The sequence below is a fragment of the Leptopilina heterotoma genome, unplaced genomic scaffold (assembly GCF_015476425.1).
Source record: "Leptopilina heterotoma isolate Lh14 unplaced genomic scaffold, ASM1547642v1 Lhet_353, whole genome shotgun sequence".
Classification (NCBI taxonomy): Eukaryota; Metazoa; Arthropoda; class Insecta; order Hymenoptera; family Figitidae; genus Leptopilina; species Leptopilina heterotoma.
In genome coordinates, this window is record NW_025111035.1 from 7694 (window position 1) to 267486 (window position 259793).

Here is a 259793-nt window from a genome sequence, read left to right on the forward strand (position 1 = left end):
TTGAAACAAATAAAGTCTAGTTTGTTCTCAAACAAATATACGGTTATTTAACTGAAATAAAATATATTTGGTTAAAATACCATTTCTTTTTGTTTAAGATACCGCATTTTACCATCTTACATCTCATTTTAAAATATCGAAATAAACACCTATTCCTTCTACATTTTCAACAAAATTTTTTCATATTTTTAATATTTAAAAACTTTTTTTAAAAAAAATTAAAAACCCCAAAAGAATATATAAGTAGTTAAATTTTATTAACCCTCGGAGAACACATGGGGTCATTTTGACCCCACGATTTTTTGCGAAAAGCTTTTTATCCGAAGGGGAATTTACTAGTAAAAATAGTGTACACTTGACTCCCTGTTCCACTTATTATCATTATTACCAAGTGTTACCGAGTATTACTAAGTATTACTAAGTATTACCAAGTATTACCAATTATTACCAAGTATTACCACTTATTACCAAGTATTACCTATTATTTTAAAATATTTCCGCATTCAAAAATTTAACACGTTGAATTTCACTTTCTTATACGTAGAATTTACAACAAAATTATTTAAAAATCTTATTTAAAATAAAAACTACAATGAAACGCAGTGAAATAAATAATTAAATAATTTGTACATACAAAAGACAATAATAATTTAATTGAGAATTGTCTCTTTTTAAAAACATAAATAAAAAAAATATCATTTGAATTGGTTTGAATTTTCAAGTAATTTTTTTTTTTTGAGTTTCAGTTGACGGATTTAAAAATCAAAATATGTATTATTTTCGTCTTGAATTGCACTATTTGAATATATTTCTTTAATTTTAAAAATTTTTTATATTATTTGTTTATAAAATGTTAATAAAGAAATATGTTCTTCACGTCCTAACAAAAAAATTAAAATTGTATTATATTCTTTAAATGTCTCCGAGTATGAAATTTAAATTAAAGGAGATAAAATTTATAACAGATTCCTCTAAACCGATTTTTGAATTTTTATTTGTTTATATTTTTTTGTTACTCAAAGTTAACAATTTACAATATTTTTGGAAAAAATCATGTTTATTTTTTTATTTTTCCATTGCACATGATCGAAATCAATTTAAATTAGTCTAGTATGTGTACCAGATAAATAATAATATGCATAATGCAATTTATTTAAATTGTTGAAAACAATATTAATTAACAAATAGATAACTTTGGTCATTGTTCATAAAACAATTGTTTTTTGCAAACAAAATGTTTACTTAAGTAATTTATGCCTATTTTGCTAAAAAATTATTTTGAATTTAATAATTACCATTGTTATTAAGAATAATTGCATGAATAATTGCGTGATCTAGTTACCAATAATCAAGTAGAGCTTTACATGACATTAAACTCGTAAAACAAGAAAAACAGTTTTTCTTTTTGCAGAAATAAGCCATTTATTTGTTTAATAAGTGAATCATTTGTTTATAACAAATGTAAATGTTTATTCTAATAAATTTTTTCAGTTTTTTAAAGAATGTACGTATGACCAGGCATTACTAAGTATTATTAGGTATTACCTATTACCAAGTATTACCAAGTATTACCAGGAGAGTGTACACTTGACTCCCTGAGTAAATTCCCCCTCGTTTTATCTATTGTTTAATATTTTTTATAAGGATTTTAAAGTACACAGACTTATTTTATAGAGTTTAAACTATATTTTCAAAAAGTCCTTAGGTTAAGCAGATGAACAGTTCAAAATTGGTTGAGCATTGAAAAATGACCTAAAAAAGAGGTGTGTTCTCCGAAGGTTAATCTATCTCAAAGTACTCTCATTCTGGAGTGTCTTCAGTTGTGAGACACTTCCAGTTGTGAGACAGTCAATTTTTTTAACATGCAATATTAAAAAGCCGATTGGTTTATATAAAAACATTTCCTTTTATATGAGCCAACTTTTTCGTGTAGGCCGAAGCGGATATATGAATTGTTTGTGTTAGATCCCAACTCTGTGTGAGAGGATCGACTAAAAAGCGTTTTTACCATAAATGCAAAGTACTTTTTTCCCAAGTTAATTAATTGGAAATGGTAAATGTAATGCATTTTATTTTAGTATTTTCCTTATATTTTGTGATGCAATATTGCATTGTTCCAATCTACGGTTGAAAATAATTTAAATACATAACGATAGGTCAAAAAATCGATCTCGAAAAATTTTGGTATTACAATACTTCTTCTGTGAGGAAGCAAAAATAAGTTATTACTTATATAGAAACAAGAAGGTGAATATGCATAAATTGTAATCTTTAGTACACCAAGAGAAAAATGTTATTTAAACTAAATATATTACATATTTGCGTTAAATAAACGTTTATTTATCTCAGAACTTGGCTCATTAGAGCCAAATAACATTTTTTAAAGCAAAAAATTTATTTGAAAAAAATAAAAAGTTTAGTTGGTTCTGAGCCAAATATACCTTTTCTCTGGATGTACCTGTTTAATTAAAACTCGATTCTTTACATTAAAATTCCTTCTATGTGTAGTGTGTAATTGACAGATGGAAAGAATTCGCCGAGCGCGCGGTCGCAAGGTATCATACCAGTCAGGTAGCAGTGAGAACCTTTAGTCCGCTCACTGCTTAATTTACTCTCTTAATTTGAATCAGTTAAAAAACATGGTTTTAACTGACAATCAGTGACTAACTTTTTGCTTCTGAATTAGTTGAAAATAACTGATTTCCAGTTAAGAAATAACTGATTTCCAGTAAGAAACAGGGACCGTCACGGAATCAAAACAAAATTAAAAAATACTTTTGTTTTGATTCGGATATGGGTATCAGAATCAAAATTATTCTCTATTAAGTTTTGATTCAGATAACCGAATCAAAAATAAATTATGTTTATGTTCTGATTCCAATATCAAAATCAAAATTCCACTCTATTTAGTTTTGATTCCATCAGTATCAAAATCAAAATTCCACTCTATTTAGTTTTGATTCCAATATCAAAATCAATATTCCACTCTATTTAGTTTTAATTCCAATATCAAAATCAAAATTCTTTTTTGTTTTAATTTTGATAAAATACTACTGCGCATGTATAAGTCTCATTGAACATTACTGCGCATGTCTAAAGTACACACAGTATTACTGTGCATGCTGTGCATGAGTTAAGTACTCATTAAATTATTGAGCAAGTTTAGTTTACACGCAACATTAACACGCATATCTAAAATACCTAAATTTTGTTGCAAATGTCAAATATATCAGAAGATAATATCGTTTTTACATACCAAATCTGAAGTAGAATTCGAATCGACTTCTGTGTCTATAAGAAAACCGAATTACAGTATTACAGTATCAGAATCAAAATAGGAAGTAAATTTTGTTTCGTTGCAGTATCAGAATCAAAATAGGAAGTAAATTTTGTTTCGTTACAGTATTGAAATCAAAATAGGAAGTAAATTTTGTTTCGTTACAGTATCAGAATCAAAATAGGAAGTAAATTTTGTATCGTCACAGTATCAGAATCAAAATATAAAGTGAATTTTGTTTAGTTATCGAATCAAAATCAAAATAGGAAGTAAATTTTGTTTCATTACAATATCAGAATCAAAATAGGAAGTAAATTTTGTTTCGTTACCGAATCAAAATCAAAATACATTGATAATTTCGTTTTGTTTTGAAATATCGTAACGAAATCAAAATTTGATTTCCGTGACGGTCCCTGGTAAGAAAGAAATGAAAAATTAGTTACACCTGATTAATTGAATCAACCAAAAAACCATTTACTGAAACATCAGTTATTTTTAATTAATTATCAGTAACAATATTACTATTTGAATTAGTTACTGACTTTTTACTTCTAAATCAGTTATTTTTAACTGATTCAAATTTAGAAAGTAGCGGTCCGGTCGGAAAGAAGATCTCAAGTTCTTTCCAGCAGCTAAACATTTGTTCTGCACCTGTTGCAATTCATCTACCATCTACCTGGTAGTACTTTCCCAATGTAAAGGGACAATGTTTGTAGGATTAAGCAACTTCCAAAATTTTCTTCAGAACGGTGATGAATCTAGACACTTACTGACTGTAGTCGCGATTCGCAACAAGAAGAAGTAGCTTAGCAAAGTTGGTGCCCGAAATGATAGTTGACTAGTGATTTTAAGTGTCTTTATATTATCTAATGAATTGGATATAAAGTAAAAGGTAAGTTTAACATTTTTGAAAATTTAAATGAAAAAATTAGCACTTATTTTTAGTGGCTTTTACTGTAAGTAAGTTACAATCTTTGGTTCAAGCAATGATAAATCGTTTTTTGGATATTTATATATGGGGCATTCCACGCCAAATCGGAAATTATTTTGCTTTTGCATCTCAAATTTTTTTTAAACATTTTTTTTTTCTTTTAGTACTCTTTAAAATGAGCTACCTTGATTTTTTTTTAAATTTTTTCATAAAGCGGTTTAGGAGATACAGATTTTTAAAAAATGACATTTTTTACGTACATTTTTTTTAATGCTTATAACTCGGTCAAAAATTTGTCAAATTGGACGTTTTAAAAATGAAAAGTTTTATTCTCACGCGTAGTTTTTAATAAAAATATTTTTAAAAATTTTTAAATAATTTACGATAAGATTTTTAAATTTTTTAAATAAAATTTCATTTTTAACAATGTATGTATCGATCAATTTTTTTCAAAATTTTTTGTAAGAAACTAGCACTAAATTAACAATTTTTAAGCCTTGTCCGATCGTGGGCAAACGATGGGATCTATTTATTTTTAAATTTTTAAATTTTATATACACAGTGAAAACGGTAGGCCAAACTTGTCATTTGACCAAATCTCAATTTTACACAGAAAGAAGGTTAAGTTTGGAGAGACTCAGTCTGAAAACACATTTGCTCTGAAAAATTTGTGTGATTTGGTCAAATGGCAAGTTAGTCATTTGGCCACCACTGCGTATATAAAAATGAAAAATTTCAAAATAAATAGATCCCATCGTTTACCCACGATCGGACAAGGCTTAAAAATTGTTAATATAGTGCTAGTTTCTTACAAAAAATTTTGAAAAAAAATTATCCATACATACATTGTTAAAAATGAAAATTTATTTAAAAAATTTTTAAATCTTATCGTAAAGTATTTAATCATTTTTTAAAAATATTTGTATTAAAACTACGCGTGCTGTGTTAACTAGACTCTTTATTTGTTTCAAATAAGTTTTATTTGGCTCAAAATGTTTCATTTATGTTGAATAAAATATTTATTTAAAATAAATAAAAAGTCTAGTAAGTTCTGAGACAAATATACGTTTATTTAACTCAAATAAAATATATTTGGTTTAAATAACATTTTTCTCTGGGTGTATATAACTGATTCATATTCTAAAAACGTTTTTAGATAAGATGAAACGTTTTCAATGCGTTATTTTAGAAGATAAAACATTTTAAAACGTTTTAAGAAACTATTAACTATTCTTTATTACATCTTTATACGAGTCAAATTGAGGGTTCACGTGCAATTAGGGGACGCGCAGGCTATTCGTTGTCCTCTCGCACAGCCGCAGAATCGTTATACGCGGGGACTTTCACTTCCATGCGTATCCCCTTATTGCACGTGGACCCTCAATTCTTAAATTAAAACATTTCACTGTTTGCATTATACGCATGTGTCCAATTTTAAATCAAACAAACATTTATTTTATAAATACTAATAATTGTTTTTATTTAAAACTAACAAGTACGTCTATTTTAAATAAATAATAGTTTTTTTTCTAAATAAAATATTTATTTGTAACAAATTGTTTAAAAAAATTCATTTTTGTCTAAAATATAACTAACTTTTTTCTCTGTAGAGAAATAACTAACAAAATGCTTGTACTCTTAAAGTTTGTATTTTATATTGATATACTTTCTGTTCGAGCAAATATCTATAGAAATTATTTTCCGGACAGCACTTATGTTAAAATACTATCCAGGCAACGTTGAATAGACTGATTCCATTCTACGGGGGGTCCGTAAGGGTCTATTACGCACCGATTTTTATTGTTTGTTTTCTTTTCCTCTTAAGTCTGCCTATTTAGGGATAATAAAAATAAGGAAAGACAGCAGTAAAAAGTTGTCTCTGGACCGTACAATGGTTTATATGGTTAACAAAGTTTTTCATACATCCAGAGAAAAAAGTTAGTTACTTTAAATAAAAACGTATATTTTAAAAAATTATTTTATAAAAAATATTTTATTTAAAGGATGTAAACTAATATTTATTGACAATTTCACTGTAAACCAGTGTAAATGGTGCATCAGCGAAAAAAGTGACTACACCAATTTTCGAGTCATTACCTCGAAAAATGGAACTGTCAAAAAAAAGGAACCAAATACCGATGATTTGCTTTTAAAAAATATTAAATATTTTTTTTTAACAAAAAAACATGCATACAAAATTAATTTAGTTCGTGTACAAAATTATAATAATAATTTTGTACACAAAAAGTCATTATAAATACGTTTAATTTGCATTTCTAAAAATCTGTTTTAATCAACCAGAAGTATTAAGAAAATGGAGATTCATGTAAATTTCACAGCAGTGAATTATAATATTAATTAAATAATTATTTTAGTAGAATCGCTACGAAATTTGTATATATAAATATACAGTTGAAAATACAAAGATTATTTAGAAATTTTTTTTGTTCTTAAATATTATATATTATACTATTTATCTAAAAAAAAAAATTATTATCCTCGACAATTGGAGCACCCTCGGCAATTGGTGCAGTTACCCTATCAAACATCTATTTTATTTGCTCCAAATATGAAATTCAGGGCCGAAAAGTTCCGAATTGTAATTTTTATACAGATATTTTTTTATTTAAATTATTTAATTTATATTTGATTTACAATTTTTGTTTATTTTGTCATATATTTTATATATTATAAAAAATAAACATAAAAAATGATAAAATGAATAGAAAAACTTTTAAAAAAATAAATATTTAAAATTCTCCGGAAGAATTCAATTATTTTCAATACAATTTTAATAAACTTTAAAAATCAAATATTTAAAATTATTAACAGACACGATTATTTTAAAAAGTTGAAAAAAATCTTTGTGTAATTCAATTACTTTCAAAATTTTTAATTATAACTATTAAAGAAACTCCATTATTTTAAAAAAGTTTAAAGATATTCTACAAAAGAATTTAAACGGGATTTTTATAAACTTTAATTAAATTTTTCGCGAGAACTCGATTATTACCCGTGTATTCGAACTGTTCGGTTCGAATTATTTTGCACAGGTCTAATATATTTCTTTTAAATAAACACATTTTTATTTGAGTCGAATAAATTTTATTTTTTCGTCAAATATATTTCATATTTAGAGCAAATAAAATTAAAATAGATTTTTGATTTTAATAAATGCCAATGTTTTCCAACAAAATTCTTAAATACGGGACTAAAATATTGAAGAACACCCAGAGAATACGTATATTTGGCCCAGAATTAACTATAGATCTTTTATTTATCTCAAACATATGTTTTATTTATGTCGAATAAACTTTTTATTTAAGACAAATAAAAAGTCTACTTGGTTCTGAGACAAGTATATGTCTATTTAACTCAAATAGAATATATTTAGCTTCTAAATAAAAGTTTTATCTGGCTGAACTCACATAAAAACCTGACCCTTTTTACTAATTAAAATATTTTCACTTAAAACGAGAAAAATTCTGGACTTTACTTAAATATATTAACTATTCTCACTGTTTGCATTAGTACACTAATGCAATTATATATATGCAGGTGTCCAATTTATCCAAATAAACTAGTTGCCCAAACTAACTAGACTTTTTATTTCTTTCAAATAAATTTTATTTAGCTCAAATGTATGTTTTATTTATGTCGAATAAAATTGTTATTTAAAACAAATAAAAAGTCTAGTTTGTTCGTAGACAAATATACGTTTATTTAACTCAAATGAAATATATTTGGTTTAAATAAAATTTTTCTCTCGGTGTACATATACATATAATATATACTGTTTACTGAGTGCTAATAATTTCTTTAATTTAAGACTAATAAGTACATCTACTTCAAATAAACATTACTTTATTTGTTTTAAATAAAATATTTAATCTGTAACGGTTTTTAATGCTTACACCCAGAAATAACGTAACCTTGCGGAAACATTGCCGCAATGTTGGATACTTAGAGCCGTATCTACATAAAGAAAAAAAGTGAGAAACGACAGACGCAGACGCGAAAAATTGCCATGTATCACTTTTTTTTCGCTATGTAGATGCAGCTTAGTAATGTTGTGTCAATATTGCTGTGATGTTGTCGCATGGTGTTAGAGTTAGTTTGCAAAAATAATTATAATGTTGCCGAAAGGTTACCGTGTAATATTAGGGTATCCTTGCCTTAAAATGTTGCAAAGGTGAGAGATTTTAAGCTAGTAGAAATATTGCAGTGTTACATTGCTACGCTTGGAGGACAACATTGCGGCAATATTGCCTTCAAAAAAAAAAGAAAATTGAAAGTAATTTAAAATTTATTTCTATTTCAGAAATGACTGAACAAAACAAGGAGTTAAAGAAGCGTAAAAGGTACAAACAATATTTAGATCCAAATTACAATCCAAATGAAGTCAGTACACAAACACGTATTCGATGGAATCAGCGATCACAAGATGCTTATTGCTATGATGACCTACTTTACGGTATTCTTTTTTATTTCTCAACTGATACATAAAATATGGATATTGTAATAATTTAAATTAACTCAAATAGCACAATCTTTACAGTGTAACAATATTGAGTCAATATTGACATAACATTATATATGATAACGCTTGACTTAATGATACATGGCCATATTTAGTGCTACTTGTAAATGAAAATGTTGAAGTAAACCATAAAATATAAAATTTATTTTTACTTTTTAACTAGGTCCTTCTTCTCCAAATGAAACTGAACAATCGGATGTAATAACTGAAGAAAATAATAGAGCAACTGAATCGCATACTGCACACGATTCTATCTTCATAAATGAGCAACAAAGAATTCTGGAAACATGTAATGAAGAAGGAAAATCGAACGATCAGTTACACCGTTCGATTTTTGTAGATTCAGACGATTCTTTTTCCTCTGGAAATGAGTCAAGTCTTCAAGATTCTGACACTGACAGCGTAGATGAATTAGATACGGAGCAACCAATTGAATTTAAGGAAGAAACGGATATTGGCTTTTCTAAGCTTATCAATTTTGGAACAGAAATTATGTTTCCAAAAGCTGCACTTTGTGTTTCTGATGTTCTTTTCATGATATTAGGATTTTGTTTACGCTTCTCGCTGTCTGATACAGCTAGAATGGCTTTACTTGACTTGGTAAAGGTTTTAGCTGGGCCGGAATTTAAAGAATGGCGTTTATCAAAATACATGTTTTCTCAATTATGTGATGCTCCTGACAGCGTTATTAAGTACAATTTTTACTGTCCAACTTGTTGTATATGTTTGTTTCCATGTACATCGAAAAAAGAATTTAAAAATACAGTAGTTACTTGCAAAAAGTGTAGTCAGAGCTTCAAATTAAAAATGTCATCAACAAACTACTTTATCTCAATTGACTTAGAATATCAATTGAAATTATTGTTTAAAAACTTAGATGTCAAGAAGGCATTTTTGGAATATTCTACAGAAATTCGAAAAAAATGTAATGATGGCTTAAATGTAATACGTGATGTTTATGATGGTAAGTTGTATAAAAAGTTGATTAATCTTTCAGATGATCAAGACATTACTTCCTCATTTACAATCACATTATGCTTTAATACTGATGGTGCTCCAATTTTTCACAGCTCTAAAAAATCCTTTTGGCCCTTGCAATGTTATATAAATGAACTTCCACCTGAAATTAGATTTAAGTATCCACTTCTCTGTGCATTAAGTATAGATAGCCGAGAACCTTCACCAATACAAATGCAATATTTCATGCACAAATTTGTAGATCAGACACTGCCTTTAATGCATGAAGGTTTTCATTGTAAGAACTTGAACGGTCAAGATATTAAAATAAAAGTTGTACCTCTATTGTGTTGTGTGGACTCTGTTGCTCGTCCTGTGATTCAAAATCGAGTTCAATTTAATGGATATTGTAGTTGCAGTTGGTGTTACGCAATGGGAATGCACGAAGAAAACTGTGTACGATATCCGATTTTGAAAGAAGAAGATGACTCTGTTAGAACAAATGAAACTCATACTGCCGACGCAAATGAAGCTTTAAAATCAGGAAAATGGATAAATGGAGTGAAGGGTATAAGCAGTTTAATGACGTTAATGACATTCAATATGGTCTGGGGATTTCCCTGCGAATATATGCATGGTGTCTTAATTGGTGTTGTTAAACAACTGTTTCAAATATGGACTGAAAGTACTTCTTCTTGGCACTTTACTAAGAACCAACGTCAAAAATTAAACGAAATACTTTCTAATATAACACCATCTCATGAAATCCACCGTTTACCTAGGTCTTTTTCAGCTAAAGCAAAATGGAAGGCTTCTGAATGGCAAGCATGGTTGTTATTCTATTGTCTACCGTGTTTAGAATGCGTTTTGCCAGACAATGACTCTCAAACAGATAAAAAAACAGGTATTAACATTATTAAACATACTTCATTGTTGGTACAATCAATATTCGTTCTTCTTCAAAAATCGATAACTTCGGCAGAGTTACAACAATGTGAATACGACCTCTTGAAATTTGTTGGAGAATTCGAATTATTGTATGGCATAGGCAATATGACATTTAATGTTCACACACTTCTTCATTTAGTCCAATCTGTTCAAATGTCAGGACCCCTATGGGCCACATCAGCGTTCCCATTCGAAAATGGAATTTTTTATTTAAAGAAGCAGGTAACTGGTCCAAAAGGTATTTATGATCAAATTGCCCACCGAATTCTTCAAAGAAATTCCTTTAAATGCCTATGGAAACAAACAACACAATCTGAATCAGCTGCGGAATTTTGTAAAACTCTTTTTTTTAAAAAGCAATGTACACAATCTGTACGAAGAGTAACTGCTGATGCAGATGTAATACTCTTAGGACCAAGCTCAAACGAATGTTTTTATTCACGCTGTATTTATAAAGGTTCAATATATTGCGGAACTGATTATACCCGAGCAAAAAAGACCAACGACACAATTGTGAAGTTAAAAAATAATTCTATTGTCCAAATTACACGTTTTATTTATGAAACAGAAACATCTGTTCTCGTTAATGCTAGAAAAATGTGTATGGAAACTGATCGACAGGTCTCATTTAGTGTTAATCATTTGCTGCCTGTCAAAAAAGGCAAACAAGTAATTGTTATTCCTATTTATGAAATAAAAGAAAAATTGATGTTAGTAGAAGTAAAAGAAAAAAGTTATGTTTGTGCGTTTCCATTTCTTAATAATGTTTCATAAAATTTATGTAAATAAAATTACAATCAAAAGCATTAGACAATTGAATATTTCAGTTCATTTTTCTGATATAAATATATAGTTATGTAGATAATGAAAAATAATAGATCTTCAAGAACACAAGATTTCATAAATATTTAATATAACTCATGAATAGAGAATTATAAGATTTTTCAATCAATAGAATTTGGTAGAATTTGTATCAAAATCTTTTATAGAAAAATAATGGATTCTCATTTGGAAAGAATTTGATAGGTCTTCAATCCAAACGCAAGGATAGAAAATGATAAGATTTTTAAACTCATAGAATTTGATAGAAACATCATGAATTGAAAATTGTAACATTTTTTAATCAACAAAATTTGACACAGTGTGTAATTAAAATGTATAAAAATAATTTTAAAAAATTTTGTTTAATTAAAGTTTTATTATTAAAAAACACTGTATTTTTCCTTTCATTATCTTAAAACTTGAATATAATTTTCATTTTTAACATTTAACAACCCGAATGATGTTTATATTTTAACAATTTCTGTATATCAACAATTTATAAATCAACTTTTGTTTTAAAAATTTATATTAATATAAAACGATCCTACTAAGGATAGTTTAAAATTAAAATATAGTATTTTTATTATAAATATATTTTTAATATTTTTTTTGTCTAAGTGTTATCAAATGTCATAATGATAGTCAAATTGACCAGCATAGTGTCAACAGTGAAATAAAAGGAAGTGTGTCAACGGAAGGTTAATAATAACTCATAAATAGAAAATTAGGACATTTTTCGAACAATAGAATTTTTGATAGAGTAATAAAGGGAAATTCCATGTGGAAGGAAATTAATAGGTATTTTATCAAAACTCATAGATAGAAAGTTATAAGACGTTTTAAATAATAGGATTTGATAAAAACTGTATCCAAATCATTGATAGAGAAATATTAGATTTTCGTGTTGAAAGAATTTGATATAGGTATTCAATCAAAACTCATGGATAGAAAATTATAAGATTTTTAGACTCATAGAATTTAATAGAATTTGTATCCAAATCTTGGATAGAGAAATATTAGATTTTCATTTGGAAAGAATTTGATAGGTCTTCAATCCAAACTCATGGATAAAAAACTATAAGAATTTTCGACTAATAGAATTTGATAGAATTTGTATCCAAACCTTGGATAGAGAAATATTAGATTTTCATTTGGAAAGAATTTGATAGGTCTTCAATCCAAACTCATGGATAAAAAACTATAAGAATTTTCGACTAATAGAATTTGATAGAATTTGTATCCAAACCTTGGATAGAGAAATATTAGATTTTCATTTGGAAAGAATTTGATAGGTCTTCAATCCAAACTCATGGATAGAAAACTATAAGAATTTTAAACTCATAGAATTTGATAGAATTTGTATCCAAATCTTGGATAGAGAAATATTAGATTTTCATTTGGAAAGAATTTGATAGGTATTCAATCAAAACTCATGGATAGAAAACTATAAGAATTTTCGACTCATAGAATTTGATAGAATTCGTATCCAAATCTTGGATAGAGAAATATTAGATTTTCATTTGGAAAGAATTTGATAGATATTCAATCAAAACTCATGGATAGAAAACTATCAGAATTTTCGACTCATAGAATTTGATAGAATTTGTATTCAAACCTTGGATAGAGAAATATTAGATTTTCATTTGGAAAGAATTTGATAGGTCTTCAATCAAAACTCATGGATAGAAAACTATAAGAATTTTCGACTCATAGAATTTGATAGAATTTGTATCCAAATCTTGGATAGAGAAATATTAGATTTTCATTTGGAAAGAATTTGATAGGTCTTCAATCAAAACTCATGGATAGAAAACTATAAGAATTTTCGACTCATAGAATTTGATAGAATTCGTATCCAAATCTTGGATAGAGAAATATTAGATTTTCATTTGGAAAGAATTTGATAGATATTCAATCAAAACTCATGGATAGAAAACTATAAGAATTTTCGACTCATAGAATTTGATAGAATTTGTATTCAAACCTTGGATAGAGAAATATTAGATTTTCATTTGGAAAGAATTTGATAGGTCTTCAATCAAAACTCATGGATAGAAAACTATAAGAATTTTCGACTCATAGAATTTGATAGAATTTGTATCCAAATCTTGGATAGAGAAATATTAGATTTTCATTTGGAAAGAATTTGATAGGTCTTCAATCAAAACTCATGGATAGAAAACTATAAGAATTTTCGACTCATAGAATTTGATAGAATTTGTATCCAAATCTTGGATAGAGAAATATTAGATTTTCATTTGGAAAGAATTTGATAGGTATTCAATCAAAACTCATGGATAGAAAATTATAAGATTTTTCGACTAATAGAATTTGATAGAATTCGTATCCAAACTCTTGATAGTAAAATATTGAATTTTAGTATATTATTAACTTTGATAGATAATACATCAAAACTTATGATAGGAATGGATTTAATTTTCTACTTTGGATAGAAGTGGATTGGATTTTCAATATTTGATTAAATTGGATTCGAATTTCAAGGAGTGAAGGAAGAAAATTCTATCAAATCCTATCCATTTTAATAATTTTTTTAAACAGGGACTATTCTTTATACCTATTAATAACCTATTCTCAATACCTTTTAATAACCTGTCTATAAACTTCTATCTCTTTTTATGACAGAAGTTCTTGATACTCTTCTTTCTCCACATTTATAACCTATTCTTAATAACTATTGATATCCTATTTATACCCTTCCATCGCTTTTTATGTAGGATCTTATTAACACTTATTTATTACCATTATTCCCATTATTGAGATAGAAAAAGATAGAAATGCGAGACTGCAAAACTATAAACCTTTTTTATTTCTTTTTATCATTCTTCTTTTCCGAATGTTATTCTTTTAATCTTCTTTCAATCCCATATTCTATCTCCTATTACTTTATTTAGAAGAGATAGGGATAGTTAAGAATATGGGGATTTGAGGAGATATAATAAGATTATCTCTTCTAATCTACTATAGTATATCCCTTTCTATATACATACTCATAAACTTATACGCGCATGCGTCGATCTTCCCAGCTGTTATGTGTCATGGCGTCGGGTCAGTAGATCCGTAGATCAGAAAGCGTGTGTTATGCACTGTGCGATTGTACGTTTTTGTTTGAGTTTATAACTTCCATATTTTTATAGTTTATTGTAAATATATTTAACCAATAAATGTTTATCAGTAATAGACAACCAAAATTAGTTTTAAACTCACAAAGCATCGAAACTTTTCTAAAAATGTATTAAAGATTTACTTGCAAATTTTTTATAGTTAATCGTAATGAATTAAAACAACACGCCGATTAAGAAACTCAATTAACAACAATAGAGAAAGTTTTTAATTGAAATTAATCGATTTCTTCTATAAGGGGTATCTCCTTTTTTACTTTCCTTTGGATTAGAAAGGATGTGAAAATGGATAGAGGAAGACAGAAATGTATGAATAGAAAGAGATTAAAAAGTTCTATCTTCTTTAATTCACCACTTTGCATCCCCAATTTTTTATCTCTTTCTATATATTTTTTTCTATATATTTCTATATCTAAAACTGTATATAAAGAGATTAGAAGGGATAAAAAGATATATAAATATAAAGTTATAGAAAGAGATAAAAAAATTGTATCTCTTTTAAGTATCCATTTTGCATCTCCAAACTATTATATTTTCTAATCTTTTTTTATCCCCTTTTTTTAATCTCTTTGTATCTCTTTACTTCCAGCAGGGTTACATTTCAAACTTAATCTTTGACTATGAAATGAAATTTTTTTTTCCGGTCCTTTACTCGAAGACAAAATTTGCTTTTCAGTCTTTCCAATTGAACTGATAGACATTTCTTCGCGAGATCTAGTTGGTGCTGAAAATTAAAAAGAAACAAAAGAATTAAAATTAAAAAGTTCCTTAATTTAAATCAAATACTAGAAGAAAATAATTTTAAAAAACTTACATTTTAAACTCAATCTTTCACTAGAAGAGAAAAATTGTTTCTCCGGAATTCCAGATTTTAGATCTTCAGTCTTTCCAATCGAACTGACACACACTTCTTCGCGAGATCTAGTTGGTGCTGAAAATTAAAAAGAAACAAAAGAATTAAAATTAAAAATTCCTTAATTTAAATCAAATACTTGAAGAAAATAATTTTAAAAAACTTACATTTTAATCTGAATATACCACTCGAGCGAAAAGTTTTCTTCTCTGCTTTTCGAGGTTCAGCCTGCTCAGTCATTGAAGTTGATGACGATGAAGAAAATGTCAAATTTTCGTCAGATTTTTGTGGCTGTGAGTTACCGTAGAAGAATCTGGTAGAATGTCCTTCACGAGATTCATTTGTTGCTGAAAAAATAGAGAATAAACAAATAAATTACAATTGTTAATTTTAAATGTAAATAAAAAAATTTTTTAAATTCATCTGTTAAACACTAACATTTTAAACTCAATCTTTCACTGGAAGTAAATGATTGTTTCTCCGGAATTCCAGATTTCACATTTTCAGCCTTTCCAATTGAACTGGTAGACATTTCTTCGCGAAATCTAGTTGGTGCTGAAAATTAAAAAGAAACAAAAGAATTAAAATTAAAAAATTCCTTAATTTAAATCAAATACTTGAAGAAAATAATTTTAAAAAAACTTACATTTTAATCTGAATATTCCACTCGAGCGAAAAGTTTTCTTCTCTGCTTTTCGAGGTTCAGCCTGCTCAGTCATTGAAGTTGATGACGATGAAGAAAATGTCAAATTTTCGTCAGATTTTTGTGGCTGTGAGTTACCGTAGAAGAATCTGGTAGAATGTCCTTCACGAGATTCATTTGTTGCTGAAAAAATAGAGAATAAACAAATAAATTACAATTGTTAATTTTAAATGTAAATAAAAAAATTTTTTAAATTCATCTGTTAAACACTAACATTTTAAACTCAATCTTTCACTGGAAGTAAAAGATTGTTTCTCCGGAATTCCAGCTTTCACATTTTCAGTCTTTCCAATTGAACTGGTAGACATTTCTTCGCGAGATCTAGTTGGTGCTGAAAATTAAAAAGAAACAAAAGAATTAAAATTTAAAAATTCCTCAATTTAAATCAAATATTTGAAGAAAATAATTTTAAAAAACTTACATTTTAATCTGAATATTCCACTCGAGCGAAAAGTTTTCTTTTCTGCTTTTCGAGGTTCAGCCTGCTCAGTCATTGAAGTTGTTGGTGATTGAGAAACTGTCAAATTTTCGTCAGATTTTTTTGTCTGTGAGTTTCCGTAGAAGAATCTGGTTGAATGTCCTTCACGAGATTCATTTGTTGCTGAAAAAATAGAGAATAAACAAATAAATTACAATTGTTAACTTTACATATAAATAAAAATATTTTTAAAATACATCTGTTAAACACTAACATTTTAAACTCAATCTTTCACTGGAAGTAAAAGATTGTTTCTCCGGAATTCCAGCTTTCACATTTTCAGTCTTTCCAATTGAACTGGTAGACATTTCTTCGCGAGATCTAGTTGGTGCTGAAAATTAAAAAGAAACAAAAGAATTAAAATTTAAAAATTCCTCAATTTAAATCAAATACTTGAAGAAAATAATTTTAAAAAACTTACATTTTAATCTGAATATTCCACTCGAGCGAAAAGTTTTTTTCTCTGCTTTTCGATGTTCTGCCTCTTCTGTCTTTGGAGTTGATGACGATGAAGAAAATGTCAAATTTTCGTCAGATTTTTGTGTCTGTAAGTTACCGTAGAAAAATCTGGTAGAATGTCCTTCACGAGATTCATTTGTTGCTGAAAAAATAAAGAATAAACAAATAAATTACAATTATTAATTTTAAATGTAAATAAAATTTTTTCAAAAAACAACTTTTAAACACAAACATTTTAAACTCAATTGTTGTTTTCTCTTCATTATGTCAATACAGTAGATACTGGTACATGAATTTCTGTTAAAAAAAATTTGTTAAAAAGACAAAATAATAAGGGTGCAATCTAATAGCATCGTTTTGCGTTGGGTTTTGTAATTAGGCTATTTGGGTATTTTTTTAAAATTTTAGCAACTACAAGCTACTACTTGTGTTAATATATATATATATATATATTTTAGAATTTCCATTACATTAAATTCACAAATTATTAGAGATCAAGCAACTATTTACAAAAATTATAATAAAATTCTTTAAAACGAAATTCAATTAGTAGTTTAAAAAAAATCTTTGAAATTCAATTATATTGTCTTGAAATTAGAAAATAATCAATTATTTGAGAAAATCATTTTCAAAAAGATGAATTATTTAACAAAATTTTCATTAAAATAATTATAGTTTTGATAGAAATTTGAAAAAAGTCTGCATAATATAATGTAGAGAATAAATAATTTATAAAGTTTCTAAAATTAATTCTTTTAATAGTCAAGTTACAAAAAGCAAAGCAAATAACGATGCCATGGGACTGCACTCGGGGACTTATTTTATCAACGATTATTTAATAAACTGTCGAATAAAAAAAACGTCCGTTTTGCCTTAATAAGGCTTTGCCGTAATACAGCTTTACGTCCGTCTGCCTTAAAAAGGCTTTGCTGTAATACAGCTTTACGTCCGTCTGCCTTAAAAAGGCTTTGCTGTAATACAGCTTTACGTCCGTCTGCCTTAATAAGGCTTTGCTGTAATACAGCTTTACGTCCGTTTGCCTTAATAAGGCTTTGCTGTAATACAGCTTTACGTCCGTTTGCCTTAATAAGGCTTTGCCGTATTACAGCTTTACGTCCGTTTTGCCTTAATAAGGCTTTGCTGTAATACAGCTTTACGTCCGTCTGCCTTAATAAGGCTTTGCTGTAAAACAGCTTTACGTCCGTCTGCCTTAATAAGGCTTTGCTGTAATACAGCTTTACGCCCGTCTGCCTTAAAAAGGCTTTGCTGTAATACAGCTTTACGTCCGTCTGCCTTAAAAAGGCTTTGCTGTAATACAGCTTTACGTCCGTCTGCCTTAATAAGGCTTTGCTGTAATACAGCTTTACGTCCGTTTGCCTTAATAAGGCTTTGCTGTAATACAGCTTTACGTCCGTTTGCCTTAATAAGGCTTTGCCGTAATACAGCTTTACGTCCGTTTTGCCTTAATAAGGCTTTGCTGTAATACAGCTTTACGCCCGTCTGCCTTAAAAAGGCTTTGCTGTAATACAGCTTTACGTCCGTCTGCCTTAAAAAGGCTTTGCTGTAATACAGCTTTACGTCCGTCTGCCTTAAAAAGGCTTTGCTGTAATACAGCTTTACGTCCGTTTGCCTTAATAAGGCTTTGCTGTAATACAGCTTTACGTCCGTTTGCCTTAATAAGGCTTTGCTGTAATACAGCTTTACGTCCGTTTGCCTTAATAAGGCTTTGCTGTAATACAGCTTAAGTTCGTCTGCCTTAACAAGGCTTTGCTGTAATACAGCTTAAGTTCGTCTGCCTTAACAAGGCTTTGGTACTATTGCTTACCTGTAACACAGTTGAGCATGAAGTGCCAGTCTCGTCTCGGGCGCCTGCTTATATACCCGTGTCCCCACCACTTCGAGCGTCCCCACCAGTGCGCGCTTGTACTACTAGCGCCGTGGTGATGTACAAACTATTTCAAGCATATTTTCGGTAACTCGTACCACGAGTCGATAATGCAGAAAGTGAAATTACCTATAGTTGTGTCAAATTTCAAAATAAAGAATTTGTTGGTAAAGCAGTTTTGTTTTGTTTACGATAATCTGTGCAGAATGGAATATACAAACGTGTTGTATAATTAATTAAGATAAGTATTGTTTTTTAATGAATAAATAAATAAGTAAATAAATAGTTTAATTATTTTAATGCGAATTAATTTTTTTTTCAGGTTTAAATTATAGGTGCAAAATATGACAGTAAGAAGAAGAAGAAAATTAAATTGTGCATTGAGGTTAGTTTTAGTTTTACTTTTAATATTATAAATATATATAATAACATATAGTAAATAACAAATAATTAATTTATTAATTATAAATAACAATATTAAAAAAAAATTTATTGAAATTTATGTTTATCAATATAAATCTTGATAATCACACAAATTAATATTAAAGGTATATTGAAATTGTTTTTATTTTTTAGGTTAAAAATTCCAACCATACGTCAAGTCATAATAAATTTGACACATACCATAAGGGAACGAGCGACACCAGTTCGGAAAATTAATTAGGATAAATATTGTCTTGGAATTTTATTTTGAGGTTAGTTTTAATGTTTAATTATTGTTTATAGTAATAAATAGGTATATTTTTTTCTCTTATTTTTAACTCTATATGTAGGCTTCTCATGGAAACATTGTTTTATTGAAAATTTTTTTTTAAATTTAAAATTAACCTTAGAAGAATAGAAAATGTTGACAAAGAAATTACGAGTAAGAAAAAATTTTTTTTTACTCTAAGAAAACATACTTAATATAATTTTTAGTTTCTCTATTTTGATTAATTGTTATTTATTTTGTTTATAGGTTCAAGTATTTAACGATGGGAATTTGTAACTGACAAGAGTGCGCAATTAATCAATGTCGGAATATTGAGAAATAAAGATGTCTTCAAATTTACGTTCTCACATTAATTGACATAGTGAATGAAAATTTAGTACTCCAATTACAGATTTATTGATAATTTTTATTTATTCTAATTTATTATTACATTTAATAAATTATATTAATTGTTTTCTAGGAAAAGAATTGGATAATAATTTTTGTCTCATTGAATCGTGGGGGAAAAGAAATGAGAAGTTGGATTCTTCTTTTGTTTCTTTTATTCGTAGAAAAATATGATTAAAAGTCAATTTTTTCAAACCGTGTGATAAGGATGTGGTGGAGAAAAGGATTTCTTTTATATACTTTGAAGAGTAAAACGGCTTGCTGAAAGAGAAACGTGCGCAGTTAATATTAATTCTTCGTAATGGAAAACAAGCAATAAACATGCAATAAAATTAAAAATTCATTTTCATTTTGAATATTTTTTTATTTTTTTTTCTTTATCTCTCTGGTGTTTTTAGTTCAAGTTACCTTCTCTTTTTTTTTTTGTCTTTCGAATGCATTTCGAATTTTTCATATTAAGTTAATTTTATTTTTCAATTACTTAAAGAACATTTTGTGCGTGATTATTTTTTGAGAATAAAAATTGTTTATGTTTCGTGTTTAGAAGAATATAAACATTTTGTTTATTATTCAATTATACAAATCACATATAAAGCTTCTTTTATTAATTTTTTTCTCGATTTTCTCATATATCAACGTTAAAAATCGCTCAAATCGGCTTCATTACTAGAATCCAGTGGTGGAATTGGCGGTGGTACATTTTCAAATTCCGGAGCAATCTACAATATAGAAATCTGATAGAAATGTATTAGAATACAATGAAAATGAAAAAAATTATTTAACAAATAATTACCTGAATAAAATTATTCAAATTCGTCTCGGAATTTAATTTGAAATCGTTTTTCGTGTCTTCGTTGTCTTCTTTTAAAGATGATGATGATGATGATAATCTCTCTGTTTCCTGTAATTGACTATTTTTCTCATGCATTTTCTTTTTATCACTCGATTCTTCCTCACATTCATCGCTATTCAGTACTTTTAAAGTTATGTCCTGTTTTTAAAAAATTATAAATTTTATTAAAATTATTATTAATTAAATAATAATTAATAATAATATTAATAAATTAATTCTTTACTTTTTTCTTTCTAAACTTTTTTATAATTTTTCTTTTCAAATATTTTCAATTTTAAAATTAATGCATTGAAAATCATCGAATTGTTGCAAAGAATTTTATCAAAAAATTTGATAATTAAAAATTATTTCAAAGAATTTTATTATTCAGAAAAATAACTGAATTCTCGCAGTGAATTTTATTATTTAGAAAAATAACTAAATTTTCGCAGAGAATTTTATTAAAATTTAAAAAAAACTAATTGAATTCTTTTGAAGAATTTCTTTGAATTTTTTTTAAACTAATGAAGCTTTTTTAATAATTTTAATTGAAAATTAAAAATTAATTTAATTAATTAAAATAGCAATTGGATTTTATGAAGAAGAATTTTATTAAAATTGTATTGAAAATAATTGGATTTCTGCAAAGAATTATACTATTTATAAAAATAATTGAAATGTTTCGAAGAATTTATTAAAATTTTAGAAAATAAATTAATTTTTTGTTAATATTTGAAAATTTAAATTTTTTCGAGGAATTCTATTAAAATTGTTTTGAAAAGAATTGAATTTCTGCAAAGAATTGTACTATTTATAAAAATATAATTGAAATGTTTCAAAGAATTTATTAAAATTTAAAGAAATGAATAAATTGTTATGAAGAATTTTATAGAAATATTTGAAAATAATGAAATTTTTTCGAGAAATTCAATTAAAGTTGTTTCAAAAATTATTAAATTTCTTTTAAGAATTTTACTTAAAATTAAGTATATTCAAAATAATTGAATATTCATCACAAGAATTTTATTATTTTTTGATAATAATTGAATTCTTTCAATTTTTTTTTTGACGAATATATTTAAAAATTGCCTTGAAAATAATTTAATTTCTATATCGAATTTTTTAAAAATATTTTGAGAATAATTGAATTATTTTTAGAGAATTTTAAATTCTTGTTGAAATTGAATTTTATGGAAATTTTATATTTTCTGAAATTGTAATATTTAATCGTTTTTAATACAATATTAATAAAATTAATTTTATAAATGTATTCAATTTTTAAAAAGAATTTTATTAATATTTTAAAGAAAAATTCAATTATTTTCTAAAATTTTAATAAATCCTTTGAAACAAATTAATTATTTTTATAAATTGTAAAATCTTTGCAAAAATAATGAAATTTTTTCGAGAAATTCAATTAAAGTTGTTTCGAAAATAATTGAATATTCATCACAAGAATTTTATTATTTTTTCAAAATAATTGAATTCCTTCAATTTTTTTGACGAATATATATTTATAAATTGCCTTGAAAGTGATTTAATTGTTATATAGAATTTTAATATTTATAAAATTAATTGAATTCTTGCCAAGAATTTTACTATTTATAAAAATAATTGAATTTTTTCTAAGGATTTATTAAAATTTTAGAAAAAAATTGAATTTTTTCGAAATGTGTTGAAATTTGTTTTAAAAATTGAATTCTTTCAAGGAATTCAATTAAAAATGTTTTGAAAATAATTGAATTTTTGTAAAGATTTTAATATTTAAAAAAATAATTGAATTGTTTAGAAAATGAAAATAATGGTAATTGAAAATTAATGGCAAATAAAAATAATGGTAATTGAAAATAATGTCAATTAAAAAGTCAAATTAAAAAAGTTAAATAAATATAATGTCAATTGAAAATAATGTCAATTAAAAATAGTGGCAAATGAAAATAATGTCAATTGAAAATAATGGCAATGAAAATATTAATTTTCTATACGTATTTTGAATATTTCTTACCCTCAACGTGTTAGCAATCGTTTCTTTTATAAAACTAGTTGAATAATTGTCTTCTATGAATTTTGACAGTAATGTGTGGTACGTATTATTCATGATCAATTTCACTTCTTTATTTTTATCACTTTTCTGAAAAGAAAAACGTAATTGTAAATTAATAGTGTTTATTTTTATTTTCTTAAAATAAAATGAGAAAACTTACAGAAGTGGATTTCATTTGATTTGTACTTGCAGCAATTTCTAAAGATTTGCAATTAGATTGAAGTTGTAAAATTTCCCTCTCTAGATTGGAATTTCTCTTTTGAGAATCATTCAAATTTTCCCTGGCAGCTTCATGAAGTGTATTTAAATTATCGAACTCTTGTTTCTTCGTTGATAGATTCGTTTCTAAACTTAATATTTTCTCCTTTAGTTCCAGATTCACTTGATCTAAACTATTTTTTTCTTCTTTCAGTTTCGTTATTTCCTGGTTGGCATTATTTGATATTTCTGAAAATAATTTTACAATATTATTATTAATTCCTAGGTATTATTAATTATTATTAAAATTATTATTATTATTATTATTATTATTATTATTATTATTATTATTATTATTATTATTATTATTATTATTATTATTATTATTATTATTATTATTATTATTATTATTATTATTAGCACTATCCAATATTTTCCTAAATACCTCTTATTGTCTTCAGTTCCTCTTCTTTGGTTAAAATATTCTCTTGCAATTGATTCAATTGACTTTTATTACTTTCCTCAAGTTTACCAGAAGTAATAATTGAATTATTTTTCGTTTCTGGTGAATTCAATGAGAGAATCATTTTCAACGTGTTTTCCATTGTTTTATCATTGCTCGGTGACGAAGCGTTTTGAAGTTCCAAGACGTGAAACTAAAATCAATGAAGTTGAGAATTGGTATTGATTTACTAATTAATAAAATGGTATTTTTGAAAATAAAATTACTTTATCCAATAATCGTTGAATATTGTCGGATATTTTTGACATTCCCATTCGAATCTCGGCATTTTGTGTTCTTGACTCAGTTAAAAATATATTCAAACTTGGATCTAATGTTCCAGGCATTGTTTGAGTGACGAATTGTTGTGCCATGGGAAAAGTTTGACCGTCAACCGTCATATATTGTGACTAGAAATCATTGAAATTAATTTAACATTTTTGATTTAAAAAATTCAAATTTTAATTTAGTTTTTGAATTTTGATTTAATTTTCCATTTAATTTAATTTAATTTAATATTTTAATTTGTTTTCAATTTTATCTGCACTTGAGTTGGTGACCATTGTGGAGTGTAAACGACTGGATACAATGACGATTGTACATTAGGAACCGATGAAGTCACTTTTGATTTAATAACTTTGTGAAGATTACCAGTTTCTGTAATTTCGTGACTAGATTGAAATTGCTTTTTCGATGGACTTGTCTCTGGCAATTCTCCCTAACAATAAATTTTTAATAAATTTTTTAGTTTAAAAATCACAATTAATATTTATTAATCATAATTACTGATATTTTTATTTTTAATTCACGTCTTTTGAAATTTAGTGTTTCTATTTTTTCTGTTTTGAGAAAATTCTTCTCATCTCACCTTTCTGTGTCGTATTGTTCGTTCTTTTTTTATCTCATCCTAAAAATTGACAAAAATGATTTATTTTTAAATTTAATTTACATTTAGAAATTTTGAAAAAAGTAATTTGAAAAAAGCTGTGATTTTAATAATTAAATTTAATGAAAATATATAAACCTGAGTGTCATCTGAATCGGTAGTCGTCGATATGGAAATTTTTGGAAGAATAGATTGTCCCATTTTTGCCATTCTCGATATTATCGAAGCCTTACTTGACGAAATTGAACTTTCTGCTTCGGGAATTTTCATTTCCTTTGCCCTCTGAATATTTATTATTTCTATTTTGAGAACGATGTCTCTTTCCTTGGGAAATCCAGGACCGAGACTAATCTAAAAATTATAATGGAAAAAATGTAATTATGGGAAGACGGGGTTGCCATAAAAATTTAATTTTCATTTTCCCTGACCCTAAAGAATATTCTGATTCACTCTAAAAATTATTAGAAACTCAACAAAAATTTTCTATTACAATTTATTTACGAATTTCTTTAATTGTAAAATTATTGAAAAACACCAATATTTTAATAATTCCAATTCAATTATTATTTTGTGCAATTTTTAACTACATAAAATTCTTCTTGAAATTTTCCAAATTTATTATTTGTTTACAATTCAATTAGAAAATAAAAACTTGAAATAATTATAAAAAATTTTGATTAAGCTTTTCGAAAAAATTAGTTGCTTTGAATTTTTAATTAAAAGTATGTAAAATTCCGATTTTCAAAAATTTTAATTTGAAAACTTTACAAAATTCAATTATTTTTAAAAATTGCTCATTAATTGATATTTTCCTTTTTTTCAACAATTTAAATTTCTATAAAATTTTTCAAAAAAAAAAAAATTAAATTATTTACAAAACTTTTAATAAAATCCTTCGCAAGAATTCAATAATTTTTAGAAGTAATACAATTTTTCACATCATTTCAATTATTTTAAAAAATGTAATAAAATTCGTTGTAAGAATTCAATTATTTTCATAAATAAATATAATAAAATGTTTCCTACAATTTAACAATTATTTTTAATACAATTTTAAATTAATTTCTCGAAAAATGTAATTATTTTCAAACATTTTTTGCAAAAATTCAAGTACATTTCACAAATAATGAAATTCTTCGATGAAATTAAAATATTTTCAAAATCTACTATTTTAATAAAATTTCTCAAAAGAATTCAATTATTTAAAAAAAAAATGTAATAAAGAAGGATTGAATAATTCAATTATTTTCATAAATAAAAAAATTCTTCACAGGATTTCAATTATTTTTAAAAAATATAATAAAAGTTCGTTGCAAGACTTTAATTTTACTAAATAATAAAATTTATTCTTCTCAGGTTTTCAATTATTTTTAATACAATTTTAAGTGAATTCTTCGACAAATGTAATTAATTAAAAAAATTTTATTAAAATTCTTCGAAAGAAATAAATGAACAATTATCAATTATTTTTAATTTTTCATCTGAAGTTTTATCTAAAATTTATTTTTAAAACAATTTTTATTAGAAAAATTCATCATCATTCTATGATGAGTTTTATTATTCATGAAAATAATTGAATCTTTGTAAAAAAATTTTATTATTTTTATGAAAATAATTGAATTATTGAGAAAAAATTTGTAAATAGTTGAATTCCTGTGAAATGTTTATTATTTATGAAAATAATTGAAATTTGGAGAAGAATTTTATTATTTTTAAAGATAATTGAAATTTTGACTAGAATTTTTTTTTTGAATTTTTGCAAACATTTGTAATTTCTCTAAAATACAATTTTTTTAGTGTTGTTAACTAAAATTCTTCTATAAATCCATGATTTTTAATAATTAATTAAATACATAAATATTAAAAAGTGAAATAAAATTTATTATGAATCCTGCAAATTTAATTTTTAAAAACAATTGAAATTTTGCAATGAATTTTATTAAAATTTTTGAAAATAATTGAAATTTTGCAATTCCTGAAAATAATTGTATTTTTCTTTTTATTTATAAAGATAATTGGGAATGTTGACGAAAATCTTTATTTAGTTTTTTTTCTAAAATAATTGAATTTCTGCGAAGAATTTTTTTAATTTTGAAAATAATTGAATTCTTGAGTTGAATATTTTTATTTATGAAAATAATTGAAATTTACAATGAATTTTATAAAAATTCCTGAATATAATTGAATTTTGGTGAAGAATTTTTGCTATTTATAAAAATAATTAAAATGTTGACGAGAATTTTTTTTTGAAAATAATTTAATTTCTGTAAAGAATTTTAATATTCATTGAGATAGTTGAATTCTTTCGAAGAATTGTATATTAAAATTTTTAAAATTGAAACTAATTTCAAACAGAATTGAAATTAAAATTTGTCAAAAAAATATTTCATTAAAATGATTTATAAGTAATAATTTTATGGCAGTTTTTTTTAAATAGAATTAAGTTATTTAAAATAAATTATTGTCAGAAATAGAAGAAATTTATTTTTTCAGAAATTTAGAATTTTCTTATGAATTCTAAAAGTTGAATTTTTTTGACTTTTCCCTGACCTGTGCCAATCCTTGAAGAGTAAAAAAAAATTATAAAAATTTAATAATTACCTGCTTACTCGGCGGTAATATTAGCATTCGTCTCAAATTTTTCATCGTTCCCAACAATATTCTTTCCCAATTATCATCGGTGGAAATTTCCACTGTCATTGACAATTCCGCGGTTGAATTATTTTTTAATGGTTGAATTATTTCTGTGGTAATAATGTATTTTAGGGAAATTTCATCCCCCTCTTTTGCCTTCTCTCCCTTTTCGTTCACTGCATTTAAATCCTGATAAATTAAAGAATTATTCGTCTTTTCACGACGTGAAAGATATCGTGAGACGCCAATTTCTCTTGCAAACTCGATGCATTCTTTACTGGTTTCAAAAAGTATTGACCAATTTTCCTTTCGATTATCATAATATGTAGAATAATTATTTGCCTGCACAATGTAGGAGAAATCGGGATTTATCGAAACAATGGATATGTGCTCTTGTTTACTTTGATAGAGTATTAATTGATACGATTTTGTGGAAACATTTCCCACGTAGAGCGAGGCCAAGTTTTCCTATCGATGTATAATTTCCGTCCTGTCTATTCATAATAAATATTGATGAATTATTTAGAAATATTAACGTTTCACTTGCAGTTTTTCAAAAATTAGGTAAAATAAATAAAAATAAATAATAATATTAATAAATTATAATAATTATAAATAAAATTTCTATCGTACAGTAAAAAATTATTATATACTTACAATTTATAAGCGTGTACAGCTTTTGCAATAACAACTTCGGTTTTCGATTCTTGAGTAACATTTTTTTGTTTTGTTGGAAAAATTTGCGGCTGAGTATTTACATTATTTGTGTTCATACCAAATATTGAAGCCAATCTGGAACTAAGTACAATAATTTTTACGTTTTGCTTGTTTAAAAGGTTTAAAACGGTTAAAAACGTTTGTAAACTTTAAAAAATAATCTTATAGGTTATGTCAATTCAAATTTGTTTATTATCTTTCAAATAATAAAGCAAAAATCTAATTAAAAGTATTTAAATACAATAGGTACGTTAAATGATTTATTAAAATTATTAATAAAAATTACCTTCCGGAAGGTAAAAATCCATCATCATCTTCTTCGCGAAATATTTTATCAAGATCCGGTAATTGATTTTTGCCACTCATATTTATAAAATTGTTATAAAATATTTATATGTATACGATTTACACAAATTTACAGTGGAAATTAAATGTGAGACGAAAACGAAATAAAGTAAATTGTGTTTATCTCGTTTGACAGCTAACCTAAAAACTAAAACTTAACTCATTCCGTCAAGCTGAGTCCAGAATGAGAGAGGGTGCGCACCGATGTTCATATCTATAGATATACTAAAGCATGCTGTAGTATACCTATAGCTATGAACATCGGTGCACAGACTCTCTCATTCTGGACTCAGCTTCAAATGTTGAACGGCGACCTCCGTGGCGCTGGCTGTACTTTCATGTAACGAGCGACTATTATCTCGCTCGAATCGTGATTCGATATTAATCGAAATGCGATTAAAAGTCGCGGGAAAATATAATATTAATTTTATATTTTAAAAAATAATATCCTGTCCATAGATTGAGAAGAACTTTCTGCGTTCGATTTAGTAAATATGTTCCTAAAATATTGTATTCTTCAAATATCTCTCTATCAATAGCCGAAATATAACAAAAGATGAAATACATATGTTTCGCAGACACAGTGTCTTTGAAAATATCGCTACAAAAAATAGTAAGGTTTAAACACATTTCCAGCAATATGAGTTTGTGTATTGTCACTCTGAAGACAATATACCCTTAAAACTCAAACACAATTGTCAACCATAAACTAAGAGAGATAACCCCAAAGATGTCATAAAAAACTGTCTTTCAATTCTCAAGTAGACCCTCTTTGGAGGTAAAACCATAAAACACATCGGTTGACCAACGTACATTTTATCCTTTTTCTCAGGATAAAATCACGTACTGGAAAAACCCAGTTTTCAATACTTTTTAGAAATGTTAATTATTCCACTACTTTTATAAATAATTGTAATTTGCATATTAGATTATTTCTATCAATCTAACATCTAATCAATTATTATAATATAATTGATAATGAATTAAGACTTGTAAATAAACTACATTCAAGCTTTATAGTTAAACAATTAATTTGTTATAACTATCATGACCATTAACTATGTATAATTCTATATAATATTTACTATATTTGTAACACGTATGTGTCATGTACAGGTGTAAATATAATTATTATAAATATAAATATTATTATTAGAATGTATGCATGTGTATATATATATTGAAATAATTATCATGTGATAATTTTTGGAATCATAATGTTATGATGAATGTGTATGTATCAACATCGACAAGTATGACGTATGAGTCGGTATTAGTATTAGTGAAGTGCATAAATGTATCTACTATATAGTGGGGATACTACTATACTATACTATACTACTGTATAGTGGGGGATGCGCGTCATTTAGAACATGCGCATTTCCTCCAACATGGACTAACAGCGGAGAACAAGTCCGCTGGACTGTAACTACAGATGAGATTTAAGTTGACTATTGACTAGAAAGGTTGCTTCTAAGCTTCCTTAGTCATAACTTGTATTCTTGAACTTTTAGTAAATAAATATTTGGGTTTACTCTCAAGAAGACTGATTTCCTTCAATAATTAATTTTATTAATTATTGAATGATTTATTCTACTTGTGAGCTTTTTCCCTCCGTTTTAACGGAATATTCACGTTTATTATTTGAAATTTCCCGGTTCCTATCAAGGATTTAACCAAATTCTGAACTCAACGAATCACCGAGCAGTAATCGCGTTTGCGCGAGTAATTTACATTTGTGCTCGTAACATAAATTGGGGGCTCGTGCCCGGGATTTGGTACGGAAATTCAAAATTTAATGTGATTGCGGAAACTTTAAAATTAAAAGTGCATCTTGAAGTGACATTTTTGAACTCAGTTATTGCGAACAAGTGCTGACAATCTTCTTTTCATTAAAGACCTTTAAAGTGTTTGTTTGCGATAAACTTGTAAACATTTGGAAATTTTATAAATTTAAATTTTCATTTTTGAAATTTATTGTTTTGTTTTCTTTACACAAAAAGGAGAATGACATATAATCAGTGAATTTCTATTTTAATATCTGAATAAAAGTGCTCCTAGATAGACAATTTTATGGTTTATTTTATTTATGAACTATTAATTACACTATTAAATACAGTTAATTGATAAATAAGGTGTAATTATTAAATAGAAAAAACAAATATTTAACCATATCAAATCTTTCACTAAAAAAAAAATATTGCTGCTGGATTCAACAAAACGATTCTTCAGAAATCCTGAGATTCTTCTTCCTTGGCGGTGATCAATCTACATGTTCCTGACCTGCTTAACCTGTGTTGTGTTGTGCGGGAGTGAATTCTCAAAGAGAAAAAAAGGTCATTTCCGAAAATAAAAATTTTATTAGTGTTGTGCTACAATATTCCTCAACAGTGGAATAAAGGTCTGGAATAAAGGTTTGATTAATTATAAGTTTTACTGTAATGCCTAAATTCGATCACATAATTTATTTCGAATTTTAACTCAATTTATAAATTTTCTTGCTTATTAGAAGTATTAATAATAATAGAATTATCTAATTTAATTGACATTTTTATTGTTAAACAGTATTTTGAATTATTTGAATTTATATTAATCAAATTGATTTTTATAATAATTTTTAAATATTTGTCTAATATTTATCAAATCCAGTTTAATTTTGTCGAATTCATGAATTTTTGAATTTGTATTAATCAAATTGATTTTTAAAAATAATTTAAAAATTTGTCTAATATTTATCAAATTGAGTTTAATTTTGTTGAATTTATAATTTTCAAATTTTTCAAAATGGGAAATAACAAAGGTTGGGAGGAAAGTCCCATAAATCAAAATGTGATCGATGACGGCACGTATGATGCTGAAATTTCAGATAATGATAATGTTGATGAACGTGATTCTATTTTAAGTATCGACAGTATTGGAACTCATAATAACAAAACAAATTCTGTTATGTCAAAGGGTCCTTCTCAATCTAAGGATATTTTTTCAAAGTTTAAAGAGGACGATATTATTGAAATTGCTAATTTCGTCCGCAATTTAGATAAAAGAAACGAAACAAAAACTCGGAATATAGAGTCAAACCTTTGCAATTCAAATTCAACCCAAAGAGTTAATTTCGAGAAGCCGTATGATATTAGGGCTCTTCAAGCAATTGCTGAATAAATCCCAATATTTGATAGTTCATATTCGTTCAATGTTTTTTAAAACAGGTTTTAAAGAAGCTCATTACTACGCTTTTAATAAATTAAGGGACATTTTGTGTACTGAACCCTTGCTTTAATATCCTGACTTTTCTAAGGATCTTATTTTATCCACTGACGTTTCTCAATATGGCATTGTAGGCGTTTTAAGCCAAAATTTTAATGGCAAAGTTCTCGCTATGCTTTTTCTGTAGAGAATTTTAGACCCCATTTGTTTGGTCGCTCATGTAAAATCGAAACTGACCATAAACTTTTTATATGGCTTCAGAACATGAAAAAAAAACCTAACTCGAAAATTTTACGATGGCGTGCACAGTTGAGTAAATTTCAACTTTTAATTGTTTATAAAAAAGGTGTTCAAATTACGAATGCCTTGTCACGTAATCCTTGGGATGTGCCAGAGGAGGAAGTGTCGACAATCGATAATTCTGTACTTATGAATGAATGAATGACTAAGTAGATCCTTTGGAATTAAATTCAAACCCGGTGCACGAGGTGACCTTGTCACCTGTGCATCCTAACCTAACCTCCCAAAGTACAGAAAATAATAACGAGATCGACACTGACTGCTTCCATATTCTAGAGAATGAAATGACAAAAGAAAATTTGTTAGGAAAAGGTCACATATTAATGACCAAAATGTTAATTGTGAAGACCGGACTCCTTGGGGGTATCCCTGTCACTCAAACCGGGGGTGCATGTGGAGAGGGTATCTTTGAATAAAGAAGGCTCGAAACGCAGCATGTACCCTGTATTGACCTTGTCTCAGATACATTCTCTGAGCCTGGTTTGGTTCGAGATGGGCACACAGACAGAACTTGTGTGTCTCCTCGAATGACGAGGTTGGTGCACAGACAGAACTTGTGTACCTCCTCAACTAATGTTCTCGCTAATGACGAGGTTGTCGGGGCGTATGTACTCGGACTGAGTCAGAGAACAGAAGTTACCCTTTCTCCTGACGGTCAAGAACGACTTGGACGGAGACGCAATTCTCAAGATTGTGATGTCTTTGGTGATAACGTACTTTCTCCTCAGAATCACGAGAATTGCACAATTTTAATGACATTGATGGCAGATTGTTGTCTGCATCAGGTCATGGTGCGAGTGCAGCCGTACACGAGGATTACGACTTCACAGAAAACGACGAATTTCAAGTGATGAAGATTTTGTTAATAGCGAAACAAGCACGAAAATTCTCGAGGGCGGAAAAGATTTAAAAGTAAATTTATATAAAAAAAAAAAATTTGGTATTTAAATTAAAAGACAAAAAAAAAAAATTTTTTTTTCTCTTAAATCAGAAAAACTAATTTCGAGACCCCTTTTCAATTGCATGGCCTTCAGTCCAATCATCAATTCAGCCTTGTCTTAACGATTTATTGTTCGTTTCGGCTGTCCAAAAATAATTCATCCTGAATTTTGTAAAATTTTAAAAATTAAGAAAATTGTTCCACAGCATTCCATGCGCAGTCTCTAGGATCTCTAGAAAGGAACCATCATGTTTTAGTACAATATCTTAAAAATTATTGTCAGAAAACAAATTTGGACAGATGGTTACCTTATGCAATGTTTTCCTATAATATTGCACAATACGAAGCGACAGGTTTCACACCTCACGAACTCATTTTCGGTAAAAAGGGCTCGCATCCCCTCTGAATTTTCAAAGCAGGAAGTTCCACTCACTTATCATTTATTTGTAAAAACATTAGGTGATAAATTATCTGAAAAACAAGCTACATGTAAAGAAAAAATTAGACGCGAATTATGCCGGTCCATTTAAAGTCATTTAAGGTTTTGATAATAGTAACGTTGAACTCGAAATGAAAAGAGGTAAAACTAAAGTTGTACATACTAACCTCCTTTGACCACAAACACTCAAATTATTTTGAGATAAAGTAAATTATATAAATCTTACCTTTCATAGATTGATATAATAATCAAACAAATACAGTTTTAATTGTTTTTTAAACTCGGAAATAGTTACCAAAAATTTGTTTTCTCATTTTTGTGAATAATATATTGTCAAAATAATTAATTCGTAATTCCTTTTTGGGGAGGGAGTGTGTAAAGAGCAACTTGGACTTGCTCTATTTTTTCTTCCAAACTTTGCACATCTAACTCCTTATAAATTAATTATTATTATATTTCCAATTATTTTTCATAAACAAACAATTTACGTATGTAAACATTGACAAACGTGAACTACATATTCAGTCAGAGATAGACAACTTCATAACCGAACCGCTCAAGCCCGGTTCACAACGAATCAAAAACCTTAAGGCTCATTTGCATAAGCTTTACTGGTTGCGCAATTCGCGGTAATAAATTGCGTAAATTTCTTTTTCTTTAAATATATAAATATATATAAGTAAAATAAATAAATAAATAAATAAAAAAAAATAAATAAATAAAAAAAAAATAAAAAAAAAAAAGAAATAAATAAATAAATAAAAAATAAATAAATAAATAAATAAAAATAAAACAAAAAAAAAATAAAATAAGATAGATATTTTATCACTTTAAGCATAATTATTATTATCATATTTTCGAATAATCAATTATTCTTTTTTATTAAGGGGGAAGGTGTAACGAGCGACTATTATCTCGCTCGAATCGTGATTCGATATTAATCGAAATGCGATTAAAAGTCGCGGGAAAATATAATATTAATTTTATATTTTAAAAAATAATATCCTGTCCATAGATTGAGAAGAACTTTCTGCGTTCGATTTAGTAAATATGTTCCTAAAATATTGTATTCTTCAAATATCTCTCTATCAATAGCCGAAATATAACAAAAGATGAAATACATATGTTTCGCAGACACAGTGTCTTTGAAAATATCGCTACAAAAAATAGTAAGGTTTAAACACATTTCCAGCAATATGAGTTTGTGTATTGTCACTCTGAAGACAATATACCCTTAAAACTCAAACACAATTGTCAACCATAAACTAAGAGAGATAACCCCAAAGATGTCATAAAAAACTGTCTTTCAATTCTCAAGTAGACCCTCTTTGGAGGTAAAACCATAAAACACATCGGTTGACCAACGTACATTTTATCCTTTTTCTCAGGATAAAATCACGTACTGGAAAAACCCAGTTTTCAATACTTTTTAGAAATGTTAATTATTCCACTACTTTTATAAATAATTGTAATTTGCATATTAGATTATTTCTATCAATCTAACATCTAATCAATTATTATAATATAATTGATAATGAATTAAGACTTGTAAATAAACTACATTCAAGCTTTATAGTTAAACAATTAATTTGTTATAACTATCATGACCATTAACTATGTATAATTCTATATAATATTTACTATATTTGTAACACGTATGTGTCATGTACAGGTGTAAATATAATTATTATAAATATAAATATTATTATTAGAATGTATGCATGTGTATATATATATTGAAATAATTATCATGTGATAATTATTGGAATCATAATGTTATGATGAATGTGTATGTATCAACATCGACAAGTATGACGTATGAGTCGGTATTAGTATTAGTGAAGTGCATAAATGTATCTACTATATAGTGGGGATACTACTATACTATACTATACTACTGTATAGTGGGGGATGCGCGTCATTTAGAACATGCGCATTTCCTCCAACATGGACTAACAGCGGAGAACAAGTCCGCTGGACTGTAACTACAGATGAGATTTAAGTTGACTATTGACTAGAAAGGTTGCTTCTAAGCTTCCTTAGTCATAACTTGTATTCTTGAACTTTTAGTAAATAAATATTTGGGTTTACTCTCAAGAAGACTGATTTCCTTCAATAATTAATTTTATTAATTATTGAATGATTTATTCTACTTGTGAGCTTTTTCCCTCCGTTTTAACGGAATATTCACGTTTATTATTTGAAATTTCCCGGTTCCTATCAAGGATTTAACCAAATTCTGAACTCAACGAATCACCGAGCAGTAATCGCGTTTGCGCGAGTAATTTACATTTGTGCTCGTAACATTCAGGCCGACTTTTTTCAAAATGTGGCGGGAAATTCAAATAAAGTAATAATAATATTATTATATATTAATTGTTGCTTATTAATTAAGTAATATTTAATAGTATTGATAATTAATTTTATTAAACAATTAATTAAAATTAATAAATAATAATATTATTATTATTTTATTTAAATTTCCCGCCATGAGTTAGAAGACAATTTTCATCATAAATAAAATACTTCTCTCTTTTCTGAAGTTAATTATATTACAAAATATGTCTAAAAGTTACTGGATCAATATAATATACAAAAAAATATGATTAAATTCAATCTAATACATGAAAATTAATTATTTTCGTACTTTCCCATGCATTTTGAGAAAAGTCGGCCTGAAAGTACAGCCAGCGCCACCATTTCTCTAGGTGGCGACGATCAACTTTCATCCCATTATATTTGCATACTATCCACAGAAGTGTCACCGGGCTGCTTGGAGGGTCTGCTCCTGACTATTTGCTATGGATTAATGGATATAAAATTTCATGAAATTTTGGTATTTGGTTTCGTGAAATATTTCATGCAAAATTTGAAATATATGAAAAATTGAAATATTTCTAATCAGTTAGCGGGAAAATTTAAATTAGATGTGTAATATAAGATATATTTATTATTATTATTATTATTTATTTTTTTTATTACCTTATTTTAATATTATTTATATTTTACTATTATTTATTTATTTTTAACTTTTTAGAAACAAATTGCTAATTCTATAAACTAAAGGTACACTCTCACCGCCTCTACTGCCTGCCTGCCTGCAGGTTGTCATGGTAACACATAAGAGTAAGAGAGTCAGAAAATTCAAATTACATGTTTTCTCTCTCTTACTCTCGTTGCGCAGGCAGGCAGTAGAGGAGGTGTGAGTGTGCCTTTACGTGTATTCATATATAATAAAGAATACTGCTTGTGAGAAAACATCAAAATATTTATAATAATATCATTTTTAGAAAAAAAAAACTCCTTCGTTTTATCCCTATTGATTCTCTAAATAGGAGGTAAAAATAAAAAAAAACTATTGATTTGTCATTCTAGAGGCGTCGAAATAAAAAAAAATGTGTTTAACTTTTGCCGGAAGAAACAAAAATTACGCACTTGAAACTTTTTCCTTTTTGTCGAAATGAAATTTTGTTATAATTCTCAAAATTATTTATAAATAGTTGTCGTACCCGTCTTCGACGTGTGTAAATATTAGGATTTAAAAATTTTTGATATTATTTATTATAATATCAAATTATTGTATAATATTATTTTCTGATAAATTTCGAATTATTTAGCAAATTTCAAAATTCTAAAGTAGTTCAAAGAAAAATAAGGTTACATATAAAAGCAGTGTTCAAAAGTAGGGTCTTATTTGATTATTTATTTTAAAAAACAGTACATGTGTTTTTTTCTCACTGCCTTTCGTCACTTATATACAAAGCGAATAAATCAGGATGTTAGTTTTGTGACTAATTTCTCTTAAAAAATAAAAATTTTAAATATAACATTTCCAGTACCATTTAGGAAAGCAATCTGATTTTATAATTCGTACAAAATAAACTGTATCTATATGTAATATAAACTGTCCACTTTCTGTGTAATAAATGACCCTTGATGGTTTCTAACAAAATGTGTGGTACAAAATTTGTAGGAAAAATTATGTTTTGCTTAAACTATAATATTACAAAAAATTATTATAAAATGAGGTGTAATGAAAATTGTATATATATACAGTTATACCTCTCGCATTGATTTTTCATTACTGTGTGAGTGTGAAGACCTAATGTATCTCTATTTTTATGCTACAAATGTCTGGTTTTTAATTATGAACTTTATCGAATTTATGGATGGAATTTCTTGAGGAATGGAATTTCTTTAAACATCTAAATTAGGGCTGTAAATGATATATTCTTAAAATTATACTTATTTTATTCTGGAGATTGCTTCACCGTTAAGTTTCAAGTTTGTCGTTGAAGTCGATGGTTCTTCATCTAAAAGGATAATATTCGTGTTAATTTAATGAAGCTGAAACTAGCATCCACTTTATTTTAATAATTAAATTTTAAAGTTAAATATTTTTTAAAAAGCTGTAACTACAGGGTTCGAACCAGTGAAAGTATTTAAAAATACGGACCTTACGGACCAAAAATAAAAAATTACGGACCAATTATAGACAAAAATATTACCAAATATTTGTAGAATTTATCACTCGGTAAAAGATAATATAAAATGTCAAGAAAATTATCAATCCTGATAAGTTTCTTTACATTTTATAAAAATATAACCAGTCCGAGTCAAATAAGAGAACATTTTACTTAAAACAATAAATAAAATTTTTTCATACTATAAAACATGAAGAAATCGATCACTCCGAGTCTTCGACTCGGAGTAATCGATATCTTCATGTTTTATAATAATTAAAGATAAACGAGTGATAAAATCATTACTTTGTACTATAAGAAATATTTTTACTGTAACTTCTTCAAAATTATTTTCCTTATTTCAATTCAATTATTATTTTCTACAATTTTTAACTAAAATTCTTTTCTAAATCAATTATTTTTAATAATTTTCGAAAAAGTTCTTTTTGAGAATTTTCAAATCTATTTTCTTTATAATACAATTTTACGTGAAATTTCGATTATTCGGAAATTCCTCAATTAAATATATTGTAAAAAATAAAAAATTCCAATAATTTAAAAAAAAAATTTAATTAAACTTGTTCAAAAAAAATTAAATCTACAGAATTTTTTTCATTAAAAGTATGAAGAATTAAAATTTTCCAAAAATTTCAATTAGCAACTTTTTCAAAATTCAATTATTGTTAAAAATTCGGGCTTCTAATGCTTTTTTTTAATATTATATGGAGAATTTTATGGAAATTATTTAAATAATTTAATTCTTACTATGAATTTTGTTCTTTATGAAAATAATTGAATTCTTAGGAAAATTTTATAAAATAATTAAATTCCTGCGAAGAACTTTGTTATCTTTATGATAATAATAATTGATTTTTTCTAAAGAATTTTTTTATTTATTATTTATGAAAGTAATGGAATAATAACGAAAATTTTTTTCAAAATTTTAACATAATTGAATTTCTGTGAAATTTTTATTGTTTATGAAAATAATTAAATGTTTACGTAGAATTTTATTAAAAAATTGTTTGAATATTTGAATTCTTTTGGAAAATTTTACTAAAAAATTACATATTGTATTGAGGGAAATTTTTGAAAATAATTGAAATTTTGTTTAGAATTTTATTACAATTTTTAAAAATAATTGAATTTCGGAGAAGAATTTTATTATTTATATAAAGATAATTAGAATTTTGAAGAGAATTTTTAAAAATTGTTGAATATAATTGAATTTTTGTGAAGAATTTTATTACTTTTGAAAATAATTGAATTTCTGCAATAATTTGTAATTTGTAATTAACTTTTCAAAATTTGATGTTGGTATTAAAAAAAAATATTCAACTTTAAATAACGTACAGTTCAATGCCTCAAATAGGGTTAAAAGCATTCTACTGGATTAAGATTATTTAATTTCAATTTACCAAATTCATTGTCACTTAGTTGTGGAGAAAGTTTGCGGCCTTTAGCTAAATATGATTTCAGTTTTCCTACGCTGGCTAGGATTAGCCCTAGGAATGGCGGAGAGGGTTCCAAAGGACGTGATAAGTACTCTGGATGAAACTGAGTGGCAACGTAGAAGTTATGTCCTTCTAATTCCATAATTTCCATTCGCTCTGAATTTTCATCGTGTCCTAGAAATTTTTTTTTGTCATTTTCTTGAAAATTTGTTAAGATTACATTTCAGTTTTACAGTACAAGAACGAGAAGTTTAAGAATTTGCCACTAGGCGAAATTTAGAGTTTAACATTCGTAAAACAATCCACTTTTAGGTACTAGTTTAAAAAAGGCATATTTCTCGCGCTAAAATTCTTAAAATTAAAAAAACTTACCAATAAATTTCATTCCAGCTGCTTCGAGATCAGGTACATACTTAGGGTTAACTTCATACCGATGACGGTGGCGTTCTTCTATCATCTCCTTATTATCATATAATTGCTCTATAAAGAAAAATATAGACTTCGTCAAACACATCTTTAGAATAAGGTGATATTATTTGACAGAATAAAATATTTTCAAAAATCAAACAATTACGTACTCATAACAGAATCTCCCCCTGTGAAGCAAGTTGCTCTTTTTCCCAGTCTCATTGTCCCACCCATTTGGCCTGGATTATGTTCAGGCATATCAATAACAACAGGATTTTCTGTCTCGCTGTCGATTTCCGTACTATTGGCATTACTTAAACCTAAAACATTCCGTGCGAATTCTATTACTGCAGTTTGCAGCCCTAAGCATATTCCAAGGAATGGTTTGTTATTGGTTCTGCACCAACGACATGCTTCTATTTTTCCTTCTAAACCTCTTTTTCCAAAACCACCTGGCACAATAACTCCACTAGAATCAAAACAAAAATTAGAAGGTAGAAATTTCAGACTTATCTTCATCTTCTGATGGCTAAATTAACAGTCGACCATTTTTAACGAAAAAATTTAATTATTCTTCAAGAGGAAATTTTTTATTTTTTCCAACTGTTCTAATTAGTTTTTTATAAGAAAACAAAGAATCAATAGTAAAAACTTACGCGCATTTGCATAATTGCCCCCAAGCTTCATGGTAGATTACTGGATGTGATTTCTTTTTGGCTTCTTCTAAATTGCAAGCTTCAATGTACTAGATGAAACAAATTTTAATACGTCTTACTATCTATTTCGATAAGATTTAATAATAATTAAATTGTTATTGGGATCTCTTTTAGAGGCATGGCAATCATTTGACATGCTCTCAATGGTACCATTAAGTCAAATTGTAATATTTACTTGTTAAAAGTTTAAAACTATGTCGTTTTCTATATCAGATTTCAAAAACACACGTACCTTCAATTCTAATTTGTATCCAACTTCAATAGAAGCATGTTGCAGAGCTTTTGTAATTGACGCATATGAATCCTCAAGTTTTGTGTATTTTCCTACCAATGCAATAGATACTTTCTTTCTAAGATGATCAGCGCGTTCAGCAAGGTTACGCCATTTGTACATAAAAGTACGAGGGTTTGGCATTGAAATATTCAACTGCAATCTATCAATTAAGAAAGGTACAATGCCCTGATTCTCCATTAACAGAGGCACTCGATAAATTGACGAGAGATCATGAATTGTAATAACCTGAAAATGTTTGTTTTATTTAAAGATTAATAATAAATCAAACGAAGATAATCCTTTACAAGAAGCAGAATGTCTGCAAAAAGTTGAGGAGGAAGTAGTAGTGATGCATACCTGCTCTGGAGGAACATGGCAAAAATTGGAAATTTTGTCTTTGATACTGTCACAAATAGGATTTTCAGATCTACAAATAATGAGATCAGGTGATAATCCTAGACCACGTAATTCTCTCACACTTGATTGAGTTGGTTTAGTTTTTGGTTCACCTGTAGATTTTGGCTAGAATAAAAATTATAAAAAATAAAGTATCATTTATTAAAATACTACGATAAGTTATTAATGATCTTAATGATCAATCTTTTGATCTGCATTTAAATTGTAACGTGAATTTTCTTTATTTTAATTCATTAAAAATAATATATTTTTCCTTCTCCAGATTTAATTCTTTTTTTAATTTTAAATTAGATTATAATTATACAGGAATACATGTTCTTGGACTTAGACTCGAACAACAGAAAATAGTTTCTAAGGTCAATTTTTAAGCTGAATTCGAATCAATATTCTATTTCTTCACTACGCGTTCAGGTTCAAATAAAAAATAATATATAAATATAGTTAACTTGAATTTCTTTATCAGTGTTATAATAAACGTATAAAAATTCATAAAGTTAAATGTAATTAATTACCTGTGGTATCAATGACACATGTGCACAGCAGAAATTTTCCTTCTTTACACGAAATTGAAACTGTCTAAAAGCTTCTACAAATGGCATTCCTTCAATATCTCCAATGGTTCCTCCTAGTTCTATTATACAAACCTGAAAATTTGAATTATTCTCATGTAAAAACAAATATTTGCTTCAAAATTTATACTAGGAATTAAATATTTCTGTGACCTTATTTTTTAAAAGAAAAATGTTCACTCCCCGTAATTCTAAATTGTAATGTAAACCAAAATCCCAGCTCTAATTGCAATAAATCTTATAACATTAATCTTATTACACACTGTAAAAAGAATGGTACTAATTTAATGCCAATTTTGGTACTAAATCGTAATTTGGTTCTATTTTAATACCAAAATCAGCTCTAATTTAGAACTTTTTTTTTACAGTGCAGAATTTGATAAGATTAATGAATTCTATTAGTAAATTGAGAACTTATATCTATTAGAAGATTTTTTAAAATTTATTCAAGATAACTTAAAGTCAACGCAAAACATACCTCTGGTTCATTGCCATCAGCAGAAACCGACTGTTTAGCAACTCGAGCAACCCATTCTTGTATAGCATCAGTTATATGTGGAACAACTGCAACAATAGAATATATAGATTCCCGAACACATTTTTCATTCTAATCTGTGGCATATACTCACCTTGCACCGTCTTTCCCAAATATTCTCCACGTCTCTCCTTTTCAATTACTGATTGATAAATTTTCCCAGTCGTTATGTTATTATCTTTGTGTAATGTTATATCCAAAAATCTCTCATAATTTCCTAAATCGAGATCCACTTCTCCACCATCATCTAACACATACACTTCACCTAAAACATAAAAAGTAATAATTTGTTAAAAAGTATTTTATTTTAGTAAATAAATACGAGTCAGATGAAAATAATATTTTCATATAGTTTGTCAGGTACAAAATATTAAAATTTCTTTGAATCCTAGATCACTAGTTTACAATCGCTTTATCTAAAGGTACGTACATAAAATGACAATGGATATAAGATTCAATATAATTTATAAGGACTTATGGTATTAGCGCGTGCAGTCCGAGCAAAGAGCCGGTTCTTCGATCCAGCTCCTCAATTGTTTAAATTAACAATTCTTTATTAATTTGTTACCTTATCAAGAGCAGCTATTAAAAATTACAGTTAAATTCAGCATTAAAAATTCCAATTATCGAGGAATGAATATTACACGGGGTAAATTTTATCCTACCTTATGCTCACCGGGTTAAAAAAAACTAGAGAATAAGTGTTAATTACAACTGAAGAAAGTTATGTTTACAAAGTAAGACACTAATACTGTATTATTATGGTAGAATTGCAGTAATATTTTAGTAGTGTTACAAAAAAATAAGTATAAGTATAATAATTTTAGGAACTTTCTATTATTACTAGGTAACATCACTAAAAAATAACCAATGAAGAAACTTAATAAGAAGTGGGAAATTGAAAAGAATTGAAAATTTTTAACTTTCCACAGAAAAGGTTAAATTATCAGCTGCTCCAATAATGAATCCGAATAGAATTAGTCAGAAACGGAATTCAAAAGAATGAAAAATTTATTATTTTTTTTAATTTCTCACTTCTTACTGGGAACTTTCTCTTCCCAGTAAAAATATTTATCGATTGTTACGTAGAACATTGATGTATTTTTTTGAACCAAAATTTTAAATGTCAAAAATCGTAAAATTGTATTTTAGTTAAAAGAAAATTATGTTTATAACTTGAGTTTCTATAGTGATGACAAAATCGATAATTTTTTAAAAAAATGTCATAAAGTTCAAGGTTTCCACTAACGTTATTATCGAGGTCGATATGTTTATTATTTTTTTTAAAATAGGCTTATACATGAAAACTGTCATACATTTAAACGTTTTATCAAATGAAAATGCTTTAACTCTCTTCGCTTTTGACAATGTTGTGCACAGGTGTTAATGTTAATCAGTTGTTTCAATAAAGTATTTTAAAAATATAATTTATCTAACAGAGTTTTTCTTTAAATTTAATTATTGAAGATATTATTTTATATTTATATAAGAAGGGGAGGTCACTCTTTTGTCAATTTAAAATTTAAAATCCTTTTGATAGAAACGTAAGGAATTTAATTTTCTACATTTTAAACATTTTAAAGTTATATTTGAATAAAAATTATAATTTTTTGGCAATAATAAATGATTTGAGTAACATAACCTAAAATTTAACAAATGTTTTTTAACTTTCTTATGAACAGAAAATTGTAATTTTTATTCAAATGCAACTTTCAATCGTTTTAAGTCTTCAAAATTAAATTCTTCGCCTTTCTCCACCAAGACGAATTTAAAGTTTAATTTGTGTTTTTCTTTTAAATTAGGAAATTATGACATTGAACTAACTTTTGATTTGAGTGGTCGTCTGATTCTTCCTTAATTTAAGCAGATAAAAAAAAAGGAAAAAGGGAAAACTGTGATTCCTGTAATAATATAAAATTAGGTCTTTATTTTTTTACAAATAACAAAAAACAATTGATATTTGAATTGAGTTGTTGTAATGCAATTTCTGTAAGGTATGAAAAAAATAGAGTTGTAATTGTTGCAGATAGTTAGAAAAAGATCTAATCAATCCCTTATACAATATGTATTATACATATATAAGATAAAGAGAAAACTAATCCCAACAGTTGTACGGTTTTCTTTGTCGTATGAAACAAAAGAAAAACAAGTTTATGAAGGTGGATAACTGAAAATAAATTAATGTTTCGTCCAACAAAGAAACTTATTATTAGGATAGCAATGAAATTAATCATATTGAAGTAAATTTACCATGTTCGTATGGAGAAAAGGTACCGGCATCAAGATTAATATATGGATCTATTTTTATAGAGGTAACGTGAATGCCGCAATGTTTCAAAATTGTGCCAAAAGAACTGGAAATAACCCCTTTACCCACACCACTAATTACACCACCGGTCACTAAAATATACTTCATTTTTAATATACTTTTTTCAAAATTAGAATCCCAAGTTTTCAATGGAAAATATTGTAAGTCAACACGTGCTTTTGCTACTGTAAACTACCATAGACCATAGGAACATGAGATGCTAATTTCATGCTTAAAGTGGTGACTATGATGCTCAGGCTCACAGCTTTTGTAAAAATTGTCCAGAATGGAAAATCTACATTGGAGTAAGAGATACAGATGGTAGTCTGTCTCTCTTACTCCAATGTAGATTTTCCATTCTGGACAATTTTTACCGAAGGTGTGAACGCGACTTCAACGTTTTTCGCAGTTTCTTTTTCTACTGACAAAAATGTGAATACACCCTTATACTGCATCAGAGAAGATATTGTCCGTTGGCCTTAACACTGACGTAATGCTAATGTCGTCTGCTAAGATGTAACAAAATGATTTATTGAAAATATAATTTCAAAAAACATTGATCAATAAACAATATATCAATTATCGTTTAAAAGTTTCAAATTAAGTACACATTTTTTTAATTTAGTGAATAGAAACATGAAGGAATCTGAAATGGATACAAAAGGTGCAATAAAGAATCGAGAAGCTCTATACAGATTAATAATCAGGTTAAATGTTTTCTTTAATTATAATTTTAAATATAAACCGATTACAATAATACACATTTAATACTTAATGAAATTTTCATTTTGAAGCATTATGTGTATATGTGAATACTTTAATATTTATAGAATATGTTAACAAGTTTTAAATTGTAGCATAAACTCGAGTGAACAAATTTTTCAGGTTATATTATGATTTGTAAATTCAATTTTGTTGTATGCGTTTTGAAAAAATGTAAAAAAAAAATAATAAACGTAGCACTCATTGACTTTTCTTGAAAAATATTACTTACTATTATAAAGTAATAATCAGAGAAATTATTTTTAAGGTAATTTTTTATTCAATAGTTATAAAATAAAATCAATCAGAAAATAATTTGATCCTTTTTGAATTTTTATTTTTCTTAAAAATTGGTAGATTTTGAAATCAATGCGTAACTTTGTAGAAAATATGTCTTTAAATCTACAAAAAATTGCTGAACGTAAAAGGTGATTTTCATCATTTTTAATGCATTTTTTTTAAATTTTTGTTTTTAGGTTGAAAATGCTAAAAAAATATTGTTATTCAATTTTTTTTTATATGGAAATTCGTTTGTTTATTTTTCTAACTAATTTTAGATCTGAAATTAGTTAAAAAAATAAACAAATGAATTTCCATATAAAAAAATTGAATAACAATAGTTTTTTTAGCATTTTCAACCTAAAAATACAATTATTGTCATAAATTACAATATTCATCACAAGAATACAATTATTTTAAAAATTTATTAAATTCTTCGCAGAAATTCAATTTTTAATCCGTGTCGAAGACTCGGAAATAATATTTTTATAAGTTGTTGAATTCGAATGTTATGAAGAATTGAAATTCCTACTGAAAAATAATAATTATTAAATATTTATTTAAACAAGAAGTTATTGATGTTTTTGAATAATTTTACAATTAAAGAAATTTGTAAATAAATTTGTAATAAAGCATTTTTTTTGAGTAACTAATAATTTTTATAGAGAATCAGAATATTCTTTAGGGTCAGGGAAAAAGTGAAAATTTGGTCTGGAAATCAGGGAAAAGTCAGGGAAAATTAAAATTAAATATTTGTGGCAACCCTGCGCAACTGAATAAGATTATTGAAGTTTTTAATAATTGAATTTATAAAGCAGTGAAATGTTGGGGAATACAAAATGGAGTTTTTATGACAACACCGAATAATGTAATAATTGATAAGTTCAGTTCCAAGTGAATAGCTTATTTTCCTATAAATTTAAACAAAGACGTTTTTTAAAAAAATAAGTGAACAGTGGTATTGGCGGAACAAATGTCTTTTTGTATATTTGTACCATATTTCTGAAAAGTGAGTGGATACGAAGATATTAAGTATATTAAATTTACAGCCAACTTTTCTACGATGGTCACCAGACACTCGCTGTTCAGTTGTCGAATACACTTCAAGCAGACCCACCATGTCCTCCGTCAGATCGTTTGTTTCATTTAATGTTAACTGGCATGGCCCACGAACCAGATCGAGCTAAAAAGGAAGTCGGAAGTAACTGCACTTTCTCCTCACTGGACAATACAATCGGTCCAGGTTTAGACTTGGAGTTCGAAACCGAAGCTCAGGTGCAAGCACCAGAACCCGCTCAATATGAAACCGCTTATGTCACTTCTCACAAGGGCAATTGCCGAGCGGGCGCCTTCTCCGCTGACGGACAATTAATTGCCACTGGATCGGTGGACGCATCGATTAAAATATTGGACGTCGATAGAATGCTGGCTAAATCGGCACCAGACGAAGTTGCAACTAGTGATCAAACTGGAGGTCATCCGGTAATTCGAACATTATACGATCATCTTGAAGAAGTAACTTGCTTGGAGTTTCATCCTAGAGAACCCATCTTGGTGTCTGGAAGTCGTGACTTTTCCATAAAACTTTTCGACTTTAGCAAGGCTAGTGTTAAGAAAGCATTTCGCACAATAACAGATGCCGATCAAATTAGATGCTTATCATTCCATCCGACTGGCGACTTTCTAGTTGTTGGTACAAATCAACCGGTCGTTCGATTATATGACGTTAATACTGCTCAGAGTTTTGTGTGCAGTATTCCCAATCACCAGCACACTGCAGGGATTACTAGTATTAAGTATTCGCCAGACGCAAAAACTTATGCTTCGGCAGGGAAAGATGGAAGTATTAAAATATGGGACGGTGTTTCCAATAGGTGTATAAATACATTCGTGAAGGCGCACGATGGATTCGAAGTGTGTTCCGTAGCCTTTACGAGGAATGGAAAGGTAAGCATATTCTTTATTCTTATTTATTAAGTTTTCATTAAAAGCTACTACGTGGTTCTCTGTTCCTGATTTCTTTCAAGTTAACTAATTTCAGTATGCCTTATGCCTTATGCCTCTTTCTTTTTTCCTCCTTGAAGGAAAAATGACCTTTGTGAGAAGCAATATTGAGTTTAGATTTTTTGTTCAATAATACCAGGCTTCGCACTCATTTACTATTTTTTTTACGTTATGCTACTATTTGGGTACTTTTTTTAAATTTCAGACACTAAAAGCCACTAATTCTGTTCTTTTTAGAATTTCCACTACTTTGTATTCGCTAATACTAGACATCAAAAAACTATATCTTCAATTATTCAATTATTTTCCAAAAATGTTCGAAATTCAATTATTTTGAATATCTAATATTTTCATCAAGTTTCGCAAAAAAATTCAATTATTTAAAAAAACATTGATAAAACTCATCCAAAATTCAATTATTTTCATAAATAATAATATGTCCACACGTATTCAATTACTTTAGAATATCAGTTTCAAAAAAATGTCGAAAAAATCAATTATTTAACAAAATTTTTATACAATTCTTCACAATAATTCAATTACTTTCACTATAATAATAACATTTTTCCTAGAAATTCCACAAGAATTCAATTATTTAAAATAAAATTTTCATAATATTTATTATATTTCTAAAAAAATTAATTATTTAAAACAATGTTTATAAAATTCTTATAAAGAATTCAATTATTTTCAAAATGACAAAATTTTCACAGAAATTAAATTTTTATAAATAATAAAATCCTTCTCAGGAATTCAACTATTTTCATAAATAATAATACTCATCGCAGGATTTCAATAATTATTTTTAATACAGTTTGACAGCGATTGCTCGAGAAATGTAATTATTCTTAAAAATTTGATTTTAAATTCTAGAAAAAATCAATTATTTAAAATACAATTTTAATTAAATATTTTTGAAATAATTCAATTATTCTTTTAGATTTTAATAAAATTCTTCTGAAAAATTCAATTATTTTTGAACATTTTAATAAAATTCTTTGCAAAATTCAATTATTTTTATAAATAACAATACTTATCACAAGAATTCAATTATTTTCAAAAGTAATAAAATTCTTTAAAGAAATTCAACTATTTTAAAAAATTTTTAATGAATATCTCGTCAAGAATTCAATTATCTTTACAAATAGCAAAATTTTTTGTCAACAATTCAATTATTTTCAAAAATTTTAATAAAATTCTTCGCAAAATTTCAATTATTTTTAAAAGTTTTTCGCATTTCAATAATTTTCAATATTCACTATTTTCATAAAGATTTAATTATTGAAAACAATTTTTGATAAAATTCTACGAAAACATTGAATTATTTTCATAAATAATAAAATTTCATTTAGGAATTCAATTATTTTCATCGCAGAATTTCAAATATTTTTAATACATTTTTTAATAAATTCCTCGTAGAAATTAAATTATTTTCAAAAATTTTTTTTTTTTAAATTCTCGTCAAGAATTAAATTATCTTTATAAATACTTAGGTAGCGAAATTCTTTTCAAGAATTAAATTATTCTCAAAAATTTTAATAAAATTCTTGGCCAAATTTCAATTATTTAAAAAAGCAAAATTTAATAAAATTCTTCTCAAGAATTTAATTATTTTTAAAAATTGTTAATAAAATTCTTCGTAAAAATTAAATTTTAAGAAACATTCAATTATTGAATAAATTATTAATTTTTGCATGTATAAAATTGAATTCTCGTAGATTTAATTTAATTTAAAATTATGAGTTTCGGTTATAATTTTAGATAATAATTGAATATTAAATCTAAATTTTTTTGAGTATCTAATCATTTTTAGAGTGAATCAGAATATTCTTTGGTGTTAGGGAAAAAGTCAAAATTCTGTCTGGAAATCAGGGAAAAGTCAGAGAAAAACAGCGTTAAATTTTTGTGGCAACCATTAATTATTAATGTCCATACATTATGCTAAGTCCTTTCTAGACAGGAATGGTTATTGTTCAGAAAAGAAGTACTGTCTAATTGCAAAAGTTCTTTGAACAGGAATCATTCCTGTCCAGACAGTATTCAATAATGTTTTTTTCTCAAAAAAGGTTCTAATTAATATAATATATTTCCAGTATTTACTATCGTCCGGAAAAGATTCATTAATTAAATTATGGGAATTATCGACCAGTAGATGTCTTATAGCATATACCGGAGCTGGAACTACAGGTAATAAAATAATTAAATAAGTAAAAGATGTTTTAGTTTTTCTGCTTGGCCTAATGGACAAACTTTCAATGCACCATGTTTAATTATTACAAACTATTAATAAAATTCTTATACTTTTTAAAGTTACATAACTTTTTGTTTTGTTTTGTTTTTTATTAACAATTTAAATATTTGTCCGTAGTATCACAAATAGTGTTTATTTGCAGGTAAACAAGAACACAAAGCACAAGCTGTTTTCAATCACACGGAAGACTACGTGATGTTCCCAGATGAAGCAACAACTTCTTTATGTGCATGGAATTCTAGAAATGCATCCAGAAAACAATTACTTTCCTTGGGACATAATGGACCAGTCAGATTAATTGTTCATTCTCCGGTGGCTCCAGCATTTTTAACTTGTAGTGACGATTTTAGAGCTCGCTTTTGGTTCAGAAGAATGCCTACTCACTAGTGTGGGTGAAACGTCAAAGTTTTCAATACTATCTTTCACTTTCTGTGTGAATTATTTATTTTTTTACTCATGCCCTTTTTGGGATTTTGTCAATTGGAGAATTTCAATAAAGAAAATGGCGTATAAACATTTACTTTATTTGAAAGATTTTTTCACAGTAACCATTTCCATTTAAATTACAGGGTCGTCCAAACATTAAGCATTCAAACGCTTAATATTCTAAATTTATGTCTATTAAAAGAAAATACTACACATCTAATATAACAATCGCGTTAGTAGAAACCTTGAACTTTAGAACAAAAATTTAAAAAATTAAAAAAAACTATCGATTTTGTCATCACTATAGAAACAAAAATCATAAACATAATATTATTTTTACATGATAACTAAAATATGGTTTTCCGAGTTTGTGTTATTTAAAAATTTATTTTAAAAAATACGTCAATATTTGAGCTTTTAAATGAAAAAGAAATTTTTTATACAAAAAAACATAGGTAGTATATTTTTTTGTGTACGGATTCAAGTGATGTAAAACAGGCAGCTAATCTCTTTTCTTTTTGAGTAATTATGATTCTTCTTGATGATGGACCAAAATCGTAATGTCTAGAACATCATTCTTCCTATATCAAGTTTCATTCTATGTAATACTTTTGGAGAAACTTTTAATCGTCGAAAAAGATCCTTGAATAAATTTAGTAATTACATAGTTTAGACATTAAAACATTAACCTTTAGAGGGCCGGAAAATTTTTAAAAATTTTACTAGTTTTTTATTAAGTAAAATTAAATAAAAAGTCAATTCGATGAAAATAGTAGTGAAAATTAATGGTGGCCACTATAGTGGCCACCCCGGCCCTCTCGAGGTTAAACAGTTTCTTTCTCATCTTACTGTATTCGATGCTTGAAGATTATTAATTATTGATTGACTTGACAAGAAAAGTTATGTTTGCTATGTGTTTGCCCAGAATAAATATATTTATTATGCGTTAAATATGAACATTCTGGCAGTTTCTCTCTGTTCTGTCAATAAAACAATTTTGGGGTACTTTTTTACCCCAGTTGTACTTCTACTCATGAGTCAGCTATGTTGTACCCTCTAGGATTAATAATTTAAAAGTAAAAATAATATTTTATTATAAATATTTTATTTTACTTATCTATGAGTTACAGAATTTCAAATTTTAAAATGCCAAGAATCAAATAATTTCTTACAATTAGAAGAACTATCTCTACTTCTTCTAATTGTAAGGAGTTATTCAGATGATAATTTTTTTAGTTCGGAGGAGTGGGAAATTTCTGTCGATATAATAGTATGGAGAAATACACAATATACTAGTGCAGGAATCAATAGCAATTAAAGGTATTTAACTAAATAAGGTAAATACTCACAAGAAATAACTTATCACAATCATCAAGTGTTTCTGAATGTTTAAATGCAAATGGTCTACAGTTTTCTGTCATTAAGTTTGCTGGATCCACAGAGTTCGCACTAACATAAATAGTATATCTGCTGCTTTCTACAAATCAACAGACAAGTTCTTTTGTCTCACTCTAAACATTTTCAAGTTTTTTGCAATTAATTACTGAACATCGTCTCCATGGTAGACAATTCAATTCATTTTTATGCATGTGATTTAAAACATTGTCTCCATGGTAGATTTAATTCATTTTTGTGTATGTGATTTTTAAAGAAATCGGTGGATTCACTCTAATAGAAAATTATTAAAATGGTTTAGTAAAGTGCTTAAAAGAGAAACTTAAACTGTACCAGGTAATATTTCTTTCGTATAATAATAACAACCACACGGTGAATTTAATTAACTTTCTTGTAAAAGCAGCAATTTCATATCCCCCCAACTCTTTTCCGCAACAATGTCATAAAAATTCATTCCTAATCTTTATCAAGTTCTCGAATTGCCTTCTTTTTAAAATAGCAGTGAACAGAATAATTAGAGGATTATAAAAAACAGAATATTTTGACGAAATGAAACTCATCAGTAAGGAGTTATATGTCATTGTCATTTGGAAAGCAATCTTAGAAGCATTTGCAATTGGAAATCACTATGACGGATTGGTAAAGTATCTAAAGAAAGAATCGAAACTGCATCACGTAGTATTCTCCTTTGATAATGAAAGAAACAACACAGACGATTCAGTAAGTTTTCTTATCAAGTCAATCAATAGAAACTTTCCATCTTCAAGTATCGAATACAGTAAGAAGAATGATGATCTGTTTAGATTTTATCTAAAATCTCTTAAACGTTCAAGAAAGACGGCGCTATTTGTATTCGTAAAAGATAGTGTAAATATATCCACTGAAGTGTATGCAGGATTTTTTCTAATGATAAGAAGCTTATCGCAATCTCTACCCATGCCGAAATGTTTAATCGTACATTCTCATGTGTTACCTGACGTTAATCTGAACAAAACATTATATTATCTATGGAAAAGAGATTATTTGGACGTTACGATTTTGGTCTACCATGAAGAAGAGTCCAAGTCACTGAAGGAGAAAAGCGACAAGCTACCTTTTCTGCATCGTTTGAATCCGTTTTCAAAAAAGTACACTGCCGTTCAGTTGTCGAATAGAAGTCAATGGTTTCCAAACAAACTTAAGAATTTACGTGGATACCCTTTAAAATTCTTGATATCAGACGGAAATAAATCGGTGTCAACTAAATTCAGCACAGGAAAGAAATTTGCTGAAATTTTATCACACCACATGAATTTTAGACCTTGCATTCATAAAGCTATTCCACATCAAAGAGTGACTGCTCAAGCACTTTTAAATAAAAAGAAAGCTGAAATGTTTCTAAACACATTTTTATTTGTAAATTATTTACAAATAAATGCTTTAGAATTGGGTTATGTAATAGAGTCTGATGCAAGAGCTGTAATTCCGAGAATTACAAAATCTTCGAAAGTAATTGTTCTTTCACTAGAGTTCCTGTACATGCTTCTGGGAACTATTGGTACGATTTGCGTACTTAAATTGACTGCGATTATGATGCGATTCAACAAAAGAACATGGACAGTATCGAACATCAGTCAAATGATAATGGGACTGTCCGTTATCGAGGAACCAGTTGAACCGACGGAGAGAATAGTGTTTGGAACTGTATTACTCGCTTGCCTCGTGTACACAGGCTACTTTTTTTCTGTCATCTTGGACCTCTCACTGCAGTCTACACCAGAGATAGAAACTCTTGCAGATCTCGCTGCATCGTCATTGACACATGTAATCAGAAATGGGATGTTATGTTTTCTAATGACATTAAGTTCTAACCTTCTTATCAGAAAATTAGCACAAAATTCTATTGCAGTTCCAGCTATGAAATCAAATTTGGAATGTCTTCTATATTTGAATGATTATCAAAATGTGTCTTGTATTGTCGATAGAGCAATAGCACACGTTAATCACATAAAGGAGTTAAAAGGAGAATTTAATGGAAAGATGTTGTCAGAACCAGTTGCTCATCTAACCGAAGGATTTGTTTCAAGACATAACTCTCCGTTCACTGATCGCTTTAGGGAGATTATTATGAAAGCATCAGAACATGGTTTTATTGCAAAACTCTTAAAAACTGTCAAACTAGAGCATCAGATTGTGGAGTTACCACAGGAAATCGAAAAAGAAAAGTTATTGCTGATCTCTTTGTACGTACTTTCGATTGGATTTTCACTGTCTTTTCTTGCATTTCTTTTTGAAATTTTCGCAAGTATTATCAGTGAAAGAATGTTTGTTTTTTTAAGGAGATTAGCATAAACATATTAGCATATTATTTTTTAAGTTCAACTTGGTTTCGGAAACTGCTGAAGATAAAAGTTATTGGAATTTTTCTAAATTAAATTCAGTTCATTGACAAGTGAAATCGTAAACTTTATATAGAGTTTCATATTTGTCTTTAATGGCTGAGGGGTTTAAGACTCAATGCTTCAAGCCAAAGGTGTCAGAGTTTGCCTACCTTCTATATTCCTTTTCTTATATCTAAAAAATCAGCCAATGGAAAAGCTGAATTCAGTTGGAATTATTGACACGAACTATAAAGAATATATAAAGTGGGCAAAACGCGTCAAATTAGTGCATTCCCTGAGAGAAGGCATTCCTGAGCAAGACTGTACGTACTTACGATTGGATTTTCATTGTCCATTCTTGCATTTCTTTTAAAAATTAGTGCAAGGGTTTTTGCTTTTTAAATAAATTCATCTAAAAATGTTCATTGTGAAATTTGCTATAAATAATCCTATATTAAAAAACCAGTAGAACCAGGTAGAAACAGGAGCCTACTTGCTTTGAGTTGGTTATTGCCACGTAAGTTCCAATTTCAAACCAGATGAAAATATTATTTTCATCTGGATTGAATTTGGAATGTCAAGTTAAAAATGAACTGGTGTCAGTTCAGACATTACAGTCAACCGCAAATTGCAAATAGGTTACATTGTACAACATGAACTTGTTTCAACTTGGATATCGATTCACAATTGGAAATGCAAGATGGTTAAAAATTCTTATGACCATTAACAATTTTGTATTCTTAATACATTCCAAACATTTTAATTAAACTGAAAGAATTAAATTAAAACTTGTACCCTATGGGAATCGAACACCGCACTTATGACACATCTATCTAAACGCTTAACGACTACGCGGATATCGAACCGACAACTTATAAATATAAACTTCAACTTTGAAAAACGTAAGTTTTTATAAAATATTATAATTTTTGCAAGTACCTATAAAAATATAAGCAGAAATTAAAATATTTATAGTGATTTGCAATATATGCTATTAAGCCAAAAATATGAATTGAATGTTTAATAATTTTATGCTCAAATGTCATTTGACCGAATTATCGTTAAACCGAGTCGTCATTGCCAAAACGGTCAATTAGACGAAAAAATTTAAATTCGCAAAAATGTTAATTCCTAAAAATAACAAATCCAGACCTTACGACAAATGCGACTTATTTTAAGTTGTTATACTGTTACATTGATGTAATAATAATGTAGCATAATGTCTGTAATGTTTTAGTAATATTAGCACGTAATACTACTGTATTGTTATATGTCGTGATATTTGTTTGAAAAAAAAGTTTTTCGAAATATTCCATTTAAGAAAGAAATTTAATTGTCAGCACTTTGAAAATTGTATTTCAGTAAAAAAATATTGTTTTTAATTTTTGTTTCTATAGTGATAACAAAATCGATAGTCTTTTTACAGTTTTTCAATGAAGTTCAAGGTTTCTATTATAACGGGATTGTCATATTAGTTGTAGGTATGTGTGGTGGTTTTTTTTAAATATAAGCATACATTAAAAATATTATATCTACATTTTAATGTATTGAATTAAATAAAAGTACTTTAAATAACTCGAAAAAGCTGAAAAAACCACTGAATTCATTCTTATTATGATATTATTCATCACATTTCATTTGATTTCGTTGTGACGAATAAACGGGATTCAGACGAATTCAAAAAAGTTAATTCACTATAATTCATCTTAATTGGTTTTTTACTGGGCTGTGCTTCAAGAGAGCATTACATCACTAAGTCAGAAGTAACATATTCCCAATATATCTTGGCCTCCAACAAATTCAAATCTGCAAAATGCACATTTAGTCCAACAGCTTTCTCCTCTCCAATCTCATGCTCGTGTTTTTTAAAAGGATAGATGGTGGTCTTAGCAAGGATATGCTATAATAATTGATGAGTATTTTTAGGGTAATAAAATGAAAACAAAGTTTTGTATTCATTTACTTTACTAAGTAAAAATTTCATTATCTTATTTTACTTACAAAAAATGCGCCTCGTGTGGAAGCCACGCATAATTCTTGTGTAGTTTAATGTGTTGTCCCACACATTGGTCTAACAATTAATATTTTGCAAACTGTTTTCATATTATGTAAAAAATTATAGTTTCGTGAATTACAGATATTTTACGATTTTTTTTAATTTACATACTTGTTCGTCAATTTCTTTCACATGACTTAATAAAATAAAGTAGACAAAATGAAATTAATAATTTTATATCACTGAAATTGTTTTTTATCTTAAAATTTTTGATAATAGAAATTATCAGAATGATGTGCGGGTCAACACTGCTTAAAATGTTAAACAGAAACCGGTAACGACTTAGATGCATGCTTCATATTCGCTTTTTCCCGGCATATGTTAGATTTTCATTTCTACACTTGCTCATTATTTTGTGCTTATCAGTTCATTTTCTATCTGTCAGACTTTACTTTAAATGATTTTAGAAATATTAACGGGCTCAATTTGCTTGAATAGCAACGTGCTAAACAAGAAATGAAATTAAAAAGAAATACTTTAATTCTTTAAGCAACATTTCTTTTTAGCTTCGAAGATAGTTAAGTTTATGTTCTAGATATACAAATTTTTAAATTTTATAATTTATACAAGCTGTTTTAGTTTGATTGCTCATGTTCAGAAAATGTCAATGTATTGAGTTTTTCTAGTAGACACTTTTAAATTACTTTTACTTTTATTTCCTTTTTAGTTAATTCAACTTGTTTTAGCATAATTATATGATTCTTATAGCCAACAGAAACAGGTAAGAACCAATTTTAATCCAGTTTCTGTTCGTCATTTTAACCAATACACGCATTTCGCAAGCATGATTATTTTGCTCACATGAGTTCAAGACTTTCTCCATGTAATCCGAATCTTTGAAATCAGATTCAAATCCATATCGTCAACTTGGCTAACCCTAGAACTCAATCCCTTATTTTTGAAAATTCAGTGCCGAAATTCAACAAAATCAGTCATACTGTTCTTCGTTTTAGAATATTAACTTTTGCAAAATGTAGAAAAATTATTAAGATAAAAAAATGTTTGGCATACGATATACAACAGAACCATTTTATTCCTTTAAATATAGAAATATTTTTATAAGGTTTGAAGGCTGTTTTAGTTATTGACTTGCGATAGTAAATAAGTAGAAATATATTATATTGACAATAAAATAGTGGATGTAAAATATAACCCAGTTCATTGTTTTACATTTGCATCACATGATAAAAATTATAAATATTTTTCACTACTTGCAGGCAAAAAGAACCTTTGTAGCTTGACAAATGGTTTCCTTACCATGAATATTATGCAGTAAATAACAATTTATCTGTCCAGTTAAGCAGCAAGGGATTATATACCACAAACTTAAGTAAGGTTATAAAAAAGATTATAAAATTATAAATATAAGTAATTGATTATTTGATTATAAAAAATAATTTAACCTAATCATTTATTGGATGTCCTAAAATTAGCTGAGTTGGCGATATTGAATTTTCATTTAGGATATTGTACATTTCACTCAATTTTCTATCGTCGCCTTTTTATTTTTTATTAAATTTAAAATTTCCTACTTGTTAACAGAAATTAAAGAAAGCTTGTAATTGACTAGTGATTCATTCTGCGGACATCCATGGCGGCAATATCATCTACAGAAATAAGTTTTTCTATTGGAATACATGAGAGTTCACCACCAACCCCTAACGATTGGGGTTGTTGCCACCTGGCTTCTTTTTCTACTTCTTTAGCCTTCACCTCAGCTTCCCTAGCTCTTCTTTCTTTTAATTTTAATGAGAATATTGCCACTGACCTAGCCCGTTTCATCAAACTTTGCTTAACTCGTGTCTTCTTCGCTTCTTTTTCTTCTTTCGCTGATTTTTCTTCCTCTTGATTAGATACTGTTTTACTAGAATCTGAAACTCCTGCTGACTCTTTTTCCCCGTAAGAATAGTGATGATGTGTACTTAATTCTTTTGTCTGATGATGGGGTTGATGTTCTTGATGCTGATAATGTTGTTGATGACTTTTATTAGCAGTTTCTTTCGCTGTATCTTTGTCAGGTGATACTTTAATTTTCTTACTTCGATGTGTTAAAGACCATGGCAGTGCAGAGCTGGAAATATAAGAAACATGCTATTACCAGTCAATAAAAGATGGTAAATTGAACTTTTATCTGATTTGTTCGTTCAAAATATAAAAATTTAAATTAATTACTATCCCCTACTTACCGTAGATCACTGTCTGAAGAAGAACCGAAATCTTTAGAAACAATACAGTCTGTAGACTTGTACAACAATAACTCATCTGCATTGCCTCTTCGTGTTTTTGTCTCATTTATTTCGGAATCGCTAGATTTTCTTCCAGTTGATTCCAACCCCAACTTACGTATCCAATCAATGCCTCCATGAGGGCCAATTGTCACATGATGTCGGAAATTCTCATCACTGCACGATGATTCAGGCTCAGTTTTTAACCATTCACTTGGTCTTCTACCTGTAACATTATAATTCGATTCGAGTTAATTATCAAAAGGAAGTGTGAATGTCTCAGAATCAGTTGCCTTGAGGCTTAAGTGAAAAAGGAGTCTTGAGTTTTCATCAGAATGGGATCACAGAGAAGCGCCTCAAGACAACTCGGAAGCCGAACTAAGGAAGATCCTAAGTAGTTATTTTATTCTTACCTTTTTCTCCTCCAGGGATAGAACCTCTTGGTAGAGTATGTAGGTCTTGAGAACTAGAAGAATTGTTATTTAAAATGAAAGAAGTGCTGGAATCACTGCCGCCATCATTATTTACAGGAGCTGTAGGAGTTGTCTTTGAAATTCTAAAATCACTCAGAATATTGGCAGCCTGATCATCTGGTGTACCTCTTTCTGTCTTAACTTTAGTATTTAAGTCTTCAGACTCATTTACATTAAGTTCGAATTTTTCTTCACCATTATCTCCTGTTGGACTCACTACGAATCTTCCTGTGTAAAAATAAATTATACAGTGAATTAGCGTAACATTGAAGTTGTTCAGAACAGTCACGTGTTGGGTTTTAATGACATATTAAAAAATGTATCTTTAATGTACCTATAACTGTTGGCGAATTATGATCAGATGATGGTGTTGAGGAAAGCTTCTGAGCTGCCTCTCTTCTTAAAAATTCAACTTTTGCCATTTCTGTTGCTACCCAACTTGGAATATCAGGAACGGCAGAAATAATTATAAATCTGATTGCTATCATGATGTGTTCTAATGCCACTATTAAAAGTATTGTTTGAGTAGCTGACATTTCCGGAAACATTCGTTGTACTTGACCGCTTAAACTAATTAATCCACAATTGACCAAAATTGCAATAAGGCTCATTGCTTCCATAGCGTTCTGAAAAGAATTTAATTCAAGTTAACACTACCTTACAATAACTGAACAAAAGTCTAGGTGTGTGTATTAAACTAGAACCTCTTTTGACCGTGTTGAATTCTACTAACAAATGCATGTATTATTCTTTTTCAGGGGTATACAAATTTTATAGGGGAGGCTAAAGTTTGAAAGCAGGGTTAATTTTCTTTACTCAGCAATGTATTAGGTAGATAGGCTTAAGGAAATTTTAATGTAAGATTGAAATTTCTTATAACTACATGGTTGTGCCTGTCACAATATTATTGTCATTTTTTCTTTTTGGGAAAACAACATCATTCCCAAAAAATGTCTACAAATTTGTTATGTTTAAATGCTTTTTATGTCTCAGTGACAAATTAATACTCTTTTAGACCTTGGTGAATTTTTTAGCAACGTTTTTATATTTCTTATTATTTATTATTTTTTTCACAATGTTAAGCAAAATTTATCTATTGTTTAGAAACCACTTTGAGGATGGTACTCAACTTGTACTGAAACGTCAGTTTATTGTAAATTTTTTTAAATTAAATTGATCGTCTGACCAAAGCAATTAATAATATTTCATTTTCTCTAAATTAGGTAAATAGTATGTGATTTTTTAAAAATCTTTTATGGTTGTTTTAGATTATCTGTTGCTTTCATTTTAAGTTCAAATAATGTTTTTAATTCAAGTTTATGACCATAAAAGTCTTTATTACATATCAGTTCTAATAATGAATTGTAACATTGACCTAATGGCATTTTTAGGTGATAGATGTTTTAAAATTTCTTGTACATAACTCGACATAGAGAGAATAGAGTTAATTTCAAAATATATTTATCTTGACACTGTCTACCAATGCACAAAGCCTGTAGAAGGTAGCTAAAATCTCTAGACTAATTAATTTGACTTTTTTCAAATAAAATCTTGGAGAAATTGGATCATACTTTGATAATACAGGTACAAGTTAATAATCCTTTATATTCAGGGCAGCAGGCTTAGAGAGCTTTTTATAAAAGTAACCTTTTATGCTGCAGTTAGAAAAAAGAGATTATTCATTTAGGTAGTTTTCTGGACATAAAAGGATGTTTCCCTAATTGTTGGTGCATAAACGAATTAAAGTATTCTTTTTTCTTCGTAATTTTAAAATTATTGAAGAACCCGGATAAATATTAATGATAGGAAACAAGCAGCAAGACTTGATAAGTTTACCATACTTTCCTAATTGTTTAAAATAACACATAAACATTTGATATTTCAAACCCACCTTGCCTTCTGCTTGCGATGTAACATTTTTAAAAAATATTGTTTAATATTTATAAAAATGTAGGTTTAATTTAACATAATTTCGTTTGATGTTTTGAAGCTACTTACTTGCCATGTTCCAATATTTGGAACTCTGCGACCAAACGGACGTTGAAGAACAAAACACAATTTAAAAGCATCTCCTCTAAGTTCTAAAAGATTTCCTAATAATGCTGCTAGAGCAGCCAGTGGAAACGCTGAAGAAAAGAGACAAACATATCCAAGTTGTGACAGCATCTCCAAGTGTTCTGAAAATGCGCCATCATACTGTAAAAAAGAAACAAATATTTTTCCATGTACAGTTATGTTTAACCAAAAACAGATCAAAAATATAGATTTAGTTTTGCAGTCGACGGTTTTACAGTAAAATAGCATTACTCATCAAAAATTATTTCAGGATATTTTAGCACAGTGACAATAAAAATGTAATAATAGTGATGCATTGTAGTAATAGTGCATTAAATTAAAAACACATTCAACTATTATGAGTTACATTTGCACGCCGTGCTTCTAATTGAAGAAATAATATCTGACTTAATTTCAAAATATATACATAATATATACACTGTCAGATACGAGGTGTGTCATTTGCACGTTCACAATTAATTGAAGCAAATATTAGAATTAATTTTGACTATAAGGGATTATAAAAGATTTCTCTAGAAAGAAGCAAACATAAATTTATAAAAACCAAACAATACTAATAGCTAAGTCTAGATCAAACCTTAAAAGCAAAGTCACTAAGAAGAGTATTAGTAGGGTGTCCTACTCTGTAGAGAGAACTCTCCAGTTCTGCTTGGCAAACGTTTCTAGGTTGCTTTCCTTTCCTGAGTTCCTTTTTCTCCTTCTCGTCTGTTTCATCATTAGGAGAAATTTGATGATCTTCTTCTGATTCTTTTACAAGAGACTCTTTAGTATCAGTAGGGCTTAATGCTCCAAACATCTTAAAACTCATACGAGCTAAACGTAGCTGTTCTATCAAATAAGGTATTGCCGATTCCTTTAAATTTCCAATTATTTGTCGAGCTATTAAGAGAGCAGCCAATTGCTGAAAAAATTTTAAAAATTACATTGCTTTAGAAAACTAATTATTTAATACATGTATAGAAATGGAATTTGAAAATCTAAAATAATTTATTAAAAAAAAAAATTTATTTTTTTATAATATTATTCTCACCTCCTTAAGTTTTTCCTGATCTTGTATATAAAAAGCGATGTAGAATAAGGACAGGAAGGAGTTCACAAACTGAAACTAAAAGAAATATTTACTGTAGCATATCTAGTAGATGAGCTGAAGTAAATAATGAGCCTAAAAAGCATTTCTATTTTCTACTGAGTACTTACAACATCAAATTATTAGACATATAGCCAAAGATACACTAATTATAAGTTTAAATGACCTGCGAATTAAATGAACAGAAATGGATAGTTAGGTATATATTTAGAAACCAATTTATTTATTCGTAGCTTATGGTATTGTTTTAAATTTTTTTTCATTATCTACCATTGTAGTTTTTACATACGATTATTAGTAATATTGACTTCATGTTACTATCAGTAAAGTCTAAATCTTGCCTTGCAATATTTAATTCAATTTTTTTATAAGCCACAACACCAATTTATTCGTGGAATATCTATTTATAAGTTGTGCTGTCTAAAGTCATTTTAGTGTTTCGTGCAGGCTGGTCTGTGATATATGTACAAAACTCTTTGTGTATGATACAAAATCTGTTATTTGTGTAAAGTATCATCTACACATTCTGTGAATTCCACATCAATTTTTTTCTGACTGGATGGGCTATTTTGCTTCTTACTATAATATATGTACTGTATTAAAATTTCGTCATATATCTATCACACAAAAACCTCTTAAGCGGAAAAGCTGCTCTACAAAATGAGAGTGTGTTCGTCTCATATAGTTTTGATTAACTTCTGTTTCTTTATATATTTCAGTTAACATCTTTACCTACTCTCTTAAGTTTACAACAGCTTTTAATGTATACCGCTTTTCAGATTAGAAATGTTTCTTTCAAAATTCTATTGTACATGTTATTCTATTAAAAAATTTTATGTAGGTATGTAAAATTTCGATATATTCTTGTGGGTCCAATCAGAAGTAAAAGTTCAAAGATTTGAAAATAAGTTGGTCAAGAGACATCATATGACTGTACCTATTTATAGCTTCTATATTCATAGGACATTTAGCATTTCAAAAAATATACCCCTGTCTTCTAATTAATAAAATCAACAAATTAACTTGACGTTAAGATTATTCTGTTTTTATTCACTGCTTTTGCTTGTAACTATATATTTTTAATCATTTTTGGGATCGGATCTTTTAAAAGCTCTAAAACTTAATGAATATATACAATTGTGTGCTTAATCTTGATTTTAAATATGCACCTAAAATTTAGTCAAGACGCGAGAGTAGTAAATGCCATCAGACGAAATTCTAAATATGAAAATAAGAATATCGTCTTTTTTATTCACAAATCATTGTGAGATAAGACCGCAATAAATTTATTCACTCATTCTCGAATCACACTTGCGGAAGTACTGCGCATATAAAGCAAAGACTATTTGTTAAATGGAAAATATAATTTATTGTTACCAGTGCGACTTTGTAGATCAGATGATTTTCGTACTCCGAGTCAAGACGATAGTTTTCTGCACAAAACACAAAAAAGTTGAAAATTCTATCTATTTTTAACGCCGAGTAGTATAGAAGAATAGTATTTAATTACACGGACAGAAAAAAATAATTTTGTCGCCTATTTATTATACATGTATGTAAAATGAATGCTTGCATACTAGCAGACCTGTTATTTTTTAGGACTTAAACTACAATTCTTAAAAAATGGTATACAATGTTTTTATATAAGGGAACCAAATCACGTTTTCACCACGAACATTAACATGTGTATGTTTTTGGCGCATGTAACATGTACATACAAGTTCCTGTCAATGTATTCACGTGTTATGCATTTGAACATCTTCATGATAATAAGGTACATATAAATATTCATTTATCGAATTTTTTTTCTTATTTTTTGATCAGCCAATTAAGTTATATGTTTCTATTTCTATGGAGAAAGACATCAATGCACTCCAGTTTTCAGGATCTTGTATACAAAAATGTACATGAACTTTTACAGTGATTACGCACGTAAATAGATTCCCGTAAAGTTTTATAGAGTGTCTCCCTATAGACTATAATTCTCTAAGTATCTAAACGATTACAGGTTATTTTTCTTAAATAGCAAAGTTAAAAAAATATATTTACAGCCTATCACTAAGGAGTGATGATGCTACCAATTGGTATCATTAATGAATAAACTACACGGAAAAAAATAGTGTGCTAAAAACACACATATCGAACTGGTGCGTATATTGCACGCACACTGCATGGTAGTGTGCGTGCAATATATACCCAACGTGCGTGCAATATACACAACAGTTTCGCTCATGTGTTTTTAGCACACTATTTTTTTCCGTGTAGGCATTGGTTTCAAATTTATGTGCTCCCTGGTGATTGACTGTAAAAAAAAAGTTTCACATAATATAAAAAATTTCTTGAAACCAGCATTACTGAGAATATGCTGTAGGTACTGTAACTGCTTATAGACTTACTCTTACTTTGATCGTTTTCGTGACTGCAATTTAGAAAGAGTCAATATTCCATCAGGTGGGTGATTATTGTTTGATTTTTAATGTAAACTATAATTTCTTGAAGTCGCTTGGTTTATTTTTGTATTTTTTAAGCTTCACCAATTATATCATCCCTTTGAGGTTAATTATTTTGTGTTTATTAATTTAGTAAAATTGTCTGGCAACCGCTTTAGTACATCATAATTTTGTAAAATAGAGCTCCATGTCACGCTGGATGTGACATGTGAATGATTGAACTATATCATATGTGATAGTTGTGACACCTTTCATGATTTATATTTTTTTACTTTCTTAACACTTACAATATTAATCTCTGTATCATTAATTTTCTCATGAAACATTAATTATAACTGAAACTAAAACTAAAAAATTAACTATAGAATATAGAATTCTTATAGCTGCTTCAACATTCTTGAACAAACTATATTAAAAAATATTATTCTAAAAATTTTAGATTATTATATATGAATATGAGTACGAATGTTTTCACGAATCTTCCTACAAACATGCTGTTTTCTATTAAAAAAGTGTATAATACAATTACCTAAATTTTCTTTTAAATCTAATGTCTATTTTTAAAAAATAAAATCAATTTTTTTCTTTTTAGAAATATTTTATACTAAAGGGCATACTATACGTGTACAGATAGAAATTTCAAACTAATGTTTTAATTCATATTGAACATATAAAAATGTTCATTAAAAAACAATTTTTAACACATTTTTAAAAACTAATAACACTAAATATTGATTGTAATGATGTCAACTTCACTAGGTGTATAAACGGAAAATTGTTTTAGATATTTAAAAAGATATAATTCACTTTGGCGTCACTTAACCGCTATGGAACATTTCTCAGATCCAATTGAAATTGATAATCGTAAATTATATTCGAAACATAATACTTTTTTCAGCCTAAGAGTGATCAGTGGTCTGTGAAATTTTTTGGTTAAGAAATAAAATAAAAACTCCTAAGAAACCTGGGGACTATAGACAACATGGCAGAACAATGGTCGTTATTGCTAACAAGGTTGAAGAAGTTTTACAAAATGTAGAGAATGCTTGCACTAAATCATCTATCACTCCTAGTAAAATATTAATCAAATTATATTTTGTTGGGCGTTTGTGACATCTACATGATTCTGTCCTACTCTATCTATTGTCAACTAGCTATAATATACACCTATTATACAGTCTTTCATTATATTAGTTATCAATTTCCCGTTTTGCAACCACGTTTCTGCGTGAATTAAAATAATTTTTTAGATTAGTTAATTTAGACACAAGAACTCAGCATTTTTTGTGAAATAATGAAAAGGCCTAAATAAATCTTTGTATGTTGGCTGACATTATAAAAACAATTTTTAAAGACCACTGAACACTCTTATAGCAACCAAAAGTATTAAATTAATCAATAAGCTATATGTTTCAAATGTTATTTACAATTCGTTTTTTTTGTACTCACGAAGTGAACCCGAAGTGAAAAAGTTATTAATAAATTCAAAATCGGTGCCGTCATTCTTGGTTCAAATGAAAAGAAAATCGTTACCACTAAATAAAGGAAAATTTCATGTCATTCTTTTATGAAATAAAATCAATGACACTTCCACCCAAAGCATGAAAATTATTTACTTAAAAGTATAACGCCCCTCGACAAATAAATGTTTATTCATTGTCTATGATGACATCAGCAATGACTTGAATGAAAAGTTGGAAAGATCTCTGAATGCGTGTATTCGTTTTGTATATGATTGACAAAAATTTGAGCACATCTCACAATATAGAATTAAGTCTAGACTATTAAGTGTAGCAAGTAGGAGACAATTCTTTACGGGAAATCTACTTTATTCAATTTTTAATACTAAAGTTCCACTTTAGTATTAAGATGTCACTTTTAGATTGCAAACGACAGGGTGTAAAGTCGATTTTCTGAGTTAACATTTTGATATCTGAATAAACATTTTATCGTCGCGGGGCGTCGATATGTTTTAAATAATATATATCGTAATTCATAAATTTCATTATTTAATTTTCACGGTTTTGAAAAAACTGGTATTGCCTCAAAAGCAGAATTTTTTCAGTGCACATTGCATTTTTCTGGATAACTTACCAATTATTGTGAATTAATGATTTCTTATCCTATTAAGAAATCAGTAGATATGCAAAATGTGTCATTCCGCCTGGCAAGAGGAAAAAAGCGTTACCAAGCACAGTTCCTAATAATAGTTTCAGATTTTGATCATCTGATATTATTTTTCTTATCAATAAGAAGAAAAAATACAATTTATTTATAAAAGAAAATTTTAATCTTTAACTTTGTTTTCTTTATGTTACCAAATGGGTTCGAACTCATAGGTTGTACATATGTATGTACACAAATTTGTATTATATGTTGTTAATAAGTGTTTGAATAAAAAGATTGAACATAATTGAGTCATTAAAAAAGTTATAAGATTTGTTCATTAAAATAGAAAAATGATAATAAAATTGATACCTATATCATTCAGCCAAACAGCGACTTTAAAGTATGCCTCATCCATGAGAGCTATCACAATTGCAAGTAAAACCTTTGGAACATAGCTCAGCCAAAAGCAGTATCCTGAAGTTCCCAATTTTTTATCCCACCAGTCCTGAAACGGTAATTGATCTCTGTTATAGAATCTGTTAATAGTTTCATTTAAAATATAATTCTTTAAAATAAAAATATTTTTTACCTGTATTTGAAAACTGAGTATCATTATAATGAAAACGACGAACAAGCAGATGGCAACGATAGGAACGCTGATGAAATAACGAAAAATGTTTCTTTTCCACCTTGGATACGTTGGTTCCAATCTCCCTGTCACTGGTGAAATTGATAAGGTGCCCTGTTAAAAGTAGTAAAGAATATGAGTTTGTTCTTTAATTTTTTCATTATTACAAAAAATATGAATTAATAATTAACTCTAAAATATGCATAAGAATAAATTCTTACCCTAAATAAAGGTCTTGGTTCTATTAGCAAATCATCCCTTTGATCTAGTGTACCCCATCTGTATGCTAGCTCTGCTCCTCTTCTCTTCCAAGCCTCTAAGTAGACGGTAGCCCAAATTACATTAAAAATTGAAAATAGGACATACGCTACATCTTCCACCGCTTGATTCCTACCAATGATGCCGACCTGAGAAAAGTGAAAAAATGTTCAATTCTTAAATTTTAATACTTCTCTGTATTACATTCATGCTTATTCTGCTTAATTCATTATTAGAATGCAATTCGTTTCCTTTCTTTTAAAATAGTATTAGAATAAATATTGGCAACAAATTTTTGATTACAAAACGTTCAGACGCTTTCAAGGCACTTAAAACTACTACAGACAATTTTAATTTAATCTTCTCCTAGCAGTATAAGTCCCTATTGTTTCGTAGTTTTATTTTCAATTCCTTAATTTTAATAAAAAGTTGAAAAAGGATCAGCCATCGTAACAGACGAAGCTTCAGGAATGCTTGTGAACTTTTTAACATCATAAGTGGTTTCAAAAATCAATTATACTTTGAAAAAGCAGTTAAGCTAATCGATAAATAGTTTTTATGCCGTTTTAACATCGAACCGCATTTTTATTGGCTTAAAGCTTCATTTTAGAGTTGAAATAAAGTAAACAATTTGTGTATCTTCAGAGCTAGCTTTCATGTGGATTTGTAAGCAAGATTTAGTGTCTAATTGAAGAGCTTAAAGTGTATAATAGTGTTTCGGTTCATTATAAGTAAGGTAGTTAAATAAAGTGAATTTTAGTGTTAAGAACTAAGCGCGTGAATTTTAACTGCATTTTAAAATATTATTTTCATGACATTTTTTTGGGAGAACTTTTCTATTTCTATTTAGTTTTATTAAAAAACATTTTTTTTATCGAACATGAATTACAGATTAAAAATAGAAATGTAGTTTTAAAATTTAGTATATTCAGTTCGTACTAACATACTACATAACCGCAGTAGGTAAAGTTAGTAATAAATAAGTTTAGTATTCATTTGAATATAAAAAGTAGAATTTTTAATATTTATCGCCAAATGTTTTTTAATATTATAACTTCTTACCCAATATATGACACCCACTGCTGCTGGAACAATTAGTGCGGTAGTGTAGTGTCCTAGCCATGCAAAATACATTGTAATTTTTACTCCAAAATATTTACAAATATCATCTAAAGGTTGAGGACTCATGAAGGCCTGGACCCACGTTTTTTGCAATTTTTCCAAGGCGGGCAGCTCATGAAGCGGAAATACCTAATAAGTGGAAGGGAATATTATTATGAAAAAAGGATTCATTTATTGACATTAGAAATACAAACACTTATTAATGTTAATATTTATAATGTGAAAGAATGTTTACCTGTGAAATTATTCCCATCGATAGACATTTCGGAATTATAGCCTGCCCTTCAACCAGCTTTAGAGCAGGCACATTACAACTATCTTTTGAAGTGGCTCGGAGAGATTGCAGAATGTGTAAAAGGAGTGACTGTCTTTCCTGCGTAGTGAAGAACTGCAATTCATCGCTGCTGTTTTCAAAGCATGATACCATTGAACCTACGAATTCTTTTAAACCACCACCAAATTCTTGTCTCAAGGGCTTTGGAAGGTGAATTTCTTCTGCAGCTTTTAGGAGACTAAAAAATACGTTAAATGAACTCAAACATTGCCAATAAAATCTCTACAAATTCTTTGTACTTGAAGCTTAGCCTAAACAAAGGTGTTTTATTTTTTACATACATTTTGTAGATAAAGAAAAGAGTTCTATGTTTGTACTTACACAGGAAATGGGGCAGTTAAATAAAATCCATAACTATCGGACGATGCTAGGTGGCGAACATGTACAACTAATCCTGGAGATCCTGTTCGCAGTCTACCCAGAAGCCAAGTTAAAGTTTCATCGCTTGCTCCACTTGGAAACATAATAACGACGTCGCATTCCTAAATGATAATTACAATTAAAAAATAAATAATGAAAACTTTCTTTTCAAATATTAAATGTTCTACTGAATAATGTAAACAAATAGTCACATTTGTGGTTTGTATATGTGCTAGGAAAATAGAAGAATCCGCCATTTAGCTTATTTCCTTGGCATTAAGCTAAATGCCAGCAAATATAAATGATTCTTAAAAAATGACTTTTCTATTTGTCTGAAATCAAGTAGTCTTGAAATGCAAAGGAAGTGATTAATACAATGGTTCAAGTAATCGAAGTAGGTATAGAGTAGAATTCGGTTTAAAGAAAGATCAAATTTATTGTTTCCAGTGGTTTTAACAGTAGAGGTCAAGTTGATTTAATTTACTTTCAGTGTTTCAGTCAACTACGGTCAGAAAATACAATTAGCTTTTTAATTATCAAGACCACGCGCCTAAATTTTTACATTTACGACCTCTTAAATCTAAGCATGCTGCTAACGTTATTGAGGAGTTAAATTTTTTTTTCACCTTTGGGTGCCATTGCATCCTCTAAACTGACAACGGGAGAGAATTTGTGGCCATTGTTATTAATGAACTTGCCGTTATATGACCAAGTTGCAAAATTGTGCTCGGGGGACCAAGACACCCACGATCACAAGACAGCGTCGAAAGGGCAAATGCGGATGTAAAGAACACATTGAGAGCTTGGATAATTGACAATCAATCATCTAACTGGTCTCATGGTTGTTTTAAAGTTCAGGTAATATAAAGTTTAAATTGTAAACAGAAAAAGATTAAAAGTTGTACTATTATTTTATATCCGAGAAAAAGCTAACTTGATAATCAACGTGATTGCTATAATCGATAAAAAATTGCTGCCAAAAAAAAACGTTTTCTAAAGTTTAGTTTGCTCCACTAATAATTGTCTCTTGTATAACTATTTCAGTACCTGCTGTAGATCGTGGACCATTAGAGTTCACAACAATTTTTGGTATCGCTTTAGATATCCAAAATGGTAGTATCAGTTCGGTACGAAGGGAGAAATTATAAAAGGTAAAAGATATAGATATAAATATCTCGATAATGATTGCCAAACATAATATCGCTGGTTAAAGTAGCGCTTAAAGTGAAATAGGTTGAAATCAAAAATTTCCTACGATCGATAATATTGCAGTACGATGAATACAAAGATTCTGGCACTGTTTCATCATTTACAACTATTTGCTCACAATATTTATACACGTGACTAAATACACTTTTCCAAAATATTTTTACATTAATACATTTTTTAATTAACGATGTAACTAACCTGGGTTGGAACCTTTTGAATCCATAGACGGCGGGGGGTCATCAAGTGACCTGTACATGGTACTTTTTTCCTTAATAATCGAGATGCTGTAAAAATGCATTTGAAAAATATAACACCTCATCAAGTTTAATTCCTAGATTAATATAGAGACCAGATAACAATTAATCATCTTTAATTTTATTAATTATATATTTCATGATATGTCAGCTATCAGCTTTTTCATATCTTTAGGATGAATTTATGTTTTATTTCCTTACGCCTAAAAATTGGTTCGAAAACCACCTAACTGTTGCTAAATCAATTATTATACTTCAGATTATTTTTTGAATGTACTATTTTAATACTTAAGTATGGTACTCATTTAAATTAATACTTTTTTCAACAGAGTTTTCCGTCTTTTTCCCCTTTAAGGTGACCCTCTTAATTTAAGTCAATGTGATTTATAAACTTTATTAATACATGTACATATTTTCTTTGCGTGTTTTCATACACATCAAATTAAAATCTGAGATAAATCTAGATATAATGCTTCACTCTCCAAATTTTTTGATTGTCTGAACCGATAATTGCTTCGTTCGTGAGAAAATATTTAAATATGATTGCCTTTTAATAAACCTTCATACTGAGTATGTGTTAAAATTTATATAAAACTCGGACGTTAAAAATGACTTAATATCATTTCATGCAATTTTTATTAACTAAATTAAAATATATAAACAATTTCTTCAGAAGTTTTATTATCGATTTTGAGATCTACCAATTTTTAAGAAAAATAAAAATTCAAAAGGGGTCGAAATATCTTCTGACCCATTTTATTTTTTGAACATTGAATTCCTCACAAACAATTACCATGTAAATAATTTTGTGGAAAATGGAAAATATGTTCTAAATATATAGTTGAAGATGTCAATGTACTCTCCCCTTAAGAATTTCCATTAATAATACATTATAGACTTAATTAATTACGTATTTAAACATTGTATTTTTATACAAATAAGCGGAAGTCTTTAACAATACTCCAAAAGATGGACAGATAGTGAGTTAAAGGAGAAGTTACTATAGAAAGAGATCGACAGTTCGTTATAACAATTACTTGTTATAGCAAAATTTGAGTATAATTTCAAAATATTATTTAACGGCATACTTTTGATTAGATTTAATTTTTTAAATTTAATTAAATAATTTTATTTTAAATTTAATTTAACATTAAATAGTAAAAATTTTTGAATAATTTTGATTGTATGCTAAGAGAAATATGATATTAAATCATTAAGTATTTTTCTAGGGACTTAAAATGTAATGTACTTATTTATTTAATAATTTAAACATTAAGACTAATTTATTTAATTATTTATTATTAATATCTAATTAAGCAAATTACATGTGTCTGTTTTTAATGATTATTATTTTTGGATATAATCTTTGATACATATATATGCATACATGTATTATATACATATGACATACTTTTATCCTTACAAGTAAAATTTGTTAAATTTTTAAGAACATTTTCAATATCTGAAAGTTGTGCTTCTCATTGTTAGGCAAGTAGCCAAAACGTAATATTCATTTTGATTTTATATAATTGTGACTTGCTAATCGCGCAGGGTGACTTCACCCCTCTTCTACACAAGGTTATTGAAATTTTTATTGGCGAATAGCATAAAGTGTTTTAATACACTTTTTAGTTATTTTCTGAATGATTTGGTTCATGCTTATGCATATATGTGTATAGTTTTATATATACATAAATATATGTATGTATATGTATATGTTAAAGGCAGGACATAAAGGAAATATTATTGAGCAGAATTTTATTTTTCTTGAATAGTTTAATTAACTAAATTTGCAAATTATGTCAGTTGCATTTGAAACGCATTTGTGCTTAAAAGCTTCTACAACTGAACTCACCCTTATCAAGGGTCTCCTTTGCCGCATGCATGACCTTTCTTCGCCTGGTTCCGTCACCCATTATTGTCATTGTTGTTCTATGTTTGTCACAATTTAAGTCATCATTAGTTTTATCAGTTTCATCGTTAGAATTGATTGGGACGTTATTAGCGGAAGACCCCTCGCCGCCTGACATGATGTCCCAATTAAGAGGACAACTTTCTTTTACCGCAAAAAATTATGTCGACTAAGTAGGCGATACTTCTGGCGTTGCTGTCGACCACCCTTCATGTCCCTCACACTCACTTTATGAACCTACTACCTACATTGCACCCCTTAGTAAGAATTGGTAAAGCGGTGCGCCATCTCCAAGAGTATAGACACACTGAATGTTCGATCAATGTTAATACCATCTCTAGTTAACAGTTTTAATCAACAATCATGTATTACAAATTCATACAAGTTTTTCAAAAATTGTTGACAACTTTAAGCAACAATTTTTTATGTTTATTTCCTTGAAACTTTAAAAACTTGTCATAAAAATTTATTATTTTATGCTTATGGAGATTTTTATTTGTTGAAAAATACTATTTTATCACTTGTGGGATGTAAAAAGTTCCATCTATATTTTATTTAAATAGTTTGTTATAAGTTTGTAACTTTAAAAAAAAAATTTATAGAAACCTACTTACTTTACTTATTAGAAGAAATAAAAGGGGACATTAAATTTAAAGACCAATGCCAATTCCAAATGGGAACTCTTTTTCAAAAGACATCCTAAGGATATGTTTTTTCTGACGTCTTTTGTGGACTTTGACAAGAGAGGTCTTTAGGACTTGCTAAAGATGTTCTATGTCTTGTCCATTAGATGTCTTTGAGATTTTTATAAAAAGATATTTTTAAGATAAATTAAGAGTGATATAGATTTTTCGGAAAATTCTGTTGTTATAAGTGACGATTTTGATGTATTCAAAAAAAAATTTTGTAAGTCAAAGTAGACCTGAAAATTTGTACCTACAGTGCAAACTAGTTTCGAATGATTAAAGATCGACAATTGAAATTTTGTTCTCCATATTGAGTCCGCCATGAAGAATTTTTATTTGCATTTTTGAATATGGATTCGAATTCATCTACCTTAAACATACCCAAGAAATTAAAGCAATTTAAAAGCGAATTTTAAAAATTGATCAGGCATATTAGATTTGCCGTTTTGAATTTTAAAAAACAGATATCAGATTCGTAGTCAAAAGTACACGAGTAAGTCAAAATTAAATTTTGTAAACATTTAACAGACCAATTTTAATCTATTAAATTAGAAAATATTTTTTGCAGGAGAAGGTAAATTAATACTAAAGTCTATTTTTAATTTTTGATTTATTTTTACATAAAGCAGATTATTCCTAAACTAATAAATGTTTTTAATTTATGTCTTTTGCTCTCATCATAGTTCACAAGCGGAACATATTCAAACTCTATAACTGCAAACCAAAGTATTTCGTACAATTTTCACAGAAATTTTGTCTTTCTTTAATAAAGCACATTCAATAAAATAAATTAGGCAAGTATAAAACTTTTCAAGCTCTTCACCTTTGTTTAATTTTATTTTGTGCTGTTTTCTTGATTTTTAATTGTGTATTCTAAAGTTTTATTACATTTTTTGTCTTATTTTTTCTTCTAAAATTTTTAACTTTAATTCTAACTTTAAACAATGAAATGTAACCTATCAAATATTATCGCAACTTCATACAAATAAATAATTAACGAAAAAATATAATTCGGTTATATTTTTGATAAACCATTGTTCTTAATGGTTGCATTTTACTGCATTTTACCTTTAAAGAACTGTTTCAATCTCTTTTAATTAAAATTTAAAACAAAATAAAGGCAAAATTAAATCAACCGAATAACTTAATTTTACGTAGAATGATCTACTTTTGGTTTTGACATGACACACCGACCGCGATAACAAATTTCAGTCATATGTGAAACTTTTGTCGTTGTTGATGTTCTTAAAACTTCTCCTAATTTTGTAACTTCAGGTAATTTTGGAGAGAGCTTACTCGGCATATTAGAATTAGTATCGTTAGTTTTTTGTAATTTTGTTATATCTTCAAAGGAATGGGAAGATGCTTGATGATTTGCAAATTGAACAGGTCGTAGAAAACTTCGTTCAACCTTCCTACTTTCATTATCATTGTTTATGCTATCAAAAATAGCTTGAACGTAGTCAGTAATTTTATTGTCTTTATTTTCCTCTCTTCTGCCTCCATCCTTTACGTTTTCCATCATTGTCTGAGTTCTGGAACTCAAGGTTTCATTCTTAGCAATATTGTAAAGAGACAAATTGGTAGATTTTAATTCACTCCACTCTAATCTATGATTTTTTGGGTGACCAAATGTTGATAAATTTATTTTATTATCGGTAATATTGTTTACTTTGATGTCATTTAAAGACTTTGTTGATTCTTCCGTCTGTGCTTGGATTTTTTCCTCTTGCGTTTTAGATTCTTTAGCATTAGTTAAATGTGAAATTGGACTTTCGGTGAAATCTAAACTTTTATCAAAATTAATTATTTTTGCTGTATTTGTTGTACCAACAGTTATTGTCGTTTCATCAGTTAATTGTTTATTTTTATTGTTATCTTTTTCAGTAACAATTGATGGTAATTTCGAGATTTCTTTCATCATTTCAATAGATTCGTTAGGTTCCTTGAACATCTCCATATAGTCATTATTTATGTCAGAACTTGTTTGCTCGCGTACACGGAAATCTGGTTTCTCATCACGGAACATATCATCAATCATATGATCTTTACCAGACTGCCTATTGAATGTGTTAATTGGAGAACCATAATTTTGTGATTCAGCGGTTACAAATTGTTCACGAATTGGATGAACCCTGATTTTGACTTTTCGCTTTCGAAATCCAACCTAAAAAATGTAATCTAATTATTTCACCTTGAATTACTGTACGCAATATGGATTTTTAATTCTTGTAACTTATGTTAAAATTAAAAAATGGAAATAAAATATTATAAAATTAAACTTGTTAATATTAAACAATAAAAAAGGTCTGACAGACTCGGAGAAATAAAGCGTTTAATTTAGTTTACCTTTCTGCGAGTGGGCTCTTTCAAAGGAAATACTGTTGTAACATCCCTCTCTGAGTCGTCTTTAATTTTATCTTGTAGCAATTCATAACTTGTTTGAACTGTAGCGCTTTCTAGATTTACATTATTCTTGTTGTTGATATTTTCGTTATTATTGTAGTGATTACTACTATCATCATTATAGTTATTATTTTCCTCGTCACTATTATTATTGTTTAAAATAGATGTCATAATTTCAGGAATTCCAGTTTGGTCCATATTAAAATTTTCATTTGAATCTTGATTGAAAATATTTTCATAATTAGTCAATGTTTCAATGCTAATATTGTCATTAATGTCTGAACCATAAGTAGTGGTTTCATCAAAATTTTCTTTATTTTCTACAATCTGTGTGTAATTGTCATTCTTTACTAAATCTGTTGTATTGTGAAGTGGGTGTATTTGCTGGAACACATTGTTTGATACTTTTGTGGACCACTGACTTTCTGCTTCGTAAATATCAGACGATTCAAATTGTGGTAAAAATTTTTTAGCGGCATTACTGTTTATGTTATGCTTTTGAAATGAAATAGTAGATTGTTCACTTTGGTCATCATTTGACTTTGGTACGTTAAGTACAAATTCTTGAGAGATCTGAAAAATAAATCAGAAAATTTTATTTAAAAACTTATTCAAAATCTTGTTGAGGCCGAAAAAAAATTAAAAGGTCATTTAACAACTTGCACTTACTTCTAAGTTTTCTTGTTTACGATTGGGTAAATTTCTTCGATTGAAATATAACTGCTTATTATTCGGCGAGGAGAAACTTTTTGGAGTTACATCCGCCATATGGAAATAATTTTCATTAAATTGCAATTCATTACGATCTTCTAATGCAGCTTCAGTAGTTGTTGTCGTAGTTCGTTTTCTGCCAGGTCTTCTTACTCTGCCGCGAATTTTAGTAGTTTTAGTTTCTTCGGTCTTTGATTTAAGACTCCCGGTATCTTTATGTTGTTCTGGAGAGATAGACGTACGCATTGTTGTTGCTACATTATTAGGGTAATTTCTGTTGAAAGATAGATATGTTGGGCGTTTCTTGGTATCGTGTCTTTGTGGAACTGTTTCTGAATACACTGCAGGACTTTCTGGTTCATTTTTTATGCGTCCCTAAAAAGTAGGATCATATTTAAAAACTAATGATTTCAATTTTTCAGAAAATGTCAGTAATAAGTATGGATTTTGGTATTCAAGTTAAAGAAAAAATTTATTAAAAATATTAGTATTCCTATAAAACAATTTAAACATTTCACATTAATATCTGTTATTTCAAGAAAAATATAAATTATATAATAACAAATTTGAGTATTACCTGATTTTCCTTTGTTCTCAAATGGAAATTCTGAACATTCTCTTCAGATTGTGAAGGCTGAAAATTTGGCGCCCTTACAAAACCGTATTCTTCTAAGCCATCTGATGTTTCGAAAGTAGTTACTGATTCTGGTGTCGCAGATGTGACGATGGAGTCCTTTTCATTCAAGGCCGATTGAATTCTTACATATTCCTGACCATCTGTTTGAATTTGTGAGTCTTTATGATTTGGTCGAGTACGTGTTTTTAATCGAGAAGACACATTTTCTCTATTTCGGTTTACTAAATGTGGTGATGGTTTTTTTGTTTGTTGGCGTATTGCAGAACTAAAACGAACGAACTCAGGTTGTGATTTTTCATGATGAGTTTGTAGTTCTGGTTGAACACGACCATGTGAGTGCTCTCTTGTCTTTTCTCTAGTAGGTCCAGACAAATGTGTATTTATCGTTGATGGCGTTACAGGGAAATCTGTCAACAGCTAAACCAAATTTATTCAAATTATTACTTTTTATTAACCAAAAGATGATTATAGTAGAATTGTTTCAAAATGGAAACTTATTCAAATATAAAATAGTTTATAAATTAGATACAATTAAATAGAAGAGTTGCTCAAGAACTAAAATTTAATTACAAAACATTTAAAAATTGATGACATGATTCCAAATAATACTTACTTTTGCTGTTGATTGGTCTGTCGTATGACCTTGTGTATCATAGTTAAACTGTTTTCCATTTTGAATAGAATAATCAGATTGTGAATTATCAAAACTATTCGTGACTCCAGTTTGGTAGTTTTCAAAATTTAATCTTTCAGTTGATTCGTAATTATCATTTGGTGAATTCTGATTAACTTGACTTGGAAAAGCACCATTGTATTGTAGGTAATCTTGCTGATAAGGTTCATCTACTTCAGATACTTGGGTAGGATCAACACTTGCATATTCTTTATTTCCACTTTTTTTAGATTGGTAATAAGAATAATCTTTTACTGGTGTCGGTGTTGCTGCTGTATGATATTTTAAATCATATACCAATTCCTTATTATGTTCCGCATTTACAATTGGAGAAAGATCAGTTTCATTTCTAAATTGACGATCTTGTTGGTAAATTTGATGATTTTCAAAATCTGAAGGTTTTAAATGATGAGCTTGATTTGTATAATCTTGAGAATTAGAGTTACTCTGTAATCTTGAAACTTCATCATCACTCATTTGATAAGCTGTGGAACTGTGATGTGAATAGGTCTTTCCTCCTTGTTGCTGACTAGACGGAAAAACTCCTTCATTTGGCAACCGATCTGAAATCTAGAAGACAATTTTATAAGTTCTAAAATTAGTAAATATTTGACTTTTTAGAATCCCTACTAATTAGAATAAAATAATTATATAAAAAAACTTTTAATTTTCTAATTCTCACCTTTGGCTGATTTGGTTTATGAGTTCTTCCTCTTACTTTCGGATGTTTCGCATTTAAAGGATTGCGAGATTCATTTTCTGTATAATGTACATTAGTCGTTTCTGGTTTACTTTTTTTAGGGTCATATGGGTTTCTTTGATACTGTTCTGTAGTTGTAGTTAAACGCGTTCTAGATCTAGTGAATGGTCTCTGGGATCTGCTTGTTGATGATTTCACAGGTGGACGCAAAGTTGTACTTTTTGTTGTTACAACTCTTCCCCTAAGAATAAAATAGTTTATAAATTCATCTTATAGAGAAACTAAATCAGTTATAGAGTTGAATAAATTAAAAATTTTAACAAAAGTATTTTATAAGGCAAATTTAATCTTGAATACTATAGTAATGAAGAAAAGATGAAATATTTTTTGTAACATTGATTTAATAAATATATTTAATATCTTAATGGACAAAGAATAACTATGCCCTTGTGCCCATTGAGATATGTTAGTCAAACCTTTGTCTTCCACGACTGCGTATAGTTGTAGTTGGTGTTTCAGTTGTTGCAGCAGGTGTACTTGTCGTGAGTGGAGTCGTCAATGGAGGAATCTCTTCACTTTTCTCCATTAAAGAATTTACTAATCCAGGCAACTGTGAGGATATTGCTGGTAATTTTGCAGATAAGTTGTATTGACTTGATTTAGTAACTGGTTTTTTTTCTGACTCATAATGAGAAGTATAGTAATTATTAGTAGCAGGAGGACCCAAAGGTTCAACATTAGACTGGATATGTTGGTGATCTACAACTTGTTCTTGGTTACCAGTCACGTACGTAGGGGTATATGATTGTTTTCCTGTTTGAATATCACTTAACGTATCCTGTTCATATTGTAATGTACTTTGTGGAAAATTTGACTGATAAGAAGGAGTTACATAACTTGAATCACGGTAATTTGATGATGTAGGGTAGGTATTAAAATAATCCGTATTTTTTAATTGTTCTTCTTTTTCGAATACTGAAGCAGATGTAGGTTTTCGATCTTGGTAATATTGTGGTTCTTTGTATATAGCGGAATTACTAACTCCTGTACTAAATTCTGTTGTTGTTTCAATTTTATCATTTGATGTTGGATAAGAATTGAAAGTATATGAATTAAATTCTGTTGAGGGACTAGAATTTTGACGGTTTTTATATGATTCCGTTTCTGTAGTCTTTTCAATATGACTGACAATAATAGATCCAATATGAGGAGCTGGGAAAGGAATTTTGAAATAATTGCGAGGTGGTACGAAACTTAGAGGAGCTACAAAGAATGGAAATCTATTTAAATCTTTTTCTAATAAATAATGTTCAATTGAAGACAAATAGGGTAGGTCAAATTTAACGTATCCAACTAAATTATCCAGATATGCTGGTCCAACGAATACTTTTGGTGTGTTGGGAAGGACGGTATCGATTACTGCAATTGTCTTTGCATTTTGAAGAAGTTCAAGTAAATGGTTTACATCAACATTTTGAGCATCTAAGTTCGTTGCCATATAAATAGATAAAGGTGGTTGGTTGGGAGACAAGGGAGTTGTTGTCATATCATCTTTATTATAAGTGGCATAACGTTGCTCAATCTGAGGTCGATACTTATTTTTCCTATTATTTGTAACATTGTTAACGTCTTCTGTAGAATATTGTTGGTGTTGTCCATTATGTATCAATGATTGTGATTGTGGGATCTTCTCTTCATTAAAATAAAGATCTTGATTCATATATTGTTCATTTCTAGAAGGAAGGTGTTCCCTAAAAGCTGATTGGTATGAATGTTTTTCTAATTCTCTTTGTCGTGGCAAACTTCCTTCTTGACTAATAGTATCTTTTAATCTATGTAGTTCTCTCGAATAATCCATGTCATTTTGATAATTGATATTTTTCTGATATTCCGAATCTTTCTTCCTCTCTAGAGCAGCTTGCTTATTATATTGTTCATATTTATTTTGATTTTGCCTTATTCTACCTTCTTTTGTTCTACTTGCAGGTTTTCTCCTCTCTTGTTCCTGTTTATCTCTACCCTCATACACTTTTTGATACTCGTTTTGTTTATTTTCATCTTTTATTGCTTCTGGTTCGAAATTTCTTGTCACTTCTTTTATTTCTTCTTTGAAAAATTGACCCTCTTCATTTATACTCTCGGGCGACTGATCAAAATGTTTAAGTGAAAAACTTTTTTGGTTTAACATTCCTGGTGGAAAATGAATTCCCGAGTTATCCTGATAGTTATTGTAATTTTGCTTTTTTTGTGACCGATCTTTTTCATTCTTTTCTTGACCTTTTGCAAGAAGTGCCTCTGCTGGTACATAGACTAACTGAATCTGAAATTAATTTGAATTATTATATTAAAAAAAGCACAAATTTTTAATTAATTAATTTCTTTTGTTACTAATAAAATTTTATTTAAATACCTCTTCATCATCTGATTCATCTGGCTTTGTCCATGTCTGTGATGGGAATTTAATCTTATTATCAGTTTTATAACGTTTATGACTTTCAAATAATTCATCTGATGTTGTATCCTGTTTTGCATCCTTAAGATACTGTTCTGTATTAACTTTATATCGATTATCAGAGTCTTGATGATGTTTAGCTGTTCCATAGTTTCTTAATTTATGCCTATCGCTTTTTGAATGCTGATTTGATTCAGAAAAAAGTGGTGGCAACGATTTGAATCCAGAATTTGGTGGCGTTAAATTCTCTGGAACTAATTGAGGAACTGCTTGTAGATTTTGTATCCTACTTTGCTGAATTGACTCTTTTTCTCCTTCTTGGTTTTTAATACCATCCTGAATATATGCGTGCGACTAACAAATAAGTATAAATTTATATATGTTGTTTTGTATTAAAAAATATAAATTAAATGTAATACAAAAATGGTATGTAAGAGTAAAAATAAAACTAAAGTGCCATTAGCCATTAGTACTGAGTGCAAGTCTTTAATGCATAAAAACATTTATATTAAGCAATACCTTAACTGCAACAAAATTATTACATATACTTTCAACATATGTAAAAGTATTAAATGTTTTAGAGCTAAATGTAAATAATGGTAAAAGGCAGTAAACGGGAATCCAACTATCAGTTATTACTTCTAGGCATGTTTACATCTTGCAGTTTCTTTTAAATTAATATTGATTAAACTTGACAAATTGATGGATCGATCAATGAAACAACTTGTCACACACGAATTAGTATTGATTAACGAATCAGTACTAATTTGTGTAACAAGATTGTCTTGTCCCGTCTACGTATCCCTTTGTAATTATTTGTACTAATAGTCTCGCAATCACTTTGGAGTAGCCGGCTATGATTATCACAACTCCTGACAGCTTTTATGTAATTTATCGATTTAATTAATTAACATATTTATAAATTATCTTTGTTAAGTGAATAATTATATCAACAATGATTATAAAGAAATTAGGAATATTAATGACTTGCATAGTTCTTTTTAAACTAAATTATTCAAAAAAATTTGTTGAGTGCTTTGAGTGATGTTATCTTCTTAAATGTCTTCAACAGTATACATATAATTATATTAAAATAATGGTTACCTGAAGGAGCTGTTGCTGAATTCTCAGTTGGTCTTGAAGGTCTAGGAGCTTTTGGATACTTTCTTGAGTTTTTTGTAGTTGCAACAACTGATCCTCATATTGCTTCTGAAGAGGTGGTGAAAGTGATACAGGTGAAGCTCTATTTGTTTGCAAAGAAGATGCAAATACATTTTCTTGTGAGTGACTATGACTTCTTTGATTATGTCTATGATTTGTTAGTGGAACCCAATCACTATTTGCAATCTGTCGTGACCATCTTTCTGTGGCTTCAGTTTGTGTCCAAAATATTAATTTAATAATTAAAATTAATATTATGGTTTTATCCATAGCCTAGTGGAAAGATAAAACAGATATATAGTTATTAATTATTATATATTATATTATATTATAATTATATATTACAAACAAACAAAATCTTCCATTATATAACCATAGAGTTTATACTATAATAATTATACATTTTGAAATTGGGGAATATTATTAATTATACAGCTGATTGACATGACAAAATAATTCAGGATAATCCGAACAAGGTAAAGGATAAAATCCATTGAGTTTACAATGAATAAATTTAAGAAACTTTTTATGACATGTTTGTAGAATAAGTCCAAGAGATCACTTGATTAATAGTATAAGAAAAATCACTGGAAAAAAAACCTTTCGTAGTAACGATCATAACTTTACATTTCGAAACATTTAAAAGAAGAGCATTTTTAATACACCATTTGATTAATGAATTTATATTAGTTTGTAACTTCTCACAAACTTTGATATCATTGATTGGGGCAGAAATATTTAAGCAATAAAAAAATTGTTGCCTATTTTGTATGAAGAAATAGGGAGCAGCATTTTTTTCAGGTAACTCAAGGTCATGTAGTTTCTCCATAACAATACAACGCGATTGATACTGTCAAATGTTTTTGAAATTTCAGTGAAAACTACATAAATCTGATTATGATTTTTTAAGTAAAGTTCAATTTTCTGTAAAAACGTAATAAGCATGGAAGATGTAGAACGACTGGGAAGAAATGTTCCTGAAATAATTTTGGGCTAAAATATAACCATAAAATACTACTAATAAGACACCTTTCAAAAACTTTAGATAGATTAGATAAAATTATGAGGTAAACTAGCCCATTGAAAAGAATTCCAACTTTTGAATTCTCATCAAATTCTTCGCTGTTTACTGGGTAGGTTCTACTGTAATTAAAAATGAGAGAGTTTCTAAAATAAAACGTGCCATACTGAAAACCAGTACTGATTCGCAGTATTGACGCCTTACTTTCTAATTATTGCTAATGTAATTGCTTTTCAAAAAACAAAAATTGATAATTTATAATTTATATGGAACGCACAAGAAGTAAATTAAAAATGTTTTTATACTGAAAAACAAACAAAATTAAAAACGTTTACTTGTTCGCTTCGAAAAAATGTTTAAATTCCGCCGAAATACGGAAAGTAAAATATATTCCAGGGAGAGTGAAATTTTTGATAAAAATTTCTTTCCTTATAGATATACATATAATAACAGTGAAATTGAAATTAATATAATGTTGTTGAAGTCTACCGTAGCGCGGAAAGTAATGATAACTATTAAATAATTATACAGTTAACTTGACAATAAAAATGTTGTTAAAGCTCATCGAATAGACTAATTATCTACAATATTATTTAAAAGTAATTTTAAAATAGAGAAAATATTCGTTTCGATTTCTATAGCATAAATTTCATAGCAGCAAGAAGTTGACAATTTTTAGAATTAAAATTAATTAAGTGTACACCATGACTTTTCATGATAGCTATTAGAGCTGTGTTCTAAAATGACCTTGCCTTTGACGGAGTTATTTGTAGCAAATTACGCAAATTACAAACACCTTGAAAAAAAGTTTTTCGATTTTTTAAAAAAATATGATGGAAAACTTTGCATATTGATTGTAAAATTTTCAATAATAATTTCTAATTGTAAACCTCGTTGCAAACTTGATAGAAAATTTCTGAAAACTTGAGCGCTATCTGGGTGGGCTTGTCCTACAAAAGTTATGAAATTTTTTATTTCGACAAGTCATTTTTCAAAATAACGGTAACTGGCATTTATAGAATTAGAAAAATTTATAATGATCAAATTTTTGTTTCTCTTCTCCTTCTTTGATAGAGGATATATTATGTCTTTCTCGTATTTTTATAAGAGAAGTTCATTGACCATCGTATTGGAAAGAATAGGAATCCTAACTTTCTTGTAAAATTTGTCTGGAGAAAAATGTAGACGACTTTATGTTAGAATCTTTGGTCTTAAGTTATACCGCCGAACTCAATTCAAAGTTAATACGAGTAATTATTGATTCGGGACACGCGTTGAAAGGAGGACACCTTTCTCTCTTTACAAGAAGTATAAGCAACATCCTTTCTACTCTCCATTGCTATAGGAATGGTCAAATGTAATATAAAGTTAAATATTCTAGGAAACAAACGTTTGTCTATGCATATATATACATACTTCCTCGAATTTTTTTTCGTGACTATCAAAAGTACTATACCCATAGAGGTAAAAATATGAAAATTTATAAATGGACAAAATGGACAATTTTTCGTTAATTTTTCCAACTTCTTCACTTTTATTATATTTTTATCACATTTTTAATCTGGTTAAGATAATTATAAATTAGTAAATTATTAATAATTTATAAAGCAGGTAATAAAAAGGTGTCAAAAAGATTAACTTGTAAATCAACTAATTTGTATCTTCATTATTCAAATTTTTTATATGGATATTCACTGAACAAAAAATTTATTTGACTCAAATGATCAATAAATTGTCGTTTATCAACTAAATATTTACTTGAATCAAATAAATTTTATTTAATAAGTCAAATAAATTCTATTTGAAGCAAATACCATTTAATTGACTCAAATTTAAAGATTACCTACTTAATTAGAAAAATAATAACTTTATATTAATCATTATAATAACAAAGCCTAACCAAAATTTAGCGAATTTCAGAACCAAGAAACGAACAATAATTTTTTGAAGATCAAGAGCTTTGCATCTACTAAAACCTACTATAATCGATTCGAATTTTTGTAATCGAATGAAACGAGTTTTTTTTAATCGTCAAATTTAATTTTTCGATAGCTACTTTTTACTATTTTTTCCCCATGTAAAAACCATTTAAAAATTTTAAAAAACCATTTTAGTTCCAAAATATTGTTTTTTGAGATTATTAAAGTTAAAGATTTTGTAAATTTTTGTCAATTTATTTTTATTAATATTTTATCCGAGTTAGCTTCAAAAGTAAATAAGAATGAAGCAACTACAAACTTGTAATATTTTTAATTTTTTTGTCAAGGATTACGTATTTGAAATCAGAAATTCAAAATTCAAAATGGCGGAACTAATATAGCGTCAGAATTTTTAAAAACTCAACGGATTATCGCTTATGAAACTTGTTACTCGGGGGTTTTTGGGCTCGCTGATTACGAATCTTTCAAGTACTTTCAGATGACGTAAAAATTTTTAGAAAAATAATTTCTCTTGGTGTTATAATAAAACAAGTGTTTTACACTTTTATGTTAGAATATCTTATAAACTTGACGCTTTGGAGCAATTTTAAGGTCAGATTTGGGTTCACCATATCAAAAAACCGTCGGAGAAGTAGCATCCGGTTTTTGGTTCTGAAATTCAACAAAATAAGTTTTTTCGGTTTATGTAATTAATACACCTATTAATAATTATTTACATAAAAAATAATTTAAAATCCAAAGTCATAGATGAATAATAAAGAAAATTACACCAATCGAGCGTCCGCGAGAGAGAAATACGCTGCTATATTAGTAATTATAAATCTGGAAATAGTAGAAATGTTTTAATCAACAAAACTAGTTGTCAGTACTATTTTTTTTAGCCAATGCAGTTCACGGGGTGTTAATATCTAACATTAACAGTGTTAATGCGTAATGCATTAAAACTGTCTTAGTACTCTTGTATAATAAAGCTGACAAGTTACTTTTACATTTGTAACTGCAATATATACGTTGGTGTCATTAGTACGAATTAAAAAGAAAGTATCTAGAGGAGTAACGAATAATGATGATTAGTCATTGTAATAAATACGGAAACTCATATTTGGATGTAAAAGAAATTCTCATTCTTTTTTAAAAAAGGAAAATCACATATATAACATTACTATCCTAAAAAAAAGTATTAATAAAAACCTTTCTCTATTAGTAGAATAATTGTACGTTTAGTACCATTTTTACGACTCTATTAAGCACCTGCGACTTTTTTTTATTTTAATTTGATGTCAAAATCGAAAAATTTCTAAAGAACTATTAAATACTTCTAATTGACATGAATATATGATATTTATATGGTATTTATTGTGATTAATCAAACACTTGTTAAATCGAGAATATAATTATTGAAAAAAACTTTTTTTTAGAAAAAAAGATAAAAAAATTGTCTAAAAAAATTAAAAACTTTTAAACCAAAGTAAATTAATAGTCTTGACTTTTTATATGCAATTAGAAATGAAACCTCTAATAAGCGTGTAACAACCTTTAATACCTAAGTCATTATCTATACTAAAGTTCTAGTAAATACTTCGAAATACTACTAAGACAAATAGTTTAATTTTTAACTACAATTTAAATTTTTTACAACATTATGAACAATTCATTTCTTGTTAGATGTATAAAATTAAAAATCAAAATAATTATCAAGGTTGTTTTAAAGTAAAACAAAATATAAATGATTTTCACTTTCACTTTTCCTTTTTCATTTCATTTTTTCTGTTTATTTATTTTTACAATTTATTAATTTGTTTGTAGTTTTAAAATTAAATTGACAACTTATTTTATAATTTTTGATAACGACAGCAGATTTATCGAAATGTTAAGAAGTGAATTTATTTGAAACAACTTGATTTAAAAATTGCCAGTATTTACTAAAGTTTTCACTAAATACTAAATTTCTCCAGTTACAACAAAGTTATTCATCATAAGACATTGAATAATTTTTTATAACATTATTTTTACTATACACTTTACAGCGAGCTTTACAGAATATTCTGATTTGACCATAATTTTTAAGTGACCAATTTTTGTGCGGGCAAAATTGTATTTTGCAATAATGAATTAATTGAAGTCTTTTTAATGGTCTAATAAAATTATATTATATCATTAAAAAGACGGACATTCAATTTACTTAAAGTGATTATACTCTTAGAAACTTATTTTACTTCGATGCAAAGTAGAAATCATGTTAATTTATTTTAATTAAATGGAAAATTTAACCATAACAATTTTCGTACTCATTGATATATTTCAATATTCTCGTAGAGAGTATATAAAACAAGTAAAGAAAAAGAAAAGAAATATTTAAACCATTCTAATCTATTTTAATTAACAACATCTTACAAAAAAGGAAGTAGTCAGTCGTTACACTTTACCAAATGACCTAAAGAGAAATTTAAATTTTTTAAAACAATTTTCTTTCTTCAAACAATTCTATACCATCAGTCAATATAAACTTTAGTATTTGTGAATAAAATTTTAAAAAATAGTAATAAAAAAAGTAAATTCGAGAATAAATTTCTTTTTAAGTAAAAAGAAGAAGTGAATAGTGATCTTAATTATGAAACTACTCTTATGTACATAGTATTGTTAAATGTGTTATGTTGCATGTGACTGATTTACATTATTTATTATATATGTGCGTATGTTTCTACCAATTTCCTGCTCCTAATTTTTCCATGAGATATCGATAACGTGTTCGAAAGATAGAAATTCGAATTTTTCCAAAACAAGTTATTCAATTTGCATTAAAAAGTCTAAAACTGTAAATTTTCGAAAGGCATTAAAATTCCTTCTCCAAAAACTTTTGTGTTTATAGAGGTTACCAGTCTTGCTCTAAATTATATTAAGGCATTTTGACTTTCCATTTAAATAAAAGGAAAGTCAAATAGAACGCTCTCTTTTTAAATTATACCACATTTCATATTTATTTTTATTTCCATCAAGAAAAAAAAGGCAGAATTGCACAATAAGTTTTTGACTATTATAAAAATAAAATTGTAACTGTAGCAGAGTATTTATTTAAAGGAATGAAAAAGTCTCGTTTAAAACTTTAAACAAGGAGTCATAAAAAAGACATTATAATTTAAACCGCGCGCACATTGAAAGTAAAACTGTGACTAAATAATATAACAATTACAGTAATAATAATAACAGGGCTGACACTACTATGCTAGAAAGTCAAGAAGCATTGAACTCTCTAAATCTAAATCAGTGAATTTACCACACTGACTTAGATATTTAGAGAGAAGGAAAGAACCTATAAAAGGTGACAAGTTACACATATGTACTTCCGCCTTGGTGCATATGTGAACACCTATCGCGAGCACTACTGTTAAAAATCAACTTCTACTTATATAAATAAATATCTAAAAAAAATTCGACCCCAGAAGTTGTCAACCAACTTATTGACTTGTTTTTTTCTCTTTTTGCATTAGAACTTAAATATATATAATTATATGACTAAATTAAATTTAAAGCTGTAATATTACAATTTCTCGAAACTAGTATATAACAACTTTTTAAAATATTTAAATTCCTTTTTCTATCATTCCCTAAAAATAATTTGCACTACTTTTAATAATTTATATATAGCATAGATCTGCTTCCTTAATTATTATTTAACCAACAAGCTTGAAATTTTTGATACAACTTTGTATGTGTAAAATTGTGCAAAGTGTTACAAAATTCTTCGATATATGTGTGGTATCTATATATCGATATAATATCAGTACCGGTCATCCGTTCTTTTCTCACGACTCTATTGAAAAATTATTTGGTATGTAATAGTAAACTCGGAATGCAGGTCGGGTGTGCCCCTTACATGTAGACAACAAACACTTTCTTGAAAAGACCACCTCCACTTTCGCCTTAATATTATTTTAAATCCTGTTTCTATACTCAATTTATATTCTTTTTATTCTAAACCTTTCTCAATACCTACAAAACTTCAAATTATACAAAATAGAAGTTTCGAATTATTTTAATACAAAAAAAATAAAAAATATATTAGAATTTATATTTTTTTTAAACTTTTAATGTTTTTCTGCTAAATTTACTACACAAAATGAGTTCGAATTATTTAAATTTTTAATAATAAATAAAATATTAAAAATGTATCATTTTTTGCAAACTAAGAAAAATTGCAATTATTGCTTCCTTTTGGATAAGGTATTTTTAATTATAAAATTATTTTAAAATTTTGAAGTTTTTGTGAGAAAAAGAAAACGAAAGTTCCACATTTATAATAATATTAATCTAAACTATAAAAAGAGTATTATAAATTATAAAAAAAAACTTATTTTTTCAACTCTTGACGAAAATTTCCCTAATAACTTTCCACTTCTGTTGTTGGTTTTTTTTTTTTTTTTTATTTATTCTTAATATATTCCATTCAAGTGTTCAGCTTCCTTGCAGAAAAATATCTAACACTCGTATCTTTTATCTGACATAACGGATCAATCTATAACGGAATAATTAGTAGAAACTTGAAAAAACGTAATGATTGTACGAGATCCATGAAATTTTTTGTGTTCGACAAGCGTGAAACTAAATTCTTTTCTTGTGTATTTTAGACAAGTATGGAAAGATTACTTAATATCGAGAAAAAGATATAAATAACGATATTGTTTAGACATAATTGAAAATTAATTTGCAAATTATATATAAGGAAAATAGTAAAATGTTCGAATAGAGTTAATATTTAATAAATATTTGCTCTAAAGTTGCGAAATCTAAATGATTTTCTCAATAGCGAGCCTAAGAAATAATACAATGAACAACGAGAATTAAACAAAGAAATAACAATAAGAAAAATATATTTTTAAAAAAACAAATTTAAAAAAATAAAAAAATTACAATTGTTTAATAATAATTAGACAAAAATAACAAACTGAAACCTTTTATTTCATAAAAACAAAAGATATTGAAAAGTAGACTACTTTTAATCTTAAATCTAGATTAAGTCAATTTCAGAATTTAAAATACATATCAAATTACACAAAATTTGAGTAAAATTTATTAACAATTGAAAAATATTAAAAAATACAGACATTCCAGTTGATACAATAATAAAGATAATTATATATTTTACCAAAAAAATAAAAATACGCCCAACATTATAAATCAAAAACTAAGAAATATGTAAGCATTATAGAAGAATATAAAGTTTGAAATCAGAATCTAAAATATATCTATAAAACTTATAGGTAAGCGATTACTTCTCTATTATCAAATAATTTTTATATTTAAATCAAATTACCAAAATGGCATTTGCTTTAAATACTAAAATTATATGTTTAAATACCTACAATCAATTTTATATAATTATACAAATTATTTGATTCGAGTAAATATTTATTTATAATAATAGACAAAGTAATCGGTTATTTAAATCAAATACATTTTTTTAGTGTAAAAAATGTATAAAAAAAATAAAGTAATTATCTAAGTAAACCAACTTTTCTCATATCAAAAATTTAACTATTTAGTATTTCTGACAATTTTTACTATTTTCGGTTAAGAAAACATTTAAGAATAAATGTTTCTATTTCCAAAGTAAATAGGAAATTAGAAAAAATTAATATAATTTACTCCGAAAAAAGCAAAAGTATTATTTTTACAATCTCTGCAAAAGTGTTGCTATTTTAGAAGTTAATTTTTATAAAAACTCGTAAAAACTATATTAAAATTGACTCCAAAAATAGAAAAAGTTGATAGAAATGTTTAGAAATTTTGATTCGTCGAATAGTGAAAAAATCGAGGGGGTATATACTCCCGTATTGGAGTGTACACTCTTCTTGTAATAGACGTGTAATATCGCGTAATAGTACGTTATTACGTGGGTGTAATACCTAGACATATCTCTGTATTGCCCTGTAATACTTGGTAATAAGTGTAATTTTAGCGTAATAAATGTATTGGAGTGTACACGTTTTAAACCAGTAAATACCCCCTCGGAAAAAATAGATAATTTACAAATACTATATTTAAATTACTTAAATAAAAATTATTCGATATAAATAAATATTTATTTTATATAATAGACAAATAATCGTTTGTGTGAAACAAATAATTTTTTTCACTGTAAAACAGAAGGGAAATTTTAAATTAAAGTGTATCATTTTTGAGATAACCAATGCCGAATTTGTAAAAAATAATTATGAATTAAATGGTTTTCGGTTGATTAAAAATTTATTTCATTAAAATGATAATAATAATCATTTAGGTAGTTTATAATAGTCAATGTTAAATTAAAATTAATTAAATTTTTTGATCATGTATATTTTCACTTATATTTTCTTTCCATACTAGGTATAGTTATTTCAATAAAAAATTATTATCCCTAAATAGAAAGAGTATTATAAAAATCAACTCTCTGGTGAATAAAATTTGTGAATAAAGTGAAAAAAAGTTTTATCACATTTTACTGATTTAATACGGAACATTGTGGCCTAGATATTGTCAGTGGCGGATCTACGTTTGTAATATGTCGGCCATACGATTTTTATAGATTTCCCTAAATATGTGTTTTTTTTCTATTAAGGAAAAAACTTTTGCCAAAAATTATTAAAACCGCTCACATTTTATTTGTTTTTTTTTTTTTTTGCTTTGCATTTTTATGAAATTTGAAAAAAATGTTTTTGAGAAATAAAGAAATATTTAATATTAAATGTTCAAAATTTCAAAAAAAAGAAAACTTTGTTGCAATATTCTTTTCAAATTTTTATTTTTGATTATATGTGATTATTTAATAAGTGGTTTTTGTAGTTGGGATTCATGAGAACTTTTTAATCCTACTTGAACTAAATGCACTTTTATAAAAGCATTTTTTCAAAACAATAGATAATTACATTAAAAGAAGGGACAAATCTGCTTTATTAAAATGTGTATAAAGAGGTATGTTCGTAAACCGGAAGCGCTGTCATCAAGAAGCTCTAGCGTCATAATTTTGAATTGAAAAGTGAAAACAAATTTCTATTTGTACTTAAATGTTTGTACACTAAACCCTTTTTGGTCTAATTTCTCTTTTTTATTCTCTACTCCCAAGATTTTTCTCTTGGAATAAAATATATTTTAATCTTGTCATTTTTTAATGGCAATAATTTTTTTGTCTGTTATATTTCACTTTGTCATTTTCTTTAATAGTGTTAGTTAACATTTTTATATTTTTTTTTACTTCCGCCTATAATATCTTCTTTATTATTAATTATAACTTGGTCCATAAAGAGAAATTTTAATGATAGTAATTTAAAATCATATCGTTTTTCTTCTTTTTACAACTAATTTAAAAAATACAAGTCTTGAAACACAATATATGGGGGGTTAACATTTTAAATATTAGCAATACATATTTTCCAAATAAAACAAAAATAAAGTATATTCAATTTATGAAAGTAGGCACACAAGTAACTAGATTACGTTTCAATTAATAAATATAGGTGAAACCGTCTTTCACTAAATTTTTTTATTATAAAACAAAAAATCATTTTAAAATATTTTGAAAACTCATTTTTCTTTTAAAATCTTATTCAACTTCCAAGTTTTTTATTTTTAACAATAATAGTAATTTTAAAATTATAAAGTACGAATCTAGCTATACAAGCTTGTCGTAAGCTTACAATAAACTACTTTCAAAAATCAAAAATTGTATCGATTTTTCAAACAATGTATCATAAACTTACAATATAAATGAATGTGCCTTGATTTATGCGTCAAATTAATCCTTCCTATACAACTTTTTAATTTTCAGTAACCAATTCATTAATTTCACTTGAACGTTAAACACAATTCATTGATATCTATCATGTCAACCGATAATTAAAGAAAAATTCTCACAGAACACTGAAAAAACATCAGTATTTTCGAATAACGCACATGAGTTAAAAACTGCTTAAGAAGTCCAAGTGACGGGGACTTGAATCACAGATAGATTGAAAGTTTCTCTTCCGAGTACTGAGAATAAATAAAATCCCCTCCAAATATATGCTGTGCCACAGAGGAACAATCACTCACAAATATGATTAAAAAGAAAGCTTTTTTTACTTCAACTTTTTACAATTATTTTCTTTCAATAAAATTTTCAAATTATGTTTTTATTTTCATTTTCTTGTTCGTTATTTCAATTTTATTAAATAAACAATATATTATACAACTCATTGTGACTTTAGTTTTAGAAATTTTAATTTTTGAATTATTTTCATATTCGAAAATTCATGGAAATATTGAAAATTATTAAATAAACTATCAAAGCATATATAGTTAAAAATTTATTTATTCAGAGTACATTTACATTTTTATTATAGAGTTGAAACTAATTTTCTGCTCTTATTAATAATAATAATTCTTTATATCACGCAAGTTACGTATAATCTTCCTTAATGTCTTTAGTGAATTAAAATACAACATTTTCATTTTTCGATGTTTGAAATAAAAGAAGAATCGTTATATTGTATATGATTTTTATTTTAAAAAAATATTTTTACATTATCATCACATGAGAAAGTATTATAACTCAGCAAAATGACGAATTTCAGAACTAAGAACCGGATAATATACTATATACTTTTCCGACGATTTTTGACATGTTAAATCTGAATCTGAACTCAGAATTGTTGACGAAAAAAAATATTTACCTGAAACAACTAAAAATTTCGCTAGATTAGCCGAAGTTTTAGTTGTCTCTGTTACGACTTTCACTATTCTTAGAAATTAAAAAAAAAAACCATATTATTTTTGAAGTCATGTAACATCAAGATCAATTTTTTTAAGTTTAGTAGGGTCATCTGAAAGTACTGCTCTTTCTTTTTAAAAAATCTTTCCAAACAGCATTTGTCACTGAATTAAGTGTTTCAATAAGCAATCTGGTCAATTTTTATTCATTTAAGTCTACATAATACGTCTGCGATTTTTAATTTTAAAAATCTGTTATCAGATTACTAATTCTCGACTCCAATAAGCCATGTTATATCCCGAGCAAGGTTTTTTTTTTGAAATCTAATAATTACTTATTAAATTTTTGAGGAAAGGTAGACTGATTACACTGTCCGAGAAAAATGAATTTTTTTCTGCCCCTAAGTTTTTTCACACTGATTACGAATCTGAAAAGAAAAATGCTCTAGCACGTCAAGTTTTTGAGAAAGTTAGTGTTAAAAAATCAAAAAAGCAAACTTCGAAGAATTTACTTGCAAAGTTTAGTGAAAATTAGGTCAAGATTTAAATGTCCCACCTCAATAAATGTTTATTGTCAAATTTTCCTAAAAATTTAGCTTGAAACTTTCCTGAAAATTTAAATTAAATATTCGCCTATATACATTGAGGCGACATTTAAATCTTTACACAATTTTCACTAAACTTTGTAAGTAATTACTTCAAAGTTTGCATATAAATTTTTAATCCTTTTCCGTTTACTGGTTAAATAGATTTACTGTGCAAAGTAATTTAATTACTTTCCTCAAATTTTCTATTTTAAAGTGTTTTTTAACCAAGAAAAAATTAAATTTTTTAAGTTTAAAAGAAACCTCTTTGAACCATCTGGCTTATCTACAAGAAAGTATGAAGATAAAAATCGTTTCTTGACAAAATTACAGACTGTTATAGCGTTAGAATTTAACAACTGTAAAATTGCAGTGCCTACAATATTTTTATAGGAACATGTAAGTATCGACAAATTGTAAAACCTTTTGCTTAAGGTTCAAGGTACACCCCATGATATTCTCCATAGAGCAAAAGCATCTCGTGTTATAAACATGTTTCCACTCATTAATAAAATATTTTAATCTTGCAGTTATACTTACGTTATCCTTTAACGCCACTGACTCTTCTGTTGAGGCTGTGATTGTGTAAAATATTTCTTCTCTGGAATCTTTTGTTTGAAAGAAATTTCCAAGGGTTTTGAGGGGTAGTCCTTGTCGGTTGTAAAAGTGACTCCCAAACTCCTTTCTGATCGTAGAGCTCTTCCAGTTAGTGGATATGGTATAGTGGATATGGTTTAGACAAATATCGTCTCGTCTCGTGAGTAGTCCTAATTAAATAAGTAAATAAAAGACATTATTTTCCGTCCACTGATCGCTTTAGCCAGATTATTATGAAAGCAGCAGAACATGGTTTTATTACAAAACTCTTTAAAACTGCCGAACTAGAGCGTCATATTGTAGAGTTAGCAGAGGAAATCGAGAAAGAAAAGTTATTGCTGATCTCCTTGTACGTACTGTCGATTGGATTTTCATTGTCTTTTCTTGCATTTCTATTTGAAGTTTTTGCAAGTAATATTAGTGCAAGGACTTTTGCTTTTTTAGAGAGAGTAGTGTAATTTTTTTTTAAGAAACCTACAGGGATTTAGTAACAATTACAATTGAATAAAGTATTGTTTGTAGAAAGAATATCTTTTTGGTAATAATGCATTTAAAATGGTATCAAACTCTTTTAGAACTTCTGGTACAAAATATAGCTGGACTATTTTTGGATATTTTAAGCCTAAGTTACTGAACAAGAAAAGAGACAAGCCATCTGTTCGGCATCATTTTAATTTGTCCACAAGAAAATACCCTGTTAGTTTTTAACTAGAACCCAGCGATTTTTAAATAAACTGTAGAATTTACATGGGTCTCCTTTTGTTTCCTGTTTTTAGACTTAAGTAAAACAATGATACCCAAAGTCATTGTCAAAAAAGGCTAAAAGTCTTTAATAAACTATATTTTTATTAAAAAACGAAGTATTCATAAATTGGTAATTTTCGAATATCTGTCTCCATTTCAAATATTTTGCTCACGGGCCTCTGTTAAAGACTGTAGGACTAGATACATTCAAAAATATCGAAAAAAAACTTTTAGGATAAGTTTTTTTGAATTTCAAATAAAATAATGATATATTTTTTAAGTAAAAGATATTAAATAGAAGCGCTTGGAAAATTGTATTTTAAAGTATCGTTTAAAAATAATATTTGTTGTGTTTATTCTTTTCGTTTCTATAGTGATGCTTTAATCGATAGTGTTTTGAAAACTTTTACTATAAAGTTCAAGGTTCACAGTGAATTGTGAGGTATTAAAAAGCGTTACAGATTAAATTAACACAAAAAGGATTAAAATAATCTATTTTGGTGTTATTTTTTACTATATGACTGAAATTTTAATCAAAATCAAAACCCCAAATGTCATTTGACCGAACTGTCATTTTACCGAATTGCATTATCAGAACTGTTATTTTAACGAAATGTCACTTTTGCAAATCGCCATATTTACGAATTGCCACTTTTGCGAAAAGTCATTTTTGCAAGATATCATTTTTACGAATTGTCACTTTTGCGAAAAGTAATTTTCTCGAATTGTCATTTTTGTGAATTGTCATTTATGCGAACTGACATTTTTTCAAATTGTCATTTTTACGAAATGTCACTATTGCGAATTGTCATTTCGTAAAAATGACAATTCGATAAAATGGCAGTTCGCATAAATGACAATTCGCAAAAATGACTTTTAGTAAAAGTTACAATTCGTAAAAATGGCGATTCGCAAAAGTGACAATACAAAAAAAATAATGACATTTCGGAACAATATAACTATTCGTAAAAATGATTTTTCGCAAAAGTGGCAATTTGTAAAAATGACGATTCGAAAAAGTGACATTTCGTTAAAAAAACAGTTCGGATAAATGCAATTCGGTAAAATGACATTTGGGGAATAATCATGCGCCTCCTAACTTACAAACTTAATTACTAATTAACTGACTAACTTACTTAACTTAGTTATGTACTACCTAACTAACTTAGTTACTTACTACCTTACTAAGTTAGTTAGTTAGTTAGGTAGTAACTAAGTTAAGTAAGTTAGTAATTAAGATTGTAAGTTAGTTAGTTAGAAAGTTAGTAAGTTTTGGTGTTTCAAAATAGATAGATATGTCTTTGCACTGTAAATATTGTAACTTTCTTTTCTTGTGTCAATGTTGTACATAGTATCCTAAATGTAGTGTTATAATAAAATATATTTATCATAATAATGTATTTGTCTTTGTTATTCTTTAAATCCTAAGTGGCCAAAGGTAATTGATTTTATTTACTTTTAATTTGTTGTGTTGTAAATTCTGCAAGAATTGGAGAAAGTCGTATCTGCACCTGAGATGGAGCGCCGTCCTTGAAGGCAAAAGTCTTACGACAGTTCCGAGAGTGGGTAAAGGGCTCCAAAAGAAGAAGGTTACGGGTTTTAGTGGGTCGGGGCTGGTAGTAGGTCGCCAGCTATTTAACTTGAAATGTTTATTTATTTATTATTTTTTTTCCTTTTATACCAACCCCACAAAACCTTGTGTTGCGGAATCCAAGGTATCTGTAAGCAGATTTCCCAAAAGCCTCTATGCAAAAAAATCTAGTAAGTTCCAACCCTTCAATTTTTCTAAAATTTTATAAAAACAGTGCAAATTATTTTCATGCTTCTTAAAAAGAAAATGATAAGACACGGGATGATCCCTTTAATATACCTCTAATTTACTAGGCTTATTTAAATAATGCTCTATAATCAATAATCAATTTAAAAATGAAAACATTTTCTAGATCTTGACGGATTTTTAATTAGTCTTCTAAAATAAAATATTTTTCAAGTATTTTTATTTATTACTTAAATAATGCATTTATTAATAATATTTATAAATCGAAACAGTGTTCCAGCTATTTTTAAGAGTAGAGTTCAATTTAGAAATTGAAATTATAATGAAACTTAGACTTTCGGTTTTTTCTGACTAGCGCGATGAATTCTTCGATTTCAGTTTAGCAGTTTTTACAAAATACGGATGCTATAGTTATTAATAATTATAAATTTGAAGATTTCTTTTATCTGACATTTTAAGATTCGACATTTAATCTTTTAAATGTCAGAATAAAAAATATATATACATGTATAAAATAATCTCGAAAATGAAAAAGAAATCAACTTTGAAGAGTTTTGGGAGTCCCCCAAACTGTGCAATGTTTTCTGCTCAATTGAATAAAATTACTGTTACGATTGAAGATAATAAACTCATGTAATAAAAACAAGAACAGTACAAAGTGGAACAGAAAACTAATATCAGATTTAATTTGTATTCAACTAAAAGTGGAAGGTTTTTAGTTTTGTGTTTTTAACCAATTAATTGTCAATTTAATATCTAAGTACAAAAAATGTGTGAAACGTAGTAAAATGACATTTTTATCTTTTAAACTAATTTAACAAATTTTAACAGTTCTACATAAACTTCGTTTATTATAATTGATTTTCTAGGTCATTGAATATGAATCTGAAGTGTCGGATTTTTCAAAATTTAACGAATTTCGTTTTTGGAGTCACTTGAATATTTTTAAACTTTTTGATTTTGAGTTCAGATTTGTATTCAACCCTCGAGACAAGTTTAAATTAATCGACAAATTTGTTTTTGAAAATCTAATGTTAGATTCGAATTCAAGTATTTTCGGGTGGAAAATTTTCGCTACTCAACCAGTGAAAGTGAATTTTTCGATATTTTTTTTTATTCACTGAGTAGAAAGAAAAGTGAATGCGAGACTAAAAAAAATGGTTAAAACACAATATTCAAATTCAAGAAACGATAAATCTTGAGAGAATCGTGTTAATCCTTTTTTGATGTTTTTAAAGAATATTTTTTGGATTAATTTATACAATTTTGATACAAGGATATAACAGTAGAGAAAAAGAAATATTTAGAACAATAATAACACTTCCAGATCATATGATTTTATTTGTACGCACTTATTTAAAATTTTTTCAACTACTCTCAAAATCTCCATGATTTGTGAACTGAAAGTATATAATGGGGATAAGACAAACATGAAAAAAATGTTTTATATATATATACACAGTATGGAAAAGACTAGCGTGAGATTTTCAACAGTATTTTCCCAAGTTTTACTTCGTTCAAAAAGTCAAGTCACAGTTTTTTTCATTACCAACTTCCACGACCTCGACCTCTGAAAGTTCCGCCTCTAAATTGCGTACTACTTCCGCGCTTCCGAGGAGAAAAACTGTTGGCAGTAGGGCCACGAGGACTGTTATTTGGCCAAGGAAGACGCGGTCCTCCTCTGAATCCTGGCCTTCCACGGTGAGGAGGCATTCCTCCTCGCCAGGGAGCGAACGGAGAAGTCGGCGGCACTCCCCGCATTCGAGGCCGGAACATTGGCGAAGCGTTGGGAGTCTCATAGTCGAAAACAACCACTGGGTGCAATTCAGGTATGCCCGGAATGCAGGGTGGACCGAGAGGGCAAGTTAAACTAGGTGGAACAGGCGAAGCTTGAGGAATCGATGGACCCAGCGGAGGTCCATTGGGTGTCGAGAGCAACGGTCCATTTATCACTTGTACGAAATTTTTTGAAGTAGATTCTACTGACTTGTGACTATCCGCTAAATTAATCGACGATCTTTTTGAAGGCTGAGGTGAATTTTTTGATGATTTCATGAGTGCTTCCAACTGTTCTGAAAGCTGCTTCGGTGTCTCTGAATTTCCTGCGCTTTTATTTTTTTCACTTTCTTTCACATTTCCTTTGTGTTCAGGAGTCTGGAAAATCATGTATAAATATTTACATTTTTAGCAACATTATTATGGACTTTATCAGGATTGACCCAAAAGTTTAATTTTGTATTTCCCTGATTTCCAGACTAAATTTTAACTCTTTTTCTGATCCTAAAAAGTATTCTGATTCACTCTAAAGATGAAACATGCTAAAATCGATCACTCCGAGTCGAATCGGTTTTTTCATGTTTTATACAATAATTAAAGATGACCGAGTGATAAAATCATTATTTTATATTCAAGGTTACCACAAAATGATATATAATAAATTCCTGGCTGTTTCCATGTTTTAGGGTCAATACTTATAAAATTCCAGTAAAAAATTAAAAAAATTTCTGGCCTAATAACACAGTATTAGATCTAAATTTCTTTTTAAATTTCCAAATACCAAAAACTTAATAAGAATTAAAAACAAAAAAATTTTCTTCCGTAGAGATTTTTATATGGCAATGAGATAAAAACATTTTTTAATTTTAAGATAAAATTTTCTTAAAAATCTTTAATCACAGACAAAATTCCAGAAATTTTTTTAAATTAAAAAAAACATAATTACTTGTCCCAAAATATGGCTAGAACAATTTCAATTAATATCTGGATCATCAAAATTAATTTAATTCACAATTCACAAAAAGTAACCACAGCCAATAATCAGCAGAAGATGAAAATTATTTTTTGACCAAACTTTGTCTTCTGTTTACTAACAATTGATGGTCAAAATTTTTTTTACTGATCTTAAACTATTACTAGAACAGTTCCAATAATTATCCGGGCCATGAAAATTAATTTAATTCACAATTCATAAAAAGTAACCACAGCCGATAATCAGCAGAAGATGAAAAATTATTTTTTGATCGAACTTTATCTTCAGTTTAAGAACAATTGTTAGTCGAAAAATTATTTACTGGTCCTAAACTATTGCTAGAACCATTCCAATTAATATCTGAGTCATCAAAATTAATTTAATTCACAATTCACAAAAAGTAACTACAACCGATAATCGTTAGAAGATGAAAAATTATTTTTTGACCGAACCTTATCTTCAGATTTCGAACAATTGTTATTGTTAGTCTGAAAATTTTTTACTCGTCCTAAACTGTTACTAGAACCATTCCTATTCGACTTCGAATTCATAATCAACGATCCAAAAACCCCTAAGTAACAAAATTTCGATAGTTATAAATTAAAATTTTTGTCCAGAATTTCAGAAAAAAAGTGCCCCATAATTGAATGTTAAAGAGTTAATGATACACACATTAATAATTTAGTTAATTAATTTTAACAAATAGGAAGTAAATTCTTGAATAATTATGCAATACGAACCTTAGAGTCAGCAGCAATGAGTGAACTATTTTTAGATCCTGTAGATTGATTACTATTTTTAACATTGCTATTAATGTTGCCGCTGTTAGCCGATTGCTGATTTTCTTCCGAAAGCCTATTGTTCGGAAGACTAAAATCCTGTTTCCTTGCTTCCTGATTCTCAGTGAACTCTTTTTGTCCGGTTTTCGTTTCACCATTGGTAGTTTCTATCAAAACTGGATTATTATTCTGTAGCACCACAGGTGAGGATATTTGTACATGATCATGAGATCGTTGCCTACGACTATTCTTTTTACTATGATCATCGGGAAATTTGTCTCTTCTATTGCCACGATTTCCTCGACCACGACCACCGCCGCCACGATCGACTCGATCACTCCGATGCAAATTATCCCTTTGTTGATCATATTGTGAAAATCTCCCATGAGAGTTCGATTCGTCCTTATTCCAACGTTCGTGTTGATTATCACGATAATCAAAATCGTGTCCAGTGTGAAAGTCTTGATGAAAATTAAGTAGATTTTGTGAAAAATTTTGTACATTTGGTGGGAAATTTTGTGTATTCGGTCCAAAATTTTGTTGAAGTGAAGTGAAATTTTCTCGATTTGAAGGAAAATTTTGTAAATTTGAAGGAAAATCCTCTCTAATGGCATTAAAAGGAGGATGGCCCTCAGATTGGAAATTTCCTTCGTTTTGTCTAAATTCTATGGGGTTATTTTGTTGGAAATCTGCGGACCTATGATGAAATTGTTGAGAAGGAAGAGGAGGGGGTGGTGGCGGAGGTGCTTGATGAATATTGTGAACATCCTGAGGACCACAACCTCCTGGAAGAGGGATCATCCTCATGTCCATGTCCATGTGATGTGAGGTTTCGGGAACTGGAGGAGGTGGCCGCATATTTCGGTCTTGTGTTCGCACATCTACCAACACTCCTCTTCCTTTTTGCTTAACTTCATTTTCATCATCTGACAATTCCATATCCACACTTTCGACATTATCTCCTGCTTGCACTTGCCTAAAAAGGATTAAAAAATTTTATATTTTCAAGAATAAACATTAATTTTTGAATTTACTTCTTTGGAATGAGTCTCTGAGTCTACCGTGACTCTAATATTTGTATTTAAATTAATATTTAAAAATTGTTGTAAACTTACCGATAATCTTGATCAGTACTAGACCATAGAGTATTGTGAGAATGAGAAACAGGTGAAGAGTCATTGGTAGTACTTTGATTAGCTGGGCTGCCAGTTAAACTGATAAGATTTCGATGATCTACATCTCCTTTCATGAGTCGATAAGGTAATTGTGTACCTAGCATTGGAAGAGGTATGACTCTACACAGCAACAAAAAATAATTTCATGTTAATAAAATTTTATACAAATTGAATACTTTAAAATGCCTCTAGTGAGTATTTCGTTTACCTGTGATCAACATCTCCGACACTACTGAGAAGAGGCTCTTGCGGCTGAGAATCATTATATTCAACAGGATCTCGAAATCCAGCTTTCTCGTAAATAGGCGGTGATTCTGGGGTTTCCAAAAGAATATCATTATCTCGTGCATTGCTCGCCCAAATATTATCAGAATGCAAATTCCAACCTCTATTATTTGTGTCTCCCCAAGCATTTTTCTCCTTCTCTTCATCACCTTCCTCGCCGTCTTGCCAAGTTGGATTCATACTGTTTTTGACTTTGGAAAAATTTATAAAACTGTTAGGTTTTTTTCAGAAACGCAATCAAATACAAAAAAATAAGGGTAACCCACCTTTTTCGTCCCAATTAGGCGGCTCTTTTGAAACTTCATTAGAAGTCCACGTTGGGAACTTGGAAGGTAATTTATTGTAACAATTTTCATCGTCAAGAAAAATGGGTGGTGGTAGTGGTGGCGGCGGCAATGGATTTGCAGAATTTAGATTGCCATCAAAAGTTAAGATATTATTCTGACTATTTTGACTCGAATAAGGAGAAGATGTATGAGACTCTCCACTCAGAGTTCTCATTGCTATCGGTGTACTATGTAGCATGTGATGATTATTTACATTTGATAGATTGTTCGTTAATCTTTTATTTATTGGTGTTCCAGGAATGTGACTAATATTATAATCTCCATGTGATATATCCCCTTGACTTGAGTCCAAAGCATCGCCCAATCCAGGTATGTCGCCAGCATCCATTGGCCCTTCAGCTGTTGGGAGAACTGTCTTCAAGAAACTAGATATACTAAAATCTTCATTCTTTTCCCGTCCAGAAGAATTTATTACTTCAATTTGATTAGTCTGCAGATCAAAATTTAATCAAATTATATTTACAATGAGCTGCTGCATATTCTGCGTATATTTTAAGAAAGAAAGATACACAAAAATAGATAAATTGCACAGGGCTTTTAAAACTTAATTTAAGATGAGATTTATACTTTGTTGAATCAAAATCATTGGTAGACAATTTTTGAACGTCAAAAACTGATTTTTAGCAAAACTTGAGTACCTGCGACGATAAAACGGGGCCCTTATTATTCTATAAAGCAATTTTTTACCATTTTTTTTACTTTAGGGTTTGGAGGGTTTACTTCGGTTAAAAATAAACAAAAAAAATTGTATCCTGAACTTTTTAGAGGAAATTTTTGTTTAATTTTATCGTTGAATCAACGTTGGTAACTTCAGTTTCATCAATGCAAACAGTAAGGCACCGAACGCACTCTAAACTCGTACGACACTAGCGCCAAGCATAACTCAATTGACGCTCCAGTGTATTACTTAAGTTGGAATTTTTTCCAGTTTTTAAAAACTTTAGAGTATACATGCAGGATTGGTCTGAATAGTATAGTTCATTTAGTAATAAAAAATTTACTTTTGGCCCTGTGCTATTTAGAAAGAAAAAGTTTTCAAGTAAAATTAAAACAAATTTTAATAATCACTTCACCTTCATGGGATCATACTGTTGACTTACGTTAGGTGTCATCGAACTCTCGCTGAATACGTTTCGCTGAAAAATTCAAAGTTTTTTACTTATTCCTAAAAAGAATTAGATTAAATGAAAGAAACATACCATATCGAAGTCCATGTTCCCATCCATGAATGAAGAAAAATTGGGAGTAAAGTCTCCAGTTTGATTTAAGAGGCCAGCGGTAGATGGTTCGTAATCAGGATTATAGGACCCATACATAATGGGCGGTGCAATTTCAATAATCGCAGATTTCTGACTCGATAATTGAAGTTCTTCTCCGGGCAGGTCAATGTCACTGTCTGGACTTGGACTCGGTGCATTTATGTCCGGCGATGGTATCGGGGAAGTTAACATAGGTAGAAGTTCGTCCAACTTCTTCTTTAAATGCTTCACTCTACTTCCAAAGTTTCTGTAGGCCTGCAAGATAAAATAATCAAAACTAAGACTCTCCTGATAGCAAATGAAGAAAAAAGAATAAAATGATCTGAAAATATTGCAAATAACATACGTTGGTAACAATCTTGACTTCCCCTCGTTGAGTTTCGTAAAACTGATCAGCTTGCTCAAGCAATTCCAGAACCTGTGTTCGTTCCCTGATTTCAGCTTCAAGAGCGCGCACATAATTTTCAACATTCCTCACAGCAACTTCAACTTCCTTCTCTGCATCCTCGACGTGCCTTCGATCCTTCAGAGAAGCACAAAGTTCCTCAGCGTTGTCAATATCTACATTACTTTCTCTTAAATCGCGTAGTCTGGCGTCAGTGGCTTGTTCCAAAGTGGAACAAGATCGCATTGTTGAAATGAGCAAAGCCGCTTGAAACTCTTCGGGAACAACTGGCTGCGGTTCTGCTTTCTTTTTTGGCGCTGCCTGGATGAGACCAGACAAGTCGGTGAGAAATTCTTCATCGTAGACTTGACGCTGATCCCAAATTTTGAATATTCGTAAAATGCGATGTTTCACTTTCTCATCACGAACCATTGTTGTCGCTCGTTGCAAGGTTGTACCCCATGATTCAACAAATTCAAAGTTTTTTCGTTTCGAATATTGAATAACATCGTTGGCCAAGTAGAAAAGTGTCAGTCGATGTTCCACTTTTACTGTAATTTCAAAATAAAGAAATAACATTAGTTATTTCTAAAAACAGAATTTTATTGATAACAAGCAGATCATAATGTAGATGTCAAATATGTTTCCTGTGATATTTAAGAAGAATTCTAATTAGATTTAGTTTCTATAAATCATTTCTATGCTTCTCCATTAGGTTTCAATTTGCGTTCGCATTCAAAAACTTCAAAAAAATGTAATAGTAAGCTAAGATGTTCTGCTCTTTTCACTGTGACAATTTGCTAGTGACACTATTAATATTTTGCAGCAGACATCGAATAACCCAGGCTTAATAATTTCTTCATTAAATTTTGAAATAAAATATCTTTCCCTGTAAGTCAATATTGGATCAGCCATTTTAAATTTTGCAAATCAAACTTTATATTCGTAATCAGCGACCCCGAAAACTCTCGAGTAACGAGTTCCAAGTGAATCCGATGAATTTAAAAAAAATCTTCCATGATTACAGCAGAGTGTCTAGCGAATTGTAATTTTCAAATTTTCGACAAATTCACGGACCATAACCCAAATTATTCAAGAATTAATTTTTTTAATCATTAATAATAATTTTAATTAATACAATTTTAACCTTCCATTGACACACTGGGTCAATTTGACCCAAACTTTATCATCCATCATTTGATAACATTTTAGCCGATCTTTTTAAGTAAAATTACTAATTATTCTTTCAATTTTACATAGTATCATTAAATTTAAATAAAAGTTTTTAAATATTTAATTTAATTGTTATAAACATTAGTTTATACAAATTAGTAATGTATAGAAATTTAAAGAATAAACTTCTCTCATTCTCTCATTCATTCTATTCGCAGTCTCAAGTTAGTTTTTTTGTAAGCATTTTTTTTTTATTTTTATAAGTAAAAGCAAGTTGTTTTATAAGAAAAAACTCTTTATATACATATCATATTTTTTTTTTAGAAAATTTTAAGTTCTTTTGGAAACAAAGTTCCATTATTTCTATTTCACGATTTTTAACGAAATTATAATTTTTTTTTAAATAAATGAAAAAAATTACATAATTTCTATTCTATAATAACAATTTTTGTGCAAAATACTCAAATTTATTTTTTATAAAAAAGGTAATAAAATTGCAATATATAACTCTGTCACAATGTTTAACAAAAGTTCCAGTCTCTTTTAGAAATATGTAAAAAATATTTGCATACTTTCTATTTTTTAATCACAATTTTTAACAAAATTCCATAATTTTTAAAATAAACAAGTACTTGGCATAATTTCTATTTTATAATCACAATTTTTGTAAAAAAAATTCTGTTTTCTTTAGCAGGGGGGGGGGGATATTATAAATATTTCTCGTGATTTCATGTGCACTCGTTTTTATTAAGTTTTTATATAAACAAGCAGTTTAAATAATTTTATTCAATTACTATTTGAAATACTTTAAAAGAACAAAAACTTTGTTTCATTTTATAAGATAATTTTTTTGAATAAATAAAAAATAAAAATTAATTAAGTTAAATTAATTTGAAATTTTTAGATATTATTGTTAAATAACTATCGATTTAAAAAAAAAATTTTAGCGTTACTTTAGCTACTTTAATGTATACATTTTTTATTCACTAAATTTGAATTTATTCTTAATCAAGGTCAAAATGACCCAGTGTGTCATAACGGAGGGTTAATAAAAATGAATGGAAATTTCTTTCTGTTAACATTATTCAAAGGTCGACGGAAAAACAAACTTTTCTCCTGTCGAAATTTTTCTAAACTCAATTGTTTTAGAGTTATAGACCATTTGAAAATAGGTCCAATTTTAAAAAATCAAAAATTTTGAAAATTCATTGCTCAAAAATTTGTTTATATATAAAAAAAAAACATCAAATAATACTCTTTTTTCTATACAGAATGAGTGAAAAATATTTTTATCCCGGCAATTTTCCGGTCGAATTAAGTTACCGGTTTTTCCAAATATCCCGGTCGCTAGGCACCACGACACAGATAAAAAAATAAAATGTCAGTTAATAATTTTTACTATCTTAGTTACTTTCAAGTCTGATAAATAAATATTGTGTCGTGACAACGAAATGCGTGTATTTTTTTTTCTAGTAACTACAATGTATTTTTTTATTCCTAATAACTACGAATGTGATGTTTCACTGTATTAATAAAATAAGTTGTTTTACACAAAATGAATAGTAAATTCGACTCCACGAGAATCATTTTGTTTCAATAAAGATAAAATTAGTAATTTAAAATGTTATTTAAACTATAGTCAATGCAAAAGTAAAATTGAATCAGTAATTTTTTTATTCGTTTATTATTATCCGTTTCCACAGATACTTAAAGTATCACTGCGGCATTTGCTTTAATAATAAAAAATGGTCAACATGGAAAGTAGAAATATAAATGACTTACCCTTTTTTAGAACCTGCAACCATGTGGCCACAATTTTTTTATGATGTTGCCTTCTTTCAAGGCACCAAGCTGAAAGACTCTGAATTGAATCCTGCGAGTCTTTCAATGCAAGAAGTTTCCGCTCAAAGAACTCAGAGTCAAACTCGTTACTAGTCATTGTATTCTTCGTTTTATTTTATACTTTAACTATTGACTAATTGGTTGAATGTATTTTACAATACATTTTGCCGTGATCCGTTCACAGGAACACGAGATAAAGTATTTCAGTATTATTCAAAAACATTGTCTCGTAAAAATAACCTTACCAAAACACTTATCACTTATAATATCATTAACCTCTCCAAATCCATCAATATCATCGTGATGTAACTTATTCTTGTTTTACAGAAATTCTCATCTGTATTTTAATTAAAATTGAGTTTTCGAAGGACCTACAAAAAAGTTTTATTAAAAATCTACACGTTGAAAAATCACTTGACAAGTTTTTGCGAGCATATCCAATTAAAAGATTAACTAAAGAATTCACATGTGAAATGAAACTAATACATTTTTCAACTCAAGAACTGCCAGCGCTTTGAAGATTTTCAGTAATTTAACGATAGTTTATCTTTTTATAGACTAATAAACGCAAAAACAAGATTCCGCCATATTTCGATATTTGCAACAATCATTAATGTAAAAATAGATAGACACAATATGTTTTCTTCGGTAAAGTTTGAGGGTAAGGTAGAAATTTGATAAAGAGACTTAAAACAGAGTGCGCTAGAAGGCGAATTTAAAGAAGCGGACAAGACAATAGTAAAAAAACAGCGATTTATACGCACGAGACAACTGAATTTGTCAACTGTAATTTTCCAGGAAAATGCTACCTTCAGGATAAAAACAAAATAACAAATGCCAATAAAAAGTAAATTCTTAATTGGAATTGTAAACGGAAGTGTGAGTTAGAGAAAACTAGAGCATATGTGTCCGTCCTTCTCTAACACATTGTAGTAATTGTGTTTCATGGCGGAACTTTTGAATTGATATGTAAAAAAGGCTTTTTGCAAGTAATTTTATAATTTTTATATTTTATAATTTATTCATTATGCGTTGGCCTTATATCTTTTTTCTGCAAAAATAAATTTATATGGACCAACTTATTGGTTAAACGTTTTCCGTTTTACGCTTTGACGTCTTCACGTCTACATACATACATGGAATGGCACTTTGAGGATATAAAAAAAGCCCATTGTGGACATAGCCTTAGGGACCATCCATATGAAGGCCTAAGCACAACTGTTTCGCGAACTCAATGTTATATATATATATATATATATATATATATGCGTCCTTTTCTATCCTAATCTGCCTGAAGTCGATTTTGACTTTTTCGGTAAATTTTTTTTCTACCGATAGTCGTATAAATGCACCTTTATCTTTGTTCTTATTATTTTATCTGTCTGAAGTCGATTTTGACTTTCTCGGTAAATTCTTTTTCTACTAATAGTCGTATAAATGCACCTTTATCTTTGTTCTTATTTTGCAGTCAAGAGAATTTTGTCTATGAATATACACCGGAGGAATAAAAACACTTAAATTTTTTATTTTATTATAAAAATAATAAAGGTGCTTCTATACCTCCGGTGGATTGGTCAAGCAATCGGCTCGATGAATTTTCACGGTCGGAAAATGTACTTTCATGGCGGGTATTTTTGAATAAGTAAATGTTGAAAAGGTTTTTACTTGAAAATTTATTTAAAAAAATGATTTTATCATAGAAATTCTTTTGAAATTTATGTTAAAAAACATGTTTTATTTTAAAAGTTATCAAATTTTAATTCAAAATGTTTTAATTTTCCAAAGAAGTGTAAAAAGCCTAATGTTTTTGAAATGCTAGTACAGACGGTACAGACTGTTTGTTATGAATGTACATAACCTAGCGTTGTGTTGTCGTGCTTGTGATATTATTATTATATTCTAAATTTAATGATTTAATTATATTAAATAATAATGAACAGACAACACAACGCTAGGTTATGTACATTCATAACAAACAGTCTGTACCGTCTGTACTAGCATTTCAAAAACATTAGGCTTTTTACACTTCTTTGGAAAATTAAAACATTTTGAATTAAAATTTGATAACTTTTAAAATAAAACATGTTTTTTAACATAAATTTCAAAAGAATTTCTATGATAAAATCATTTTTTTAAATAAATTTTCAAGTAAAAACCTTTTCAACATTTACTTATTCAAAAATACCCGCCATGAAAGTACATTTTCCGACCGTGAAAATTCATCGAGCCGATTGCTTGACCAATCCACCGGAGGTATAGAAGCACCTTAAAGTCAACAAAACAATCTAGTTGTTAGTTAAATTTTCTGAATCATTATTGTAGAAATGCTATAATACTTAAAGTACCGTTCATATAGGCCCCGAATCGCAATTATTAAACATGATGCATTGTGCCCTGGCCTTATTTTCAGTAAGCAGCGGCAGCCAGCAGGAGAGATTACATATTATTTTCCATACTATTTTCTTGGTTAAGTTGGGAGGGGAACCCGGGGTCACGTGACCGAGCTGCGTTTTGAGCGCATTAAGCAGGTACGGAATTTTGTTGTTTTTTTCATTATTTACACGCGTCACGCTCACGAAAAACGAGTATCAAACGTATTCACAATAATCGGATGTCTATGCGTTTCATAAAAAGAATAAATCCAATCGGAAAATCAGTGAGTTGATTGAGAATTTGTGCCTCTAGCTGACATCTATTGCTAGACTATTGATGGTGCGCCACGATCGCCACGGTCTTTACCAATGATGGTTGACAAGCCTTCTAAAGGACCATCACAAATGGCGTCCGTCGTGCACATGGTCGACGTTTTTCTTCAATAAATTATTTGCCGACTATTTTTTCCCCCTTTTTAGTTACATTATACTGTTGCTGCCAATTTCCGGGCACATTTTAATCATAACCCAATTGATTCGTCGATTTTCAGTGATCTGAAGTGATCTATTTCAATACTCGTGCAAGTCTTTTGTGTTCTCCATGTATGTATCTAACACTTCCTGACGTTGCGTTTACGTCTATTTCTTCTCATTTTTTTTGGAAAAATTTTTTTTTTTTATTAATTCTCAATTTGAAAACTTGTAATTTCCGGTTAATTCTTCTATTATATTTTATTCCGCTTATTGAATACAGTGAACAATCTCTACCACGCCTTGTATTTTTACCTAATTATTTTTCCCCTTGGATCTTTTTATCTAGAAATTATATTTTTTTTCTTTTAAATTTAAATTTTTGTTTCCTCTTGAAACAAAGAAAGACCTCTTTAGTTATCTTGCAAAAGCGAAAGTGGTGATGGAATTTCTAGACAATCTAACCTTTTCAACCGTGACTCGTGGAGCAAATAATTTTTCATACTTTTCAATTTATTTGAAACGTCTTTAAATGTTTCAGACTAAGAAGGAGAAAATTCACTTATTCTTCTTTAGCCACAGTAGAAATTTTTATCTCTAAAGGATAAAAAGAATAGGGAAAAACGTTGGTAAACAGTGTTGAATAATTTTGCCCAATTTTCCGATGGAATTTAATTATTTTTCACTTTTCAAAAATTCTGAAATTTTACTTAATTACTAAATTTTGATATTTTGAACTAATAACAACTATGTCAGTATTAGAAAACAAAATTTATTACAGGTTTTAACTATTGAAAAATCTTATGTCCTCGTATCTTGTCATATTTTTAATCAGTCTTTTGATATTTATGATTTTATTAATTGTCTGCGGTATGATTATTTTCGATCTAATCGGATATCATTCGTCAAAGTGATTAGAAAAAAAAACAGCTCTGACTAATAATATTAATGAAAGTTAAAGTACGATTTTTGTTCGTTCGATAAACCCGACGAACTTTTTTCGAATTTTGAACATTTTGTTAATTTTTTTGCAAAATTTATAAAAAATGTAATTTTTTTTCTTTCAGATTGTATATAGCGAGTGTAAATAGTGTGATTGGTGTGAGGTAGTAGGTGAGTGGATTTTTAGTTGGCAATGAGTTCGGGCAACAAATCGTCGGTGTCCTCCGGCGGGAGAGGCACCAGTAAGAATAAGACTTCACAACACGGAAAATCAGATCATCAGTTTAAGTCGTCAGATTCAGGCAAGCAAGACAAAATCCAAGTAAGTATAAACAAGAGGTTGAAAAATAAGGAATTTCGGCTTCGTATCGACTCTTTGTTGGCCGATACGAAACAAAAATTCATTTCAATTCGATACAGTAATCAAACAATTCAAGGCGAATTTAGTTTTTGTTTACTACTTTTTTTTTATTCTCCTCTTTTGAGAAACATTTCAAATCAGTGTTGACAAAATTTTAACATATTTTTTTCAGAGACAAAATAATAAATTACCGGCGAAAATTTTTTAAACGCTTCTTTTTTTCAATTTCCGAAAGTCGTTTATTTTCAATAATATATTTTTCTTTATTAAACTTTTTTTCTATATTTTAATAGATTTGAATCTATTAAAATTTAGAAAAAAAAGTTGTAATGAACTGAGTGTTATTTTTAAATAAAATAACACAACGAATTTTTAAGTTTGCATTGTTTTCTTAATTTAATTGATAAAACAAAGTTTCCACAAAGCTTAAAAAATTTATAACAATATAAATTGGTCCTTTTTTCATGTAAAATTAGGAAAACATTTTTTTACACATTTTTAATAGTTTTAAAGTATAAAAATTTGTACGTTATACTCAGTAAAAAAAAAAATCAAGCTCTCCTTTTTGCCTTAGTGAGTTCAAATTTTTACAATTAAAACAAATTTTTGTAAAAAGGAACCGTTCTTGAGTTATCAACAACTACAGGCCTCGAATATTATGAGTTTTTTGACTTCTTCGACTATTTTTAAAAAGTGCGACTCTTTCGATTTATTTTCAAAAATTGTGACTTTTTCGACCTTTCTTCTACTTCTTCTTTTAAGAAGTTTTATTATTGTCGAAAAATTACAATAGAATATTTTTAAAAATCTAATTTTTAGAATTGTTTTTTCATAATTTTTTAAAATTCAATTATCATCGAATAAATTGAATTAAAATTTTTTAAATTTACTTTTTCAGAATTATTAGAATTTTGGAGAAACCATTTTCATATTTATAAGTAAATTTTTAATTTAAAAATTAAATTAAATTTTAATTTCTTCAATACAATTTTGATTATTTTTTTATATTGTTCAAAGTTCAATTATTTTTAAAAATTTTTACCAAATTTCAATTATTTTATGTATTTAAGGGGATGTCAAAGTCGATTGGATTTTTGCATTGAGCCGCAATGGGAAAATCGCATCGACTTTGACATCCCCTTAAATAATTTAATTCTCTGAGAACTTTTTAAAAATTATTATAAAAATAATTTCTTTAGAGATAATGTTGAATTAAAAAAGGTAGAAAATAATTGAATTTTGAAAGGTTTATATGTTTTATTATTATTATTATTATATAATATGATTTATTTATAGGTTTTTGAGCAAATTTAACATGTTTTTTAAATATTGCATGTTAAATTGTTAGTAAATAAATTATTATCCCCAAGTATTTTTTTAATTTTAAATATTTATAAATTTTTGGAAACGAGCATATTAAAAAGTTAACTTCATAAAAAATTTTTATTACTGAGTATTGTTTTTTCTTTCTTTATTGTAAAATACATTAATTTTTTATCAATATTGTAAAACAAATGGAAAAAAACGAAATCAATTTCAAGAAATCTATAATTTTTTAAGTGTTTTAAAATATTTATTTCTTTAACTTTAATTGAGAAAATTTTAAATTATCCATAATTTACACTCTTGTCTCTTTTTTGCGTAATCTCCTTTATTTCCTTTTTTAATTTCCTGAAATTAATAGAATTCCTTAAAACGTCTAAAATCATGTTTATTCACTCCTATTCCTCCTTTAAAAAAAAAAAACTTAGAAAAATTCAGGGTTCCTACAGAAGCAGGGAATCATGGAAAAGGTATGAATTTTTTAAAAGTTCTCTGGAAATCATGAAAAAGGCCCGGAGTTTCTAAAAGTTTAAACATTTTTCAAACCTTCTGTTTTTCTTTATGATAATTTCGAAATTTTTCAGATTCGCATTTTCTTCAAATCTTTTTTAAACATTTTAGTGCAGTCTTTTAAAATTTCTATTCATGTACGAGGTATGTTATAATGTTACTGAAATTTTCCAAAAAATGACCTGGAAAAAGCCTGGAATTTTTAAATGAATCCTGAAATTGTAATTTGTTATTACAATTTTGAAAAATACTCCCTAGATTTGAGTCAATTAAAAATCATAGTTTTAACTGACAATCAGTGACTGACATTATACTTCCGAATCAGTTAACAATTGCTGATTTTCAGTGAGAAATAACTGAGTTTCAGTAAAAAATACCTGGAAAATTAGTTAAAGTTGACTAATTGAATCAGTTAAAAAAAATCTACTAAAACATCAGTTATTTTTAACTGACTATTAGTTATATTTAACTGAATGATCAGTAAAAATTAAAAATTTGAAGTAGTGACTGACTTTTTGCTTCTAAAGCAGTTATTTTTAATTGCTTGTATTTAATCATGAAATTATAAAAATAATGCTCTTGAAAGCAAGAAAACTAAAATTTCAAGAATTTTGAAATTTTGAACAACCCTGCAAATGCTCAAAATGAACCCTTTGTTTACTTCAAAATCAGTATATGTTGAGCACAACTACGGGTTTAGCAATAAAATTCAAATAATATGAACATTTGAGTTGTCGATGCAAAAAAGTAGAAATATGACGGTGGCTCAACTTACTCGCCGGCTCAACTTACTTGACTCTACCATGAAAGTATTTAAATTACATCTACTCTGAAAATAAGAAAATTTATTCCATTGATTTAACATTACCGTTAAATAAACTTATTTTTTAATATTTGAGGTCACATTCGGATTGTATGTAAAAAAAAATTCAGAAAAATTATTATATTTTTAACATTTTAGTTAACAGTCCAAAAACTAAAACAGAATTTTTCACGCATCAAAAAATTACACTCTTTAACTATATCAAACGCACGAACCCTGCGAAAGACCTTGAGCGATTGGACGATAAGAAGAGGGAAAGGGTAATTTACCTCTTTCCATTTGTGTCCGTCCAATCGCTGATTTACTTAGTTATACTACAAAATAATTAATTTTCAGAAGACTTTAAATTAAAATTTTTAAAGGTTTGAGTTTGGAATAATTTTTATTTTTAATTAATTTTTTATTTTTTAAGCAACAAAGTACTTGAAAAACTTGGGGTCCAAGTTAAATATAAAATAGTATTTTAACGATAAATACATATTGAACATAAAAAATTTAAATAACTCTACTGACTTAAGATGAAACTGTAAGAAAACTTCGTGAGACACAAATTTTCTGTAACGAGAAAAATAACAAAACATCACGTTTCCAGCGAGTAACATTTGATAGTATTAAAAATAATTGAATTAGAGAAGAATTTTAGTTTAAATTTCTAGAAAATTATTGAATTGAAATTCTTTATGACCGGGAATTTTTTTTATGAAAAACGCTGTCACTTTGAATAAAAAAACTTTCCTGGAAATTAGAATAAAATAAACGACTTTTTTTCAAATGAGACAAGTAAGGGAATTTCTGAACGGGATCTGAAAAATATACATGACATTTGAAAAGCAAGTTACTGTATCGTATTTAAATGATTCGCATATTTGTTTGAATATTTCATATTGTTTCTCTTATTGACGTATTTGTTCTTGAATTAAAGCAAAAATCAGACCAGACACGACATGCACAAATCATTGACACTCGTATGGGAGGTGGCGAAGATCCCACTTTCAAGGAAAGGGTGAAGCAAGTGATGGAAGTGACGCGTCGTACTGAGGACGAAGTTATCATGGCTCTGCATGATAGCGACGGGGATTTCAATCGAGCTGTAAACGATCTTCTGGAGGGAGTGAGTCCTGAATGGGAAGTTAAAAAAAAGAAGGCCCGTCAGCCCAGTAGTTCAAAGCAGAACATCGAGCAACTTGGGGTTCAGGACGAGGGAGGCGAGTGGGACTCGGAGAGAAGGGTTCAGCGTGGAGGAGGACCACCTCGCATGCGGGGACGTGCTAATCATGACAACCGTGGGTGTGAGTTATGTCACGAAACTGACATAAATTATTTTCTCTCTTATTGATTCGCTTTTTGCCTTTCGCCAATGTGCGCTAATTGTTTCGTGAATTTTCAGGGCGTGGACGTGAAAACAAAGAGAATGAAAGAAACATGGAGGAGAGTGGACGAGACGGTGGCTTCCAAGGCGGAAACAGGAGAGGAAGAGGTGGTCCCGGAAGATCGGGACGCGGTGGTCGTGGCGGCGGCAGAGGTTTGGGTCCCCGAACTTTTGCTAACCGTGGCGATCCATCGAGTTCCTCTCACAGTTTCAATCGACCTATCGAAACATGGACTGGCAGTGAAGAACAGCAACAGTCTATTCAAGAACCTAAGATGGGTTAGACATTAAACGTTTTTTTAAACAAGACTCTTTTTTATTATTTTCTTTATTGTTTCCTTGATTTTTTGGAATACATTTTCTAAATTACTTTTAGACGCCTGGAATAATTTGGAGCCTTCTGAGGATTGGGACAACGAAGAATATCAAGGATCTCTTGCGGACACTAAAGTTTTTACTCCGAGTACGTCGTTGACAGATGAGCAGAAGCTTCAAGATTTGCAGTCGCAAACGATTCAGACTGTGACACTGACGCCTTTACAGCAAGAGGTAAAGTGAATCATTTATTAAATTAAAAAAAGGAAATAAATTAAGGTTTTTACATTCTTTGAACAGGATCATCCCAAGTTGTCTGATATGCCTGTGATGCAGCAGTCTTTAGGTCCTCAGCAATCGCAGACAGCCCAGCATCCTGTTTTGAGTATGCCAACAATGCAACTCAATCAGCAGACAAATGCCGTTAGTAGTGGAGCACTGACGGCTGCTCAAACTCAGTATTTCACACAACTGTCGCAGCAAAGCAATGAGACTCTAAAGACTGCCGGACCAGCCTCTTACTCGTCTACGATCTCAAGCCAGGTATTTATTTGGTTTCCTCATTATTTATTTATTTCCTTATTATGTATGTGACCTTGAAGTGAAATTGATTGAATGAATAATTGTGTATTTGTTTGAATTGAATAGCCGCAAAGGCAAACGAAGCAACGACCTCGAATTCCACCGCCATCGAAGATTCCCTCGAGTGCAGTCGAAATGCCGGGCGATGCTGTAAATAGCAGTATAGGCATTTTAGACGTTCAATTCGGTGCAATGGACTTTGGTGCTGATACTAGTTCTTTAGATGGATCATTGAGCGATAAATACACCGCCAGTACGACAATTTCAATCGATATGAATTCCAACAGCAATACTTCCAATACTGCCAGCAGTACTACAAATTCACTCGACATGGAGTCTATTCAGTCCACAACCCAATACAACACCAGTGGTCAAATGGTGAGCCTTCTTTCACTTCCTTCAAAACTAATTTTACTCGTTTTTTCATTGTAACACTTTTTTTTTCTTTGCATTTAAATTAACAGCTTGCCAACGATAGTTTGTCATCGAGCGATCATTCGCTAAACTCCCAAAGTTTCACGAATCGAGGAAGTGCCACGACTCAGTCTCTAGACATTTCCAAACAAGACTTCACCTCTCAGGTGTCTCCGAACGCTACCAATTATGGTTCGACTGCAACTTATCCTTCACAGAAAACGTCCTTCCAGGCACAAAACGCAACTTCGAATAATTACAATGTTTATTCGACTAGTGCGCTATCGGCCCCATCGTTTCCATCGGTCACTGTTGGAAACTCTAATAGTTATTCTGCAACAGTCTCCGTTTCGCAAGCTAGTTACAATACTTCGGCGTCATATCCACAATCTAGTTCAGCTTCCTTTAGTCAAGTGTCACCCTCAGTTTCTGTGTCAGCTAACGCAGTGTACAATCAGCCTGCAACCACTAACCAGGTAAATAACTTTTTATTCATTTTGCATATTGCTTCTTATAAAATTAACATGTTTTCCTTAAATGCTTCTCTAAAAATCAAAGTTGATTCATTGAAACGAATTTTTTTACTTTATATCCAATGAATGTGGTTTTAACATTTGAATATTTGTAAATTTAATAATATTACGATTTGAACTTACTAACATACATGGATTAACATTTTGCATATTTTCTGTATTTAGTGTTCTAATTCTTGCTTCATGTTCAGTTTAATCTTCAATTTTAATTTTTAATCCTTTATTGTTTAAAGACTTATCAGTCGACAAGTGCATACGCGCCAACCACCACAACATCTTCTCAGTACCAAGGACAATCGATAGCTACGAATACAGTCAACAGTAATAGCAATAATAGCAACAACTCGGCCTACCAGACGACGGGTTATCAGGGATCGTCCTCGTTTCAGTCAGCGCCCCAATCGTATCAATCTTCTAGCGCCAGCTTTTCATCGCCAATCACCCAAGGATCTGGTGTTTATCAAAATGCATCTGTAAGTATCGCAATAATATTTTTAAATATATTCATTTTTCTTTCACTCAACATAAAGTATTAGAGGTTTGTTGTTTAAAATCCTTGACCAGAAAGTCCCCTTAAAGCTACTTTTTTGAAATAATTAACGAATATTTAAATTTCCCCTTAAAGTTGCAAATTCACTGATGCTTTTGATTGTAAGTAACATTGAACTGTTGTATTTGCAGGTGTACGCGTACAGTACTTATGGAAGTCAATCGCAGACTGCTTCACATAATCATAAACTGAACAGTACGGGAAATAAAGATTCACAATATGATACAAGCACAACTACATCAAATAGTTCCCTTGCGACAACAACAACAACTCAAAATCTTGGACTTTCATCATCCTCGGCAAATAGCTCTCAAACCAAAGTCACCAATTCTAATGGTAAATATTTTTAATGCATAATTTCAAATAACTTATTAATAAGATTTCAGTTGCAGTCATTTTTTACTGTAAATGAATCAATCAATTTTAAATCATGTAAAATTACTTTAGGGCCTTTTCATCCTCCCCTTAGCAATTACAGGGACGCAAGAAAACTTTTATTCTCTAGAATATCATTTTAGCAAAATATATAATTGTTGGAATGTTAGCTTGGCAGAATTTCCATTAAATCGATTATCAATGTGGTAGAATTTTTATTCCTAAGAATAGTAATGGGACAGAAATGAAATATGATTAAAATTTAATTGTTGCAAAAAAGTAGATAAAATTGCCAATAAATAAGTTATCCGCTTGACAAAGAAAATAGTTGCCTAAAAATATTAAGAGCGTTTTGTGTCTTTGAATCTGAATAAAATGTGAATTAATAAAACAGCTGCGCCGAAAAGTACTTCGAGTGGTATAGTAACTGGCACTGGGAACACTGGCAATATGACAGTCGCTGGCGCAACCAACAACATGACTCCAGCAATTCTTGGTCATCAGTACATCATGGGTCAAAGTGTTCCCGGCGTTTTCCCCGCTTACCAACAAATGTACAGTTATGAAGAAGTGCAGATGATGCGCCAAATGCAACCACACATGGTCAGTCACTAATAAGTTTATTTATTTCATTATTCTCTTATTCTATATCAATTTGACTGTTTACATTTGAAGGCTTTCCTGCAGAAAAAAGAGAGCACGCGAAAATAATTTAAAAACCGAATAATCTCTTTGACAATTTCACCTTCTATTTTCTACACAAAGGCCTTCAAATTCTCTTTTTTCATTTACATATTAGCTTTTTGCCACACTGAAAAAGTTTGTCAATTCTCAGTTTTAAACTTGATTTATTATACATGACGCTTTTTGCTGAAAAAAAAACTTACGCAACAAAAAATTATTGGTTATATTTAAGAATATTTTTACTTGATTAAAGATTCATTTTTAATTACCTGAAGTTAATGACAATTTTTATTAATTATTTAGTATTTAAAATCTATATTTTAATTAATATTAAACTTAACTTAAAATTATTGAAATTTATTAAAATTTTTAGAAAATAATTAAATTCTATCGAAGAATAAAATAATAATAATATTTATGTACTAAAGTTGAAAAGACTTATGAAAAATAATAGTTTAAGATTAAGTGTTGACAAACTTTTTTGAATTTGATATTATAGTTCAAGTTATTTGTATAGAGTATATTATTTGGTTTCGTAATAGAAATTGGTACTTTTCTCAAATGGTGTGAGTATATTTTACTGTTGATTTTGATTGAAAAAATATACATGTGTATCTGTATAGAGTCGAGTCTCGTAAATGCAAAATATTTTATGGTAGAACTCTCACGATACTGGATCGAAACTGACGAGAAACGAGTATCAAGGGAATCTGCTGAACTTGTAAAAAGTTTCAAATGAATTCATTTGATACTCTCATTTTGGGCGCCATTTTGGATCCGCCATTTTGAATTTTTGAAATCTGGCTACACTCTTTAAATTTAAATTAGTAAACATGTTTACTAATTCGAATTAGTAAACATTTTTACCAATTCAAGTTTAGAAAGCAGATTCGTAATCGCAGTGACCCTAAAAAGTAAAAACCCCCGAGTAACGAGTTATCTTGAGGAGAGAGGAATTTTTTAATTTTTGCTACTACGAGATTCGATTGCAATCCCAGTGTTAAAAATTATATTGTTTAATATAAAGTTTTATATATTTAATATTATGTGCAAGTTTGAATTTTTAAGTAAATAAACAATTTTTCTCAACATTAAAGAACAGTATTGGAAAATTCAAATTCTTTTGCAATCAAATATTTCACTAAACACTTTCATTACGATCAAATTTTTTAAATTTTTATATAACAAAATTTATTTTAAAGTATTATTTGCACAGATAGGCAATTTTATTAAAATTAACTATATTAGCGTTTAAAATAGAATCAATTTTGAAAGTTTGGAAAGAAAGTAAATACTTTCCAAACGTTTCAAAACAAATAACTAGAAATTCTTGTTACTTACGAATTAACATTGAAATTTCTTGAAAATTTTTTCCATTTAAAAATATAGTGTCTGAAAAAATTACTCTGATGCATATGTATATATACAATTAATCAAATCAATTTCTTTCGGTTATGAATTATTTTGAACGTTTATAATCTTTTCTTTGTAGGAACTTTAGATTTCCTTGATTTTCTTTATTAACTCTGTGTTATTCGCATATTGTGCTGATAATTATTTCACTGTTGAAATTTCAAGATTTCAAGAATTTGAATTTTCTACTATATTTTGATATGCAGTAAAAATTTATTTTACATTCTAAATTGTCACAAAACTAATGTCAGTAACAAAGAGTTAATATTATTTTTAAAGAAACTTTTACGAAACTGGTGTTCAGTAGTTGCTTGTTATTTAAGTAGTTAAAGAAAAATTATTTTCATTAGAACTTATTTGCACTTTGTAAGAATATATTTGTTTTCAGTTGAAAATTGGAATTATTTCTATTTACTTGGAAGTTGATTTTAAATAATTTTATCGCGCTTGAACTTTTTTGTTTTAAAAATACTTTTCTTTCAAGTTTTTGTTAACAATTTGATCTAAGTTCAAGTAGTTTAGATATTTTTTGAAAGATTTAACGAATCACATTTCTATAGATTTCCAGTGAACATTTTTTATTTAATATTTCTTAAATATCTTATGATCTTCCGTTCAGTAATCGTATATACATCTAGTGAGAATTTAAAATTCATTAATGAATTAATGATCTATTATTGGGAACCAATGATTTTTTATAAATTAGTATCATCTTGTAAAGAATAGGAATTTGGCAAATTAATTATAACTAGGACCCTTGACGGATCTAGATAAATTATACTAGGTAAAATTAAACGAAATTTTTACTACTCTAAGAGTGAGAATCTTGTACTCTCTAAATTTGAATTAGTAAAAATGTCCACTAATTGGAATTAGTGACTGACTTTTTGCTTTTTAATCAGTGAATTTTAATACCAAAAAAGTGGAAATTACCATTTACTAGTAAAATTTACTAATTCAAAAGCAAAAAGTCAATCAGTAATTCAAATTAGTAAACATTTTTACTAAATCAAATTTAGAGAGTAAATAAACTCATTCAATAATACGAAGCAATTAAATATATTCAAGAAAGATGTTTATCATTTAATTGATCTGATTTTTACTTAATTTATACATGGCTTCTAAATTCTATATAGTAGATTTATTATTGTCTCGTAGTAATATTTTTCCTCTACTTTCATCTTTTTACTTGAATTTTTTTTCTCTTTCTTCTACTCTACTTCAATTCTATTATAATTGATATTTTGATTCATCAGAGTGTCTGCGATCCAGAAAAAAATTTACCACTTGAACCCTGTTTACTTTAAATAAATAATAATTTAGTTTTCAGAAGATTTTTAATGAATAAAATTTAAATAAATACTTCTTGCAATAATAATTCTTTTTTAACATTTAAATAAAAATTGGAGCAAAAGAAGGCTCGAGCAATTTTCTCTCAGCATGTAAATTTTAGAATAAAATTATTTATTTTTTTGGTTTTGGAAAAAATACGATTTCCATAAAGATATTTTTGTTGGAATTTTACAACTTTTTGGGTCATCTCAACTTTTTAATAAATACATGAAGTAATATTAAAAGGGGAATTGTTTCGAAATTTCCTTTCTTTTTCAATTTTTTGAGAGAAATTCAAATATTTTAAAAAATACGAAACGTAATGAAATTTCCTGAGATAAATATCCAGATTTTAACCCAATTAATAATTTTCTAGAATATTTTATATATCCATTTAGAAGTTTAGTCTATGTTTGTTTAAATTTAAAATGAAATCCAATTTTTTGGAGAAAAATCCAAATATTTGAAAAAATACGAAATGTATTGAAATTTCCTGAAATATTGTGACTGATAGGATTAAGAACGAATCTTTTAATGTTTAAACTAGAATCGTAAATTTTATAATTTTGTGATAAATTCAAATTAATATTTTATAATTTTGATTTCTTGAAAATTGTGAAAATTCAGTGGTTTAGAACAGTGGTTATATGATTGAACCTTTCAGGATAAGTAATCCGTAATCCAACAGAGAATATTTAAATAAATCTATTATTATTTAAATTAGCTGCTTTATTATGTTTCTTAATGGAATTATTTCTGTTTTGAAATTTAGTGAAGATGCTAATTTATTTATAAACAACTAGCTGCATTTTTAATGATAAAGTTATTATTAAATTCGGCTAGTGATTTAAAAATATTGACTTTTCATGGTAAGAGAAACGAATGAGGAAAGTGGACACTGATGATTAGAGAGTCTTATCTTGGTGCTAAGTGCTTAGGTGTTAGAAGTTAGGTAGTTTTCTTGTATTTGAAGTACACAGTGTATGCATGTAGTTTTGTGTTTGGCCTTCCTGACTAACGTGCAGCCAACTACTGGTTACTATGACGCGGCACTGGGCTATCAGACTACAGGCCCTGCTACGAGTCTTGGCGCCAATCGAGGGGACGCTCTCTCCGGTGTTCAAGGGGTCCAAGGAGTTCAAGGCGCCTACACCAGTATTAGCGATGCCAGGTTTGCCAGGAATGACAGTAACGCCTCGCCAGTTCCTTCCACAATGTCCCAGCAGGTAAGACACCAGAAAATCATTTCTCATTTAGATTATTAACACTACAACATAATAAAAATAATTATGTTTTTTAATGTTAATGATTTAAATAATACAGATATCGTAAAAAATTTTATTGATTGCAATTATTTTCAAAAATTTTAATAAAATTCATGGCAAAATTTCAATCATTTGCAAAAATTTTCCTAAATTCAATGACATTCAAAATCTACTATTTTAATAAAATTTTCTAAAAGAATCCAATAATTTCACAGAAATTCTATTATTTACAAACTTTTTATAAATTTCTTCGCAATAATTGCATTACTTTCATAAATAATCAAACTCATCGCAGAATTTCAATTATTTTTCGTACAATTTTAATCAAATACCTCGAAAAATGTAATTATTTTTACAAATTTTATTGAAATTCGTCAAAAATTAAATTCAAATTCAAATTCAATTATTTTTTTAAAATAATTCAATTTTTAAAAAGTTTCAATTTGAAATTTTTGAAAATCTGAATTTTTCATACTTTTAACTAACAATTCTGTAGAATTAATATTTTTCAAACAGTTTAATTGAAATCATTTCAAGTTTTTATTTTCAAATATTAATTGAAGAATTTCCAAATCCAATTTCGTAAAATTGAATTGTAAACAAATACATTTGAAAATTCTCAGAATTTTTAAATATATTATTGTAAATAATTGATTTAAAGAAGAATTTTAGTTAAAAATTCTAGAAAATAATAATTGAATTGAAATGATGAAAATAATTTTGAAGAAGTCACAGTAAAAATGTTTCTTATAGTAGAAAATAGTAATCTTATCACTCGGTCATCTTTAATTATTATAAATTGTTGAATTTCAAAAAGATTTGAATTTGAAAATCTTAATTCCTATGGAAAAATAATAATGATTAATTATTTTTTTAAAAAAGAAGTTATTGCTGTTTTCGAATAATTTTACAGTTAGAGAAATTCGTAAATAAATGTATAATAGAAATTTTTTTTTGAGTATTTAATTATTTTTAGAGTGAATTGCAGAATATTCTTTAAGGAAAAAGTAAAAATTTTGTCTGGAAATCAGGGAAAAGTAAGAGAAAAAGAAAATTAAATTTTTGTGGCAACTCTGATTAAAATCGAATTATTTTTTAAAAATTTTATAGAAGCTATATGATAAAAAATTTGAATTATATAATGCAAGTCGTATTTTAAACAAATAAATTTTTATCCCCTTTTTGTCCCCTTTTTGAGGAAAAAATTCCCCTTTTCACCTTTTTTGATGAAGAAAGGTACTGTGATGCCTGAAATTCGCAAATCTATTATTGTGTTCCAATATGTAATCTAAAACTTTACTATAAAATGTTCTTAGGATATTTGCAAAACATCCTCGGATGTTGATGAATTTCAGTTTTCTTATAATTTGGGCAATAATATTGTTTTAAATTTTAATAGACGGCTACCCAGCATCAGCAACCAATGATGAATGCAATTCCACCGCCAGGATATTATTTCACTTATGGAATGCCAGGAAGTTTCCAATACGGAACTCCCCTTTATCCTGTAAGTTATTTATTTTTAAATTATTTCTTACAATTCACACATATCTACAAATTACTTAATTATTCGAAAAATAAAGAAACGTTTCATTGGAAATCAATTGAAAAATAAAAAATCATTTTCGTTCTGAAAATTATATTATTCATATTGAACTTATTTTACGCTGTGAAGCCTGCAGTAAATTGATTCATTCGTTTCTTAAAATTCTTTTTAAATAATAAAATAGGACACTTTGTAATTAAAAAATGATTATTCTTGAAATTGATTTGAACTGCCTGGTTTAGTAAATGATTTTCATAATTTATAGCAGATAGCAACTGCCGGAAACGCGAGCACAAGCAGTGGTGCTTACGGTGCTAAGCCCGGAAGCTATGGTTCGAGTTACGGAGGCGGCACTAGTTACGACTCTCTGGCCAGCACTGGACAAGCGGCCGAATACAAAGGTGCTGGAAGTGGATACACTGGATCGCAAACTGGAAAATCTGGGTCCTCAACGGGAAACACGAATTCCAGTGGTTCAACTGCCGCGGAAATCAGCGCTGGAATGTACGCCACTAAAAGTCACGTTGCTCTCAGTAAAGTTAACGTAAGTTCATTCAATTATTTCATTTTTTTATTCATAAATAAAAAGAATTCATTGATTAATTATTTAATTTATTTATTTGATTATTATTACAGTCTTACGATAAACAAACTTTCCATTCTGCAACGCCACCGCCTTTCGGTTTAACTGGCAGTCAGAACGCGGGTCTTCCTGGAAGCTACGGAACTCCACATTTATTTATTCCAGCAATGCATCAACCGCATCAATTACATCAACCTTTACATCAGGACGGAGGCAATAGTACAGGTCAAAGGACAAATCCAAGTTCTCAGAATAAGGCTCAGACAAAACCGGGATACAGTCCAAGCTATTGGACCGGTGGTAATTAAATATTAAGTCAACTGAAAAAGAAACCGAGAAACATAAAAGAAATCAAAGATACATTGCTCTTGACCAATCTAATGATCTTTGATTCGTCTCTAAAACAAACATAAAAAGGAGTTTTTCAAATTCATTTTGAAAGAAAGGGACTAAAATGTTGAAACGATTTTTCACGGAACTATATAATTTTTATTAAAGTCACGCGATTTGTGCCAGAACTTTTATGGTGTAAATGAATGGGGAGATATCAAGTATGGAAGAACTAGACCATTTTAATCACTTTGATATTCAAAAATTAAAAAAAAAAGAGAAAAAGTATAATAAAAGTCCATAAAAAATAATATTGACGAGAAGCCCCTTTAACGGGTTCAAGATTTTGAATACACAAATAATAATAAATAATTTCTATTTTCTACGGGATAATTCACAAATTATGTAATTTATCTAATACTCTAAAACTGAAGGTTGAATTTAATTTAATTTGCGTAAAATTTTAAAAATTGTGTAAACGAAGAATAATAAAGTCATTAAACGTTTTACATTATTTGTGAATAATTCTGTATTTGTTTAACAAAATTCCTACTGCTTAAGACTTTTAAAATACCGTTCAAGCAAATTTAAAACACTTTTCGACATTATCAAAACGATGCTTATATGCTGAACTTTAAACAGTTGTTTACTTTTTCATATATTCACAATTTAAAATATATTTAATGGACAATTGACAAAAAATTGTTTAGTACTTCCACAGAGGACAGAAAATTTTCAGTTTTCATATGTTGTATAACAACCAACACTAAAAAGGGATAAAAAACAAAAATAGATTAAACGTCTCTCCTCTTCCTTTTTTTCTTGCTCTTTATCTCAATGTATAATTAGTGCAATTACCAGTACATTGCGTTAATTCTGAGAAATAAAACTAATATGTGATGCACTCGATTTTGGAATTTAAAAGAAAAAAAAATGCGATTATAACAGACCGATATTGTATAGAAGTGATATAGAAGTAAAAATTACACTAAAAAAAAAATAAAAAGTCGCAAATGTGTGTATTTCGTGAAACATTTTATGTGGAATGTGTGAATATTAAAATTTTTACAAAACCTACGCAATACATTTTCTCTTAATTGTTTATAAACTATTGCATAAATACACTGCGAAAAATAAAATTACCTTTGCTAGTTTGCAAAAGAGAATAAAAATAAATATTGCGACTCGCTTAGATTTTCGTACTTTGAATATAAACATTTGCAATTAATAAGTCATTAAAAAGCGTTTTTATTAATGAATGTGAAGAATCTTCTCTTTTGTACAAATTATATAAAGTTTAAACGTAGGTAAGTTTATAATTGAAACGATTTATTAATTTTTATGCACCTGTGATGTTTCTGGTTCTCGACGGTCATTTTTTGTTTCTTCATCTTTAAACCAAAAAAAAAAAAAAAAAGTAGAATACAAAGTCAGATCAATGAGCCGAGTGATTCATCATAATTTTCACGCCAAATCTCTTCGAGTTTCCTGATACATTTCAGAACTTTCGTGCCAAGTACTTATAATTGCACTCATCCTTCAATCTTCACAAATTTTGTTTTTATATTCATGAGAAATCTTTTGACCCAATCATCATTTGATAAAAAAGTTATTTTAACGAAATCTCATCTTTTGCTTATTTTCTTTTTTCAAACCTCTTTACTTATATATTTAAAGGCTCTTAAATTGCGTGGCAAATCAATACTTTTCTTTTCTTACCATTATATTGTGGTTACGGAATTTGAAAGCCGTCATTTTTTTGAAAATTTCATAGTTTTTTACGCAGCACAAAAGTAAATAATGTGTAATAATAATATTAATATTAATAATAATAAAAATAATAATAATAATAATAATATGACCAGAGAATAAGTGGGAAGTCCACTGAATTTAAGTAAGGGAAAAAATGTATTTGTTTCTTAAAGGGATTTTTTATGTGTGTAAAAACGTATGTAAAATTAAAAGTAAACAAATAATATAGGTGCGTAAAAAGTGGTTGACAAAAAAAAAAAGAAAAAAAAGCAGTAGGTTTAAGACCTATTTAAATAATAATAATAGTAAATGTGGTTTTTGTTTGCAAAATTTCTTACAACCGCCACGTCCTAAAGATTTTTGAAAAACATCCAAGTACTTTTAAATATAGCTGCTCATTTATGTATCATATAAGATATTCATACACATCAAATTGAAACACGTTTTCGTTTGCTTTTAAAAATATAATTTTAAGTTGATAACTTTGTATACACTTGGATGATACTAGAGAAACTAAGTGTAATTTGTAATGAAGAATTATAGAAAGTAACCGCAAGAGTATCATCAATTTACTCAAGATAAGATAAGAAGTGACTATCTCGATCTCGAGAATGAGCGTTCTTTTTCATATATTAATTATAAATTAATTAATAATTTTTGTATTTTTGTCAATCAGAAGTGCAAAAAGAAGTAAGCCACTATTGCTAACTATTACATAATGATTATTATTATTATGAATAATAATAGCAACTACTGTGTATAAATATGAATATCTAAAAAATAAATGTATTAAAATAATTAACTATCTTCTTCTATTTTCTAACTACATATATTCAATGTCCTCCTAAGAAGCAAATCTTTTTAAGGTTACGTTTGTGTTATTTTTACCTTTTAACCCTGTCAGTTCAAGTTTTAAGCATCTCTGGATAATTCTTAACATTTTTAGTATTGTCATATTGGATCCGCCATTTTTAATTTTTTAAATCTATCATAAAATTTTAATTTAGCACTCACATTTGAGAATTTCAATCCTCAAAACGCATCAATTTTTAATTTTCCGCCATATTGAATCTACCATTTTTAATTTTCAAATTGACTTAAAATTTCAAAAAGCAACTGTAATTAAAATTTTGTAACATTTTATTGAAAATAATCATATTTATAAGTATTTCATTAATAAATTGTTGAAAAATTTTAATTGCAAATTTAAAAATTATTTGAATTCACAATTGAGTGCCTTTGTTCATTAAAATATTTGTTAAAATGTTGTATGTATATCACGGTCACGAATATCTAAAATCATACGAAAAGATTTTCAAAAATATCTAAAAAAAATTTTAATTTATTTGCAAAAAATCGATTTTTGTATTTTTTGAAATAATAACTTTTTTTCTTTATTGAAATTTGAATTGATTCTTTAAAAATTATATTCCTGACACGAAAACGAATCGATTGATGTATAGTATATAGTATATACAATTTGATAAACATTCTTATAGTAGAATTTTTTTCTTTGGTCATTTTTGAGTGAATTACTACCATTTAGGTTCAAAGTGTCTAAAAATAATCCAGCTACGGTATTTTAGCTGTATTTCAAAACTGAATTTTTACAAATATTTTGATTCTCACAAGCAGTATTACCAAAAACTTATTTTCTACAACCTAGGTATCATGATACATAACAATTCAGAAAAGTATTACGTGGTAATATTACTGCAACATTACCTGTATTGTTAAATTAATATAAAAATAAGACTGCAATAATAGTAGTTGACAATATAATAGACGGACGCATTAAAAGCGTGTTTAAGACGTCTATTTTTGCCCACGGACACCATAAAGACAACTAAAATATGTAAATAAGATATTCTCTGTCTGGTCCAAAAAAGGACGTCCGAAAGACGTCTTTTCCAAGTCTCAGATCTTTTTAAATAGACATTTCTTTCACAATATTTTCTTAGTTGAAACCCAGTAATACTTATTCAATTTATTTTGAGTTTCATTTTATATTTTTATATATTATACAGAAATAATAAAACAATTCTACGAAGCTGGAATGGAACTCTGATAAATTTCCCTTGAAGCATTGCGTCTTAAACACCTCAGCCGTTAACTTAGAAAAATTCCCATAACTTTTATCTTCAGTAGTTTCCAAATCCAAATTGACCTTGAAAAATAATATTTTCTATTTATGGAAATTTTTCTACTTTCAAAGTTTAAAACAAGAAGACGTCTTAAAGAAATCTAATGGCAAAGACGTAGAATATTTTTAAGGACGTCTTTTGAACAAGTGTACCCACTGGGTTTATATTAAACTCCTTAAAAAAGCAAACATTCTTTCACCAATAATACTTGCGAAAATTTCAAATAGAAATGCAAGAATCGACAGTGAAAATCCAATCGAAAGTACGTACAAGGAGATCAGCAATAACTTTTCTTTCTCGATTTCCTGTGGTAACTCCACAATCTGATGCTCTAGTTTGACAGTTTTGAAGAGTTTTGCAATAAAACCATGTTCTGATGCTTTCACAATAATCTCCCTAAAGCGATCAGTGAACGGAGAGTTATCTCTTGAAACAAATCCTTCGGTCACATGAGCAACTGGTTCTGACAACATCTTTCCATTAAATTCTCCTTTTAACTCCTTTATGTGATTAACGTGTGCTATTACTCCACCGCTAATGCAGGACACATTTTGATAATCATTCAAATATAGAAGACATCCCAAATTTGATTTGATAGCTGGAACTACAGTAGAATTTTGTGCTAATTTTCTGATAAGAAGGTTAGAACTTAATGTCATTGAAGTATATAAAGTCGGACTGTTGATTACATGTGTCAAAGACGATGTAGCGAGTTCTGCAAGAGTTTCTATCTCTGGTGAGGATTGCAGTGAGAGGTCCAAGATGGCAGAAAAAAAGTAGCCTGTGTACACGAGGCAAGCGAGTAATACAGTTCCAAACACTATTCTCTCCGTCGGTTCAACTGGTTCCTCGATAACGGACAGTCCCATTATCATTTGACTGATGTTCGATGCTGTCCATGTTCTTTTGTTGAATCGCATCATAATCGCAGTCAATTTAAGTACGCAAATCGTACCAATAGTTCCCAGAAGCATGTACAGGAACTCTTGTGAAAGAACAATTACTTTCGAAGATTTTGTAATTCTCGGAATTACAGCTCTTGCATCAGACTCCATTATATAACCCAATTCTAAAATATTTATTTGTAAATGTTCAATAAACAAAATTGTGTTCAAAAACATTTCAGCTTTCTTTTTATTCAAAAGTGTTTGAGTAGACACTTTTTGATGTGGAATAGCTTTATGAATGCAAGGTCTAAAATTCATGTGGTGTGATAAAATTTCAGCAAATTTCTTTCCTGTGCTGAATTTAGTTGACACCGATTTATTTCCGTCTGATATCAAGAATTTTAAAGGGTATCCACGTAAATTCTTAAGTTTGTTTGGAAACCATTGACTTGTAGTTGATATCTGAAGGGCAGTGTACTTTTTTGTAAACGGATTCAAACGATGCAGAAAAGATTGCTTGTCGCTTTTCTCTTTCAGTGACTTGGACTCTTCTTCATGATAGACCAAAATCGTAACGTCCAAATAATCTCTTTTCCATAGATAATATAATGTTTTGTTCAGATTAACGTCAGGTAACACATGAGAATGTACGATTAAACATTTCGGCATGGGTAGAGATTGCGATAATCCTCTAATTGGTAAAAGAAATCCTCCATACATTTCAGTAGATACATTTACACTATCTTTTACGAATACAAATAGTGCCGTCTTTCTTGAACGTCTAAGAGATTTTAGATAAACCCTAAACTGTTTATTTCTCCTCTTACTGTATTCGATACTTGAAGATGGAAAGTTTCTATTGATTGACTTGACAAGAAGACTTACTGAATCGTCTGTGTTGTTTCTTTCATTATCAAAGAGGAATACTACATGGTGCAGTTTTGACTCTTTCTTTAGATACTTTACTAATCTGTTATAGTGATTTCCAATCGTAGATGATTCCAGTATTTCCATCAAAATGATAATGAGGCATAATGCCTTACTGATCAGATTCATTTTGTAAAAATTTTCGAATGTTTTGTTTTATACACTTTTTTCTATTTCACTATATTCCTACTTATAAACTATTGACTGTTATTTTAAAAAGAAGACACTTCGAAAACTTGACGGGAATTGTGAATTAGTTCCTATCCCATTACTTAAATTTCTCTTTAAGATACTTTACTAATCTTTTGTAACAATTTTCGGTTGGAGTAAATCCTACGATTTCTTTAAAAATTATAATGAAGTGTTTCGTTACCCGGTAAGAAGCGGAGAATTGAAAATAATTCAAAAGTTGTATTTTTCTTAATAGGTGAATTTGCCTCGGAGCTCTATTTCATGAGAACTGAATTGACTTTACAAAAATATGAAAGGCGCGTTTCAGAAGAATGAGAAAGTATAGCGTCTGAGAAAAGGGACCTTACAACCAAACTCAACTTTTCGAGTAAAATTAATTTAAAGTTTTTCATCCAAATTACTGATTTTAAGCAAATATATCTATAGTCATTTTCGTCATAAAAAAATATATTTTTATTGAAAAATTATTTTGAAGTGAAAAAAATTTTTTTTATTAAATTTGTTTAAACAATTGCAAAAAAAAATTTGTTAACCCGAGACTAATTTATTGCATTAAATTTTAAGGACATTAAAATGTAAGAAACCGTCTAAATCTAAAAATCGATTTTTTTGGTCATAAGGTTCCTTTTCTCAGACGCGGTCACATATGCGCTAATTAATCAGTGAAACGTCACTGATTATTTAGTGAAATTTCACTTATTCACAGCGCATATACTCTAATTAGAATAGTGTCATACTTATCGCTGATTTAGATTTAGAGAGTTCCACTGAATTGATTTACTATGCCATTCCGAAACGCGCATTCAAAATTATTCGACAAGTCAAACAAACCAGATATGTTTCTATTCCACTGAATTGACTTAACAATTGTTCTGAGATGCAGATTGACTATTATAAGAATCTTTACCTTTACTTCTTGATAACATTCTATCTTTATAACACTCTCTGATGGATATGAAGATTTTTGCTTATTTCCTTCACTTTAGCGTCTCAACATAAGTTCGTCAACTTGTTCGTTGTTCAGAGGACTGTTTTGCATCACGGCATCGACTTGGCAGAATTCCCTGATGAGATTTTTAGATATTTGAGGACAGCGGCAGTTGCGAGTAATAGCGAAATTCTTAAACGAGATTTGATACAAATGAATTTAATTGAATATTTAAATATATTGATTTCGATTAAATAAAAATCTTTATGTTACAAAGTTAGTAGGCTTTATGGATACTTACGCAATAATTGAATAGGTATTCTTCGAAAGGTATAAAATGAATCATGTCTACCACTGAGTCAATGTTCAGTAAATAATGACAGAAAACTTCCAATGCTGACAGTCAGAGAAGAACTTGTCTGCCGATTAGTAAGAAGTAGCATGTATAATATTTAAGTTACTCAGTAATCTGTGGATCTAAAAAAGTGTACAGTAGAAAATTGCATGTAATTTGCATTTTATGTCTTAAAAACACTCGATGACTCTGATAAGTTGTTTCTTGTCATGCTTTACTTTTTTTTATAGTCGATAGTTATTTTCGTATCAAGGGCGCAAAATGCGACAATGGCGAGATTAAGGGACCGAGAGGACACAATTTAGCGTTTTAATATTTTTAATCGAAAGCGGGCTCAAAATAAATTTTGATTTTATTTACTTCAACAAGAGATTTTCATAGCCTAAAGTAGTTAAAAATTAAAAAATTTGCTGAGTAAGAAAAATGTTGAAAAAAATTACCGTGCTAATTGCATAAAATAGATACTGTATATTTATTATTTACACTGTATAATTAATTCCAGTCCGTAAAAATGAGAACAGCAGGATCTCAAATTGTACTCGTGTATATAACTTAAAACAATAATAATAAACCAACTTGTCCAAAAATGTCACTGCATTTCTCCAAAATAATTAGTAACTTTATTTAATCAACATTTAGCATATATGATAAATACTCTGCCTCGCATCGCATATTTGTGGTAATGGTCAAATAATCCAGGAATTTTTCCATATTAGAATTTATATCCTCATTAATATTATTTCCCCCTCCATTGGCTATATATCCATTTTCTTTAACTCTATCTGATAAAATTTTCTTCCTAATATTTCTATTGTGTGTACTAAATTTTTCATCAACAATTTTTTGAGTGTTTAAAACACATTCTTCCGTAGAATCGATTGCTCCATTTCCTGAAAGAAAGCGAAATATATAACTTTTGGTCCAAAAAAATCTTGCATTCGTACTGTTATTTTGCTTGAAAAATATAATAAACAATAATATTTAATTACCTGTGTATTTTGTTTCTTTGTACAATTCAAAAACAGATGGAAAAGTCCCTTCTTCCTTTACTTTAAAATCTTCATTAAATATACAACTACTTATTTTTTTAATAAACAATTCTGTTAATTTCAACATTTCAGTATTATGTGAATCTAATTCTAATTTTGCAGTTTTGTTAATAATTGGCTCTTCCGACTGAACTACAATTGACGGATTTAGTCCATTTTCGTAATCATTTTCTACACAATATTTATCATCAGTTTCTGAATGACCATTATGAACAATTTGGTTTGATTTGTAAATTTCTGGATTTTTATCTTCATGAAATAGATTCTTAACATTTTGTGTTAATTCAAAGTCTTTCTGTATTGACTCTTCACTATTCTGTTCTTCTGCTCCTTCGGCTTTTAATTTAAAATCACATGACGTGATGGAATTATATTCAATTATGTCTTTCTGTTCATTTGGATTCGATAAAGTAAATTTTTTTTGTTCATTACAATTGTCTATTGCTTTTTCCAGATCACTGGCTGAGACTCTTTCAAAATCCACGTTATTCATATTCCAAATGTCCGACGGATAGGGAATTGGTAACTTGAAAATTGAAAAATGTTTCCCTCCAACGTGAAACATTAGGTCTTGAAAATTCTTAAGTTCTCGATCGGAAATAATAGTTATTGAAATTCCGTATGATCCGTAACGACCGGCTCTTCCAATGCGATGCAAATATGTTGCACTATCAATTGGAATGTCTAAATTAACCACTAAATTCACATTTTTAACGTCGATACCTCTTGCTGTTAAATCTGTGGTCAACATTATTTTGCATTCATAATTTTGCAATTTTGAAAGTGAATCCAGACGCTTATTCATGTCTTGACTTCCTATTATAAACATGGCTGGAAATCCCATTGATGTGATCTTATTGCAAACAGATTGAGCCCTTAAAATAAAAAGAGGGATTACTTCAAATGTGTAGCTAATTTAGGAAATTAAAAAAAAAATTTCGACCCTAAAAGGGGGGTTAAAATTCTAAATTATTTTAAAATTCTCTTTGATTTTTAACCTCCCCTTGTAAAAGATGACGAATTGCGATTCAATTCGCGGCATTAATATTATTAGATTATTAAGTTTATACTGACCTGGTTTGATAATTAGAAAACACCAAACATTGTTTAAAAGGAACCGTACTGAATATTTTTGCCAATTCTTCGGTCTTAATATGTACCTGCAAAGATAAGACAAGTAGCTGTAATTAAAAATTAATAAATAGGCAAAAATTTATATAAAATTGTTAAATTCCCCCTCGCAGGTAAATAAAGTAGCCATTATTACCCTAGATAAATAATAAACACTTTAACCATCTGCGGGCTAGAAAAAGGAACTTTAAGTTACATACAAAAATATTTTTAACCAGTTACAAACCTGCTTCATTGCATTCGGATGGTGTGGAACAATAACAACAAATTGTTTCAGTCCAACAAGCATTGGACCATCATAATCGGTTGATACCAAAACAGGTCCACTCATATATTGACTTAAAAATATTTCCAAATCATTTGGATACGTAGCACTTGAGGATATAATTTGTTTTTCCGTTGGAAGCTTACAAAAAATGTAACTGAAAAATTAAAAAATTATTTTAAAAAAGAATTCATTTATTCTCATAAATGAGATAATTTCTCGATACTTTGATTTTTTTAAAAGCAAAAATTGACATTTAATGTTAAAATGCAGTAACTAACTTGATGTCCTTCTGAAAACTTGTCTCCATTAATTTATCTGCTTCATCCATCACAAAAAGACGAATAGTATTAGGTTTCAAAAATCCTTTATCAATTAAATGCTTTATTCTTCCAGGAGCACCAACTGCTATATGACATTTATTCAGTTTTTTTCTATCCTCATCTAACGAAACCCCTCCTATGAAATAGTTTACTTTTAAACCTAAAAGCAGTTCAATTAACTTTATTAATTAAATGTAAATGTGAATTACGTACATAATCAAAAAAATTTCCAAAGCACCTTTCATCTCCCTTCCAATGGATGATATAACATCTGCAATTTGAACAGCGATTTCTCGCGTAGGAACTAAAATCAATACTTGGGTACATGATAGTTCAATATCAAGTGTTTCCAAAGCTATGAGACCAAAAACTGCTGTTTTACCAGTTCCTGATTTTGCTCGTACCACCAAATCTGTGTAAAAAAAGTTCATTATTTGAGATTTCCTATATGATTAGATCTGTTAATAGCCGAAGAATGATAACTTTTCTATTATTTTATGTTTAATCAACTGAACGAAGAGAAATACGAGTAAATGATTACTGTTTTCTGGTTTAGCCTGCGACATGCCGACGTTGGTTTTGTTATATAAAAACAGAGGTTCAATTTCAATTAATCAATTCAATTTTCAATCGACTTACGAAAAGGCTAAAATTTTTTCATTTTTAAACTTTGACATCAGAGTCTTTCTTACATAAGTAATTAATATTTTAATAATAATAATAAACAATTGATTAATTTAATAAATAGTAGATATGTTAAAATAAATAAAGTAATGATTATTTGAGAAAATTTGAAGAAAACTATAAATTTATTTATTTAAGAACGTATATTAATTATTGACAATCCTGAAAAAGTGGTTGGGAGGTATAACGTAGGTTTTGGTCAGAGAGAAGGATAGTCTGTGTTGTTTCTTTCATTAATTCATTATCAAAGAGGAATACTACATGGTGCAGTTTTGACTCTTTCTTTAGATACTTTACTAATCCGCCATAGTGATTTCTAATCGTGGAAGATTCCAGGATTTTTATCCAAATGATAATGAAGCATAATGCTTTACTGATCAGATTCATTTTATAAAAATATACACTATTGACTGTTATTTTGAAAAGAAGACACTTCGAAAACTTGACGGGAATTGTGAATTAGTTCCTATCCCATTACCTTAATTCCTCTTTAAGGTACTTTATTAATGTTTTGTAACAATTTTCAGTTAGAGTAAATCCTACTAATTTTTAAAGAAATCGTAGAATTTACTCCAACCGAAAATTGTTACGAATGTTAGATTTTTATTGTTATTATTTAATTATTTTATTATTATTATTATTATGTATTATGTTCGATATTATATTATTTAATTGCTACGTAAAGCATTAACTGAATAAATTCATTACGTAAAAGTTTACTTCAAAAGGTATAAATGAATCACATCTACCACTAAAACAATGTTCAGTAAATAATTAAAAGAGAACTTTCAATGCTCACAGTCAGAAAAAAACTTGTCTGTCGATTTGTAAAAAGGAGAATATATAATATTTATGTTACTGAGTACTCTGTAGATCTAGAAAACGTAATAATAGATAATTGCATGTCATTTGCATTTTATGTTTTAAAAACACTTGATCATTGTGATAAGTTGTTTCTTGTCATGTTTTACCTTTTTTAGTTAAATACTTTTAATTGATATTGATTAAAACCTGTTGTTTTCTGTATCCTTAAGTTTTCGTTAAACTTCTAAATTCCTTTTGGATATTGTTACATATTACAAGAAGAGAATTAAAACTTTTTTTGGGCGAAAACAAAATTAAAAACAAATTCAATTGAAACATTGCTTATTAGGTACATTAATATTAAGAATACTCACCGAATCCACAGCGACCAAGAGGAATCGCTTTCAACTGTATTGGTGAGGGCTTGATAAAACCACAATATAAAAGGCCATCTAAAGTCTTTTGAGAGAGACTTAACTGCGAAAAAGTTACTTCTTCATTAACTTTTATATCGCTGGTTCTCGACGAATTACTGACATCGTGAGCTTTTAAAGCAGACATGACTATCTAGTTGTATATCTTTATGTCGTTATTCGGCGAATTCTCACAATTCTAAACCATGTTTAGAGAATATTTTGTAAGTTGAGTATCTTATATGTATCTGTAAATTAATAAAGAAATTCTATTAGAAATTATAATTAAAGTAAATTTAATAAAGAATAATAATAATGAAGGTCTTTGGGGCCTATTTATTTTGGGAAAATGAAAAACGAAAAAGGATTTCTTTTAGAGGGTGGAAAAAATTTTTTATATAAAATTTTACTACAAAATGCCGGCGATAGATGCTATATTTAAGGAAGTACCCGATATAGATTTGGAACAAAAGTTAGTCCATTGTCATAATTACGTATTTTATATGAAAAAGTTAAATCAAATTAAAAATTTTTTTTATTTAAGCTTAAAGAATTTAATTTTTAACATTTTAAAGAATTAAAAGTTGCGTTTGAATAAAAACTTAATTATTTTCTAAAATTTTAACAAATATTTCTTTTTAAATCAATTTTTATCAGAATTCAACTACGAGAATTGAATTATTTAAATAGAATAATTTTTGTTAGGAAACTTGTAGAAGAAACGATTACTTACGTTTTATTTTAATTTGACGATATATTTAAAATTAATATTATTTTAGTATATACATTGATGTATTTTAATGTCTTATTGTAACGAAACTATTTAATAATTGTATTTCTGTGCAATAATAATGTACCCAAAATAATTAATGTCGTATAAATATATCGTGAATTTTGAAAACGGCTCAACTCTGAAATCCGTAAGAGTCATTTTCGCTATCATTTGTTATGTGAAAATGACTCTTATGGTTTTCAAAGTTAAGCCCTTTTCAAAATTAACGATTCAGTTATGCTAAAAAGATTTTTACATTCTCATTTTGGTATAAATTATATTGTAGGTATGTTATGTTTAAAAGATTTTGTGATTTTCTATTAGCAAAGTACTGAACTTGTATCGAAACGTCAAAATTTTAAATATTATAGTAACTTAATTTAATCGTACCAGCAAAATAAAGATCTCTTTATAAATTATGAAACTTAAAATCGTAAGAGTCATTTCTGCATAATAAATTGATAGTAAAAATGACGCTTACGGTTTTTGGAGTTGTGCCTTTTTTGAAATTCTTGATTCAATTATATTTAATAATTTTCAAATTACTACCGGCATCATTTCGCTAGCAAAATAAAATAACCTATATTGAAATTTTACCTGTAAATATATGTGAATCTATTGTTTCAATATTTATCACTTTTGTACATTTGAAAAGCATTAGATGTTAAACAAGAAAAATAATCTCAAGAAATTAAAATTCGGTTATGATTTTAATATATATTTATAAACAAACCACAATTACTAACACGCGGTTAGGCTGGAGTCCCATGGTAGCGTTTTGCGTTGCGTTTTGTAACTAGGCCATGAGTGCAAATAGAGTAAACATATATCTGTATCTCTCTCACACTCATTGCCTAGTTACAAAACGCAACGCAAAACGCTGCCATGGGACTTCAGCCTTAATCAAACCAATAACCGCGTAGAAACGCTGCAGCTCTTTAAATTTAAAGGAGCGCTCACACCTTAACTTCACGTTGTTAAAACACTCTCCATCCGTTTACAATATGCAACAAATTTGAACTGTATCCTCTATGAGACTAAATTTTTATAGAAAATAAAAGAAATTAGACCAATTTCTATTCTAAATCATTAAAGTAATATTTAGATCTTAATTTTTATGTGCTTGGACTTCCATGTACCCGAAGGCCGCAGTCCCATGGCAGCGTTTTGCGTTGCGTTGTAATAAGAGAGAATGCAGCAAACGTATATTTGCGTCTTTTTCTCTCCCATTACAACGCAACGCAAAACGCTGCCATGGGACTGTGGCCTAAAAGTCGATCTAATCATATTTCATAACTGTTACCATTGTAGCTTGCCAACCCTGGCCGAAAGGATAAGAAAAATAAATACTTCAAAACTATTGTAAAATTTGTATTTTTCTAGGAAACAAAATAATTTGTATTTGTTTATAAAAACAATATGGTCAGAACGCCGCTTCATCCGGCATCAGGAACGGGAGTAATATTAAGAAAATGTGCCGCACTAGCTATTAGGTTCGTCAGATTCGGATGTACAAATAGACCGTTCTATCATATAGTGGTTATGGAGGTAATTTTACAATTACTAATTTAATAAAAATTTATACTCTATTTTGACATTTAGTATTAAAGATGTTCAGTAAATGATATGTTTTTTGTGTAAATTGAGGTGCATGATGTACTGATATAGTCCTTAAAAAAATTAAAAAATTTGCAGGAATAATACCGGCTATTTAGAGGTTATTACATTACTACTGTAAAAAGAAATTTTTTTAGTTACAGCTTTGTTATGGAATTTTATAGAACCTTGTAAAATAACGTCTTTATTTAATTTATAAACTTGTTAAAGAATTAACTTGCAGAAGTTTTTTCAAGTTTTTTTTTTTATTTATTTTATTTTTTTTGTTAAGAATTAATTTTTTTTAATTAATTAATTGATACTTGGTACTTAAATGAATTTAAAATCCCTTTTGTAAAATAAATACTTTTAATGTGCCTCACAATTTTTTGAAAATTATAAAAAGTTGTAAAATTGGCATATTAAAAGTATTCATTTCACAAGAGGGATTTTAAATTCACTAATTAAAACTATACCTATATATATTCCAATTCATATTTTATTTTCATAAAAAAAAAATTTTAATTTGTAGATTTGCCTGTATGAAAAAAGGAAATTTTTCTACTTGTATATAACTAAATTGATATATAAATTCTTAAATTATGAACCTAACAAATTTATTTAATTTTAGAGGAAGTTAGAACAAAGACAACCACCAGTTGAGCAGCTAGGGACGTACGATATAATTCCAAACAAACATAACGAAAAATTATTGGCACTCAATTTTGAAAGAATTGCGTACTGGATAGGACAAGGTGCTCACGTATCAAGGCCAGTTCTGGAGTTGTTCGGCCTTTCAGGATTCTATCCTATACATCCCAGAACTTACATGCGCTCATGGAGGAATCGAAGAGATGCAGAGAAACTTGCTGCGCAAGCAGCAGCTACATCTGAAAATCAAGTGTCTGCTGCTTCTTAAATTGTATTATAGCAAATTATTAACAATGTAAATATATTTCAGTCAATCAATAAACAATGTACAATTTTTTTCCAAGTGTAAATTTCTTTATTTTAATGAGTTGCTTATAAATTATGGAATTCACAAATTTTCTACCCCAATACCCCCCCTAAAAAATGTTTTACACTAATTTAAAATTTATTTTTTTATAGTATTTTTATAATAAAAATTACTATATCAAAGGATTTTGTAAACGACAATTTTTATTTTATTACAGGATTGCCACAAAATGTGGAATGTAAAGTCTCATATCTTTCACAGGCTCTGTGGCAACCCTGTATTCACAATTACATATTTTTAGCCCTTCTTTCAAAAATTTAAAATATTTTGTTCGATTTTATTAATTCATCCTAACGGCAATTTTTTGGCCTTCAGACAAAGTTAAAAATTTTATTCAAAAGTAATACATTTCAATAAATAAAAACAATTTCATAAGATAAAATGCCGTTTGAATCACTGGTACAAGAAAAAATCAAAATCCATTCGTCAATAAAAATTTGAGCATTTTGTCTTATAAAATCGACAATATTTTTAACCCTTTGAGGACCAGTGATGATTTCAGGCAACATGAACATTTTTTCTTTAACTCTTGCATATTTTTCTTCATTTTAAAAACTGAATACAGATTGAAATAATAAAAAGGTTGTTTAAAAATAAAAAATCGCGATATTTAAAAAAAATTTGATCCTCATAGGGTTAACATTCAACGAACGAATGTATTTCAGAACTAATTTAAAAAAAAAAATAGCTGAAAATTGATTTTAATTTGTAATTTATAATATATTTAACGAACAAAAAAAGATTGTTACAGTTTATAAAAATAGAAATTCATGTTGATAAAATGACTAAACTTGGCATTATCGAATAGATTGTTTCAGTCTCGAAGCAACTGATTTAACATCGGTGATTTCCTTCTTTCTGGTGGGATCAGGTTGGAAACACTTCCACAGTCTTAGAGTTTCATCAGCACCCGCGCTTAAAACTGTCGTACCATCTGGTGACATTGCCAAATGCAACACTCGACTTGAGTGTCCTGTCAATTCAGCTACTTTCGTCATCGATGGATATTTCCAAATTATCAATTGATTTTGTGCATAGCCATGTCCTGAGACTATTTCCCTGTACGATGTTGACCACAACAGTGAACAGACTTGCGATTTTGTGTCCACTGCATTCAAGCAGGTGCCTGTTTAGACAAAACAAATTTAAACTTGTACCTTCGTAAAATCCAAAGTCACTAATTTATGAAAGTTTTCTCACCTGTGTTACAGTTCCAAAACCGAATCATTCTGTCTGCTGTGCCACCGCCACTGGCGAGAATATTCGGTGACCAGGGGCACCAAGCGAGTGCTTTAACAGCAGCTTGATGCTGGTTCAGTGAATATAAAGGCTGCGGCCGGGTGTGATTCTGACCAGCGACAGCAGACCAAACTTGCAGCATATTATCATTGCCGCCGCTGGCTAAATACTTTCCATCCGGGCACCACTTTAGACCACAAACTTCTTGAGCGTGTGCATCTATTGTGCTAACGACATGGTCACGTAATCTGACATCATGATGAATTATTTGCCCTGCCCTGAAAGTGAAAATAATTTTGACTCATCGTTTCACTTTTATTTCTACTGGAAAGTAGATATTGAGAATATCGAGAATAATCAATAAAAATTGTCAGTTTATACCTGCAACCAGTGGTAATAACATTATGATTCCACGCTAACGATCCAACTCTTGCATGATGTCCATTCATCACACGTGCTCTTTTCATTTCACTACAATCCCAAAGCTCCGTATTTCCCGATGTGTGTCCAACTGCTAAGTAAGGACCTTGTTGAATCCAAGAAACAGAGCACACATAGTCATTGCTGTCCAATTCGAAAAGTTGCTCTATCGTTCCAGTCCCGGCATTCCACAAGTAAACGGTGTTACCCAACGCTACCGCTAAAATGTTCGTAGGCGACCAGTCAACTAAATTTAAATCTGAAAATTTAAAAAGAATTATGTTGAGACTACAATTTGTGTTAAAATTTACAAACTAGAAAAAATATGACTTACAGTAATCGTCAAGGATTTCAGGCGCATCTAGAATGCGATCAGGTGCTTGTGGTATGTACCTTGAAGAATTTTTAACACTGGATGGAGTTTTAGATAGACTATAGACTACTCTCAAAGAGTTTTGGTAACCTTCAGGTGGTGCTGGAGCTTTGTTTTGATACGACAATACTCGCATATTGTTGATATCGGCACCATGAAGATTTTCTCCAATAAGTCGTTGCATTTCTTTCTTCGAAGGACTAACTTTAATTTCTTTCTCTCCATTCTGCTCTGAATATTGCTGTTGTATCTGTTAGAATGAGACAAATTTTTAATGTGTTTGCCTAAAGTTTTATTAAAATTTTTCAAAATAATTAGGTAGGGTGTCTACTAAATTTCTTTCTTCAAATTCTCGGTTTTTTCCGATTAATGGTATTTAAAATCTGACTTATAAAAATATTATATGAAAAATCCTATATTAAAAAAATAATAATCGACTATAAGTGATTATCTATCATTTTATAAATTTATAATTTAGCACCACATAGAACTTAATAATAATTTTCCCAAAAGTAATAAATTTTGTAAAAGTTCGATAGAGATTAAATTTCGGAGAAGAATTTGATTATTTTTAAAAATAATTGAAATTCTGACGAGAATTTTTTTTTAATTTTTGAATATAATTTCGGCGAAGAATTTTATTGCTTTTGAAAATAATTGAATTTCTTCAATCGTTTGTAAATTCTCAAAAATACAATTTTTTTTAGTGCTTTTAACTAAAATTCTTCTATAAATCCATTATTTTTTATAATTAATTAAATATATATTTAAAAATTTAACTAATTTCAAAAGAATTTGAATTATTAAAATTTTTCAAAAACCGAAATCTAAACCTTTTGAAGTTGTTCTATTTATGAAAATTGTAAACGCAACTCTTTTAAAATTCAATTAATTTTGAAATATTAAAGTAAAATTATTCATTAAATAATAATTTTATGATAGTTCTTCAAGAATGAAGTTATTTGAAAAGAAATTATTGTCAGAAATGGAAAAAATTGAAGATTTTGTATTAGAATTCGTGGTAATTTCATAGTTTATGAGACAAAAAAAAGACACAAAAATTCAGAATTTTTTTATGAACTCAAAAAATTATTACTTGGACTGATTAAAAAATACAAGTTTACTAACCTTTAAGTAACTCAGGTCAAAATTTGTTGTCGATCTTGAAGGAATAAATCTATCTCCACCACTGGGCGTCTTGGGAGTTGTACCTCGACCTATTAAAAATTTAATTAATTTCTATAGTCCACACTATAAAGTGTCAATTTTACTAAATGTAATAAAATAAAAAAAACCTTAAAATTTTGTTGATAATGAGAAAGAATTAAAATAATTAAAATTAAAAATTAAATTAAAATAGACTTACTTGGAGATTTTTTTAAACATTTTGTTGGAGTCTTCTTGGTACGTAATTCTAATCGTTTAGTCGGCGTCTTTCCAGTACTCACATTATTTACTGATGCATTCGCCAGTTTTCGAGAAGAGTTTAAACTCATATTCGAACTGGTACTAAAAAAATTAAATTACATACTTTACACGTTTGCGCAATTTTTTTCCGATAATCTTTAGTTTTTTTGACACTTGTTACCAATTTTTTGATCAAATTTAATAAATTTTCCTTAATCAAGGAAATTTTTTTCCCAAACTTTGTAAAAAGATTACAAAATAACATTTACAAAATGGAAAACAATTTATTCTTATGATTCTGTAAAAAGTAAGTGAAATAAGAAATAAAATAAATAATAATAAATAAATATATAAAATAAATAAATAAGTGAAGTTTTTTTTATGTATTTCTTGAAAAAAGGGACAAGGGGAGAAAATTCACGATTTTGGGTGTTTTAAGGAATTTAATTGAAGGGGAGAAGAAAGGAATAAAAAGAGGACCAATTGTGACCTTTTTATAAACAATTTAATGAATATAAATTGAATAAAAAAAATAAATTAAATGACCTTGGTTAAAATTATCCTTCGTTGTTTTTTATGCTCCGAAAGAATACTTAACTAAAATTGGGAATTGCTACCTAAAATATCTTGAAATTTCACTATAATCTTTTTTAATAAACTGTCAAAATGAATATAGAAATGCGGAATAAAAAGTTTCGTTTTATTTAAAATAAAATTTTTAACAAAATAGACTTTTAAATCAAATTTTAAAAAATTCTGAAAGCATCTTCATTCTTTACTCTTAAAAATTTAGAAAGTTTTCCTAACGCTTCAAACGTTCAAATAAACGAATTTTTTTTAAATGACCATACAAAAACGAAAAATAATTAATAATTAAACATTTCCTTACTTAAGAGTTAAATTTTTTTAATCTATTAAATAATTTTTGTATAAAAAAATACAATTTAAGAGAAGTAAAAAAAAATATATCGTCGTTTCATTTAAACGTTCGAAACTTTGGGAAGATTAGATAAAGCCACAAACTAGACAAGAAACGAAACGAATAGTTACCTGGAATTTGAAGCTTCTAAACATTTTTTCTGCCAGCGCGGTAAAGGTCCCCTTATAGCATCATCCATTCGTGTTACATTATTTAATTCTTTCATAAATCTTAAATTCGACATTTTCTTGTAATTTCTCTTTATACAATATCAATTTGAAACAGTAAAGCAATGATGAAATAAATAAATACTAATAAAAGAAAATTGATCGCAGTAATTTCGTTACAAAGATCAAAATATTTTTTGCACAACGATGTTTGTCATTGGATTTAATTACTAATTAAGACTTTAAAGTAAACGATAAATATTTTAAATTATAGATATTACTTTATTGCTTGAGGAGCATCTTTTCAAACACTCTTAACAGTCATAACGTTCATTTCAACATTTCAATCAAGTTTCCATAACAACAACGGTAAACGATTGAACTAAATTGAAGGATTTGGTCAAGGCGAGTTCTCATGTAGAGGGTGCATTTATACGACTGTGCAAGCACCTTTATATTCGCGAACGTGATGCACAAGCAGAGTTTCATTTACCCATCCCTGTGCACGAGATAGAAAAGGATACAAGTATGTATATCTATCTTTTTCTATCTCACATGTTTTGTTTACTAATCTATTGTATTTAGGGCTTAAACTAACATTATTTTGTTCAATGCAGACGAAAAACTTTAAGTCAATTGTATTTACTAATGTTTGAAAAAACATGTGGAGAATATAAAGTGAATATTGTATAAATTTTTGTTTTACGTATTTTAGTCCCAAAAGCATATATTAGTTTAAACGGAAAATAATTAAAAAATATTTTCTTTGTGTTAATGAACTGTATTGAGAAAGTTTTTATAAGTTAAAACAAATTTTCAACATTGTAGGCGGTAAGTGCACATTTACCGGTGTACATCCAAGTGCATTATTGCTTTCTTTCAACTTACACCAGGCGCACTGTATTTTTATACATTTTTAATGCGCAAGATTGTAACAGAATAATAGCATTAATATTCTAGAATGTACATATAACCTAAAAATAAATATTTTAATTCAATTCAAAACATGTGCTTGCATGTGCTTGAATATGTTGAAGTATAGAAACGATACAGAATATATACAATTTTTTTTGGAGCGAAATGCAATAAATTTTCATGCTTTCTATACCGATGAAAAAAATTTTAATTTGAAACATTTTAAAGTTGTATTTGAATAAAAATTACAGTTTTTTCTGTCAATAACAAACATTTGTTAAATTTTAGGTTATGTTAATAAAATCGTTTCTTATGAACTAAAAATTGTAATTTTTATTTAAATGAAACTTGTAATTGTTTAAAATGTTGAAAATTACGTTTTTTTCGCCTCTTCCAAAATGAATTTAAAATCTAATTTGTCTTTTTCTATTAAAATACAAAATTATAGCTGCCCGAAAGCCGAGGCAAGACGAGATTCTTTTCAATCTCGTCTCGTCTTGAAGTCTCGACATTTTTTTCAATTAATAAGGTTATCACCCGTTTATATATCTAAATAAATAAATGTCAGAAAATTGGAAAATTTAGTAAAAAATTAGTCATGGAAATCACAGAAAAATAGAGAATTTTATCAAAAATACTGGAATCAGTAATAAATTTTGAGAATTGAAGAAAATTGTTTTATTTTTCATGTCCTACAAGCTTAGATAATTTAAAAAACATTTAATTTTTTTTTTAATTTTTCTTGTTCTGCTTTGAAACTTTAAAATCACCACAAATTTTATTTTAAATCATTTAAATCTACTTCAAGAATTTTCATAAAATTATTATTTATAAATTATTGAGAGTATAATTTTACTTAAAAATTAAAATTGGATTTTGGAATATTTGAGTTTATAATTTATATATGTATAAATTATGGAATTTCAAAAGGTTTTATTATATTCTTTGAAAATATTCTCGAAAAACGAATATTTAAATTTTTTTCTCAGAGGGCCTTCTAAATAAGCAAAAAATAATTGCATTTAAATTTTATTTTAAAGGTATAAACTTATAAAGAAGTTGACAGCATATAAAGCCTATAGCAGTGAATAATTATTTTCTAAATTATTTCATTGAAGATGTCTAAAACATTGTTAAAAGCTTTAAATACAGAAAATGGAGGTCGATTTAATTTGTCAAGAGGGTCATCATTTACTGAACATGAAATAACATTTATGAAAGAAGATTTGGTTTCTGAAGACACTTATGTTCTTGCTGTTTGCGGTACTCAAAGGTAATTATTATTTCAAAATGCATTCTGCGTGAATTTTTTAGAAAAATTGAAGCGTTTATATTTAAATATCGAACTGTTGGAAAATTTATTGTTATACTTTGTTCCTAAAATACTAATTGATAGGGAAATTTAATTTTGTTTTAGCGATTCTGAAATCTGCATAGGAACTGCCCTTTCTGATCATTCATGTGTCATATACTCATTAACTGATGACACTTTAGACAAATACGAAACTTTAACACATAATAGTGCATCCATTGTGGGCATAAAATTTAGTCCTACTTCTCGAAACATAATTTACACTGCTACCGCAGACGGATATATTAGAATGTTCGACTTAAGAACAAAGGGAAAATTAGGACTTGAAATTAAAGGTAATTTATCATAAGCGTTTAATCGGATCAAGAAACAGGAAAATTAAGTGTTAAATTTTTTTGATTAACAGATGACGTAAAAGGAGCTAAGCCAAAACCTATAGCAAGTTTTGATATTAGTTGTGATGAAAGACTTTTAGCAGGTGGCACTGAACTTATTAATGGAGATGCATTTATTCTCTTTTGGGACATAAGATACAGTAAATCCAAGAAACAAAATAAAAACAACCTTCTAGGTGGTTATTGGGAATCTCATACAGACGATATAACAAGCTTATCGTTTAATTGTAGCAAACGAGACGTATTGGCGTCGGGAAGTACTGATGGCTTGATTAATATTTTTGATTTAACGCAATCGTGTGAAGATTCTGCATTAATCCATTCGTTGAATACTGAATCATCTGTGGTAAGTTGAAAACCAATTTTTTACTTTACAAAATATAAAGTAACCACGAATAATTTTACGAGTCTATTTTACTCAAAAGTGATAACTTACATATTTTTACTAATATCTTATTATTAAATTTTTGGAGACAGTTTTTAAGCTGCATGGATATTTTTTAAAATTATTCAGAATTTTTATACATTTTCTTTTTAGAACAAAGAAATAATTTATACGTACTAAAATGCATCAACTAATATTCTATTCTTTACAAATAGGATCGATTAGGATGGCTCAATACTAAAAGTTTGTGGTGTACAACACATACCTTCTCATTACAATTTTGGAATAGCGACGGTGCAACTCCATATGCAAATTTTGATCGAAGCCAACTTGCTGCCTTACAAGTAATTATGCTTTTATTTATTTTTTTCTTACAATATTTGACATTTACTCTACAAATCTCAAGAAAAAGTATTAATTTTGCAAATACTATTATTTTTATAATATATTTACTAAATAAATAAATTATAAATATTTTGGATAATTTATAAATAAGAATATAGATCAGTTTTAAAAAATCCAAAATGGCGGATCTAATATGGAGACCAAATATTTTTTTAAATTAACACATTTGTCTAAAAATATTTACTTGGAGGTTTTTAGGGTCACTAAAATTTTTCAATTCAACATTTTGATTAGGAAACTTGTAACTCGGTTTTTTTTGGGTTGCTGATTACAAATCCGATGTCAGTTTTTGAAAATACAAAATGGCGGGTCCAATATATGTCAAATTTGCCATTTTGAATTTTAAAAAATATAAGAAACTGTCATCGGATTTGTTTATACTGTTATAAAATTTTTTTTATTAATTTATTGTTCTATAAAATTTGTCCATAAAGTTGAATAAATTTGCGGGTCACTAAATGTTTTATGAAAAAGAAATGCTGTTTTATTTTATTGGTATTTTTTGGAATTGGTTAAATTGCTTTTAGCAGCTGGATAGTAAATGTATGTTAGAGAATTTTTCTTTTATTTACTTATCGAAAGAATGTGTATTAACAGGAAATATGTTTGTTAAGAATGATGGTGACCTAAAGAATACTGCTGCAGATAATTGTTGTCCAGTGCGAGTTCATACAAACACACATAGACATCCAATGCTACTTTTAGGATCAAATAGCAGCAAAGGGTAAACATTTTTTATAATAATATCCATTTATCAATCACTTGCAATATCAAACACAAAATCTTAAAACAAATCTTAATAATCTCAAAACAAAAACAAAGTAAAATATTAACATATACTAAGTAAATTACTCTTTTTCTTCACGCGGCCAGGATTTCTTTTCGTTTGCTAAATTATTTATTTAATATTATTAATATAGTCTTTAGTTTTAGAAGATTTAGAAGAATATAAATCTTTTGATTCTGTTTAACTGACTACAGAGAAAACTTGAAATGTTTGGGTGTTTCTGGTGACAATTTCAACGTATGCTACAATCTTCTTGGAAACAAGCAAATCGTTCGTGACAGTTTTTTCCATGAGAAGGTAATGAAACATTTTCTTCTCGGAATTTACATTTTAGAAGATAATTTTTATTTTTAAATTTAAGTAAAAATAAATTTAATACACAAATATTTATTCCACGATTTTCAGAGTGGTTGCTTAATAACCGGAGGAGAAGCAGGTATCCTAAATGTATGGAAACCAATGGATTTAAATGATTTTCACAATGGTACATTAGATGAGCTACATTTAAAAGCTAGTAGCACCAGAAATCATGCCAAACAACATAGATCCAAACCTTATTGATCGAAATAAGATTAAATATTTTAACATCATTATAACAAAATATACTATTTAAAAGATAAATTAAGTTTGTTATTTAATAACATTAAAGAGATTGTATAATTGTAGTTAAATTTTTCCAAATAAATATCAATTATATTTTTAGACAATTAAAAACGTTTTTTTAATCAACAAAATATTTATCAATTTTATTTATTATATAAAATGTGATACAAAACTATATAATGCTTTCAGATTTAACAGAAATAAAAATTTTTTAGACGACATTCATAAATTCGAAATAATTAATACATTCTAAACTATTAAATACAAATTATTATATACATATTTTTATCAATGGAATTCAGAATTCTCTAGGTCATTATTATCAAATACATCAATAATCGATAAACTATCCAATTCGTCAACTAACTGATTATTCTCCTGAAGAATAAAAGAAATTTGTTCCTGTATGTCACAAATATTTCTCCACTTCTTTACATTTCCATTGTCTAAAACATTTGGCTTTTCTAACGTTGATAGTTTTCCTGGCAATTGATCAATTTCGTGTAAAATATTATCATAATGCTCTTTACTTTCGTGAAACAGTCGATAGGAAAACGATTCTAATGTGGTTTCATAGTTACACACATCCTTGTCTAAAATTTGAGATTGCAAGTATACAGTTTGCGCCATTTTATACCAATCTGCTAATGATTCGGATCGTTGAGTAATCGCTGGTACACATTCGAGATCGAGAAGAATTTTAAGTCTGCGTCCGGTTTCTGTCACCTGTAAATCAAAAATTTTTTTATAAATATTGGTATAAATTTTAATTTTACAATTTTTTTAAAATTAAGAATGGTTTTTCGAACAGACCTTAATTCGTTCCAAGACATGGAACTGTTCGTCATTGTATGAAAGACTTCGAGTCGCTCTGTCTCGTAACAAATGTTGCCATCCATCACGCAAACGATCTACTAGCGTTGCAGCTCGCTGATTTGCTTTCGATGACCATGGACACTTTAGACAACGAGTAATATTGTCCCATTCTGCTTGCAAAATATTTTCTTTCACGTACCTACAAGAAAATTTGTTTCAAATTAATTTTTTTTTGTAATTAGAAAATGGGTTGAAACTACCCTCTCTGTTGCTGAAAAACCCTTAAAATTACAAAAAAGGTAAAGCTCTTTAGATATGCGAAATTCAAAATGGCGGATCTAATATGGCGGTCGTATTTTTAAAATTTATTTTAAATCGTTTGAAACTTGCTACTCGGGGGCTTTTGGGTCGCTGGTTATGAATTTGAGGTCAGATTTACAAAATTAAAAATGGCGAATTTTGGAGGGTCACAAAAAAAGTCACAGACTAAATACAGAAATAATTGAATTCTTGTGAAAAATTCTAATATTTTTGTAAATAATTGAATTCTTCCAAAGAATTTAAAAAAACATTTTTTTAAATAATTGATTTTCTCGAGCAATTCCTGTAAAATTATATTAAAAATAATTGAAATCCTGTAATGAATTTTATTATTTATGAAAATAATTGAATTATTGCAAAAAATTTTATTGAAATGTTTAAAAAGAATTGAATTTCTGTAAAAAATGTTATTATTTTTGAAAATAATTGAATTCTTTATAAGAATTTTATAAATATTGTTTTAAATAATTAATTTTTTCGAAATATAATAAATATTATGATAATTTTATTTTAAATAATTGAATTCTTGTGGAAAACTTTATTTGTAAAAATAATTGAATTTTTCGATTAATTAATTTAAAATAGTATTAAAAATAATTGAAATTCTTGGATGAATTTTATTATTTATGAACATAATTGAATTTTTGTTTAGAATTTTCTCAAAAATTTGTTTAAAAAATTGAATTTCCATGAAAGTATTTGAATTGTTGTGAAGAATTGTATAAAAATTTTGTTAAATTGATTTTTTCGAAATTTTTTTGAAATGCTATTCTAAATTAATTGAATTCCTGTGTAAATTTTATTATTTATGAAAATAATTGAATTTTGTATGAATTTTTATCAAATTTTTGTTGAATAATTGAATTGTTTTGGGAAATTTTATGAAAATACTAGAGATTGAAAATATGTAATTGAATCGTTTTAAAGAATTTGATTATAATTTTGAGAATAGTTTTTTGATTTCTAGTATTAGTGAATTTAAAGTATTGGAAATTCTGAAAAAAGAACAAATCGTAGAATTACGTAAAAAAAGTAATAAATAGTAGGTTTACCTTTGATGCAATTGTGACACCGCTGGAGCCAGATCCACCAGAAGTTCCTTACTCTTCAATTCCAAATCCTTCTTCCAACTTTTAAGTTCGAAATTAATTTGATTTCTAAATTTTCGAAAAATTTGCCTAGCAATGTGTTCAGTTCTATCTGTTGCCGTGACAGTATCCTCTATCGCTTTAGTTAAATCCTTCAAACGATGACACTTATTTAAAAGTTTTGTCAAGTCAGCTGACAAAAGTTTCATGAAAGCAGAAACTGCATCCTGCGATAATTTACTACATCTGACTAAATTGTCAATTCTTCTCTTGCAAACGTGTCCAACCGAACACGATAGTTTTGCCTGACTAGCATCATTTTCCACCGAGACAAGATTTGAGAAAGTCGGGAATTTTGGTAGTTCAGGATCTTTAGGAATAATCACATTATTATTATCACGTGAAAATAATATCAAAGGACTGTCCAAAGTTGTCGACGGATAACCTCTTCCGGGTGTCGATTCATCGACTAGAAAAGATAAAGGATTTTCATTGATTAGCAATATTTGCGCATGAAGAGAAATATCGGTTTGCTCTTGAATATGATTTTGAAATTCGTTCATTTTCTCCTCAGGGTGTAGGAAGATTTTTATTATATCAGCTCTTGGAACATTAAAGATGTAAATTTGTTTCCGACTCAAAATGTCCATGACTTCAGCGAAGAAACGCTCGAAGGACCAAATTCTCTGGGGATCAACTTCTAACAAGCCGGCTAATAATGGGGTTGTAATTTTCTTAAGACCGGTGCTTAATTGGCAATTTTGAGGTAATTCTCTATTCCATTCGATTGGTCCATTTTCTGACGTTTGGGTTCCTGATATAACTCCTGATGCTTTCTTGGTAGTGATGTAAAACATTGTTTCCTTATTTCTTCTTCCTCCGAAGGGACGAAATGGTAAATTTCCCGTTGCTACGTGATACAGAGTGACGCCAATTGACCAAAGATCAACTGTGGCTCCAAAAGTTTTCCCCACCGGTTTTCTTAAAACCGCTCGCTCGTACATGTCCGGATGTAAATATTCCTCAGTGCCGTAAAGCGACACAAACTGTTGATCTTCCTGTAATTCGCGAGCCGCACCGAAATCGGTGAGTTTATAAATTGTACTACCATCGTCAGCAATGAATTTCATAATATTCCCCGGTTTCAAATCACGATGGACTAAATTATTATCCCTTAGATGCTTCATTCCCGCGGACAAATGTTCTACGACTAGAAGAAATTCATTTTCCGATAAGCCATAAGTGTTTTCGGGATCGTCGAGAATATTAAATAAACTTCCACCGGTGCAAAGTTCCATGACAATGACTTTTCCTCTGCCATCTTGTTCCTCCTCGATTGCTAATAATTTAACAATGTTTTCGTGTTTCACCTTCTTCAGGACCTCGAATTCTCGCATTTGAACGTCATGAGGCCGCATGCGACTGAGCTGGTTGAATGTCTTCACAGCAACTGGTTCGCCATTATTTTTGTTGACTCCTTGAAAGACAGCGCCCGTGGCACCTTTCCCGAGAACACTGGTTGTGCACCATACATAATTGGCAGAGCCGCGAAGAAAGGACATGATTGTACTTTACTCAATTTCTGTGAAAAAAAATAATGAAAATTTCACAGAAATTTCATTATTTACAAATTTTTTTTTATAAATTTCTTCGCAATCATTCAATTAATTTCGTAAATAATAAAATTCTTTTTAGGAATTCAATTATTTTCATAAATAATTAAACTCAATGCAGAAATTTAATTATAATCAAGAGTAATAATATTCTTCGCAAAAATTAAATGAGCGGATGGGAAGAAGAACTCGCCGAGCTACCAGTCAGGTAATTATTCTTCAAAATTTTATTAAAATTCGTCAAAAGAATTCAATTATTTAAAAAATTTGTTGATAACATTTTTTTATGGGAATTGAATTTTAAGAAACATTCAATTGTTCAAAATAAATTATTTATTTTTGTATTTAAATAATTGAATTCTAGTAGAATTTTCTAATAAAAATTGATTTTTATTTCATTAAAATGAATTTCAGTTAAAAGTTTAGATAATAATTAAATATTAAAAGCAATATTGCGTGAATTTTTAAAAATACATAATTGAATTTTAAAATTATTTTTTTAAAAAAGTTTAATTGAATTTTTTTAATACTATTTCAATTTTTTATATTCTGATATTTATTTAATTGAAGAATTTAGGAATAATTGAAATTTCGTAAAATTGAATATTGTAAACAAATGGATTTGAAAATTTTCAAACAACTTTTTTGAAAATTATTAAAAATAATAAATTTAAAGAAGAATTTTAGTTAAAAATTCTTGTAAATAATAATATTGAATTGTAAATGATTTTATCACTCGGTCATCTTTAATATTATAAAACATGAAGACATCGATCACTCCGAGACGAAGACTCGATTTCAGTCATCGATTTCTTCATGTTTTATAGTTAATGAAAAATTTAATTTGTAGTTTTAAGTAAAAAAAACATTGGATTTTTGCGAAGAATTTTATTACTTTTGAAAAGAATTAAATTTTTGCAATAATTTATAACTTTTCAAAAATTTAATTTTATAAAAATGTATTTAACTGAAATTAGTATTCGTGATTTTAACAGTATTAATTTTACAAAAGAGATTTTAAATTCGCTACTTTTAAATCTTATTTTACAAGTTTCTATAAAATTCCGTATTTTGTATTTTAAAAATTTGAAAAAATCATTGTTTAATCTTAGCCGTGGAGTAACTGGGTCATTTACCTTATATTGAAAAAACAAAAAAACTTTGGTGTTGTTATTTATGATTGTTTAAGTTTGTTATTAGTTATTATTAAACTGATATTTAATAGAGACGTTAAAAACTTCTAATTTTTGTCAATACAACTTCATCTATAATTAATACTGTTCGTATTACTTGTCATATATAAAAATTTTCCTATTTTTAGTAAATATGGTTTTACCAAAAAAAAATAATAAAATCTGACTTTCATTAATAATTTTTACACGTCTTTCATATTAATATTTTTTTCCATGATTTTAAACGAATCGAAGGTCTTTTTAAAAATTTGATAAAATTGAAAATTCAAATTAAATTTTAGCAAAATTCTAAAAAAAACTGTTTTCTTATTAGGTTATTACTAAATATGTAATATATGAAAACAAAGAAAAATTAGTGTTCTTTTTGAATTAATTTTAGAATATGTAACGGTATTACTCTTTATGTTTATTGAGTTTAAAATGTTACCAATTTGTTTTATTTCCACTCGGTGTGTGTAAGTTGTGTGATATTAATAAACAATTAAAAAACAGATGACTTTTAGGCTGCGTCTACAATAGAAAAAAATAATGTGTAATTTGTAGTGTAATGTGTATTGTTTTTGGCATTGACAACTGTCAGGGGCAATTACACTATATATTAAACAATTTTCTACACATTATTTTTTCTGTTGTAGACGCAGCCTTAAAATTGAACAGGAAAGTTAACTTACTTTCTATTTTGTAAACTATATAATTGGGTAGTGTTTATTACACATATAGATAAAAATGTGTTATTTAAAGTCCACTTTTTGACCGACTGATAAAATTCATTATCGAATTTTACATACAAACTTCTTTTTATTTTCACTGACTTTTGACTTGACTAATTGTCAAATGTGCCAATCTGTTTTTGTTTACCAATTTTGACACATATTCTATTCCAGAGATGACTTTAATATAAGTACGGAAACTCTATTCTAATAATGGGTTCACTAAAGAGACAGGCCTGTGTATCTGTCTCTCTTACTCCAATGTGGATTTTTCGTTCTGGACAATTTTTACCGAAGATGTGAATGCTTCATAAGGGCGAGTCCACAATTTAAGACCGAAGCAGAATAGACATAACTGGAATTATAACCGCAATCGTTAACGGAAGAATGAGTTAGAGAAGGATAAACAATATACCTATGATTCTCTATCTCATTCTATTCTGCAAAGTTTAAAGGCGCTGATTAAAAATATAATGTTCATTTTACAATTTTCAAAATGGCAGATCTAATATGGTGGACGATTTTTAAAAAAATTGATTGAATTCGTTTGAATTTTGTTTTTTGGGGTCGTTGATTAAGAATATATGATATTCGTTTTTCACTTTTATATTTTACGTCTGCCATGTTGGATCCGCCATTTTGTTTTTCCATAAAATAATATCAAATTCAAAATCAGTGACCTCAGAAAACCCCCCCGACTGACGACAGCACTTTTTAGACCACTGTGACGGCACCTTAACGTAAAAATGCTTTTGACTTGATATTGTAGAGAGACCTCAATAGACTTTATGCTCTTTTCATTTCGAGGTGAATGCACGCGTCTTCAAGAGAGAAAAATCCTCGTGACGCCTCACTACCCATCACTGCACATTGAGATAATATTTTCCATCTCACTCTAACTAGTTGCGATTTACGTCTTGCGTTGTCAATGTGATTAGGGCTAACCAATCCATTCTCTTTAAGTAACTTTCATATACCAAAGTATCATTCTAACTTTTTCTAATCAATACACAAAGAAAAAGAGAGAGTGTAATTTTATATTCAAAAAATGTTTGAACGGACACACAAGAATTTCATTCTGCATTCTATGTAAAATAGTTGCCCTGTTTTGGCTATACAAGTATTGTGTGTGAAAATTGTGTGATTTTTAAAGACTTTATTGTATAAGTAATTAAAAAAAAGGGAATTTCAGTGATTTTCATGGTTTTTTTAAAAAACTATTTTCAATTTGTAAAAATATTCCAATGATTTACTTGTGATGTTGCAATACAACTCTTCAAAGTTGTTTTATTGTTATCCAATTTGTCAATACATCTTAACTTGTCAACAAGTTTCTTTTAACATAAACCGGTTGGATCTTTACATTTAATGTTAAAGATATGAATTTTTATCATCTGGATTCATAATCAAGTATTAAAAATATGAAATGACGTACTAAATTCGATTCACTGTCTTTTAACGGACATGTGATAAAAAGTTTTGGGGCTCAAATTTTTTTGCCAAGGAGTGAAAAAGAAATTTCATAAAGGGAAACGATTAAATTATATAAATTACTGAAATGGAGAAACAGCAGGAAAGATTACCACCCTTTTCATGTGGTAAATATAATTTTATTTTTGCATTATTCCAGTATTCACTGTTTTGTACATACCTACAAGTGTCTAATTCTTCGCAATGACAGATTCTCAATATTTTTTCTACATGCCTATGATTTTTAAAGGAATTCACTTGTTACACTTACAATACTTGATGTTTATCACTAAATTGAATAACAAATTTCAAAATAGCTTATTTATTCCTGTTTATTCGTTGTAAAACGTTCCACTCCATAAAACGTCATTAAAGAGTCAAATTTTTAGTAACAAAAGTAGATATTTCTCTTTTTTATTAATATTATTTTTATCATTTCTTATGCATTATTGTTGCTTTCGCATAAATAAAGTATTTCTTCTTCGAGAAATATTTCAATGTCGAATTTTTGACATACATCTCTCACGGTGGAACAAAGAAACCATTTTGTAAACAAATTGTTGAATTTTAAAATAAGTTGAATATTTTTAAAAAGTTTATTCTTTACACTCAATTAGAGATAAAATGTATGTATTTTTTACAGTAATAATGTAATAAACATAACTAACATATGTGCCAATTTGAGAAACATTTAACATTTTAAAGAATGGAATTTTACTTTATTTCTTTAAACATTTTTACAATTTATGATTCTTTATCTTGAAATATATTTGAAAACTTTTTTTCAACTATTTTCTAAATTAGACAATTTAGGAAATTTTTCAGTTTTTAAGGTTATGTGGGATTTTAGTTTTTAACTATTTAATGTTACATTAAAATTAAATTTAACTCTGTCTACTGTCAATATTCTCAGGGTGGCCACATGTCCAGGTCTAGGATATTATGACTTTTTCGACTATTTTCAAATAATGTGACTTTTATCGACTTACATTAAATGCGACTTTTTCGACTTTTCTTCCAAATTTTACGACAAAATATCATATTTTTAGTACAAAATGCAACTTATTATACTATTTTAGAATTTTTGAAAAATAATTTATAATTCAAATTCTTCAAAAATTTGATTATTTTTTTTTATATTTTTTAAAAAGACTTAATTATTTTTAAACAATTTTATCAAATTTCAATTATTTTTCAAAGATTTTACCAAATTTCAATTTTTTTGGACTTTTTTAATTGTATGTAATTTTAAAAGTATTATCTTTGAAAAATTATTTAGAAATATTTTTAAAAAGTTAATTTCACGAATTTTTTTATTAAAATTTTTGAAAATATTATATCTTAATAACTTGAGAAAAAAATATCAACAGTTACAATTATTACAAAAAAATTGAGTTTTTGTATAATTGATTTATTCTAGAAGATCTTAGAAATTATTTAAAATAATTGATAATTGATTTAGAGATGAAGTCTAGTTGAAAATTGTAGAAAATAATTTTGTTCTATTTCGGCTTTTTGATATTTTTTTTGCTTCTCTCTTTTTTTGATAATTTCTTCTTTTTTTTGCGAGAAAGTGAATATAATTTAAAATTTTATTAATTATTAGTAAGTAAATTGCCACGAAAAGGAATATATATGCAAAGCTTAAACAACTTTTCATTTCTAATTTCTCAGAGATTTGTAAATATTTTTTATTGATAATAATATTTTTTTTTATTCAATTTTTAAAAAAAATTTTTATTATTTTCTTTCGAGAGCCGATATTTTTCCCAATAAATTATTTAAAGTTTCAAAATGGGCCAGCAACCGGTTGTCGAGAATATAAAAAAAAATCAACATTTTAAACACTTTATAATATTTAATTTTATATGAAAACTTAAAAAAGAGATAGTCTTTGTAAAAATTAAAAAATTAGGTTTATTTTTGAAAAAAGAAGGGTTAGATAAAATTTTTTTTAAATACTTTTAGAATTAAAAAATACCTAATTTTTGAACAAATTGATTGAATCGTTATTTTTCATTACTTAAAAAATATTTTCAAATTATTTTAAATATTTTATTTAAAATAATTTTTGACGTGGTATTCATGAAAATATTGTCTACATACTTCCTTTTATTATTATTTCTTTAGAAAATTTTTTGTTTATTTAGTTGCTTAAAATTGTGAAGCTTATTTAACGGCGTCAGCAGATTCTTCAATCCAGCATTGATACATAATTGTGACTCTTGAATAATACATTTATATGCACAAATATTTTTATCCTTTTGTATAATATATATTACTCTAGTTTATAGTTGTTGGGAGAAGTTTTGTAGAAAAGAGCATTTGTCCTGTTTACATAAATAAATTAATTTTTAAATTAATTAAATAATTACTTGGTAAATTTACACGTTTTTGTTAACATTAGTAATTAATTTTCGTTTCTATCTAAAAATAGACTTAAATTACTTAAATAAACAAATTTAAACTCGTCTGCAAAAAACAATTTTTTTATGAAGAGGACAATCATTTTTGGACAAGTTTTTCTTTAAAGTCTGACTCTTTTTACAAAATTTGAGAACGACCCTCAGTTTCAAAATGGAAACTACAATGGTAATGTAATGTGAATGTAATGTAGGTCAAAAGGTCAAAAAGTACGAAAGGCAATCTTTCAAATTTAACTTTTTATATAATTTACATTATTTTTAAAAAACTCTTTTCTTATATTAGCAATTATTTATTAGGTTGTTTTAAAATAAAATGCTTTATTAATCAAATTTTACTAAATTTCATATAATTTTTTCAAAGTTTAGTTTTTTTGATATCAAAATTTCTCTCTGTCGCATTTTCTCTCCAAATTTGTAAAATACTTTTACATCTGAAATTAATATTCATTTTCTTTCCGTACAAATAATACAAAAGTTTAAATTACTGAAAATTGAACTTATGTACATTTTATTTTAATAATTTTGTTTCATTAAGATTAGTACCTACTTGTTTTTATTGACTCTCTATATCTGAATGAGTTAAAATTTTAACTAATAAATTGACAAAAGATATAAATAAACAATGAAAAATGGGATACCTGAAAATTCCTCACACTGAATTTAAATAAATTTTTGCAGTGTTTTGAATAGTTGTAAAATATTTGAAATGTTTAACATAGATTTTCTGTCTATTCAGAAATATAGTTTGATCGTGAAATCGTTTTCTATAAAATGTAGCATAACATTACTCACTTCACAATTCTATAGATGCAGTCTTATTCATCAGAATTGTGTCAAATCATCCACGAATAGAGACAATTAATACAATGTACACGATTCCACTCAAGAAGTAGTTAGAAAATTAGTTTATATGTCAGTGATTTACTTATGGGAGAATTTATAGTTTATCGTTAACTACCAAAAAGAATACTTCTCTTAACTATTTTATTCTCACTTATCTTTATTTCGCAAAATTAAAAAAAATTAAAAAGGAATATTTTTTGATTTTAAGTTGCTTATTACTTTCAGAGGAAGCTAAATTTGAAATTTTTGCGATGCCTCGCATATAGTTGATTCTGAAAAATATTTTAATATCAAATTTTTTTATTCTATATATAATTTTCTAAAAATACGTAAATTTCTGAAAAAATTCATGTTTGATTTTCCCAAGTATCGTGAAATTTTAAGAACCACTTGCAGATTGTGATAATTCTGACGTGGAGTTAGCCATTAAATATATTTTTTCAGATGAGTTTCCAAATAGTGGAGAAGACAGTGAGGAAGATGAAGTAATAGATTACAGTGATCACTCTATGATACATGAAAACTTGATGCATTTAAATATTCAGGGGACTGCTGATACAAACATCAAATATACCAAAGATAATTCTGTACTTGTCATGTCAGATGCAATGAATGATCAACACATATTAATTCCTGATTCCAACAGCCACAATCAACCTAATCCTCTTGTTCCGATCATTAGTGTTACACCTCATTCACCTGGTGTTGTATCCAAGTATTATCCTGTGTTGGGTAAGAAATTAATTATATTTTTTTATAATCAAATACATTCCTGTTCGGAGACATCTCTGAATTTAAAATCATTTTTGTCCTTTGCAGAAGAAAATTTACAACAGCTTCATGAAATTTATGACAGCGTTCAACGTATTCGAATGCAAGATCCTGTTTTGGGTTCGATGGGATACAATAATCGATTTTTGCATGACGAGCAAATTCAAAGACTTAGTTGGTCTTGTCCTTCTCTTCAAAATTTGATGTCAATAGAAGCGGCAGCCAGACTTCAAAATCAGGACTGCGGATCTGAACCAGACCTCATCACAAATTGTTCTAACAATAGTTCACCGACTTACTTTTCAGGATCAGGTCCCAATAATGCTCAAATTAATCAATGTATAGATAGACGAAGAAGTTGGACTGATTTAGAAACTACAAAACAGAGTTATCGTAGACGCTCTGCACAGAATTTCCTTCAGGCACAGAATATGGTAAGTCTTCTTTAATTCGCTGCACTAAATTAGTAATTATTTTGCCTATTTAAACTATTCGTCATTTTCTCGATGATACTTTGAATTATTTCAGCTTTTCATTGACGACATTTTTCAGAAACAACGCAGTATCAGTTTAAATAGTCTTGATGGAGAAATCGATCTAGTATTGGGTAATAAGCCTCAAAAACAATCCACTTGTGACAAGGAACGTCCATCTAGATCCCCAGCAAGCACTCACTCATTGAATGAGGCCGATTTTATTCAGGTGAAATATTTATTACTTATTTATATGGTAAACTAAAATTTGCCAATTATATCCCTATAAGATAACACCTAGCACCTAAAATTTAAGAAAATGTTTATTTTACACTATTTTTCAACATTTATAGGGTGGTTTTAGTAAAAGAACATCAAAATGTGAAAACCAAGAATTGCATGACAGAATTTCACTGATACCTGGAGTAGTTGGATCGCGACTTACCCTCCAAAAATCGGTTTCAACTCCTTCAATTGTCACACCTCCAGGTCCTACTCACCTAGCTGATTCTGGAACCCTAGCAACATCTTCAATTAATACGTGAGTTATAAAAAATATTAATATGTATGCGAATCCAAGGTGTTCTCCTTTGTCTATATTATTACTGCATTATTCAAACTCAAAGCTTACCATTTTTTTTCGAACATTCATACATTTTCCTATTCACAGCAATCGGGGTATTTATTATATAAAGTATATATTTAATGAAAGTTTTAGACAATCTGGTAATCTTATACAATTAAAGACCAGAATAGAATGTCTATTAAAATTACTTGAAATCGATTTTCAAGTAGAATATAAAAATGCCATTATTTTTTTGTAAATCTAAGACTACTTATCTTTTATTAGAATAAGTAGTTTATTGAAATAGTGTTGTAGATTATTACAAAATTAATTCAAATGTGACAGTACTTTTTGTCCGTTTATAATTCTAACCGTTACTGAACGATAAAAAATTGTTCTATTTGTAAGAATGTATAGTAGATTATTTCTGCATATTTAAATGATACAGATGTCATCACTGGAACATGTAAAAACTTAGGATTTGTATACAGAAATAGTGGTTTTAAAATCTTCAAGTAGCCTGCAAGTTCAAAATACTTTACGCGTCTATACAATTTTTTTACAACCAACAATGAGTACATGTATTTTTAAAAAATACATAATCCTTGGTCAGCAGCAGCCTATCGAAAGTCTGCTACAGACCAAAAGGTCTCTCAGTATTACGTTTTCCAAACATCATAGTACATATTTTTGCACCAATGATTTCCATACTGTTGGCACAACTTTAATTATTTTAGTACATAATATGTTTTTTTCCATTGCATGAAAAGGTGTGTTAATAGTATTCATATTTTGGAGTTTTGAAATAATCAAAGATGATTCTGCAAAATCCTACAAAATGTTTTATAATATCGTTTACCTCATTCTTCCTCGCAGTTTTTGAGAATGTTCTCCAAACATCATATATTTGTGAAATTTCTCTGAGTTCTTCCCAAGGAATCCCAAGGAATTGTTTGTTTAGTAGATATTCCAAATTGTTTTGTTTTATCTTCATTGTTCACCTTGATTTTTTATTAAGACTTGAAATCTTGATTGTAAAGAATTTGATTTTAGAGAATCTGTTGGTGATGTGGCAGTGTTCGATGTAAGGAAGGAGTTCTTGGGCACCAAGCCAAACCTATTTCTTCGACGCAGTAGCGCCACTATTGAACGGTTTGTTCTGTCTATTTTCAAAGTATTTTACATTGATAATTACAAAATTATTTCAAATAGTTTTTATTCAATTTTTTACTTATTCGTTACTTATTTCTATTTAAAAAAGAAATACTTATTTTCTTATAAACTTTAGTTGAACATTTTACTGCGTTATGGCGTGTATGAGTCATTTTCATTGAACATCTGCAGTAATATTTGAAAAAAGTTCGCTCTGTCAAATCATTTCAGAACTTAACATTACAGTTTGTTGTATATGAAAAGTAGCGTTTGGAGTATGTTCAAATCTTTTCCAATAATTGATTTGTTTGTGAATTATAATGAAAGTTTAAGTCGCTGAAGATGGATTTTGATTTGTTATTTGGAAGATAAAATTTTATTTACTTGGTTTGTGAGTCTGTCCTTAAGAACCGTACATACTCATTAAAAATTACCTAAGATATACATATAAATGAATGCCTCGTACCTTGCTGATTGTTTCTTACTCTTCATAAAAGTTATTCGTCCATTCTGCCATTCTGATGATGAAAGTGTAACAAGTAACCACTTTCTTTATCAGGACGGCAGAATTGTAGAGACACTGTGTGCCTGAGTAAACATTCTCTATAGCCAAGATTTCTGTAGATGTTTGCGCTTAATTTAGAGTTTCGTAGGTAAGTCCTCCTTCAAAATTGTTAAAGGAGTTTTCCATATTTAGATCGAAATTTCGAAATTTCCTTTTTGCTATAATGAAAATTCATTCTTGAGAGTATAAAAAAAAGATATATAAAAAGATAGAAAAATATTTGTCCAGTAATGTAATTAAGCTGACATATCTTCAAACAGCAGTTAATAGTAACTAGTACCAAGTTTGTTGGGAATGTTTTCAAACCAGTAACGTTCCTGTGATGACTTTATAGAATTATACAGAAAGGAAAGGAGTTTCTTTTATGCATTGCGTATTCAGTACTTTTATATTTGAAGTGAATTTATAATACACAGTACAAATGTTTTTCCTAACTATATTTAAACATTGTATGAGATGAGTTGTTATTATTTGTTGATATTTTATTTTTGCATTTGATTGTTTGCTACTATTTTGCACGACAGCAATCGGCATGAGAGACATGAGAAAGGTAGCGGCAGTGAAACTGAAACTGAAGACCTACACATTCCCCGTAGACATGAATCTCATGAAGATTTAATAGGAGAAGGGGTGCGAAATGTCCAAACATCTCTTGATGAACTATCCACTGAGTGAGTAAATTATGCTTGAAAGGTAAAAATCTTTACGCCCACAAGAGGACATTCTTTGTTGTATATTTAACTTCAAGGATCACACTTTAAACACTGAATTTATTTTTTGAAAATTAAACAAAGATTTATGCCTTTAAGTTAGTACAGTCAGTAATTAGTTTGTTCCGGTTAGAAGTTGGAATTATTCTAAAATCTCTAGAGGAAACTGGATGCACAGCTCCTTGGTCTGCTTGTGAATATTTTCACCCTCTTCATATTTCTTCATCAACAAAACTTTGTCTTGTCATTTGTAATCCACTTGTTCCTTAGATAGTCAGAGAAAGTGGTTTTTCATTTTGCTGTGACAAATGTTTTTATTATACCAAATGCCTTCTCGACGACCTACTAATGATTTTGACAGATCGATGCTTAATACACCTAATTATACTCAACAAATATTGTTCCTCAAGCAATGCATCTCTTCCTATCGAAGTAGTAGAAAAATTCTCATTTTCACTAACAAAGACCTAATCATGTGGTTTTATCAAGTCTGATGAATCTTCTATCTAAATTGTCAACGGCTATTTAAACCAAAACCGCAGTCATGGATCGACTCACTGATTTTCTTTCAATAAGAATCTGAGTGGAACTAACAATTTTTACCGCTTTTTTGTTTTTTTAATATTTAAATTATCATATATAACTATATTTAAGAAAACTTATACTTGAAATTAACAAATTAACAAAAACCAGTTAAAAACAAGTTAAACCATAGGTGGAAGCATCAGGCAGAGAGAAAGAGTCAGCTAGTGTACTTAACGTCCCCTCTTCTTTCTCTCTCCAGAGGCGCATGCGCGAGAACGACATATATTGAACTTGATATTTCTCTATAAAAAGTCCGACTGCAAAGTTTATTTTACATAGTTAAAGGGTGTCTTTATTGAACTAAAAGAGATCTAGAGCAATAAAATCTATAAACATATTAAAAAAGTTAAGGTCATGTTATTCAGTGATCACGTGCCCCATAGTAAAGTTTATGGGGCACGTGACCCATTAATAACATAACCTTAATCTCAGGCGTGCAAAATGGTATGAACCCTTAAATAGTTTTAAAAATATTTTCCATTAATTTAGTTCTGGCTCTAAATTAGAAATACAACAGAGAATGTCTTCCTGTCATTTCAACAATGGAAAGATTGCGATTTTCTTATTAATAGGTCGGCAGATAGTTCGCCATTTTTCATGTAACAAGTTTGTTTTGCAACATTTTAAAGCATGAATTACAGTTTTCTTTGTAGCTAGTTTAAATAGCATATACTTTCTGAAAAATATTATCTGCAAATTTTCCGTTGCTTGACAGAACTATTCCTTTTTCAACGTCCATCCACACAATCATTAAGTTTTTAGTGGATAATGGTTTGTATACAATTTTTCTAAAGTTCTCTAATTACATATCTTTTTAATCGCCATGCATGTTTCGTATTTTTATATGGCATTTTTAAAGACTATTTATAAAACGATACATGGTGATTATAAAAATTTACCTTATTGTCATATTTTGATTTCTTGCGTTTCGCTCAAATTAAATTTATCGAAAAATAATGTTCTTATTATGTTTCAAGAAACTTTGGTTTATGGTTTTCATTTTAACAAAATTTTATTTTATGAAAAAGTTAACTTGAGCGCAATTTCGTTTCCACGATTGTCATTACTTCTCATTTTCAATTTAACGCTAAGAATTTGTTATGAGAGAAATTAAAAATAAAATATTTAAAAATAGTCGCGCTCCTCATAATGACCAAATAAATAAATGATTTTTAACTTCGAAAGACTTTGACGTAATTTTTATTTCAGTGGAACAGCTTATGATGATCAGCACTCTGAAAAAACTAGAAGGAAACGTGGTTCACTATTCTTTCGTAAGAAAAAGGTATGTATTAAATTGTGTTTGAATTGAACATAGAAAAATATCATTTTATGATTTATTTAATAGGGACACCAAGTTATATTAATTGCCAAAAAATAATTTTGTGTTATTGTGAATGAGTAACGGTCAAAGAAATCAAGTTGTCGATTGCTGCCTAGATATATATAGAGAGTCGCATGAGTATTTCCCAAATAATTATATATTCTCATCATTTGAGAAATTATTTCAAATTTTAATTAGCTGAAAATTACAGCTTGTCTGCTTGTCCATCTGAGGACAAAGGAATTGTTAGTCCTTAGTATTATAGTGACTCTTGAGTGTCAATTTTTGTTTTGCATATTTCGAGAACTAGAACGTTTGCTTGAATGACAAAAAGTATATGACATGTAATATATCAAAAGCATTTGTTGTTAACAGAACAATTCAAAAGAATTTTTTTATTATTGAAAGTAATCGGCGATGGGTTTTTATTTTTCTCTCGATAAAGATCATTGCTATTAGCTGATAGTACCACCTAACTTTTAGTTAAATAATCTTTTAAACAAACATAAATGTAATGATATACCTATTGACTCAAAGTGATATTTTTATTTCTTAACGCAACCAAGTGAAAAATTTTTTAAAAAGAGTTCTTAAGAAGATATTTAGAAATTTTTAAAAGGCAATTTAAAGTTAATGTAACATAATTTTAGGTTATTGATAAATATTGAATCCTTTTATACTAATTTATAAAAATATTGTCATTTTTTGCAGGATAAAAACGTTAAGAAGTCTACTTTACAACATAATCATCAGTGGGTGATTCTTATTGCAGGAACTCAAGCAAATTCAGTATGTGATTTTTGCATGAAGCTTCTAACAAATAAATTCATTCTACAATGTGAAAGTAAGTTTAACTTCATTGGTCTTAATTTTATTTTCTACTATACCCTTTGCAGTAACCCTAATTAATCAAGTAACTTCGTATTACTTAAGAGTACGATTGGGTATTACCCCCATATTTTGAAATACAAAAGTTGATCAATTATTTAATTATTAATGACAACTTATTAATGATAGATTGTGGAGCAATGGTTCATCAAAATCAGACCTGCAAAGATCAGTTACAATTGGATTGCATTAAAACAAAACATCAAGCTGGAAAAGGTGTCACAAAATCGGTGTCAAGTGTGTCTTCAATAACAAACAACAACATTACAAAGCGTGGATCTACAGTATCTTTACCGCCTTCTTCATCGATCGGAAGTGGAAGGTAACCAAAAGTTTTTTATTTCTTATTAACTGCATTGACTCTTTGTTTTATATGGTTTCAAAATCGCACGTTGTTAGCATACTCAGACTAAAGCTCGGAGTGGATTTTACTTAAGAGAGTTTTAACATTTATTTTTTCAATGACTGACAACAATAATATTTTGAAAGTAGTGAATTTGCAAAGTTCAAAGAAGCAGAGAAAGTGAGAGAAAGAAAACGAACGTTTCTCCGAGTCTTTGGCTGATTAAAAAAAGCTTATTATTTACAAGTAATATTGTAAATTACCTTGACATTGTTAGAGCAATGAGCCTTGGCATTTTTAACATCTGCCTTTTGTTATAGCAAATTTTTATCAATGGCGCTTTATAATATTTTTAGAAAATGCAATACACATAAAGGTCATTGTTTTGAAAACAACTTAAATTCTGATTAGCAGAATCGCACAAGGAAAGAATTTATTTAGAAATTGTCAATACATAAGTACAATGATTTACATGTAGCTTCTTCCGTTATACCTGTAAGCATACAACGTGATATGTCCCGGGAATGAAAATTAGAGAAATCAATTTTGATTTCAAATATAACAGAGTAGAACAGTATCGGACAATCGGTTTTCTTCGTATGTGATAAAAATTGAAATTGCGCTAATGTAGTTTCTGCTTTTTCCTTCCCTCTTGCATTCCTTGTGCAACAACGACATACCAATTGATCGTTCGTCGATAAAATGGAAATTTGCAGCAAGAAAGCAGTTTCAAGCTACAGTCCTTGGCGGCGTGTTGCCACCAAGCTGGGAGTCAAGTAAGTCTCAGATGTGATGTGTCTCTCTTCTGTCAAGACATTTCTTTATTATTTCATTTTTATTTCGCTATTAGTATCGAATTAATAGCTGAAATTGTAAATCAGAATTGCTTTTTGTTTTCTTCAAATGTTTATACCTTCCTTACGTATTTAATATTTTACATTTATTCCACCCTTAGAGCCAAAACTATTGAACGTGTTCTTAATAAATTCTTGAATGCAGAGAGTATATTTTTTGTTAAAACACATCTTTAAAACTTTTTTTTGGAAAATTAATTGATTATAGGTCAAGGGTATAAGATTTAAGTTTTAGAAGATTCATTCCCTGAAAGTTGAAGTAAACTTGATTTGGATGCAAAAGTTCCAAAACATAGGTTTCAAACCGAAAGTTCCACGATTTATATTATTTCAGAGTAAAGGTGTAGTCATTAATAAGGCATTAATTAAACCTTCCTACAAAAAGTATAATTTAGTAACGAATAAAATAACATAATCATGGTTGCCACAGAGCCTGGAAAACCTGAAAAAGATATGGAATTTAAAAAAATTACTGGAATTTTGCCTGTTTTGTTCTACCTATTGTTTAGGACCAATATCAAATTTTTGACTTTCAATTGTTAGTAAACCGAAGACAAAGTTTGCTGAAAAATTAGTTTTTCATCTTCTGCTGATTATCGGCTGTGGTTACTTTTTGTGAATTGTGAATTAAATTAGTTTTGATGACCCAGATATTAATTGGAATTGTTCTAGCAATAGTTTGGGACCAGTAAAAAAATTTTATGACTGTCAATTGTTAGTAAACTGTAGATAAAGTTCGCACAAAAAATAATTTTCCATCTTTTGCTGATTATCGGCTGTGGTTACTTTTTATGAATTGTGAATTAAATTAATTTTCATGGCCCGGATAATTATTGGAACTGTTCTAGTAATAGTTTAAGATCAGTAAAAAAAATTTTGACCATCAATTGTTAGTAAACAGAAGACAAAGTTTGGTCAAAAAATAATTTTCATCTTCTGCTGATTATCGGCTGTGGTTACTTTTTATCGTTCGCTAGTCTTCTATCTGAGAATAATCGAGTATATAATATAAACAATATCGAGTTATTATGTTACGTTACCGCAGACGAGATGAGCGTTACTAGATTTAATTATTCCAGAAGCTAGTAGTGCACTACTAGTGGGAGTCGATTTCGCTTGTTTCACGAAGAGAAGATCGCACCGGTGAAGAATCAAGACGCCATCTAGTCCTCCTAACCAATAGGAAATATACCGAAATAATTAACTTTCTGTGAAGATGATTCTTAACCCAGGATGTACAAATAAACTCTACAGCATCCGCTTCAGGTGAAAAGAGATGTACGTCTATTTACGTGGGGCGATAAGTGCAAAAGGGGTCAGGAAGAATTTACAATTCGTTTGACGATGGAAGATCATAGTAGCTATTAGGCTAACATCTAGCGCGATAAATTATGATTGGTAGAAACAATCAAGGAACGACATATTTAACCTGCTGATGCTAACTTATCCACAATCTATCGCCAAAGAACATAACTCCCATAGTCCCCACCAGGCGTCCAAAATGACGATTTCTGAAGATGACGGTCGTTATAGCATCAGCAGAGAGTTAATGAAAAGTAAAGAAAAACCTAGGAACATTTCTAGAATGTGAATGGTTTTTTCCCGCTGGATACACTTCTTCATGACTTTCGGAACTCACAATTTAAATGGGGATATAAGCTAATTTCAACTTTCAGGGAATTTTCATGCTGAGATTACAAATAGTTCCGTAACTTTATTAATGAAAGTAATATTAAAATTTGACAAAATTTGTATTCTTACAAAATGAAAAAAACCTTTAATTCTCTATTTTTAATAAATGAGAATTCGTATCTTGTACATTAATAAAAGAAAAGTAAATAGAAAATATTTCTTTTAATTGGTGTTGATGAATGTATCTTTAAACTTAATGATGTAATTCATTTCTGTAAATAAAATACAGTGAAATCCGTTTACTACGACTTAGCTATCAACAACTGACAGCTTATAATAGTACTACTGAAACCATAGTTTTTCTGGTTTACGTTGAGATTACTATGAACATTAAACTGTTCATTATGATAATAAAGAATTATTGGTACTAGTAGCACCCGACAAGAAAACACCTTTGAGTGCTGTCACAGATAATAAAGTTGTAGCTGGAAAATGTTCAAAATGTTCACGGTAGAAGCCAACAGTTTGTTGTGATTTTTAAAATACGTTCGAAGTAGGAAAATAGTTAAAATTGACAAAAATCTGTAGAAATTCCTGACAGTTCAGGTTTCAGTTTGAAGTTAATAAAAATTTCTATATTCCTTTCTTTCGTGCAATTTCATTATAATGGAAGATAATCGTTGGTGGACCCAAAAGCTGATACAACATCGCATTCGATTCCAAACAATGGTATAAATGGTATACAATGGTATATTTCTCGTCGAAATTTTGAATAGGTCTGTTAATGTCGTAATAATCGGATTCTACTGTATATTTATGTAAAAATTTGTTTCTTTTGTTCTTCAAATTCTGTTACAAACATTCATTGCGATCTATTTGTCGTTGCTGCCTTGCTATCTAAGACGGATGCCATTGTCGACTATTGAAAGTTAAACTTTAGGATATAGTTTATTGAATAATAATAATATATGTATTATGTAGAATTGTACATTAAGTGTAATATTTCTTGAGAAAACTGTAAGCAAGCCTAAAACACATCACTTCAGTTCTGCACCCTGTCTTAAGTGTCTCTTTTTACAAAGATGTTCCAAAATTTATAATTTTAGAAAGAATGCAATCTCTTTTGAAAATCAATTCTCTCTCTCTACGTGAGGAATAATAAAAATTTTTGACGCTGGAGATGCGGCAATCTATCCGGGACCCTAGCGATAGCTTGTAAAACTTGACTCGATTTAAGTGTAGGGGAGAGTGGGGCAAAATGGGGTACCTTTTTGAAATTGTTTGTTTACAGAGGACCAAACGAATAAATCGATTCAGCTAAACTTCAGAATTCTTCTTTGTACACTTAGCTTTGAGGAAATTATGATAATAGCGGAGAAAAAAATTTTTGAAAGAACTTATATCGTATTTTCTAAGAAAGTGCTAAAATCCCATTTTGCCCCACCCGTGGGGCAAAATGGGGTGGCATCAAATAACTATACAAAACATTGAGTATTTTTTCAAAATTCATTAAATTCTTGTTGTATGAGATTATAAATACAAACAAAAAGTAGGATTCTTTATTACTATGAAAAAACAAGTAATATTTATTAGAATTTAACAAAAAAACATGGATATTGCAAAATATCGATATACCGATAATGAAACATCGATAGTATAAATTCCTCGAAGCAAAAATATCGATTCTTCTGCAGGAAACCTTTAAATATGCATAATATAATGTTTTTAAATAGTTTTAATGAAACGGCGTAGCTTCCGGCATGCCCCACACTTAGGTACCCCATTCTGCCCCACACTGCATATTAAAACAAAATGCAATGTTTACAAGTTATTGTAAACAATTAAACAATCTATTCTATTGGAAATTACTCTAGAATAAGTACTGAAAAAGATACCACACTTGCCAAATTAAATGCATTATCCCAAAAAGTTTGGTGAGCACTTTAATTTTGAAAAAAATTCATATTTTTTTTGCTTAAAACTTAAAAGTTGTATAACTTTCAAAAAAAAATTTTCTTTGGAGTGTCTTCATAATTAATAACAGTTTCTTATCAACATTAATGATATATGTCGAGGAAAAAAAAATTAAAAGTACCTATCATGGAAAAACAGAGGTACCCCATTTGACCCGCCTACCCCATTTTGCCCCACTCTCCCCTAATCCAGATTTTAAAACATGATCTTTCGAAATTGATGTATTCAATACTTGAATATCTGCATTTTTCACATTTTGTTTGGTAATTAGGTTTGTTCTTTTCAGAATTATTCATATTTCAACTTTTCCGAATCAATAATTCTAAATTTCTTTTCTGTGCAATAAAGTATGTTTGGTGCATGTATGTTTTTTTTATATCTTTATGTGGTAAATTAATTTCACTGGTTGGGTGGAAAAACACGACAAGTTGGTTTGGTTTTTAAAACATGACAAATCGAATTAGAGTTAACAGGCATTTTCTTTTGCGTTGAAGAGTATACTTAACCAGGTGAAAAGTAAATTCACTTATATAATTAAAAAAATTTTATCGAAATTTCAAAGAACAGTTTTCGATTTTGTTATTTTCCTTAACGCTAATGATAATAAAGAAAGCTTTTTGATTTAATTTCAAAGTGTTTGTTTTTCGAAACCAAACCGAGTTGTCATGTTTCTTCTCCTAATTAGTAATTTATAAGCGCTGATAAAAATCATTTTATGATTGCACCCTGAACAATTTAGTGTTCGTTTTCAAAGCGTTCAAGCTGTTTCAAAATTATTCAACGAATCCATCATGAAATAATAAAGTGTTATTATATTTTAACCAGATGATCCCTGAAGTTGCTTCTTTATGCTAACAATGTGTAATATGATCTTAGTTAAAGAGTATTCGAGATAAAAGTTTTATCAGTTAAAAACTACTGATGAATTTATAGAAATTGCTGAAGGACCAACTTTAAATTAAATATTCGTTGTTTTTAATAATCAGCATACAAAACTTTACACCCAAACCTTATTACTCAAAGATACCCTATAGGTACCTTGATAGGAACTATGTCACTGCACTTAAAACTTCCAGTCTTAGTCTGCATACTACACGTTAATTATTTATTAAAGATTTAAGAAACGGAGGAGTCGTCCATACATTGCGTGAACAATTTTGGGTTTAAAGGTGAATTGAAAAATTATCCATGTGGTATATGAACGTCTTCTACCAATAACATGATATGCTGTTAGTGTTACTATTTCACTCAAATTAAATCGAAAAATATTTTTCTTACTTGAAATAGGCTTTTTGATGTTTGCATGAATACACATACTTAATGAACATTGTACTGTATCCTTGTGCTTTTAAATAATGGTTTAAGTAAGTAATGTTTCAATTTGTATTATTCCATAACTGTTTCTCTGTTGTTGTTACTGATTTTCTATTATATTTAATACCAGTGACGTTACTATTGTTAAAAATACGTTATTTAAGGAGGTGTCAAAGTGAATACGACTTTTACACTACAAGAAAACAATGAAGTTTTTTAGGATTGTATTTAAACTTTACCATAATGTAAGTTTCGTGCCGAGTATTAAGGAATGTCCAAAATGTCAGTTCATGTCTTTCAGTCCTTAAATATTTCAAAAGCTTGTCATCCTGAAGACGATTGAAAACTTCTGTCCTCCCCCATGGATACAAAGGTACTGGAAAATTTCTAACAAATATTTGTTTCAATTCGAATTCAAATAGCTCACAATCTTACTAAAATATTTAATTTCCAAATTATCAGTTATGAATAATTTCCTATTATGAATTTTCAAACAAATTTCTTAATACGAAATCAAATTAAAACCTAAAAGAAGATGATAGTCACTATTTGATTAGATACCATAATTAAAAACAAAATCTTATGAAAAATTATTTCAAAACACGAGCATTTATTATACCAGTAAATAGATATAATTTTTAGTTCATTCGACAAAACTTTTTATCAAAAGTTTTCAATAGCTTTGTATCCTTTTTCATATTTAAGAAATTTAACTTTTATTTTACATTAAAAGAAAAGAAATTGATAAAACGTTGTCCTTTGGTGATGTTTCAATGAAATTATAAATGAATATAAATGACATTAAATTCATTATATTAAAATCTGTATTTTTTTCTAGTCAAACTATAAATGAAGAAAAAGATGGAGATGCTGCTCATCGTGATAGTTCCAGGTTAGTTAATTTAATTCATAGCACTTTTTCTCTTAGTTTGTATGCCATTATAAATAGTTGAGATCCTTAAGTAACTTTTAAAAAAGCTTTTAGTTGAAGGCTAGAATTTTTATAAAATTATACTTTTTTAAACCATGTATCGTGTCAAATTAACGGTAAGAAATTTGGGAATATAAATAACGATTAAAAATTGTTTATCCTTCTCATATTTCAATTGAGAAATCTCTGTATATTTTCTGCATAGACATTTTTGTATTAAAATTTATATAAATTGGAATTCATACGAAGACAAATAAAAATAATAGGATTTCTTCATAAAATTCAATATTATTATTTATTGTCTTAAATGTTACTATTTTTTGTAATTTACTCACTTCCCACCATAAAGACTCGAAATAAACGAGAATAAAAGAGAACGACCCCCAAAATTGCTGTTACAAAATAATATTCTTGCAAAGTTAGAAAAAGATAATATATTTGTATGATAAACTTTTTTTGTTAATATTTGCAGTGCCTACGAAGAGTTCGATTTTGGTGATGACGCACATCAATTTTCTGCAGACAGTTTAGAAGATTTTGATCCAGAGTTAGGTTTAGGTAAAGAGGAATCGGATTCATGGAGTGCGGCTGTAGGACGACATATATCATTGCGGCATAGTGGCACCTCCGAACGAGAAGTGAAGAGACAGGAACATCTTTACGAATTTGTACTTACTGAGAAACATCATTGTTTGGTGCTTCTTGCAATGGATAAAATATTTGTCGATGGACTCCGTCACCATTTCCAAATGACATCTACAGCTATTGACCGCATGTTCCCCAGGTTGCGCGATCTCATCGACATTCACATACGTTTCTTGTTGAAGCTACGTAGGCGACAAAATATCAATGTTGTTGTGCAATCCATTTCTGATATTCTCATTGATCAGTTCTCGGGTGAGAATGCTGTTCGTATGAAAAACGCTTATGGAGATTTTTGCAGTCGTCACAGAGACGCTGTAGAGGCCTACAAATATTATTTGAGAGAGGATACGCGCTTTGCACGATTTGTTCGTCACTGTCAGGTACGTTCGGTTGATACAAAACATAATTTTTTTTCATTTCTCGATTCGTTACAATTACTGTAAAATTTTATGCCAATATTTTACAGGGTTGCCACACTTTTTTCAAAGTTTATAAAATTCCCAAACATTTCCAGGTTGCGTGGCAACCTTGAAAAATTTTATTATAGTTCGAAATTAGTACGGGACTTCTGCGAAGAAAATTATGTTTGATTTTTTGTCAGTAATTAATTTCGAAAAATGTTTTCAGACTAATCCATTACTTAAGAAAAAAGGCATTCCTGAATGTATTCTTTTTGTAACGCAACGACTTACAAAGTATCCATTATTAGTTGAACCTTTAATTAAGACTGGTGTTTCTCAAGAGGAAACAGATAATTTAAGGAAAGCCTTGAGTTTAGTTAAGGAAATATTAGCTGATGTAGATGCCTGTGTCGCTAATAAGGAACGAGAAGATAGGAAATTAGAAATTTATAATAGGTACGATTCCATTCTTTCATTAACATTTTATAAACTTAAAAAGACATAGGCATTGAAAATATTTTTCAATTTCCAGGATTGATGCCAAATCATACGCCGTATATCGGGAACTGAAATTTAAAAAATCTGATATTTTGTCATCAAATCGAAATTTAAAATTTGAGGGTACAGCTTACCTGATGCAGGGAAGGGGAAAAATGGCTCAAGTTGTTGTTGTCGTTCTTTCTGATGTTCTATTTTTCTTAGCTGAAACTAGAGATCAAAAATATGCCTTTTTCGTCCCTGATAATAAAGCTGGTGTTGTGTCTCTACAAAGATTGCTCGTTCGCGAGAAAGCGGGACAAGAATCCAGAGGAATTTATCTCATAAGTAGCAATCCATCAGAACCAGAAATGTTTGAATTGAAGGTACAGAAGCCCAAAGATAAACAACTGTGGATTCAATCAATTAGAGCTGCAGTGGAAACATGTCCTCAGGATCAAGATAATAGAACGGACATCTTGTCAGAAAATTATAATAGTAACGAAATGAGAATTGTTCGCTCTTCCTCTATAACTTTATTGCCCTTTGAAGAAAGACGCTTCACTAAAAACGTGGAATCTGATATCAAAAAACTTATTGGTGAGTTAACTTATTATTCGATAGCTACTTTTTAAAATTAATTAAAGTGAATTATCGAGTGCGAAGTCTGTTAATGTGTTTGAATAAATTGAATTAATAACTTTTGTAATTTATTCAGATGAGTTACGAAAGAAGGACACAGAGCAAGCTTTATTATTAGAAGAAAAAATGGGCCTTCAAATGCAATTGTTACATACTACAAATGTTTATAGTGGAAATAATTTCGATGGAAGTAAAATGGACAAGGGATACAGAGAAGTCCCAGATTATACAAGATTCGTTCGCAATGAGGAAGTTAATTCAATTCATCTTTGGAAAGAAGTAAATTTAATTCTTTAATTCGGAAAGATGGAAGTAAAGAAAGGGGAATTAAATAAAAAAATCTTCTTTTAGGTCGTGGTAGCGGTGCAAGAAGCTACACGTCTTACTAGTTCTTTATCGTTCGCAGCAGGTGGTGCGACCCTTTCCAGAAGTCTAAGTTCTGCTGGTGAACGACATAGTGATGCCTATGTTCCACCTTCTTTATGTGTACCCCGAAGAGCTGAAACGTTTGCTGGCTTTGATCACAATAAGGTTTGTAATTCATTAATTGGAAAATTTCTAAAACTATTTCTTGAAGGAATTAATTTTTTTTGTGGTAATTTTTATTTTAGGACCGCTCTCCGTGGAGAGATACGGCAACTTTACAATCTGTTCTCATGCCCTCAAAGGAAAATGAACAAGTACCTAAAAAAGTTGAATTAAAAGGAAATGAAGAAACGGAAGGTAACAAAGTTCAACAGGAAATTGCCGTTCAGTTGTCCCATTACGTTTACACACTCCTCTGCATTATTAGCAATCAAATGACTACAATTGAAAGTTTGCATGCTCAATTAGCTGGATATAGGGATGGAAGTGTAAATAAACCATCGAATAGTAGACCCAATCCAAATAGGCAGCTTGAGGAGTTGCGAAACTTGCAAGATCAGTTGAGTCAAGAGAAGACGACATTCCGCGCAGCGACGCAACAGGAGAAGAGAATGCTAGACGAAGAGCGAGCAGAATTGAATAGACTGCGAGAGCAGTTGGTCGCCGATCAACGCGACGTTACGCAACAACGCGATCAACTGTACAGACGACTCGAAGCTCTCGAGCGACAGGGAGTTTCATTGGTTTCACCTTCAGCAGCTGGGTCTGCTCCGGCACACCTCTCGCACCCCACGCAGGGCGATCAGGTGCAAAGCAGAAAAGCGCAAGCAGACGGCAAAAGAATTCCATTGAACTTGATTAGTGCAACAAATCAGCAGAAGGTACAAAAAAGTCTGCCACCTGTTAAACAACAACTGCCACTTAAGCTCGCCAGTGGAAGCAACAATAACAATACCAGGTAAAAGATCTTATCGTCTGCATGTTACACATAATTTCATTAACATTTAACATTCAGTCTTATGATTACTTCACATAATATTTACTCATCACAAAGTATTTAACATTAAGAAATTGATGAAATATTTTTTGAAACAAAACAAGATGCACACTGATTTAATATCTGTTTAAAAAATGTCATTAGATACCTGTACAGCATATTAAACGTCTGACAACTTTGCACACAATTCACTACTTAAAATAGTTAAAATTGCATGTAAAAAAGTCTTAGCAACCATTTGCAACACGACTGACGAAATGCAGTGTAGCTAGACGTTTTAAAATACCGAACAAGTTAAATCACAAAATAATAGTTTGTTTTTAATAATTCAGTCAAGCGATAGAAACTCCTTAATTACTTTAGAGAATTTGGATAAATGAGTAACTAATTTTTTTATTGATATAAGAGTTAATATATTCAAACAAATTTTTTAATCTAACATCACTTTCTTAAAGGTCATATTATTCAGTGGTCATGTGCCCCATATACTTTACTTATTTAAACATATATCATACATTATACTAGCAAATGAATTTATTATTATTTTGTAAATTAAAAAAATTTTAATTTTCAAGAATAAACATCAATTTTTGAATGATTACAGATTCAAAATTATTATTCAAAAATTTTAATACATAAAATTATTTTCAATACAATTTTAATAAAATTTCTCGAAAAAATACAATTATTTTTAAAAATATTACATTTAAATTGAATTATTTTCAACAATTCTGATAAAAATTCTTCGAAACAATTCAATTATATTTATAAATTGTAAAATTCTTGGCAAGAATTCAATTATTTTTGTAAATAATAAAATTCTTCTGAGAAATTCAATTATTTTCAATGCAATTTTAATAAAATTTCTAGGAAAAAATCCAATTTTATTCAAGATAATTTTAATAAAATTTCTCTAACCGGTTCACTTATTTTTCAAAATTGTAATAAAATTTTTCTTAAACAATTCAATTATTTTCAAAAGTTTTTAATAAAATTCTTTGTAAATTTCAATTATTTTCAAAATTTTCAATTATGTAAAATTATTTTTAAAAATTACATTATTTTTACGAAATTTAATGAAATTCAAAAAAAAAATGTAATTATTTACAAAAACTCTAATAAAATTATTTAAAATAATTTAATTTCCTATGAATAATTTTCATATACATAATTTAATAGAAAATTTTCAGTAAATTTTAAAATTGAAAATATTTAAAAAGAAATTTTTTTTCAAAAGTTAGGAAACAAAAAAGCAAACAGCAACTAACTTCATACTGCGAATTGTTTTTATTTACAGGTAAAGTTTCGTATAGAAAAAAATTGAAGAATGATCAACGAAACATTACAGCATACAGTGATTAACTGGGAGGAGAAAGAAAGGTTACATAATTTATTTCAAAAAATAAAATTTACAAAATTCAAAGGTAATTGAAAATTGCGAATTTAGTATAGTAATCAAAATTATCTCGTCACTTTGAAACGTAATATTAGAATATTTCTCCCTTTGCTAAAAATGATTCTTAATAAAAAAAGAAGATTCAAAATGTCGATGGTTAAAAGAAAAGAAAGAATCTAATTATATTTTAAAGTATGCAACCTAAAAAGTTGTTTGAAACAGAATAACGAAAGGAAAGATTTAAATATTAAAATCATTTAAAATTACAATAATATAATTATTACAAAATTCAATACACAGAATTGAAAATTTTTCTCAAATTTTATTGAAAATTAATTGAAAACATCAAGAAATTTGCAGAAGTTTTCGAAAAAAACGTAAAATATTAAACAATTTTTCTCAATTTACCATTCGCCTTTTTGAATTTTTCCCCATTGACTAATCTAAAAATACAAATAAAACAGGTTTCACTTTTATAAAGTGAGTCTTTGTTATGAAAGAAAGTGAAAAATTCTTAACTCATAATATTTGTATTTCTAGATTGAAAAACATAAAATTAAAACATAATTTATAATTAAGGAATGTTTTAATGAGTTGGACATTTCTTGAAGTTCTGTGCAATCGACTTTTAAATTTAAGTTTTATTTCTATATTATTTTTAGACATTTATTTTGACCTCGCAAAACGGGAATGCAATTTTGTTAGAAAGTGAAAATTTAATACTATTTCTTAGAATTAACGCACAAAATTGCTTTTATCTTTTGTATTCATTTGAAAATTGTTACTCAAGAGTCTTCGTGGATCGCTGAATATGAATCTAAAGTTACTTTGAAATAAAAATGACGGAAAATTGTTTTAAATATCAATCAACTGACAAGTGAATTAATGAGATGAAATAATTGTAGAATTATTAAAATTTTGTCGCACTGAGATAAAAATTCTGTCATTTATTCCAAATACAGATTTATAGTTAGCAATCTTGAAAACTCGGGAAGAACGAGAGAGTCTGAAGAATTCATTAGATTATAAGCAGTTAAATTATTAATTTGAGTGTCTCACTCATTGAGACAAAATCCTTAAGATTAATTCCATAAGGACAGAAAAAATGTCCGTTGCATATAGCATTTGTAGCTATTGCCTTCACGTAATTTTTGTACGTAGTAGTGATAAATTTGTTGATGAAAAATTTTATGGCCTATTATCAAAATGTGTCCCACTCATTGAGACACTTTCTGATTTCTTGTAATTTACGTTGCTTCTATGCAAAGTGAATTACAATAATGCGAAAGGGATATAAATTTCGAATATCCATTATGCAAACACGTTCTGCAATTGCTCTATAACGTTAGGTAACAACTGTTCCTTTATATTGTATAAATGTTCTGTTCCATGGACAGTTTTCTATAAAAATGATTACTCAAACCTGATGTTAAATCTATATAACAAAAAGTTCTACGACAATGTGATGTAACTGTTATGTCTCGATAAGGAGTGAATTAAAATGGATTCAAACTATTCCAAAAAGTCCTTTCTTTTCATTCACATTTTAGCTCTAGTTTAATTTTAATTTCAAAAATTAAGAATAAAAAGAAAAAATATTTTTATTAATTAATAATTCCAATTTATTTTAATTCACATTTTATCGGGATAGTAATGTGTATATGACTCATATATAAATTTCGATGCATTTATTCTCTGTTGCAATTCTGTCATCGTTTCACTTAAAAAAAATGTAGGTAATAGTGATTAGCAATATTTCTGTAAGAATGAAACAGAATTGCCATATGACAAGAATGTAACACTTGCTCTGTAAAATGTTCAACATTACAGACAAATGATTTTTTATATTCATGTATGTAGCAGTGTTATTTCTTATACAAAAAAGAATTTTCTTTTTACGCTCTATTTAATTACATTTCTGCTTTTAATTTCATAAAAAGAGAATGAAATTGTACTTTCCCTAGCAATACAAGTACTTAAAGGAGTTGTGCAGAAAAAGAGAAACAAAACTCACGGTTATAGTTTGTGTAGACAATTTGCGTAAAGATTCCTAAAAAAAATCAACATTAGCCGTAGTTGTGTTAGGAGACTTAAAATATTGCTTATGGTCTTATCAAACTTCCATTCTTGGTTTCAAGAAATTTAATTCATATGATAGAGTTAACTCTATGTTAGGAATCTGTAATAATTCTGCATAATAGCATTTGTAAATAATATTAAGAATTTATTTAAGAATTGTGTACGTGGGAAACGAGTGGATATTAGGGCGTTTATAAGATTAATAATTAATTAATTAATAATTAAAATGTTTATTAGTTAATTTAAAAAAGACACTTAAAATTTTTTCATAAAATTGAATTTTCGCAAAGTTTTTTTGAAAATTCTAAAACAAGATTTTTGAAATTTTTCAATTCTATTGTTTCAAGATAATTGAATTTTTATAAATAAATAATTGAAAATATTTGAAATAATTGAAATTTCTTTACATTCTATATTAAAAATAATTAAATTCTTTTAAAGAATTTTATTTAAATTTTTCGAAAATAATAAGTTAGTCAACGTAATTATAATTTTATTTTTAAAAATTTCTTCGCAATATATTCAATTATTTTCATAAATTTAAATAGTAAAACTCTTTGCAGAATTTCAATTATTTTTAATACAATTTTAATCAAATTCCTCGAAAAAAGTAATTATTCTTAAAAATTTTATTAAAATTCGTCGAAAAAATCCAATTATTTCTAGAAATTGTAAAAAAAAATTCATTTCAAAAATTCACTTATTTCCGTAAATAGCGAAATTCTTCAGATTTACTAAATTCTTTTGAATATTATTTTTAATAGTTCATTGTACAACTAGTGGCGAAAGTGTGATTTTTTGAGAGTGAAGTTTGCGGCTCGAGCGTAGCGAGAGCAGCAATCACTCGAGAAAAAATATTCTTCACAAGAATTCAATTATTTTCATAAATTTCGATAAAATTCCAAAAAACAATTCAATTATTTTCGAAAGTAATAAAATTTTTCGCAGAAATTCTATTATGTTTAAAATTTTTTTTAAATTCTCCTCAAAATTTCAATTATCTTTATAAGTAATTAAATTGTTCTTCACAATTCAATTATTTTCAAAAATTTTAATAAAATTCTACGCAAACATTTAATTATTTTCATAAATAATAATATTCTTTGGAAGGATTCAATTGCTTTTATAAATAGTAAAATTCTTTGGAGAAATTCAATTAGTATAAATACATTTTAATAAAATTGAATCAATCAAATTTTCAATTATAATTATGAACAGACAAGATTATTTTAAAAAATTGAAAAAATTCTTTGTTTAATTCAATTATTTTTCAAATTTTTAATTAAAATTATTAAAAAAAACATTATTTTTAAAAAATTTAAAGAAACTTGTCAAAAGGATTGAATTATTCATGAAAACTCTAATAAAAATTTTTTGAAGCCATTTGTAGATTTATTTATTTTCGAAATCAATTAAATTTAAATTTGATGAGAAATAGAAATCGTGAAAAATTGGGACAAAGCCGGGAATTTTGTTGAACGAAAATAGCAGACACCCTGAGTGACCGAGCGATGTACCTTAAAGAAATCTTAAAAAAGTTGAAATAATCATTTTCTGTTTACGGAAAATAATAATTTTCATCGCGATTATAATAAAGATCAGATTCAATTTCCCTAAAGATTTATTTGAGATCTTATTCACCGGAAGCACAATCGCTATTGGAAGCTTTTGCTCCTAAAAGATGATTCTGATCTGCTCCTGAAGACGCTAGTAATTTTTTAAAACAATTTTTTAAAATCTTGCTCAGGAAGTCTCTGATTTTTAAAATATTTTCTTTAAACCTAAGCTTGTTAAGCTTAGTTTATATCTTCCCATAGCATTACAATTTAAATATTTTAATTATTTCAGTACTTGAATTAATTGAAAATTGAATCTATTTGTTTATTTGAAGAAGAGGGCAATTAAAATTTCGATTGAAAAACTACATAATATAAACACTGTCGGACGAGAAAGAATAAAAATTTGAAAGATGAAAAGTACATAACACAAGAGATTTTTTTTGCTATTACTTTTGGGTTAAAATTAACACTATCTTATGAATTAAATTATTGTTATGTATGATTGACCTTAATTCTATGAAACAAAGCTTTTATTCTAAAGAAACGCATTACCCCTATGGAAAAACATACTTACGAAACATGTTACAATAGTCTTAATTTTCTTTGTTTTTGTCTACTAGTCTTATTCAGAAAGATTCATTTTGCATTAAGTACAAGTAAATTGGTCTGATCCTTAGAATCTACATTCACAAAATAATCTATTTAACATGAGATAAATCCACAAATGTCAAGAAAAATACTTTTATGTATCAGCTTGTGACGCTTGTGATTAGAATTCCTTTATGTGAAATTTTCTCTGAAGTTAAATGGACTGTTTTGTGACTGTATCTTAGAATCTAACTAACTCAATATAGAAAAAATGCTCTGGAATAGAGTACTCGTTGAAAATCTATTTTATCTTCGTATTTGGTAATATAAAAGATGTATAAAATTTAATGACACGTGCAAAACTGTTGCTAAATTATAGTATTTAAGTGAGAAACGAAACTATTTTAATTTTTTAATTTTTATGACGTTGGTCACATGGCTTAATGGAGCAAATACTATAATAATCGGTACTCCTCATTAGCATATTTAATGCTGTGAACAATATTGTCGAGACCAATGAGTTATTATTTAATCACATCGAAACTACTGTTTTCTTCTTTTACCGTCTAATTAATTCTGGACTCGTAGATCACAGTTTTGTGACTGTTCTTTCTTAATTTCCACAATATTTGTTTAATTCCCCACACAGCATCAAAACTTTCATAAAAATTTATTAAAGATTTACTTGCAAACTTCCAAGTATTTACTTGCAAAGTTTAGTGAAAATTGTGTAAAGATTTAAATGTCCCACTTCAATAAACGTTTAGCGTGAATCTTTCTCGAATATTTAAATGAAATTTTCGCCTAAATCTATGTAGGCGAAAATTTACTGCTCGGGTCCTCAATGCACAAACATAACAAAAAAGTTAGGCGCAACCCAGTAAAAAAATGTATTTAGAAAAAAAGTATTGGTGGTAACTCAAACTGAATTAGAGATTTCTAAGCAAAGTTGAGAATATTTATGAAGAGCGCGAGTGACCTGAAATAAAAAAATGCCGATTGCGAGAAGGACGAATTAATAAAATATTTGTAAAAGTTGCTGCAAGAATTTTTAAAAGAATTATTTTCCTTACATACTGATCAGCGTCATAAAAATTAAGCTATTGTATGGAATAAATTTTGACACGTCTTCTTAGTGTACAAATGACACAGGGTTGCCACGCAACCTGGAAACCTGGAAAATTTGGAAATGTCAGGGAATTTTATAAAACTTGAAAAAACTTGGAAAAGTCAGGGATTTTGATCGAAATCCTGGAAAATTATAAATTTCTTCTTTAAAAAGCCTTCCTATAATTTATTTATTAGAATTTAAGTATTATTTTCAATACATTTTTAATTAAATTTCTGGAATTAATTAAATTATTTTCAAAAGTTTTAATGAAATTCCTTTTAACAAATCAATTTTTTTTCAAAATAATTTTAATAAAATTCTTCGTAGAAATTTAATTAATTTCAAAAATTTATCAAAATTCAATTAATTTCAATGTCTAATGTTTCAATAAAATTTCACAAAAGAATTCAATTATTTAAAAAGAAATTTTAATAAAATTCATCTTAAGAATTCAATTATTTTCAAAAATAATAAAATTCTTCGCAGAAATTCAATTATCGTCAAAATTTTAAAAAAATTATCGTCAAAATTTCACTTATCTTTATAAATAACAAAATTCTTCTTCAAAATTCAATTATTTTAAAAAATTTTAATAAAATTCTTGACAAAATTTCAATTATTTTCAAAAACTTTTCTCAATTAAATCAAATTTTTTACAGAGATTTTTTTTTGAAAATTATAATCAAATTATAATTTTTGAAAGTTTAAGTTTTTCATACTTTTAACTGAAAATTTGTGTAGTTTTTATTTTCTAATATAATATTTAATTGAAGAATTTCCGAATAATCCATGAAATTTCGTAAAATTGAATTGTAAACAAAAGGATTTAAAAATTTTCAAAGAAATTTTTCAAAAATTATTAAAAATAATTTATGTAAAGAAGAATTTTAGTTCAAAATTTTAAAAAATAATTGAATTGAAAAATGATGATAATAATTTTTATGAAGTTACAGTAAAAATATTCTTATAATATAAAATAATGATTTTATCAGTCGGTAATTTTTAATTATTATAAAACATATTGTTTTGTAACAATTTTTTTAAAATTGTTTAATTTCAAAAACGTTTGAATTTGAATGTTTTGAAGAATTTTAATTCTTATGAAAAAATAATGATTAAATATTTATTTAAAAAGAAGCAAAAGAACATTTTTCTGAGTAATAATTTTTAAACTGAATGAGAATATTTTTGAAGTCAAGGAGAAGTAAGAATTTTGTCTGGAATTCAAGGGAAATTCAGGGAAAAAAACCAAATTGAATTTTTGTTGGCAACAAATGTAGTTTTAAAAACCTGGAAAAATTTCGTTTTTTAATCTGGAAAAGTCAGGAAATTTGAAAAGAGCAAAACCGTGGCAACTCTGGCACATGTGCATAATTAAATGAACTGTTGTCAAAACTGTTTCGACGCAAATGAAATCTCAAAATTTTTTCCGAAATATTATGCATGTCTTTGAATTTGAACGTCGTTACATATCAGTAAACAAAGCTTTACACTATTAATTATATAGATGAAAATTAAAAATACGTCTCATTTATTGCATATTATATTGATGTAGTTAAATTCTGCAAGGATCGTGAAATGAGAATAAAATTTTCAAATACGTTATGTATGCTTAAACAAAGTAATCGATTGCATTTATTGTAAGATATTTGTCAAACGAGTTGCAAGTAAAATAATGTAAAGTATTCACTAAAAAATATTTAAAATAAATTAAAGAATTTTCTCAATTTATCGTGATGACAATAAAATTATTTATAAATATATATATATATATATATTTGTCAAGAATGAAAGTTGTTGCAAATGTGAATCTCAATGTTATTAGTCGTTAAACTTGTTATTATATTAATTCCGGGCATGAATGTGAAGAAATAATGCATTTAATTGTTATAAGGTGAAAGTTATTTAATGTACAATTTACCTTTAAGGTAACTAGTATTATTGCACTATGTACCCATTGCATTTAAAACGAGTTATTTTAAACCAAATTACCTTTAGTTACTAAGATAAAGTTGGTTACAAAATTTTCTTGTAATATTGATACCTTAAAGTGAAATATTTTTCTTTGAATAAAAAACATACTAAAACTAATTGTTTCATCTTTTTAATTTTTATTACTCATTTTGTTATTTATCAAAAAAAAAAATTCGGTAAATCTCAAGTAAAAATTGTAATTTTCTCGATTTTTCTTTTGACACCATAAAAAATTATTTGTTCAAAATCTTTTGTCAACGTCGAATAGTACATGTTTCCAAGTACTTGTTGAAATTTCTTCATTAAAAAATATTAAATAGTATAAATATATTGCATATTTTTTATTATTTTAAAATTCAACTATAAAATTTGTTTTAAAATGTTTAATGAAAAAATTTTAAACCTTAAAGAAACAAACGAAAAAATATGTTTAATAACAATTAATAAAAAAAAATAGAAATTAGATTATAAAATGTTTGCTTTTAATATAAAAATTTCTATATTTAAAACGTTAAATTTACAATTCAAATATGCTCATATACGTTTGCTGATTAAAAACCCGATAAGAGGTTTGATAAAATGATGTAGGAAATAATATTAAAAAATCAAATATTTTTGAATTTTAAAGCATCATGAATCATGATAGTATTATTAGTTATTCCAACACGCTTTAATAATGTTTGTTTAGGTGAATAAAAGTTTCATCAATATTTACATTATAAAGTAAATTTAATTGTTTATACAATCTTTTATAATAAAAATAAATTAATTGATTTAAATTTTAACTACTACCTTTTCGGAATTAAAATATATATACAAGTTTCGTCAAAAATTTAAAAGAATTCAAATATTTACAGAATAGTTATTTCCAAAAAAGATGGAATAAAAAATTACATTTTATGTATACAAATTTAACGATATTTGTAGTCATTTTAATTCCTCTTCATACCGGGAATTGTAGGACTTACAAATACTGTAAATTTTTAAACATAATTTTTCAAACTCTGAATCACATTTGTTCTTTGTAATAAATTTTGTTACGTATTTAAGTAATAAAGAAATTAATTTATTTCAACAACTTATATTTACTAGAATGAAAATATAATTTACTTAGCGTATATAAACATTACAACTCTTACTTTCTTTTGTATAATAAAACCTTACATTTGATTATAGTTATTTTACCTATTTAAATATTGTAAAAAATATTTAAATTCTGCGGTAAAAAGTTGATTCATTTCATAATTTAATTTACATTCTAAAATCATAGTTTTTACAATTAAAAATAAAAATCAAGTTCGATTCGAATAAATCTATTTACTATGTATAATTCTTTTCTGAAAAAGTTTCGAATAAGCGATGGACTGATTTTTATCACACTGATAGTTGTTTCGTTACTAATTTCTATAAAAGATGTAAAAAATGAATAATTTATGGACTAAACATTGTCAATTTGCCAACATGTAGAAGCAGTTCGAGCAGGAGGTTTCTCTCTGATATCTTCGAGAAACGATAATATGTTTTGAAAATAGTCAGCACGGCGCCATGTTTCATTATGAGAGCCCGCAGGTATCGGCACCATTTTTTTACAAGGACTTCTGCAGGCTTTGTATAATTCCATCATCATATCTGGTGGAACTAATTTATCTGCTAGTCCAGAAATGAATAGCGTAGGTATCGTAAGTGTTCTCATTTTCTGTAGTGACATATACTGAAAACAAGATAATGGAAAAATATATAATCAATTAAATCTTTTTATACTCCTCTCCCATTGTATAGAAAGTTTTTTTGTTTCAAGTTTTCGAGTCCATTTAATTTTAGAAACTAAAGTTAACATAATTAAATATTTTGATAATATTAACATTTTTTAAAAATTTTATCAAAAATTCAATATAGCGTAACTTTTCAAAAAAACAATGTTGAAAATTTTGAAAAAGCCTTTGATAAATTAATTTTTCTACGAAATATAACAATTTCACGAAATTGCAGATTAATCCCAAGACTTAATGCGAATTGTGATATTTTTGACGGAGTCAAAATAAAAGTTGAACTTACTTTATTTTTGTAAAAAGTTAGTGGAAGGTATCGTAATTTCGGTCCAATGAGAATGGTTGACATATCTGGAATACTAGTAAACGTATTTTCTAAAATAACAAACCAAATTCGCTGCGCATATTCGGGTTTACTAGCTAAATCTATTGCGACGGCTCCACCTAAAATTCACGAATAAGATAAAAAGGAATTTCCAGTGAACAAAGATTCGGTGATAAAAGTAGAAAAATACCTAAGGACCGGCCGAATACAATAATTTCATTAGAATTTATGTCACTTCGAGTTGCTAAATACTCGATTCCCGCTCGAGCATCCATGTACAGACCCTCTTCAGACGGTGAACCCTGAGATAATCCGAAGCCTCTGTATTCTAGCATTAGTATATTACACTGTAGTTTTTCATAGAGACCAACTATATTTTGAAGCCTGAAAATAATTTAATTATTCGTATAATAAATGTTTTTTATTTTTAGTGGAACTGTATAATAAAATAAAACCTGTGTCCCATATTTCCAGCATTTCCATGAAGGAAGAGCACCGTCGGTGCTCTTTTTATTTTATCCGCAGTCTGAGGAATGAAGAACATGTGTAACATCGTTCCATCTTTCGATCGAATGAACAAGCTTTGGTAAGGCAAATTGCATGTCGACGGAGCAGGAACATAAACTCGAGAATGCTTTGGAATTTCTGGATAATACAAAAGTTCATCTTCCATGTGATACAGCACACCTGTAAACAATTATACAAGGAAAAATTAATTTTAAAATTAGCGACGAAATATTTCTGTTAAATTAATATTCTACAGATTAAAGTTCTATTCGATTTCACAAAAATAACCTTGACTTATTTTTTAAAACCAAGAGCTTCACTTTTGTTTCTTATCAAAGTGAGTATCGTATGGGGAGATTACTTATGAAATTGTTCTAAATAATAACTAAGCAATTGAATAAAATCAATAAAATAAAGATAGAATATTTCAAAATAAAAATGAATACTAGTATAGTAATAAATGTTAAAAATAAAATTTAAGACATAAAGAATTGTTCAAAAAATTTAGTTTTTAATTCTTGAAGAATATTTTACCCCAAGAAAAAATACAATATAAAAAAATTTAGAGGATATTTTCGAAAATCCTGGTCATACTTTATATTGATGACTAAATAAGCATAAAAAATTACAGAAGAATCCGTCGAATCTTTGAGATAATTTGATGATAAGAACACGCATCCGAATATTTGTTTAGAACAAATAAAAGCATTTGAGATAAAAAATAGACTACTACTATATTATATAATTTATTAAATTTTTATTGATTTTTCTAAATAAATATTTGATTTTAGCAGGTGCTACTTAGAATTAGAAGTAAATAAAAAGAGCTGTTCTTACAAAGTAGAATTAAGAAACAAACGACTTACCGGTTGTGGCGAAGCAAAGCAGGAAGAATGTAAATATTCCGCCATAGAGCCAATACAAAATTATACAACCAAAAAGATAAATGCCCGAAAGTGCCCAGCATCTTACGGCAAAGCTACTTAATGCTCGAATAGGACGGCTACGAGTCAAATTTATACGAATGGTCATCACTTTGTGACTTCAATTGACTGTTTATTACACAAATCATTCAGTTTCCTTTGAATTAACCTCAAAAATTGTCAGTAACATTTGTCGAGAAAATATTTATCTTTGCTTACTAAATTGACATTTATACACTTTATTAATATGTTGATACTTTTTGAGGCAGTTAATTTTTTGACTTCAGTCAGTAAATAGAAGGATTAGACAATTATTAAAATTTATGGGTAAAAAGTTTACAATATTGATTATAAATAAATAAAATAAAATATTTCTAAGTCTACATTCAAATTACTGAAATATTTGATTAGAATTATGTGAAGATAAATAACAACTAGACAAATAAATCATCTTTATGTTTTGTCACTGTATGGAACTTTTATTTTTCATATTTGTATATTTTGTAATTTCAAACAGTCTCGCTTATATATATAGCAGAAGTGGAGCATTCTCCAAATAATACTGCCGTTTCTACAATGATTCTGTCAGGCTGTGTTCACAATAGGCGCCTTCACGTCTTTAGGGTGTTGTCACATGTTAACATGCAAGTGCATGCAAGCATAAATATTACATATCTCTATAAGAAAGCAAAGTGTTCATGAAATGAATACAAAGATACTTCTTGGCAGCGGTTTTATAAAAATATATTTAACAATCTAGAAATATATTATATTATAATAGACAAATTTAAAATAGAATTTCTTAATTCTTTTACACCTTAATCTAATAAAAAAAAATATTATATTAAATAAAAATAAGAATTTTTGGTTTTGTGTATATCAAATATACATTATAACAATTTTTGTGTATAATATACACACACTATTAAATTTTTTTAAAGTCAAAATAAAGTAGTGAAAAAAAATAATTTGCGAAATTCATTTCTTCGTAGTTCGCGTTCCACACAGTATGTCCATCAATAATTCTCTCTCGAGAGTTTGGAAAGGTTCCGTTTTCTTAACTTGTTCGAAATGTTCATCAATATATTTGATACATTTGTCTTTTAAATTTTTCGACTTGTGACAATTGGCCAGTTGCAATATGTAGATGACGGTCTCAATGGACAGTGAATTAGAAAGACATTTTTCACACTTTGATAGCAAAAGAGGAATATTATATTTATACGCCAACTCGTAAAGACCGAACACCATGCTTTCTAAATCCACCACAAGACCAGTGTAAATAAATCGTAATAATTCCTTGAACACTTCCGGATCAACGTCATTCATTTCGATGACGTTCAAGTTTGTGTTCGTCTCATTGCTGGAAAACATTTTCATGAAAACCGAACTAACCGAAGCGAGAATAATCCTATGGACCGAAAATTGACGTCCTTGAATTTTAAATGTTACATCACTTAAAGACGTATTGTTAAAAAAGGATTCGAAACTTTTCTCAATTATTGAGCAAGTTTTCGTTTTATTGACAGATTTAGATTTATTAATGTGCTTCAGCGGAGTGACTGTTAGGCTCACATTTAAACAACCGGTTGGTTGAGTGAGTTTAATAAATTCTTCCTCCTTCATTGAATCATAAAATGTATACGTTGCTCCCAATTTTATTCGTGTTAATTTCATACTTCTTGTGAATGTTTTCTCCTCAAAATTTGAGCTTAGTGACATTTTCATTTTCACTGCAGATGAAAAATTATTTCCCAGGGAAATATTCTGAAGATTAACATTAATAAAATTTAATTCACACGAAGAACAAGCGGGTTTCTTTTTCTCCAGAAAAAGATACCATTTCATTTTAGGATTTCCCTCAATACGAAATGTATGCGATCGCATGAAAATTTTATTTTTCTTTTCGAATTCCTTTATTATCCAATTAAAATTTGTAACTCCTGGTAATTTTTTAATGGAATGATGATTATTATTATCATCTTGCCCACTTTCTAAACATTCACTTGTGGAAGAATTCATCTCCATATCTGATATTTGATTAGGTTCCAAATTTTCTAAAATAATTTAAATTAAATTTAAAATTTATTTACATTTTTGTTCACTTTTTGTTAAACTAATTATTATAAAATAGTTTAAAATTGTTTTTAAAAAATTGCAAAATATAAACAGTGAATTCTAACCTCACATATATTTTTTATGCAATTCTCAAATATTTTATAATTAAGATCAATGTTTTGTTTCATTTACCTGTTTTTATATTAAATGATTCTTCCATTTTTCGATTGTTATTTAAAAATCAAAATCGAGCTTTAAAAAAAAATAATAATAAACAATGCGCGAGTTTATATTTTTCATATTTTTGAAAACATATTAAGACGATTTCATAATGGTAAGATAAACGGACGAGAGTACATGAAGGTGCTTTCACATCTCTGTTTAGATTTTTAAATAGGCCAAAGCAGTTAGGGTACAGTCACACGATCTCATGCAAAACTAAAGGCGCTTGCACACTTCCAAAATTTTGGGCGAGCAGCGAATTTTCATGGCCTTGAAACTCACATTATTAAATATGATTGGCTCTACAAAAAGCTGCGTGAAAATGTACTTTGTCAGAGCCAATCATATTTAGTAATGTGCATTTCAAGGCCGTGAAAATTCGCTGCTCGCCTAAAAATTTGGAAGTGTGCAAGCGCCTTTATGCATGCAGGTTGACATGGTAGCGTTCAAGAGTGAGAGAGATAGGAAATTATTCTATCTCTCTCGCTCTTGAACGCTACTATGGCAACCTGCATGCATAAGTTTTGCATGGGAAGGTCTGAACGCTCCCTTATCCTTCTCTCTCAAGATTGAATTTCGTTCAATTTACAATTCGTTTCAACAGAAATATTATTGTAACTTTCAATTCGAGAGTTATGAATTCGAGTTAATATTCATTTTTATTAAACTAGCTCCTCCGACGGCCGCAAGCGGCCGTCTAAGGTGCTAGTTTTTATATGTCTATTGTCCAAGTCCATTATTTTATTAATAATAATATTCAAATTTTTTCAGTTAATAATTTGCTTATTTATATTTGAAATGTTGACGTTTTTTTTGACAATGCAAAATAGGATTTATTATGTGTACTTTCTCTTAACAAAAATAAAATTTATATATTCGCGCTCTTTTTAAATAACATACGACTGCAGTGCCACCTTCACATGTACAAACAATTTTAAAAACACCCTTCTATTAAGATTTTACATTCTCATTGCCCATTCTTTACTTCGATACTTTTCGATACATTCGACCTTTCCACTCCATGTCTTTTTTAAGAAAGGAAAAAGGCAGATATATAAGGTTGTCCTTTTCTATCCTATATATAAATTGACAGAGAAACGAGCAACTAATTGCCCCATGAAATCGCACCTTTAAACGTGTCCTTTCAATAAACTAAAAACAGGTTGAAACAGTTGTTCAACATTTCTGAACAGTGGGATCTCCTCTTAGTTGTTAGTCTATGATTTCTCTATTGTATTCTATTGACTGGGTAGAGAATAGAATCTAGAAACGTCAAGTTCCATCTTAACCAACAAAAAAACATCGAATTGCGGAAAAATTGAGACTGTTTAAACTAATCATTAAATTATTGTTAGAAAATTCCTATTACGAATGACTTGATTTGTTGCAATGAACAACAATTAGAGCATTTTTAAGCAAGATACCGCCTGAAATAATTAAAATGTCTTGATATCTCTGATATCGATTGAGTACGTGATTGGTTAAATTAGAATCTATGCAAGTATGGCCGCCCTGCCATCACCCACTCAGGTATATTTTTATTTTTTTCCTTCATCTGGACAATATCATCATATTTTTAAATAACATTTAAAACGAATTATAAGCAGTTAATTTTCCTTTTCCTTTAGAAACAATTTTTCTAAATTTTCTCAAAATTGACAAAAGTTCTTTCCGTCAGTTAATTCATTCGAAACTTGGAAAACAATTTTTTTTTTGCAAAAGTCAAGTAGTTTGTTACTATTCATAAGTTTGTTGATTTATACGTTTTTTATTGTTCCTCTTGTTTTGAATTACAGGATAATTTCTTATTAATAAAATAATAATTAGCCAGGAAGGAAAAGTGGGCGTTTTTCATTTTACACATTAAGCTACTTTTATCAATATATTTTTTATCTCTGTTTTTAATGAGTACTATTATTTAAGAAATAAATAATAATGAAGTTTGAACGCAATTACAGGTAGCTGGAAGCCATCCGGATATTTATGAGGCCTACTACAAACAGGTATGTGGTACATGTGTTTCTCATTACCTTTAACTAGTTATTATTTCAATCAATAACTGTCATCTGGCCTATTTTAGTGAGTCTTTATTCAATTTTAACGCTCAAAAGCTTCAAATAAATATCAGTGTCATTGACAAATTAAAGATCAGATAACGTCATCGATTTAAAAATCAAAATAAAATTGTTTTTCTTTTCTTCATATCGTGAATTCAATCTGAATTGTTCTGAATGTTTGGCACCAACACAGTAATTGTCATAAATATAGTTTCCTAGCAAACACTCGATTTAAAAGTAGGATTTCCTCAAATTTTGTAATAAAATTTAGTTTTTCCAACTTTATTTCTTACAAATTGAAACAAAAATTTACAATCTTACTTAATAATTTTAAATACATATTGTCAAAAGATGTTGTCATTGAAGGGAATTTTGTATCAATCAGGGACTACCAGCATGAAACTAATTCTTTTAAATAAACATTTTCTGCAATAAAATTTTCATAAAAAAGAAAGACTATTTTTTAAATTTGAAATGCTGAAATATTTTTCAAAAATAGAAAAATGTTTTGTCTAAAATAAATTAATGCGCAAAATAAATTTTTCATTTTTAAAAAAATTTTTATAACTTTTAATTTGTTTTTAATATTTGACCTTTGAAAAGTTTAAAATTTGGATCGATTAAAATTTAAAACGGTTAAAATTGAATAAAATAATTTATAGATTATTTGCAACATAAATCAATTCAAATTATTTAGATTCTATGTAAATAATTTCGATTTAAGTTTTTCATTTACCATTTTTTATCAATAAAAATTAGAAAGGTTTAAAATTTCAATTATTAGAAATGTGTTGTCATTGGAATATTATTTGAATAATCAGATAAATTGAAGATTGGTAAGATTAAATTTGATTAAGATTAGAACAGGAAAAGTATATTGTTTCATTTGTAAGTAAATTAAATATTAGTATTTGGATAATTTGAAATTAATAATTAATTGTAATAAAAAAGTCTAATTTGTTTATTTGGTTTCAATTAATTACAAATAAACGGTTTTAACAAACAATTATTAATTAATAATACTGTAGGTAATTGAACATTATTATTATTATTATTATTACATTTTATTATTTATAAAAATAATTGAATTCTTTTGAAGAATTTTATTATTTATGAAAATATTCTCATTATTGCGAAGGATTTTATCTGAATTTTTGAAAATAATAGAATTTTTTGAAGGAATTTTATTAAAAATTTTGAAAATAATGATCTTTTAAAAAGAATTTTGTCAAAATGGTTGATAATAATTGAATTTATATTAAAATCTTGAAAATAATCGAATTCAATTACCTAATATTTTAAAAAATAGTTGTATTTTTTCGAGAAATTTTATTAAAATTGTATCCTTATTAATAAAATCAGATGTCTGTCTGTACATTGCTTAAAACTTAAAAATGTTAACATGATTAGTTATTATGGACATCAGAGATTCCAAAAATATTCTTAAAAAATTTAATGTATGTATGTATGTATGTATGTATGTATGTATGTATGTATGTATGTATGTATGTATGTATGTATGTCTGTCACAAAAACTTTGTACCCCAATCACACAAAAACATGTAAATTGATTTAAGTCCAACTTGGTAGGTTATTAGGTATTGACCCAAGGAAGGTTTATAAATTTACAGATTTAAAAAATATTAATTAGAACGGCAGATATTCAATTTTTTCAAAAAATTCAAAAAATCGAAAATTTCAAAATTTTTTATTTTTCATGGATTGCTTTTAAAGTTTCTATACTTGAGTATTACATGTTATTTAGTCACATTATAGCATAACTTAGCAAAAAATAAAGTCCTATAACTAATATGTAAGTATAAAAATGTTTTCAAAAAATCGAAAATTTCAAAATTTTACATTTCTTATGGATTGCTTTTAAACTTTCTATATTTGAGTTTTTACATGTTATTTTGTCACATTTTAGCATAATTTTGCAAAAAATACTATTCTACAACTAAGATATAAATATAAAAATATTTTCAAAAACTTCAAAAATGGAAAATTTCCAAATTTCGCAATTTTTAATGAATAGCTTTTAAACTTTCTAAAATTGAATATTATATGTTATTTAGTCAGATTTTATCATAATTTTGCAAAAAATACTATCCTACAAGAAATATAAAAATATTTTCAATATCAAAAAATCGATACTAATTACTATATGAAGTTTAATTCAGTAGTATTTTTGGAGTCTCTGATTAATATTTTGACGTCAAAATAGTGCAATTCAAAATTATTTATCAAATCAATCTAATATTTTCAAGAAGTTCAGAAATATTGAAAATGCAAATTTTTTATGATTAAAATGATTTTGCAGGATGTCAAGAATTGTAAGTCACCTGTGATACAATACAAGCATATTATGCCACTAGGCAAAAACTTATATGTTAAAACGTTTTTTCATTTTAACTCTAGATTTAACTTTAAGAGATGTTTTGAGCAATGTAAGGACAAAAGTTAACACGGTGTCTATTTTTGTTTAACAAAATTTCCTGCTTTGTCCAAATTTTTCACGGTTTATCTCTTTTTTGTCAAATTTAAATTTACTTGATTTTATCCATAAATAAATCTACAAATGGCTATAAAAATTTACATATTTTATGAAAATACTGTTTCTTAAGTTCATAATTATAAATATAGATTATATTAGTATGCTGTCGTACAGTTTTCTATTTCTACTAATACAATTAACTGGGTATCTACCAAACGGGAAACACTGTAAAAAGCTGGGAATATGCCGAACCGGGAATTTTCCTATGAAATTAAGAAAAAGTTTCATTATATTAATTCGCTTTTAAAAAATTGCTTTTTACTTTAATTTTTATTGATGTATAATATTTATGAAAACAGACCCGAGTCAAAATTTAAGCTGATTCAAATAGTAATATTTTCCTACTAAAATAGCTATAATGGTAACTAATTATTATTTTTTTCCGGTCAAATTAAATTCCCTTGCTATTTTCTGATTTTCCAGATTAGTAGACACACTTAAATGTATTGGTAGAAAATAAAACCCGTCGAAGACGGGTACGACAGCTAGTTGAAAATAATTAAATTAAAAGAATTTAAAAGAGTTTTATTATTTATTATTAAATTTATTTCTATTTTATAATATTTATTTATTTTATTATTTAATTTCAAGTGAATCCATTGAATTTTGAAAAAATATGTCCGCCATTTTGAATTTTACAAATCTGACATCGGATTCGCAAAATCGCAATCAGCAACCCCAAACCCCCCGAAGTAAAAAATTTTAAGTAATTCCGTTGAATTTTTAAAAAATTGATCCGCCATATTGGATCCGCCATTTTGAAGTTTTAAAATCTGACATCGGATTCGTATTGAGCGACCGTAAAAACCCTTGAGTAATAAATTAACAAATTAACAACTCACGAGAAACTATTGGGCGTTGGCCTATAAACAGTGTCACATGGTGTTTATTGTTCTACAGTTTGCGCATCTTTTCTGCGCACCTTTTACCTCGCTACTAAATAATTTATTTACAAATATAATATTGCTTTCAAGGTTGATCAAAATGGAATCGGAAGGATTGAGGCGATGGATGCCGCCAGGTTTCTCATGAAATCAAAACTAAGCGATGTCATTCTCAGCAAAATATGGGATATGGCAGATCCTCAATCGCGAGGATTTTTGGACAAACCTGGATTCTTTGTAGCCCTAAAACTTTGTGCTTTGGCACAGCAAGCATACGAACTAAATATGATTAATATAAATTTGGAAATTCTTCCTCCGAAAATGGTAAATATTATACTAAGATCATGATAGAATTGTAATTTTCTAAAACGATTACATTGATTCTTTTACATTTTCAGGGAGACCTACCTAAGATTCAACCAATTCCACAAAAACCTGTGGTGACAACTCAGCCTCTAATTGCTGCTGTTAGCAGTGGCGACTGGACGATTAAACCAACAGAACGAGCCAAATACGATCAACTCTTCGACAGTCTTCAACCATCAAATGGATATATTCCAGGCAATAAAGTTAAAGGAGTTCTAATGGACAGTAAGCTGCCTCTTGAGACCCTCGGTAAAATCTGGGATCTTGCAGATATGGATAAAGACGGCATGCTCGACAGGCATGAATTTACTGTGGTACGAAACGAATTACAATAACCAATTGTAATCATAACCGTTCAATCAATTTGTTTTTAATTTTTATCTTTTATTTAAATTTTTGTCATCCATTTAATATTTGCAAATTCTTACAGGCAATGCATTTGGTGTATAAAGCATTGGAAAAATATGCGATTCCACACGTCTTGCCACCAGAATTAATGCCGCCAGGAAAGAGAAAAGATGTGTCTGAATCAAAGTCTCCAGCCTTACCAGTAGTCGGAGGTCCTCCACCAATACCTCCACTTCCGAACGTTCCTTCTGTTAACAGTCTTGCGGGTTTGGATATTAAGGTACGTCAGTTTATACTCATTCTATATTATTTTACTAGCTGTCGTACTCGTCTTCGACAGGTTTTAGTTTCTACGAATACATTTAACGGTGTTTCTACCAATCTGGAAAATCACGAAATAGCCGGGAATTTAATTTGACCGGAAAAAAAATATAATTAGTTACAATTAGCTATTTCGGTAGGAAAATATTACTATTCAAATAGTTTCCATCTTTTTTTGGTAAAAAATTCAAAATTGTCAAAAATTATCAAAAATTCGAAAAACCGAATTTCTTAAAATTCAACTTTTTTTCTTCTATTTTACGGCATTTAGCTTCACTACTTTTGTGCTTTTGGAAAATACTTTACTTATTCAATAATCTTCAACCTTTGGTAAAAAATTCAAAATTGTCAAAAATTATCAAAAATTCGAAAAACCGAATTTCTTAAAATTCAACATTTTTTCTTCTATTTTACGGCATTTAGCTTCACTATTTTTGTGCTTTTGGAAAATACTTTACTTATTCAATAATCTTCACCCTTTGGTAAAAAATTCAAAATTGTCAAAAATTATCAAAAATTCGAAAAACCGAATTTCTTAAAATTCAACATTTTTTCTTCTATTTTACGGCATTTAGCTTCACTATTTTTGTGCTTTTGGAAAATACTTTACTTATTCAATAATCTTCACCCTTTGGTAAAAAATTCAAAATTGTCAAAAATTATCAAAAATTCGAAAAACCGAATTTCTTAAAATTCAACATTTTTTCTTCTATTTTACGGCATTTAGCTTCACTATTTTTGTGCTTTTAGAAAATACTTTACTTATTCAATAATCTTCACCCTTTGGTAAAAAATTCAAAATTGTCAAAAATTATCAAAAATTCGAAAAACCGAATTTCTTAAAATTCATCTTTTTTTCTTTTCTTTTATGGCATTTAGCTTTAATATTTTTGTGCTCTTGAAAAATACTTTACTTATTCAATAATCTTCACCCTTTGGTAAAAAATTCAAAAATTTTAAAAATTATCAAAAATTCGAAAAACCGAATTTCTTAAAATTCAACTTTTTTTTTTCTTTTATGGCATTTAGCTTCAATATTTGTGTGCTCTTGAAAAATACTTTACTTATTCAATAATCTTCACCCTTTGGTAAAAAATTCAAAATTGTCAAAAATTATCAAAAATTCGAAAAACCGAATTTCTTAAAATTCAACATTTTTTCTTCTATTTTACGGCATTTAGCTTCACTATTTTTGTGCTTTTAGAAAATACTTTACTTATTCAATAATCTTCACCCTTTGGTAAAAAATTCAAAATTGTCAAAAATTATCAAAAATTCGAAAAACCGAATTTCTTAAAATTCATCTTTTTTTCTTTTCTTTTATGGCATTTAGCTTTAATATTTTTGTGCTCTTGAAAAATACTTTACTTATTCAATAATCTTCACCCTTTGGTAAAAAATTCAAAAATTTTAAAAATTATCAAAAATTCGAAAAACCGAATTTCTTAAAATTCAACTTTTTTTTTTCTTTTATGGCATTTAGCTTCAATATTTGTGTGCTCTTGAAAAATACTTTACTTATTCAATAATCTTCACCCTTTGGTAAAAAATTCAAAATTGTCAAAAATTATCAAAAATTCGAAAAACCGAATTTCTTAAAATTCAACATTTTTTCTTCTATTTTACGGCATTTAGCTTCACTACTTTTGTGCTTTTGGAAAATACTTTACTTATTCAATAATCTTCAACCTTTGGTAAAAAATTCAAAATTGTCAAAAATTATCAAAAATTCGAAAAACCGAATTTCTTAAAATTCAACATTTTTTCTTCTATTTTACGGCATTTAGCTTCACTATTTTTGTGCTTTTGGAAAATACTTTACTTATTCAATAATCTTCACCCTTTGGTAAAAATTTCAAAATTTTTAAAAATTCGAAAAACCGAATTTCTTAAAATTCAACATTTTTTCTTCTATTTTACGGCATTTAGCTTCACTATTTTTGTGCTTTTGGAAAATACTTTACTTATTTAATAATCTTCACCCTTTGGTAAAAAATTCAAAATTGTCAAAAATTATCAAAAATTCGAAAAACCGAATTTCTTAAAATTCAACTTTTTTTCTTTTCTTTTACGGCATTTAGCTTTAATATTTTTGTGCTCTTGAAAAATACTTTACTTATTCAATAATCTTCACCCTTTGGTAAAAAATTCAAAATTGTCAAAAATTATCAAAAATTCGAAAAACCGAATTTCTTAAAATTCAACTTTTTTTCTTTTCTTTTATGGCATTTAGCTTTAATATTTTTGTGCTCTTGAAAAATACTTTACTTATTCAATAATCTTCACCCTTTGGTAAAAAATTCAAAAATTTTAAAAATTATCAAAAATTCGAAAAACCGAATTTCTTAAAATTCAACTTTTTTTTTTTCTTTTATGGCATTTAGCTTCAATATTTGTGTGCTCTTGAAAAATACTTTACTTATTCAATAATCTTCACCCTTTGGTAAAAAATTCAAAATTGTCAAAAATTATCAAAAATTCGAAAAACCGAATTTCTTAAAATTCAACATTTTTTCTTCTATTTTACGGCATTTAGCTTCACTATTTTTGTGCTTTTGGAAAATACTTTACTTATTCAATAATCTTCACCCTTTGGTAAAAATTTCAAAATTTTTAAAAATTCGAAAAACCGAATTTCTTAAAATTCAACATTTTTTCTTCTATTTTACGGCATTTAGCTTCACTATTTTTGTGCTTTTGGAAAATACTTTACTTATTTAATAATCTTCACCCTTTGGTAAAAAATTCAAAATTGTCAAAAATTATCAAAAATTCGAAAAACCGAATTTCTTAAAATTCAACTTTTTTTCTTTTCTTTTATGGCATTTAGCTTCACTATTTTTGTGCTTTTGGAAAATACTTTACTTATTCAATAATCTTCACCCTTTGGTAAAAAATTCAAAATTGTCAAAAATTATCAAAAATTCGAAAAACCGAATTTCTTAAAATTCAACATTTTTTCTTCTATTTTACGGCATTTAGCTTCACTATTTTTGTGCTTTTGGAAAATACTTTACTTATTCAATAATCTTCAACCTTTGGTAAAAAATTCAAAATTGTCAAAAATTATCAAAAATTCGAAAAACCGAATTTCTTAAAATTCAACATTTTTTCTTCTATTTTACGGCATTTAGCTTCACTATTTTTGTGCTTTTAGAAAATACTTTACTTATTCAATAATCTTCACCCTTTGGTAAAAAATTCAAAATTGTCAAAAATTATCAAAAATTCGAAAAACCGAATTTCTTAAAATTCATCTTTTTTTCTTTTCTTTTATGGCATTTAGCTTTAATATTTTTGTGCTCTTGAAAAATACTTTACTTATTCAATAATCTTCACCCTTTGGTAAAAAATTCAAAAATTTTAAAAATTATCAAAAATTCGAAAAACCGAATTTCTTAAAATTCAACTTTTTTTTTTCTTTTATGGCATTTAGCTTCAATATTTGTGTGCTCTTGAAAAATACTTTACTTATTCAATAATCTTCACCCTTTGGTAAAAAATTCAAAATTGTCAAAAATTATCAAAAATTCGAAAAACCGAATTTCTTAAAATTCAACATTTTTTCTTCTATTTTACGGCATTTAGCTTCACTACTTTTGTGCTTTTGGAAAATACTTTACTTATTCAATAATCTTCAACCTTTGGTAAAAAATTCAAAATTGTCAAAAATTATCAAAAATTCGAAAAACCGAATTTCTTAAAATTCAACATTTTTTCTTCTATTTTACGGCATTTAGCTTCACTATTTTTGTGCTTTTGGAAAATACTTTACTTATTCAATAATCTTCACCCTTTGGTAAAAATTTCAAAATTTTTAAAAATTCGAAAAACCGAATTTCTTAAAATTCAACATTTTTTCTTCTATTTTACGGCATTTAGCTTCACTATTTTTGTGCTTTTGGAAAATACTTTACTTATTTAATAATCTTCACCCTTTGGTAAAAAATTCAAAATTGTCAAAAATTATCAAAAATTCGAAAAACCGAATTTCTTAAAATTCAACTTTTTTTCTTTTCTTTTATGGCATTTAGCTTCACTATTTTTGTGCTTTTGGAAAATACTTTACTTATTCAATAATCTTCACCCTTTGGTAAAAAATTCAAAATTGTCAAAAATTATCAAAAATTCGAAAAACCGAATTTCTTAAAATTCAACATTTTTTCTTCTATTTTACGGCATTTAGCTTCACTATTTTTGTGCTTTTGGAAAATACTTTACTTATTCAATAATCTTCACCCTTTGGTAAAAAATTCAAAATTGTCAAAAATTATCAAAAATTCGAAAAACCGAATTTCTTAAAATTCAACATTTTTTCTTCTATTTTACGGCATTTAGCTTCACTATTTTTGTGCTTTTAGAAAATACTTTACTTATTCAATAATCTTCACCCTTTGGTAAAAAATTCAAAATTGTCAAAAATTATCAAAAATTCGAAAAAACGAATTTCTTAAAATTCAACATTTTTTCTTCTATTTTACGGCATTTAGCTTCACTATTTTTGTGCTTTTAGAAAATACTTTACTTATTCAATAATCTTCACCCTTTGGTAAAAAATTCAAAATTGTCAAAAATTATCAAAAATTCGAAAAACCGAATTTCTTAAAATTCATCTTTTTTTCTTTTCTTTTATGGCATTTAGCTTTAATATTTTTGTGCTCTTGAAAAATACTTTACTTATTCAATAATCTTCACCCTTTGGTAAAAAATTCAAAATTGTCAAAAATTATCAAAAATTCGAAAAACCGAATTTCTTAAAATTCATCTTTTTTTCTTTTCTTTTATGGCATTTAGCTTTAATATTTTTGTGCTCTTGAAAAATACTTTACTTATTCAATAATCTTCACCCTTTGGTAAAAAATTCAAAATTGTCAAAAATTATCAAAAATTCGAAAAAACGAATTTCTTAAAATTCAACATTTTTTCTTCTATTTTACGGCATTTAGCTTCACTATTTTTGTGCTTTTGGAAAATACTTTACTTATTCAATAATCTCCAAGTTTCACTTTAATTGATTAAACCGTTTTCAATTGATGCGCTAACCAAGTTTTGCATACAGATAGACAGACATACAGAAATTTTTTTTTACATTTTTCGAATTCTAATGTCTGAAAACGAAAAAATATATAAAAATTTTCTAGCTAGGAGCAATGTACAGACAGAAGTCTGGTTTTATTAATATAGATTATTCCGTCATTGGACTAAAAAAAGTAGGACTATTACGTCCAATAATTTTTAGAGTGAATCAGAATATTCTGTAGGGTTAGGGGAAAAGTCAGAATTATGTCTGGAAATCAGGGAAAAGTCAGGGAAAACAAAATTTTTGTGGTTCGTGGCAAGTTTGCTTACCATTTTAGTTATGAACAAAAGATTGCGATAGAAATGACGCGGTTTTGAAAAGGGTTTGCAAACCGTAAGGACACAATATTTGCATTCACCTGTAATATACAGTAAACAGTATCTTCAATTTTAATTAACTTTAAAATTAACTGTCAGGTACAGCCCGTTGTGCAGAAGTGGGTTGTGTCCGTCGAAGATCAGGCAGCGGCCGACAAACTATTCTTGCAAGCGGATATGGATATGGATGGTTTTGTTTCCGGAGGAGAGATCAAAGACATCTTTCTTCAAAGTGGACTTCCTTCGCATAAACTGGCACACATTTGGTACATTTTTTCCCTATATTATTTACCAGGAAATGTTTAATTAAAAGTGATAAAATTGTTTGTATTATTAAGTAAACATGATAATAAGTAATCCAAACTGAAATGTTATTAATAATAATTTTTTTTTTGATAGGACTTTATGCGACATCTGCCAGAGTGGTAAACTAAATAAGGAACAGTTTGCTCTGGCTATGTGGCTCATCAAACAAAAACTCCACGGAGTAGAACCGCCGAACGTTCTCCCTCTTGAAATGGTACCTCCATCCTTGAGGAAGCCGATGGAAAGCATTGTGGTAAGTCTTTAAGATTTTAAATTTCTTTATAATATTATTATATTTAGTATCAGTCACTAACAGTGTTAGTAGGACATATATGTCCCGCTTACAAAAAGCTCATTATCCGTAAACAAAAATTAATTTTTTTCATTCAAATTTGGTGCGCTTTGTTCAGCAAAGAGATCTCTGCTTTTTTTGTAAAATTTAAAAAATTGTTTTAGCGATTACGAAAAATATTCCAAAATACTTTTAGGAACGTCCCTAAAATAACAAATCCGCCAATTATTACAATATGATAATCAAATTTCACTTCTATGCTGTATGAAACTTCAAGCTTGATACTTCCAGCTAGCTGATTATTTTGCCAGCAGCTAAAAATTACGATTTATTTAACAATTTTAAATTAATATTTTTATTAGTTGTATAGTCAGCATTAACTTTACCTGTAAATACTTTTATCGCTTTCTTGTAATTTTTGAAATATTATTTCCTGCTTTGAGTTTATTTGTATTCTTCCTGAAGATTGCTCATTTATTACTTTGGAGGATAAAAGTTTGTCTCCTACTTTCCACGTGAAAGGGGAATCGGAATTGAGATTTCTAAATATTTTATAAACATATGAAATTCTTATTAAAGGACCTCGCAGGAAATACATTTGTCAGTTCTAAGTCACAGTCGATCTGTCTGTAGTTTTTGAATTTAATAGTTTTCTTCAGACTGAATACAAATTTAAAATTCAATATTTATAAGAAAATCGACTGGGACTCAAAACTAATGTATTTCCTGAGGGGTCCTTTAGGGGAGAAATTATTAGGAAAATTGTTTATTACCCTGGACATTGTAATAAATATTTCTCGTTATTTTTTCCGTAAAGAGTTATTCTGGGTACTGAGGGTAAACTAGCAGGTAATTTTTGTTCAAAGGAATAGATACCGGCACTATTGTTTGCTTGTTCAAGAATATTTCCAAACTTATCACGTACTTGAAATACTTGATTTCGTCTACAAGTTTTCTGCAATAAAAATTTATTAGTCAATAAGTTTTTTAAATTTCTATTTTGATAGTTTGAAGTTTGTTTCTTGATTTCTTAAAAGAGTGAGATTTTTACCTTACAATAGTGTTGCATTATTTCGCTTTTTCTTTCTGTCACGCCCGATATTCTTTGAATTATTAGCGGAGTATTTTCTGATCTACAAGGTATTTTATTTCTAAATATTTTCAGAAATTTACTTAACAGATGTTGTAATTGTTCTTTGCTCGACCCATCTTCTTGATAGATTTCATCTCCTATTACAAACATTTTTATGTTTTTTGAAAATAAAAAACTACTTTATTTAATGACAGAACATTCAACGCTTTTTTTCATAAAATAAATTTGAAATATTTACCCCGCCGGCTTAATAAAAATTAATAGAGAATCTTATTTTCAACTGTTAAGACATTCTATTATATGAATATTTTTAAAAGTCTACCATTAAATGGAACATCATTTGTATTCCTCTTAACTGGAGTTTTCAGATGCGAAATTGTACAATAGCCATATCTAATCTTCTTTCCCACAATATCACAAGTTGAACAATCGGACCAATCAGTCCATGAAGAATATACTTTCAAATTATATTCCGGTATAATTGTAGGAGGTTGAGCGCTGAAATTTGTCATTTGCATTTTTGATATTTCTTTACTTTTCTCTGCATGAACATTTATTGTCAATTCTGATCCATTATCAACGTGCAAATAATAAGGAGGAGAAATCGTATCTCCTAATCGACACCAATATTTACCCGCTTGATTTATCTATTATTAAAATTTTATGGTATTATTTAAAAACAAATTTTGGTTATATTATTATTTTTTATTATTTATGATATTATTATTATTTTTATTATTCTTTTTTAGCGACGTAACAGCGTTTAGAAAATAATTCACGTACTTGAATTTTGTAAATACACAAACTTCCATTTTGTGAAATTAACACATGTTCTGATTCATAAACTTCAGTATTTGAATTAGAATCGTTGATTTTACTAAAATACCATTTTACGGTTATTTTATGTATATTTTGAGGCGAAAGGCAAATTTGGCATTTTAAACTGTAAGAAGAAAGGGTATTGTTTTCGGAGTTATTTTATTTAACGCAGGAGTGATTCCTCGTTTTTCTACAACTGCTTTTAATACTTAAGTCAGTGTTTCGATTAATTTCATTTTTAAAATTAAGAAAGAGGGAAGTTTAATCATTTTTAATGGGAGTGAATTCTAAGAAAATCTTATTTTTTTACATTACTGATGTTTCTCTAAAAGCTACTAAAGAAGTCGCAAATGAAGTTTTATTTGGTCCTATTTTTAAGTGCTCCTCATTTAAACATTTATAATATTCATCCCAATGTTTCTTATTTAGTTTTATTAAGGTCTTATTTGATCTTGGATATTCAACAATCATTGAATCTAGAAAAAGATTATTTTTGTGTCGAAAAGGACAATTTGTTTTCATATTAAAAGGAGTAAATATTTTTTCTAAAAATATACCACATAATTTAACTTTTGTGACAAAAGGAATCCAACAAAGTATTTTCTAATCAATACCTTCTTTATTTCCCTTATTGAAAAAATCACCTTCTGTGGCTATTATAATCGCAATTAACAACGACAAATATTTTGTTTTTAACATTTTTACTTTATTTCTCGTCGTAAATGATCATAATGTTTCTTTTTATTTGGTTATTATAATCAATTATAAGACTAAAAATATTGTCACCAACTTCAATTGTTTGTTTCGATGTTCTTTTCTTCCTAGAGTTCCAAATATTAAAAACCATTAAAAACCTTCTAAGCTTAAACATTATTTATTTACTAATAACTAATAATTTAATTTGTTTAATCGTGAACGGAAACCTAAGTGAAGGTTGACCGATTTTATTTTCGTTCATGACTTGATTTTTTATTTATTCTTTGATTCAAAATTGTACATTTGTATTATTTATGATCAACAAAATTTTATTAAATTTAAAACAAATCTTTTTTAAACTTTTCGTTTCTTTGGTTTTATCACCTTAAGCTGATAGTTGTAATGTCAAATTTTTACGTCAGAGTCATGTTCAAAAAGTTGTAAACGATTAAAAACCACCAACGTGGTTTTTGATAATCTAGCAATTTTTAAAACATTTCTTAGGCATATTGAATTTTTACATTTCAACTTGGTAATCAGACCCGAAGAACCTACGAGTAAATAATTTTACCAATTAGTGTTTAAAAATTCGTAGATAATCTATATTGTTAACAATAATTAATATTTTACAACAAATATTTCAAATATTTATTGTTAACTATAAAAATAAATAAAATATAAAAAAATTTTAATAATAAAAATAAAGTTATTGCGAATATAACATTATTAAAAAATGAAACTTGCTATTTTTCAGGAGAACAATAATATATCTGGATACTCCAATCCGGAGTTGGATATGATTAGTAAAGACATTGCTGAATTGGTTCGCGAACGGCAGATGATGGAACAGGACATTGCACAAAAGGAGGCAGACATTAAAATAAAGAACGGTGAAATAAAGAGTTTGCAAAGTGAACTAGATACTTTAGCAGCTACTTTAAAACAGTTAGAAAATCAAAGAGGAGAGGCGCAAAAAAGATTAAATGATCTAAAAGCGCAGGTAAAGTATTTTAATTCTTCTAATTTGCACATTAGTTGTTCAGCTTGGCTTCTGCAAAATAGTAAAAATATTGGCTATATTATGAAAAAACGTTTAGATATCGTTGTATTTTATTTTCATTCTTTCAAATTATTCAGTTAAGTTTCCTTTTCATTTTTAAATATGATTTACTTTTTTAATTTGCATATTAATTTTTTTATCAAGATGCCACTAATGTTTTTATATTTATTGAAAGATCCATGATTGTAATATTCTATTTCAAAAGTTCGTAGTATTCGGCGTTTTTTATTTAATTTTTTTTTTTTTTGAGTGAATGATTTTTTTTATAGAAATCGTAATTTTTATTTTATTATTAAATGTAAATTTTATACTCTTGGAAAGAAAAAAGGATTTAAATTATTTTAAATATTTTAAAGAAAAAAAAGTTTTTTCAAGGATCTTTCAATTAGTATAAAAAAATACTTTGTTGAGTTGTACTCATCTGCTGTTTGTGAAATACGGCTGAAATAAAAATAAAAACTATTTCGAATGCTTAAAGAAATAAAGTCACATCCAGGAGGAGGAGACTTTTTATTCAAAGGTTGGGTAACTTAAAGTCAAATTACTTTATAATTTACTTTATAATTTTAAATACATAACATCCTTTACTTTAAGGTATGTAACTATAACTAATATTATAATTTAATCGTTTTGCATTCGCGCTTATCAAGTTGAAATTTTGTTTATTGAAAAAGGAGGGAGGGTATTAATGACACCCCCTGATTGACATACTACTGAAACTTTCAGAGTAAGACACTCATATTACTTTCTGCTTTTGTCTCCTAAATATAAACTTGTCCAACTCAATAAAAAGTATTTTTAGAGGCAATTGATTTACATTTCAATGATTATTTTTTGGGTACGATTTTGACTGGACAAAAAGTAACAATTCATCAGGAAATTGTATAAAGTTCGTTCTATACTAAAAAGTACACTAATGATTTTAATAAAACATTAATATTAAATGTGTAGAAACTGTTTATTGGAAATACTAAGAAATGTAATTTACATTTAATGAATAAAGAATTGAAAAATCCAGCGTTATTTAAAAGGAAATAGATTACTTTTTGATTTTTAAAATATAAACCCGAGAATTTGCAACCATTTAAATAACAAAAACAGAATTAATTTTTGAATTATTTTATAACTAGCAAATGTTTAGATTCAAACTTTAAAAAAATTCAAATATTAACTAATTTACTAATTAATAATAATTTTTGTTTATTAATTTCAAAAATTTTAATACAATTCTTCGCAAAAATTCAATTATTTACATAAATAATAAAATTCTTCGTAAGAATTCAATTATTTTTTTAAATAGTAAAATCTTTGCAAAGATTCAATTATTTTTAATATAATTTTAATAAAAATTCATGAAATTTTTACATTAATTTTAAAATTGAAAATATTTAAAAAGAAAAGTTATTAAAAAAGTTAAGAAACAAAAAAGCAAATAACATTGCTTCAATTTTTGAAATTATTTTCGAGAATTCAAATATCTTTAAAAAAATATTAATTACAATTTTTAAAAACCTAATATTTTTTGGAATTTCTTGAAATTATTTAAAAATTTAATCATTTTTAGAGGAAAATAATATATTAATAAGTTCTTTAAATGAACATATTTAAGGTAGAATCTGAGAAACAATAGGAACAAAAGTTAGTCCAATGTCATAATTTTGTATTTTAAAAGAAAAGGTGAAAGGTATTAATGTTTTCCTAAATTCATTGCTGCACCAACAAGAAATCGAATTTTTGGTAAACTATTTTCCTGTCGACAGTCAAATTCTTACCATTCCTTATTACTTTTTTGTTCGTTACATTTGATTTGTAGAAAGCAGATGTAGATAAAGAGTTGAGTGAAATCGAGATCGAGATTCAGGATGAGCATCAAAAGGTATTCAAATATTTCTCATTGTTTAACATTTGTAACACACTCAGAAGAAAGGTACCTATGAAGCAATTTTAAAGTTATTTTTGTGTTATTTTTACCTTAATTAAAAGTTTCTGTTTCATTATGTAAAACTAAAATGAGTTTTTATTTACTATTTTCGATGTAATGAAGACTTTAACATCAGTGGTTTAAATTGAGAGTTGATTTATTTTCTGTAATTTCGTTTAAAAAATTAGAAACAACCTTAAATTTTTTGCTTAAGTACCTTTCTTCGGAGCGGGTCACATTTTTTCCTTTAAATTATTTTTTCTTCTATGTTAAACAAAGTAACGTCGCTAACGCAATTTTTGCTTAATATTTCTAAAAGGTGATAAACAAAATACTTGAGTGAAATTAAAAGAAAAACTGTTTGTCTGCTTCTTGTGTGTTTTTTGAAAGAGAAAATCTATTTCTCCTTTTCCAAAGCTTATTCTGTGAAGTCTACGTTTTGCGTTTTGCGATATTCTTTGCGAAATGTAGTTCAAAAAATAAAAGCAAAATGAAGAATTAATACACATTTTTTTCTCGTTACCACCTTGGAAAATTGAATATTTATATTTTATTATTTATCATATGATGTTTTGAAAACTTTGACTATTTAATAATAAAAATTCAACTGATGAATAGGTTGACAAATTGAGACAACAAGCGGAAGAACAGGAGTCGGTGTTGCGATCTCAAGAGGAGGAATTGAATTCCAAGCGCCAAGAATTGGAAGGACTCAAACATGAAGAACAGCAATTGGAGTTGCAGCAGACAAAGAGTAGGGACCAATTGAATGAATTGACGAAGAAGCTTCAGGAGGCGCAACTTCAGATAAGTCAAGCGAAGGTTAAAATTACTCACCTCGAGGAACAACAGAGGCAAATGAGTGACGCGATTGCCCTTTATGATTCTGCACTTGCCACTGGTGATGCGAATGTCGTGCCAGACACGAGTCTCCATTACAAGCCGGAAATTGAAGAATTAATACGGTTAGATTTTTACAATCAATATAATCCATCTTAATTAATATAAAATCATAATTTTATCTAAACATTGCTTGGGACTTCAAAATTTATACTTGAATTTGTATTTCATACAAATGTTAATTAAATTATTGATTGTTAAATACTGAATCGAATTTATTAACAGAAATGAAGAGGACAGTTTCGCACAATTAAATGGACAAAAATCCGAGAGGCAGTCTTTCTCGAATGTTAACGGTATTGGAGGTGCTTTTAATGAAGATCCTTTCTCGTCGGATAAAGCTAAAGACGCTTTTGGAGACAGTGATCTGTTTGAAAATCCTCCAGCAGCAGCAACTGTAAGCAACATTTTCATTTCAAACATTTTTCTATTTTTATAATATTATAAATTTTCGAGAATAAACATCAATTTTTTAATGATTACAGATTCCAAATTTAAAGAATTCACTTATTAAGTACATAATACTAAATATTCTTGTTTATTATTATTCAAAAATTTTAATAAAACTTATCGCAAGAATTTCATTATCCTCTCATAAATAATATTTTTTAGAGCAATTCAATTATTTTTAATACAATTTTAATAAAATTTCTCTAAATAATACAATTATTTTTAAAAATTGTAATATTAACATTTTTCTAAACAATTCAATCGATCTCAAAAGTTTTTAATAAAATTCTTTCTAAATTTCAATTATTTTTAAAATTTTTAATTAAAATCATTTAAAAAATTACATTATTTGTACGAAATTTAATGGAATTCTTAAAAAATGTAATTATTTGCAAAAACTCTAATAAAATTGTTTAAAAGAATTTAATTTTCTATGAATGATTTTAATATAACTCAATAGGAAAATTATTAATTATAATAAATAATAAACACGATTACTTTAAAAATTTTAAAGAAAATTTTTTTTTTTTTTTTTTTTTTTTTTTTTTTTTTAAATCTTCATATAATTCAATTACTTTTAAAATTTTCAGTAAAAATTATTAAAAAAAACTCCATTATTTTCAAGAAAATTGAAATAAATTCTTCAAAACAATTTAATTATTTAAAAGAATTGTAATAAAAATCTTTCCAAGAATGAAATTATTTCCAATACAATTTTAAATTGACTTTTGTTTCTATAAGAAAACCGATAGTAATGAAAAGTGGAGTTTTGCTTCGTTTACTCAATCAAATTCAAAATACATTCGTAATTTTTGTTTTGTTTTAAGAACGAAATTTGACTTCCGTATTGTAATTATAAATTTTTAATTTTATTTTGTTCGTGTTTAGGGTGGATTTACCAGTGACCCCTTCATGGCTTTCAACAAACAAGATTCAATAAAGCAAGAACCTTTTGATGCCTTTGGAGATAATAAAGCAAAACCAAGTGGTGTAAGTAATCAATTTTTTCTCTAAACAATAACAAATGCAGGACAATTTTGTTTCGTTGAAAAACTAAGCAAAATTATGCAATTTATGATTTCAGAATTCGAAAGATCCATTCGGCGACGATCCGTTTGCGAATCTTTATGCACCCACACGTTCTGAAAGTCCCAGCCCAGCTCTTCCGCCGAAGAAGGCGAAACAGAAACCTCCTAGACCTGCACCGCCACGCTCGGCTCAACCGGGCTCTGGAGTGACTGGTCCATTGCGAGCTGCCCCCGCACCTCCTGTTCCTTCGCCTACACCCGACTTGTTCGCGAGTCAGAAACCTGACCCCTTTGCCAGTCAATCATTATCCGACACTAAAAATGGTAACACTTTCAACGCTGGATTCGCTGATTTTACAAATTTCGACTCTAAGGTAAGCAGAATTAAGATTATTTCATTGTTAAATGTAATTATGTTCTTGTAATTTACGTGGCTTTTTTTAATATTTTATGGATTATGCTTTTTATTATTACTATGTGATCAGATGTTGTCTAATAATTGTTAAGTAAGCAATTTATATTCAAATTAAATATTTTACTCAATTGAAAATAATCTGCAATTTTTTTTCTAATTTGTAATTAAACATTAAAATTGTTTACAAAATATTCACTAAATATATTTTTTAAATGTATTTACTAATTTTGAAATTATTAAACACAAGTTTTTGAATTAAATGCTTACTTTTCAATTAAAGTTCAGTATTGTTGTTAAGAGATTAAATAGATCTTACAGTATTGAATTTTGTTATTTTTTTTTAGTTCGAAAAAATGTAATTAAAAACTTTGTGTCTCTATCAAATGTTTCGAATTTATATTCAGTCAGTTTCATTGAGTTTTAATTAATTTTTTCAAAAATTGTAATATTAACTTACGAACAAATCACTTTCTTTTCGAAGCTAATTACAACCAAACTTAATATGAATTTTTCTTCGAAAGTAAAATAAGTTCGAAATGTTAGTAATTGAACTCAAAGAATATGATTTTTCAATACAAAATATTTGCCTGAGATATTAAAAAATTTTTGATTGTACATGTTCAGATTGCATGCTCACTAATTGAATTGTCACAATAAATGTTTCGAAATGTAGCACTGTGTGAAAAATTAGTAGATATTTTATTTCGAAAATGAACTAGTCAGTTTCTAATCATCCGATAATAATCTACATAATCTCTTAACATATACTTCACTTATTCATTATTATTATAATTTTATCGTTATTATTATTATTTTAGTTATTATTATTATTATTATTATTATTATTATTATTATTATTATATTATTACTATATTATTATATTATTATTGTTACTGTTACCATTATGATTATTTTTTTATTATTTCAGTATATGATTATTTAATTATTACATTCACATTTATTTTCTCTCATCAGTTTGAAACATTGGAAATTAGGAAGAATTAAGCGATAACTTGGAAATATATGTTTTAATATGTACATTTTAATTGTACCGCATTTTCTATTGAAATTACTTTTTTTCTATACAAAATTCAGAATTGAAGATGGGCAAAATTAATTCTTAAATATATTAAAGTTACTGCACATTTATTGACTTGAGGTTAAGTTTTCTATAAAAAATACACTAAAATTAATCACGTAATTTAAAATAAAATGACACACTTTGTAAAAGAAGAATAGTTTGCATATTTTAATACGTTCCAAGTATATCCAGTTTGATTTAGAAAAAAATTTAGTAAAAATGAAACAAATATTAGGAACAAAAAAATCACTTCATTCATAACAATAACGATTCATTATCCTATTGTTCTGAATTGATTAATTACTATAATAGTTTTTAATTGACAAGAAACTAAATATAGTTGTTATTTTAGTTTCGGAGTGACACGTTTAAAAACAAAGTCTTTGTTTTAATATTCTAAGTTAATACGAAACTAAGCTCATTCATCGACTTTCGTTTCTGGATCACACTAATATGTAACTGAAACGAAACTAATTTTTAACTTCTCTCAAATTAATTTCTACTTCTTTCTTCCAATGTTTTTAACGAGTCACATTTTTTTTAAGAAATTGTACAATAAGATCAAATATGTTGTGAATTTGTGATCTTTAACACTATCTTTTGGATAAAACATCGATATTTTATTTTTCATAATAAATTTTTAATTTTTACAAGATGCACAGCGAACTATTTTAGTTATTTGAAATTTGAGTTTATAGAATAATTTCCGCTGAAGACATATTCGTACCTTGTTGTATGATTTTTGTTTGAATTCTGTCGATTTTAATTGATATTTTTTATAATTTATTTGTCATCAGTATTGATTGTTTTATATTTAGGTAGATGCAGTACGATTTTCAATTTACCCACTGATTTGACTTGTGGAGCATGCAGTCAACATTTTAATTCATTTCTTAGTGTTCGGTATTTTTTCGTAACTTTGTTCACTCATTGTTTACACCTTGATAGCTTGATAGCAATTAAATTCAATGTACAAGGTGTTTCAAATTTTTTTAAACCTCTGAAAATAATTTTTCGACATAAAAATGGATTTCAAAATATTTAACACAGCAAAATCGACATAGTAGAAAAAAACTAATTTTAACAATTTTGCATGATTTTAAATTCTTCTTAATATTTGAATTTAAATTGTTACGTAAACAATAAAACGTAAATTTTGATGCTTTGGAATTTTCCTACTTCAGTCCTTTGATAAAAATAAAAAAAAACAATAATTGATTTGCTCGGAAAGAATGATTTTTATCTCACCTTAAATAATTGAAACAATTTTATTTTTAGAGAGAGGTTCGAGACTATTTGAACTCCTTGAATAATTGAATATTTATTTTGTAAAAACTGGATTTGGAGTCGTTCAGAATATTTAATGTATAACCCAGATAGCACAATATGTTTTCAACAATTTCACATCCGACGTTTGCAGTTAAGTTTTTTGTAGCATGCTTTGTTATTTCTTTCACTTCAAGTAGAAACATTTTTTTGGATAGATTAAAAACTGTTGCATTAAACTAAAAATTAAGAAATTTGTTAAATAAATTTAATTACTTTTTTTAAAGGAAAACTTATTCCATTTGAATAAGATTATTGTGCTGTTTGGGAATAAAAATTACAACATGCTTAGAATGTAGGTAGAATTTAAAAAAAATTTCAAAGAAATAAATTATTTTAATGATTTTATCAGAAAACTCAGTAGATGTACGAAAACACGAAAACACAGTATTAAAATATAATTTCTAAAGTTAATTTGTAAACAAGTTTTGTAAAACAATTTTTATAATATTGTGAAGAGGTTAAATTAATTTTCAAGAAAAATAAATATTCAAAAATTGTCAAAATATTTTCGGATTTGTTTCCTTTAATGACGATTGAATTTCTTTTCAAAAAATTACTGTAAAAATAATGTTATGGAAGATTTAAATTATTTTCTTGATATAGTTAAAAATGTAAGCGAACCTTCTTCTTAAATTGGAATTGTAATAAATACATTTTTAATTTTCTTCAGTTTTGTTAAGTGAATAATTCTTGAACCAAAATAAAGATAATTAATTTCAGAATGAATTGTAGAAAGTGTAATTTTTTCGATTTGAACAAAGTGTTTTCATTATCGATTGAGTTGTCGATTAAAATCATGAACGACGCTGATGAATGTTTTTGCATGTAGGCACATAGATACGTTTGCATTGCAGCATTTAACAGATCTGAAAGCAGACCTGAGGACCAGTTCATAATCAGCGGTATTTGCCGCGTTTCTCTTAAATTTACAGTAAACAAAATACTGACTCGTGACAAAAAAATGCTTCAGCCGGAGCCAGTTTCCAACCGAACAGAGCCACAGAGACTAATCGGCAGACCTCGCACCACTCCAACTCCAATAATGCAGGACTTTAAGGAAGATCCATTCAAAGACTATCGCTACGACGACCTCGACAATCTAGATCCCTTCAACGACGAATTCCTCCTCTCCGGAGACTCAAATGCCAACAAAACCTCATCCGCCAACAGCGCCAGTAGACTAGACCCCTTTGGTTTCGACGAGAATTCATTCACTTCAGGGAATTCCTTCGACAAAGCCTTCGACTCTGACTTCTCGAAAACTTTGCCCCTTCCAAAAAATAAAAACGAAAAAGCCAATTCCAAGTTCAGCGTCGATTTCAACAAGGCTTTCTCCAACACCAACAAAAACCAAGGCTCGAACACAATGCGAACAAAGTCTAATGTGGCGTTTGCTTCCAAAAACGATGCCAAATCGGACAAGAAGTCTCCGTTCAAGGACAAATCCCTGTTTGGCGACAAGAAGAATAAAACCAACAGAGTGTGGAATGGGGAGAAGAAGGATTTGAACTCGGAGGAGCGGCAGATGGCTTGGGCGTCGAGGGAGAGTTTACGGGAGGAAGACGAGAGGCGCAAGCGTCGCGATCAGGAGGATTTGGAACTGTCTTTAGCGTTGGAGAGGAGTAAACTTGAAACTGGAAGGTCCGGGATCAATTAGATTTTGTTTCGCAGCAAAATACATTCAATACATTCAATGTATTTCACAGACTCGTTATTTTTACATGTTGTGCTTGATCAAACGAATTACATGCTTTAATCGAACTGTCGTGGTACAAGTGCTACTGTGACTTAGTTAGCTCTCTTGCACTCATTAGTTTCTATTTGCTTTATAAATAATAATTTAAAAGTGCAAGCACATTGACCATAGAATTAAAATTTAAAATTATATAATTATATACTCAGTACCGAACTCTACCATAAGAGAGTGTACATGCCATGCATAACTGTAATCAATCGATTATGTTATTTTCTTCAAGTTAAACGAACCTTAAAACTCAAAGCCTTTGTATTCAATTCCTAGGGAAGATTTCCAAGTGGAAATTCTTTGGAAAATTATTTCCAAAGACGAAATCCATTTTTAAGGCAATGGTTTATGTATTAAGATATAGTTATTAAAAAACTGTTAATTATTTAACAAACGTTAAATTTTAAGACAAATTCCAGTTTAAAAAGTAAATATTACTAGATAATAATTTTTATTAATTTTAAGAATATTTGCAGAAAAACTAAAATGTTGTACAAATTCATAATAGATGTATATTTTTATTTTTATTTTTATTTTTATTTTTATTTTCTGAACTGGAATTCATCTTTATTCGTGATTTGTAGAAAATATATTTTTTTTATAATCTTTCTTTAAAGCTCTCCGAGAGAGAGAGAGAGGGGGTAAAAATATTTTTTTTTTCTTTTTCTTTTTTGTTTTATAATTTATAATTTCATAATACAAGACATAATCATAATTCTGAAATTTAAAAAATCGAAGGAATTAAAAATAATTATCTTTTCTGTGAAAGTTGTAGATATGCTGTAATAGTTAATCAGCATTAAATGTTCTTAGTCAATCCAATGTAACAAGAAATAAACGAAAGAGAGTAATATTCATTATTAGTGAAGCGTTTAGTTTTTCAACAATTAGACAATAAAATAAAGTTGACCATTGTATGTACCTAATGACTCCCAGTATCATGAAAAGATTATTGTTACAATGTAAGATTCATTATGTAAACGTTAAAGAGTTATTCTAAGGCTTTATACATATTGTGTAATGATAAATCCTATTCGATAGACAGATAAACTCGTTCTTAAAGATGTTGTAACTATTGAATCATAATATGTAGTTCTTTTTTGTTCACCCTTATGGATAGTAGTTCATTATTTTTACCAATAATATTTATCTAAAATTCAAATATATCTTTCAAAGATTCTTCATTGTTGTTTTTAACAAAAAATAATTCACAAATGATCAATAAATCAGAACAAATGTTAATAATTAAAATAATTTTTTCTTTTGAACAAAATTTTTAAAGATTTAGTAACAAAATTAGATTTATTAGACATTATAATACAGTTGGTTTGAAAAATAAAATTAAGTACATTTGGCAAAAAGTTATGTATATAAAAATGTGACTCAATATAAAACCGCGATTGGCATACACATTTATACGCGACTAAAAATCACTCATTCTTTACAATTACTAATTTCATGATTACTTTTTTTATTGTTCAATATTTTAGTCACCTTTGTACTAAAGAACTGTTTTCGCCACAGCTTTTTTTCGAACTGTAAAGGAAGCTGCGAAGCATCTTGGAAAAATGTTAATTTAACATTTTATTTTCAGAACACTATGATACATAAAACTTATTGTTACTAGTAAAATCATCTATACAGATTCTTTGAATGTTAAAATTGAGTTACTTTTGTTGAAGTAATCTATAGCTATTTATAAATAAAATATAATTTACATATTATTTTTTTTCTGTTTGTAATCGCCTCTTGCGGAAGATATTGCTGAATCGTCTGGGCGATCCCACGGCATTCTGAAAAATTAAAAGAAAATTAGTTCAAGATGAGGAAAGTTACTCTAGTAAGTACGGTTATTTTAAAATGAAATCTTATTAAATTATTGAACAAAGTATATTTGCATAAATAGTGAGAGAAACGTTACCTCATCTTGCTGTCTCGAGGTACTGAAGAGATCCTTTAACCGCCGTGGGGTACCGGTAGTTCTTTTCTCAACTAAATTTCGTTCTCTTAAAATTCGCGACGTTGGAGATTTTGCTTCGTTGCCCTGGAATTAAATTATGAATCAATTCGTCATCCTTTATGGGAACAAATTTTAGTTTCTTGTTTCTTTTAGAGAAAATATCTCTTGAGCATTCAGACATAAAACAAAACTTGATTATTTCAAGGCACTCGAGCAAAGCGAAGAAAAAGTTGTTTTATTTATTTATTTATTATTAATAATGTTCTTAGTCAATATTTTACTAATAAAGTACTAATTATTATTATTTATTATTTTAATAATCTTTAATTAAATTAATTATTCCTGTTTTGCGACAGATACGAATTCGGTTTGTATTGAATTTTCAAATATCTAATATTTGTACGAATTCGTTTATCAAGTTTGATAAGTTTTAATTTTTCATCATTTCTTTAAATTCCTGAATTTAAGAATTAAGCTTCAGTTCGTCTAAATTTTAAACTGAAGAAAATAACTTATAAAAAATTATTTCGATTGTATATAATTTAAAAGGAATTTTGAATCATGATTAATTTGTCATATAAACAAAATATAATTTGTTTGCTTCTAAGATCCGTATTTTTTAGGGCGTGTCACAAATATTTATCATTATTTCTTAACGTTGTCATTTATTAAAAAATCCTGACAATCATTTATTAAAAAATCTTAATATTTTGTGAAAATTTAAATTTTTTAAATGAGAATTTAAATAATTTTATTTTTGCTGTAAGCAATATAATAAAGTTATTATAAAACCCTACGCGAAAAAAACAAATAGAGTAATTTTTACCATTTTCGTAATAAAACCAAAATTCTTAGGAATTTCTTTGTATTTCCGACAACTTTTACTATTTTCGGAGAAAATTTTGCTACGTTAGAAGTACATGCAAAGATCGAGTTATAAATTCAAACTCTAGGACTGAGCATATTGAACAATTTAAACTTTTTTACAGTTTCTTTAAAAATCTTTAAAAAAATATATGAAAATGAAATATTTATTAAAAAGGCAATCCAAAGGTCTGAAATAATAACTTGGTTATATTTCCAGGAAGATTAAATTTCAAAAACAGAATTGTCGACAGTTCATTGGCGACTTTAGAGTTTTCAAAGTGACGTAGCAGATATGTTTATGGAAATGAAGATTGGTAGAGAAACCTGTACTTGAAATAAATCGAATCAGGTAAATTATAAGTAAAAACTCTTTAAAATGTTCGATATAAAGAGTAAAAATTCATTGACATTCAACTAAACTTGGTTAAAATTTAATTTCAAAATCGAAAGAATTTCCAAGTACGAGAATAGGATCTCTTTTATTTGCTGAAAGAATATGTCGACAAGAAATATAATTTTCTGCTAATTACGTAAATCAAGTAGTAGATTCATTGAGAGCGTAACAATATGAAGTTGTAGAAAAATCTCTAGTTATTTAGCCAAGTAACGAATTTGTGTTTGGAAATAGAGAATTTAACTAAAGTCAATATAGAGTATAAATATTTCTTAAGAATCAAGAAAAAAAATGTAAAGAAAAATAATACAGGTGAACTAAATCTCAATGAAGATTGAGAGCAGCTTCTAAAGACCAGAAGCAATTTGTGATTAATTTGGTACAAGGAAATTAATATTAAAATTTAATATACATGTAGATGCAGTCTCACTAAAGCAAATTGTAGACACAGCAATTGAAAACGATGCAGCTAATTAGTAGCGAAGATTATGTCAAAAACTAAATATCAAAGTCAATTCAGAGATTAATAAGCAAACATCTTCTCAAAGCAATTCATTAGTAGAGCATCAACAACTAAAAATTCCCTACTTAACGATAAAGCAAAATGTAAAATCGTTGAAAAGTATATAATTTGATTCACCTGCAACGATAGTCGTCTACCGTTTTTACTTGGTGTAGGAGGTCCAGGTTTTTTATAGGATGTCTAGAAGAAGTCACAATGTATATTATAAAATATAGATTCTGACAAAAAAAAGAACCAAAATCGACGAATAACTAAATCTAAAGTTACCTGAGTTCTCTCTCTTCTTTTCCCCTTTTGGTTCGGAAGCAGACTTTGACTAAGACTGTCGTTAAAAATATCCTCTGTTCCCCCATGCTACAAAATATAATCAAATTTACAAGTAACTGAAAATTATCAACTAAGGTTTTACAAACGAGAGGGCAAAAATCAGTAGAAAGAAGGTGAAGGGAGGGCTAAAGTAGATTAATGAAAGTGGTTTTTTTAGCAGAGGTATCGTCATGGTTTAAACTTATTTCTTGAGATTATTTGAGTTGCTGATTAAAAATCAGGTGTTACATCTTAAAAAATTCAAATAGTGGCCTATTTATTTTCAATTTATATAGAAATTATCCTGCATTTATTTTAGAAAATAAACAACTTTATTTTTAAATAGAAATTTGTATTAACTAAAAGTATTGCACACGTCAAACACACCATTTCTTTGCTTCAAATTCAATATTGTATATTGACTATTTAAATGGCATGTTCTCCTTAATTTTTCTCATAAAATCCTTTGTGGTTAAATTAAAATTTTATAGAAACTTGTAATTATTTCAAGAATTCCGCTAAGGCGCGAATTGTATCCGATAAAATTTAGCTTAAAACTATCAAGTATTTTCCAAGAAAATTTTCGAATTTTGTTTATATTAAAATTTTGCCGATTGTGAAATCAGACTGAAAAAAAATTGTTATGTGTGTTATAATAAATGTACGACTAATTTTGATCAGTCTTGAGGGACTGATTGACTAGCTGCAGATTTATTGACCTTCTCACAAACAAGGAGTGCTATTTATTCTAGAGGAATGTGATCTCGCTTTCGAGAGAGGCGCCTGCTCTCCCTCTGGCGGACGAAGTGGGAACTTTTTGCTTCGGAGTTGCCCAGGAAAGCAAATCTAAAAGATACTGCGCTTAATTCACTCATCTGCACTCATTGGTTGAATTAAGGTCCCTTTATTTCAAAGAAATATTTTTTTAAATCTCAGTTAATAAGATGATTAAAAAATGCCTTGAAAAATACTTGATGTTGTACGCAAAGGTTTTCTAAAGTTTAATATTGTTTAACAAAACATTGAATTTCCGCGACATCATAATTAAATATATATTTTTCCCCACATCTCTATAAAATGTCAGTTTAATGCACAAGGAATTTCGTGAGAAGTATTTTTTGAAGGTTTTTGAAGATCTCACCTTTATGTCCTCTTCGGTTAGCCCTAGAGGTTGGAACTGCGTTTCGGCAGGATAGGAAGACTTCAAATGTGGTTTACAGAGAGAATTTCTCATTTGCAAAACCGAGACCCGATTGAAATCTGAGTTAATAGTACTGGTACGACCTTCCTTCATATCAGCTGAAATTAGGCATTAAACAAGAAAATTGGTTAAATAGAAAATACTTGAAAAATATTTCCACATGCTTATAATTGTGTCTTCGTACCTAAATACACATTATTGAAGACTTCTCCCTCTTCATCTTCGGCATTGAATGCATTTCCCATTACTTGCAAACCTTGAAGACTACGTCTTCTCGTGAAAGATTCCTCTTCAATAATTTGGAAAGTTTGCACACCTTTTCGGAAGTCCGTCGTTGTGAAATCCCTTCTGTCCAAACTGAAAACAAAACGGAAAACTATCAGTATGAAATATTTAATGGATAATAAATCATAACTTAATTTGCAAAAATAGCAATTGAAAAAAGGAAAAAGTGAAAGAAATACCTTGCTGTTTTGTTCAGCGATGACAATACTTGTCTTTGATGCAAATCCTTAATATCATTATTGAATTTCAAACTCATTTCCTTCATTTGCTTGAAAGCGCCTTCCTTTTCTTGTTTCTCAGCCAAAAGTTTATCACAAACTTCCCAATGTCGGGAAGTTAATTCCGTCACGTGCTCCTTATATTTATTAATTTCCTCAGTATGCTTGCGACATTGTTGCTCGATCTTTGCTTGTAAACTCTTAACCTTCTCTTGAATTGTTTGCTCTTGCTTCATTGTCAATTTCTGCATTTGTTCGTTGTAAGCAAGTTTCTAGAAAATACAAGTTATTGTAAATAAAAAAATTACACTTATCCAAAAACTTTTCTAATTACAAAAAATTACCGGTCATTTTACATTTTGTTTCTAAAATCTGTTTTGAAATTTGAAATTCGAAATTAAAAATACTTTTAAACTGAAATTTTGAATCTAAATCTTTTAAAAATGCTTGAAAATCAAAATTTATTTTATGGATTTGATTTCTAAGTATTTTGTTTCTTTTGTTTAAAAAAGTGAAATATATTACCATTTTTTCCTTGAGTTTATCCAACTTGACCTCGTACTCATCGTGAATCTCCTTAATTCGATTATCAATTTTCGAAACGGCAATTTTACCCTCATCATCCTTCTCTGTTATCTGACCTCTTAAGGATTCAATTTCCGCCTTCAGGCATCGATTTTCCTCCCCCAGGTGTGCCGTTTCCATTTTCAGATTCGTATTCTCTTCCTCGAAACACTTTACTTTCTCCAAATAATCTTTTTCCGCTTCCGAATTGCCACTTTGAATGCTCTTCAATTTCGTTAATTCACTTCTCAGTTCATCGATATTTTTCTCCAACTTCGCATTCCTTATTCGAATGTTATCTAATTTCTCCTTAACATCTCTCTTCTCTTTATTTACATTTTGCAGTTGTAGTTCCAATTTCTTGAAATTCTCCGCTGAATATTTTACATGATTCGCCTCCGGACTATTGTTGTACTTGTTCACCATTGACACAAATGATTCTAGTCTCTTTTCGGTTACTTCCATTTCGTTAATCGTGGTCTCAAGTCCTTTAATGTCGGACTGTAGAATTTCTTTTTCATTCTCCAACTGAATGTTGCTGTCGTTGTTTTTAATTTTTTCCTCAATGCATAAAAATTTGTTTATCGAAACATCGGTTAAGGAAGTTAACAATTGTAGGTTCTGTTGTGTGTAGGTGGAGAAAATATTTTGCAAAACTGCTTTTTCTTTGTGTATATTTTTCAGTTCGTCAGAATCTGATTGATGTTTAAAGAAAGTATCGTAGAATTTATTCAGACTCGTATTCCAGGTTTCTTCAAGTTTCGATAATTTTTTGTGATAATCTTCTCGAGTCTTTGTTGCCCTCAACAATATTTCGTGGAGGAGACTTTTTTCTACAATTAATTTATCGATGTGGACTTTCTGCTCTTGTTCCTTGTTTTTTAGTTCTTTTACTAAATTTTCTAACTCGAATTTTTCTTTCTCGATTTCTGTGACAATGTCCCCTAGACGTATTTTCTGCGAGATGCATTCTTCCAAATTTTCGCATTGTTGGCTGGAATTCTCGATCAATTCGTTCTCGATAATGGACATATTTTTCAAATCTTCGGATTCGTGTTTCATTTCATTCGATATTTCCTGATTCAAATTAGCATCACTTGTTTCTAATTTTACTTCTTCCTTTTTAATCAGATTTTCTGGTGATTCATGATCTGCTTTCAGTTTCGATATCAAATTGTTCTTGAAATTATTTTGTTGGACCAATCGGGAAATTTTGCTTTGCGTTGAATTTAGTTTATTACTCAGCAACGTGTTGCGTTCTTTCAACTCCCGAATCGAGGAATTAAGGACTTCTTGCTCTTTTCTTGCTTCACTCAAATCGGTTTGATTCGATGAATTCTCTCTCTGTAGTTCTTCTTTCTCTTGATTAATATCTCGTATGCAATTTTCCAGTTGACTTAATTTTTCACCACTCAGCTGCAAATCGTATTTTAAGGAAACATTTATTCGAAGCATTTCGTTCACCTTTTCTTCTAATTTTGCTGTAATTTCATTTTTCATCGACGATTCTTCTGCAATTTCACCTGAAATCGATTTTCTTTTCCCCGAAGCGTCATCTTTTGGAGCAACTTTATCAGCAGAAGAGAATTCTTCGTGAGCTTTTATCAAACTTTCGATAACAGCATTTAATTCACACTCAAAGGAGATTTTCTCTTCTCTCAACAAATTTTGTTCGTTTTCTAAAGTTTTTATAATTGATTCTCTTGCATTCAATTCTTGTGTAAGGGAATCAGACTTTTCATCAGATGCTCTTAATTCCTGTTCCAGTGACAATTTCTCTTGTTGCAGGTTCGAAACATTCATTTCAAAAGAATTGAGTGCTTGATTCTTTTCCTCTAATTTTTCTTCAACAGCAAGATTTTTCTTCGTAATCAGAGACAATTCTTCACTTAAGTGATCATTACTGCTTTGTAAATCTTTGACCTCTTGTTCCAAAAGCCCGATAGACTTGTTTTTATCCTCCAAGTCGGTTTGGTTCTGACAAAGAAGACTTTGCACCGAATTCAAGTTCTCTTCCAAAGCAATTTTCTGGTGTTTTAAATTTTTCACCTCGTTGACTAAAGTACACAGATTCACAATTTTTTCCATTAATTCCTCTTCCCTTAATTCCATATTTTCTTGTTCTAACGAGTTTTTGAATTCGTTCAAATTCTTCGCAATTGCGTCCAAAGACGGTGAGAATTCACTATTTTCTGAAAATACAACTTTGGAAAATTCGTCTAGAATCGAATTTCTATAGTTTAGAGACCCCTGGAGTTTTTGAATTGCACTCGAATTTTGCTTGATAGTTTCCTTGAGTTCCAGAACTTTAGAACTAGTTTCATCAAGTGAATCCTTGATTTCCATTTTTTCTTGTTCGTGAATTTTGATTTCTTCATTCAGTTTCAAAACTTCGGCATCCAGAGTCTTTAAGTGATGGCTCTTTCCTTCAAGATCGAGATTTAGATTTTCGATCCTATCTTCAGAAGTTTTGTTCAAATTTTCCAATTTGGAAATCAATTCCTCTTCTTCGGTGATTTTTGTTCTTAATTCGTATACCAACGAATCCAGGTCCGCTGCTCTTTTAACTTCTTCACTTAGAGAATCTTCGACAGCCAGTAATTTTTTGTTCAAGTTAATTTCGTTGAGACAGTACTCTTCCAATTGATTCTTCATTACTCGAGTCTCTTCCAAAGACTTTGAATTTTCTTCGCTTAGTTTTTCCACCCGATCGCAAGAAAGTAAGAGTTCCGATTGCACTCGATGGAAATTTTCCTCGACCACTTTCATAAGTTCAATTTGTTGACAAAGATTTTTATTCTCCTCCTTCGATTCGAGTAATTCGGAATTTTTCTCACTTAAACTACTGATTAGATTCGATTTCTCAATGCCAGCGTTCTCGATCTGATGGTTCAGTTCCAAAATTTCAGTTTCTAATTCCGAGGTCTTGCGATCCTTCTCCTCGGCTTCGTGATTTAGATTTTTGATCGTAGACTCAAGGCAGTCGTTTAAGTCCTGAATGTTGGAAATTAATTTCTCTTTTTCGACAATCTGGGATTTAACATCGGTGACTATCGACTCGAAATCGGCGATTCTTTTAATTTCCAGATTTAAAGAATCTTCCATCGAGAGTAATTTTTTGTTTAAATTAATTTCGTTCACGTTGTAGTGTTCTAGTTGATTTTTCATTAGTTGGGTTTCTTCTAATAAATTTTTATTTTCTTGACCTAATGTTTCTACTTTTTCCGAAGAAATCTTCAAATCTGAATCAACTTCTTGATACTTCTGCTCAATTAATTTTGTCAGTTGCACTTGATCTTCGTTTGTTTTCTTCAAGGCAGCTATTTCCAAATTTGCTTCATTTACCGAAGTGGTGAGATTAGAAATTTCGATCCCGTTCTTTGTAGTCAAATCATTAAGTCGCAAAATTTCGGACTCCAATTTCGAGGAGTGATGTTCTTTTTCTTCGATATCGCACTTTAGTTTTTTGACCGTTTCTTCTAAATTAACGTTCTCGTTTTCCAATTTGGAGACAATTTCCTCTTTTTCCTGAATTTTTTGTCTCGAATCCGAAAGTGATGACTCCAAATCAGTAGATCTGTTAATTTCCTGATTTAATGATTCTTCTAAGGTTGATAATCTTCTATTCAGATCGATTTCGTTGAGAGTAAACTCTTCTATTTGCTTCTTCATTATTTCTGACTCTTTCAGTAGATTTGTATTCTCCAGATTTAGTTTCTCTACATTTTCGCAAGAGAGTCGATATTCTGATTCGATTACTTGGTACTTCTGCTCCACTGCCCTCGTCGCTTCAATTTGATCTTGTTTGGATTTTTCCAACAGAAGTATTTCTGAATTTGCTTCATTTATCCTGTCCGTAAGATTCGATATTTCGGTGTTATTGTTTTTAATCATTTCGTTTAAATCCGAAATTTCAGCTTCTAATTTCGAGGAGTACCGATCTTTTTCTTCCGCGTCGGAGTTTAGTTTTTTTATTTTACTTTCTAAACTGTTGTTCACTTCTTCGAGTTTGGATACAAGTTTACCTTTTTCTTCAATTTCGGTTCGAGTTTTCGAAAGTGACGATTCCAATTCTTCAGTTCTTGCAATTTCCAGATTTAATGAATCTTGTGTAAAGGATAATTTATCATTAAGTTCGATTTCATTGACTCTATATTTTTCTAGTTGAATAGTCATGAGTTTTGTCTCTTCTAGTAATTTCCCATTTTCTTCACTCAATTTTTCTACAATTTCGGTGGAAGTTTCAAGTTCTGATTTCACCCTGCATAATTCCTGCTCCATCGCGTTCATTAAATCTACTTTTTGATAAAGATCTTTATTCGTATCTTTTAATACCAGTATTTCAGAGTTTGCTCCATTTATCGTATCGGTTAGTTTTAATTTTTCAATTTCATTGGTTTTTATCAGATCATTTAGTTTTAAAATATCGGATTCCAATTGCGAGGAGTGATGATCCTTTCTCTGGGCTTCGCTGTTTAGAGTTTTAATTGTGCCTTCTAAGTCGGAGTTCGAATCTTCTAATTTAGATACAAGTTTATCTTTTTCTTCGATTTCGGTTCGACTTTTCGAAAGTGAGGATTCCAACTCTGCTGTTTTTGCAATTTCCAGATTTAAAGAATCTTCCGTAGCTAGTAATTTTTTATTTAAATCGATTTCGTTGATATTGTACTGCTCTAGTTGACCTTTCATTAACTGTGTTTCTTCTAATAAATTTTTATTTTCTTGACCTAATGTTTCTACTTTTTCCGAAGAAATCTTTAAATCTGAATCAAGTTCTTGATATTTCTGCTCAATTAATTTTGTTAGTTCCACTTGATCTTCATTTGTTTTCTGCAAGGCAGCTATTTCCGAATTTGCCTGATTTATCGAACTGGTGAGATTCGATATTTCGACGCCGTTCTTCGTAATCAACTCATTTAGTTGCAAAATTTCGGACGCTAATTGCGAGGAGTGACGATCCTTTTCTTCAACATCGCGATTCAGATTGTTAACAGTACTCTCCAGATGAACGTTCAAATCTTCTAATTTAGACACAATTTTCTCTGTTTCTTCAAGCTTTCCCCGAATCTCCGAATTTGACGACTCCAAATCAGCAGTTCTTCGAATTTCTTGATTTAAAGATTCTTCCATGGTCACTAATTTACTATTCAAAGCTATCTCGTTGACATTATACTTTTCTAACTGAACATTCAACTGTTGAGTTTCCTCCAATAATTTTCCATTTTCTTCACTTAATTTCTCCACCCTATCGCAAGAAACTTGGAGTTCTGATTTTACTTCTTGAAATTTCTTTTCTATTATTTTCATCTGTTCGATTTGCTGATGAAGAACCTGATTAGACTCCTTTAATTGTTGACATTCTAGATCAAGAGATTTTGAGTATTTAGAGATAGAAGCGAGTTCATTTTGGACCTTAATTGTCTCTTCTTTCGCCTCTTGCAACTGAATTTCAATTACTGAGCTGAGTGATTCACTGGTATTTAAAAAAGATGATGCATTGGCGGTGTGCACATGTTCGTATTCGAAGCTCTCTTCGTTGAAAGACACTTTGTTAATTTCCTTAACGTGACATCGGAGTTCTTCATTTTCTTTCTTTAATTCAAATAAAGCAAAATCGCTTTGCTTTATTTTACTACTTAAAGTTTCGAAATTTTTCTTATAGTATTCGTGTTCTTGTAAAATTTCAGTGCTTTGAGTCTCAAATGTAATGACTTTTCTCGCTAATGCTTCTTTCTCATCTTGGAGCTTATCATTTTCCTTTTGCAGGTCGAGAATGTACTTTTCTAGATCTTTTATCTCCTCCCTGAAAACAAAATTAATTCGAAATTATAATTTTAGTCGAAATAAAAATTTAGTCGATTAAAAATACAGAAAACTCAAAAAAGTCGTTTATTTAAAATTTTATTTTTTGTTTCCCTAACCTTTTGACCAACAAATTTTTATAATTAGTTAATATTTCGAATGAAACACTTACTTATAAACATCAGGTTTCAACGTATAAGTTTTCTTGCACGATTTTGGAGTCAGCGGTCTTGTCAATTCGTCTTTTAAAAACTTAATCTCCTTTTCCTTATTTTGTAAGGCTTCTTGAAGAGCCAAGTTTCTGTCCTGTTGAATCCTCAAGTCTTCAGTGATGTCGCTCTTCTCACAACGCTCCATTTCAAGTTCTGCTTTCAATTTTCTCAACTCGAAGGCTTTTTGAGACACTTCATAATGCTTTTGGACCGAGCGCGCCGCAGGAGAACTAAAGAAGTCCCTGAGTGGTTTACCCTTTGGTGTCATGTAAGGGGTTTTCGGACACGCAATGCTGGCGACTTCGGCATCGTTGAGTTCGGAAATTGTTGACTCCAAGAACTCTTTCGTAATATTATTTCCATAGGAAAGTGCGCTCTCGAGAAACATCTTTATTTTAACCTGAGTTTCATTGTCGAGCTTCGCACACATCTGTTTGTGGAAAATTGGCTCTTGTGACGTTCGTAGCAATAAAAGTGATGTAATAAGGACGGAGTCGGCGAGCAATTTTTTGTCGTTAAATTCGAATTTAAAAAATGGATATTCATCTGTAAAAAGAAAAATTTTTAATTTTATACAAATAAGATGAAATGGGAAATGTTTGAATTTTTGAGTAATATTATGGCTGTAAAATTCACTGATCTTTCCCTAACTAATTAATAAAATTTTTATAATTATTTTGTGGATGTTTAAAGGAAAAAAATCTTAGACTTTTCCCTAACTTACGACCATAAATACATTCGAATTTAATCTGAGTAAGATAAATCGACAGAAGACGAGAAGAATAATTGAAAAAAACTAAATTGATCAAGGTTGCCACAAAAATTTAACTTCCTTTTTTTACTGATTTCCAGACAGAATTTTTGACTTTTTCCCAGACCCTAAAAAATATTCTGATTCACTCTAAAAATTATTAGATTCTGAGACAAATGTTCTAATACATTTATTTAAGAATTTCCTTAATTGTAAAATTATTTGAAAACATCAATAACTTGTTTTCTAAATAAATATTTAATCATTATTATTTTTCCATTGGAATTAAGATGTTCAAAAATCCCAAATTCAAACCTTCTCAAATTGAACAACTCATAAGAATATTACTATAAAATATAAAGACGACCGAGTGACAAAATCATTATTTTATAGTATAAGAATATTGTTACCGTAACTACTTCAAAATTATTTTCATCATTTCAATTCAATTATCATTTTCTACAATTTTTCTTGAAATCAATTATTTTTTAATAGTATTTTCCTTGAAAATTTTTAAATCCATGTTTACAATATACCCTATCTTCTTAATTTAATTACCTTGCAGAAAAAGTTTGAGTAATTCTTTTTCTGTTAAGCTGTTTTCTTGGTCTTTCCAAAAGCTGAAACAGAAATTTATTAAAACTTATAACACTGAAAAAAAAGTATGAAATTTTATAAAAGTTTTTTTTTCAATTTTTATAGACAATATGTTACAAATTATTAATTTTTAGTGGAAATTAAATATTGTAAGTTTCAGTAAACGATTATACTATACGAAACCTTATATTAAAAATATCCCCCACAGCACCGAAAATTTCCTAAAAATTTAAACAATTTTCTCTAAACATTGCAAGTAAATATTTAATAAATTTTCGGTGCTGCGGGGAATGAGATTAGCGTAACTGGCGTAACTTTTGTTCTGATTCTTCTTTAAAATGATATACATATTTATAAATTTAAATAACACATATTTTTATAAAACTCATAAAAATATATTTACCTAATGGATGTAACGATTTTATTAAAAATGTTTTTTTCTCCTAATTCGTCAAAATCCTTGACTGGAGAATCCAACAATTCTAGACAATTTACCTGTAAATAAAAATTAATTTTGTTGTTAATAAATTTAAAGAAAAAGTTTTTCAAATCTATTACAAGTAAAAGAATTTTAAACAAATAATATTATTTATTATATATTATATTATAATATAATTTATTTTTGAAGTTAAAATTCTAAATGTCGCAAAACAACGCCTGAGATATCTATCAAATCTCTATGAAAGAAAAATGGATAAAAAGCTTACTTTTATTTAGACAAATTATTAGAAATTAATAGATCTTTAAATATTAGAAAAGTAAGAAATAAGATGACAAATGCGATACTTTTCAAAATATGAGGTACTTTAATAATACTTTTTATAACAATTGACAAGCAAGTTGACAAGTAAAGAAAGTAAACAAAAATGAACCCTTTAATGATGCGGTTTAATAAAAATAAGATAAGATGCATTTTTTAATGTTTCAAAGGCCACACTTAAGAAAAGTCTAATAACATTAGTAACAGAAGTTTGAATTTTCTTTTATAAATAAGCAGAACACTATTGACAAGATGAATGAAAGTGAACTTACCCATTCTAAAATAACTTGAGACCAAGGTGCCATGATTTATAAAAAAATAAATAAATTCACTTTAACACAAGTTAATTGAAAAACACATATCACATAATTCCAAATTTATACACTTCTTAAAACACAATTATCTATTTATATTCAGCATTTAATTCACAATTGCTTAGGCATCATAAAAACAAACAATCGTATATAACCGTTGAAGCTTCAACGACTAAAATTTAAATTACGGCACGGTTTATAATTTAGTTACAGAGAACTAGATGAGCAACCTTCATATTCATTTTCAATGCACTGGTCAAATGGGAGGAGGGAACCTCTGAAATCTGATACTTATGGTGCTCTCACAGCTTTGATACTGTGCACTCCGCATGGACGGATCTTTATTGTCCTTTGACCTTTATTTTTATTTTTGTATTTGTGTTCAAAGCGAACAAACATCACGTGGTTGGTGAATAGTAAAAATTGTCGGCACACGTGAATAAAGTAGTAAGTTGATTTGTTTTTAATATGATGATTTTTTTAAATATTTAATTTACTGACTGATCGAAATATCAAATTTATATACATAATCATAATCTATATAATCTACAATTCTCCACAAATTGCGAACATTAATTTAAATATATTTAATTAAAAACACTTTATTCTAGCCTAAAATTAATTAAATAAATTGTTAACAATACTATAGGATAATAGAATTATTCCTTTTATCTTTTTATAGTGTATTAAGGGGAAACTTGGACTACATTTTTAACTATATCAAGAAAATGATTTAAATCTTCCAAAAATTATTTTTATAGTATTTTTTTGAGAGGAAAACAATGGTCAGAAAATATAACCATTTTTTAATTTTTATTTTTCTTAAAAATTGATAGATTTTTAAATTCATTCATAATTTTGTAGAAAATTTGTTTTTTGTATCCACAAAAAAATTACCGAATGAAAGAATTGATTTTTACAATTTTTGAAGCATTTTTTTCTTAAAAAACGTAGTTTTTATATTGAAAAGACTAAAGAAATACCATTGTTATTCAATGTTTTATTGTTAAAAACAACTGATAATCTCATTGTTATTGTTAAATTAACATGGAAACTAATGGTAGACTTGAACTTTAAACTAAGATTTTCTCTAAATTAGGTTTTTAGCACTTCTAACCTTTTAATTATATTCTTTTAGTTCTGGCGTTTAGATTGTGGACTGAAATACTTGAAATTACTTGTACTTTTTCACTTTTTAGAAATTGATGACCACAAGGTTTTTAACAATAAAATGGACCGCAATGTTATATCGAGAATTGGACCATCAGTACTAAATGCGGATCTTTCTGAATTGCACAAAGAATCCCAACGGCTTTTAGATAATGGTGCTGATTATATTCACTTAGATGTTATGGATGGCCACTTTGTTCCAAACATTACCTTTGGTCATCCTGTTGTCAAGTGTTTACGCAATAAAATTAAGGATGCATTTTTTGAGACTCATATGATGGTTTCAAAACCTGAACAGGTATTAATATTCATTCATCTTTATTATACTTTAATATAATATATAATTAATTAATATAATTTAATAATAATCCTCGATGAAAGGTACAGTTAGTTTCATCAGTCTAAATAATAAATTTATTTTTAGTGGATAGAACCCATGGCCGATGCAGGTGTAAATCAATATACATTCCATGTCGAACCTGTTGAAGATGTTTCCTCGATTTGCAGAAAAGTGAGGGAAGCAGGAATGAAGGTAAATTATTTTATACACTAAGATAACTAAAATCAAGGAGACCTAATGACTCTCCCTATAAATAAATAAATATTAATAATGACAAAAAATGTACATAATAATAAGAATTGAATGGAATGAATTATTATGAATATGAATACAAAAATTATAATTGATTGGAAATTAGGCAGAGAACAAAGTCGACTGATCTAGTTATTTAAAAATATTTCTTTTCTATGCAGGTTGGCGTAGCTTTAAAACCAGGAACTCTTGTGGATGTAGTAGAGAAATACGTCGAAGAAGTTGATATGATTCTCGTTATGACAGTTGAACCAGGATTTGGTGGACAAAAGTTTATGGAACCAATGATGAAAAAAGTAGAGTGGATACGAAAAAACTATCCTACAATGGACATTGAAGTTGATGGAGGAGTTGGACCGAGTAACATTAACGTTTGCGCGAAGGTAAATACACCAACATTTTTTCCGTTTGCTTATAAAATGTTCAAGTATTTTAATCTCTTTAACTTTACTGTTTAAGGCTGGAGCAAACATGATAGTAGCTGGAACTGCTGTGATTCAAGCCAATGATCAGGCTAAAGTTATTAAAGTCTTGAGAGATGCAGTAGATGACGAACTAGGAAGAAAATGAAATTAAAAATGAAGTAAATATTTTTTATACGATACTATATTATATATAAAACCAAAAGGTATTTATATTTTGAATACATGCAAAAGTCTTCAATTCAGGTATAAAATAATCAATTCTCATGTGGTGAGAATGTAAAAAGTGATAATACACGTGGATCAATTTCAGAATTATTTTATTCTGATTTATTTGTTTGGTTTCAATAATCATTTTAATGCTGTAAATCAAAGTTTATTGAATATATTCTAAAAAGATATATTGGTGGGACAAAGTCAGGTAAATTTTATATTAATAAAAATTATAATATTGTATAAAGTCGCTCTATACAAATTCTTAATTTATGTGTTACTTATTTCTAAGTTAAACCCTTTTTATTTTTTCTTACTATTTTTTACTATTTCGCGCGGCTGTTCTTTTGCTGTTCTTCTTTTAAAATTATTTCCTTCATTCTTTATTTTTTAAATCTATTTCCCGAATTTTTTATGGATTATTTATGACTTTTTTATTTTTATTTTTACATGTAACAAAGTGACGTTTCATTAGATGATTACTAATAAATTTAGTTCCGCATTTTTGGCAGGGCACACCCTTACAAATTTTAAAGTGATTTTTGTATGTTGAATTTTTAATTTTCTTTTTACATGTAGGACACAGAGTTCTGTAAATATCTAAAATTTGATATACTTTCTTTTGTTTTATTCCAGCGCAACGCACATCTTTTCTATTTCTAATCGGTTCCTTTGATTTGATTATCGTTTCTTCTTGTTCTATCTCAAAATTTGCTTCTTCATTGTTGAATAATACTTGTGCTTTTCTGGATGCTTCATTTAGAATTTCTGTTTCCATCCTTCTTTGCATTGTTTTTTTAATATTTAGGGCTCCACTTCCTAAGTTGAAAATATTTATTCATAAAACAAAATTTGAATATGTGACACGCTTCGAAGAAAGAAGCAAATATTCTAAAAATTACATTCTTAACCTCGAATTGTTTGCTTCAATATACACCTTTTTTCAGAGCGCGACACAGAGTTAAATAATAATTTAATAAGAAGACAGTGACTTGCCTTTATCGTAGAAAATGTTGTCTTCATCGTTATTACCATTATTACTAGCGTTAGCAATTGATTGTGTAATAATCCAAACTTCACGTTCAATTTCTGCAGCGCACAAGTTAGCCGCTTGACGATTGCTGAAACGTTTGTGGTACATTTCAAACCATTGTTGAGTGTAAAAAATTTTCGGATTAATAGACAGACCATGTTTTCGTTCAAGATGGACGAGTAAATGAACTGACTTAAATGTATCCTCGCAACCGTCACAAAAGTGGCAGGAGTACATTTGATTCGTCACCTCATTTCTTATTCGTAAACTTTCTTCACGTTGTCGTATTTCCTCAACGACTCGTTGCATCATTTCTCCTGTAAAAACAATTTTAAATATAAACCGTTAAAAAAAACAGAAGAGAGTTTGATTCTCCACTAGGCAAATGTAAAAACTCACCCATGTGTCGTTTCCAGTCCTGTGGAACAATATCCTTATTGTAAAAGGTTTCTTTAAATTCTCTTTGCCAGATATCGTCATTAAAAATTTTCAGCGGCACGTGCAGTTGGTGGTACACGATGAGATGACGTCGCAAACTTTCAATTCCAAGATACATACCATTACTTCGATAACGGCACAAATAGCAAAATTGTTTTTCCCTGTGTTTTGCACGAACATGTTTGCGAAATTCGAGCATGCTGCTTGTTTCAAATTGACAGTTATCAGCACCAGGACCAGTGGCGATCTCTCGACATCGATAAACCTTCTCTTTAGTCAAATGATGAACAACGAAATGGTATCGTAATTCGGCTGGATTGAAATACTTTTCATTTATCTTAGGGCACATGGAACACTTTAGTTGCCGATTATTCGACTTCACAATACGAAAGTTTGGGTACATTTTTTCCACATCCACTGGGGCAATTATACTGTCAGTGTAGTTGCATTGACAATTAATTTTAAAAGACTCAAGCAGTTGATCAAACACACCAGAAAAATGAATCGACTCTGATAGATTAACCCCCAAGTCAATGGTCTGGAAGTAGACATTCTCGCGCAACAAAACACAACTGCCGGGATGTTGCACAAAAATATCGTACTTGATACCATTATCTTCCAACCAGGATGGTAAGATAATAAAACGACCATGACTCAGTGGCACTGGACAGTTTATGGAAATTGTATCGTCATTCGGATTTTGATGACTTTTGAAAAGTTCACCAAAAAGATTAGTCAATCGTTGGACATGTGCTCGCTTCACAATTAGCCAAAGACGTGGCGCACCTCCATAGAGAATGTGAATAAGTGCATTAAAGTTAGTTACCACTTGGAAAGGATCAATCTTCTCCTCATTTCCAATTATGAATTGCGAATAATTGATACCAGCTACGACAATCGTCTGATTCGAAAGGCATTTGGGATGTAAGAGCGATCCAGCTTCTCCAGTTATTTTCGTCAGTAGGCCAATTTCGTCAATCGAAGTTTTATGCAAATAAATCGGCGTCACCGATTTTAGTATTCCATCATTCCGAGTGCAAATGTCAAGCAATAAATTCTCATACATTTCGAAAAATTCCTGTCGACTAGCTATGACTTGATTGATATCATTGCATGATTTTAAAAAAGGCCAGATTTGATTCAACTTTTTCCCTCTCAACTGCTCGATATAATTTCGTAACAATGACGATGAGGATGAGATTTGTTTGAATAGTATTTGCAAATATTTCCCGAATAGTTTACGTTGTCTCATCCACATTGAATTTTCGCATTCGATATTATTTAGTACGCTTGTATCGATGTTGTAAGTTTGAAAGATGTCCATCTTATTGTACAATGTCGTGCATTTGTACTTAACAGCTTGCAGATTAATTTGTCGAGTAACAATTGCGTCGAATAGTTCGTCTAATGTGGCGTTGGTGCGTCTCAAGTCGTGTAAATTGATATACATTCTCTCGATAATAAACACATCCATGTCATTCATAGAAACGTTTATATTGTTTTTAGTGCAGTTGAAAAAGGTCGTAATTGCTTCGTCGAGTTGAATTGATTGAATTGTTTCGCAACATACCAGACTGGAGCGAGTCGAGCGTATAGATCTCGGTTTCGATTCTTGTTTGGCTTTCAACGGCAACAAATAGTCGATCCATTCTACCTTTGTGGAGTCTTCTTCCACATTTTCTGGTGAAAGGATGGGTAACGATAGGTATGAAGAACACTCCGAATTTGAAGACATCCTGTGTGTCTTGAATTCCTTAATATCCAAAACTTCGGGTTTGGGGTTTCATGGGAAATATGATATGAAAATGAGATATTAAAATAATGTGCAATAAGGTAGAAGAGGAAATGAGAAATAAACGGAGAATGTTTATAATTAAATGGAAAATATCAAGTTTGTTGGTTAAGTTGTAGATGCAAAGATTACATGCAATGAACACTTGAGAGAAAAGCATGAGCAGTGTGCAAGAAAAGAAGCATATGCTCTTCAAGTAGCAGTCGGATGACGTCCTCGACACAATAATGCGGGCGCTGTTTGTGGTCATAAGATATATGTATAAAATACCGAAAAAGATATCGTATGTTGAATTTTGATGTGGGTAATATAAGATTCTGTTAGAAATGTCACGAATTGCCTGAGGTCTCCGGATTAATCTACAATTTGGTCAAATTATTATCTCAAAGAAATTAATATACCAAAGGATTTTTGAAAATTTCCAAAAATTTTAAAGTTACGCCGTATAGAATTTTTTGACACAATTCTTTTAAATATTAATATATTTTATAAAACCGCTGCCAAGTTGTATGCTTCTGTAACTCTCTTTGTATTCATTTTATGAATACCATGTTTCCTCATAAAGACAATAATAACTATAAGATGGTTATAATAGTTTAATAGTTACACAAAAGTTTTTAAACCAAAAAGCTGAGAAAACGATATTTTTCACAATTTTTGGTTTTTGAAGTGCCTATAATTTGGTCATTTTTAATCCAATTAAGTTCAAAAATAGGTCATAATCGAAACTTTTTTTATTGCTCTACAAATTGGTTACGAGACTTTTAAAGTTACTTCTACATTTTTTAAGCAAATTTTCAAAAAAGTCTTATTTTTAAAAGTTTAAGAATTTAAAAATTTTGATAACACCGGCTAACATGAACAAAAATGTTCAATAAGGGGTCAAAAGATGCGTCTAAAAAAACTACAAAATTTATGGCAGTACCATAAATATATAATTATTAAAATTAATGTCATCAGACTGTGAACCACAACTAACTGCAAATAGAAAAATATTGGAGAAACTTTATCAATTTCTTAATATGTATCATAAAAATTTCCCAACTCAAATGGATAATTATAATTACAAAAAATGCTATTTAGAAAGTCTTTTAGAATTAATAGCACTTAAATATAAAGTTCTCCTTGATTTTGAACATTTTGAAGATACAACCCTCAGTCGAATTTCATTAGAAGCCTTCATAATTGACAGTTTACAAAAAATAAAGGAATGCATTGCATTAAAGATAGCTTAGAAATTATTCAAAGTATTTAATTTGAAAAACATGTAAGAAAATAAATAACTAATAAAAATTATGTTTTGAATTCGAAAAATTTATTGTCTTTATTTCAAAAAATAAAAAATATCACATTAGTCACATTTCCGCGTTTATATCATATTTCTTTGAATATAAATTATTATGTACATTGTTTAATCTAAATATAGCAAATATGCCAAAATAAAAAAATGCGTGTCAAATATTTTTCGATTTTCTACAGAATATGATAGAAGTTGATCCCAGTTTATTATACTATTTAAGCCTCTTTGTTGACATCATTTATACAATTTTTTTATAGTATTTCAAAATGCTAAAAAATGTATGATTATTATTTTCTTCTCTAAGACTATAATTTATGCAAAGATCTTATGTATATGACACTGAATATAATATTAATTAATATTTTTCCAATGCAAAATGTATTTAATTCTTGAAGTTTACAAACATTTCAGATTCCAAAATATTGATGTAAATTCTTATTATTATATTGATTTGTAATTGATGCTAATTAAAGAAGGTCGTTTATTTAAGTTTACCAAATTAGTTATCACTTAATGTAGAGCGTCATTGAACGTTTAGCATGTTGTCTCTTGACGTCAATATTATGTATAAATGCCTTAAGAGTTCGCTATTCTTTAAAGTATTGTTAATAACTCCCAAAGAACGTCTATAACAAAAAATTGTGCTTCCTCATATTTTCCATGTATAAGAAAATGATGGTGAGAATAATTCTTATTAATTCCTCTACATATACACTATACACAGAAATTATAAAGTGAAGTCAAGCATCTGTCATAAATTTAATTGCCTAACATTTTTATATTTTGAAAATCTAACGCCATTCTCAAAGACTTCCGAATGCTTCCGAAAATATAAGATTCTATATACAAAACTTAAAAAATTATACATAATTATAGTAATTGAAATTTAAGAAATTTATTTAAAATCATAATATTAAACCTATACTCATAAGTGCTAGGGAGTTCATGTAGTAGTGAAAAGTAAAGGGTTTGTTTTTTGTATTTTCTTGTGCTATTATGTCGGGAACGTAATACATGCTTGTTTGATCGATAATAACGCATAATGTTATATAGACATGAACAATTTTTAGCAGCTACTGTAATAGGTGTAAAATAACTGAAAATGTAAATACAAATGTCAATCTTATTTTTTGAATGTGGATCGCACTTGTAGTTGTGTTTGCATTTGCCTTTTTGCACTTTTTCCAGACTATTCTTAAGAATCTTATATTTTAAAGAGCTATTCAAAATTTGTATAGAATGCTATCTAAAACTCAAAATTAATATTCTGTACTTAAGTAGATGGCAAAGTCGAGTCTGTTTCCATAGCTTCAATAAGTAAATCGCATAGAATTTGACACCCCTTAAGGTTCCTATTAAAAATTCATTCGCGTATGGACAGAATGAAGAAGTATGCGATTATTATTACCTATAGTTATCTATAGTTTAAATCAGTACTGTAAATATTACTTATTCTTTTACTAATGTTCTTTATTTATGTTTCTGTTGTTGCAGGTTAACAAATTTGCAGCTTTAGCACTTTGCTTTGTAACAATGTTACAAATTGAAGTTGATGCCAAACCTTTACAGGGCGAAAATGTTTCTGTAACAGAAAGCAGTAATCCTGTAACTGTGAAAGCAACTAACTATAAAATAGAAACAACACCCATACCATTGATACAACTTGCACCCAACAACAAAGAAATTGTCAAAAGGGAAGCGAAAGATGATGCAGATCTTGAAACTGCCGCTGGCACTAATATTCTTCGGCCTCTTTTTGTATACCGTCAGCAAGTTGAGTATAGAAGACGCATAAAAAAGAATAATAATCGAGGCACTTAAGTGAATAGTTAAAAATAGTCACCGTATTAACTTATGTCAAAGTTAATCATTATACATTTTATTAACCCAAATGGCCATAAATAAGATTAATTCTCATATTAGTCTTTATTTTGTACGTAAAGTATTAGGGAAATATTTTATTTTTATATAAACTTATTATTTGGAATTCGAATGAAAAGGAGACAAGTTTGTATGCTTTGAAAAATAAGAAATAGCGTTGCAAAAGAAAGCTGCAAGTGTATATTAAGCAATGAGGGTTCAAAGGCAGTCATTATTTAGTTGTAGCCCGAAATATGTATGAACGAGTGCTCGCAAATGTCATAAACAATTTTGCTGCTTTGGGACTCGTATTGCTTCTTACCATACTTTTTATTCCCAAGGCACAAACGTGCCTACCGGTATCAACTATCAAAAGGCACAATTTTTGTGCCTGTGGGATAAAAAATATTATTTATCTGCTGCATTGTTTTGTAGCAGAAGGTAAAAAAAGGAAGTTATTTATTGTCGAATACTTTACTTATTCATAACATATGATCAATATTTACTCAAAAGAAATATTCAGGTCACATTTATATCTGTATCTCATTATTAACTTTAAATAGATTCGGTTCAAATGAAATCGAGGTTTTTATTTGATAAAGTGTAATAAAGTTTATCAAAAAAAAAAAAAAAAAAAAATTGAACTGATCTATTATCTGAAATTCAAATTTGAAACTTCAAGAATGATAACTTAAAATTCAAATTTGAATTTCTTTAAATAATTTCTCATCGGATTTCTCTTTTTTGTGTGTTTATAATGATTGTATGTCAAATTGGTTTTAAATACTAAATGTACCTAATTAACCTGTGAATTTTTAACAAACTTGCGGTAAGTTTGCAAAAATTACAGTCCCACACAGCACCGAAAATTTTCTGAAAGTTGAAATTAACTTGACTGTAACCTTCTGAATCTTTAGACCCAAAGCTTATGAAACTTAAAATAAATCTTTAAATATCCGCAGTTTTTCAATGTTGGGCTCAAAAGTTGATTGAACATTGCATAGAAGTTTAAATTTTTTTTTAATTTTTAAAAAATTTCAAAATATTTTTAAAACTTTTTTCATTTTTATTAAACTTCTGCCTTTTGTTAAAAAATTCATTTAAATTAAAAAAAAATTTAAACTTCTATGCAATGTTCAGTCAACTTTTGAGCCCAACATTGAAAAACTATGCGGATATTTAAAGATTTATTTTAAGTTTCATGAGCTTTGGGTCTAAAGATTCAGAAGGTTACAGTCAAGTTAATTTCAACTTTCAGAAAATTTTCGGTACTATGTGCGAGCTGCTAGTGTAAAAATGTCCTCATTATTCCATAGCATATAAACTTGCCGCTTTAGTAAGTTTGCACTGCAAGTTTTTTGAAAATTTGCACGTTAATTGGGTATTAAGTTTGCGTCTTACTGTTTTGTTGGCTGCGGTTAAAATTAAAATATATTTTTTATACATGTATGACAAATTGTATTTTTTTTAAAAAATGAAGAATTAAATACGATGTGTTGTTAACATATAAACATATGCATATTTTATTCTAAAAAAATATATTTACCTCTGAGGTTTTACCATGTCCGGAACTTTTATGAAAATAAGACAACTTAAAATTCAAAATTAAATTAATTAATTTAATTAAGTCCTTTCAAAAAAAGTTCTCAAAAATGATTAAGGTCCCTCCCTTCTAGTGCGGGCACATTTCTTAACATTGAAAGCTGAAATTTTGACAAACATATTTTTAATTTCATCTCTAAATTACAATAAAAATATAGCAAACATGATTGAAACTGATGGTCACAGAGTTGTTAAAAAAATATATATTAAAAAAAAGAATTTTTTCTCCATTTTCCAAAATAATCAATCTTGAGGGCTGAAAAAATAAATATATTAATATATTTTTTCTTGTAATTCAAAAGAAATATATTGATTGCAATTGGAATTGATTACTTCAGGGCTATGAAGGCAAATTGATAAATTAATCAAATTGAGTTTTATTCCCCTTATGCTGCAGCTCAATATATCTGATGAAGAGTGCTCAAGCTCATTATAAATGTGTATTTGTGTACGCATGATTAAATGGAACTTAGGGTTTCGTACACCAATCAAATTTATTTGGTATAGAAACGTAAGTGTTAAGCATTAAATATAATCATTGTTTTTTCAATAGTGTAAACAAATAGTCTAAATAAACTCGAAAGGTGTTCGGTTCTAGTACGTTTCTCGTCCTTGTACGATATCTTTTTGTGTAAATTGTAAAAATTACAATTTCGAAATTTTTTCGAAAGTTATCATCAATTGAAAACAATTTTTTTTCTTATCGACACTTTTACAATTATGAAGTATAATTTCGTTGCTTCAATTCTAAACTAAATCCATAGACAAACAATCAGTGTTGACTTTAAAATCTATAAAAATAATTTCTCGTGCGCACTAAATTTTTTTAAATGTTTAGTTTCAAAATTCAACATTAATTTGTTTTGTCAATTTTAACATACATGGAAAATTTTGTTCATGAAGCAAAAATAATAGAACAATGTTTTGCAAAAGTTCCCATGACCTTATTATATCGCGAGGCAAATTCCGAGATTTAAATCCAAGTTCATGCACTGATCTATTCTTTTGTGAGTTTTTGTATAGATCCGATAAGATAGCGATACTTTAAAATTAAGCATCGCTTTGAAGAATTTATATCAGAGTACTTCTTTTCATTATAAGTGAGACAGTGCATCTTTCTAGTCGCGATACAAATCGACTAGTGATAAAATTATTGTATTTAAGACCTCAACTGCATATAATGAAATAAACAGTGTTGTTTGTCAAGTACTTAATTTGACAAATTTAATATCATGTAATTTAAATGTAATTAATATTGTGGTGCATCAGAATTAATCTTAAAAGATTTCGACAATCATTACACAATGTAAAAAGAAGGCATCTTATTATAAGATACTTTGATGGTCGCTTTTAAATTGTTTCAAAAAATTTATTAAAAGCATCGCTGAAAATGCAAAGGTCTTTAAGATGGAAGATAGAAAAATAAGATGTTTTAAATGTTTTAAAAGTGATTGCAATGTATCTTAAGTTGATTCTTTTTGCAATGTTCGTAATGTCTCAGTGGAAAATAAATTTACGTTCGAGGAACGTTTCTGAAATGCGTTTAATGTCTGCCAAATTAACATTATTTTAAAAACGTTTCATGTTCTAGAAACGGTTTTAAAATGTTAATTTCGCAGACATTAAACGTTTCAGGAACGTTCCTCGAAGGTCAATATTCTTCTTGCCCATTGGGGTGGTTATAATTATATCGTATATTGTGTTTATGTTCTCAACAACTACATTTGAAAAAATAAAGGTAAGTAATTTTTTACTATTATAAACGATCGAATTTTTTCTTCAAATAATTAAGGGGACATCAAAAAGGATTAAAATAATCCATTTTGGTGTTATTTCGACTATGAATGAAATTTTTTAAATCAAACACCAAGTCAACGATTTGTCAGAACTTATTTATTTAGAATAAGTTGCTACATTTTTTTACAATATCAATTTTTATATACATATGCGCAATTTTTGAATTATTTCCAAACTAGGTTGTTTAGAAAATTTGTGCTGGGAATATGGGATAGATTAAGTGAGGTGCAATTATATTTAATATATGTAATTATACACTAGATGCAGCATGGAACTTGACGCGTGCGTAATTTTTCCTTCATATTTATTAATTTTTGTTGATAGTAATGTTAGCTTACAGTAATCTTAAAAAGGAGAATAAAGTAAGCTTATAGCTAGCCAACATAAGCTTTCAGTATTAAAGTAATATTCCACTTTTCCATGTTTTCTTAAAAGTTAAGAAGAGTCACCCCTTTTACCGCCTAACTTTGAAATTCTATTGTGTACATGCATATATATGAAAGTATTACTCAAAAGTTTCAGTGAAATTCTAGGACAGAAACTGAGCACCTACATGTCTACATTTAAAAATATTAATCCATATTATTTTACAACAATAAACACTTATTTGAGTTTTCAAATATATTAATCAGTTTTCTTATTTGTCATTTAAAAGTTTCTAATTTGGATAATGTAAATAGATACATCCACAACAAAAATAATTTATTTCTTTTGTTCTTTGGATTTAAATGCAAAAATTTTTAGTAAACAAATTAGTTAACTTCGTATGCTGATTATTTTAGTAAACATTTAAAAAACTTGATGCTTTTGGGTTTAACACAATATCGAAAAAACCCTTTTTTATAAGTACTACCTCTTTAACTCAGTCATTTCATATGCGCAGGTTCAACATGAAATAAGATTTGTATCTTTTATATTGTTTATAATGTGTAAAGTTTCTCGCAGTTCAATAGATTCTTACGCCTTTAAAATGAGTAATAATGAAGATACTCTTTTTAATGAAACAAAGAAACAATGTTTGCAACGTTACATAATAGTTTTATTAAATTTTTATAACGTAAACCTGCCGAGTAGACGATTCAGTTTGGGTCGATAGAGCTGCCACATCTACAACCTTCTCTCACATTCTCGACCTTTCTTTCTCATACGCATTTACGGTTTAGTTTTTTCTCTCCGTTTTTATAATACTTATGCCAAATTTTATTTTTTAACTAAATATACAACATCCATTTATACATATATATATATGAATAATTATTTAATAAATACTCTTAAGTCTTCTGGTGGTTTATTAGAGGATAACGTTATTCAACATTTATAATAAAAACAAATTAAGATATTATTTTTAAAATTATCTTTTACATACTCTTTTTATTTCAGTTAATAAGGCACTAAAGTGCGCTCTGAAGTGTTAGGTGTAAAGTGTATAGTGTAGTTACAAGCACAAATATACATATGTCAGAGTGAAAATTTTTGTAAAGTGATAATTAATTTTTCAAAATTGTTATAATAAAACAAAACATAAAATTACGTGTTTTAAAGAGATGCACTTCAAGTACAGTGAACAACCTCTAATGACCTTCACTATGTAAGTAAATATTTCTGATGGAAATATTCATAGACAAGGTTATGTTCAGAAAGTAAAAGTGTTAAACTAAGATTTCTTCTTCGGTGACAATGTTTTTTATTTGTATCTAAGAATGGGAAATTTATTTTTTTAAACACATAATCAGTCTTTTTTATTTTAAATTAATTTTAAACTGAAAACTTATTTGAATTTAAAATTTAACATAAAGTTCAATAGCCCTAAGAAATTGTAAGATGCTATTTGTATCTCTCCAAATTATTTAAATCTCTGCAATATGAATCTTCTTATATTTCGCTTTTTTATATTTAATCTTGTAACTTTTTTTATATTTTTTAATAATGTTTTGCAATTTGTTTATATAACATTTTTGTTCATAAGAGGTTCTGATTAATTTAAAAATTAAGGATCGTATTTTTCTTTTGTGTTCGGCTTACTTTTATATACAAATTGAAGATATATGCGACTATGATTCTAAAAATTTTTTTTAAATATTTTATATATTTGGAATTTCTAATATGAGTCACACTTGAGTTTAAAGATTCTCGCAGAGTTATATTTGCCTTCAATTATAACTTAAGATACGTAACTAAAAGTACACGTCATGCGTGCGTGGCGTAATTTTCGTGCTATTCCTTCACGACGCCATAATAATTATGTCATTGCCAGGAAATTATGTCACGCGTAAGACGTCACTGGTCACAAATATACTCGATACGATAGCGGAAATAGTATAAAGGATATTGTTTTAAGATTACTCTAAGTATCTAGAAAAATCTGAATTTTTAAAAGGAAAAGTAAAAATTCTCTAAAATTAACAAATATGTATAAAAATAATCTCCATCATATATAAACGTTATGGTTTTTAAAACTTTAGGTATAAGCCTAAATTTGATAAAATTCAATAAAAAACATCTGGCGAAAGTGCGGACTAACTAAAAAATTACATTAGTAAGAAAAGGACGGCGATATTCATCCATATATCCTTTTCATACTAATAGAATTTTTAGTTAGTCCACTTGCTACCAGGACCCTTGTCGGATTTAGGAGAATTATTTTAGGTAGCAACATTTAATTATTTAAAATGTTGAAAATTAAATTCATGACCCTTGTGCTAAAATCGTGAGAGTTTTTAATTTAATTTAATATTTAGGTCACATTTATATCTTAGTGGATGACAATGTTCTAATTTTATAGCTATTAATTAATTTAAATCAAGATGAAACTAATTTTAATACTGAATTGGTTTTTTGGAATACATTATTTTTTAAAAGTATAAATTCAACATAATATTTTACTTGATGATATGATGTTTAAGATATAAGTTGTGATTTAAACAATCCAGAAATTGTTTAAATAAATAATTGTTACTATTTACCAACTCTTTACACGTACATTGCACCTAGAAACTTGTAGTTTTTTTCAATTTTTCAATAATATTCATTCTGATAAATTGCAAAAGAATATTTAAAAGAAACTATGTTTCTAGGTGCGCTGTGTAAGAAGTTAGTAAATAACAAATATTATTTGTTTAAACAATGATGAAATCGATAATTTTATGTTAAATGTTTGTTTGTTTGTTATTATAATTAGGTCGACAAATTGCAAAATTACGCTTCATTTCTCTAAGTGTACTGAGAAAGAAGTAAACAATAATAAATTGTTTAAAAGCAAGTGAAGAGTGCAGTATAACATCAATAAAACACACAGTAAAAATGATTATTTCAATTTTTTTTTAAGATTTTAATAATACAACTCTGCGGTATTGTAACCTTTTCATCTTCGTACATGCATTTACAAATGTTATAAATAAACAATAAACAATGTATAAAAAATTGTTTTACATTTTTTAAAAACTTTTTAGATTTTGTTCACTGATTTTAAGTTTCGTCTAAGTTTGGTGCAAAACTTTATATATGGGCGAATATTAAGAAGATTATTATATACTCTTAATTTTCCCACGTTAAAGACTTTTAACGCATTCTAAGTGAATTATCACTTATTTCAGATACGGATAGTAGAGCAGGAAGGTTAGCTATACTGTAACTATGTGTAAACTTAATACAATTCCGCCGAAACTCAACCATATTTGCTCAGTTGAGTAGTTACAGTAGTCAATGTGTATTGCAAGTGCTATACCAACAGCACTACTCGGTTACCTTATTAACTGAAACTTTGTTATATTTAAATATTTCTTTTCTCAGTGTGATGTTTTATGCGGGACATAATTTTCTTAGTGACATGAAAAAACGTCACGAATGCATAATTATGATGATCTTTCTACCAATGTGACACATTTTTCTAAGGTTCATTTTTTATTTAAAAAGGAACGTAGAAAGAATTGTGTTCCGAGCTAAACGTGCGAGATTGCACGATGACGTTGCACGCAAGAACGTATACATACATTATTTAGTGCAAACAATTTTTTCTATCAGGGGATTTTAGCAAGATCATTTTCTTTAAGAGTTGTAGTTTGATCTTTTATTCACAACTTTTTGTTTGCATGTTGTTTTTTTCATTACAGTAAAAATACAAAATTGCAATTTCTTTATAGACCTTTTATTTGATTAAAAAATATAAGCTATTCGATTTGCTTTTTCGGAGAAATCAAATCTATAAACAATTATTATAATATAAATTCATTCTCTTAGAGATAATTTTTTTATTTTTATATACTTTTAATTAAATTTTGGATAATTTAGACATTTCTTGTAAACACTGACGAAATCTACGTTTTTTCAGGAACTTCCATTTTCAGTTATTTAAATACCCATTCGTCATAAGTTTATCGAATGTAATAAAGAAATAGAGCTATAGTAAGGTCATGTTATCATTACACGCTACCGTAATTTTTTTTTCAAAGTCTGTTGAATATCTATCAGCAAAAACGTCAAAGAACAATTCTTCGCCTAGGAGGATAAAATGAGTAAAAGTGTTGAATTTCTTTCAATGGCAGAGGACAACGAACAAGCATGTAAGATTTTGGATATTTTTGACTTTGTAAATTTTTAATTAATTATCACTGGTCTGCAAATTTTAACTTTTTTCTATGAATAAGACGGGAACTAGTTTTTCCAACCGGATTTAGAAAGCATGTTAATGTAAAATCCTTTGATGAATTGCATCATTATACTATATCAAATAGTATGAAGATTAACTTATGCCAGTGCACAGAAGAATAATCCAAAAATTTATATTTTTAAGGTGAAAAAGATGTAGAAGATAAATCTAGACTTAACTTTAATGGAAGTCGTCAAATATCCAAGAGCGCAACTGAGCTTAGAAATAATGAATCTGATAGTTCTAATCGATCACCAGTTCACCGACTACCTGCTGATGAGAAAGAATTAGCCGCAAGTCATCGACATCGACATGCATCTGTGGCTCAAAAAACTCATATCTTTTTTGCCACCTTAAAAAATCGCTGGACACGAAGTAAGAGCAAGGAGAGAAAAAAATCGAAAGAAACCTCCATCTTCCTTAGTCAAGAGTCCAAAAATGTAGGCTTAGAGTCCGACTACGCTGCGGACTACTCTTCAGAACACAGTCATAGTTCTTCCGCTACTCAAAGTCCAGCTAAACATTATTTGAATCATCCAGGTAATTCTTCATTTTTCAACAAATACGATATCCTAAGATATCTTAAGGACATCCTAGGAATTTCCAAATTTCAGGATGTGCCTATAATGACCGTATACTCATTTTGGAATTATATTATTAAGTTTCAGATTCACCTCTATCAAATCGCAAAAAGGACCAAAACGATGGTTTCGATGATTCTTCTTATACAGACGCATCTGGTAAACAAAGACAAAAAGGTGATGGTTTTGAGGAAACAAAAACAAATGGAATTGTTGACATTAATTTAACTTCAGAGCATGCTCGGCGAAGAGAATTGGCTTTAAGGCAACATGCATTTTTTCAACTGCGACTGCATATAAGGAGAGGCGCTAATCTTGTCGCAATGGATAGATGTGGTAAGTGCAAATAATTACCAAAGTCAAATTTACTTTTTTTTATTATTCGTGTAGTAAACTTAATGGTGTACACCTTATGTCCTAATGATTAGGTGAGAATTTTTCAAACTGTTCAATTAGAATTAAATTTTTTTTATTTCAAAACAACAAAATGATTCACTTTTAATAACTTAATTACAAAACAATATTCTGTTTGATAATACAAAAAGTAATGTTTAGTATGCAAGGTATAAAAATTATTAACCATCAAACATTAAAATTTCGAAACGCGTCAAAATTCTTTGATGTAAATAAATAAATATAAGCTAATAGGTCACAAGAATAAAAAAGACATCTTTTCTAAATGGGTTGAAATAAAGGAGTATTTGCACTTCATATATTATTAAAATTTTACAATTTAGCCAATACATTTGAAAATTTCTTACCTAATTGCATTTACTTGCAATTTTGCATGCTGTTTGCAGTGTTACTTGTTAAAGAATGTACATATGTTCATCAGTGATGTTCCGTCGGTGTTCAGTGGAAAAAGAAAATGCTCAGATATTTATTTGTTATTACTTTCTTACACCTATTAGCGGTATTTTTATGTACTTATAATTTCCTCCCCATTGTAATACTTAATGCTCTCAACCTAAGAGGGTGCTTTCTGTATCTTTCTGTAATATTTCTTTTTCTTTCACAGTTCATGTTTCTCTCTTCACTTACAAACAGTTTAGTCACTACGTGTCGCATGCCTTCATGATCGTTCTCAATAGGATTTATACAGCGGTAAATAAAGTTTTAGTTTCCTGAATTGATTGGATCTTTCCTAAAAACAACCTGCTTACCAGCACATTTTTAAATTTGTACCTTCTTCTAGTATTTATTCTTAAAAGTAAATTAGCTTTTTTATTTTGAATTTTTATATCCGTTTGAGGCAAATTCTTTTAGCTTTTGTTTCACGCTAATAGTGTATACAGTTGTTTCCCGCAACTGGCTCAAATTTTAGAGTTTTATTTTTCGCAACGTGAACATTAAATAAACCCCTCCTATCTTTGGATATACATGACGAGTGCACCAAATTAATGCCCTACACAAGAATCGCAATCACTATAAAAGTTAAAATCACTATAAATTAAAAGGTTTAGAAATTAAAGTCGAGTATATGTCGATATAATGTGTTATAAATTTGCTCATAAGGCAAAACCAAGGAGGACCTAAGTTCTGTTATAAAATTAGGTACAGATACCACACTGCAAAAATAGGTGTCTTTTTTAATATCTTAAAATAAGATGTAAAGATGGAAAAATGGTGCATCTTAGAAAAGTAAGATACTTCTGTAAGTTTTTTAAAATATCTTAAATTAAGATGTTTCTGACGCAATAAGATGTGTACGAAGATACTTTAAACATCTTAAATTAAAATATTTCAAATAACTAAAAAGTGTCTACCAAAATATCTTAAATTAAGATACTTCTTTTTGCAGTGCACTGAAAAATGGGGTAGAACTGGTATCGTCTATAAGTTTAATTGTAATGACTGCACGGCTGTGCATATTGGTGAATCAAAACGTACATTGAAAAAGAGAATCAACGAACACAAAAACAAAAATTCTGAAACTAATTAATAAGCATCAAATTGAAGAATAACTTGTTTGAAGATATTTGCAAATTATATAACATGCGAGTCGCTCGAATGAAGGCAAAATGCGACTATTTAGTGTTTTCTTTGCTTGCTTGCAACACACATGTGTGCACAATGACTGCAAGATACGTTTACATTGTAGTGGTAATCACAAAACAATTGTCCTATACTTTCTTGGAATCAATCCTCACAAATTTGTTTCATGTGAAATTACTTTGCAAAAGTAGATGCACGTTGATGGTAGACTAGAATCAATGATAAAGTATAAATATTAAAAACATATAATTTTATCATAGTACGCTCTGCAGAATACTTAAGAGAGAAGAATCATGTTAAAACTAATTTTAGTCTTTATGTTTTGGAATTTATAGTTTTAAACATGTTGAAAAGATTATGTATAATATGTTTTAATAACGATTTTTAGAAAATGTTGTGCTAAGTATCATATACATCTGTTAAAAAATAACTAAAGTAGTAGCGTTATTTTTCTCTCCATATTAATATAAGTATGTGAACTAGTAGTTCTAATAAACATTCGAAGTTAATAAACTTTTCAGGTGCTAGTGATCCTTATGTTAAAATAAAATCCTGCGGACGACTTTTGCACAAAACTCGAACAGTTCATAGGGATTTAAATCCAACGTGGGATGAAAGTGTTACATTACCGATTGAAGATCCATTTCAAACAATCAATTTTAAGGTGAAATATTGTAAAATAATGTAGAAATGATACATAGTAAATTAGAACAATAACCATTCATTCAAATATTAAGTATGGATAGCTAAAATTGGACAAATCTACAAAATTGTAAGAATAACTTTAATATATGGAATTTTAATTTTTATTAGGTTTTTGATTACGACTGGGGTCTTCAAGATGATTTCATGGGTGCAGCAGTTTTAGATTTAACACAATTAGATTTATGCCAATCTCAAGATATTGTTTTGGAATTAAAGGATCCTGCAAGGCCACAACAGTATTTAGGTGAAATTATTTTAACAGCTTCCCTTTGGCCGAAAAATCAACAAGAAAAGGAGCAGGTTCGGTTCCACATTTATTAAATGTTTTAATTAAGAAATTCATCTAGTCTAGTTTTCCTAATATTACTTCAAGCATTTTTGTAGAAACGAACCTCGATTATCCGAGTATAAGTAATATTAAGTAATACTAAATTTGTCTGTTTCTATTAGTATTATCAGAAGAGTAGTCGACTAGCGGACGTGAATCGCAAATTAAAGTCCCAAATATGGAGTTCAGTAGTTACAATTGTATTAGTTGAAGCAAAGAATCTGCTACCAATGGATGTAGATGGTTTATCTGATCCATTCGTTAAATTTCGGTAATTTTCCTTTCTAACATAAATTAAGTAATAGGATTAAGTTAAATTATCTTAAAAGATTTATGATCTTCGCCTTGTGTTACAAGTAATGTAATTCTATATTTTAATAATTTTAGATTGGGTGCAGAAAAGTATAAATCGAAAGTAGTTAACAAAAATTTAAATCCCGTTTGGTTGGAGCAATTCGATCTTCATCTCTATGATGATCCACACATAGGTCAGGAATTAGAAGTTATGGTTTGGGATCGTGATAAAAGTCATCAGGATGATATAATGGGGAAGTGTATTATAAATTTAGACAGTCTGGAACGAGAAACAACTCACAGACTTTGGCGTGACTTGGAAGACGGGGCTGGCAGTATTTTTTTGTTACTGACAATCAGTGGTACAACTGCCAGCGAAACAATTAGTGATTTAGCAGCTCACGAAGAAACTCCTCGCGAAAGAGCACAACTCTTGCAAAAATATTCATTAAAGAATACTTTAAGAAGGCCAAAAGATGTTGGACATTTGATTATCAAGGTAAACATTAATATTTTCTTCTTTCTCACTCATTTATATGTAAAGGGAATTGCAATGTTTGTCTTCTAATAGGTTTACAGGGCTCACGGCCTCGCAGCTGCCGATTTGGGCGGCAAAAGTGATCCATTTTGTGTTCTAGAATTAGTTAACGCTAGATTGCAGACTCAGACAGAATATAAAACCTTAACACCAAACTGGCAGAAGATCTTTACATTGTAAATATACACTTCTTCATTAAATTGAATCCTAATTCGTTTACTATATTTACTGCTCAAAATTTGTGACCTGAACTAAAAATTATTTTTAGTTATATATGTTACTAACGAACATTGAACGCTTTCCTTCTAATACATATTATAAAATCAAAAAATTGTTTTATAAACTTGTAGCAACGTAAAAGACATCAACTCGGTTTTGGAAGTGACTGTTTATGATGAAGATCGAGATCACAAAGTTGAATTTCTTGGTAAAGTGGCAATTCCTTTATTGAAAATAAAAAATGGTGAGAAAAGGTGGTACGCTTTAAAGGATAAAAAACTGAGGGGTCGAGCCAAGGGAACTTCGCCTCAGATTCTTCTAGAAATGACAGTAGTGTGGAATATACTAAGAGCTTGCATTAGAACAATCAATCCTAAGGAAAAAAAATATATGGAACCAGAAATGAAATTTAAGCGACAAGTGTTTCTTAGGAATGTGCTTAGACTAAAAGCTATTATTGTCATTTTTATTGACATGGGAAAATATCTTCAGTAAGTTTTGTTTTATCTACATTCTACATTTTAATAATAATAACCAAACGACTTTAATTTCAATTTAAGGAGCTGCTTCGAGTGGGAAAATAAGATGAGGAGTGCTATTGCGCTTGTTCTCTTTGTGCTTGGCTGCTACTACTTTCAGCCCTACATGGTTCCTACTGCAGCGTTACTGATCCTCTTAAAATACTATGTGGTAAGTTTGTACAAACAAATTAACTTTAAAAAATATAATGAAGTTTCTCTTTTAATTCTAAGAAGTTTTTTACTTAAAACTCATCGAAAACATTGTTATAAAACGTTTGCAAACTTTTACAGCTTTCTTAAAAGTTCATTCATTACTAGTTTGCCTAACAGAGGTTCTTGCTTATTGTGGTATCAACTCAGATTAAAAAAAACATGTTATGTGCTTATGTTTAAACTTTTTTCTATTTTGCATTTTTAATCTAAAGTTATAATACTTTGTTTCGATAGCAATATGAGGACATTTCAATGCTCCTACTACATTTTTTCTAATTGTTTTAATACTGCTTTTGAAACAGAATTGAAGAAAAGAACATTGGATGTTTGATTACAAAACTCTTCTTATTAGTGTTGTTACTCTGGTGACTCTTGAAATAAATTTCAAGACATCTCTGCATGAATGATTGATTATTGTAATATATTAATACTAAATTTTTATTTTCGTAACAATTACACACTGCAACCTATCTTAATTTTTACGAAACGTTAGAAAAAGATTCAAAAACAAAATACAATCGTAAATCACACCATCGAAAAGTCACAATTTATAAAATGATATAAAATGATTTGTTTCTTATCTCTTATTCATCGAATAACTTCTCGGAATATATTCGGAGAGGAATCTTACTTTTATCTGAAACACGAAAATGTATTGCTTGTTGTTAAAGTAAAATTCTATAAAAACAATTTAAGATAGGTTGCACTGAATGGGGTTTATTTATTTACTTTTTTCAGTAACATTTATTAAATTTAAGAACGAGTCTAAAACAAGCAGCGCCACTTTAATTAATATAATTGACAATAATTTTTCTTAAAATGCTTTCACCGAAAGTATTGCACTAATTTCTTTTAAAAAACAAAAATTTAATTTTTAATTCTGTATGCTAATCTAAAAAAAAGAACATAGTATTTTTTCGAATTAATAAAATTCTGTCACTGTATAGATAATGCTTAAAATGTATTTTGTATTTCAATGTTCTAGATTTAAATCATAGATAAATTAGTCAAATTTATGCCGAAGGCGTATGAGTAAAAAAAATGTCATCAGTAAAAAGTATTAACGACTTCGAATTTCTTTATTTTATAAAAATAGATTATTTTCTCAGTTAAAATTCATTAGAAAATCACAAAATTATTTTTATTTCGATTATTTCTTATTCGATGTTGACTTCTTTCGTTGAATTATTACTGTTCCTCTTGAGGATTTATTATATTTTATGTGCACATGTTTGTTGAGTTTTCGAGAAAAACGGTGTCAAAGTCGATACGATTTTTCCGTTGTGGCTTTGGGTAGAAGTCGCATTGACTTTGACATCCCTTAAAGCGTAAATTCTTGTAGCAACTTTAAGCGTTATATAAATAGATTTGCTGTTTAAGATAAGAAAAATTGTAACGGGCTTTTTTGTATCCAGAAAGTAGTAAATGTCTTATCAAGTATTTAATTAGTCACAGACATTAAATAAAAAAATAGTGAATCTTGAAATTCCGCATTACTTTGAAACATTGAATCTTTTTTCACTTAGTATCCATTGCTGCGGCGCTGCTTGATTCGGACATGGCGTTTTCTTTTTTACTCACTTCCTTGTTTTATTTCGTCGCTGGCAAAAGAGAGAGATTATTGCTTGAATCGCTTGGCTCTGCGGACAGGTTGCTGTACTAACTGGAGCACCAGTTACTCATCAGGCGGGGCAGAACTTTCCAAATGCGAATGAAACGTCAATTGATGATGGTCCTCCGACTCCGGGCGACGACGACGACGACGATGATGACAAGGATAAGGTGCGTAAAAAACGATTAATAACAAACTGTGCAAAATAAATTGAAATGCCGACATGGGTGTCAGAATATGTTATTTGAAACAAGGCTAAAAAATACTATTTGTAAAATTTAAAGCGCAAAAAACATAGGTAAGCAGTGGCGCTTTTATCTGTCAACGAACCAGCTTAAACAGATTTTTTGTAGAAAGTATGCTTCACATAACATTTTCGATATTTATTTTAGTAAACCTGGACGTTTGTCCTATTTTTCATCCTACGGAACTATCATCAGGCTTTATCTTTCCTTAGTGTAGTATCTTGGGATCTTGCTTATGCTACCATTAATTCCATTCTGTAAAACTCTTCCTCCTCCTCCTTTTTACTTTTCTGAACTAAAAACATCCCAAGAATGTCACACGAATACCTTGAAAATATTCTGAAAACACGTTGTCATTCGAATTACCAAAATGAATTCTGCTTTTATAGGAGGAAAAAAGAAGTCTTAAAGAACGTCTTCAAGCTATACAGGAAGTAACTCAAACTGTGCAAAATTCAATTGGCTACTTAGCTAGTCTATGCGAAAGAGTAAAAAACCTTTTTAACTTTACGGTTCCTTATTTGAGTTATCTTGCCATCATAATGTCGATTTTTGGAGTGATTGTGCTGTACTTAATACCGGTGCGATTTCTAATCTTGGCCTGGGGCGTGAACAAATTTTCAAGGAAGATCTTCAGACCTCATACGGTGCCTAACAATGAAGTTCTTGATCTTCTGTGCAGAGTTCCAGATGATGAAGAGATTCTTAATTACAGGTTCGTGACAACTAATTTTAAAACTATCTATCATGAATGGTTTGCATTTATATTCCAGTAACTTGCAAGCTTCCAGGAAACTTTTAAATTTGGAGTTTTAACTTCGTAGAAAAATATTTTTTCAACATAACAAATTTGATGTTCTTCTTTCTGCTTTAGAGAATTAAAGCCTTTACCCACTGCCGACTTTGAGAAGGGAGGAAAAGTAGGAACATCACAAGGTAATTTAACAAGGAGAGAATTAAGACGAAGACAAAAAATGGCGTAACAGATTATCCCGCGGCAGGAAGTCGCGGGTCTCCGGCCGTCCGATCTCTTTAAAACTGTTTTGATGCGTAAAAAATTTCTAAGAAATCGAAAAGATTCTGATGAGAAGTTGGACATTTTAGAAATTGACTGAACGGAAATCCTAGATTTTTTAAGAAGAAAAAATTAATATTTTTGGTTTTTTTCAGGTTAGGTACCCTTATTACACATTCACAATTCTATTTCAACTATGGTAGAAATAATCGTTTTTAATATTAAAATCATTTTTTAATTTCTTCATCACGTTTACTAGACAATCTAGTGGGCTCAGAAACATAATTCATCTTAGAGACGTTTCTGGTCCACGTAAATTCAGAAAATCAGAAATTGTTTTTAAGACAATCTATGTCCTCAGACACACTGGTTATACATGTTATGGAGCTTCAAAGTTTAAAATAAGTTCATTAATATTTAACATACTTTTTACTTTTTCTTGTTTAAACCATATCAGACAGAGAAAAAATGTTTAACTATTCAAATACTATTGAACTGTTATTATTTTAAGATAATTCACATTAGAAATACGTCTTTCATTCCATAAGTTAGTTGCTAAATTATTCTAAAAACTAGAAAGCGGACTTAATGTTCAATAGCATATTTTTTCCATTTTCATTTGTGTGCCAAGAATTTTTCTGTTCGATAAATCGAACAGCTGTCCGATATGGGTTCAAATTTATTTTTTTAATTAAAACATCAACTTGTTATATATAATAACTTGTTATTTAGAAATTTTTATGGTCGTTGAATTTGTGATGTATATGTGCTTGTAATAATATTCTTCTGTATTTTCTAAATTTTATCTGATACTACTCTTTTGAGTTTAAGTATATTTCAAATTCACAAGACTTTGTGAGTTCAATATACTACTTCCAAGCGGCAAGTAAACATTTTTTAATCTTCAAAATGAATTTTTAAGGAAAAAAGTATTCCTTTCTGTTATCGTAACTTTTTACCATTATCGTAATCTTGTAAAATTCCATTTTCATCGAAATCGATTTGTATTTTCTTATAACAATCTTTTTAGATTTAACGTTTAAGGATTTTCTATGTTTTTTGGATCACATTAAAACTTATAAAGTGAATCCTGATTAAACTTCTGACTCTTTGTCTTTAACTCGACTGTTTCTAATTTCCAAATTTCTTATTCTCTGACAACAATAAGAGTATTTCATAAATCGTCTAGTAAATTTTTATGTTTCTGCGTAATTTATTCAATGAAAAAAATCTGAAAAAGTTGATTTTCTATGTTCTGGTTTTAAAAAGTATATCAGTAGAAATTTGCAACTTCATTAAAATAGCCTATTAAATATATAAAACTAAGAAGTAGAACATTTCCACAATTCACACGATTAATCAGATGGAGTATGAAAACTATGAAAGGCGTAGAGGCGGTAACAATTGTATTATTAGACAATACCGGAGTCAAAATTTATACCATCTTTAAATTTTTTAAATTTCAGGGGCATTTAAGAAGAATTAGTTGCAACTGAATTTAGAAACTTTATCGTTCCTCTAATTAAACACTTATTATGAAATTTTAAAAATTAGAGTATAAAGGAGATCTCCCTGTGAAACCTATTAAATCTTTTATTTAAGCTCCACTTTCTTTTCTATAAGTCAATGTCCATATGAATCTCACTATTGAAACTATTTCATATACATATTTCAAAACATGCTCTATTAAGACTGAAACGTTTCAATTAAAATCCCCAGGATTTAAGATAGGTTAACGGAAGTTAAACATAGTGTAAATAATAAAAAGGTTTATGCAAGGTATTAAAAAATTTGCGAATTGTTTCAATCAAATAACATTTTAAAGAAGGTCTAAATTTTGACTTTGGTAATAAATTAAACCTTATGCCTTGACTGCGTAGTAATATATCGTGCTCCAAAACACTCATTTTCACTCAATTTCACAGATTATTTAAAATTCAAGAATTTCATTATGAACCATACACTTAAAATTACATACAGAATCATACGATTAATTTTATACCGTATCTTAAAGTATCCAAGAAACAATCTTGTAAGTCACCGGTTTAGAAATTTTTAGAAAATTGGTACTTCCTGTACTTAAAACTACAATTTATGCAACTTTGTGGGCACAGAAACTGTTTTGTTCAGGAAATGTTTCCTGTCCGATAAGTAATTGTTGAAAACGCTCAAAAAGCGTTCTAAAAACGTCTTTGGAACGTTATCAAAACAGAAACGTTTCTGTGCCCAATGGGAACAGTTCAGAATTTTCTTGTTCGCTACTCTTTTGTAAAACTGTTATTGGTTGAAATTGAATTACATACTATTGGTTTAAAGTTGTTGGAAATAATTCTTCTAATTGAAAATATTTCTTTTTTTTAAAATAATTGTGTTGAGATGGAAAGCACTGTATCTTTAAACTTTTAAAGCTATATTATACGAAGCAATCACTTTTTAGAGATAAAGCTTTTCTAATGCACTCGCCTTTTCTAATATAT

The 259793-nt window shown here is 28.3% G+C and overlaps 22 protein-coding genes, 1 long non-coding RNA gene and 1 pseudogene across 51 annotated transcripts; 10 read left to right on the forward strand and 14 right to left on the reverse strand.

Annotated features, from left to right (window-relative positions):
• The first annotated feature begins 3938 nt into the window (after positions 1 to 3938).
• Positions 3939 to 11785, forward strand: LOC122505322. The gene is made up of 3 exons (XM_043616833.1): positions 3939 to 4169; positions 8530 to 8682; positions 8912 to 11785. The coding sequence occupies exons 2-3, from the start codon at positions 8532 to 8534 to the stop codon at positions 11425 to 11427; spliced, it is 2667 nt and encodes an 888-aa protein (XP_043472768.1). The 5' UTR covers positions 3939 to 4169; positions 8530 to 8531; the 3' UTR covers positions 11428 to 11785.
• Positions 11786 to 14065: 2280 nt separating this feature from the next.
• On the reverse strand, positions 14066 to 19052 carry LOC122505324 (translation initiation factor IF-2-like). Of its 2 annotated transcripts, none has more exons than XM_043616835.1 (10): positions 18934 to 19052; positions 17071 to 17250; positions 16864 to 16980; positions 16593 to 16772; positions 16386 to 16502; positions 16115 to 16294; positions 15907 to 16023; positions 15636 to 15815; positions 15430 to 15546; positions 14066 to 15339 (listed from the first exon to the last, which is right to left on the reverse strand). In XM_043616835.1, the coding sequence occupies exons 1-10, from the start codon at positions 18950 to 18952 to the stop codon at positions 15176 to 15178; spliced, it is 1371 nt and encodes a 456-aa protein (XP_043472770.1). In that variant the 5' UTR covers positions 18953 to 19052; the 3' UTR covers positions 14066 to 15175. The 2 variants fall into 2 exon arrangements, with proteins under 2 accessions (XP_043472770.1, XP_043472769.1); XM_043616834.1 differs by lacking the exon at positions 18934 to 19052 and adding an exon at positions 17341 to 17374.
• Positions 19053 to 19177: 125 nt separating this feature from the next.
• Positions 19178 to 20441, forward strand: LOC122505325. Of its 3 annotated transcripts, none has more exons than XR_006301907.1 (4): positions 19178 to 19378; positions 19570 to 19688; positions 19952 to 20081; positions 20166 to 20441. It is a non-coding gene; the product is annotated as an uncharacterized LOC122505325 (long non-coding RNA). The 3 variants fall into 3 exon arrangements; XR_006301906.1 differs by having other exon boundaries at positions 19180 to 19378; positions 19952 to 20066; XR_006301905.1 differs by having other exon boundaries at positions 19189 to 19378; positions 19952 to 20441.
• A 241-nt stretch (positions 20442 to 20682) lies between these two features.
• Positions 20683 to 28452, reverse strand: LOC122505323 (annotated as a pseudogene).
• Positions 28453 to 36816: 8364 nt separating this feature from the next.
• Positions 36817 to 44482, reverse strand: LOC122505353 (CTP synthase). Its single transcript, XM_043616877.1, has 11 exons — positions 44220 to 44482; positions 42064 to 42234; positions 41913 to 41998; positions 41378 to 41509; positions 40806 to 40970; positions 40407 to 40694; positions 40115 to 40203; positions 39629 to 39927; positions 39423 to 39530; positions 39015 to 39224; positions 36817 to 37446 (listed from the first exon to the last, which is right to left on the reverse strand). Exons 1-11 carry the CDS (start codon positions 44383 to 44385, stop codon positions 37379 to 37381), a joined length of 1782 nt encoding a protein of 593 aa, XP_043472812.1. The 5' UTR covers positions 44386 to 44482; the 3' UTR covers positions 36817 to 37378.
• A 272-nt stretch (positions 44483 to 44754) lies between these two features.
• Positions 44755 to 50093, forward strand: LOC122505362 (cleavage stimulation factor subunit 1). The gene is made up of 4 exons (XM_043616898.1): positions 44755 to 44984; positions 46368 to 47265; positions 49416 to 49509; positions 49716 to 50093. Exons 1-4 carry the CDS (start codon positions 44914 to 44916, stop codon positions 49958 to 49960), a joined length of 1308 nt encoding a protein of 435 aa, XP_043472833.1. The 5' UTR covers positions 44755 to 44913; the 3' UTR covers positions 49961 to 50093.
• Positions 50094 to 55701: 5608 nt separating this feature from the next.
• LOC122505330 (anoctamin-8) lies at positions 55702 to 72665 on the reverse strand. Of its 3 annotated transcripts, none has more exons than XM_043616845.1 (16): positions 72251 to 72663; positions 70340 to 70425; positions 68894 to 69054; positions 68474 to 68750; positions 68179 to 68367; positions 67080 to 67265; positions 66820 to 66972; positions 66600 to 66735; positions 63049 to 63104; positions 61615 to 61689; positions 61207 to 61485; positions 60507 to 60704; positions 58843 to 59134; positions 58449 to 58736; positions 57997 to 58261; positions 55702 to 57881 (listed from the first exon to the last, which is right to left on the reverse strand). In XM_043616845.1, the coding sequence occupies exons 1-16, from the start codon at positions 72423 to 72425 to the stop codon at positions 57377 to 57379; spliced, it is 3321 nt and encodes a 1106-aa protein (XP_043472780.1). In that variant the 5' UTR covers positions 72426 to 72663; the 3' UTR covers positions 55702 to 57376. The 3 variants fall into 3 exon arrangements, with proteins under 3 accessions (XP_043472780.1, XP_043472779.1, XP_043472778.1); XM_043616844.1 differs by having other exon boundaries at positions 61162 to 61485; XM_043616843.1 differs by having other exon boundaries at positions 66600 to 66972; positions 72251 to 72665.
• A 921-nt stretch (positions 72666 to 73586) lies between these two features.
• LOC122505320 (putative uncharacterized protein DDB_G0291812) lies at positions 73587 to 92682 on the reverse strand. The gene is made up of 10 exons (XM_043616829.1): positions 92428 to 92682; positions 81677 to 82006; positions 80531 to 80926; positions 78597 to 80440; positions 78103 to 78361; positions 77361 to 77990; positions 76688 to 77164; positions 76069 to 76485; positions 75343 to 75972; positions 73587 to 75160 (listed from the first exon to the last, which is right to left on the reverse strand). Exons 2-10 carry the CDS (start codon positions 82001 to 82003, stop codon positions 74144 to 74146), a joined length of 5997 nt encoding a protein of 1998 aa, XP_043472764.1. The 5' UTR covers positions 82004 to 82006; positions 92428 to 92682; the 3' UTR covers positions 73587 to 74143.
• A 5750-nt stretch (positions 92683 to 98432) lies between these two features.
• Positions 98433 to 107748, reverse strand: LOC122505321. 2 transcript variants are annotated; one of them, XM_043616831.1, is made up of 10 exons: positions 107598 to 107748; positions 107052 to 107482; positions 104058 to 104647; positions 103652 to 103966; positions 103526 to 103588; positions 102372 to 102882; positions 102029 to 102296; positions 101761 to 101940; positions 100607 to 101621; positions 98433 to 99271 (listed from the first exon to the last, which is right to left on the reverse strand). In XM_043616831.1, exons 2-10 carry the CDS (start codon positions 107206 to 107208, stop codon positions 98663 to 98665), a joined length of 3708 nt encoding a protein of 1235 aa, XP_043472766.1. In that variant the 5' UTR covers positions 107209 to 107482; positions 107598 to 107748; the 3' UTR covers positions 98433 to 98662. The 2 variants fall into 2 exon arrangements, with proteins under 2 accessions (XP_043472766.1, XP_043472767.1); XM_043616832.1 differs by having other exon boundaries at positions 103553 to 103588; positions 107052 to 107727.
• Positions 107749 to 109503: 1755 nt separating this feature from the next.
• LOC122505354 (protein lingerer) lies at positions 109504 to 127754 on the forward strand. Of its 5 annotated transcripts, none has more exons than XM_043616878.1 (15): positions 109504 to 109639; positions 111022 to 111218; positions 114836 to 115202; positions 115301 to 115561; positions 115659 to 115831; positions 115898 to 116140; positions 116246 to 116557; positions 116644 to 117069; positions 117360 to 117599; positions 117808 to 118012; positions 118446 to 118654; positions 122506 to 122706; positions 124145 to 124252; positions 124557 to 124835; positions 124928 to 127754. In XM_043616878.1, the coding sequence occupies exons 2-15, from the start codon at positions 111090 to 111092 to the stop codon at positions 125180 to 125182; spliced, it is 3408 nt and encodes a 1135-aa protein (XP_043472813.1). In that variant the 5' UTR covers positions 109504 to 109639; positions 111022 to 111089; the 3' UTR covers positions 125183 to 127754. The 5 variants fall into 5 exon arrangements, with proteins under 5 accessions (XP_043472813.1, XP_043472817.1, XP_043472816.1 ...); XM_043616882.1 differs by having other exon boundaries at positions 122545 to 122706; XM_043616881.1 differs by having other exon boundaries at positions 114836 to 115196.
• A 642-nt stretch (positions 127755 to 128396) lies between these two features.
• LOC122505356 lies at positions 128397 to 133039 on the reverse strand. The gene is made up of 3 exons (XM_043616884.1): positions 132966 to 133039; positions 132336 to 132453; positions 128397 to 132226 (listed from the first exon to the last, which is right to left on the reverse strand). The coding sequence occupies exon 3, from the start codon at positions 131041 to 131043 to the stop codon at positions 129262 to 129264; it is 1782 nt and encodes a 593-aa protein (XP_043472819.1). The 5' UTR covers positions 131044 to 132226; positions 132336 to 132453; positions 132966 to 133039; the 3' UTR covers positions 128397 to 129261.
• Positions 132838 to 138614, reverse strand: LOC122505355 (probable ATP-dependent RNA helicase DDX20). The gene is made up of 8 exons (XM_043616883.1): positions 138428 to 138614; positions 137020 to 137306; positions 135396 to 135569; positions 135116 to 135317; positions 134796 to 134991; positions 134513 to 134598; positions 133379 to 134313; positions 132838 to 133279 (listed from the first exon to the last, which is right to left on the reverse strand). The coding sequence occupies exons 2-8, from the start codon at positions 137204 to 137206 to the stop codon at positions 133014 to 133016; spliced, it is 2046 nt and encodes a 681-aa protein (XP_043472818.1). The 5' UTR covers positions 137207 to 137306; positions 138428 to 138614; the 3' UTR covers positions 132838 to 133013.
• A 516-nt stretch (positions 138615 to 139130) lies between these two features.
• LOC122505358 (probable 28S ribosomal protein S16, mitochondrial) lies at positions 139131 to 140420 on the forward strand. The gene is made up of 2 exons (XM_043616887.1): positions 139131 to 139378; positions 140058 to 140420. Exons 1-2 carry the CDS (start codon positions 139250 to 139252, stop codon positions 140343 to 140345), a joined length of 417 nt encoding a protein of 138 aa, XP_043472822.1. The 5' UTR covers positions 139131 to 139249; the 3' UTR covers positions 140346 to 140420.
• Positions 140421 to 140670: 250 nt separating this feature from the next.
• LOC122505357 (cell division cycle protein 20 homolog) lies at positions 140671 to 145330 on the reverse strand. Its single transcript, XM_043616886.1, has 7 exons — positions 144934 to 145330; positions 143843 to 143985; positions 143605 to 143693; positions 142438 to 142726; positions 142065 to 142362; positions 141645 to 141961; positions 140671 to 141570 (listed from the first exon to the last, which is right to left on the reverse strand). The coding sequence occupies exons 1-7, from the start codon at positions 145044 to 145046 to the stop codon at positions 141242 to 141244; spliced, it is 1578 nt and encodes a 525-aa protein (XP_043472821.1). The 5' UTR covers positions 145047 to 145330; the 3' UTR covers positions 140671 to 141241.
• Positions 145331 to 145557: 227 nt separating this feature from the next.
• LOC122505359 (WD repeat-containing protein 89) lies at positions 145558 to 149846 on the forward strand. Its single transcript, XM_043616888.1, has 8 exons — positions 145558 to 145800; positions 146925 to 147157; positions 147302 to 147531; positions 147603 to 147937; positions 148192 to 148320; positions 148996 to 149105; positions 149363 to 149465; positions 149574 to 149846. The coding sequence occupies exons 2-8, from the start codon at positions 147003 to 147005 to the stop codon at positions 149727 to 149729; spliced, it is 1218 nt and encodes a 405-aa protein (XP_043472823.1). The 5' UTR covers positions 145558 to 145800; positions 146925 to 147002; the 3' UTR covers positions 149730 to 149846.
• A 49-nt stretch (positions 149847 to 149895) lies between these two features.
• On the reverse strand, positions 149896 to 155698 carry LOC122505361 (inhibitor of nuclear factor kappa-B kinase subunit epsilon). Of its 2 annotated transcripts, none has more exons than XM_043616897.1 (4): positions 155230 to 155382; positions 151961 to 153578; positions 150585 to 150786; positions 149896 to 150497 (listed from the first exon to the last, which is right to left on the reverse strand). In XM_043616897.1, the coding sequence occupies exons 2-4, from the start codon at positions 153556 to 153558 to the stop codon at positions 150060 to 150062; spliced, it is 2238 nt and encodes a 745-aa protein (XP_043472832.1). In that variant the 5' UTR covers positions 153559 to 153578; positions 155230 to 155382; the 3' UTR covers positions 149896 to 150059. The 2 variants fall into 2 exon arrangements, with proteins under 2 accessions (XP_043472832.1, XP_043472831.1); XM_043616896.1 differs by lacking the exon at positions 155230 to 155382 and adding an exon at positions 155474 to 155698 and having other exon boundaries at positions 149897 to 150497.
• Positions 155699 to 156432: 734 nt separating this feature from the next.
• LOC122505360 (rho guanine nucleotide exchange factor 2) lies at positions 156433 to 181576 on the forward strand. Of its 6 annotated transcripts, none has more exons than XM_043616889.1 (18): positions 156433 to 157110; positions 160696 to 160983; positions 161071 to 161456; positions 161551 to 161724; positions 161849 to 162036; positions 163114 to 163212; positions 164302 to 164448; positions 166282 to 166357; positions 167108 to 167240; positions 167414 to 167606; positions 174240 to 174293; positions 174805 to 175357; positions 175605 to 175834; positions 175911 to 176455; positions 176574 to 176776; positions 176849 to 177028; positions 177109 to 177821; positions 179158 to 181576. In XM_043616889.1, the coding sequence occupies exons 1-18, from the start codon at positions 157071 to 157073 to the stop codon at positions 179159 to 179161; spliced, it is 4206 nt and encodes a 1401-aa protein (XP_043472824.1). In that variant the 5' UTR covers positions 156433 to 157070; the 3' UTR covers positions 179162 to 181576. The 6 variants fall into 6 exon arrangements, with proteins under 6 accessions (XP_043472824.1, XP_043472825.1, XP_043472828.1 ...); XM_043616890.1 differs by having other exon boundaries at positions 156434 to 157110; positions 161575 to 161724; XM_043616891.1 differs by lacking the exon at positions 163114 to 163212 and having other exon boundaries at positions 156435 to 157110.
• Positions 181577 to 187875: 6299 nt separating this feature from the next.
• LOC122505352 (protein ABHD13) lies at positions 187876 to 190645 on the reverse strand. Its single transcript, XM_043616875.1, has 5 exons — positions 190035 to 190645; positions 189117 to 189348; positions 188852 to 189045; positions 188623 to 188780; positions 187876 to 188278 (listed from the first exon to the last, which is right to left on the reverse strand). Exons 1-5 carry the CDS (start codon positions 190198 to 190200, stop codon positions 188006 to 188008), a joined length of 1023 nt encoding a protein of 340 aa, XP_043472810.1. The 5' UTR covers positions 190201 to 190645; the 3' UTR covers positions 187876 to 188005.
• A 371-nt stretch (positions 190646 to 191016) lies between these two features.
• LOC122505351 (protein roadkill-like) lies at positions 191017 to 192401 on the reverse strand. Its single transcript, XM_043616874.1, has 2 exons — positions 192342 to 192401; positions 191017 to 192148 (listed from the first exon to the last, which is right to left on the reverse strand). Exons 1-2 carry the CDS (start codon positions 192367 to 192369, stop codon positions 191070 to 191072), a joined length of 1107 nt encoding a protein of 368 aa, XP_043472809.1. The 5' UTR covers positions 192370 to 192401; the 3' UTR covers positions 191017 to 191069.
• Positions 192402 to 193561: 1160 nt separating this feature from the next.
• On the forward strand, positions 193562 to 218512 carry LOC122505364 (epidermal growth factor receptor substrate 15-like 1). 3 transcript variants are annotated; one of them, XM_043616904.1, is made up of 14 exons: positions 193562 to 193901; positions 194330 to 194374; positions 197957 to 198190; positions 198265 to 198546; positions 198663 to 198860; positions 204398 to 204564; positions 204698 to 204857; positions 208259 to 208504; positions 210378 to 210440; positions 211104 to 211450; positions 211611 to 211782; positions 212724 to 212825; positions 212920 to 213237; positions 216621 to 216756. In XM_043616904.1, exons 1-14 carry the CDS (start codon positions 193875 to 193877, stop codon positions 216621 to 216623), a joined length of 2364 nt encoding a protein of 787 aa, XP_043472839.1. In that variant the 5' UTR covers positions 193562 to 193874; the 3' UTR covers positions 216624 to 216756. The 3 variants fall into 3 exon arrangements, with proteins under 3 accessions (XP_043472839.1, XP_043472838.1, XP_043472837.1); XM_043616902.1 differs by having other exon boundaries at positions 193568 to 193901; positions 216659 to 218512; XM_043616903.1 differs by lacking the exon at positions 210378 to 210440 and having other exon boundaries at positions 193566 to 193901; positions 216659 to 218512.
• LOC122505368 lies at positions 204872 to 205564 on the reverse strand. Its single transcript, XM_043616915.1, has 2 exons — positions 205283 to 205564; positions 204872 to 205210 (listed from the first exon to the last, which is right to left on the reverse strand). Exons 1-2 carry the CDS (start codon positions 205492 to 205494, stop codon positions 205057 to 205059), a joined length of 366 nt encoding a protein of 121 aa, XP_043472850.1. The 5' UTR covers positions 205495 to 205564; the 3' UTR covers positions 204872 to 205056.
• Positions 218513 to 218715: 203 nt separating the features above from the next.
• On the reverse strand, positions 218716 to 232367 carry LOC122505363 (golgin subfamily B member 1-like). Of its 3 annotated transcripts, XM_043616899.1 has the most exons (12): positions 232145 to 232367; positions 231516 to 231607; positions 231074 to 231135; positions 229725 to 230310; positions 223712 to 229553; positions 223148 to 223458; positions 222868 to 223040; positions 222624 to 222781; positions 221444 to 221530; positions 221294 to 221356; positions 219354 to 219476; positions 218716 to 219225 (listed from the first exon to the last, which is right to left on the reverse strand). In XM_043616899.1, exons 1-12 carry the CDS (start codon positions 232175 to 232177, stop codon positions 219154 to 219156), a joined length of 7602 nt encoding a protein of 2533 aa, XP_043472834.1. In that variant the 5' UTR covers positions 232178 to 232367; the 3' UTR covers positions 218716 to 219153. The 3 variants fall into 3 exon arrangements, with proteins under 3 accessions (XP_043472834.1, XP_043472835.1, XP_043472836.1); XM_043616900.1 differs by lacking the exon at positions 221294 to 221356 and having other exon boundaries at positions 232145 to 232366; XM_043616901.1 differs by lacking the exons at positions 221294 to 221356; positions 221444 to 221530 and having other exon boundaries at positions 232145 to 232366.
• Positions 232368 to 232480: 113 nt separating this feature from the next.
• On the forward strand, positions 232481 to 234852 carry LOC122505367 (ribulose-phosphate 3-epimerase). The gene is made up of 5 exons (XM_043616914.1): positions 232481 to 232633; positions 233386 to 233654; positions 233781 to 233888; positions 234110 to 234331; positions 234408 to 234852. Exons 2-5 carry the CDS (start codon positions 233418 to 233420, stop codon positions 234516 to 234518), a joined length of 678 nt encoding a protein of 225 aa, XP_043472849.1. The 5' UTR covers positions 232481 to 232633; positions 233386 to 233417; the 3' UTR covers positions 234519 to 234852.
• Positions 234853 to 243211: 8359 nt separating this feature from the next.
• LOC122505366 (multiple C2 and transmembrane domain-containing protein) lies at positions 243212 to 258646 on the forward strand. 9 transcript variants are annotated; one of them, XM_043616908.1, is made up of 15 exons: positions 243212 to 243333; positions 244228 to 244346; positions 248733 to 248964; positions 249195 to 249590; positions 249713 to 249967; positions 252148 to 252290; positions 252440 to 252631; positions 252782 to 252930; positions 253047 to 253452; positions 253525 to 253667; positions 253842 to 254201; positions 254271 to 254400; positions 256095 to 256226; positions 256691 to 257016; positions 257176 to 258646. In XM_043616908.1, the coding sequence occupies exons 3-15, from the start codon at positions 248913 to 248915 to the stop codon at positions 257282 to 257284; spliced, it is 2793 nt and encodes a 930-aa protein (XP_043472843.1). In that variant the 5' UTR covers positions 243212 to 243333; positions 244228 to 244346; positions 248733 to 248912; the 3' UTR covers positions 257285 to 258646. The 9 variants fall into 9 exon arrangements, 8 of the variants coding, with proteins under 8 accessions (XP_043472843.1, XP_043472844.1, XP_043472846.1 ...); XM_043616909.1 differs by lacking the exons at positions 243212 to 243333; positions 244228 to 244346 and adding an exon at positions 243454 to 243842; XM_043616911.1 differs by lacking the exon at positions 243212 to 243333 and having other exon boundaries at positions 244014 to 244346; positions 248854 to 248964.
• The last annotated feature ends 1147 nt before the right edge of the window (positions 258647 to 259793 follow it).

Bases quoted from the DNA above. Each gene is read 5' to 3' on its own strand.
- LOC122505322 (XM_043616833.1), top strand. From the start codon at position 8,532: ATGACTGAACAAAACAAGGAGTTAAAGAAGCGTAAAAGGTACAAACAA. The intron at 8,683-8,911 runs GTATTCTTTTTT...CTTTTTAACTAG, and splicing joins CTATGATGACCTACTTTACG to GTCCTTCTTCTCCAAATGAA.
- LOC122505360 (XM_043616889.1), top strand. From the start codon at position 157,071: ATGGAGAAACAGCAGGAAAGATTACCACCCTTTTCATGTG. The intron at 175,358-175,604 runs GTACGTTCGGTT...AAATGTTTTCAG, and splicing joins GATTTGTTCGTCACTGTCAG to ACTAATCCATTACTTAAGAA. The intron at 177,029-177,108 runs GTTTGTAATTCA...TTTTTATTTTAG, and splicing joins CTGGCTTTGATCACAATAAG to GACCGCTCTCCGTGGAGAGA.
- LOC122505361 (XM_043616897.1), bottom strand. From the start codon at position 153,558: ATGTCCTTTCTTCGCGGCTCTGCCAATTATGTATGGTGCACAACCAGT. The intron at 150,787-151,960 runs GTAAACCTACTA...ATTTTCTTGTAG, and splicing joins GTGTCACAATTGCATCAAAG to GTACGTGAAAGAAAATATTT. The intron at 150,498-150,584 runs GTCTGTTCGAAA...TTTGATTTACAG, and splicing joins ATGTCTTGGAACGAATTAAG to GTGACAGAAACCGGACGCAG.
- LOC122505368 (XM_043616915.1), bottom strand. From the start codon at position 205,494: ATGTATTTCCTGCGAGGTCCTTTAATAAGAATTTCATATGTTTATAAA. The intron at 205,211-205,282 runs GTAAAGTTAATG...CGTAATTTTTAG, and splicing joins AGCGATAAAAGTATTTACAG to CTGCTGGCAAAATAATCAGC.
- LOC122505324 (XM_043616834.1), bottom strand. From the start codon at position 17,371: ATGAAGAGAAAACAACAATTGAGTTTAAAAT. The intron at 16,981-17,070 runs GTAAGTTTTTTA...TTTAATTTTCAG, and splicing joins TGGAATATTCAGATTAAAAT to CACCAACTAGATCTCGCGAA. The intron at 15,340-15,429 runs GTAAGTTTTTTA...TTTAATTTTCAG, and splicing joins TGAAAGATTGAGTTTAAAAT to CACCAACTAGATCTCGCGAA.
- LOC122505356 (XM_043616884.1), bottom strand. From the start codon at position 131,043: ATGAATCTGATCAGTAAGGCATTATGCCTCATTATCATTTTGATGGAA.
- LOC122505359 (XM_043616888.1), top strand. From the start codon at position 147,003: ATGTCTAAAACATTGTTAAAAGCTTTAAATACAGAAAATGGAGGTCGA. The intron at 148,321-148,995 runs GTAATTATGCTT...ATGTTTGTTAAG, and splicing joins GCCAACTTGCTGCCTTACAA to AATGATGGTGACCTAAAGAA. The intron at 149,466-149,573 runs GTAATGAAACAT...CACGATTTTCAG, and splicing joins ACAGTTTTTTCCATGAGAAG to AGTGGTTGCTTAATAACCGG.
- LOC122505354 (XM_043616878.1), top strand. From the start codon at position 111,090: ATGAGTTCGGGCAACAAATCGTCGGTGTCCTCCGGCGGGAGAGGCACC. The intron at 116,141-116,245 runs GTATTTATTTGG...TGAATTGAATAG, and splicing joins CGTCTACGATCTCAAGCCAG to CCGCAAAGGCAAACGAAGCA. The intron at 122,707-124,144 runs GTAAGACACCAG...AAATTTTAATAG, and splicing joins CTTCCACAATGTCCCAGCAG to ACGGCTACCCAGCATCAGCA.
- LOC122505355 (XM_043616883.1), bottom strand. From the start codon at position 137,206: ATGTCTGCTTTAAAAGCTCACGATGTCAGTAATTCGTCGAGAACCAGC. The intron at 135,318-135,395 runs GTGCTTTGGAAA...AACTGCTTTTAG, and splicing joins CATTGGAAGGGAGATGAAAG to GTTTAAAAGTAAACTATTTC. The intron at 133,280-133,378 runs GTAATTAAATAT...GCTTTCTTTCAG, and splicing joins CAAAGAAACAAAATACACAG to GAAATGGAGCAATCGATTCT.
- LOC122505330 (XM_043616843.1), bottom strand. From the start codon at position 72,425: ATGTCAGGCGGCGAGGGGTCTTCCGCTAATAACGTCCCAATCAATTCT. The intron at 69,055-70,339 runs GTTAGTTACATC...ATTATCATTTAG, and splicing joins TTCAAAAGGTTCCAACCCAG to GAATGCGACGTCGTTATTAT. The intron at 66,973-67,079 runs GTAAGAATTTAT...TACTTTTAACAG, and splicing joins AACCAAGACCTTTATTTAGG to GGCACCTTATCAATTTCACC.
- LOC122505363 (XM_043616899.1), bottom strand. From the start codon at position 232,177: ATGGCACCTTGGTCTCAAGTTATTTTAGAATGG. The intron at 221,357-221,443 runs GTAACTTTAGAT...GACTTCTTCTAG, and splicing joins AAAGAAGAGAGAGAACTCAG to ACATCCTATAAAAAACCTGG. The intron at 219,226-219,353 runs GTAACGTTTCTC...TTAATTTTTCAG, and splicing joins CCTCGAGACAGCAAGATGAG to AATGCCGTGGGATCGCCCAG.
- LOC122505357 (XM_043616886.1), bottom strand. From the start codon at position 145,046: ATGTCGAATTTAAGATTTATGAAAGAATTAAATAATGTAACACGAATG. The intron at 143,694-143,842 runs GTAAGTCTATTT...AATTTTTAATAG, and splicing joins ATGTTTAAAAAAATCTCCAA to GTCGAGGTACAACTCCCAAG. The intron at 141,571-141,644 runs GTGAGAAAACTT...TTGTCTAAACAG, and splicing joins GTTTTGGAACTGTAACACAG to GCACCTGCTTGAATGCAGTG.
- LOC122505352 (XM_043616875.1), bottom strand. From the start codon at position 190,200: ATGACCATTCGTATAAATTTGACTCGTAGCCGTCCTATTCGAGCATTA. The intron at 189,046-189,116 runs GTTTTATTTTAT...AATTATTTTCAG, and splicing joins GCTGGAAATATGGGACACAG to GCTTCAAAATATAGTTGGTC. The intron at 188,279-188,622 runs GTAAGTTCAACT...TCTTGTTTTCAG, and splicing joins TAACTTTTTACAAAAATAAA to TATATGTCACTACAGAAAAT.
- LOC122505351 (XM_043616874.1), bottom strand. From the start codon at position 192,369: ATGGAAGAATCATTTAATATAAAAACAG. The intron at 192,149-192,341 runs GTAAATGAAACA...AAATTATTTTAG, and splicing joins ATCATTTAATATAAAAACAG to AAAATTTGGAACCTAATCAA.
- LOC122505367 (XM_043616914.1), top strand. From the start codon at position 233,418: ATGGACCGCAATGTTATATCGAGAATTGGACCATCAGTACTAAATGCG. The intron at 233,889-234,109 runs GTAAATTATTTT...TTTTCTATGCAG, and splicing joins TGAGGGAAGCAGGAATGAAG to GTTGGCGTAGCTTTAAAACC. The intron at 234,332-234,407 runs GTAAATACACCA...TTACTGTTTAAG, and splicing joins ACATTAACGTTTGCGCGAAG to GCTGGAGCAAACATGATAGT.
- LOC122505366 (XM_043616908.1), top strand. From the start codon at position 248,913: ATGAGTAAAAGTGTTGAATTTCTTTCAATGGCAGAGGACAACGAACAA. The intron at 252,632-252,781 runs GTTCGGTTCCAC...TGTTTCTATTAG, and splicing joins ATCAACAAGAAAAGGAGCAG to TATTATCAGAAGAGTAGTCG. The intron at 253,668-253,841 runs GTAAATATACAC...ATAAACTTGTAG, and splicing joins TGGCAGAAGATCTTTACATT to CAACGTAAAAGACATCAACT.
- LOC122505364 (XM_043616902.1), top strand. From the start codon at position 193,875: ATGGCCGCCCTGCCATCACCCACTCAG. The intron at 210,441-211,103 runs GTATTCAAATAT...ACTGATGAATAG, and splicing joins TTCAGGATGAGCATCAAAAG to GTTGACAAATTGAGACAACA. The intron at 213,238-216,658 runs GTAAGCAGAATT...AAAATGCTTCAG, and splicing joins TTACAAATTTCGACTCTAAG to CCGGAGCCAGTTTCCAACCG.
- LOC122505362 (XM_043616898.1), top strand. From the start codon at position 44,914: ATGAAGGAATCTGAAATGGATACAAAAGGTGCAATAAAGAATCGAGAA. The intron at 44,985-46,367 runs GTTAAATGTTTT...TTAAATTTACAG, and splicing joins CTATACAGATTAATAATCAG to CCAACTTTTCTACGATGGTC. The intron at 49,510-49,715 runs GTAATAAAATAA...GTTTATTTGCAG, and splicing joins TACCGGAGCTGGAACTACAG to GTAAACAAGAACACAAAGCA.
- LOC122505353 (XM_043616877.1), bottom strand. From the start codon at position 44,385: ATGAAGTATATTTTAGTGACCGGTGGTGTAATTAGTGGTGTGGGTAAA. The intron at 40,695-40,805 runs GTATGCATCACT...AAACATTTTCAG, and splicing joins GCCATGTTCCTCCAGAGCAG to GTTATTACAATTCATGATCT. The intron at 37,447-39,014 runs GTAAATTGAAAT...TTATCCTTTTAG, and splicing joins ACTAAGTGACAATGAATTTG to ATGAAGAACCATCGACTTCA.
- LOC122505321 (XM_043616831.1), bottom strand. From the start codon at position 107,208: ATGACTAGTAACGAGTTTGACTCTGAGTTCTTTGAGCGGAAACTTCTT. The intron at 102,883-103,525 runs GTGAAGTGATTA...TTTGATCTGCAG, and splicing joins AACAGTATGATCCCATGAAG to ACTAATCAAATTGAAGTAAT. The intron at 102,297-102,371 runs GTGGGTTACCCT...ATTTTTCCAAAG, and splicing joins GCCTAATTGGGACGAAAAAG to TCAAAAACAGTATGAATCCA.
- LOC122505358 (XM_043616887.1), top strand. From the start codon at position 139,250: ATGGTCAGAACGCCGCTTCATCCGGCATCAGGAACGGGAGTAATATTA. The intron at 139,379-140,057 runs GTAATTTTACAA...ATTTAATTTTAG, and splicing joins ATCATATAGTGGTTATGGAG to AGGAAGTTAGAACAAAGACA.
- LOC122505320 (XM_043616829.1), bottom strand. From the start codon at position 82,003: ATGGATAAAACCATAATATTAATTTTAATTATTAAATTAATATTTTGG. The intron at 76,486-76,687 runs GTAATACTCAAA...CCTACTTTTTAG, and splicing joins TGAGAACAAAGGAAAATCAG to GGACGCATAAAAAATGAACC. The intron at 75,973-76,068 runs GTAAGTGCAAGT...TTTATTTTTCAG, and splicing joins GTAAACAAGAAAACTTAGAA to ATCTCTCAAGAATTTGTACT.